Source organism: Argopecten irradians, chromosome 2 (genome assembly GCF_041381155.1).
Source record: "Argopecten irradians isolate NY chromosome 2, Ai_NY, whole genome shotgun sequence".
Taxonomy (NCBI): Eukaryota; Metazoa; Mollusca; class Bivalvia; order Pectinida; family Pectinidae; genus Argopecten; species Argopecten irradians.
Genome location: NC_091135.1, coordinates 62455500 through 62699292, shown reverse-complemented (window position 1 = coordinate 62699292; position 243793 = coordinate 62455500). Strand labels below are relative to the sequence as shown.

At 38.3% G+C, this 243793-nt stretch overlaps 6 protein-coding genes and 1 long non-coding RNA gene across 10 annotated transcripts; 4 read left to right on the top strand and 3 right to left on the bottom strand.

The window, feature by feature from the left end:
• Positions 1-995: 995 nt before the first annotated feature.
• LOC138316190 (aspartate aminotransferase, mitochondrial-like) lies at positions 996-15759 on the bottom strand. The gene is made up of 11 exons (XM_069257758.1): positions 15607-15759; positions 12845-13001; positions 12487-12615; positions 11601-11660; positions 11172-11245; positions 9371-9458; positions 7268-7336; positions 6731-6917; positions 5896-6061; positions 4017-4167; positions 996-2485 (listed from the first exon to the last, which is right to left on the bottom strand). The coding sequence occupies exons 1-11, from the start codon at positions 15681-15683 to the stop codon at positions 2363-2365; spliced, it is 1281 nt and encodes a 426-aa protein (XP_069113859.1). The 5' UTR covers positions 15684-15759; the 3' UTR covers positions 996-2362.
• On the top strand, positions 15732-40154 carry LOC138316189 (uncharacterized). 2 transcript variants are annotated; one of them, XM_069257756.1, is made up of 6 exons: positions 15732-15864; positions 19404-20223; positions 22279-22362; positions 28092-28289; positions 29327-29495; positions 39486-40154. In XM_069257756.1, exons 2-6 carry the CDS (start codon positions 19413-19415, stop codon positions 39496-39498), a joined length of 1275 nt encoding a protein of 424 aa, XP_069113857.1. In that variant the 5' UTR covers positions 15732-15864; positions 19404-19412; the 3' UTR covers positions 39499-40154. The 2 variants fall into 2 exon arrangements, with proteins under 2 accessions (XP_069113857.1, XP_069113858.1); XM_069257757.1 differs by lacking the exon at positions 28092-28289.
• Positions 40155-42296: 2142 nt separating this feature from the next.
• LOC138316188 (engulfment and cell motility protein 1-like) lies at positions 42297-99041 on the top strand. Of its 3 annotated transcripts, XM_069257752.1 has the most exons (22): positions 42298-42730; positions 45314-45354; positions 48810-48885; positions 49631-49681; positions 50021-50190; positions 51364-51463; positions 51704-51789; positions 55277-55354; positions 61022-61094; positions 63866-63916; positions 64288-64410; positions 64849-64959; positions 65242-65349; positions 66279-66387; positions 66934-67070; positions 70137-70306; positions 72436-72551; positions 74798-74899; positions 75843-75919; positions 76693-76707; positions 85655-85798; positions 95438-99041. In XM_069257752.1, exons 1-22 carry the CDS (start codon positions 42608-42610, stop codon positions 95591-95593), a joined length of 2217 nt encoding a protein of 738 aa, XP_069113853.1. In that variant the 5' UTR covers positions 42298-42607; the 3' UTR covers positions 95594-99041. The 3 variants fall into 3 exon arrangements, with proteins under 3 accessions (XP_069113856.1, XP_069113853.1, XP_069113855.1); XM_069257754.1 differs by lacking the exon at positions 76693-76707 and having other exon boundaries at positions 42300-42730; XM_069257755.1 differs by lacking the exons at positions 74798-74899; positions 75843-75919; positions 76693-76707; positions 85655-85798; positions 95438-99041 and adding an exon at positions 74406-74767 and having other exon boundaries at positions 42297-42730.
• Positions 99042-101249: 2208 nt separating this feature from the next.
• On the top strand, positions 101250-156471 carry LOC138316186 (uncharacterized). Its single transcript, XM_069257751.1, has 17 exons — positions 101250-101551; positions 102669-102776; positions 103945-104043; positions 104214-104318; positions 104755-104853; positions 105892-105990; positions 119335-119439; positions 119985-123322; positions 125340-125487; positions 131542-131727; positions 132187-132298; positions 134696-134769; positions 139775-139968; positions 141773-141856; positions 144867-144948; positions 145735-145850; positions 156056-156471. The coding sequence occupies exons 1-17, from the start codon at positions 101348-101350 to the stop codon at positions 156192-156194; spliced, it is 5292 nt and encodes a 1763-aa protein (XP_069113852.1). The 5' UTR covers positions 101250-101347; the 3' UTR covers positions 156195-156471.
• Positions 147368-154505, bottom strand: LOC138316187 (uncharacterized). Its single transcript, XR_011207604.1, has 3 exons — positions 154343-154505; positions 153629-153795; positions 147368-148009 (listed from the first exon to the last, which is right to left on the bottom strand). It is a non-coding gene; the product is annotated as an uncharacterized lncRNA (long non-coding RNA).
• On the bottom strand, positions 148003-153164 carry LOC138312896 (uncharacterized). The gene is given in 3 exon segments (XM_069253616.1): positions 148003-151364; positions 151366-151946; positions 151949-153164. Coding segments are annotated over 3 exon segments (4332 nt in total). The 3' UTR covers positions 148003-148829.
• A 33363-nt stretch (positions 156472-189834) lies between the features above and the next one.
• On the top strand, positions 189835-192252 carry LOC138317052 (sex peptide receptor-like). Its single transcript, XM_069258675.1, has one exon. It carries the CDS (start codon positions 190968-190970, stop codon positions 192090-192092), a length of 1125 nt encoding a protein of 374 aa, XP_069114776.1. The 5' UTR covers positions 189835-190967; the 3' UTR covers positions 192093-192252.
• Positions 192253-243793: the final 51541 nt, after the last annotated feature.

Genomic DNA, 243793 nt, shown 5'->3' with positions numbered 1-243793 from the left:
CTCCACGATGTCTGTCTGTGTGACCCTGGGTTATTGGTGTTTCAATGATGTCTGTCTGTATGACCCTGGGTTGTTGGTGTCTCCACGATGTCTGTCTGTGTGACCCTGGGTGATTGGTGTCTCTACTATGTCTGTCTGTGTGACCCTGGGTTGTTGGTGTAAACACAATATCTGTCTGTGTAAGACCCTGGGGTATTGTTGTATTCACGATGTCTGTCTGTGTAACCCTGGATTATTGGTGTATCCACGATGTCTGTCTGTGTGACCCTGGGGTATTGGTGTATCCACGATGTCTGTCTGTGTGACCCTGGGGTATTGGTGTATCCACGATGTTTGTCTATGTGACCCTGGGTTATTGGTATCTCTCTGTGTGACCCTGGGGCATTGTTATATCAACGATGTCTGACTGTGTGACCCTGGGTTATTGGTGTATCCACTGTGTGACCCTGGGTTATTGGTGTGTCTACGATGTCTGTCTGTGTGACCCTGGGTATATATGGGTGTATCCACAATGTCTGTCTGTGTGACCCTGGGTTATTGGTGTACCACGATGTCTGTCTGTGTGACCCTGGGATATTGTTGTATCCATGTCTGTTTGTAACCCTGGGTTATTGGTGTATCCACGATGTCTGTCTGTGTGACCCTGGATTATTGGTGTATCCACGATGTCTGTTTGTGTGACCCTGGGTTATTGGTGTATCCACGATGTCTGTTTGTGTGACCCTAGGGTATTGGTGTATACACGATGTCTGTCTGTATAATACCCTGGGTTATTGGTGTATCCACAATGTCTTTCTATGTGTTTTTCCTTGGGTAATTATTGTATCCAAAATGTCGTTTTGTGTATGATGCTAGGTTACTGGTGTGGGTATAAGTTTTATTTTAAATGTTAATAACCTATCGTTTCTGTAGGAAAGAAGTTGTAGATATTTCGTGTTTCATAAATACTAGTTTTGTTAGCTACACAATATATATACATAACAATAACAAAGTAATAAATAAATGCATTTTATTCTGTCAGTATCCCATTGTTTTATTATAACATTAACAGTGTGTCAAGTGTCTGTGTACTTTACTCTGTCTATATCCTATCATGGTTTTCAACTAATAACAAATCTTACACATGATTTAACCAATAGAAATGCCAGTCACTACCACACCTACAATGTTATGGTACTATGTTAATTCCTACAGCATAAAACACACTGTCATAGCTATCCACATATAAAACTCTCAAAATAAACCATTGAAATAGTTGATTCAAGGCATATTATGCATAATTACTAATTTAGAAACAAATTAGCTGGTACAATTGACACGCATAATAAAGCATTATACTCTCAGGCTCAAAATGTGTATAATATTATTACTGATAAAATATGCAAGTTTACAGTACCTATAAGTATTAAACCTCAAATTACATGTATGTGGAGGTACATCAGTCTATCATTACCTCATTAACGACCACTGAATATGCCTAATATTTTAAAGTCTGTTTATAGTACAAATATATCATGTAATAATGAAGTCAATACAACCCCTAAATAAACATAGTACATAGACCCATAGGCTAGTGGTATATAAACGTACAGGATCTAAGTAACTCACATATACAAACTGTATTTCTTAAATAACTTTTTTCAGAAAGTGCTACACTTAACATATGTCCTACCTGGTTAAAGATTCAATGATTAATATAAATTTTCAAACATACAGGAATAGGTAATTGATTATTCTATATGTGGGTATTACATGTACATATATACCCATGATCCGTACTCATGTATTTAATATAAATCTAAGCTACCTTCAACCTCATCACTATAAACCAGCATAGTTTTAAAAAGGTAGGCAAAACAGTCTGGTTCGGATTCAAAGAATAAGGATTAAACTGAACACATCATTATCAGGAAAGCATGCAAGATTTGTGTAAGAAAGTATCCACCGCTCATATAAAAATAAATAATGTTAAAACACCAGAATGTTTTATTTTAACAAATATTTTGATGACATAACAAGCAGAATTTGCATATCAATAGCACTTTTTATCAGATCCTTTATTCATTCCTATCTCCCTTTTATACATGGAGTTCAGCCATCTTATTAGTATTTTTAAGATCTTTTTTTTGATGACTTTCAGACTTGCTCCAATTTAGTAATAAGTCTCACAAGATGTTATGGGTCTCTAGTCAGTATAAACACACTATTCATGTTCACACTGACTACATCTGAAAACTAGTCTTTCTTTCATACTACAACTATTTTCCTTTTGATCAAAGAAATATGTTCAAAACTGATAACACACAAATGTTTTCGTCTGTTTTGGACAAATCCTTTGTATAAATTATTCTATATTTAGAGTTCACTTTGTGACTTGGTGGATGGCATGAGCTAGGTAGTCGACGGTACCAGATGTGATGCCAGCCACAGAAATCCTTCCATCCTTAGTAAGGTATACAGAGTACTCCTTAGTAAGCTTCTCAACCTGGTAGAGAATAACACACAAATATTATACAAGATATTTTATTATGTAGACAGCTTTTGTAAAATGTTGAAACTGTACTGTGTACATACATGTGTAAAAGGCTATCAAATTACGGTAAATCTTTGGTTAGTTCGAACAGAATTATATAAATATTGATGGACCAATTCAAATTATCCAAAATTAATCTCCAGGAAAAAATCGTGAGTTTGAACTATCAGAGTTGAAATTGGTAAAAATCAGTTTGAGTATCGACATTGCTGCCATAAGCAATGAATGGCAGGAAATCTCTAGGAAAAGCAAATATATTTTGCTGATTTACCTGAAAGATGAATTCCTCGTAAACAAGAACATTTAATTTGTAAATTTATAATTAATTACATAGCAGAAGCCATGCATATGTGCATGTGGTCAAGTCCCTAAAACAGTACCGTTAGCGATTGACAGCTATAATCTACATGTACATAGTGACGTCCATTTTTTGAAAAAAATAAACATCCAAAAATTTATTTAAACCACAAAAAATCTACCATGGTAGTTAGGTTTTTGTTATATTTCTTAACTAACGTAGATTTATTGATTTATTTTAATTATAAAGATTTTTTTCTTCATTTATTTCACTGTTGAAAATAGTCTAACATGTATATATGTTTACATTAAGTTCATAAGATTAGGTCACAATCAAATTGTGTAATCTCTGATTTGCCTACAAGTGGATTGTTTTGTTTTGGCTGGAACTGAACATGGAAATGTAATGACACACTCGCTGTGATCGCTTTTGATGCTCTCCATGCCACCCCATAACTGGCCTTTCCAAACAAGCATGAGGCACATGTTTACAGGTAATTTAACACCTTGATCGGCTGACTAAACATAGACCGAATGCATATTGTAATATCGACTTTAGCTGATTTCTGTATCTAGATTGGACTTAAAAAATATTGGCAATTTCTTCCACGTTTCCATCAGATACAGCCAATTCAAATACATACAGTGTCAAGGTCTAAATTTTTGGCCTTGCTGTGCTGATATACCGGCGTAAATATTCCATTTATGACTTAAAATGTCCATGTTATGGACGTATGGTCATTATAATGACCATTTATAAATCTTTATTCCAAACATTCTTGTTGCAAGATGTAAAATACAAAATGTATATTGTCATTTTTGGGGACCCCATTGTGCTGATTTGTTGACAAAAATCTTACTTTTATGTTACTATTTTGACATGTTTGAATATTCCGAAATAGGATTTACTATAAAAAATCAGTGTTTGAACTATTATTAGCTATTTTTTGTGTGTTTTTCCTGAAAATAATAGGTGTTCAAACTATCCGCGGGTTCGAATTAACCAGAGGTTTACCGTAGTTATAAATGAATCCCTACAACATTTTACCGATATTTTATAAATGTGAGGAAAACATCAAATGAAATACTGGTTTAAAAATACCAATAAAATCTATAAAGGAAGTACTTTTCAATTTGAAGGAATCAACTGACAAATAAAATATTCAGTAGTAAATAATAAACTAACCTGGTCTGGCTTGAGTCCAGTGAAACAGAACATTCCGATCTGGTCTGTGATATGCTGCCAGTTAAGGCTGGATCCTTCCCTTGCCAGGCCGTCCTTCAGTCTGGTTCTCATGCTGATGATACGGTCAGCCATACCTTTCACTTCACCAAGCCTGACAAATGGTATAAACATCAAATAAGGACACAATGTTACTGAATACCAATGTTCTTCCAACTTAAAAATCACTCATGATGGCCAAGAAATATAGTAGTAAGTAAGATTCAGTTCTGAGTTCAGTCTGAATAATAAACAAATAAATTCCAACTGAAATCTAATAATAAGTGTGAGAATTATCAGTAACATCATGCAGGAACTCACATTCAGCTCCTACTTGTCGATAGACTTAATGAACTTATTACTATGATATTCTCTTGGGGCTGTTCCAGCAAAACATATATGGTACCCAGGGAAGGTGCCATGGTGGATTCAAAACAAAATCACTTCTGTGCCAGGGTGGCGTCAAAATAAAATCACTTCTGTGGGTGGGTCTATCTGAAGCATTTGCAACCTTTTGAAATAAAATGCAAAATTTGTGTTGTATAATGTTGCTGTCAGTCATCCTGACTACAAAAATAACGGTTAATGTTAATTTATGACAACATTAATGTGTTGTTCATCTTCAATAAAAAAACCTGATTATTTTATTTTCTGGGTATTTTGTTATAATAATGACAGAATATTTATTTAAAACATATTGTATTCAATCAAACTTGGCAATGGTACAGAGAAACAATGGATTAGTTTTGGCAAAATACTATCGTCATTAACAAATCATTGTTTAAATTTACAAGTCGAGAAAAAAGTGTCAGTTCACAAATGTGAATGTCCAGATGTCTACTCTTGCATTACACTTGTGCAATGCTTCGCTATCTTGAATAGATTTTCTGCTGGTTCTAGGAAGATTGTATTTTTATACAAATTTACTAATACAGTGGAACTCGGTTAATACGAACTCGAAGGGGCCGAGATGAAACTTCGAGTTATCCGAGTGTTCGAATTAAGCGAGTTCTCCTGTCTACTGACGATCTCTTTACTTGGTATATATAGACTAGTTCCATGTCGTAACATGATGTGAACAAGAGAGATGTCAAAATCGCCGAAGGTAGTTGCAAAATTATAACAATAAAACCGAGATATATATTTTGAAATGCTGTTCTACAGCAGATTTATGAAAAAGAAAATCGGCATTTTCGGCGAACTCATTGTCCAAAAAATCCCATTTCCAGTTATAAGAACATTTTATGTATGATTTTTGTCACTCGGACCCAAAATTTGCTTCGTATTATCCGAGCTCTTCAAGTTTTCCGAATTCGAATTATCCAAGTTCTTTAAACAAAGATAAAGAGGGAATTCGGCTGGGACCGGCAAAGTACTTCGTATTAAGCCCGGTTGTCAAGTTATCAGAGTTCGTATCAACCAAGTTCCACTGTAGATGAATCACATCAAACAACAGTTCACTGTACTGGGAGGTTCAACAAATTTGATAATCGCTTCTGTGGGTGTGTCTTCTAATTTCAAAGTGCCCCCCCCTTCCATATATGTTTTGCTTGAACAGCCCTTATATTGTTTTCCTGAATGTCAATGGTTATCTTTATGGTTTGTTATGTTTGTCTTGATAAAGAGCAGATAGCATTGAAAAATTGACAATCTTTTTTGTCGACACTGTATAATAACTTCTTTGCCCTACATTCAGTACTTAACTTGAGATAATGAACTGTTTCAGGATGGGCGAAGGACAAACAAAAGCTCACAATTTGAATTTTGAACAGCATTCAAGTAACTCAACTTAGAAAACATGAAACTAATATTGACAAGAATTTTATTCTTCTGGAATACTAACCAAATAGTCCTTAGATCTGGGTTGGAGAGAATTCGGGCAGCGATACGAGAGCCGTGGACGGGAGGATTAGAGTACAAGGGACGAATGAGGATTTTCACTTGTGACATCACACGGTCTGCTTCCTCCTTAGTCCCACAAACAATACTGAAAGCACCAGCTCGTTCACCTAAACAAAAGGAATTGTAAGATGTATCCCTCATCTAAAGAAACGTACAAGTTATCTACATGGATGTCAGAATCATCTCACATATACTGGATCTGCAGTGTGACAGTTATACATTTGGTTTATTAATCTAATTTTCATGGTTTACTATCGGACACATCTTTTTATGAGATTTAAGAAGTGACTTTTTGTTATTTCCTCATTTTTCATGACTTTTTGTTATCTACTGATTTTTCATAACATTTTAATACAGAATGATGCTAAAAGAAATGAAACTGAATTATGTTCCTCTTATATGCTTACTCTACACTAATATCTACAAGTATGTACATCTGTTTCTAAATAGATCTCTGCGGATGTCACATTGACTGTCTGACACTTGTGTGTGGTAAATCCCTGGTAGACGTTTCCTATACTGATTTCTTTCTCTTATATAAGGTACCTGTTCACAGAATGCTGTAACAACACTTATATTGTAAATAAACTTATTTTCCTGTGTGATCTATCATGAAAGTGTTTCAAATGCAGGTAAATTAGAACTCCAGAAGTCTGGATTGCAAAGTTAAATCTTTAATAGTGAAAATGTTCTTGGGTATAAAAACGTGGAATTACGTTGGTTTACAGTAGTTAATAAAAACAGATTACCAAACCACTGCAGTCTCATATTCTTACCATACAGTCCCATGTTTTTGGCAAAAGACTGAGCTAGAGCAATTTGGTGTCCATCCTCTAGGAACTGTCGGACAGCGAAAGCATCCTTGTCAATGTCCCCACTGGCGAATCCCTGGTAAGCCATGTCAAAGAATGGGTACAAATTCTTCTTCTTTATCAGAGCGCTCATCTCCTTCCACTGTTCAGGCTACAACAACAGATTGCAACAGGTAAACAGATTGAAAACCACTGTTGTTCATTGTATAAAGAGGAATTGATGTAAACAATGTTTTGAAACATTTTCATCTTTGGGAATTATGAATATTTTAACAAGTAAATATTTCAGCTTGAATACACAATTTGCTAAATTCCATGTGATTCGGATGTTTGATACTGATGTACTTAAGACATGGAACTTTATCATTCTGCATGTACACTTTTCACTATAGATAAAATGACATTGACATGGATAAAGAATAACTGTGTCAGATATACTTCCTCATTTAATTTTGTATGTTACTATTGCCCCTAACACTGATCTCAACCTTGACTACTTACCCTTGGGTCTACACCGGTGGGGTTATGTGCACATGCGTGAAGTACAACAGTACTACCCTCAGGTATATTCTGCAATGAAATAAATCAGAACCTGTTATGACATATAAATCTTGTGTTTATAATCATAAATTCTCCATGAGAACAATCTTTGGATATATTCTTCCACTTAAGGGGAGACAATCTATGGATATATATCCTATGAGAGTACAATGTGAGATGCCAGGAAGATTCCTCTAAATATATCCTATTTATAAATTGGAGAACAAACCAAAGGGGAGATAACTTACTGAGATATCCTCTATAGGAAAACATATCAAAAGGGACATAACTTACTGATAAAAGCAGCAAAAGGAGATAACTTACTCATATATCCTCCATAGACGATCTTATCAAAGGGGAGATAACTTACTGATATATCCTCTATAAGAGAACATACACAAGGGGGTACAACTAACTGATATATCCTCCAATGAAAAACATACACAAGGGGAGATAACTTATTGATATATCCTCCAGAGGAGAACATACACAAGGGGAGATAACTTACTGATATATCCTCCAAAGGAAAACATACACAAGGGGGGATAATGTACTGATATATCCTCCATAGGAAAACATACATAAGGGGAGATAACTTATTGATATATCCTCCATAGGAGAACATACACAAGGGGAGATAACTTACTGGTATCCTCCATAAGAAAACATGCTCAAGGGGATATAACTTACTGATATCCTCTATAGGAGAACATACAAAAGGGGAGATAACTTACTGATACAGAGGATTCCGCTTATTTGAATAAGTCATTTTCCAGAAGAAAACATTTGAATAACCGGAGTATTCGAATAGGCAGAGATGGCGTTTTACACCTCCATTTGACCCTCTACATACTTATGCATGTGAACAGGCAATATGGTTTCCTTCATTTGATCAATATGTAAATTATTTACACTTAAAACGAACAACAAGTAATTATTTTCAAAGTTATAAATCGATTTTAATTGTTTACTAACAAAACAACATTCTAACATTTAGAATCCTGTTTAGGCCTACGTTAGATCACCCCATGAATCTGTTTTTTGAAAAAGCCTGACGATCGATAACAAATGCAATACATATATCAATTCTGAACCTAAATAAAGAACTAATTTATAATGTACATTTGCCCTGGCAAAATGATCATAAGATCATGATTAAACTTCAAAGGGCCGATCAACTTGCAGTGTTGTTTTGACACATGTGCATGAATTCGAAAATGGCGGCTGGTGATGAAGCCATGCTTTAGGTACTGGGCCTAAATATGTTTTGAGAATTCTTCCGGTATTATCAATGCGGCAAACTAGCTTGATAATATTTCATAAAATAATGCATATTCAAGCACCAATGAAACAACATAACAAGTATTTTTTTGTATCCATATTACATAAAAAACTTGTGGTAGTCATTGCACGCCGACTTTGCATGCTTCAATTACTCATTCAATGCGACGCTTGATACGCACATGTCTGGCGTGGTCAAAAGAGTCTGGTTGAACGAGACTACCCATGAATGGTGATTGTTGTAAGGAAGCATGGTTTCTCCAACCAATCGCGAACTAAGGTATGTTACGTTAATAAATTAACATATTTGAAAGTGCAAATGCTGTAATTAGATGTCTGAGTCAGCGATACTAAAGTAATAATCTACTGCTGCTGATGCAAATCGTATCAGTGTCGAATACCTTTGCAAATTCTTGCATAAAATAACAAGCCATACGATAACGTTAATCTGTCACCATACTGATTTCTAGAAAACGAGGTATCTTAAAACATATATCGACGAATTTCACTGAAAATACAATGTAGAATTGATAAATATTCTATTTTATTTTTTGGATTTTCTCAGATATCTTATTCGAATAATCAGAGGTTATGTAAAAAGTTTATTCAAATACACAGAGTTGAAAAACAAAGATAAAGAAGGAAAAAATCGGGACCCCAGAATTTTAAACAAATAACCGAAATATTCGAATAACCATTATCCTCCAGAGGAGTACATACACAAGGGGAGATAACTTACTGATATCCTCTATAAGGGAACATACAAAAGGGGAGATAACTTACTGATATATCCTCCATAGCCCCATTGAAGTCATACCCACAAGTACTGGGATCATAATATCTGTAGGATTTCACCTCCAGGCCCGAGTGTCTGAAGGAACAATAGCAAGTATTAGTACTCCAAAGTAATTCAACAAAATAAGTCTTATTTGAAATTTAGTTCAAACCTTCATATATCAGCTTTGATCATAGCGTTTAGTTTCAGAAACATAGGATGATTGTCTGGTACGTAATGTCAAATGCTCCATCCTTTCACCATAAAAATACATAAAGGCAATATTAATCTATGACACTAATCACAAGTGAGGTGTTATTGACGTGGAACTTGTTGGTAAATTTACATACTTGAAGATTGGTGTATGGTTTCCCCAGGACGGACTTGGAAGGTAGAATACCTTGCTCTTTGAGTACCAGTTTGCCTAAAACAGAAACATAACAAGAGGCCCATGGGCCTTAACGGTCACCTGAGTTAGAATATATAATGAAACAAATTAAAGACATATAAACACTATATGCTGGTCCTTGAAGTTGGTCAGTGATTTATAAATTTCACTTTTTAGACTATGAAGAGTATTTGCTTCCATCAAACCTGTGAACTTAGAGGTATTTTTTGAAATTTTAATAATTTTGACCCTTTTTGGTCCTGCCCCTCTGGTCCCCCAAGGGGTCCTTGAGGACGGATATGAATGTTAAAATGCTATATCTTAGGCTAATAATTCTTATCAAGTTTGACTAATTTCCTACGAAAATTGGGCAATAATGTTCACAAATATGTTTTTCCTATATAAACTAAAGTAAACTTGACCCCTCCCCGGAGGGTAACGTGAGACCCCAAGGTCATATAATTCAAAATTTTTATAATACACCTTAAGACCTTTCCATCTATAATTATTTGATTCCACTATATCCAGAATTTTAGAAGATTTTTGAAGTTTTAGCCTATTTGACCCTTTTTTTGCCCCTCCCTCTGCCCCCCAGGGGATCGGCCAGGACCAATGTGGATATGATATTAAAATGCTATCTCAGGCTAATAATTCTAACCAAGTTTGACTCATTTCCTATGAAAATTGAGCAAAAAATGCTCATTAATGTGTTTTTCCTATATAAACTATAGTAAACTTGACCCCCTCCCCAAGGGGAAACGGGAGACCCTAGGGTCATATAATTCATAAATTTTGTAAAGGACCTTAAAACCTTTCTATTTATGAAAAGTATTTGATTCTACCATTTCCAGAATTTCAGAAGAAGATTTTTGAAGTTTTAGCCTATTTGACCCTTTTTTAGCCCCACCCCTCTGCCCCCAGGGGGTCGGCCAGGACCAATGTGGATATGATATTAAAATGCTATCTCAGGCTAATAATTCTAACCAAGTCTGAGTCGTTCCCAATGAAAATTGAGCAAAACATGCTCATAAATGTGTTTTCCCTATATAAACTATAGTAAACTTGACCCCCTCCCCAGGGGGAAACGCGAGACCCCAGGGTCATATAATTCACAATTTTTGTAAAGACATAATATCTGTAGGATTTCACCTCCAGGCCCGAGTGTCTGAAGGAACAATAGCAAGTATTAGTACTCCAAAGTAATTCAACAAAATAAGTCTTATTTGAAATTTAGTTCAAACCTTCATATATCAGCTTTGATCATAGCGTTTAGTTTCAGAAACCGATAGGATGATTGTCTGGTACGTAATGTCAAATGCTCCATCCTTTCACCATGAAAATACATAAAGGCAATATTAATCTATGACACTAATCACAAGTGAGGTGTTATTGACGTGGAACTTGTTGGTAAATTTACATACTTGAAGATTGGTGTATGGTTTCCCCAGGACGGACTTGGAAGGTAGAATACCTTGCTCTTTGAGTACCAGTTTGCCTAAAACAGAAACATAAAAACCTAAAATTTCGCAAAAATGAAAGAAAAAACAACACAATTGATCATACAATGTATTTAACAGTGTGAGTAAAAGATTTTTTTTCTAATTCTTTGGTAATGCTTGAATTCGAAGTAAATAAAATTTGATTTAATTAAATATTGTGATTGCAAATGATGTTTTATCAACAAACTGAATTTTCAAGTTATAGTAACAGTGACATTGACTTTTGACTTTTAGACTTGGAAAAAAAACTTGAACAAGGAGTCATGAAATGTGACATTACCCGCTTCAGCCTGCTGTTGGAATGACAACCTAAATATGATAGTATACCAAGGTCATTGTAAATAAACTCACAAAGAATGCACCACCGATTCTGAGGGATCCTGTTCCTGAGACACCCTGTACTGTGACATTCTGAAAATTAAAAAACAACAGTATTCATGATTCAGCTTCTTCAATAATGGTGACAATGCCAAAAATAACTTATTCTTTGTGGTATGCACAGAAATCTGGGTTCATCAGTCTGCTGAGAAAGAACTGATAGTTCATGTTACCATGAAACAAAACAATATATTGTACTCAGTAGAACCAGTTTCAGCAAATCTCAGAACAGCTTTCATTTTTACGATACTTGTTTCGTTACCATTTAAGCATTGAATGTCTTGAAGTTGGTATTCATAGCCAATATGAATGCCAACTGGACATGGGCAAATTCAATGAAGCGCACTAGCACCCATTATCATCATTCAAAGACGGAACAGCCATTTGAACATCCCTTTTCAATGTTGGTTGGCACGACAATTGAGATGTCAATGATGATGACGTCATAACAACATTTAATAGACTGATGAATGTTAACTACACTTGGCAAGTTACATAGTAGGGCTGCAGTGAAAATGTTAATATATGTACATACAGGTACTGATTTTTGAAGTAAACCAAATAATAGATTATAGTACAAGTTAAACTTATTGCCATACAAAAGCATTTCCAATGGAACTATTAATTCATGCACCACATGATACCTGTGCAGGACTGTTGTTTCTATTGATGATGGAATAATGATGATATCCCAAGCTAACGTCATTTCAGTGTTATGTTACATCAACACTAAAGATACTAGTCCTGCACAAACGTTATCCTGTATCACATGGTACATGAATTAGTCCTATTCATTTACATGTACCTTTATATATGATTTTGCAGACTAAACTAAGACTTGGAAGACAATAATACTCACCCGCCCTTCCTTAATGACTGCGCTGTCATCACCAAATGCAAGCTTTGCAGCCTCCTTGCAGAACTCGGGTGGTCCAGTGATAGGGGCATACTCATGGTCCACTCCCTCCCTCAGCATCATCTGCTCGGCCTGTCACATTTCATCAGTCAAGTGTTATCATTAATCCCAAGAATTGAAAATTTAGACTGAATTATCCAGTCATCAACTCACTCACCTAAGTCATCTTACATCATAATTCAAATTAATTATTACTTAAAGATTATACCTCAGTGTATTGTAATGATTTGCAAATTTGGTTTCAGTTTCATGTTGTAAATTATCAGTGTAATTGCATAAAACAATGCATCATTTTAATTACCTCTTTGACACATTCCAGGATAAATGGTTTTCCATTATCATCACGGTACGCTCCTACACCCAAGTTCATCTTCTTTGGATTGGTGTCACGCTTGAATGCCTCTGTGACTCCAAGAATGGCATCTGGTGGACCCATTTCCACATTGGCCCATGTTGAACTGTTCCAAAAAACACAATGCATTGAGAAATGAGAATGAGATTTATTTATGAATGTTGCCATGAATAATATCTTGAAAATGAATGTATCAAAGATGTCAATAAATTTGAAACATTGTACGTCCATGTATATGTACATAAGGTATTTTTTCAGTAGAATTTGGGGCGAAATTTCGGCCCCATTCCCAATGGCATTAAGGCTCTAATTTTCCCTAATTGAATTCAGCCCTAAATTTCCCAAAATTAAAGTTACTTGAAAACTATCCAAAAAATTTGAATGAAGTTTGTTGATTAATTAAGGCTTGAAAATGTTTCTGTATTTGCTTCAGAAAAGTACATAAACTACACAGGAAATAAATAATCCTATTCAAAATGCATATGCTTTTGTAACAGGGCGAGACAAGTGTGTCACCAGCCGGGTTAGAAACCACGACCCCGGATTACTGGTCCGCCTCTCTGCCCACAGAACTAAAGGGAAATCCCCCCCCCCAGCGCAAAGCTAGCAGGCGACCGTATGTACAATTAGAACCTGCTACACTACTCCCCCTTTCAAACGTGTTTGCCCTGAACACAGACTAACCCAGGTTCTCTCCAAGGAAGCCTCTAATACTTCCACTTGGAGTGGTGTACGGCAACAAATGAAACATGGCGAGAGTAGTGTGCCGCCAGCGGGGTTCGAACCTACGACCAGGACTTACTGGTCTGCCAATCTAAAGGGAAATTCCCCCTAGTGCTATTCTAGATGGTGACCTTATCACCATGTACACAAATTAGAGTTGTCATCATTACAAACGATATTGATGTATTGACGATTCTCATCTTCCTATACGATATGATAATCAATTCATATTTTCTGTAATTGATACAATGATCAAAATTTTACTTGATGACCTTCCTAAGATGTAGTAATGTGATGAAAATGGAAAGTTTTACTTAAATCGTATATGTCATCGAAACGAGAGGTTTCCTTCTTGTAATGTTGTCTGTTTGTAAATACATGTGCATAAGCTGTGACCCAGTTTTGAGTTATAAATCAACACGTGTATACACGACCAGATGTGCCCATATTCAGTAGCGGTAGCTGTGTGTACTGTATAGTTTCAGCATTGTCAACCTTGTTAGCTTGATGTGCTTCATTGCGAGCACGTGGTATCAGTGTCGTTGTAACTCTTTAAATAGTATGTGTGTTGTTTAAGTTAATTCAAGCATTCGGGTGACCAGATATATAGTAAAAATGGAATAACCTGTTTTATCCGTGTAGCAAAATATGGACACGGTCATTGGGTATAAATAGAAGTGCTCCAGTCATTATCAAAGTGGTGTTGTTGCTGTGAAGGTCGGAAAAGCTAAACAGGTAATATACAAGGACTGAATAAGTCCCTGTGAAAGTCTGAATAAGACTTTCATGTGTTTAGTGTGATAACCGATGCCGGGGGTAGTCCGAGTTATATACCCGACAGCCAGCATTGTAGATAGCAACTGCGCGCTGAAGCTAATGCGCGGCGCAGCGACGAGTCACCTCTGCGCTCGATAACAGAGCAAGTAGCAAGTGCGCAGCGCAGCGGCGAGGTTACCGCTGTGCTTGATAGTGGTTAAGGAACATAGGTATATAGCCACTGCGCTCGTTGACAAGTGCGCAGGCATCGGAATAGTGCCGTTGCTCTGGATAGGATTATTGTATTAACAGATAGGTGTTAAGTGAATTTGTCATGTCTGTAGCAAGTAGAACGGCTTTTGTTAATAGTTTTGTCGTTTGATTATGAGTATAAATCCCATGTAAATATTCTGATTATTTGGTTAATTGAGATTGAGGTTTTATTTGAGTTACAACTTATTACATTTTCGCTACCAAAGGAAACACACAGTATATTCCGAGTGACCATCGGGACAAACCGGACCCAGTGCACGTTACAGTAATGTTGGAATTCCTGATAATTTTAACTCAAAGAATTTTTCCCAATTACCATAAATTATATATGAAATATTCAGCAATATATATTTTTCTTTCGATATATCGATACTTAATATTTATATCAATGACAGTTATAACACAAATTTCATTTTTTTAATTTTATTATTTTTTCCCAAATCTTAACATGTTAACATCTTTACGTTATCCATGTTTTCTGACATTCTAGTAAGTTTTCACTTTGTAATTTTGCGTCAAACTTGCGCCCTAGTTCGAGGGTGGAACTTGCGAAGACTCATATAGGCCTAGGGGTCGGGAATTTGATGCCGATACTGACCATCAGAAGTTTCTCAATATCGACGTCTAAGTAACAGTAATATTATTGGATTATTATTCAATTTGCCTTTCTGCATTCATCAGTAATAATTAAATTGCCAATTTGTTGCTGAATAAACTCGATTTTCTATTGCTTAAAAATGATTAAAATTACATTTGAATAATGTCTACCAGTCACGTAAGTCTAACCCTATATACAGACTAAGTCAACCACTGACAACGTAATGTAACACGACTTGAAAACGTGGTTTGCCGACAATCATAATGGACGGTTTTGTACGATAATCGAGAGACTAGGTGACCTGTTAAAACAAATCATGACAGTCATATATAATATAATAAACAATCTTTAGCTTTGTTACCTCAGCTTACTCGATGCAGCAAATGGTGCATTTTGTTGGAACAACTTAGAGATCCTGGAAAATTGTCTGACAGCCATGCTTGAAGGTCAGCCGGTAAGCAGGGGGAATAACTCCGAAATCAAAGAAAAAAGGTCAAACAGTCCAGTAACATTTTATATTTCCACCAATCAACGAAGTTTATAAAAATAGAACGGGGAAATCCCTGCATACACTACTGTGAAAGTGTTGTAAGTGGAATGCATTATTTCATTGTGAGTGGTACGTATGTTTCCTTTTTAAGTTCAGACAGAGTTATCAATTTTAAAAGTTATCTTTCAGAGAAAATAACAGAAATAGGTACATAAGACGAAGCATAATTATCAATAGATGATGCATCTTTCGGGGTACCACCACTGAGAAATCAGGTAAACTTTAACAAAAAAATGTTTTGTCAATTAGGGTATCAATTTGGGTACAGTATCAAAAAGATTCTAGTTTGTAGATCAGCCCTACCTACTCCAACGATGTTAGAGTTATAGCATGACGAGACACTTTTGATCATAATTGCTCATCAGAAGTTTCTCAATATCGATGTCTAATATTATTGTATAGCGGGAATGGACTGGGTCGATCATCAGTGACCAGGTAAATCTTAGTCGGTAGAGCATTCGGCTAGTGTTCGGAGGGTCCCAGGTTCAAATCCCGGTCTGGCCGCTACATTTTCTCCTCTCCTGTTACAGAATTGGCGCCCAACTAAATAACCACGATGGTGGTGTTTGGAAGGCTCTCATATGTCTTCGAGGGCGAAGACTTCGAGAAAGTGTAACATATATATACCGGGCGGGGGTTGTTACCAAGATATACTTAGGTCCCTATTATGAATTACCAACTACACTACAGTAGCCAATATATACAAATAATGATGGTTACTATCAGTAACATCATCCAAAGCTCTATGTACAACACATGAAATAATGACAGAGTACCTCTCTGAACTACAATACACTAGCTGAAGGGAGACAACCCTATACACAATCGGAGCGCAACACCCCATTGCTGGTGAATATGTACACAAAACAAACCACCGGACAGCAGCAACTATACACTACAACAACTGCCTGTCGTCAAACGTATACTCCGACACACAACACTGTAGTTTCTGATCACTGTTACTAGGGTTCAGAGCCTGCTGGTTGCAATCGTGTCGTCAACACTAGTTCTACTGTAACCAGGCCTACTCACGACCTGCCTATGTTGTGAGTGTTCACGACTACTAAGTAGTGGTCATGAGACAATGTCATGAGTAACATGCACCCTACATGAATTGACACCACAATACGGCTGCCTGCCGTCAAAGCTTATGTACAAGACACTGACACATGTACGGATCAAACGTAACTACCGACTACCGTGGTACGACTATTCACCACCGAGCTAAAGCTTGGGCCTGTTGGTTGTTACACCACCCAGGTATCTCAAGACCTATATGTCATGAGCACTCGATCACAACTAGTAGTCGTTAGTCCTGATACTATGTCGAGTGTAGCAGGATTGGATTGGGTGGATCATCGGTGACCAGGTAGCTTAGTCGGTAGAGCACCACGCTAGTGTTCAGAGGGTCCCTGGTTCGAATCCCGGTCTGGCCACTACATTTTCTCCTCTCCTGTTACAATTGGATTTAGCCCTCTCCAACTCCTCCGAGTTTCACCCACCGTCTTTGTTGAGATTATAGCAGAAAAGAATCTTGTTTAAACTTAGATTGACCTTGATCTGCAATAGGAGCAGATCGGTGTGGTTTGTACATCCATGAAGTGTTTAATGCTGTCTTTGTCACTCAGCTGACGAAGCATGTAAATTTGCTCGATAAGTCGCTAGAGCCGTAGTTTTTTCACACAGGAGACCTGGGTTCGATTCCTGGTCGGGGCCCTCTACAGGAATGTGTAGCTGTTCTTCTACATTGGGTAACCCATGGAAGGTGGTTAAAGAGTTTCAGGTTGAGATTTAGGTAATCTCAAGAAAAACAGGCCGATTAGTGCAAAAGTAGCGGGTTGGTGTGGTTTGTACATAGTGTTAAATACGGTCTCTGTCACTCAGCTGATGGAGCATGCTTCTTTGGCTCAGTTGATAGAGTCGTAGATTTCCACGCTGGAGACCCATGTTCAATTCCTGGTCGGGGCACTCGACATGAATGTGAATTTTCCTGTTTTCCTACGTATGCAGGAAAGAATCAAATAAATTAAGTCAACATTTCTAGCTGAAATGAATTAACTCAGAATGAAAGTCTGATGTTGATCTAAGACATGCAGATGATGACTGCATAGTTACTGGGAGCTCAATAGAAGGCATCAATGATAGTTATAATAAATTCATGAATGATCAGCTATACACCTACTAGGGACTATAATACAATCTTGACCAAATAGAACATCAATAAAACAAACTAATTAGTTTAAAAATATAAAACTTTGATTAATAACTCTACATGTGCTCGTATATAAAAGAGGTTTTGGATGTAAAATGTATAATGCTAGGTTTACACTATGTTCCCCGCGACCATGGTCGCCCCGTTTGCCCAAAATATGGTGCGCCGTGGAATTTTGGCTATTTTTGTCTCTGTATTCAAGTTGAGCTAGGTCTTGGGAAGTTTTGTCACGGTCTTTTACGGATAATGTGATGGACCGTGGATATAGGGGAAAGTGTTGTTCCCGGACATTAAAGGTACAATACGGCTTTAGCACGGTCTATAAAGGATACCACTACGTTCTCTCTAGGCCTGTTACGATCTGATGAGGTCTGCTACGTGTTACACGTTTTGATCAAGCTCCGATACGTTTTTCACGGTCCTCCAAGGCTTACTAGGGATGAAAGTCTGATGCCGGGCTTTTTTGGAGCAAATGAAACAATATATATTGCCAAATATGTCATTTCAAACACGTTTTGATTACAAAATGCATTAAAAGAATAAAAATATTAGCTATATTTGGTATAAATATATAATTATCATAGCCAAGTGTTTCTATGCAAATATTTTTTTTTCTGTAATGGTTCTCACTTAATCTGCCTTCTGCAATAATAGTTTTGGTATAATTTGATGGTTTAAATTTGTTTGATAATGACTATTTCTATTTATTTATACAAATAATTCCATGAAGTAGTGAATATGTACCAGGCCAGGCAATGATGCTCCATCATATATTGCTTGCAACGTAAGACTGTAATAAGACGTAACAAGTCGTATCATGTCGGGCTTTCAACCACTACAGGCCGTGATGTGTCTTAACATAACGCATCAAAACGGTTATCATCCGCCTTGGCTTGCTGTCAAAACCTTGATAAACATTAATAAAACGGCACAAAACGTGCAGCCAATCTACATCAACCGTGATAAAACGTGGAAAAAACGCAGCAGAACGTCACAAAACTTGAAATCACTGTGAGATTCCGGGGAACGTGATTGCTGCCCGTTCCACCACGGACCATCTGGAAGTTTTGTTACGGCCTCATACGCACTAGTACGTTTTGTTACGTCAACCCCGTTTTATTACGTCCTGTGGCGTTCACCATCTGTACCTTGACTGCCGTGGCAAATTTTTTGACAGTTTAAAAATCTGGCACGGCATCCACGGTAATCACGACCGCTCACGTTTATCTATCACGTCCTTCTGCGTTGTCTCGCGGTCACCACGTTTTGTCCACGGTGGCCTGAAACGGGGCTGCCGTGGCCGCCGGGAACTTAGTGTAAACCTAGCATAAGGCATTGTTATGTCTGTAATTTGACAGATTTTCTGTTTCTATTTTTTGTTTCTTCTATCAAACAGATCCAGAGGATGTTTAAGTTACATAGACAGATACCCTTTAGGGTATTCTACCAGATGTTAAGGAGGTCCGAAACCACAAATGTGCTATTTCTTAGTGACGGCTTTCAACCAAGTTCTGTGTCTGCAGTCAGTGTTTGTTGCTATAGGTGTAACATTTCACGAGGATATTCAAAACCTGTCAATGATTACTGGTATGGGGAGAGGACAGATGAGAAAGTTGAACTTGCAAAAGAAATGTATAAGAAAGTATTATTATCTTTACCTGATAAAGCACTGATAGTGTATACAGATGGTTCTACTTTAGACTCTAAAGGAAGGCTTGGACCGTGTGGTAGTGGCATTGTAATATACCAGAATGACAAGACTAAAGTAGCAGAGTTGTCTGTCCCTGTTTCCCCTCGGTCCTCAGTTGAAAAAGCTGAATATGCTGCAATAGAGAACGCTTTGTCTCATATTAGTAAAAATGTTAATCTTTTAGAACTGGAAAAAATTCAGATTTTTTGTGATAACCAAAAAGTGATTAAAGGATGCTTGTATGAAAAAGTTAACAAGGAACTCAGAGAGGTTGTTGGAAGGATAAGGAAGAAGAGAGAGGACATCTTGTCTCAGGGAGTCCATGTAGCTATAGACTGGATACCCTCAGGTGCTGGAGTGGACGGTAATGACCATGCGGACCAGCTTGCATTACTTGCAGCTAAAAAGGCGGCCAATCTGCCACTGGAGTCAACACTTATTACAGAAAGGGATGTACAGCGTTCAATGAAACGCTTTAAATCTATCACAGGGTCACGAGGTCGCAAGAGAGACTACAGTGAAAATGGTATGCATTATAAAATCTTGGAAGAAAAAAGTGTTTTCTTTTTCAATTTTCTGTTTAAAGCAGTTCGGTTGTGGTAAACTGATGGAAACAATTGTAAGGGTGTTAAATATAACATTATATTTTTGGAGACTTTCTACTTGACTTGGTTGGTTATGTTTTATGTTAATTAGCATATAAAACTATACACAGTGTCTCAATTCAGAAAGAAATTTTAAACTAAGTACATGTATCTCACTATAATGCAAGTACAAACTTTAGATATAACCAGAAAGAGAAAGACGACAGTATGTATTGTATGAAACTTATAATTACAATTATAGATAAGTTTATAGAGTCCTCCTCGAGATACATTTTCAGATAATTAGATTTTTAGCTCACCTGGCCCGAAGGGCTGGTGAGCTTATGTCATGTCGCGGCGTCCGGCGTCCGTCCATTGTTCGTCAACATTTCCTTTAAATCGCTACTAGTCATAGAGTTCTGCATGGATTGTAACCAAATTTGGCCACAGGCTCTGACTCCCCAGGGGCAGGAGGGGCGGGGCCCAATAGGGAAAATAGAGGTAAATCCTATAAATTGCTACTTGTCCTAGAGTTCTGCATGGATTGTGACCAAATTCGGCCACAAACATCCTTGGGGGAATGGGAACAGAACTTGTATAAATTTTGGCTCTGACCCCCCGGAGGAAGGAGGGGCGGGGCCCAATAGGGGAAATAGAGGCAAATCCTATAAATTGCTACTTATCCTAGAGTCCTCCGTGGATTGTGACCAAATTTGGCCACAAACATCCTTGGGGGAAGGGGAACAGAACTTGTATAAAGTTTGGCTCTGACCCTCCAGGGGCAGGAGGGACAGGGCCCATTAGGGGAAATAGAGGCAAATCCTATAAATCGCTACTTGTCCTAGAGTTCTGCATGGATTTTAACCAAATTTGGCCACAAACATCCTTGGGGGAAGGGGAACAAAACTTGTATAAATTTTGGCTCTGACACCCCGGGGGAAGGAGGGGCGGGGCTCAATATGGAAAATAGAGGTAAATCCTATAAATCGCTACTTGTCCTAGAGTTCTGCATGGATTGTGACCAAATTTGGCCACAAACATCCATAGGGGAAGGGGAACAGAACTTGTATAAATTTTGGCTCTGACCCTCCGGGGGAAGGAGGGGCGGGGCTCAATATGGAAAATAGAGGTAAATCCTATAAATCGCTACTTGTCCTAGAGTTCTGCATGGATTGTAACCAAATTTGGCCACAAATATCCTTGGGGAAAGGGGAACAGAACTTGTATAAATTTTGGCTCTGACCCTCCAGGGGCAGGAGGGGCGGGGCCCATTAGGGGAATAGAGGCAAATCCTATAAATCGCTACTTGTCCTAGAGTTCTTCATGGATTGTGACCAAATTTGGCCACAAACATCTTTGGGAGAAGGGGAACAGAACTTGTATAAATTTTGGCTCTGACCCCCCGGGGGCAGGAGGGGGGCCCCCCAATAGGGGAATTAGAGGTAAATCCTATAAATTGCTACTTGTCCTAGAGTTCTGCATGGATTTTAACCAAATTTGGTCACAAACGTCCTTGGGGGAAGGGGAACAGAACTTGTATAAATTTTGGCTCTGACCCCCCGTGGGCAGGAGGGGGGCCCAATAGGGGAATTTGAGGTAAATCCTATAAAATCGCTACTTATGTCCTAGAGCTCGAGTTCTGCATGGATTGTGACCAAATTTGGCCACAAACATCCTTTGGTGAAGGGGAACAGAACTTGTATAAATTTTGGCTCTGACCCCCTGGGGGCAGGAGGGGTGGGGCCCAATAGGAGAGTTAGATGTAAATATTCAAATTCCTTCAGAAAAAGAAACAATGAACTTGTATTCAGAACATTACTTGGCATTACAAACCAGGTGAGCGATACAGGCCCTCTGGGCCTCTTGTTTGATATTTAGTCTTTCAGTCATGTTATTGTTTTCACTTGTTGGTTCACTGTATTTAAGACTATTAAAAATAAATGATAATTTTGGGGGAAAATTACATTCCACTTGATAATTCTTCACTTTATTTTTAGTGATGCTTGGCATATTGATGAAGGAAAAGAAACCATTAAAACAGACAAATGTTGTGGATGTTAGTTCCAGCCCCCCAGAGTCTGGTAAGTATTGATGATAGTACCCACAGAAAGTCAGGCCCCCCTCCCCCCAGAGTCTGGAAAGTATTGATGATAATACCCACATAAATTCAGGCCCCCCAGAGTCTGGTAAGTATTGTTGATAGTACCCACAGAAATTCAGGCCCCCAGAGTCTGGTAAGTATTGTTGATAGTACCCAAAGAAATTCAGGCCCCCCAGAGTCTGGTAAGTATTGTTGATAGTACCCACATAAATTCAGGCCCACCAGAGTCTGGTAAGTATTGTTGATAGTACCTACAGAAATTCAGGCCCCCCAGAGTCTGGTAAGAATTGTTGATAGTACCCACATAAATTCAGGCCCACCAGAGTCTGGTAAGTATTGTTGATAGTACCCACATAAATTCAGGCCCACCAGAGTCTGGTAAGTATTGTTGATAGTACCCACCGAAATTCAGGCTTCCAGGAGTCTACTCCACCTCTGGGTTGCAAGTTTGAATCCCATGTGGTGCAGTTGCCTGGTACTGACTGCTGGTTGGTGGTTTTCTCTGGGTACTTTGGTATTCCTCCACCATCGAATCTAAAACATCCTTACATGACCTTGGCTGTTGATAGGACATGAAACTAAGCAAATCAAACCAAACTCTATTGATGTAGCCGATATTTATGTCCCCTAAACGAAGTGGGGACATAATGTTTTTGCTCCGTTTCTTCTTCTTATTGTTATTATTATTACAAGCCAACCGATACTTACATATATATATCATTGGCTTCTAAGGTAAAATATATGTTTTTGTTTAAATATCACATACAGTGTATATAACAATAATGACAATCAAAAAGCTAACCTAATTTTATTACATATATGTATAATTCATTTTTCACAAAAAATAATACGGGCAGCCACTTGCATATCAAAAGGTCTCCAATACTTTTAATGACATACATATCAAATTACTAGTAAACATTTCTGTCATAATTTGCCTGCCTCTGTGTTTTGACTGAGGTGACCAAGATTGCATTTTACGGTCTCGGAATAGCAGCTGAGACTGCTTGTTTTACACATGTTCATAGAAAGTTAACTGTCGAAAACAGATATATCTAGATTTAATATCCCATGAAAAGTTACATAATATAATACAACTATCGAGAGCATCGTGGGTAGCGATAGGCCAAGGACGTCTCCTTGCAGGCGGTGTATGGGATTTGCAAATTGTTTTGTCTAGATGAAATAAATGATTATTCTAATTACTGGTTTATGTAAATAATGAATGTACTTGCAATATTTTCAACGTAGGACTTTTTTGTTTTGCTATAATTAATAGCGATACGGCTATCGTTTGTGCGATGAGATGAGATGAGGAGGTTTTGCCGAGTCATCTCGGTTTTCCCTGTCAACATCAAAATAAAACTTGTATTGTAAGATATTGACCGTGTATTCTGTTTATCCTGCAACTTTTTCATTATACATACAGAAGATGGCATTCAAAACTAAAGCTAATTGCCTGTTATTTACACGATTTCGCTCAAAGCGAAACGCTTCTTTGATGATCAAGAAAAGATACATTCACTAAACCAAATGAGTGTGTACTCCTTTTTACTACCGTGGGAAATATGTAAGCGTCATCATTCTGGTGATTGTGACGTCACTGATTGGCTGGACTGACTGCTGTTTCATTCACTCCTACCAGAAGTGACGTCACTGGAATGTTAGGGATCATATCATCAAATTTAGAAATTGAATGAAACGAAAGAAATTAAACATCTATTTACTGACATCGTAATATTTTCCTATTGCAACTATTACAGGAAATTCTTATTATCTGGTATCGAGTTCTGTGCCCGACTAATGTCGATATTAGAGCTGAAAATGCATCGTTTCTTGATATTGTTCCGCTTCTTTTGTTGACTTTAAATTCGTAAAATGAACTTAACCCGCGAAGGGCGTCAGAACGCTTGTTTTCAAGGGAATAAACACCGTAGTGAAAAAGACCTTCCAAGTGGGGCAAAAGTGCATATTTGCATCAGGGAAATAGGGACACAAAAAGTCGATTTTCTCCAAAAGTAAGTAAGTAACACTACATTAATTTTGCTGGAACACTTTAAAAATCGTTCTGATTTCAGAACAATTGGAATTATGAAGATACCTCTTACAGTATTTTTATTATTATTATTATATATAATGTAAGTTAATTACAAGCTAACCGATACTTACATTATATATATCATTGGCTTCTTAGGTAAAATCTGTGTTTTCGTTTAAATATCACATACAGTGTAATTAATATATAACAATAATGACAATAAAAAAGTTTACTGAGTTTTATAACATATATGTATAATTCATTTTTCACAAAAAATAATGAGGGCAGCCACTTGAAACATCAAGATATACACGTGCATATCAAAAGGTCTCCAATACTTTTAAATGCCATACATATCAAATTACTAGTAAACGTTTCTGTCAAAATTTGGATGCCCCTGTGTTTTGGCTGAGGTGACCAAGATTGCATCTTAAGGTCTCGGAATAGCAGTTGAGACTGTTTGTAATACACATGTTCATAGAAATTTAACTGTCGAAAACAGATACATCTAGATTTAACATCCCAAGAAAATGTACATAATAATAAGACCATGATCGAGAGCATCGTGTGTAGCGATAAGCCAAGGACGTCTCATTGCAGGCGGTGTATGGGATTTGCAAATTATTTAGTCTAGATGAAATAAATGATTATTCTTATTACTGGTTTATGTAAATAATGAATGTACTTGCAATTTTTCCAACGTTGGACATTTTTATTATGCTATTATTAATATCGATGCTGCTGTCATTTGTACGATGAGATGAGATGAGGAGGTTTTGCCGAGTAATCTCGGTTTTCCCTGTCTACACCAAAATAAAGCTTGTATTGTAAGATAGTGACCGTGTATTCTGTTTATCCTGCAACTTTTTCATTATATATACAGAAGATGGTATTCAAAACGAAAGCAAGTTGCCTGTTATTTACACGCTCAAAGCGAAATGTTTCTTTGATGATCAAGAAAAGATGCATTCGAATGAGTGTGTACTCCTTTTTACTACCGTGGGAAATATGTAAGTGACGTCATTCCGATATTGTGACGTCACTGTTTGGCGGGACTGACTGCAGTTTCATTCATTCTGTGAAAAGTGAAGTCACTCAGGAATGTTCGGTATAAGTCATCAAATTTAGAAATTGAATCAAAAGAAATTAAACATCTATTTACTGACATCGTAATATTTTCCTATTTCAACTATTACAGGAAATTTTATTATCCAGTATCCAGTTCTGTGCCCGACTGATGTCGATATTAGAGCTAAAAATGCATTGTTTCTTGATATTGTTCCGCTTCTTTTGTTGACTTTATTCGTAAAATGAACTTAACCCGCGAAGGGCGTCAGAACGCTTGTTTTCAACAGGAATAAACACCGTAGTGAGAAAGACCTTCCAAGTATGGCAACAGTGAATATTTGCATCAGGAAAATAGGGACACAAAAAGCCGATTTTCTTCAAAAGTAAGTAAGTTACACAACATTAATTTTGCTAGAACACTTAAAAATCGTTCTGATTTCAGAACAATTGGAATTATGAAGATACCGCAGTATTTTTATTATTATAATTATATATAATGTAAGTTAGTTATTATTATCATTTTTATTCTTATTTCTTCCACTTTCTTCCGCCGCGCGGGTTTCCACAGCTTTCAGAATCTACTGGGCCGATGATCATGAAACTTGGTAGACAGACTCTATAGGGTGTGGGGTGATGCATAGATGCTTTTTTTCCCGGACTGGAAGTCCAAGATGGCCGCCAGGGCCCATTTCCTGTTTTCAGGTTTCGGTCTCCAATCTCAATGAAAATTGGTCTAAAGGGGTTTTAAGGGATGGCGAACATCAAGAAAACATTTTCGTGAAGATTTTTGGTATTCCAAGATGGCCAGGGCCCACTTTCTGTTTTCAGGTTTCAGACTTCTATCTCAATGAAAATTGGTCTACAGGGGTTTTAAGGGATGGCGAACATCATGAAAACATTTTCGTGAAGATTTTTGGTATTCCAAGATGGCTGCTGGACCACTTCATGTTTTCAGGTTTTAGTCTTCTATCTCAATGAAAATTGGTCTACAGGGGTTTTAAGGGATGGCGAACATCATGAAAACATTTTCGTGAAGATTTTTGGTATTCCAAGATGGCTGCTGGCCCACTTCCTGTTTCCAGGTTTCGGTCTTCTATCTCAATGAAAATTGGTCTACAGGGGTTTTAAGGGATGGCGAACATCATGAAAACATTTTCGTGAAGATTTTTGGTATTCCAAGATGGCTGCTGGACCACTTCCTGTTTTCAGGTTTTAGTCTTCTATCTCAATAAAAATTGGTCTAAAGGGGTTTTAAGGGATGGCGAACAACATGAAAACATTTTCGTAAAGATTTTAGTATTACAAGATGGCCGCTGGCCCACTTCCTGTTTCCAGGTTTCGGTCTTCTATCTCAATGAAAATTGGTCTAAAGGAGTTTTAAGGGATCGCGAACAACACACAAACATTTTTGTAAAGAATTTTTGGTATCCAAGATGGCCGCTGGCCCACTTCCTGTTTTCAGGTTTCAATCTCCAATCTCAATGAAAATTAGTCTATAGGATTATTTAGGGATGGCGAACAACATGCAAACGTTTTCTTAAAGATTTTGCTATTCCAAGATGGCCGCTGGGCTAACTTCCTGTGTTTATATTTTGGTCTCTGATTTCAATAAAAAATAGTATATAGGGGAATGAAGGAATGCTGATCAATATGATAAAATTTTTAAAAGATTGTCGCTGGGCCAACTTCCTGTTTTCAATTTTTCCTCAGCAATTCATTAAAAATTGGTAAATGGGGGTTTTAACTTAAAATTTTAAGGGATGCCATACAGTCATGGTAACTGCCAAATCAATTTCTCTGAAAATAGCCTTGTATTACCGTATTATTGCGTGTATAGTGCGCACTTTTTTTCATAAATTTTCAAGTGAAAAGTTGGGGTGCGCACTATACACAGGTACAAGGCATGGCCTGGTCCTGGGTCATGATCACCAAGTTATTTAGTTATGTACATTTTAGGAGAACCTGAATTCATATATTAAAGTACATCAAATTTCTTCCAAGATGTTCATATACACTGTGCAACTGCATTCTTGATTTGTTGCAATTAGGGATGCGTTTGGGGGACTATGTAATGGTGTCCATTACAATGAGTACTTGTTATTTTTCTGATTCTCAAATTAGCTTTCTAAGGTTTTCCTCTATTGATTTCCCATTACTTTTTCAATTATGCTCATAAATTTAATTCCCAATTAACTTCTCGAAATAAAGGTTCTGATAAGCCCCAAAAGTAATATTGCAAAAAATTACCATATATAATCATCAATAAGCAGAGAATTTTCTCTACCAATAAGCCATACAGTTTATCTACAAAGAACCCCATAAACTTAGCCTCTAATAACCTGCTTGGTTGTCTTCCAATAAGCATATGATTCCCTTTAACTTTCAATCCAGTAAGCCTTCCTGAACTCATCTCCTTTTATTTCCCTTCAACTTATTATCCTATAATGCTCCTGTTAACTTATCCTCTCATATGCCACTTATATCCCCACTCCACCAATGACTGCTCTCTCCCCCCCCTCTAAACAAATCCTTTCTTACTATTTTGTAATTAATGATTTTTGAAAAGCTAAAGTTGCAGCCTTAAGATGTATTTTTTGTTGTAGTTCCCACATTGGATATGAATGATCGCCGAGTGTTGTTCACAGGATTACATCAGGATGACCTTCACAGATTGGCGTCTAAAGCTGTAATGCATGGCTGTACTGTTGACAAGAAATTATCAAGTGCCACAGACTTTGTTATACTAGGACCTTGTGACACGACTCACAAGGCAGATACTGAAAATTTTGCTTATAAACTAGGTATCAACACATTTAATTTTGTATGGTTGTTTTTTATTACTTAAATGATCAAGTTGGTGATATGAAACTAGCAAAAATTGTTTGATTGAGTTTGATTTCAAATGTGGGTGCCCCTGGGGCCCTAGGATCGTCATGCTGATTTTGAGACTGATCGGAAAAACAATATGGCTGCCAGGCAGCCATCTTGGATTTTGGCATTTGATGTTTGTTACCACTATTTCTCAGAAAGTACTGAAGGGATCTGTCTAGAATTTCTTATGTAGGTTCTCATTGTTTCCTAGGAGTGTCATGCTGATTTTCAGACTGATCGTAAAAACAATATGACCGCCAGGTATCCATCTTTAATTTTGGCAGTTGATGTTTGTTACCCCTATTTCTCAGAAAGTACTGAAGAGATCTGTTTCAAATTTCATATGAAGGTTCCCCTGGGGCCCTAGGAGTGTCATGCTAATTTTGAGACTGATCATGGCCGCCAGGCAGCCATCTTGGATTTTGGAAGTTGATGTTTGTTACTGCTATTTCTCAGAAATTACTCAAGGGATCTGTCTTAAATTTCATATGAAGGTTCCCCTGGGGCTTTAGGAGTGTCATGAGACTGATCTGAAAAACAAAATGGTTGCCAGGCAGCCATCTTGGATTTTGGCAGTTGATGTTTGTTACCGCTATTTCTCAGAAAGTATATGTACTAAAGGGATCTGTCTCAAATTTCATATGTAGGTTCCCCTGGGGCCCTAGGAGTGTCATGCTGATTTTGAGATTGATCGAAATAACAATATGGCTGCCAGGCAGTCATCATGGATTTTTGTAGTTGATTAAGATTGTTACCCCTATTTATGAGAAAGTACTGAAGGGATCTGTCTCAAATTTCTTATGTAGGTTTTCTAAGGGCCCAAGTTAAGCATATTGCATTTTAGGACAAATCAGTCAAAAGTTGGCTGACCACCCGTGATCTTGGATTTTAGTATTTATAGTACTATAAATTTTACTAGGGTAAAAATAATGATTATTGATATTATGTATCTTGTGCATTGATACAGGTATACAATGTATCCATTATGAAGAGTGGGAGAGAGCAATTAACAAGTGTCCAAAGGTTGGGTTTGCTTCATACTCAGAAGATACTCAGGAGGACCTCGGCTTGGGGAGGGACAGTCATGATAGAGACAACAGAAAGGACAAGAAAGAAAGCAACAAGTTTTATAAAAGGCAAAGTATTAGTATGGTCATCCTAAAGTATCAGTCTATCAATCAATTCTAGGACAGTATTCTATCTTTGTATCACCCATACGGCTATCCTAAAGTATCAGTCTATCAATCAATTCTAGATCAATATTCTATCTGTGTATCACCCATACGGCCATCCTAAAGTATCAGTCTATCAATCAATTCTAGTATTCTATTTGTGTATCACCCATATGACTATCCTAAAGTATCAGTCTATCAATCAATTCTAGTATTCTATCTGTGTATCATCCATATGGCCATCCTAAAGTATCAGTCTATCAATCAATTCTAGAACAGTATTCTATCTGTGTATCACCCAAACGGCCATCCTAAAGTATTAGTCTATCAATCAATTCTAGAACAATATTCTATCTGTGTATCACCCATACAGCCATCCTAAAGTATTAGTCTATCAATCAATTCTAGAACAGTATTCTATCTGTGTATCACCCAAACGGCCATCCTAAAGTATCAGTCTATCAATCAATTCTAGTATTCTATCTGTGTATCACCCAAATGGCCATCCTAAAGTAATAGTCTATCAATCAATTCTAGTAATCTATCTGTGTATCACCCATATGGCCATCCTAAAGTAATAGTCTATCAATCAATTCTAGTAATCTATCTGTGTATCACCCATATGGCCATCCTAAAGTATCAGTCTATCAATCAATTCTAGATCAGTATTCTATCTGTGTATCACCCATATGGCCATCCTAAAGTATCAGTCTATCAATCAATTCTAGATCAGTATTCTATCTGTGTATCATCCATATGGCCATCCTAAAGTATCAGTCTATCAATCAATTCTAGATCAGTATTCTATCTGTGTATCACCCATATGGCCATCCTAAAGTATCAGTCTATCAATCAATTCTAGATCAGTATTCTATCTGTGTATCATCCATATGGCCATCCTAAATTATTAGTCTATCAATCAATTCTAGATCAGTTATCTATCTGTGTATCATCCATATGGCCATCCTAAAGTATCAGTCTATCAATCAATTCTAGAACAATATTCTATATGTGTATCATCCATATGGCCATCCTAAAGTATCAGTCTATCAATCAATTCTAGTATTGTATCTGTGTATCACCCATACGGCCATCCTAAAGTATCAGTCTATCAATCAATTCTAGTATTGTATCTGTGTATCACCCATACGGCCATCCTAAAGTATCAGTCTATCAATCAATTCTAGTATTGTATCTGTGTATTACCCATACGGCCATCCTAAAGTATCAGTCTATCAATCAATTCTAGATCAGTATTCTATCTGTGTATCATCCATATGGCCATCCTAAAGTATCAGTCTATCAATCAATTCTAGAACAATATTCTATCTGTGTATCATCCATATGGCCATCCTAAAGTATCTGTCTATCAATCAATTCTAGTATTGTATCTGTGTATCACCCATACGGCCATCCTAAAGTATCAGTTTATCAATCAATTCTAGTATTGTATCTGTGTATCACCCATACGGCCATCCTAAAGTATCAGTCTATCAATCAATTCTAGTATTGTATCTGTGTATCACCCATACGGCCATCCTAAAGTATCAGTCTATCAATCAATTCTAGATCATATTCTATCTGTGTATCACCCAAACGGCCATCCTAAAGTATCAGTCTATCAATCAATTCTGGATCAGTATTCTATCTGTGTATCACCCATACAGCCATCCTAAAGTATCAGTCTATCAATCAATTATAGAACAGTATTCTATCTGTGTATCACCCATACGGCCATCCTAAAGTATCAGTCTATCAATCAATTCTAGTATTGTATCTGTGTATCACCCAAATGGCCATCCTAAAGTAATAGTCTATCAATCAATTCTAGTATTCTATCTGTGTATCACCCATACGGCCATCCTTAAGTATCAGTCTATCAATCAATTCTAGAACAGTATTCTATCTGTGTATCACCCAAACGGCCATCCTAAAGTATCAGTCTATCAATCAATTCTAGAACAGTATTCTATCTGTGTATCACCCAAACGGCCATCCTAAAGTATCAGTCTATCAATCAATTCTAGAACAGTATTCTATCTGTGTATCACCCAAACGGCCATCCTAAAGTATCAGTCTATCAATCAATTCTAGAACAGTATTCTATCTGTGTATCACCCAACATACGGCCATCTTAAAGTATCAGTCTATCAATCAATTCTAGAACAGTATTCTATCTGTGTATCACCCATATGGCCATCCTAAAGTATCAGTCTATCAATCAATTCTAGATCAGTATTCTATCTGTGTATCACCCATATGGCCATCCTAAAGTATCAGTCTATCAATCAATTCTAGATCAGTATTCTATCTGTGTATCACCCATATGGCCATCCTAAAGTATCAGTCTATCAATCAATTCTAGATCAGTATTCTATCTGTGTATCACCCATATGGCCATCCTAAAGTATCAGTCTATCAATCAATTCTAGATCAGTATTCTATCTGTGTATCATCCATATGGCCATCCTAAAGTATCAGTCTATCAATCAATTCTAGATCAGTAATCTATCTGTGTATCACCCATATGGCCATCCTAAAGTATCAGTCTATCAATCAATTCTAGAACAATATTCTATCTGTGTATCACCCATACGGCCATCCTAAAGTATTAGTCTATCAATCAATTCTAGAGTATTCTATCTGTGGATCATCCATACGGCCATCCGAAAGTATCAATCTATCAATCAATTCTAGATCAGTAATCTATCTGTGTATCACCCATACGGCCATCCTAAAGTATCAGTCTATCAATCAATTCTAGAACAATATTCTATCTTTGTATCACCCATACGGCCATCCGAAAGTATCAGTCTATCAATCAATTCTAGATCAGTATTCTATCTGTGTATCACCCATATGGCCATCCTAAAGTATCAGTCTATCAATCAATTCTAGATCAGTATTCTATCTTTGTATCACCCATACGGCCATCCGAAAGTATCAGTCTATCAATCAATTCTAGATCAGTAATCTATCTGTATATCACCCATACGGCCATCCTAAAGTATCAGTCTATCAATCAATTCTGGATCAGTATTCTATCTGTGTATCACCCATACGGCCATCCTAAAGTATCAGTCTATCAATCAATTATAGAACAGTATTCTATCTGTGTATCACCCATACGGCCATCCTAAAGTATCAGTCTATCAATCAATTCTAGTATTGTATCTGTGTATCACCCAAATGGCCATCCTAAAGTAATAGTCTATCAATCAATTCTAGTATTCTATCTGTGTATCACCCATACGGCCATCCTTAAGTATCAGTCTATCAATCAATTCTAGAACAGTATTCTATCTGTGTATCACCCAAACGGCCATCCTAAAGTATCAGTCTATCAATCAATTCTAGAACAGTATTCTATCTGTGTATCACCCAAACGGCCATCCTAAAGTATCAGTCTATCAATCAATTCTAGAACAGTATTCTATCTGTGTATCACCCAAACGGCCATCTTAAAGTATCAGTCTATCAATCAATTCTAGAACAGTATTCTATCTGTGTATCACCCATATGGCCATCCTAAAGTATCAGTCTATCAATCAATTCTAGAACAGTATTCTATCTGTGTATCACCCATATGGCCATCCTAAAGTATCAGTCTATCAATCAATTCTAGATCAGTATTCTATCTGTGTATCACCCATATGGCCATCCTAAAGTATCAGTCTATCAATCAATTCTAGTATTCTATCTGTGTATCATCCATATGGCCATCCTAAAGTATCAGTCTATCAATCAATTCTAGATCAGTAATCTATCTGTGTATCACCCATATGGCCATCCTAAAGTATCAGTCTATCAATCAATTCTAGAACAATATTCTATCTTTGTATCACCCATACGGCCATCCGAAAGTATTAGTCTATCAATTAATTCTAGTATTCTATCTGTGTATCATCCATACGGCCATCCGAAAGTATCAGTCTATCAATCAATTCTAGATCAGTAATCTATCTGTGTATCACCCATACGGCCATCCTAAAGTATCAGTCTATCAATCAATTCTAGAACAATATTCTATCTTTGTATCACCCATACGGCCATCCAAAAGTATCAGTCTATCAATCAATTCTAGATCAGTAATCTATCTGTATATCACCCATACGGCCATCCTAAAGTATCAGTCTATCAATCAATTCTAGATCAGTATTCTATCTGTGTATCACCCATATGGCCATCCTAAAGTATCAGTCTATCAATCAATTCTAGATCAGTATTCTATCTTTGTATCACCCATACGGCCATCCGAAAGTATCAGTCTATCAATCAATTCTAGATCAGTAATCTATCTGTATATCACCCATACGGCCATCCTAAAGTATTAGTCTATCAATCAATTCTAGTATTCTATCTGTGTATCATCCATATGGCCATCCTAAAGTATCAGTCTATCAATTAATTCTAGAACTGTATTCTATCTGTGTATCACCATACGGCCATCCTAAAGTATCAGTCTATCAATCAATTCTGAACAATATTCTATCTGTGTATCATCCATATGGCCATCCTAAAGTTAGTCTATCAATCAATTCTAGATCAGTATTCTATCTGTGTATCACCCATACGGCCATCCTAAAGTATCAGTCTATCAATCAATTCTGGATCAGTATTCTATCTGTGTATCACCAATACGGCCATCCTAAAGTATCAGTCTATCAATCAATTCTAGTATTGTATCTGTGTATCACCCATACGGCCATCCTAAAGTATCAGTTTATCAATCAATTCTAGTATTGTATCTGTGTATCACCCAAATGGCCATCCTAAAGTAATAGTCTATCAATCAATTCTAGTAATCTATCTGTGTATCACCCATATGGCCATCCTAAAGTATCAGTCTATCAATCAATTCTAGATCAGTATTCTATCTGTGTATCACCCATATGGCCATCCTAAAGTATCAGTCTATCAATCAATTCTAGATCAGTATTCTATCTGTGTATCATCCATATGGCCATCCTAAAGTATCAGTCTATCAATCAATTCTAGATCAGTATTCTATCTGTGTATCACCCATATGGCCATCCTAAAGTATCAGTCTATCAATCAATTCTAGATCAGTATTCTATCTGTGTATCATCCATATGGCCATCCTAAATTATTAGTCTATCAATCAATTCTAGATCAGTTATCTATCTGTGTATCATCCATATGGCCATCCTAAAGTATCAGTCTATCAATCAATTCTAGAACAATATTCTATATGTGTATCATCCATATGGCCATCCTAAAGTATCAGTCTATCAATCAATTCTAGTATTGTATCTGTGTATCACCCATACGGCCATCCTAAAGTATCAGTCTATCAATCAATTCTAGTATTCTATCTGTGTATCACCCATACGGCCATCCTAAAGTATCAGTTTATCAATCAATTCTAGTATTGTATCTGTGTATTACCCATACGGCCATCCTAAAGTATCAGTCTATCAATCAATTCTAGATCAGTATTCTATCTGTGTATCATCCATATGGCCATCCTAAAGTATCAGTCTATCAATCAATTCTAGAACAATATTCTATCTGTGTATCATCCATATGGCCATCCTAAAGTATCAGTCTATCAATCAATTCTAGATCAGTATTCTATCTGTGTATCACCCATATGGCCATCCTAAAGTATCAGTCTATCAATCAATTCTAGATCAGTATTCTATCTGTGTATCACCCATACGGCCATCCTAAAGTATCAGTCTATCAATCAATTATAGAACAGTATTCTATCTGTGTATCACCCATACGGCCATCCTAATTGTATTTTGCAGATGTATTGTTGTTTATTTTAAATTATGAAAGAAGTTTTAATTTTCGATGTCATACAACTTTTTCATAGATATTTGGGACAACTTCTATATCAAATTAAATTTTTTTTATTCATGCAGGTTCTTGCACAAATTGATTTTAAAAAAAAATATTTAAGGATCAGGATGACCTACATGTATAGTCATCATGTTTCGTCCTTCGTCGTCCGCTGTGCAACTGTCCGTCATGAGCTGTGCGTTAACTTTTCACATTTTGAACTTCTTCTCAAGTTCTACCAGTGCGATTTAGCTGAAACATACATGAAATGATCCCGACATGGTCCCAACCATGCGTTGTCATTTTGCAGGTTGATCCGAAATCCAAGATGGCCATCACAGCCTCCTCATTGAAAACACATTTTGAACTTCTCAAATTCTACCTGTGTAATTTAGCTGAAACTTGCATGGAAAGATCCTGAAATGATCTCTGGTTGATCCCAAATCAAAGATAGCTACCATGACCCCATGTAACATTTCCTTAAAATTGCTACTAGTCATAGAGTTCTGCATGGATTGTAACCAAATTTGGCCACAAACATCCTTGGGGGAGGGGGAACAGAACTTGTATAAATTTTTGCTCTGTCCTCCCCTGGGGGCAGGAGGGGCAGGGCCCAATAGGGGAAATAGAGGTAAATCCTATAAATCGCTACTTGTCCTAGAGCTCTTCATGAATTGTAACCAAATTCGGCCACAAACATCCTTGGGGGAGGGGGAACAGAACTTGTTTAAATTTTGGCTCTGGTCCCCCTGGGGGCAGGAGGGGCAGGGCCCAATAGGGGAAATAGAGGTAAATCGTATAAATCGCTACTTGTCCTAGAGTTCTGCATGGATTGTAACCAAATTTGACCACAAACCTCCTTGGGGGAGGGGGAACAGAACTTGTATAAATTTTGGCTCTGACCCCCTGGGGGCAGGAGGGGCGGGGCCCAATAGGGGTAATAGAGGTAAATCCTTTAAATCGCTACTTGTCATAGAGCTCTGCATGGAATGTAACCAAATTTGGCCACAAACATCCTTTGGGAAAGGGGAACAGAACTTGTATAAATTTTGACTCTGACCCCCCGGGGGAAGGAGGGGCGGGGCCCAATAGGGGAAATAGAGGTAAATCCTTTAAATCGCTACTAGTCATAGAGTTCTGCATGGATTGTAACCAAATTTGGCCACAAACATCCTTTGGGAAAGGGGAACAGAACTTGTATAAATTCTGGCTCTGATCCACCGGGGGCAGGAGGTGCGGGGCCTTTAAGGGGAAATAGAGGTAAATCCTTTAAATCGCTACTTGTCATAGAGTTCTGCATGGATTGTAACCAAAATTAGCCACAAACATCCTTGGGGGAAGGGGAACAGAACTTGTTTAAATTTTGACTCTGATCCTCCGGGGGCAGGAGGGGCGGGGCCCAATAGGGGTAATAGAGGTAAATCCTTTAAATCGCTACTAGTCATAGAGTTCTGCATGGATTGTAACCAAATTTGGCCACAAACATCCTTGGGGGAAGGGGAACAGAACTTGTATAAATTATGGCTCTGATCCCCCGGGGGCAGGAGGGGCGGGGCCCTATAGGGAAAATAGAGGTAAATCATTTAAATCGCTACTTGTCATAGAGCTCTGAATGGAATGTAACCAAATTTGGCCACAAACATCCTTTGGGGAAGGGGAACAGAACTTGTATAAATTTTGGCTCTGACCCCCCGGGGGATGGGCAGGAGGGGTCGGGCCCAATAGGGGAAATAGAGGTAAATCCTTTAAATCGCTACTAGTCATAGAGTTCTGCATGGATTGTAACCAAATTTGGCCACAAACATCCTTTGGGAAAGGGGAACAGAACTTGTATAAATTCTGGCTCTGATCCACCGGGGGCAGGAGGTGCGGGGCCTTTAAGGGGAAATAGAGGTAAATCCTTTAAATCGCTACAAGTCATAGAGTTCTGAATGGAATGTAACCAAATTTGGCCACAAACATCCTTGGGGGAAGGGGAACAGAACTTGTATAAATTTTGGCTCTGACCCCCCGGGGGCAGGAGGGGCGGGGCCCAATAGGGGGTAATAGAGGTAAATCCTTTAAATCGCTACTTGTCATAGAGCTCTGCATGGATTGTAACCAAATTTGGCCACAAACATCCTTGGGGGAAGGGGAACAGAACTTGTATAAATTATGGCTCTGATCCCCCGGGGGCAGGAGGGGCGGGGCCCAATAGGGGTAATAGAGGTAAATCCTTTAAATCGCTACTAGCCATAGAATTCTGAATGGAATGTAACCAAATTCGGCCACAAAATCCTTGGGGGAAGGGGAACAGAACTGGTATAAATTTTGACTCTGGTCCCCTGGGGGCAGGAGGGGCAGGGTCCAATAGGGGAAATAGAGGTAAATCATTTAAATCGCTACTAGTCATAGAGTTCTGAATGGAATGTAACCAAATTTGGCCACAAATATCATTCGGGGAGGGGGAACAGACCTTGTATAAATTTTGGCTCTGACCACCCGGGGGCAAGAGGGGCGGGGCCCAATAGGGGTAATAGAGGTAAATCCTTTAAATCGCTACTTGTCCTAGAGTTCTGCATGGATTGTAACCAAAATTAGCCACAAACATCCTTGGGGGAAGGGGAACAGAATTTGCATAAATTTTTGCTCTGACCCCCCGGGGGAAGGAGGGGCGGGGCCCAATAGGGGAAATAGAGGTAAATCCTTTAAATTGCTACTGGTCATAGAGTTCTGCATGGAATGTAACCAAATTTGGCCACAAACATCCTTTGGGGTAGGGGAACAGAACTTGTATAAATTTTGACTCTGACCCCCCGGGGGAAGGAGGGGCGGGGCCCAATAGGGGAAATAGAGGTAAATCCTTTAAATCGCTACTAGTCATAGAGTTCTGCATGGATTGTAACCAAATTTGGCCACAAACATCCTTGGGGGAAGGGGAACAGAATTTGCATAAATTTTTGCTCTGGTCCCCCGGGGGCAGGAGGGGCGGGGCCCAATAGGGGTAATAGAGGTAAATCCTTTAAATCTCTACTAGTCATAGAATTCTGAATGGAATGTAACCAAATTTGGCCACAAACATCCTTTGGGGAAGGGGAACAGAACTTGCATAAATTTTTGCTCTGGTCCCCCGGGGGCAGGAGGGGCGGGGCCCAATATGGGAAATAGAGGTAAATCCTTTAAATCGCTACTTGTCATAGAGTTCTGCATAGATTGTAACCAAATTTGGCCACAAACATCCTTTGGGGAAGGGGAACAGAACTTGTATAAATTTTGACTCTGGCCCCCCGAGTTCAGGACAGGTGGGGCTCAATAGGGGAAATAGAGGTAAATCCTATAAATCACTTCTTGTCCTAGAGTTTTGCTTGGATTGTGACCAAATTTGGCCATAAACATCTTTGGGGGAAGGGGAACAGAACTTGTATAAATTTTGGCTCTGACCCCCCGGGGGAAGGAGGGGCGGGGCCCAATAGGGGAAATAGAGGTAAATCCTTTAAATTGCTACTGGTCATAGAGTTCTGCATGGAATGTAACCAAATTTGGCCACAAACATCCTTTGGGGTAGGGGAACAGAACTTGTATAAATTTTGACTCTGACCCCCCGGGGGAAGGAGGGGCGGGGCCCAATAGGGGAAATAGAGGTAAATCCTTTAAATCGCTACTAGTCATAGAGTTCTGCATGGATTGTAACCAAATTTGGCCACAAACATCCTTGGGGGAAGGGGAACAGAATTTGCATAAATTTTTGCTCTGGTCCCCCGGGGGCAGGAGGGGCGGGGCCCAATAGGGGTAATAGAGGTAAATCCTTTAAATCGCTACTAGTCATAGAATTCTGAATGGAATGTAACCAAATTTGGCCACAAACATCCTTTGGGGAAGGGGAACAGAACTTGCATAAATTTTGGCTCTGACCCCCCGGGGGCAGGAGGGGTGGGGCCCAATAGGGGATTTAGAGGTTAACATTACAATTCCTTCAGAAAAGAAACAATGAACCTGTATTCAGAACATTACTTGGTATTACAAACCAGGTGAGCGATACAGGCCCTCTGGGCCTCTTGTATTTTTTTTCACATGGTATATTTTTTAGTAGTATGCTTCTACAGTGTACATATATTTTTTTTGTTACAGGGAAGATGATAAGTTGATTATCTTTTTGTTTTGTTACAGGGAAGATGATTAGTGGATTATCTTTTTGTGTGGGCTGACTATCATGATTTACTGAGGATGTTGCGAGTAAAAAGATGCAGGAATATTTATGAAATTTTTGATGGACACCTTAAGATCAAAAATCAAAAGTTTCAGATGATCTTTACTCAATAACCAAGAGACTTGCCAGAGGCAGGATGGACTGAGTAGCTACTCAGTAGTTTCAAAGAAAATGGTGAAGACCTAGTCTTTCATGATGGCTTTTCGATTGAATGACCTTAGCCTTTATTCCAGGTCAATGGTTTGGTGATTATATGCTAAAATCTCAATAATCCAAAGAACTGTGATGTTCCAAAAGTTCTGTTACATTTGTTAAAATTTGCTGGCAATTTATCTCTAAGAAAACTCTCCAAAATGCAATTAATGAGTTTGAAAAGATAAATACCCCGGTAAGTAGATATATAATGAATACCAATGCCTGCAATAACAAGGTTTACATATTCCCGTAGTTTATGTATATTTGTAAAAACGCAAGTGTAACAAAACTTTGCAGGGCAGTGTATGTCAATTTGGGTTGAAGGGTTTTTCAAGATTTTTTCAAGGTCTGACATTGTTACCTTCCTATACATATATGCGATTAGTTTCTGCTTTTATTTAGAAATAAACAAAATAAACATATTATTATAATAATTTTGTACATCTGTTTTTCTTGTGTCCTTGCCATTTCAAGACTTTCCCACAGATTTAACTGCCAGACTAGCATGTATACTGTAGTTGATTTGAGTTAGTATCTATGAAGAGGAGAGGCCTTACATTTAACAGGCAGGGGACATAACATTAGAGCAATCATTATAATACCAGGTAAACTGACATTAATTCCAAACTAGGGGAGGTAATCCCAAGTTTTAGAATGAAGCAGAGGAATTTAATTTATTTTAATTTGTTGGTTGACTTTATTGCTGAAGGCCCTATAGTCCTGTAAAGTTTTCCTAATAGGTACACATGTATCTTGCCACGAGCTCACATTTTATGTGCATGCAGTTCGAATAGCTGCAACAGTTTTCAGAAATCTGAGATTGCTTACATCTACAGTAAAATACAATTTGCAGTCAACTAGTCACGTGCACATCTTCTAATAATTGTGACCTCATGTTTTGATTTGATTTTTAGGACATCAGAGGTGGGACTTATATCGACGGTGAATCGTAGTTTACCCACATTGATCTGATCTTGCAAGTTTGCCGCTTCATTTACGTCGTCTCTAGGCGGTCCTGGAGCGTAATCTTGGATATCACCGTTCATCAAAACTGACATTAAAACTGTATAATTCAATGGTTTTGGCTTTTCATTGGATGAGAACTCAGTGATTGAATATATATATAACACTTAAGGATTCGCCTGAAGATGCCTGTGGAGGCAGTAAGGCATAGCAATGAAGTCTAGTGTGTTTTCTTTTTTAAACATATACATGTATATAGTAGTTTGAAGAGCTCCCTTGAATGGGGCAAAAGTGCTCGCGTTACTTCATCAGTGGTAATTGTTTTTATTTCTTATATATAGGTAATATATATATTATCTTTATATATAGAAAATTGGATTTCTGCAATATAGTATTCCATTCTCCACTTAATACGCTTAAATAAATGTCAGAATGAATTTATTATTTGGAGTGCAGCCTATAGTTGAGAGATCTCAAAGTAGCTAACTTAACCCTGTCTATAAAAAAGTACATCCATACAGATCACCCAAAATTGCACTTATCATCAGGACCAACAACAGATTAGCATGAGTAAAGATTTATAAGTGAGAAGGATTTGTCTCTGATCACTACTAAGGCCAAAAAAAAAATATGTCTGTTTAGGGTTACCAGACCGACCCTAATTTTTTACCCCCTGACTCTAATTTTTTTCCCCACTTTTCTACGAAATTTTTTTTGAAAATCACAATTTCGATCTCAGTCTCTGGTTCCGGCCATTATTTTAGAGTGAAAGACATTAAAAAAATCCCACCTACCGGACCTATTTTTTTTGTCAATGTAATTCTAAACAGACATATATATTTTTTTTGGCCTATAAACACCACGTGAGACGCCTAGTTGAACCAGGAATAAAAACCATTTTTCTCAAAAAATGTTGTCCTATCAAATCAAATGAAACACCAAGGTAAATCTTAATAAATTTTGCGATGTCTAATCCTTGCTTTAAGGATGGAAGATTTAGGAGAAATGTCGTAAATTTTCATTAAAAAAATATGACATCTCATGAAATGACGGTCCGCTTCAGAAAGTAAGGCGCTAACCCTCACCCCCCACAAGCTAGCATCAAAGGCTGCACCATGCAGCGGATATCAAAGGAAAATCAGTCGTCTCCCACCATTATGGTCAGTACACAAACACAAATGCACTTGTGACATGTTTGTCCAAAACTCCAAGTGACTTATCCTTCTCATCTGTGTCATTGGGCATGCGTAATTATAACGTACTACTTTCACAATCGTTGTAAATGTGAAAAAAAGTCATCAAATTCTCATTTCAAATGTTTTATTTCACATATGTATTTGATCTAAGGCCCTGCAGGTAGAGCATTACTGCTCCCATTGCATGATCATAAAAGGCGATTATATTATTATAACTTGGGATTTCTCATCTCTACTCAGTCTTTGGTATAGAATTGTTTAATTTATCAATTAATTATTGTATGTTTATCTAATAATCATTTTAACGGTCAGAACCAAAACATATGAAACCCATTTACAAAGCAGTAAATAATTAGAAATTCATATTTCCCGCTAAACTAACATTCCCCCCAATGGAGCCCCACACTTCAAGCGCCAGTTTGACGCAGATGAGGAAGATGAAAACAGGAAGCTGAAAGGGAAAGGGGAAGAGAAAAGCAACAACTGTTGTAAAAGTGATGAAGATGATGGGTTAACAGGCAATGGAGCGATCAAATGGACTTTCCAGAGTAGTATTGAGTACACACTTAAATATTTATATCCATTTAATCTTTGCACAATATCGAAATTAGATAGATAATCTATATAACACTTCTGACAGTTCGGACGAATTCACCTCTCCAAATCAACTTTGAATGTGGGTTAAGTAAGGGTCATTGGATGTCTTAAGATTTTATATTAGAATCACGATGGATACTCCGAAGATTTTGCCCATTAACTCCCGTATTTCTGCCAAGAATCAACAGGAAAACATCAAGAAAGTTGCTGTGACACGAGCGGGAGAACAGGCATTGTTTCTTGAACTTGATCAAGTAGGTACCTTTTCTGGCGGAAGAATCGGAAATAAATGTCTCATTCTCTTTACAATTTCAAACTATTTCTGTGTAGGATAATTCTGTCACCAATAAGAATATGTTTAGCGAATCAGACAAAAGTCGTTGGACTTATCTTTGTCAATGACATAATTACATCATATATTATATGATTATTACAATATGCGTCCTATGGTACACGTTGTGTAATGTATATCATGATATGTACCTGAAGTTTAATATAAAGTAATATAAAAGATGTTGTTTGATTCTTTAAAATAATAAATACATGTATTCATATATTGCAGTTGTAATATTGTACATACAGCAGGACTGAATATGTAAAGTCGTGCATGCAATATGGCAGTTTTGAGAACCGAAAGGATGTGGGTGAAATACAATTTACCTTCGATTAATCCAACCTTCCGGTGGTTGTTACGTGATTTTTGTGATGTCATAATCACAGGAAGGGTACATTACTAAACAAAAGTAAATCATATTTTACCAACATCTTTTGGAATATTGAAACCCTTGTATATTGCGTCGCAAATGGTAAAGCATGCATATCTGAGACTCTCATATTTCATACGGTACTATGAGCAGGCCATAATTGTATACATATTATTATTCCTCACCGGTGAATCACAATCACTGATTGATCGAGAGACGTCTCATTGAGGCATTATTTTTTTTACATAATACATATGAAGGTCTTCTGAAGGGAATTTATACGGCAAGTCCGCAAATTGTGAATTTGACGTGTTGTAAGCGATACGTTAGATATTAAGAATGGTAGTTATGTTTATTTTGGACAAAAATGATATGTAAATGCATATGTATGCGCATAAAATAATCGGAAACCTACAAAAAAGTATAGAAAACTGTACCCGAGTGATTTTCGGAGACAGTGCTCCACTACGACACATAGGGACCAATTCGTACCCGGCTGAAAGGTATATAATAAAGGATAGGTCTAACTTCTGATTTCCAATAACTGTAATGTTAGCCCAATAGTGTTTGGGCATGCAAACAGCTTCAATTCTAGCTAAAGTTAGGCTTGTATTGTGGCATGAGAAAAACTTTATTTTTTCTGTTTAATGAACAATTTATTGCTCTGACAGTAGGAAGACATGATGATTTGTTTACTCACAGCAGATAATATTTACCTCGGGCTACGCCCTTTGGAAATATGTCTGCCTTGGGTAAACAAATCGTTATGTCTTCATATCACCAGGGCAATAAATGCATAATATGGATTAATACTAAATGCATTACACAAGTTGAGTCTGTAACAGGAGATGAGAAAATGTAGAAAGCAAACTGGGATTTAAACCTAGGAGACTAGGACCTTAGAATACTAGCCATGCCAGATGCCCTGCAGATTGAGCTACATGGTCATCAATGAATGGCTACACAATTCTCCTTCCTTTTTCCAAGTCTTTGTCACTTCATTCTGCTGTTAATTATATAAGCATACACAGTACTCCAAATGAATACTTGAAACAGGCCAGGGGTTGGCAAGCTTTCCAATTTTGTAACAAGAGAGGAGAAAATGTAGCTGTCTGACCGTGGTTAAACTCGAGACCTTTGAACATGAGCCAGATTGAGTAACCTGCAGGTTACTAGATGATCAACCCTGTCAAATTCCACTTAAAGTCATTAGGGTAACATAAAGACTATAGAAAAAAAGGGAGGAAAAGTGTAAATGGTTCACGATCTGGCTGATCCGGGTGATTATAGCTACGTACATAATAAGTAACTTAGTTTCGAAGGTTGACAGGTAACGAGCTATTCCGTCTTTGCATATTAAAGAGTTCGCTCCCTTGCAGATAGGTATCGATTGTTACGTCATTATTTCGTGAGCGCAATCCAGGTCGTTTTTCTCCGAAACACTGTAATATGCAAATTCGGAATAGGTAGATGTAAATAGTGTTTGATGAAGGTCAACTAGTTTAGCAGTTTCAACACCTGCTACATTATATTGATCCCTGAGCATTTACAGTGATCGCAATATTCTATCAGAAGCTAGAATGTACCAATATATATAAGGTATGTGTATATGCTTACTCTACTCCCTCATAATCACTTCTTTTCAAATACGTTTGCCCCAGAAGACATTCAAATCCAAGTTCTATTTCTAAGAAACGCTATAGCTGTGACCCCCAGCTGCTGCTTATATTTGGTCTGCTGCTCTTACTGAAGAGTTAACAGGAAATTCTCCTTAGGACAAATAAAGCTGGATTAGCTAATACATGTATGTATGGTTGGTCAACACATATGTATCTATAAATGTGTATTAAATCACATCTACTTCTGGTTCCCAAGTGGGTGCAGTTATCAAGTACTGACAAAATGTCGAATGTCAATGGTTTTTGAATTTTCTCTTGGTACTCTGGCTTTCATCCGCCTCCTTAATCAAGTGCATGTATATACATTTTACCTGATAAAAGTTTCCTGCCATATTTCATTTTACATATTGTACCGGCAACTGTGTACACGTATAAGGCCATTCATCTGTTATTTGAAATAATTTCAGGTTGTTGTTGATCATTGTAAATAATATGTGAACTATTTTTATTTCAGAATAGACCACTTGCTGCTATCATACAAGATATATCAGAGAGGTAAAGTAGAATAAATAGAAAATAGTCTTTATCTGAAGCAGCTATTGTAGTTGACTTTTTATCTGAAGCAGTTATTGTAGTTGACTTTTTAGCCCACCATCAACAGATGGTGGGCTATTCAAATCGCTTTTTGTCCGTGGTCCGTCGTCCGTCCGTCCGTCCTTCCGTCCGTCCGTCCTTCCGTCCGTTAACAATTCTTGTTACCGCTATTTATCAGAAAGTACTGAAGGGATGTTTCTCAAATTTCATATGTAGGTTCCCCTAGGGCCCTAGTTGTGCATATTGTATTTTGGGATCAATCGGTTAACAAAATGGCCGCCAGGCAGCCATCTTGGATTTTGATATTTAAAGTTTGTTACCGCTATTTCTCAGATTGTACTGAAGGGATCTTTCTCAAATTTCACATGTAAGTTCCCCTAGGGGCCTAGTTGTGCATATTGCATTTTGGGACCAATCGGTTAACAAGATGGCCGACAGGCCGCCATCTTGGATTTTGATAGTTTAAAGTTTGTTACCGCTATTTCTCAAAAAGTACCAAAAGAATTCATCTCAAATTTCATGTACAGGTTCCCTTAGGGCCCTAGTTGTGCATAACGCATTTTGGGACCGATCGATGAACAAGATGGCCGACAGGCCGCCATCTTGGATTTTGACAATTGAAGTTTGTTACAGCTATTTCTCAGAAAGTACTGAAGGGATCTGACTCAAATTGCATGTGCAGGTTCCCCTAGGGACCTAGTTGTGCATATTGCATTTTTGGACCGATTGATGAACAAGATGGCCGACAGGCCGCCATCTTGGATTTTGATAGTTTAAAGTTTGTTACCGCTATTTCTCAAAAAGTACCTAAAGAATTCATCTCAAATTTCATGTACAGGTTCCCTTAGGGCCCTAGTTGTGCATATTGCATTTTGGGACCGATCGATGAACAAGATGGCCGACAGGCCGCCATCTTGGATTTTGACAATTGAAGTTTGTTACAGCTATTTCTCAGAAAGTACTGAAGGGATCTGACTCAAATTGCATGTGCAGGTTCCCCTAGGGGCCTAGTTGTGCATATTGCATTTTTGGACCGATTGATGAACAAGATGGCCGACAGGCCGCCATCTTGGATTTTGATAGTTAAAGCTTATTACCACTATTTCTCAGAAAGTACTCCAGGGATCTGTATCAAATTGCATGTGCAGGTTCCCCTAGGGGTCTAGTTGTGCATATTGCATTTTTGGACAGATCAGTGAACAAGATGGCCGACAGGACGCCATCTTGGATTTTGATAGTTGAAGTTTTTTCCGCTATGTCTAAGAATGTACTGAAGGGATCTGTCTCAAATTGTATGTGCAGGTTCTTCTAGGGGTCTAGTTGTGAATATTGCATTGTAGGACCGATCGGTGAACAAGATGGCCGACAGGTAGCCAACAGGACGCCATCTTGGATTTTGATACAATTGAAGTTTTTTTTCCGCTATTTCTCATAATGTACTGAAGGGATCTTTCTCAAATTTCACATGTAAGTTCCCCTAGGGGCCTAGTTGTGCATATTGCATTTTGGGACCAATCGGTTAACAAGATGGCCGACAGGCCGCCATCTTGGATTTTGATAGTTTAAAGTTTGTTACCCCTATTTCTCAAAAAGTACCAAAAGAATTCATCTCAAATTTCATGTACAGGTTCCCTTAGGGCCCTAGTTGTGCATAACGCATTTTGGGACCGATCGATCGATGAACAAGATGGCCGACAGGCCGCCATCTTGGATTTTGACAATTGAAGTTTGTTACAGCTATTTCTCAGAAAGTACTGAAGGGATCTGACTCAAATTGCATGTGCAGGTTCCCCTAGGGACCTAGTTGTGCATATTGCATTTTTGGACCGATTGATGAACAAGATGGCCGACAGGCCGCCATCTTGGATTTTGATAGTTTAAAGTTTGTTACCGCTATTTCTCAAAAAGTACCTAAAGAATTCATCTCAAATTTCATGTACAGGTTCCCTTAGGGCCCTAGTTGTGCATATTGCATTTTGGGACCGATCGATGAACAAGATGGTCGACAGGCCGCCATCTTGGATTTTGACAATTGAAGTTTGTTACAGCTATTTCTCAGAAAGTACTGAAGGGATCTGACTCAAATTGCATGTGCAGGTTCCCCTAGGGGCCTAGTTGTGCATATTGCATTTTTGGACCGATTGATGAACAAGATGGCCGACAGGCCGCCATCTTGGATTTTGATAGTTAAAGCTTATTACCACTATTTCTCAGAAAGTACTCCAGGGATCTGTATCAAATTGCATGTGCAGGTTCCCCTAGGGGTCTAGTTGTGCATATTGCATTTTTGGACAGATCAGTGAACAAGATGGCCGACAGGACGCCATCTTGGATTTTGATAGTTGAAGTTTTTTTCCGCTATGTCTAAGAATGTACTGAAGGGATCTGTCTCAAATTGTATGTGCAGGTTCTTCTAGGGGTCTAGTTGTGAATATTGCATTGTAGGACCGATCGGTGAACAAGATGGCCGACAGGTAGCCAACAGGACGCCATCTTGGATTTTGACAATTGAAGTTTTTTTTCCGCTATTTCTCATAATGTACTGAAGGGATCTTTCTCAAATTTCACATGTAAGTTCCCCTAGGGGCCTAGTTGTGCATATTGCATTTTGGGACCAATCGGTTAACAAGATGGCCGACAGGCTGCCATCTTGGATTTTGATAGTTTAAAGTTTGTTACCGCTATTTCTCAAAAAGTACCGAAAGAATTCATCTCAAATTTCATGTGCAGGTTCCCTTAGGGCCCTAGTTGTGCATATTGCATTTTAGGACCGATCGGTGAACAAGATGGCCGACAGGTAGCCATCTTGGATTTTGATAATTGAAGTTTGTTACTGTTATATATCTCAGAAAATAGTCAAGGGATCTTTCTCAAATTTCATGTGTAGTTATATGTAGTAAAAGCTTGAAAAGCAGAGAAAAGATCCCTCTTTCCTTTGTCAGACAAAGATCATTCTTAGGTGGGTGCCAAGATCCCTCTGGGATCTCTTGTTATCTGAAGCAGTTATTGTAGTTGACTTTTTATCTGAAGCAGTTATTGTAGTTGACTTTTATCTGAAGCAGTTATTGTAGTTGACTTTTTACCTGAAGCAGTTATTGTAGTTGACTTTTTATCTGAAGCAGTTATTGTAGTTGACTTTTTATCTGAAGCAGTTATTGTAGTTGACTTTTTATCTGAAGCAGTTATTGTAGTTGACTTTTTATCTGAAGCAGTTATTGTAGTTGACTTTTTATCTACCAGCTTGCAACTATTCCATAAGTTTTCAGTATTAAGTTAAGATGATAACGAACATTAAAGGATGTGACAGAAAGCCTTATTCAAATTAAAGGAGACTTGGATTCAGTAAAACAAAATGTTACCTCTTATGTTGTTGCCAATGAAATAATTTACCATTTCTCAAATTGAACATTCGACAGATGGAATCTGGCAAACCCTGACGACTATGCCCTGCAGTTTTCAGAGCCTAATAGACAGACGTACATCACAGAAAGGGTAGGGCTATTATTTCTATTTCCAATTCCACAGACCAGAAGGTACACTTACTGAATGGACAACAAATTTATACATCTAACATAAATATATCACAGAAGAGTACTAGGTAAAAGAGAAACAGAAGTAAACATCCAGTTACAAACTAATGTAAGTTTGTCTTTAAACGGGTTTTAGATGGTGCAATGGATAACCAAAACATATCACAGTCCGACGCAGAGTTGATACCAAAAAAACAAGATGGTATTCGGTTTAAGATACTGTACTTTATCACATTAAATCTACTACGCTGGTAATAAAATTGATTGGAACGACTTGAACGTAAATTACGACTAGGGACTAAAAACACAATTGGTTGACTAGGTAAGAACAATTATAAGTACTGTTAAAAAGAAAGACCATGTCTAACAATGGCCGCCTACTTTCCAAGCAAGGAAGATAAAAATGTTTACAGATGTCAGTAAAAGACATAGAGTTGTAATCAATGTGGGTCTTTTAACATAAGACTTTCAAAAATGTCTGTTGGACAACTTCTACACGATGAATTAGATATGTTTTGTAAGGAGTCCAGACAGTATTCTAACTGACTCCTCACAAGAGTAATACACATAGACCTCAAAACTGACATCTGTGTAAAACTTTTACGTTTTGTAAAACCGAGCAAAATTATAATAAACGAAAAGCTTTAGAAACAGTACAGCTGATGTGATATTTACCACTAACGATATTTATTTATGTCTATTTCCAGAATCGATCTGAGATTTCCAATGGCAATGTACTTCAGCTGACCTCCTCTCCAGTATGTACATACATGTATTGTCTGTTTACTATTTCCTTTATCAATTTAAGAAAAGCATTATTTTAACATAAGTTAGGAATTAAAGGTCATTGGTGTTCAATATATTGAGAAATAAATAAAAATAAGATTGTTGAAGGAATTAAAAGGAATTGTTGTGAAAAAATCTCATGTAGGTGATAAATTTTCTTGAGAATTAATAGTTCAAAATGTATAATTGGTACAGTTTGTTTTTTTATTATTTTTTAAAGGTAAAGGATATTACTGTATGTTTTTTATCATCTTTTAAAGATAAAGGAAATTACTGTAATATTTTAAAACTGGATTACAATTGCTATTTAGGCAAAGACAGCCCTAGGTATTTATGGCAAGTTGAAGGATGGAAAACCGGAGGAGAGACTTGAATCGTTGAAGAAATTGGCTAGCCTCTCTTCAGACGGTACATTTGCTATGGAGTTCATTAACAAGGCTGGCCATCAGCTCATCATCAAATTTGTTGTAGATGGCAAACAGTAAGTTTTTTTATTCATCTACAATCTAGGAATATAAGGTACACAGTCAGGGCATTATAGGTAAATATTTGTGTTTTTAGCCCGCCATCATCAGATGGTGGGCGATACAAATCGCTGTCTGTCTGTCCACCAAGTAACAATTCTCGTTGCCGCTATTTCTCAGAAAGTACTGAAGGGATCTTTCTCAAATTTTATGTGTATGTTCCCCTAGGACCCTAGTTGTGCATATTGTATTTTGAGACTGATCGACTAACAAGATGGCCAAGTGACAGCCATCTTGGATTTTGATAGTTAAAGTTTGTTACCACTATTTCTCAGAAAGTACTGAATGGATCTCTCTCAAATTTTACATATAGGTTCCCCATAGGACCCTAGTTGTACATATTTCATTTTGGGACTGATTGGTCAAGAAGATGGCTGCCTGGCAGCCATCTTAGATTTTGATAGTTAGAGTTTTGTACCAACTATGGTCCTAGTTGTGCATATTACATTTTGTAACTGATCGGACAACAAGATGGCTGACTGGCCGTCATCTTGGACTTTGATAGTTACCTCTATTTCTCAAAAATTAATGAAGGGATCTCTCTCAAATTCCATATGTAGGTTCCCCTTGGGGCCTAGTTGTGCATAGTACCTATTGGGACTGATTGGTCAACAAAATGGCCAACCGGCTGCCATCTTGGATTTCATTGAAGTTTGTTACTGCTGTTTCTCAGAAAGTACTGAAGCGGTCTGTCTCAAATTTTATGTAGTTTGTTTGAAAAAGTTTGAAAAGCAGAGAAAGTATCCCTCTTTCCATTGTTAGACATAGATCATTCTTTGGTGGGCGCCAAGATCCCGCTGGGATCTCTTGTTAGAAATTTCAGGAGTCGCAGAAATTTGAAAATTAAAACAAAATCAAGTAGATTTGTTCATTACATTCTGACAGTTGGCTCTTAATATCACATTGGAAGTTTGCATAAGTGCATTTATATTAATTACTGATCCAGTGTGTTTGATATCTTCATTGGGATTCAGGGAAGAGAAAGACATTTGGTACTATATATTATCCTTGTACTGAAATCATTTGATTTCTTTACATTTACTCTTAATTGAAGTTAGCTTATCTGTTATATATAATTTTTGATTATCTATCAAAGAAAATAGAACAAAACAAATGTTGTTTGTTAACAGCCATGGTGAGCCCCTGTCCTACATCCTTAAGGGATTTGTAGCGCTGATGGACCATGGTGTGGTGTCCTGGGACGTCCTTCAGGTCGACTTCACAAAGAAGGTTTGTTATGTACAATCTAACATCAAATAAAAACTTTTACTGCTATATACAATTTTTACTTTTCGTAGTGGTATGAGTATGTGCAGTTGATCAACTGAACATTAAATATCACTTTAATATTGGATAATCACTTATACATAGTCAGGCAAAGTTATGAAAACTGTACATTTTTGAATGTTTACACTTTAATTGTTTCTGGTATATATATGGTGGTAATAACAGTTTTGTATTGTTGTTTAGGTGACAGAATGTGTGCTCAGTTCAAAGTCTGGTAACAGTTGTATACAGGCGGGTCTGGAAATCCTTGAGTGTATAGTTTTACATAGGTAAGTATACTGACTTGTGTAGACATCTGGATGTTCTGTATTCATTATTCACTGTCATTTCTACATTATATCTGTGTACATAAGGTTAAGCTATTTGGATTTGTTGTATGCCTGGGCCAAGTTGTTCAAAGCATGATTAGATTAATCACATGATTAGTGAAATTTTGATTTCTTATTTACTGCAAAAAATGTGATTATATCTTCAATAAACTCGGCAAGTAAGTAAAGAATGGAGTTCTTAAGATTCTTATCAAAATTTTTCTAAATTCGCATTACCAGGTCTCAGGATCATGAAACAACTTTAAGTACAAAACTGTCTTAGATTTAGACTTAGTCAATCAAAGATGATGTTACAAAAAGTTATGTCAATTCTGATTGGCTAAGTCTAAACTTAAGTCTAAAATTGTTTTATGATCCTGGAGCCAGGAATTATTTTATCTTGGTTTGAAAATTGTCATTAAACTGTGATTAGCCTTAGGCCACACCAAATAAATCAGTTGTTTGTCGGGAATCCCGCTCCTAAAATATCTAAGTTGAGAAAACAGTAAAAAAAAGAGAAAAATTGCAGCGCATCTTAAAAAAAATTGGCAAATCCAGATTTTTGTTCAGGCGTTTCCATATGGTTAAATACGTCAACCCTAGCCATATCTACATACCAGGCAGTTGAGCACTGGCCATGGCTTAATAATGAAGTAAACAAAGAGGTGTGAACACTCTCTGACCAACATCAGCAGTCCTAATTATTAGTCTGTCATGGGGCTACATTCAAGTGTGTAACGTTACTGTTACATGTGTATTATGGCTGAGTCTGAGGTCAAACAATCATCTGGCCATTCAAGGAATTTTATGCATTATAGATAGTGAGCATTACTTCAAAAACAAAAACTGCTTACAACTGTAAATGATTTACTCACATTTTTGATGCTGTGAAACAGCATTCTTAGGTACGCTCGGCGAGCCTGTGCACATCGAAACAATGAAACCACTCCAAGATGAAAATTAAAAGTTGTTTTGTTCATTTCACGTAATACTTGATGGTATGAAAAAATAAAACCTCAATATTAAAAACCACAGACATTGAATTTGTACATACATATACACCATGGATGGAGTGTTTTAAGTGATCAGTTGGGACTCTATGATATTTGTATTACTCCGAGATCAGTAGTCTCCAGAAAATCACGAAAAACGCCTTCTTTGCTGTCTTCTTCCACGACAGACTTTCGGTGGATTTTGGATTGTGTATGTTTATTTAAATTTTACGTAATTCATGCTACTGATCGATTATTGTAATCAAATGTTAGGAAGGTAACTGCAAAAGAAAGTTCTTATAACGCTTATAAAGTTTTTTTATGTTGGTTACATTGACGAACTATCTGATGATATTATTGTGCAGTAAAAGTATGTGTTTCCTCCCTTTATATGTCACTGGTAGTTGTGTCTTTTGTCTATCGAAAGGGAAAAAGTACAAAATTTATCAACATAAACTTACAAAATATAATGATTATATAGATCTTTATATGTACGAGCAACTTAAAGTAAAAAATGAACTTATATTGCCGTGTAATGTACGGTAGCCATATGAAGACTTGCTAAAGTCCGATGCATTGCATGGAGTTTTCTTGATGTTAGCGTTCTTATGAATTCAAAAGAAGTTTGAGTGTTATAAGTGACCAAATAATGTACCTTTTAATTGGCAAAAGGATATGGCCATGTTTTATTATAAGTCAAAAGTCAGCAAAGCAAAACTCACGATTAAATGTTCTGCACGATAATATCTCGCCAACTAGGCTTACGAAGACTTGCTAAAGTCCAATACATTACATGAAGTTTTCTTAATGTTAATGGCTATCGTTCTTGTGAATTTAAAAGAAATCCGAGTGATATACGTAATGCAGTAATGTACCTTTTATTTGACAGAAGTATTTGGCCATAATTTATTAGTCAAAAGTCATCAAATTAAAGCAACCCATGTTAGTTTTCTAAAAAGGAAATCCAAACATATCTGGAAATGGTAATATTTCTAATGTTATATTTTTCCGAAAATATTCTTCAATGTTAAGTGGATCTTAAGATACGGATATGTTTACTTCTTTTTGTCTTTGAAGAGAAATTGATGAAATTGATAATTTAGCAATTAATAAAGAATGGTACCCAGATTCTGAACGGTTTCATTGGTGTTGAAATCGTAATTTCAGAAATAATTTAGATATAAAATGTATAACAGTTATTTCAGGAAAATGAGTTATTCAACTTATTGTTCTTGAAAAACTTTAAATATCATAAAATAAATACGGTATACTGTAAATATATTTTGTTAAACTCTGAAATTCAACACTGCACACTTAGTATACTAAATTCAATATTTAAATGAAAAAAAAACAATTTCTTTATTCCTTTGTTTGAGTCCTTCATTTACAGCATCTATGAGTGGCCTTGGCACTTTGATTAATGTTTATAATTAATAGGCCTTACTATCCATAGACGTCACAAATTTTGTAATGGCCACCATTTTGGGTAATTGTAATAGTGGATCCGGATTGGTATACAATTTTAGGATATCACTAATAATCGTGTTGAGTTTTATTAATGGAAGGGGATTATCTTAATAGAATTTTGGTGTAGAATTTAGACTACATGTTGATAAAATGATAAAATTGGTAATAGTAAATATAATTAAATCAATAAAATATTTAATTTAATTTCTTTCTTTTTTTTACTTTTTTTCTCTCTCAGATTAGTTACATTTTGATTATTACTGTAGCAGATCTGATATTTTCTAAAAATGAGTATTTATGTTGAAATGAAAATTTAGTATATTGCTTCATTATACATAATTGTGAAAAATGTTCAACTGTTGAAAGTTAAATCAATGTAAGCCTAGTATTTTTTTATTTTTTTTTTTATTCAATAACAGATAAATTAAAAAGAATAAGGGTAAAATAGGGTTGAAATACAGGCATCTTCGTCAATGAAATTAAATCTTTCCTGCGAATCATGGATCATCATAATTTAAGACCAGTAAGTTTCAATTGGCAAATCAAGTTTTGACCTAGAGCTACTCCGTTTTTTTTCCAATTTGATTAAAATTTGATATAAAAAGACGCTCTATTGAATCAATGAACTTAATTTTTTTTCTTTTAAGAATATTGCTTGAATATAATTATAATTAATTAGATGTAAATATTTTGAAATGTTTAAAAAAAAAAATTGCCAAAAAATTAGCTCTCACATGACCTTTCGCCTCTGAAAATCTGAAAATGAATATTTAATTAAAAATAAAAAAAATTCGCTCGCTCGCTCCCAATTTATTTTCCTCACTTCCGAAGAACAACTGATTTATTTGGTGTGGTCATCTTTTGAATAAACTGGGCCCAGTAGATTATGAAATGTGTTGAAATTCAGATCAATGTTGTCATATTTTTCAGTAATCCTCCCTTTGCTGAAAGATTTTTTCACCGAATTGTTTTCTTTGTATATATTACAGCAGTGCGACAAACAAGATAGACATAGTGGAGAATTATATACTGGGTTCACAGGAGAAAGTACACAGTCACCTCCAAACGTAAGTGCATGATGTGGGCATGGAGGGTCAGGGTGTGGGAGACTGGATAGGGAGAGCTAGGGGTGGGAGAAGTGGCAGGAGGGTGAAGGTGGGGGAGACTGGATAGGGAGAGCTAGGGGTGGGAGAAGTGGCATGGAGGGTTAAGGTGGGGGAGACTGGATAGGGAGAGCTAGGGGTGGGAGAAGTGGCAGGGAGGGTTAAAGTGGGGGGAGACTGGATTGGGAGAGCTAGGGGTGGGAGAAGTGGCAGGGAGGGTTAAGGTGGGGGAGACTGGATAGGGAGAGCTAGGGGTGGGAGAAGTGGCAGGGAGGGTTAAGGTGGGGGAGACTGGATAGGGAGAGTTAGAGGTGGGAGAAGTGGCAGGGAGGGTTAAGGTGGGGGAGAGCTAGGGTGTGGGAGAGGGGGCGTGGAGGGTTAGGGTGGGGGAGACTGGATGGGGAGGGTTAGGGGTAGGAGAGAGGGCAGGGAGGGCTAAGGTGGGGGAGAGCTAGGGGTGGGAGAAGAGGAGTGGAGGGTTAGGGTGTGGGATTCTGGATGGGAAGGATAAGGGGTAGGAGAGGGGGCGTGGAGGGTTAAGGTGGGAGAGACTTGATTGGGAGAGGGGGCGTGGAGGGTAAGGGCGGGGAGACTAGATGGGGAGGGTTAGGGGAAGGAGAGAGAGCAGTGAGGACTGGATGGAGAGAGTTGGGGGAGGGAGAAGAGATGGGGAGGGTTAGTGGTAGGGAGAGGGGGTGGGGAGGGTTAGGCCCGGGGTAGGAGAGTGTGTGGGGAAATAAGGACAGTGCCTACAGGGGTTACTGTCAAACTAACATGGTCTGGTAGTGAGGTCATTGGGAAGAATTGAAGAATGTAGAGGAGGAGACATTGATGAAGAATGTAGAGGAGGAGACATTGATGAAGAATGTAGAGGAGGAGACATTGATGAAGAATGTAGAGGAGGAGACATTGATGAAGAATGTAGAGGAGGAGACATTGATGAAGAATGTAGAGAGTTGCATCAACACATAGTCAATGCAAATTAACCTTAAATATAAGTAAAGACAGACACTACCTCCAAACAGGGGGAGGGCAAAATGTTACAGGAGGGGGACAGGCAAAGAAGAAAGTGGTGGAGCATTACCTATTTAGTTAACGTAGACCGTCCCTTCTGTGACATCATACGTTTGTTACGTCGCTATCCGAATCCCAGCAAACGTATTTTATTTCTCTGTACCCATCTATTACAACTCGCTTCTGAAATCGGCATTCGAGCAAGTATTTCGTCTAGAACCTTTTCGAGTGTTTACTTGAAGTGTATCAATCTAAAGGTGTGCCAATCGGTAAAATCTAACAAGGGTAGATAAATAACATAAAAACGTTGAAAAGTGCTACGGATTCGCCTATTTTTTAACATTTTCAGACCAAAATTTAAGGGGTAGTAGGAAGCAAATCGGTCATAATTTGAAAAATAATGCGGTGAGGTATACTTTTTATTGGCTTTTCGTATTGCAAATAAGCCAATCTTCATGGAAAATCTAAAAAATCGATTTTTCCTGAGATCATTTTTTCAGAAAAAAAGAAAACATTACTATTTTGATGCATTTTTTCACTAAAATTGGGTCCAGACTTAATTTTAAAATAATGATATTTCGTTTTATTGTGGAAAACCCAGCTTGTTGGATATAGTAATGAATTCTATATCACCTACTGAAGGTATGAACATGTTACAGGTATATTATTTATATGTTAAGGGATGCTACAGGGAGTTAATATTATTTATTTAAAAATCCTTAAAAGCCGGATTATAAAGTCATTTGTACATATCTTTAAGCAACCCTGGAAGAAAAATTAACCCGGTGACATATGATTTTTATGCGGTTTTTGTGATCAGGGTATAGCTAAAATCAAAATATCAAAAAATGAACGAAATCCATGAGAGGAAACCAGAAGGGACGGTCTACCTTAATACACTATTACTATAGTTGGATGGGCTTATTATGGAGCATGGCATTTTACACCACAGGGAAATACAAACATATCAGTAGGAAAGGAAAAAGCTAAGGGAAGTATTGTAGAGTAGTACATGCTAGGTCAACAGGAGACAGTATGTAAATGTAAGTATAGTGTGGATAGTAAGAGTAAATAAAGAGGAAAGAGAGGTGGTAGAGGAGGGGGATTACGGTATACCAGAAGACTAAGAGGAGAGGGAAGGGGTAGAGGAGGGGGATTACAGTATACCAGTAGACTAAGAGAAGAGGGAAGGGGAATTACAGTATACCAGTAGACTAAGAGGAGAGGGAAGGAGTAGAGGAGGGGGATTACAGTATACCAGTAGACTAAGAGAAGAGGGAAGGGGGATTACAGTATACCAGTAGACTAAGAGGAGAGGGAAGGGGTAGAGGAGGGGGATTACAGTATACCAGTAGACTAAGAGAAGAGGGAAGGGGGATTACAGTATACCAGTAGACTTAGAGGAGAGGGAAGGGGTAGAGGAGGGGGATTACAGTATACCAGTAGACTAAGAGGAGAGGGAAGGGGTAGAGGAGGGGGATTACAGTATACCAGTAGACTTAGAGGAGAGGGAGGGGGTAGAGGAGGGGGATTACAGTATACCAGTAGACTAAGAGGAGAGGGAAGGGGTAGAGGAGGGGGATTACAGTATACCAGTAGACTAAGAGAAGAGGGAAGGGGAATTACAGTATACCAGTAGACTAAGAGGAGAGGGAAGGGGTAGAGGAGGGGGATTACAGTATACCAGTAGACTAAGAGAAGAGGGAAGGGGAATTACAGTATACCAGTAGACTAAGAGGAGAGGGAAGGGGTAGAGGAGGGGGATTACAGTATACCAGTAGACTAAGAGAAAAGGGAAGGGGGATTACAGTATACCAGTAGACTTAGAGGAGAGGGAAGGGGTAGAGGAGGGGGATTACAGTATACCAGTAGACTAAGAGAAGAGGGAAGGGGGATTACAGTATACCAGTAGACTTAGAGGAGAGGGAAGGGGTAGAGGAGGGGGATTACAGTAAACCAGTAGACTAAGAGGAGAGGGAAGGGGTAGAGGAGGGGGATTACAGTATACCAGTAGACTAAGAGAAGAGGGAAGGGGGATTACAGTATACCAGTAGACTAAGAGGAGAGGGAGGGGGTAGAGGAGGGGGATTACAGTATACCAGTAGACTAAGAGAAGAGGGAAGGGGAATTACAGTATACCAGTAGACTAAGAGGAACAGGAGGGGTAGAGGAGGGGGTTTACAGTATACCAGTAGACTAAGAGAAGAGGGAAGGGGGATTACAGTATACCAGTAGACTAAGAGGAGAGGGAAGGGGTAGAGGAGGGGGATTACAGTATACCAGTAGACTAAGAGGAGAGGGAAGGAGTAGAGGAGGGGGGATTACAGTATACCAGTAGACTAAGAGGAGAGGGAAGGGGTAGAGGAGGGGGATTACAGTATACCAGTAGACTAAGAGGAGAGGGAAGGAGTAGAGGAGGGGGATTACAGTATACCAGTAGACTAAGAGAACAGGGAAGGGGGATTACAGTATACCAGTAGACTAAGAGGAGAGGGAAGGGGTAGAGGAGGGGGATTACAGTATACCAGTAGACTAAGATGAAAGGGAGGGGGTAAAGGAGGGGGATTACAGTATACCAGTAGACTAGGGGGTAGAGGAGGGGGATTACAGTATACCAGAAGACTAAGAGGAAAGGGAGGGGGGGGATTACAGTATACCAGAAAACTAAGAGGAGAGGGAGGGGGTAGAAGAGGGGGATTACAGTATACCAGTAGACTAAGAGAAGAGGGAAGGGGAATTACAGTATACCAGTAGACTAAGAGGAGAGGGAAGGGGTAGAGGAGGGGGATTACAGTATACCAGTAGACTAAGAGGAGAGGGAAGGAGTAGAGGAGGGGGATTACAGTATACCAGTAGACTAAGAGAAGAGGGAAGGGGGATTACAGTATACCAGTAGACTAAGAGGAGAGGGAAGGGGTAGAGGAGGGGGATTACAGTATACCAGTAGACTAAGAGAAGAGGGAAGGGGGATTACAGTATACCAGTAGACTAAGAGGAGAGGGAAGGGGTAGAGGAGGAGGATTACAGTATACCAGTAGACTAAGATGAAAGGGAGGGGGTAAAGGAGGGGGATTACAGTATACCAGTAGACTAGGGGGTAGAGGAGGGGGATTACAGTATACCAGAAGACTAAGAGGAGAGGGAAAGAGGATTACAGTATACCAGTAGACTAAGAGGAGAGGGAAGGGGTAGAGGAGGGGGATTACAGTATACCAGTAGACTAAGAGGAGAGGGAAGGGGTAGAGGAGGGGGATTACAGTATACCAGTAGACTAAGAGGAACGGGAGGGGTTAGAGGAGGGGGATTACAGTATACCAGTAGACTAAGAGGAGAGGGAAGGGGTAGAGGAGGGGGATTACAGTATACCAGTAGACTAAGAGGAGAGGGAAGGGGTAGAGGAGGGGGATTACAGTATACCAGTAGACTAAGAGGAAAGAGAGGGGGTAAATGAGGGGATTACAGTATACCAGTAGACTAAGAGGAGAGGGAAGGGGTAGAGGAGGGGGATTACAGTATACCAGTAGACTAAGAGGAAAGAGAGGGGGTAAAGGAGGGGGATTACAGTATACCAGTAGACTAAGAGGAACGGGAGGGGTTAGAGGAGGGGGATTACAGTATACCAGTAGACTAAGAGGAGAGGGAAGGGGTAGAGGAGGGGGATTACAGTATACCAGTAGACTAAGAGGAGAGGGAAGGGGTAGAGGAGGGGGATTACAGTATACCAGTAGACTAAGAGGAGAGGGAAGGGGTAGAGGAGGGGGATTACAGTATACCAGTAGACTAAGAGGAGAGGGAGGGGGTAGAGGAGGGGGATTACAGTATACCAGTAGACTAAGAGGAGAGGGAGGGGGTAGAGGAGGGAGATTACAGTATACCAGTAGACTAAGAGGAGAGGAAAGTGGGAATACAGTATACCAGTAGACTAAGAGGAAAGGGAGGGGGTTAAGGAGGGCATAGTATACCAGTAGATAAAGAAGAGAGGGAGAGGGATTACAGTTTACCAGTAGACTAAGAGGAAAGGGCACACAATCACCTTTAACTATATTTAACATAGAGGAAATAAGGGATGGGATGGGTAGATAGAAATGTAGCCTTTATGGTGTCCAGTCTTGATTATTGATACTCAAATACATGCAACTAACTTCATGAGTTTGAACTATAGAAATATTACATAAAACAGAATTATAAAGATTTTGTATCAGTGACTGATCTTGGGTCTGATCTCCTGAATATGTATTTGTATCAATAGATCTCCTGAATATGTATTTGTATCAATAGCTGTGTTCATTTAATGTTAGAATATCATGTGGTGCTTTATTGCATAGAAGGCAAAGTTTGTTTCACCTTTTCAATGGTAATAATTCATGTACCATGTGATACCCGATAATGTTTTTTTTGGGAGACTATTGTTTCTATGGTGATGGAATGATGTCAAAAGATGATATCCTGCGCTAACGTCATTTCAACAGAAAGATTACAAATAGTTATGTTCCATAACCACTGGAGATACTAGTCCTACATAAACATTATCTGGTATCACATGGTACATGAATTAGTTCCATTTACCAAGATTTACAGACAATATTGCATATCATTTTCCATATCTCAATGTTTCAGGCCTGAGCTACAGAAGAATTCCATGGCGCTCCTTAATGCTTTGTTTTCAAAGGCTAACCCAGTGAAAAAGAAGGTAGATGCTGTTTGTGTTGATGGTCGTTAAATGAGAAAGTTCCTATATGAAAAGGCTGACTGTACCTTCGACCCTTAAATCTGATGATAGTTCAATATTTGATGTTCTTGTTATACGTATGGAAAACAATTTATTGAAACATTTTTAGCCCACCATCATCAAAATTTTGGCTATTCCAATCGCCTTTCGTCCGTGGTCTGTTTGTAAACAATGCTTGTTACTGCTATTTCTTGAGAAGTACTGCACAGATTTTACATGCATGGTTCCCATGGTTTTTTCGACTATATGACAATTATAGAAAAATCTGCCTGGCAGCCATCTTGGATTTTGGCAGTTGATGTTTTTAGGTCATCTGACCCGAAGGGTCAGGATGACCTATAGTCATCATGTTTCGTCCGTCGTCGTGCGCCGTCCGCCGTGCGCCGTGCGCCGTCCGCCGTGCGCCGTCCGCCGTGCGCCGTGCGCCGTCCGCCGTGCGTTAACTTTTCACATTTTGAACTTCTTCTCAAGTTTGACCAGTGGGATTGAGCTGAAACTTACCTGAAATGATCCTGAGATGGTCCGACAAAGTGTTGTTATTTTTCGGGTCGATCTGAAATCCAAGATGGCCGCCACAGCCGCCATCTTGAAAACACATTTTAAACTTCTTCTCAAGTTCTACCGGTGCAATTTGGCTGAAACTTGCATGAAATGATCCTGACATGGTCCCGACAAAGTGTTGTTATTTTTCGGGTCGATCCGAAATCCAAGATGGCCGCCACAGGCGCCATCTTGAAAACACATTTTGAACTTCTTCTCAAGTTCTACTGGTGCGATTTGGCTGAAACTTGCATGAAATGATCCTGACATGGTCCCGACAAAGTGTTGTTATTTTTCGGGTCGATCCGAAATCCAAGATGGCCGCCACAGCCGCCATCTTGAAAACACATTTTAAACTTCTTCTCAAGTTCTACCAGTGCGATTTGGCTAAAAATTGCATGAAATGATCCTGTTATGGTCCCGACAAAGTGTTGTTATTTTTCGGGTCGATCCGAAATCCAAGATGGCCGCCACAGGCGCCATCTTGAAAACACATTTTGAACTTCTTCTCAAGTTCTACTAGTGCGATTTGGCTGAAACTTGCATGAAATGATCCTGACATGGTCCCGACAAAGTGTTGTTATTTTTTGGGACGAACAAAAATCCAAGATGGCCACCACAGCCGCCATCTTGAAAACACATTTTGAACTTCTTCTCAAGTTCTTCCAGTGGGATTTGGCTGAAACTTGCATGAAATGATCCTGACATGGTCCCGACAAAGTGTTTTTTTTTTTTGGGTCGATCTGAAATCCAAGATGGCAGCCACAGTCTCCATCTTGAAAACACATTTTGAACTTCTTCTCAAGTTCTACCGGTGCAATTTCACTGAAACTTGCATGAAATGATCCTGACATGGTCCCAACAAAGTGTTGTTATTTTTCGGGTCGATCCGAAATCAAAGATGGCCCACACAGCCGCCCTCTTGAAAACACATTTTGAACTTCTTCTCAAGTTCTTCCAGTGGGATTTGGCTGAAACTTGCATGAAATGATCCTGACATGGTCCCGACAAAGTGTTTTTTTTTTTTTGGGTCGATCTGAAATCCAAGATGGCAGCCACAGTCTCCATCTTGAAAACACATTTTGAACTTCTTCTCAAGTTCTACCGGTGCAATTTCACTGAAACTTGCATGAAATGATCCTGACATGGTCCCAACAAAGTGTTGTTATTTTTCGGGTCAATCCGAAATCCAAGATGGCCGTCACAGCCGCCATCTTGAAAACACATTTTGAACTTATTCTCAAGTTCTACCGAAGGGATTTGGCTGAAACTTGCATGAAATGATCGTGACATGGTCCAGACAAAGTATTGTTTACATCTCTGGTTGATCCCAAATCGAAGATGACTACCATGACACTATGTCTAATTTAATTTCCTATATTTAAAGGCCCTTGGGCCTCTTGTTTGAAATAAAATTTGTTGAAAGAAATTGAAAATGATCCTGACATGATCCTGACAAAGTGACACCATATATAATTAATTTTACTATTGTCAAGGTAGTCAGATGACCGTTAAGGCCCTTTGGGCCTCTTGTTTACTTTTATTTCTCAGAAAGGACTGAAGGGGTCTGTCTCAAATTTCATATGTAGGTTTCCCTAGGGCACTAGGAGTGTCATGGTGTTTTTGAGAATTATCGGAAAAGCAATGATATGACCACCAGACAGCCATCTTGGATTTTGGTAGTTGAAGATTGTTTCTTACAGGTTACTGAAGGGATCTGTCTCAACTATTATGTGTAGGTTCCCATAGGGCCCTTGTGAATATTGCATTTTGGGACTGATTGGTCAACAATATGGATGACTGGCCTCCATCTTGGATTTTGGTATTTGAATTTTGTAACCACTACTTCTGAGAAATTACTGAAGGAATCTGTCTCAAATGTCATATGTAGGTTCCCCTGGGCTCTAGTTGTGCATATTACATTTTGGGAGACATTGGTCTTCATTATGGCCGACTGGCTGCCATCTTGAATTTTGATAATAAAGTTTGAAAAGCAGAGTCAAGATCCTTCTTTCAATTGTCAGACATAGATCAATCTTTGGTGGGTGCCAAGATCCCTCTGGGATCTATTGTATTGACAAATTATCTATGATACTTTTACACTGTAATCATTTTGAGTTAAACTAGTAAATGTCTGAGCTTAATTCTGTTGATTCTACACTTAGTATAAAATGTTATTTTTTTGTTTGAAGGAGATATCCAAAATGGTGCAATCAAAGAGATTCCGTAATATTATTTCAACGGTAAGTTAAAATGTTGTGAGATATGTGTTGATTTTTCACAAATATCTGTATGATAGGGAAAACAAAATTATAGTGCCGTAAAGATAGTCTAGCAGACAAAATAATTTGTGTAAAATATAGATTGTATTAGGGGGTACACATATAAAGGGTGGCCGGATATGGTGTAGTTGTTTAATACTTTTGCTAGAAGAGAAGATTTTGCAATCTCCTCATTTATACTAATTCAGCGAGAGAAGGATACATGCATTTGTAAATTTCTTATATATTATACGTACATATATTTACAGGATATCTTGCTTTGCGGGTATTTAAATTCACAGAAATTAACTAATTAAAACAAAACGTCTGAGGTTATTGCTGTTTTGTTTCAGTATGTTATCGGGAGTGGACGAGTGCCGGGCAGCGACATAGCACATCATCTTTACGTTCTACAGACTCTGATATTGAGCATGTTTGAGGATCGCATGAACACCCCTGCTGACCCTCAGGACCCGGTGAGTAGGTTTAAGGACCATTTAGAAAACAACATGTCTCACAAATAGCAATTTTGTGTCAATTTGATGCTTGTTACCAAAACCTTGTTCTTGGTAAAAAGAAGAGATATTTCATAATTAATATGTACAGTATGTAACTTGTTATGTGAATGGGATCAATATACAAGTTTATTTGAAAAGATATTGATCTTTGATATTCGGTAAAGTTTCAAGCTTATTTCTGTTTTTTCTGAGGAAGTACTGATTCAAAAGTTTTCTTGGTGTTTTAATCTTTTTCCTGCCATTTGTCTATGTTTTAGTTTGAGGTTTGGATACATCATTTGAATGACATAGAGACATTTTGTAATAAAATCTTATGATAATCTTTCAACTGTTATAAATTAAGCTTTTTGATTAAATATACAAAGTTATACACAGTTAGAATATTTTCTGTTGTAGCTGGTCATTAAGAGTATTGACACATTGAGGCCTACAGCGATCGCCATCGACAGTGACTCCAACCAGCCAGGGACACGCAAATCTAACCTGTACAGAAAACTAGGATTTGAGGTTAGGTCATTTCTCAATATCAACCTACAATCAGAATTACATGTATTTACTGTAAAAGTATGATAATAGCACATGTTTAAACACAGCATGTCTGCTTGTACTTATTAGGTACGGAAAAATCAGATTGCAACAGATAGGATACAAATGAATTGATCTTCAAATCATTCTTTATTTGGATCACTGGTTTGAGTGGTTTCTTATACCCTGTTGTATAGTATACCAGAAATGGAGCCATGTGTTATCAGAGTTCTAACATAAGCCTATGACCTAATTTGTCTTCAGGACCTTTCCATGCCTGCACAAGACTTTGCCAGAAATACACCCCCAGGAATATTGGCTCTGGATAATGTCGCTTATTTTGCTGAAAAACACCAAGAAAATTATGTAAAGGTAAAAACAAAAATAACTTTTGATATTGTAATAAAACTTGTTATCAGATATTCATGATTTAATGTAACAGGTAATAACAGTATGATTGTTATCAGATATTCATGATTTAATGTTATAGGTAATAACAGTATGATTGTTATCAGATATTCATGATTTAATGTTATAGGTAATAACAGTATGATTGTTATCAGATATTCATGATTTAATGTAACAGGTAATAACAGTATGATGATTGTTATCAGATATTCATGATTTATGGTAACAGGTAATAACAGTATGATTGTTATCAGATATTCATGATTTAATGTTATAGGTAATAACAGTATGATTGTTATCAGATATTCATGATTTAATGTAACAGGTAATACAGTATGATGTTATGATTTGTTAATAACAGTATGATTGTTATCAGATATTCATGATTTAATGTAACAGGTAATAACAGTATGATTGTTATCAGATATTCATGATTTAATGTTATAGGTAATAACAGTATGATTGTTATCAGATATTCATGATTTAATGTAACAGGTAATAACAGTATGATTGTTATCAGATATTCATGATTTAATGTAACAGGTAATAACAGTATGATTGTTATCAGATATTCATGATTTAATGTAACAGGTAATAACAGTATGATTGTTATCAGATATTCATGATTTAATGTAACAGGTAATAACAGTATGATTGTTATCAGATATTCATGATTTAATGTTATAGGTAATAACAGTATGATTGTTATCAGATATTCATGATTTAATGTTATAGGTAATAACAGTATGAAGTATCATATATGCTCTTTGTCCTGAATAGAAAATTGACATAAAACTCCTAAAAATAAATAAATATGTATTGTTTTGTATCAATACTTCAAATTAATATGATATGACTATGCTAATTATCGATGATGTTTAATGATATTGTAGGTAGTCCTGGAGAATTCCAGTCGTTCTGATGAACATGATTGTCCCTTTATAAAAGCCAGTATAATGTTGACTAGGATCCTGTGTGAAATCCTTAAAATAGGGGAGCCACGTAAGTTAAAGCAACAAAAGCAGAATGTGCCATCTGTGGAGGGATACAGTTAGAATTGTCTCCCTGGAAAGAGATAGTTTCTCGAGAGAGACGCCAAAGAGAAAATAAATCTTTCCAGGGAGACAATTCTAAATTTATACCGACACATAACGGTCTAATTATTTTCTTATACCAAACAAAATTAAGATCAATCCATAAATTTGTTAAAATCAACATCAACAAGCTGTATAAATCTCTGGTAAAAGTAACTCCTAAGTATATTTGCCAAAATTGTCAGATTGCAGTCAATGAGATTAACATCATGCCTTGACTCCATGTAAAGCCAAAATGACTACGACACAGTTTATTGAAAGTTCCAGACAACGTCGACTTCTGGTTACATGCGTAGCTTTCAAGGAGTTATTTCCCTCGGGGATTATTTCCCTGGGGTTATTTCCCATGAAATATCTTAACTTTTCATGTGATCGAGTTTGATCCAATCAGAAAATGTTAAATTAAAGTGAGGTAAAAAACATTATAATTGAGTGTTATACATCTGTTTTGTAGCCCGTGAGGAGGGAGAGAAATACCACCCTATGTTTTTCGGCCATGAGGAGCCATTCCAGGAATTTTTCTGTATCTGTATACAGCTCCTTAACAAGACGTGGCGTGAGATGAGAGCCTCCACGGAGGACTTCCAGAAGGTTAGCTTAAAGAATTCGCAAACATAATACTTCTGTCATGTGCAAGACAGAAACATAGTACAGAGGATTCCGCTTATTTGCATAGGTCATTTTCCAGAAGAAAATATGCAAATAACCGGAGTATTTGAATAGGCGGAGATGACATTTTGTACCTCCGTTTGACCCCACATATGTATGTGAATAGGCAAATAGATATCGTTTCGTTTACTTAATAAATACGTAAATTATTTACACTTAAAACGAACCACAAGTAATTATTTTTGAAGTTGTAAATCGATTTTAATTGTTTAATAACAAAAAATATTCCAATATTAGAGTCTTGTTTACGTTAGATCGACACGTGAATATTTGAGAAACAGCTAAACGATCGATATCATATGCAATTAGATTCTACTAAACAGGATTGGATTTGTATCTACAATTCTGAACCTAAATAATAAACAAATTTACGTACATTTGCCTGGCAAAATGAACTTACGATCGTGATTAAACTTCAAAGTGCCGATCAAATAATAGTGTTGCTTTTACACATGTGCATATGAATTTGAAAATGGCGGCAGGTGATGAAGCCATGCGTTCACTCGACCTAAATGTCTTTTGAGAATTCTCCCCTGTATTGTTGATCTATACGGCGAATAGCTTGATAACATTTCAGAAATTAATGCATATTCAAGTAGCAATGAAACAATTAACGTAGCAAGTATCTTTTGTATCCTAAGCTTACATACTGTACGAAACTTGCGGTAGTAATTGTACGCCGACTTTGCATGCTTTTATGTCTCGCTCAACGAGACGCTTGATACGCACATGTCTGTCGTAGTCAACAAGACTCTGGTTGAACGAGACTACTCATGAATGGCGATTGTTTTAAGGAAGCATGGTTTCTCCAACCGATCGCGAACTAAGGTACGTTACGTTAATAAATAAACATATTTGAAAGTGCAAATGCTTTAATTAGATGTTTGAGTCAGAAATATACTAAAGGAATGATCAACCGCTGCTGATGTAAATCGCAACAGCGTCGAATACCTTTGCAGATTCATGCATAAAATAACAAGCCATACTATAATGTTAATCTGTTACCAGGATGATTTCTAGTAAAAGCGAAGTATCTTGAAACATATATCGGCGAATTTCGCTAAAAATATATTGCAAAATTGAAAAATATTCGATTTTATTTTTAGAATTTTCCAAATATTTTATTCAAATAACCGGAGGTCATGTAAAAGTCTATGCAAATACACGGAGTTGAAAAACAAAGATAAAGAAGGAAAAAATCGGGACCGCAGAATTTTATGCAAATAACCGAAATATTCAAATAACCGTTATTCAGATTATGTGGAGTCCTAGTACTTCTATCATGTTCAGTACAGAAACATAGTACTTCTATCATGTTCAGAACAGAAACATAGTACTTCTATCATGTTCAGTACAGAAACATAGTACTTCTATCATGATCAATACAGAAACATAGTACAGTCGAAACTCGTTATCTCAAAATCGCTTGAGTCGAAATTCCGGTTGAGTCGAATTAATTTTGAAGTCCCGTTTTTTTTCCTTCTTTGTGTATGTATTTTAAGATCGGATGACTTGAATTTCGATGACTTGAAATTCCGGTTGAGTCATAGTCAATTCCTGGTCCCTAGAACGGATTTACAGTTAAAAAAAATAGTCGCTATCTCAAATTTAATTTCAGTCAAAATTTTAAATAAAAAAAAATTAATTACGTAAATATAACATGGATACAAACATTTGAAATTCACCTGTGGTTTGTCGTTTACCTTCACATGTCCCGATCGGTATACGCAGGCCTATGGGAACATACTACAACAATGACTGCTAATTATGAATTGTTTAATAACCCTCTCAAGTCTGGCTTCCTAATCAGTGTCACTTTATAATTGTGACTTACCTGTACATAGACACGACGCGTGTTTACACAATCACACTCAGCATGGCTCGATCATCATGGCTGATCATGACCGGGTGTGTGTTTGTTTAGGAATCATTAGAAACGAAAGTGTTTTCTAAGGCTTGTATGAAATGTTGATAGTGCAAAATGATTTAACAAACCCACGATGTTAAATGTTTAACTAGTCGTTGCATATGTACTAGTATCTTAATCATACAATGTATTTCTTCGTTGGTATAGAAATCTACTTTCGTTTCATTTACCGTAAATTATATTAACCAACATGTGTGTGAGAGCCGGAAACGGAGAGTTGAGTCTGTTCACGGTAGGTAAAAACTATTGTTGCTATGTTATTATTTTGAAATACCAATAAATTCTGAAATAAGACAGATTCTTGTTTTTATTTGTTCAGGTAATATATTCCGTATAAGTTTGATGTATGAACCATTGAAGTCAGTATACCACCGGGAAATCAGGGTACATGCCTATTATCTTGATGATCATATTATCGTAATTCAATTTTTTATTTAAAAAAATCCCAAAACAGCTGAAAACATATAACTAAAAAGATTTTATTCAAACCTTATAAGTTGGAAAATCACGATAATATACTGATCACGGTAATAGACATGTACCCGGCTGTAATAGTCATGAGATAAGGACCGTTAAAAACTATGTTCTGATCAAACCTAGTGACAATACGTTTGAGTCAAATTCCGGATGAGTCAAATTATTTTTGTTGGTCCATTGAATATATCAGAGTTCGTATCAACCAAGTTCGACTGTACTTCTGTCATGTTCAATACAGAAACATAGTACTTCTATCATTTTAATACAGAAACAGTGCTTCTGTCATGTTTAGTATAGAAACATAGTTCTTCTATCATGTTCAGTACAGAAACGTAGTATTTCTATTATGTTCAGTACAGTACTTCTATCATATTAACTACAGTAAAAATTTTATAATCACATACTCTTGAAGACCCAGATCATCTTGAAATAAAACACAATGTCCTTCTTCAATAACAGTTGATTTGAATGGACGTGGTTAGTGTGAATGTAATCCATTCATTTTGCAATAAAATGTTTAACTGTATGTTTTTCAAAAAATATTTCAAGATGAATTTCCAATAATACCTCTATATTTCCCTTAGGTGTTGGGAGTAGTGAAGGAACAGATTGGACGAGCACTGGATATGCAGCCAACCTCACTTGAGACATTTAAGTCTCGTCTCAACCAGCTCACATACGATGAGATAATCAATCTTTGGGAGAGGGAACGATTAACAAAGGAGGAGTGGGAGTCTCAGGCCAGGCCAATAATGTAGGTACACCAGGCCAGACCAATAGTGTAGGTACACCAGGCCAGACCAATAACGTAGGTACACAAGGCAAGACCAATTATGTAGGAATCAGGCCAGACCAATAATGTTGGTACCAGGCCAGATCAATAATGTAGGTACACCAGGCCAGACCAACAATGTAGGTACACCAGGCCAGACCAATAATGTAGGAACACCAGGCCAGACCAATAATGTAGGTACACCAGGCCAGACCAATAATGTAGCAATCAGGCCAGACCATTTATGTAGGTACACCAGGCCAGACCAATAATGTAGGTACACCAGGCCAGGCCAATAATGTAGGTACACCAGGCAAGTCCAATAATGTAGGTACACCAGGCCAGACCAATAATGTAGGTACACCAGGCCAGGCCAATAATGTAGGTACACCAGGCAAGTCCAATAATGTAGGTACACCAGGCCAGACAAATAATGTAGGTACACCAGGACAGACCAATAATGTAGCAATCAGGCCAGACCAATAATATAGGTACACCAGGCCAGACTAATAATGTAGGAATCAGACTAGACCAATTATGTAGGAATCAGGCCAGACCAATAATGTAGATACACCAGGCCAGACCAGTAATGTAGGTACACCAGGCCAGACCAACAATGTTGGTACACCAGGCCAGACCAATAGTGTAGGTACACCAGGCCAGACCAATAATGTAGGTACACCAGGACAGACCAATAATGTAGCAATCAGGCCAGACCAATAATGTAGGTACACCAGGCCAGACTAATAATGTAGGAATCAGACTAAACCAATAATGTAGCAATCTGGCCAGACCAATAATTTTGGTACCAGGCCAGACCAATAATGTAGGTACACCAGGCCAGACCAATAATGTAGGTACACCAGGCCAGACCAATAATGTAGATACACCAGACCAATAATGTAGGTACACCAGGCCAGACCAATAATGTAGGTACACCAGGCCAGGCCAATAATGTAGGTACACCAGGCCAGACCATTAATGTAGGTTCGCCAGGCCAGACCAACAATGTCGGTACACCAGGCCAGACCAATAATGTAGGTACACCAGGCCAGACCAATAATGTAGGTACACAATCATAGTTTCTTATCCATAACTTAGTCCTGTATTATTTAAAAAAAATAAATGGCAACAAAAATGTTTATGTTTTTTTCGCGTATCATGTAAATGTAATATATCATTATGCACATCCGTGATTACTGTGTGTGGGTGTATGCGCTTGAGGCAGAGAATATGTGTGAGAGTACAATGATACATGTACATTTGAGTATTAGAAATGTGTTTTTCATTAGATATTTACCAAGTCATTTGAGTAAAATATAAAAGATATTTCAAGATAAATCATTATAATCTTTTTATTACTGGATAACTGATTTTGTAAGTTGTGATTGAAAATACATTGCCTGTTCAAATACGTATTTTAAACTAGTACAACAATACACTTGATATTAATATTGTGCTATTTATAACAATTATAAAATTCAATTCTAAAATTTTCCCTTAAAATGAAATATTTGTGTGTACATTCTTGCACGAATGTGGGTGTGTGTAAGGGTGAGTGTGTGGGTGGGAGTGTGTGGGTGTGAGGATGTGTGGGTGTGTGTATGTGTGTTTTTATGTGTGCTCGCGAGTGATATGTGATTGTGAATACATATATATGTGTACCTGTATATTGTTTTATGTGACTGTGTACATTGTGTTGTAATGTAATTATGCAAAAAGAAAAAAAAGAAAAAAAATTATAAAAAAAAAATAATGTAGGTACACCAATCCAGACCAATAATGTTGGTACCAGGCCAGATCAATAATGTAGGTACACCTGGCCAGACCAACAATGTAGGTACACCAGGCCAGACCAATAATGTAGGAACACCAGGCCAGACCAATAATGTAGGTACACTAGGCCAGACCAATAATGTAGCAATCCGGCCAGACCAATAATGCAATGTGTATATGTATCCATCAATGAAGGTGCCAGAACAAACTCATTAAATTTAATAAAAATGTAGAAAAACATGAGAAACAAAAAAATTATTATAGTTATAAATATAATATTCTGCTAGATGTCTTGTGTTCTTTTTGTTAATTATTTCTTTTTTATACTATTTCAGTGAGCTTCGTAAAGAGTTAACTCCATGTATTCAGGAACTGATCAAACAGCAAAGACTGAATTACCTGATGGAGGGGACAAGGTTTCACAAGTACAATATAAAGGGTAAAAGTAAAGGTGAGGATGTAATAGGATCCCTTAGCTACTTATCAGCCAGCTCACCAATCACATGGTTATATAGACCCAGCCGCACACATATAGGCATTAGTGAGATCAGTGCTTACTACTCAGATTTCATGTTAATATGGCATTAATAATCCCCATATCAACACTGTCTCAGAGTGTGTTAATTTCCGTAAGGTAAACAATACAACAGATATGAGTGTCTTCATAAGATAAACGATACAATAGATATGAGTGTCTTTATTCCATATGGTAAACGATACAACAGATATGAGTGTCTTCATAAGGTAAACGATACAACAGATATGAGTGTCTTTATTCCATATGGTAAACGATACAACAGATATGAGTGTCTTCATTCCCTATGGTAAACGATACAACAGATATGAGTGTCTTCATCCATAAGGTAAACGATACAACAGATATGAGTGTCTTCATAAGGTAAACGATACAACAGATATGAGTGTCTTTATTCCATATGGTAAACGATACAACAGATATGAGTGTCTTCATTCCCTATGGTAAACGATACAACAGATATGAGTGTCTTCATTCCATAAGGTAAACGATACAACAGATATGAGTGTCTTCATTCCATAAGGTAAACGATACAACAGATATGAGTGTCTTTATTCCATATGGTAAACGATACAACAGATATGAGTGTCTTCATTCCCTATGGTAAACGATACAACAGATATGAGAGTCTTCATCCATAAGGTAAACAATACAACAGATATGAGTGTCTTCATTCCTTAAGGTAAACGATACAACAGATATGAGTGTCTTCATTCCATATGGTAAACGATACAACAGATATGAGTGTCTTCATCCATAAGGTAAACAATACAACAGATATGAGTGTCTTCATTCCATATGGTAAACGATACAACAGATATGAGTGTCTTCATTCCATAAGGTAAACGATACAACAGATATGAGTGTCTTCATTCCATAAGGTAAACGATACAACAGATATGAGTGTCTTCATCCATAAGGTAAACGATACAACAGATATGAGTGTCTTCATTCCATAAGGTAAACGATACAACAGATATGAGTGTCTTCATTCCATAAGGTAAACGATACAACAGATATGAGTGTCTTCATTCCTTAAGGTAAACGATACAATAGATATGAGTGTCTTCATAAGGTAAACGATACAACAGATATGAGTGTCTTTATTCCATATGGTAAACGATACAACAGATATGAGTGTCTTCATTCCCTATGGTAAACGATACAACAGATATGAGTGTCTTCATTCCCTATGGTAAACGATACAACAGATATGAGTGTCTTTATTCCTTAAGGTAAACGATACAACAGATATGAGTGTCTTCATTCCATAAGGTAAACGATACAACAGATATGAGTGTCTTCATTCCATATGGTAAACGATACAACAGATATGAGTGTCTTCATTCCATAAGGTAAACAATACAACAGATATGAGTGTCTTCATCCATAAGGTAAACGATACAACAGATATGAGTGTCTTCATCCATAAGGTAAACGATACAACAGATATGAATGTCTTCATTCCTTAAGGTAAACGATACAACAGATATGAGTGTCTTCATTCTCTATGGTAAACGATACAACAGATATGAGTGTCTTCATCCATAAGGTAAATGATACAACAGATATGAATGTCTTCATTCCATTGTTTTTATCATGTGTATTATAATAATTAAGTGCTCTAGTATTAAACACTGTTCTTAGTTTTAACGTCTTGTGATAATTCTTAACTTCTTTTTCCATCTCTAGAACAAATATTCAATTATTCTTATATTTAGCCTGTCTAGTAGTTGAATAGTTATTAGATTATTTACGTGATTTTAACAGATAAGATGTGGTGCTGTCACCTCTCTCCCAACCATAAGTGTTTCCCTAACCTGTGTAATAGTTGAATAGTTATTAGATTATTTACGTGATTTTAACAGATAAGATGTGGTGCTGTCACCTCTCTCCCAACCATAAGTGTTTCCCTAACCTGTGTAATAGTTGAATAGTTATTAGATTATTTATGTGATTTTAACAGATAAGATGTGGTGCTGTCACCTCTCTCCCAACCATAAGTGTTTCCCTAACCTGTGTAATAGTTGAATAGTTATTAGATTATTTATGTGATTTTAACAGATAAAATGTGGTGCTGTCACCTCTCTCCAAACCATAAGTGTTTCCCTAACCTGTGTAATAGTTGAATAGTAATTAGATTATTAACGTGATTTTAACAGATAAGATGTGGTGTTGGCGCCTCTCTCCCAACCATAAGTGTTTCCACTATGCAGATTGTAATGAGGGTGAGATTCCGACACTCGACCATATGCCTAACAAATGTAAGTATGTGGACAGATAGTTAGGACGACTAACAGAAAGCTTTCGAAGTATGACTTGCTGATTGGGATAATAAAGAAAAAGTGAAGATGTTCTTTTTAGATATCAATTTTTAAACTTCAATCAACCTGAAGTCAATGTGATGCTATACACTGTATATTGTGTAAAAGATATTTTTTTGAAATTATTTATTTGAATAGAAAAAAAAGAAGCTTTTTCTGATTCATTCATGTTAAAATTTGAAGGTTTAAGAAGTCGAAGTAGAACTGCAGTAATTAATGTAAATAACAAACTTGGTCTCTGAGTTTGATCAGATAAGGAGCTAAACTAGATATATAACATACCCTGGTATGTTAGAAATGTTTGATTTACTCGGTACAAGTCTCCTTGGTGAACCTTGGAGAGAGGAATAATACATTCCTCCAGTGTTTGCTATACAAGTTTTAGGGATGCTGAATCTCTCACTACCATTTACTGTGTATCCATGTTAACTGTACACCTTCAGTAGATGACATTATAATGCTTTAGCAACACCGATGTGTTGATATTGACTTCTATTGAATTATTCAGTGCCAGTAAGTGACTTCTATTGAATTATTCAGTGCCAGTAAGTGACTTCTATTGAATTATTCAGTGCCAGTAAGTGACTTCTATTGAATTATTCAGTGCCAGTAAGTGACTTCTATTGAATTATTCAGTGCCAGTAAGTGACTTCTATTGAATTATTCAGTGCCAGTAAGTGACTTCTATTGAATTATTCAGTGCCAGTAAGTAACTTCTATTGAATTATTCAGTGCCAGTAAGTGACATTATTCAGTGCCAGTAAGTGACTTCTATTGAATTATTCAGTGCCAGTAAGTGACTTCTGTTGAATTATTCAGTGCCAGTAAGTGACTTCTGTTAAATTATTCAGTGCCAGTAAGTGACTTCTATTGAATTATTCAGTGCCAGTAAGTGAGATCTCAAGTATCATCAAAGGGAAGGATTGCCCTCATGTGAAAGAGAAGACGAAATCCCGACCGGTTAGTATATAACATGTTATCATATATATATCATACTAGTTTTACTTGGATTTTTTAATGTCCTGTGCTTTATACTCACCAGTTACAGTAAAGAATGGTTATAATAAATCACGGTCAGCACAGTTTGTTATACACAACAAACAACTTATACGAATCTATCCATCTATCCGTTTTAACCATGTTGTATTGTATTATCTCAACTGAGAATCAGGCAGAGACAATGTTACAAGACTTAGTCAGCAGTATATATGTAACAAGTGTAATACAGAAGTAGGATTTCCTAATGCTTTGTCTTTAAAGGTCTTAAAGAGAGAATTTTTTAATGAAGAACAGAAAAGAAAAATGACGAGAGATTGATGTTCAAAAACATAAATTTGCTGCTCCCAAGCATGACATATGTGTTACAATACTTCAAATAATTTACATAATGTACAAGTGTTACACATACAACACTTAAGTTACATACTGCATACTGTATTTATACACAGGCTTTAGATTGTAAAATTAATTGTATTAAATATTTTTATATCGTGTTGAAAATTAACAAGGTACATTAATCCTTTATTAATTTAAAGTTGGGGTAAAAGTTCATTTATCAAAGTATTCAAGATATGTAGATATAACATAGTGTAAAAACTGGTCTAGGTCAACAAATTAATCAAGGAGTGTGTTTATGTCCTACAAGTTAACAGGGATAACAATTTACTATAGAGTAAACAAAAGTGTGGTATAATCTCACTATTAATACAGCTCGAATGAATGTATGCTTTCAGCAATCTAAAGTACAGGTATGGTATCAATAGGACGGCATCATAGACACTGTAGCATCTCCAATGATATTAACTTGACCATAATAATATTTTTATTTTAACAAATAGTCTTGTGTGAATTAATTTATCACCTGAAGTATTTGTGAACTCTGTGTTTTGTACAATTGATGTTGTTTATCACTGGTAAGATATAGTGTTATCATTACACATGTTAACTTGGGAAACTCTGATAGCTTAGCTCCAGATGTCAGACAGGTAACTTAGATTGCTTAGCTCAAAATGACAGACAGGTAACTCAGATAGCTTAGATAGCTTAGCTCCAGATGACAGACAGGTAAATTAGATAACTTAGCTCCAGATGACAGACAGGTAACTTAGATAACTTAGCTCCAGATGACAGACAGGTAACTTAGATAACTTAGCTCCAGATGACAGACAGGTAACTTAGATAACTTAGCTCCAGATGACAGACAGGTAACTTAGATAGCTTAGCTCCAGATGACAGACAGGTAACTTAGATAACTTAGCTCCAGATGACAGACAGGTAACTTAGATAGCTTAGCTCCAGATGTCAGACAGGTAACTTAGATTGCTTAGCTCAAAATGACAGACAGGTAGCTCAGATAACTTAGCTCCAGATGACAGACAGGTAACTTAGATAGCATAGCTCCAGATGACAGACAGGTAACTTAGATAGCTTAGCTCCAGATGACAGACAGGTAACTCAGATAACTTAGCTCCAGATGACAGACAGGTAACTTAGATAACTTTGCTCCAGATGACAGACAGGTAACTTAGATAACTTAGCTCCAGATGTCAGACAGGTAACTTAGATAACTTAGCTCCAGATGTCAGACAGGTAACTTAGATAACTTAGCTCCAGATGTCAGACAGGTAACTTAGCTCCAGATAACAGTAGCTCCAGATGACAGACAGGTAACTTAGATAACTTAGCTCCAGATCACAGACAGGTAACTTAGATAACTTAGCTCCAGATCACAGACAGGTAACTTAGATAACTTAGCTCCAGATGACAGACAGGTAACTTAGATAATTTAGCTCCAGATGTCAGACAGGTAACTTAGATAGCTTAGCTCCAGATGACAGACAGGTAACTCAGATAACTTAGCTCTAGATGACAGACAGGTAACTTAGATAACTTAGCTCCAGATGACAGAGGGTAACTTAGATAACTTAGCTCCAGATGACAGACAGGTAACTTAGATAACTTAGCTCCAGATGACAGACAGGTAACTTAGATAGCTTAGCTCCAGATGACAGACAGGAAACTTAGATAACTTAGCTCCAGATGACAGACAGGTAACTTAGATAACTTAGCTCCAGATGACAGACAGGTAACTTAGATAGCTTAGCTCCAGATGACAGACAGGTAACTTAGATAACTTAGCTCCAGATGACAGACAGGTAACTTAGATAACTTAGCTCCAGATGACAGACAGGTAACTTAGATAGCTTAGCTCCAGATGACAGACAGGTAACTCAGATAACTTAGCTCCAGATGACAGACAGGTAACTTAGATAACTTGGCTCCAGATGACAGACAGGTAACTTAGATAGCTTAGCTCCAGATGTCAGACAGGTAACTTAGATTGCTTAGCTCAAAATGACAGACAGGTAGCTCAGATAACTTAGCTCCAGATGACAGACAGGTAACTTAGATAGCATAGCTCCAGATGACAGACAGGTAACTTAGATAGCTTAGCTCCAGATGACAGACAGGTAACTTAGATAACTTAGCTCCAGATCACAGACAGGTAACTTAGATAACTTAGCTCCAGATGACAGACAGGTAACTTAGATAACTTAGCTCCAGATGTCAGACAGGTAACTTAGATAGCTTAGCTCCAGATGTCAGACAGGTAACTTAGATAGCTTAGCTCCAGATGACAGACAGGTAACTTAGATAACTTAGCTCCAGATGACAGACAGGTAACTAGATAACTTAGCTCCAGATGTCAGACAGGTAACTTAGATAGCTTAGCTCCAGATGACAGACAGGTAACTCAGATAGCTTAGCTCCAGATGACAGACAAGTAACTCAGATAACTTAGCTCCAGATGACAGACAGGTAACTTAGATAACTTAGCTCCAGATGACAGACAGGTAACTTAGATAACTTAGCTCCAGATGACAGACAGGTAACTTAGATAACTTAGCTCCAGATGACAGACAGGTAACTTAGATAACTTAGCTCCAGATGTCAGACAGGTAACTTAGATAACTTAGCTCCAGATGACAGACAGGTAACTCAGATAGCTTAGCTCCAGATGACAGACAGGTAACTCAGATAACTTAGCTCCAGATGTCAGACAGGTAACTTAAATAGCTTAGCTCCAGATGACAGACAGGTAACTCAGATAACTTAGCTCCAGATGACAGACAGGTAACTTAGATAGCTATTTCCAGATGTCAGACATGTAACTTAGATTACTTAGTTCAAAATGGCAGACAGGTAGCTCAGATAACTTAGCTCCAGATGTCTGACGGGTAACTTAGATAGCTTAGCTCCAAATGACAGACAGGTAACTCAGATTACTTAGCTCCGGATGTCTGACGGGTAACTAATAGTTTAGCTCCATATGACAGATGGATGACCTCTGACTACTCTCAAGGTAGGGTATGAATATTTTCTCTAGAAATCGCTTAATGATTACCTTCACCAATAGTAAAATCGTTTCATTAATGTGTACTACAGATGTCTAATATTCATGTCTGATTCTAGATCTATTATCATTTTTTTCATACATTTTTAAAAAGTTCATTGTTTTTGACAAATTTTCATATTTATTCACTTAATCTTTTTGAACTTTTTGCAATATATTAACATAAACTAATAAGAACATAATATTAATGCTATGTTTAAACAAAAGTTCATTTCCCAAAATCAAGGATATAGAATACATGCCAAAAGGCCCAAAAGGCCTATTAAAACAATTCCAACCTGACAATTGACATGCACCTGTAAGCATTGGTTGTGATGTAAATGAAGTTTATGTAAAGATTGCTGTAGTACTACTGTAAGAAATATCTACTAATCTCTTAAGTAGTTATTGCCTGAATTATTCATTAAAGTATGAAAATATATTTTCATGTATCAGTATTTTGTGCAAGCCTGGAAGTTTGATGTGTTTATCTCAAAACAAATATTGTAATTTGAACTTGTACTTTGCTTAAAACTTTATCCACATTATGACTGTGTATACGTATCACCTTGTGTCTTTGTTGAATTACTATTAGTGTAAAATTTCATATTATCACATGTAAACCGATTTTTAATTACTTCCGTACAATATACTACTTATGTTTATCATAATCACACACATGTAAAAACACTATTATATATGTGTGTTTACACACACATGTAAAACACTATTAAATATGTGTGTCAACACACACATGTAAAACACTTTTATAAATGTGTTGTTAACAAACACATGTGAAACATCTATTATAAATGTGTGTTAACAAACACATGTGAAACACTATTTATAAATGTGTGTTAACAAACACATGTGAAACACTATTATAAATGTGTGTTAACAAACACATGTGAAACACTATTCTAAATGTGTGTTAACAAACACATGTGAAACACTATTATAAATGTGTGTTAACAAACACATGTGAAACATATTATTATAAATGTGTGTGTTAACAAACACATGTGAAACACTATTATAAATGTGTGTTTAACAAACACATGTGAAACACTATTATAAATGTGTGTTAACAAACACATGTGAAAACACTATTATAAATGTGTGTTAACAACACACATTTAAAACACCATTATATGTGTGTGTTAACTATGATGTGGAGAAATGGATCATAACTTTGTTGTTTCTTTATTTAAGAGTGTAAGTACTTAAGCTGCAATAGATGAACTTTGATGTCTTTGGCTTCAAACGCATGATGACATAGAGGATTGAGCACCCACAGCCTATCAATTAAATAATCTGTACAAGTGATTATACAGTATACCTTGTCAAAACTAGCCTCTTAGTCTAATCTGTAAAAGTGATATATAGTACAACTTGTCTAATCTGTACAAGTTATATACAATACACCTTGTCAAAACTAGCCCTAGTCCTAATCTGTACAAGTGATATACATTACAACCTTTTCAAAACTAGCCCTATGTCTAATCTGTACAAGTGATATACAGTACACCTTGTTAAGTCTATACTGTACATCGGTGATATACAGTACACCTTGTGTCAAAACAAGCCCCTAGTCTAATCTGTACAAGTGATATACAAGTACAGCTTGTCAAAACTAGCCTTTGTCTATCTGTACAAGTGATATACAGTACACCTTGTCAAATCAAGCCCTTGTCTAATCTGTACAAGTGATATACAATACAGTTGTCAAAACTAGCCCTTGTCTAATCTGTACAAGTGATATAATACAGTACACCTTGTCAAAACTAAGCCCTATGTCTAATCTGTACAAGTGATATACAGTAACAACTTGTCAAAAGAAGCCCTTGTCTAATCTGTACAAGTGATATACAGTACAACTTGTCAAAACTATATATGCCCTAACTAATCTGTACAAGTGATATACAGTACAACTTGTCAAAACTAGCCCTTGTCTAATCTGTACAAGTGATATACAGTACAACTTGTCAAAACTAGCCCTTGTCTAATCTGTACAAGTGATATACAGTACACCTTGTCAAAACTAGCCCTAACCTAATCTGTTACAAGTGATATACAGTACAACTTGTCAAAACTAGCCCTTGTCTAATCTGTACAAGTGATTACAGTACAACTTGTCAAAACTTGTAAGCCCAACTAGTCTAATATCTATACAAGTGATTTACAGTTCAACTAAATACAAGCCCTAGAACTTGTTTACAAAACTTGTCAAAAACCCCTTGTCTAATCTGTACAAGTGTTATATACAGTACACTTTGTCAAAACTAGCCCTTGTCCTAATCTGTACAAGTGATATACAGTACAACTTGTCAAAAGTGTCCCTTGTCTAATCTGTACAAGTGATATACAGTACAACTCAACAAAACAAGCCCTTGTTTAATCTGTACAAGTGATACATAGTACAACTTGTCAAAACTGTCCCTTGTCTAATCTGTACAAGTGATATACAGTACAACTTGTCCAAACTGTCCCTTGTCTAATCTGTACAAGTGATATACAGTACAACTTGTCCAAAAATAGCCCTTGTCTAATCTGTACAAGTGATATACAGTACAACTTGTCAAAACTAGCCCTTGTCTAATCTGTACAAGTGATATACAGTACAACTTGTCAAAACTAGCCCTAGTCTAATCTGTACAAGTGATATACAGTACAACTTGTCAAAACTAGCCCTTGTCTAATCTGTACAAGTGATATACAGTACAACTTGTCAAAACTAGCCCTAGTCTAATCTGTACAAGTGATATACAGTACAACTTGTCAAAACTAGCCCTTGTCTAATCTGTACATGTGATATACAGTACACCTTGTCAAAACAAGCCCTAACTAAATCTGTACAAGTGATATATAGTATTCAACTTGTCAAAACTAGCCCTTGTCTAATCTGTACAAGTGATATATACAGTTACATTTGTCAAGTGATATACTAGCCAAGCCTATTAATCTGTACAAGTGATATACAGTACAAACTTGTCAAAACAAGCCCTTGTCTAATCTGTACAAAGTGATATATACAGTACAACTTGTCAAAACTAGCCCTTGTCTAATCTGTACAAGTGATATACAGTACAACTTGTCAAAACTAGCCCTTGTCTAATCTGTACAAGTGATATACAGTACAACTTGTCAAAACTAGCCCTTGTCTAATCTGTACAAGTGATATACAGTACAACTTGTCAAAACTAGCCCTTGTCTAATCTGTACAAGTGATATACAGTACAACTTGTCAAAACTGTCCCTTGTCTAATCTGTACAAGTGATATACAGTACAACTTGTCAAAAACAAGTCCCTTGTCTAATCTGTACAAGTGATTATACAGTACAACTTGTCAAAACTAGCCCTAGTTGTCTAATCTGCAAGTGTACAAGTGATATTACAGTACAACTTGTCAAAACTGCCCTAGTATATCTGTACAAGTGTATACAGTACAACTTGTCACAACTAGCCCTTGTCTAATCTGTACAAGTGATATACAGTACAACTTGTCAAAAACATAGCCCTTGTCTAATCTGTACAAGTGATATACAGTACACCTTGTCAAAACTAGCCCTTGTCTAATCTGTACAAGTGATATACAGTACAACTTGTCAAAACTAGCCCTTGTCTTAATCTGTACAAGTGATATTACAATACAACTTGTCAAAACTGCCCGTGTCCTAATCTGTACAAGTGATATACAGTACAACTTGTCAAAACTAGCCCTTGTGTCTAATCTGTACAAGTGATATAACAGTACAACTTGTCAAAACAAGCCCTTGTCTAATCTGTACAAGTTGATATACATAGTACAAACTTGTCAAAACTAGCCCTTGTCTAATCTGTACAAGTGATATACAGTACAACTTGTCAAAACTGTCCCTTGTCTAATCTGTACAAGTGATATACAGTACAACTTGTCAAAACTAGCCCTTGTCTAATCTTGTACAAGTGATATACAGTAATTTAACACTTGTCAAAACTGTCCCTTGTCTAATCTGTACAAGTGATATACATGTACAACTTGTCAAAATAGCCCTTGTCTAATCTGTACATGTGATATATAGTACAGTACACACTTGTCAAAACAAGCCCTAACTAATCTGTACAAGTGATATACAGTACAACTTGTCAAAACTAGCCCTTGTCTAATCTGTACAAGTGATATACAGTACAACTTGTCAAACTAGCCCTTGTCTAATCTGTACAAGTGATATACAGTACAACTTGTCAAAACTAGCCACACTTGTAGCCCTAGTCTAATCTGTACAAGTGATATACAGTACAACTTGTCAAAACTAGCCCTTGTCTAATCTGTACAAGTGATATACAGTACAACCTTGTCAAAACTAGCCCTTGTCTAATCTGTACAAGTGATATACAGTACAACTTGTCAAAAAGTAGTCCCTTGTCTAATCTGTACAAGTGATATACAGTACACTTGTCAAAACAAGCCATTGTCTAATCTGTACAAGTGATATATAGTACAACTTGTCAAAACTAGCCCTTGTCTAATCTGTACAAGTGATATACAGTACAACTTGTCAAAACTAGCCCTTGTCTAATCTGTACAAGTGATATACAGTACCAACTTGTCAAAACTAGCCCTTGTCTAATCTGTACAAGTTGATATACAGTACAACTTGTCAAAACTGTGCCCTTGTCTAATCTGTACAAGTGATATACAGTACACCTTGTCCAAACTAGCCCTTGTCTAATCTGTACAAGTGATATACAGTACAACTTGTCAAAACTAGCCCTTGTCTAATCTGTACAAGTGATATACAGTACAACTTGTCAAAACAAGCCCTTGTCTAATCTGTACAAGTGATATACAGTACAACTTGTCAAAACTAGCCCTTGTCTAATCTGTACAAGTGATATACAGTACAACTTGTCAAAACTAGCCCTTGTCTAATCTGTACAAGTGATATACAGTACACCTTGTCAAAACTAGCCCTTGTCTAATCTGTACAAGTGATATACAGTACAACTTGTCAAAACAAGCCCTTGTCTAATCTGTACAAGTGATATACAGTACAACTTGTCAAAACTAGCCCTTGTCTAATCTGTACAAGTGATATACAGTACAACTTGTCAAACTAGCCCTATTCTAATCTATACAAGTGATATACAGTACAACTTGTCAAAACAAGCCCTTGTCTAATCTGTACAAATGTTATACAGTACAACTTGTCAAAACAAGCCCTTGTCTAATCTGTACAAGTGATATATACAGTACAACTTGTCAAAACTAGCCCTTGTCTAATCTGTACATGTGATATACAGTACACCTTGTCCAAAACTAAGCCTAACCAGATAGACAAGGGCTATTTTTGTCTAATCTGTAAAAGTGATATACAGTACAACTTGTCAAAACTAGCCCTTGTCTAATCTGTACAAGTGATATACAGTACACCTTGTCAAAACTACTAGCCCTTGTCTAATCTGTACAAGTGATATACAGTACAACTTGTCAAAACTAGCCCTTGTCTAATCTGTACAAGTGATATACAGTACAACTTGTCCAAACTGTCCCTTGTCTAATCTGTACAAGTGATATACAGTACAACTTGTCCAAACTGTCCCTTGTCTAATCTGTACAAGTGATATACAGTACAACTTGTCAAAACTGTCCCTTGTCTAATCTGTACAAGTGATATACAGTACAACTTGTCAAAACTAGCCCTTGTCTAATCTGTACAAGTGATATACAGTACAACTTGTCAAAACTAGCCCTTGTCTAATCTGTACAAGTGATATACAGTACAAACTTGTCCAAAACTGTCCCTTGGTCTAATCTGTACAAGTGATATACAGTACAACTGTCCAAACTCCCTTGTCTAATCTGTACAAATGTTATACAGTACAACTTGTCCAAACTGTCCCTTGTCTAATCAGTACAAGTGATATACAGTACAACTTGTCAAAACTCAGTCTGTTGTCTTATCCAGATTCCCTTGTCTAGTCCGGGCATAATTCTTTTGACATTTTTCCTTCTAAATTTGTAATAATTTAACTTGTATAATCCAAAAAACCTGCCTTCTGCACACCAAATATGTTGGTCTCGCTGACATGTGATTTAGACATCAAGTCACTCAGTACTCTATTATGTAACCTTTTCTGCTACTGCAACATTTGCTTACACATTAAAATTATGGTCACCATCTTAGCGCTAAGTAAAAAACTTGTTTTGATAAAATTGAAATTTGGTGTTTGCAATTCCGTAAATCCAGCCCATTACAGACAGTGATCATCAATGTAGCATTCCTTTGTCAGTAAAGATGGTCATTTTTTTTCTTTACAGACAATAGCCACCAATTTAGCGTTTGCTATTCAGCCTTCCTCTACTACCACTGACTCACCAGAAAATTCCTTCTGTTTCGTAGCTAAAGACGAATGCGAGTTTGATATGTGGATGGATGGCCTCAGCATCCTAAAGTCAGCAGAGGTAAACTTTCATCTCTTATCAGAGTCTCGTTATTCTACAAAACTGGAAGAGAGAGAGAGAGAGATGGAATGGGGAGGATGGGATGGGAGTGTGTTTATTGGCGCCTTATTATGTCTTATAATTTGTTGGGCCTATCTGTTACGTACATAACCCTATTTCAATATTTGTAATTAGCATACTGTTACGTACATAACCCTATTAAACAATATATTGTAAATATCTTATGCACAAATATGACTGTGCATTATAACAAATAAAGCTTGCATGAACACTAAATGTCATGACTGTACTGTTATCATATCATCTCTATCCTGTATGTTATCCTATCATCTCTATGTACACTAAATGTCATGACTGTACTGTTATCATATCATCTCTATGTACACTAAATGTCATGACTGTACTGTGATCATATCATCTCTATGTACACTAAATGTCATGACTGTACTGTTATCATATCATCTCTATGTACACTAAATGTCATGACTGTACTGTTATCCTATCATCTCTATGTACACTAAATGTCATGGTACTGTACTGTTATCTATCATCTCTATGTACACAAATGTCATGACTGTACTGTATCATATCATCTCTATGTACACTAAATGTCATGACTGTACTGTTATCCATCATCTCTATGTACACTAAATGTCATGACTGTACTGTTATCATATCATCTCTATGTACACTAAATGTCATGACTGTACTGTTATCCTATCATCTCTATGTACACTAAATGTCATGACTGTACTGTTATCCTATCATCTCTATGTACACTAAATGTCATGACTGTACTGTTATCATATCATCTCTATGTACACTAAATGTCATGACTGTACTGTTATCCTATCATCTCTATGTACACTAAATGTCATGACTGTACTGTTATCCTATCATCTCTATGTACACTAAATGTCATGACTGTACTGTTATCCTATCATCTCTATGTACACTAAATGTCATGACTGTACTGTGATCCTATCATCTCTATGTACACTAAATGTCATGACTGTACTGTTATCCTATCATCTCTATGTACACTAAATGTCATGACTGTACTGTGATCCTATCATCTCTATGTACACTAAATGTCATGACTGTACTGTGATCATATCATCTCTATGTACACAAAATGTCATGACTGTACTGTTATCATATCATCTCTATGTACACTAAATGTCATGACTGTACTGTTATCCTATCATCTCTATGTACACTAAATGTCATGACTGTACTGTTATCATATCATCTCTATGTACACAAAATGTCATGACTGTACTGTTATCATATCATCTCTATGTACACTAAATGTCATGACTGTACTGTTATCATATCATCTCTATGTACACTAAATGTCATGACTGTACTGTTATCCTATCATCTCTATGTACACTAAATGTCATGACTGTACTGTTATCCTATCATCTCTATGTACACTAAATGTCATGACTGTACTGTTATCCTATCATCTCTATGTACACTAAATGTCATGACTGTACTGTTTTCACTATCATCTCTATGTACACTAAATGTCATGACTGTACTGTTATCCTATCATCTCTATGTACACTAAATGTCATGACTGTACTGTTATCACATCATCTCTATGTACACAAAATGTCATGACTGTACTGTTATCCTATCATCTCTATGTACACTAAATGTCATGACTGTACTGTGATCCTATCATCTCTATGTACACAAAATGTCATGACTGTACTGTTATCCTATCATCTCTATGTACACTAAATGTCATGACTGTACTGTTATCCTATCATCTCTATGTACACAAAATGTCATGACTGTACTGTTATCATATCATCTCTATGTACACTAAATGTCATGACTGTACTGTTATCACATCATCTCTATGTACACTAAATGTCATGACTGTACTGTTATCATATCATCTCTATGTACACTAAATGTCATGACTGTACTGTTATCCTATCATCTCTATGTACACTAAATGTCATGACTGTACTGTTATCCTATCATCTCTATGTACACAAAATGTCATGACTGTACTGTTACATATCATCTCTATGTACACAAATGTCATGACTGTACTGTTATCATATCATCTCTATGTACACTAAATGTCATGACTGTACTGTTATCATATCATCTCTATGTACACTAAATGTCATGACTGTACTGTTATCATATCATCTCTATGTACACTAAATGTCATGACTGTACTGTTATCATATCATCTCTATGTACACTAAATGTCATGACTGTACTGTTATCATATCATCTCTATGTACACAAAAATGTCATGACTGTACTGTTATCATATCATCTCTATGTACACAAAATGTCATGACTGTACTGTTATCCTATCATCTCTATGTACACAAAATGTCATGACTGTACTGTTATCATATCATCTCTATGTACACAAAATGTCATGACTGTACTGTTATCATATCATCTCTATGTACACAAAATGTCATGACTGTACTGTTATCACATCATCTCTATGTACACTAAATGTCATGACTGTACTGTTATCATATCATCTCTATGTACACTAAATGTCATGACTGTACTGTTATCATATCATCTCTATGTACACTAAATGTCATGACTGTACTGTTATCCTATCATCTCTATGTACACTAAATGTCATGACTGTACTGTTATCATATCATCTCTATGTACACTAAATGTCATGACTGTACTGTTATCCTATCATCTCTATGTACACAAAATGTCATGACTGTACTGTTATCCTATCATCTCTATGTACACTAAATGTCATGACTGTACTGTTATCCTATCATCTCTATGTACACTAAATGTCATGACTGTACTGTTATCCTATCATCTCTATGTACACTAAATGTCATGACTGTACTGTTATCATATCATCTCTATGTACACTAAATGTCATGACTGTACTGTTATCCTATCATCTCTATGTACACTAAATGTCATGACTGTACTGTTATCATATCATCTCTATGTACACTAAATGTCATGACTGTACTGTTATCCTATCATCTCTATGTACACTAAATGTCATGACTGTACTGTTATCCTATCATCTCTATGTACACTAAATGTCATGACTGTACTGTGATCCTATCATCTCTATGTACACTAAATGTCATGACTGTACTGTTATCCTATCATCTCTATGTACACTAAATGTCATGACTGTACTGTTATCATATCATCTCTATGTACACAAAATGTCATGACTGTACTGTTATCATATCATCTCTATGTACACTAAATGTCATGACTGTACTGTTATCATATCATCTCTATGTACACTAAATGTCATGACTGTACTGTGATCCTATCATCTCTATGTACACTAAATGTCATGACTGTACTGTTATCATATCATCTCTATGTACACTAAATGTCATGACTGTACTGTTATCATATCATCTCTATGTACACAAAATGTCATGACTGTACTGTTATCATCATCATCTCTATGTACACTAAATGTCATGACTGTACTGTTATCATATCATCTCTATGTACACTAAATGTCATGACTGTACTGTTATCATATCATCTCTATGTACACTAAATGTCATGACTGTACTGTGATCCTATCATCTCTATGTACACTAAATGTCATGACTGTACTGTTATCATATCATCTCTATGTACACTAAATGTCATGACTGTACTGTTATCATATCATCTCTATGTACACTAAATGTCATGACTGTACTGTGATCCTATCATCTCTATGTACACTAAATGTCATGACTGTACTGTTATCCTATCATCTCTATGTACACTAAATGTCATGACTGTACTGTTATCATATCATCTCTATGTACACTAAATGTCATGACTGTACTGTGATCCTATCATCTCTATGTACACTAAATGTCATGACTGTACTGTGATCCTGTATCTTCCTATCATCTCTATGTACACTAAATGTCATGACTGTACTGTTATCCTATCATCTCTATGTACACTAAATGTCATGACTGTACTGTTATCCTATCATCTCTATGTACACTAAATGTCATGACTGTACTGTTATCATATCATCTCTATGTACACTAAATGTCATGACTGTACTGTTATCCTATCATCTCTATGTACACTAAATGTCATGACTGTACTGTTATCATATCATCTCTATGTACACTAAATGTCATGTCATGACTGTACTGTTATCCTATCATCTCTATGTACACTAAATGTCATGACTGTACTGTTATCATATCATCTCTATGTACACTAAATGTCATGACTGTACTGTTATCATATCATCTCTATGTACACTAAATGTCATGACTGTACTGTTATCCTATCATCTCTATGTACACTAAATGTCATGACTGTACTGTTATCATATCATCTCTATGTACACTAAATGTCATGACTGTACTGTTATCCTATCATCTCTATGTACACTAAATGTCATGACTGTACTGTTATCATATCATCTCTATGTACACTAAATGTCATGACTGTACTGTTATCCTATCATCTCTTATGTACACTAAATGTCATGACTGTACTGTTATCATATCATCTCTATGTACACTAAATGTCATGACTGTACTGTTATCATATCATCTCTATGTACACTAAATGTCATGACTGTACTGTTATCCTATCATCTCTATGTACACAAAATGTCATGACTGTACTGTTTGTTATCATATCATCTCTATGTACACTAAATGTCATGACTGTACTGTTATCCTATCATCTCTATGTACACTAAATGTCATGACTGTACTGTTATCCTATCATCTCTATGTACACTAAATGTCATGACTGTACTGTTATCATATCATCTCTATGTACACTAAATGTCATGACTGTACTGTTATCATATCATCTCTATGTACACTAAATGTCATGACTGTACTGTTATCACATATCATCTCTATGTACACTAAATGTCATGACTGTACTGTTATCATATCATCTCTATGTACACTAAATGTCATGACTGTACTGTTATCATATCATCTCTATGTACACTAAATGTCATGACTGTACTGTTATCATATCATCTCTATGTACACAAAATGTCATGACTGTACTGTTATCCTATCATCTCTATGTACACTAAATGTCATGACTGTACTGTTATCCTATCATCTCTATGTACACTAAATGTCATGACTGTACTGTTATCCTATCATCTCTATGTACACTAAATGTCATGACTGTACTGTTATCCTATCATCTCTATGTACACTAAATGTCATGACTGTACTGTTATCATATCATCTCTATGTACACTAAATGTCATGACTGTACTGTTATCATATCATCTCTATGTACACAAAATGTCATGACTGTACTGTTATCATATCATCTCTATGTACACTAAATGTCATGACTGTACTGTTATCATATCATCTCTATGTACACTAAATGTCATGACTGTACTGTTATCACATCATCTCTATGTACACTAAATGTCATGACTGTACTGTTATCACATCATCTCTATGTACACTAAATGTCATGACTGTACTGTTATCATATCATCTCTATGTACACTAAATGTCATGACTGTACTGTTATCATATCATCTCTATGTACACTAAATGTCATGACTGTACTGTTATCATATCATCTCTATGTACACTAAATGTCATGACTGTACTGTTATCATATCATCTCTATGTACACTAAATGTCATGACTGTACTGTTATCCTATCATCTCTATGTACACTAAATGTCATGACTGTACTGTTATCATATCATCTCTATGTACACTAAATGTCATGACTGTACTGTTATCATATCATCTCTATGTACACTAAATGTCATGACTGTACTGTTATCCTATCATCTCTATGTACACAAATGTCATGACTGTACTGTTATCATCTCTCTATGTACACTGTCATGACTGTACTGTTATCTATCATCTCTATGTACACTAAATGTCATGACTGTACTGTGATCCTATCATCTCTATGTACACTAAATGTCATGACTGTACTGTTATCATATCATCTCTATGTACACTAAATGTCATGACTGTACTGTTATCATATCATCTCTATGTACACAAAATGTCATGACTGTACTGTTATCATATCATCTCTATGTACACTAAATGTCATGACTGTACTGTTATCATATCATCTCTATGTACACTAAATGTCATGACTGTACTGTTATCATCATATCATCTCTATGTACACTAAATGTCATGACTGTACTGTTATCCTATCATCTCTATGTACACTAAATGTCATGACTGTACTGTTATCATATCATCTCTATGTACACTAAATGTCATGACTGTACTGTTATCCTATCATCTCTATGTACACAAAATGTCATGACTGTACTGTTATCCTATCATCTCTATGTACACTAAATGTCATGACTGTACTGTTATCATATCATCTCTATGTACACTAAATGTCATGACTGTACTGTTATCCTATCATCTCTATGTACACTAAATGTCATGACTGTACTGTTATCATATCATCTCTATGTACACTAAATGTCATGACTGTACTGTTATCCTATCATCTCTATGTACACTAAATGTCATGACTGTACTGTTATCCTATCATCTCTATGTACACAAAATGTCATGACTGTACTGTTATCCTATCATCTCTATGTACACTAAATGTCATGACTGTACTGTTATCATATCATCTCTATGTACACTAAATGTCATGACTGTACTGTTATCATATCATCTCTATGTACACTAAATGTCATGACTGTACTGTTATCATATCATCTCTATGTACACTAAATGTCATGACTGTACTGTTATCATATCATCTCTATGTACACTAAATGTCATGACTGTACTGTTATCCTATCATCTCTATGTACACTAAATGTCATGACTGTACTGTTATCATATCATCTCTATGTACACTAAATGTCATGACTGTACTGTTATCATATCATCTCTATGTACACTAAATGTCATGACTGTACTGTTATCCTATCATCTCTATGTACACTAAATGTCATGACTGTACTGTTATCCTATCATCTCTATGTACACTAAATGTCATGACTGTACTGTTATCATATCATCTCTATGTACACTAAATGTCATGACTGTACTGTTATCCTATCATCTCTATGTACACTAAATGTCATGACTGTACTGTTATCAATATCATCTCTATGTACACAAAATGTCATGACTGTACTGTTATCACTATCATCTCTATGTACACTAAATGTCATGACTGTACTGTTATCATATCATCTCTATGTACACTAAAATGTCATGACTGTACTGTTATCCTATCATCTCTATGTACACTAAATGTCATGACTGTACTGTTATCATATCATCTCTATGTACACTAAATGTCATGACTGTACTGTTATCATATATCTCTATGTACACTAATGTCATGACTGTACTGTTATCTATCATCTCTATGTACACTAAATGTCATGACTGTACTGTTATCATCATCTCTATGTACACTAAATGTCATGACTGTACTGTTATCCTATCATCTCTATGTACACAAATGTCATGACTGTACTGTTATCCTATCATCTCTATGTACACTAAATGTCATGACTGTACTGTTACATATTCTGCTGTCTATCATATCATCTCTATGTACACTAAATGTCATGACTGTACTGTTATCATATCATCTCTATGTACACTAAAATGTCATGACTGTACTGTGATCCTATCATCTCTATGTACACTAAATGTCATGACTGTACTGTTATCCTATCATCTCTATGTACACTAAATGTCATGACTGTACTGTTATCATATCATCTCTATGTACACTAAATGTCATGACTGTACTGTTATCCTATCATCTCTATGTACACTAAATGTCATGACTGTACTGTTATCATATCATCTCTATGTACACTAAATGTCATGACTGTACTGTTATCATATCATCTCTATGTACACTAAATGTCATGACTGTACTGTTATCATATCATCTCTATGTACACTAAATGTCATGACTGTACTGTTATCATATCATCTCTATGTACACTAAATGTCATGACTGTACTGTTATCCTATCATCTCTATGTACACTAAATGTCATGACTGTACTGTTATCCTATCATCTCTATGTACACAAAATGTCATGACTGTACTGTTATCCTATCATCTCTATGTACACAAAATGTCATGACTGTACTGTTATCCTATCATCTCTATGTACACTAAATGTCATGACTGTACTGTTATCACATCATCTCTATGTACACTAAATGTCATGACTGTACTGTTATCATATCATCTCTATGTACACTAAATGTCATGACTGTACTGTTATCATATCATCTCTATGTACACTAAATGTCATGACTGTACTGTTATCATATCATCTCTATGTACACTAAATGTCATGACTGTACTGTTATCACATCATCTCTATGTACACTAAATGTCATGACTGTACTGTTATCATATCATCTCTATGTACACTAAATGTCATGACTGTACTGTTATCATATCATCTCTATGTACACTAAATGTCATGACTGTACTGTTATCATATCATCTCTATGTACACTAAATGTCATGACTGTACTGTTATCATATCATCTCTATGTACACTAAATGTCATGACTGTACTGTGATCTATCATCTCTATGTACACTAAATGTCATGACTGTACTGTGATCCTATCATCTCTATGTACACTAAATGTCATGACTGTACTGTGATCCTATCATCTCTATGTACACTAAATGTCATGACTGTACTGTGATCATATCATCTCTATGTACACTAAATGTCATGACTGTACTGTTATCTATCATCTCTATGTAACAAAATGTCATGACTGTACTGTTATCATATCATCTCTATGTACACTAAATGTCATGACTGTACTGTTATCATATCATCTCTATGTACACTAAATGTCATGACTGTACTGTTATCATATCATCTCTATGTACACTAAATGTCATGACTGTACTGTTATCATATCATCTCTATGTACACAAAATGTCATGACTGTACTGTTATCATATCATCTCTATGTACACAAAATGTCATGACTGTACTGTTATCATATCATCTCTATGTACACTAAATGTCATGACTGTACTGTTATCATATCATCTCTATGTACACAAAATGTCATGACTGTACTGTTATCATATCATCTCTATGTACACTAAATGTCATGACTGTACTGTTATCATATCATCTCTATGTACACTAAATGTCATGACTGTACTGTTATCCTATCATCTCTATGTACACTAAATGTCATGACTGTACTGTTATCCTATCATCTCTATGTACACTAAATGTCATGACTGTACTGTTATCATATCATCTCTATGTACACTAAATGTCATGACTGTACTGTTATCCTATCATCTCTATGTACACTAAATGTCATGACTGTACTGTTATCCTATCATCTCTATGTACACTAAATGTCATGACTGTACTGTGATCCTATCATCTCTATGTACACTAAATGTCATGACTGTACTGTTATCCTATCATCTCTATGTACACTAAATGTCATGACTGTACTGTGATCCTATCATCTCTATGTACACTAAATGTCATGACTGTACTGTTATCATATCATCTCTATGTACACTAAATGTCATGACTGTACTGTTATCATATCATCTCTATGTACACTAAATGTCATGACTGTACTGTTGTCCTTCAGATGAATAGTCAACAGAATACCAAGGATTTAGAGCTACTTCTCAACATGGAAATAAAGATACGGATGCTGGATGCAGAAGGAATATCAATACCGACTGAGCCTCCACCTATACCACCAGAGCCAGATAACTACGACTTCGCCTACCCCAACTTATGATAACTGAGAAAACTATAGTGATTATATCCTGGTCTTTATACTGTGTGTCACCGCAGAGCAGTATAATGGAAAATATTTGTGTTTTTAAAAATGTCATAAAAAGTTTTGAATTCACTGTGATTTGCACGAATATGCCCTCTCAACTGTAAATTAATCATGTACAAAGTAGTCAACAAAACAGTCTTCATGCCTTAAATTTGCCTCCATTTTTGTGTGAAAATGGCATAAATCAAATGAGGGCATGTTTTTTCTCCAGTTTTAAGATTTTAAAAGTGGTAGAATTTTCATGTGTAAGTGTGTTTTAGCATTTTCAAAATGCTTTCACCATCTTGTGTATCTGAAAGTCAAAAGAGAGGCTGCTCAACACCAGTGAATTTATTAACAAATGTAAAATTGGTAAGTTTTTTTTATCAACAACCAAGATCATGATCACTAGCAGGCTGTTGCTAGTTCCTGCCTCATTCTGGTCAGTGGCTTTCTTGTTAGAGGTAGTGGCAGCATCTGAGGTCTCCGCTCATTTTTTTTTATGAGGTTTCTCAAAAGTCTGAGTCTTCAGTGTTGCTCGATTGCCCATGGACTTTTCTTTTATTGGGGTCTTGGTGGCAGCATGGTTGGTCTTGGTGACATCAGGGGTCTTGGAGCTCAATGGCTTGTGGACTGTCTTGGTGACATCAGGGGTCATGTGGCTCCATGGCCCGTGGACTGTCTTGGTGGCATCAGGGGTCTTGTGGCTCCATGACCTGTAGACTGTGTTGGTGGCATCAGGGGTCTTGTGGCTCCATGGCCCGTGGACTGTCTTGGTGGCATCAGGGGTCTTGTGGCTCCATGACCTGTGAACTGTGTCGGTGGTATCAGGGGTGGTGTGGCTGGATGGCCCAAGAACTTTTTTTTGCTCATCTTTGGCTGGATGAAAAATCTGAGGGACCATCCAGCATCTCTTTCTTGTGTCCTTCACCATACAGACTGTATATGTTCATAGAATGACAGGGATGATTTTGGTTCGTCATTTCAACCATAAAATAGGCTTTTCAAAGGACTAGAACTTCATCATGTACGCTTATTGGCTCAGTCTTCAAACCTTGCTTATTTCTCTTGGTACAGTAGTGGTCTTTCCTTTCCTACTTCATGCTCTGTCAGTATTCAAAATTCAAATTTCTGACAAAATTCTTCCTAGCCAATAGCAACAATTGTCTGGTGCCGCCTAGCGACCGGAAGTCTTGCGCCGTTCGCTAGGTGGCCAAGGAGAGTTTAAGCTATAAGAAGTTCTTAGCTCATATATCTTTGAAGACTTAAAATGAATTGTTGAGTAGTGAAAATGTTCTTAAATATCATATTTATTCTTAATGTATATTTGATAATTCCTGTATCAATAGAATTTTTGATACTTCGCTGTAACTAATGACTACCAGAGTAGATGTTCTATGAGGTGGAGAGTACCTTATTGGAAGTTTAATTGTAGAGCAGCTTAAGGTCTTACATAAGTCAAAATCCATGGAACTTGGTTTCTACGTACAGTGTATTATATCCTATATTTAAAGTTTAAAGATTGCATTTACTTTGTAAGGTTTGCTAGAAAATGAACTGATGCCATAGATTAAGTGGTAGGATTTTACCTTAGAAGTGAGGGGGGAGGATTTACCAGAGCTAAGCCTTGTGACAAAACATCCCTAAGAGGCTATGTGGATGTACTAATAACTCCACCATGATGTTTTTGTGTATGGCCAATTATATTTGAAATTTTCAACCAGTGTTTTAACTTAAATGATAATCATGTGCATTCATATATATATTTTACAATGTACTGTAGAGTTTCAAGCTATCTGTATGCTAATTAGTCTTACAGTATTTCAGTCTGTCATGTGAGTGCTGCATTTGTATCCTGAGGAATACGTGAACATCTATTAAAATTTGATTGATCAAATGAGACAAACCTAATTAAGGGACCAGAATTTTATGTTATTTTTTTTACCTTATTGATGTTTTATTTAGTTTGACATGTATGAATGTTTATATTCTGTATATAAATTTATTTTGTTAATTATGTTAACCTTTCGTTGATTTCATTTTCAGATGTATCACACTAGTCTAGACTATATCAATTATAGTATATCATGTACATTCATATGTTATAAGGGTTTCCTTTGAATCTGTATATATCAGTTGAATCATTCATTACTAAATTTTAAATTAAACACTGGATTATGTATAACATTAAGTATTTATTGGTATTTTGAATTTTCAGATCTTTTCGTGTGCAAAAATATTCATGGTTCATCTTTGTAATTAGGATTCTTAGAAACAAGTTTATACACCATGAAAATTTCACGTTTTATAGTATATACAAAGTATTGTGTGAATAGAAGTTCCTGAAGCAGGCTTTACATCTGAATGACATGTAACATCTCTCAAAAATATCCGTGAAAAGATTGTTTATATTTATGTAAAATCAATGGTGACAGTGGGTAAAGTAAAATTTACCGTCGATTAGTCCCACTTTCCAGTGCTAGTGATGTCATCTTTTACCGTGAATTTTGTCATTTAATAATCACCAGAAGGTGGGAGTAAATGACAGTAAACTTTATTTTACCCACATCATTTTTGGATCTTAAACACCCTTTATGTACCTTAGATGCTTTAAAATAAATGGCATCTTGAAAATACAGACTTGAAACCCAGAACATTATAAGCATAATAACAATATGTAAATATATTTAGTATTCATCTATGAATTAAGCGTAATATTTTGTTTGTTTGTAACATTCACTAGATTTATTTTTGATTAACAGAGATTGTCACGTTTGTTTTACTGTAAAGTGATATCTGTTGCCTGTCATCAGACGACAGAACAGTGTTTTACGACATCTGACATAGGAATTCAAATTAGGATCATTTTGATACAGTCAAGGGATGCATTCGACATCTGACATAGGAATTCAAATTAGGATCATTTTGATACAGTCAAGGGATGCATTCTAAAGTTACTTCTAGCACCAGATTGATTTAATCCTGATGGTTTAATTTGCTGTTGGGATGTTATCTTTCACAAAGATTTGCCTAACAGTTGATCTTTGATGGTTTACCTAGTTGTAGTCTGTATTGGTGGATACAGAACAATCTTTCTGCCTAACTGAGGTTCTGTAACACTAGTGCGCTATCTGCCTAACTGAGGTTCTGTAACACTAGTGCGCTATCTGCCTAATTGAGGTATTGTAACAGTGCACTATTTACCTAACTGAGGTAATGAAACAGTGGACTATCTACCTAACTGAGGTATTGTAAGATTGTAACATTGTAAGAGTGCTGTTAGACTAATGTATCTGCCTGTCATTAATATGCTATGCATGGGAAATGTGCCAATATATGTAGATGTTATCATTAGTGCCAGTCCAGAAGGAAATCATTGTAAATACAGATACATTTAAATAAATGTACATACCAATACCAACAAGCTGTTGATTGTTATTTCTATGTGATATTGGTAAGGGGAGAGAACTGTAAACAGAATTGGAATGTGGTTATTTATCTAATCGATTAAGAGAGTATTCTATAGTGAACAAAATATGTCAACAAAATAAGATTGGAACTATGTCTGATTTAGCTGGGTTGAGGATCTGTCTCTGATTATAGCTACGGGCCTAGAATGTAAGATTGAGCTTTTTATCCAAAATGTCTATTTATTAGCCCATCATTATCAGATGGTGGGCTATTCCAACCGCTTTTCGTCTTAGATCCGTCATCTGTCCTTCCGTCCGTCGTTAACATTTCTTGTTACCGCTATTTCTCAGAAAGGGCTGAAGGGATCTTTCTCAAATTTCATATGTAGGTTCCCCCTAGGGCCCTAGTTGTGCATATTGCATTTTGGGACCGATTTGTCAACAAGATGGCCGAAAGGCCTCTATCTTGAATTTTGATAGTACCATTATTACTTAGAAAGTACTGAAGCAATCTAATTTTATATGTGGGTATCCCTAGGAGCCTAGTTGTGCATATTACTTTTTGGGACTGATTGGCCAACGACAGGTAGCCATCTTAGATTTTGATAATTGAAGTTTGTTACTGTTATATATCTCAGAAAATACTGAAGCGATCTGACTCAAATGTTATATGGAGGTTCCCCTAGGACATAAGTTGTGCATATTGCTTTTTTGGACCGATCGGTCAACGACAGGTAGCCATCTTAGATTTTGATAATTGAAGTTTGTTACTGTTATATATCTCAGAAAATACTGAAAGGATCTTTCTCAAATTTCATAAGTAGTAATATGAAGTAAAAGTATAGAAAAGATCCCTCTTTCCATTGTCAGACGTTTATCATTCTTTGGTGGGCGCCAAGATTCCTCTGGGATCTCTTGTATATATCATTTAAGACAATAACTGCCAATGAAGAGTATATGAAGTTCTGTTGTATCATTTTATATCTTACCTGTAGGTTTCTTACAATTTTGTTGAGACAACTTCTTCAGAACAGGCCAACAAGTCTGAAACTTAACAGACTATTCATTATGAAAATTATTTCACCTATACTGGAAATCCATGTGGCCTTCATATATATATGTAGCTCTGAATTGATTAGTACACTTGTACAGACATTTTCTCTAATAAAGTGAGTTCCATTCCTAGATGGGACAGGTATGTGGGTGCGGGAAGTGATCATGGGGCCTGCTATTGGCTGACAGGTCTAGTTAATTTGATTAATTCCAATTTTAGATGGTATTTCTGAGTTTCATGACCAGATTCATGTTTAACAATACTGTAACCGTACATATACTGTCGTTTTTAATATGTTTAAGGAGTGTATTTACGAATCAACAGTTATAGTTATATAAATAACACACCGAAAAAAAATCGTTAGCAGATACTTTAGTGCGAAAATAACATTATCTCTAAAATGTACGTTTACAGAGTTTTTGAGAATTGTTGAGTTTTCATCGTGGAAGATATCAAAAAATATTATAATTGTTATCAGATTGGGATTGCAGTTTGATGGTATGCGGAACGATGGATATTGTCAAAAATACTTTTGAATCGTCTTTTAGAAGTATAATAATGAGTTTATGACATGCTTAAGACGAAAAAAACAAACTGGTAAGGCAATACGGATATCTTTCTACGGTTAATGATTGTTTAAAAAAAATAAAATAAAAATTGGTAAACACGGAATAAAGAGAAAGTAAATAATATAAATCTTATTGCAAAATCCATCAATTTCCTTAGCAGTTACTATATTTCCTAAATTATTTGAGGCCCCGCCGCCCTCTAAACAGTTGGAAATACTGTATACACTTAAAATGTCTCATTTGGAATTAGGTTTTCAATTCTAATTCTCTTAACCCGTATCAGTACAATTTTGATAGAACAGTAAACAGAATTTCCCTTTCCCCGACCCGAAAGGATGCAGGAAATAGTAGAATAATATGTCATGTCGTTAAACCTCATCGTTAACGACATTAAACAATTAATACTGTACCAAATATTTGATATCAATCTCATCCAAAACGTCCCGCGATTTGATTTTTGTCCAGCAATATCTTGAGATACTGTGTAGTGTTGGTGACTATGAGGATCATTGAAAATGAACCCGCTTGAAGAGCTTTCTTTTGTAACGTCATTTCGCGGAATAAATCATTTGGTACACTACATTGACATCACATCTATTATGACGTCACTAATAGACGTAAACGTTTCATAACATTCACGCCTTTTGCACCAGCAGATATTGAGTTGATTTCAAAGTCTTGATATTCTGTTGTGAAAATGTCGTCTCGGTTTGGGAAAAAGGGCAGGAAGTGCAAGCAATGCAAAGGAGATATTTGTATTCACGAAACTGCCAAACAGAAGGAAAGTCTCCCGATTGGACCAAGCATAGCAGAACAATGCATGGAAATCTTGAACAAACTACTGAAGGATAAAGAAGGAACTCCTGAAGATATTTTGAAACTTGCAACGCATGATCAACTGGTAATTCATTTATACTTGTATTTTAGTTTTAAAGTTCTATAGTAAATCTTTGATGAGGCGACAAAGTAAAACGCCAATCGTCCGAACCTTAAAAACACCACATTTTAAAACAAGAAAAAACAAATGTACCATGGGATGTTTTTGACAGATATGTGACTTAAATTAACTAAAAAATGTTTGAACTTTCCTTAAATGAATTCCAACATTTTTATGATGTCTTTACATTTTTTAATCAAACTATAGTTAAGAGGTGTTCCTTTTTGGGTAGCTGCAATATTGTAGCTCAAAAGACTTTTTGACAGAAAATGATGTCGTCTTTAGAGCTACAATTGGTGCCTATTACTGCTAATGGAGCAAAGTAATGATTATGCAAACCATTATAAAACGTTTGTTTGCATTTTTATCGTACTTGTTTGATATCGCTTACCTACTAGGCAATAAAACTGAACCATATAAAATATCAAATTCTCATCGAAGCATTAATTTTTTACATAATACATATGAAGGTCTTTCTGAAGGGAATTTATACGGCAAGTCCACAAATTAAAAATTTGATGTCTTGTGAGCGGTACGATAGATATTAAGAATGGTAGTTATGTTTGTTTTTGACAAAAATAATATGTAAATGCATGTATACGCATAAAATAATTGGAAACCTACAAAAAAGTATAGAAAACTATGCCCGAGTGATTTTCGGAGGCATTGCTCCACTACGACACATAGGTATAGTAGGCCGGGTACGTATATTCGTTCAACATTTTGGGTACACGAAGCTGCTGAAACACGGGGCTAGACCAGGCATGCTTCAAGCCCTCTTTTTCAAAATACATGCACTGCTGAAAAGTAAGCAAATCATGAAATTAAAACTGAAGACATCTATTGGTGGAAAGTTAAGAGAAAAATCTTGATTTATGCAGACGTTAGAATTTTTTCACAATTATCATCAAAAAGTGTTCCAATTTGGGTAGCGTCACGTTATATGAATTTTGTATTGCATTAAATTTTACGATTTCAATATGATTGCACACACTCGCAAACTAGACAAATTATTCGAGTGACTGTCCTTTTAGACGATTGAATTAAGATGAATAAACAACAAAATCTGCGGTGTGCTCAGTTTCAGATCGGAATGGATCCTCTTTGTCTAGTGGCTGCTATGGGGAACGTAGATGTGATGCGTAGGTTCCTAGACGCCGGTTCCAATGTCAATGTCAGATCTACCGCGGTGAGTACATGTTTGTAAGCTCATCCGAAACAAAAAGTTCATTCAATGAATTCAAAATTGTATTTGTTGTTTACTTTTAAGACATAAATAAGTAGGCCTGCCATTGCTTTCCCGTTGCTTAGTTGAATGGTAATGGACATTTATGAGAACACTGTCATTTGAAATGAAGCTGCATATGTGCTGATGTTTGCAGTATTCTACCACCTTTTTATATAAGGCCTATATCACAGTGCAGCGCTAACCACCTCTCTCTGATGATCTTCTCGACATGATTGCGCAAATTCAGAATGTCGATAGCAATAAGTCACGTGTACATCTGACTGTTTCTTAATACAATAATTATTATAAATTATCATTCGTGTATTCATCGATTTCATGTCTTTGCAGTTAGCAGCACAATCTAATGGATTTGTGTTCCTGACGGAATTTTATTTTCTCTGTTTTGATACCATGAGACGCTCGCTATGGTCATCGTTGGGAAGCTGCTCTTGGACAAGACATTTGACACGACAATTGAGCCTCTTCCTTTGTATAATATGCGTGGTGTTCATTGAGATATACAGTCATGAGACATAAGTATTCGTCACTGTTGTTTTTCCCTCTATATTCTATGTATTTTTACCTTTTTCTTGATCTCATCTATTGATGGAATTTAGCCAATTTGACATACTTATAGAAGATTGTCTACAATTTCGGCTCATAAAATTTGCATAATTATCCGTTACCTAATTTTTGAGAAAACGGCGTTTTATTAGAAAGCAAAACGTTTTCGTTGCCATTTTGGTAAGAACAAGAAGGAAATGGCGTTATAAAAATTAAGCGGTGCACGAAAATAATGATATTTCGAAAATGAAGCATCCGAAAATTTTTAAAATATTATGAGCTGGAAATGTGGGCAATTCTCTATAAGTATGCAAAATTTGGTAAAAATCTATTGACAATTGAGATAAGGAAATTCAAAGAGAAAAGTGAAAATACATAGAATGTATAGCGAAAAGACAACAGTGACGAATACTTAAATGTCCGACGACTGTACATGTAGATCGATGATGAGTTAAGAAACAGAGATGAATTATTTGGCTAAAGAGCTAACACGTATTGTTCGTTTTAGATATTTGATCTGAGTAGATCTAATGCTTGAAATTTCCTTCCATTTTGTCTTCCACAGGACGCTAGTACCCCTCTGATGTTAGCCACTCAAAACCGACACACCGAAATGGCCGAACTCCTTCTGAAACATGGTGCCGACGTCACAGCGGTCAATATGGTAAGACTGACCACACAAACGTATATCTATGTTGTAGACACAGGCATCTATTTCATATCGTAAAGCAGTCTCTGCATCGAGAATGAAGATAGCTACCAGCGGAATTAGCGACTTATGATTTTATTATCCATTCGTTTGTACTGAAGAATTATTGCTATTTTTACCAACAGGAAAAGAACAATTCGTTTTGTATAGCGGTAAGAACTGGGGACGCCAAACTTGTTAACGCACTCTGGCCATACCGCGGAAATCTGGACATCAACCATGCCAACTCCGTAAGTATAGAAACTAGTGGTCTGTTCTTAACGTAGTAAAACCGACCACACGGCTTGTAGGCATACATATCTTAGAAATTCATAGGTCCAGTTACTGAAGCGTTTTAAAAGAATTGAAGACTAGCGAAATATCAAGCAAAGTCTCGTCTATGGGAAATATCATGTTACTCAAGCAGACTCATAAAAGTCTAGGTGTTCAAAACAGGAAAGTCCACAGTCTACGTATGCATAATCATACATTTCAAGTCCAATTTCCATAGTTTTAGGATACCATTTGATCATTCTACAACGGTTTGACTCATCTAGAAATAGCAAAAATTCCGCGCCAAAATTCATGTATGTTTGTTTACCAATATAATGTGAAGTTAGACTTGTAATTCCGCTACGCTGCGATTCTCTACGATACGCTCCAATACATGTACATACCTTTTTACAGGATGGTCAAACGGTCCTTCATTTCGCTGCCGAAAAGTTGTGGGAAGCTTGTGTTGGGTTTCTCCTAACCAATGGAGCACAGATAAACAGACAGAACAACGTAAGTTCACCTCCTGCATTTTGTTATATACATTAAGAACATTATCATCAAAATGTTTTATCAAAATAAGTCAGAAAATTGTACGTATTATAGTCATCATGAAAATTGTGATTAATTGTATTGGATCTCCGTCCTTGGCATAGACAAATTGCTGATTGGTTCTGCCAGCACACCCTGTACGATGTTTTAGTGTAGTTACTGTACTAGTGAAGAGGATAGACAAATTGCTGATTGGTTCTGCCAGCACTTCACACCCTGTACGATGTTTTAGTGTAGTTACTGTACTAGTGAAGGGGACAAGAGACTTTTTTATTTAAACATATTTTATTGCAATGGGATTGGGCACAAGTTATACAACTTATATAAAGCCCGTTCCCCAAAATAATAAAACATTCAAATTACATAGACAAGATGGCATTTACAAGAAAAGATATACATAATATATAAAGTTGTATTTGAGACAGAGAGAGAGGGAGAGAGTGAGGGAAGAGCGAGAAAGAGAGAGGTGGGGGAGGGAGAGAGCTATTTTATAACCAGTATGCTCCTCAAGGTGTTAGTTTCAACTCGTAATATACTATTATTTTAAAATCTAAAATCTACCCCTCCGATAAAGACGACAGAAGTTCTAAACCACTTTTCTTAACTTTCGACTTCTCAATGTTCATATCATCCTGTCTTCGGTTTGTCTTTCTCCTGGTCACTCTAGGCTTTCTTTGAATATTCGTTTCTCTTTTGTCGTCAGTATCGGAGGGTTATACAAATATAATTTACGCGTAAATACAAAACCAGTAAGATGTTGGGAGTAAAGCAGATATGGAAATATTTGATAATAATAGAAGGACGAAGTTAAAATCAATGAGTATCTTTGATATATTGCTGAGTGTGCATGAAGATTAATTCATTTTCTTATGTACTTAAGTTCATATTTCCAAAAAGTAATAAATTGACAGAGAGTGGAATATGATTCTTTGGTCATTATATGAATTACAAGAGACTTGTACATTACTAGGAGTACAACAATACCGTTGTGTATTACAGGAAGGCCTAACCCCATTGATGATCGCCGCAATGAAAGGTGACGCCAAAACCGTGGAGAAGTTTCTGTCTTCTGGCGCCGATTACCTCATAGAGGATGTGGTGAGTACCTTACACGAACTGCCTCATAGAGGATATAATGAGTAAGTTACGTCACGAATTGCCTAATAGAGGACATTGTGAGTTCTGAGTACGTTACCTCACGAACTGCCCCACAGAGGACGCAGTGTGTACGTTACGTCATGATCTGCATCATAAAGGACGCGGTGAGTACGTTACGTCACGAACTGCATCATAGAGGACGCAGTGAGTACGTTACGTCATGATCTGCATCATAGAGGACGCGGTGAGTACGTTACGTCACGAACTGCATCATAGAGGACGCAGTGAGTACGTTACGCCACGAACTGCCCCATAGAAGACGCGGTGAGTACGTTACGTCACGAACTGCCTCATAGAGGACATGGTGAGTACGTTACTTCATGAACTGCCTCATAGAGGACATGTTTAGTACGTTACGTCACGAACTGCCTCATAGAGGACATGTTTAGTACGTTACGTCACGAACTGCCTCATAGAGGACATGTTTAGTACGTTACGTCACGAACTGCCTCATAGAGGACATGTTTAGTACGTTACGTCACGAACTGCCTCATAGAGGACATGTTTAGTACGTTACGTCACGAACTGCCTCATAGAGGACATGTTTAGTACGTTTCGTCACGAACTGTCTCATAGAGGATATGGTGAGTACGTTACTTCACGAACTGTCTCATAGAGGACAAGGTGAATACGTTACGTCACGAACTGCCTCATAGAGGACAAGGTGAATACGTTACGTCACGAACTGTCTCATAGAGGACATGTTTAGTACGTTTCGTCACGAACTGTCTCATAGAGGACAAGGGGAATACGTTACGTCACGAACTGTCTCATAGAGGACATGTTTAGTACGTTTCGTCACGAACTGTCTCATAGAGGACAAGGGGAATACGTTACTTCACGAAGTGTCTCATAGAGGACATGGTGAGTACGTTACGTCATGATCTGTCTCATAGAAGACGCGGTGAGTACGTTACTTCACGAACTGTCTCATAGAGAACATGGTGAGTACGTTACGTCATGAACTGTCTCATAGAAGACGCGGTGAGTACGTAACTTCACGAACTGTCTCATAGAGGAAATGGTGAGTAAGTTACGTCACGAACTGTCTCATAGAGGACGCGATGAGTACGTTACTTCACGAACTGTCTCATAGAGGAAATGGTGAGTAAGTTACGTCACGAACTGTCTCATAGAAGACGCGGTGACTACGTTACGTCACGAACTGTCTCATAGAGGAAATGGCGAGTAAGTTACGTCACGAACTGTCTCATAGAGGACGCGATGAGTACGTTACTTCACGAACTGTCTCATAGAGGACATGGTGAGTACGTTACTTGACGATCTGTCTCATAGAAGACGTGGTGGGTACGTTACTTCACGAACTGTCTCATAGAGGACATGGTGAGTACGTTACTTCACGAACTGTCTCATAGAGGACATGGTGAGTACGTTACTTCACGAACTGTCTCATAGAGAACATGGTGAGTACGTTACTTCACGTCACGAACTACCTCATAGAGGACGCGGTGAGTACGTTACATCACGAACTGCCTCATAGAGGACGCGATGAGTAAGTTACGTCACGAACTATCTCATAGAGGACGCGGTGCGTACGTTACGTCACGAACTGTCTCATAGAGGACATGGTGATTAAGTTACGTCACAACTGCCCCATAGAAGACGCGACGAGTACGTTACTTCACGAACTGCATTATAGAGGACATGGTGCGTACGTTACGTCACGAACTGTCTCATAGAGGACATGGTGAGTACGTTACTTCACGAACTGTCTCATAGAGGACATGGTGAGTACGTTACGTCACGAACTGTCTCATAGAGGACATGGTGAGTACGTTACTTCACGAACTGTCTCATAGAGGACGCGGTGAGTACGTAACTTCACGAACTGTCTCATAGAGGAAATGGTGAGTAAGTTACGTCACGAACTGTCTCATAGAAGACGCGGTGACTACGTTACGTCACGAACTGTCTCATAGAGGAAATGGCGAGTAAGTTACGTCACGAACTGTCTCATAGAGGACGCGATGAGTACGTTACTTCACGAACTGTCTCATAGAGGACATGGTGAGTACGTTACTTGACGATCTGTCTCATAGAAGACGTGGTGGGTACGTTACTTCACGAACTGTCTCATAGAGGACATGGTGAGTACGTTACTTCACGAACTGTCTCATAGAGGACATGGTGAGTACGTTACTTCACGAACTGTCTCATAGAGAACATGGTGAGTACGTTACTTCACGTCACGAACTACCTCATAGAGGACGCGGTGAGTACGTTACATCACGAACTGCCTCATAGAGGACGCGATGAGTAAGTTACGTCACGAACTATCTCATAGAGGACGCGGTGCGTACGTTACGTCACGAACTGTCTCATAGAGGACATGGTGATTAAGTTACGTCACAACTGCCCCATAGAAGACGCGACGAGTACGTTACTTCACGAACTGCATTATAGAGGACATGGTGCGTACGTTACGTCACGAACTGTCTCATAGAGGACATGGTGAGTACGTTACTTCACGAACTGTCTCATAGAGGACATGGTGAGTACGTTACGTCACGAACTGTCTCATAGAGGACATGGTGAGTACGTTACTTCACGAACTGTCTCATAGAGGACGCGGTGAGTACGTAACTTCACGAACTGTCTCATAGAGGACATGGTGAGTATGTTACTTCACGAACTGTCTCATAGAGGACATGGTGAGTACGTTACTTCACGAACTGTCTCATAGAGGACATGGTGAGTACGTTACTTCACGAACTGTCTCATAGAGAACATGGTGAGTTCGTTACTTCACGAACTGTCTCATAGAGGACATGGTGAGTACGTTACTTCACGAACTGTCTCATAGAGGACATGGTGATTAAGTTACGTCACAACTGCCCCATAGAAGACACGACGAGTACGTTACTTCACGAACTGCATTATGGAGGAAATGGTGAGTACGTTACGTCACGAACTGCCTCATAGAGGACGCGATGAATACGTTACTTCACGAACTGCTTCATAGAGGACATGGTGAGTACGTTACCTCACGAACTGCCCCACAGAGGACGCAGTGCCTACGTTACGTCACGAACTGTCATAGAGGACGCGATGAGTAAGTTACGTCACGAACTGTCTCTTAGAGGATATGGCGAGTACGTTACGTCACGAACTATCTCGTAGAGGAAATGGTGAGTACGTTACGTCACGAAGTGCCTCATAGAGACTCTCATAGAGGACGCGATGAATACGTTACGACTTCACGAACTGCTTCATAGAGGACATGGTGAGTACGTTACCTCACGAACTGCCCCACAGAGGACGCAGTGCCTACGTTACGTCACGAACTGTCATAGAGGACGCGATGAGTAAGTTACGTCACGAACTGTCTCTTAGAGGATATGGCGAGTACGTTACGTCACGAACTATCTCGTAGAGGAAATGGTGAGTACGTTACGTCACGAAGTGCCTCATAGAAAACGCGGTGAGTACGTTACGTCACGAACTGCCTCATAGAAAACGTGGTGAGTACGTTACGTCACGAGCTACATTATAGAGGGCATGGTAAGTACGTTATGTCACGAACTGTCTGGTAGAGGATATGGCGAGTACGTTACGTCACGAACTGTCTGGAAGAGGATATAGCGAGTACGTTACGTCACGAACTGTCTCGTAGAGGAAATGGTGAGTACGTTATGTTGTGGGCTAACTCAAAGAGGATGTTAATTGTGATTAATTATTTTTCCGGTCAGTTATACAGGATATTATAATTATACATTGATTGCATATTAGTGAGTAGTACTAGCGGGCGAACAAATAATCATATACCACTTAACGGCTTAACAAAACTGTTAAAACGTGGACATAAAAAAATAATTTCATATGGAAAGTCATAAAGTTTTTTTTAGTGTTTTCGAAAGGAAAGCTGAAGTTGGTTGCGAGTTCCTAGTTCCTAGTTCCGTTTAATAAACGGAACTAGGAACCAGACCCGAGTTCCGTTTAACTTATAACGGAACTAGGAACCAGACCCGAGTTCCGTTTAACTTAAACGGAACTAGGAACCAGACCCGAGTTCCGTTTAACAAAAATACTGGTCAACGAGCCGAGTTCCGTTTATTAGGATTTCTACCTCTAATTGCATGTTCAATTACATATTATATACGGGAATCGAACTTAAAGCTTACATTCATAATACAGTACAGAATTAATCTCCTTAACACAAATTTCCTTAAATGAATCTGACACCTAGACTCCAGTTCCGTTTAACTTAAACGGAACTAGGAACCAGACCCGTTTTCCGTTTAAGCTATTAAATACGGAACTAGGAACCAGACCCGAGTTTTGTTTAAGCTTAAACGGAACTAGGAACTAGACCCGAGTTCCGTATAACCCCTCGCTTGCATAGACATTTGTAAAGCTCACCTGACCCGAAGGGCCCGATATCGAATATATCAATATAAGATATCTTATATAATTCGATTAAATTCTGGATGGACCTTGCTCCTTCAATAAATTTTAACTGGCTTGTCATATCATTTACTCATTTTAGCTCAACTTGTCCAAAGGACCGAGTTAAGTTATGCGATAGCGCGACGTGCGGCGTTTATGAATGAGACCGGAATTCCTTTGAAATTAATGGGAAATTCTAGGCTACAGACCGTTTAAGCCCAGTACATATAATTTTTACAGATATCTTTATCTAATCCCCATGGTAAAAGGATTTTATTTTAAATCTAACAATGTTTACTCGAAATATTAAGATTTCCAGATTTTTCTCCATTTATTTTTATTTTTATGTGAAGGAGTATTTCAAATTTATATTTTTCTGATATTTTAATATTCTGTTAAATTGATGTGCATTTTATCGAACTTCAAGCATAAACCAAAACTGCCTTTGAAATATACATGTATATTGTACCTATTGATCTTGGTTAAGAATATCCTTCCATGAGTCAACAAAATAGATCACAAAGAATCACCTGTTTTATGAAGTAATTGTCACAAAAACAATTGGAAATAGTAAAACAGGCTCCACGATTTGCTTTATTTTAAATCTCCATCATATAATGATGTTTTCAATATCATATGATTATGAGTGCTATTCATTAGCGGTAGACAGTCAGTCCCAGTATTTTTACAATTTTGAATTCCCACTAAAGATGCTACCATCGCAATATGAGTACTATCCCAATACTTAATTTCAGAGAAAAAGTCGTTTATATGGATTGACCCCTTTTGGCCCTGCCCCTCAGGCCTAAGGGGGATAAGCCACACCCTTTGTATAATTTTGTATCCTCACCCCATACAGATACTACCTTTGCAATATTTTTGTTAAATATCGTGCTAAGTTTTAGAGAAGAAGTCTTTTATAAGGAAATCAGAGGTTTTTTCAATGTTAAGCCACTTTTCATGATATAATACTTACCATAACTTTAGAATTCAAATACACTACATACACCAATTTTTATAGCCCTGAAAACATTATATTTGAGAATCCCGTCTCCCTACCGTACCTTATTACGTACTCGACGAGAGTATATATAATGGTGTCCCTTCCTAAAAACCTCTATGTAGCCACGAGGCCAAAATGACTGAGGAGGAATGGGAGGGAGGACAGAAGGGTGGAACCCCATAAAGGTATTGTTAGTTTTACATCATGTAAATTGGTTTTACATTGAAAAACCTCAATTTCTTTTCAGTAATACGCTACCATAACTTTGGTACGCGAATTTGTCTAACCGTAATGGAGAGGCCGAAGCCAGGCAGCCCAGTCAAATGGCAAATGTAAGGGACAGGCCCCAGGCAGAGAATATAAAACAGGGTTGAATGAACAAAGGAAAAAACGGATATACCTCCCCGTGGAAAGAGGTGCACCATTGTGAAACCTGCTCGCATAAGGTTAAAAGACCATATATGTATATAATATCTACTGAGGAGGAACAGTCACAGACTGAGTCATCACAACTGGGCCCAAGGAAAACAGTCAATCAGAGTGGAAGGACAGAGACCGGAGGTGAAAGTAGACTGACCACGCCAAACGGCAGAAGACATGATGTCCTGGTACAAGGACCTATTGCGGAGAGCCAAAGAAGTCGCAAGGGCTCTAACCTCATGAGCTCTCACCTTTCATTTCGCATGAGATTGATCATTAGACGGCTCATAAGCAATCTTGATCACCTGACATATCAACGTGGAGATGGACTGGGAGGAGATATCCTGCTGACCCTGTTTTAAGGTCCCGACAGGAACAAAGCATCCGATAATTCTCCCCAGACTCAATAGAGACTGACAGGAAAGGCATTCTAATGGAATGGGGCGAAAAACTTGCTTCCCAATTTTTTGTCCAAATTGAAGGATCAGTGAGAAGGGTAACGGCAGAGCTAGCTCTTGCCCAAGAAATACGCGAAGAGCGAAAAGACAATGCATAAATATCACTTCTCCTGTGGCCTGAGGCAACAGCAAGCAGGAAGACAGTCTTAAAAGTTAACAACTTTATGGAGACCGATCCTAAAGGCACATTAGAAGCCGAAGCCCCCATTTGTGACTCTAATACGAGTTCTAGGTTCCACTGTGGAGCTGACGTCAGGCCTGTCCAGATTGAACCCCCGAATCAAGACAGACAAAGAAATGAAGATCCTACCTCTGGTCTACCACGGAAAGAATATACACTGGCAATAGCTGTGCGATAGCCTGCAATAGTACATTATTGCGCTCCCTAAACAACAAGGAGAAGGAAACTCGCAATCAGCTGGGCAGAGGCCATGACCGGATCAATCCTCCTGACGATACACCAATCAAAGAAGATCTTCCAGCGTGACTGGTAGACGGCAGAGGAGAAAGACCTAAATGATCGGGCGATGCGAGCTGACATATCCGAAGAAAAGCCTGTCTGAGCTAGGACTCCTGAAATCATGTCCAAGCGTGAAGGTAACGTCTGGGGCCGATTCTAACGAAAGACATTTGTTTTTGGTGGGAGAACCAGATGACGAGCCACCAGAAACGACAAGAGCTCCGAAAACCAGGGTTGTCGCGGCAACAGTGGCGCTATCGGAAAGAGGGAGCAATAATGCTCCGGAAACCTCTGTAGAACCCTGCGTCCACGGCCCAAGCCATTTGGTTTGGCACGGAGACACAAAGGTGGACAACTGACTATTGAGGAAAGAGGCAAAAAGGTCGAGGGATATAGATGCCGTTCTGTCATAACCAGCTGGCGCCGCCTGGAGATTATCCGCCATAACATTTGCCCTTCCTGGAAGATGCTTGACAAAAATTGTTAACTGCATTTCCTTATAGACAGGAATAATACGGAAATACGGATAGCGAGGGCACAAAGGACGTAAGCTGATGTCCCTGTCTCTCCAGATAAGCGACCACTGTAGAGTTGTCCGTAGCCATTCAAACCGCATTGGAATGCAGAATCCTCTAAAAGGTCTGCAGAGAAAACAGAACAGCCATCATCTTCTGCATATTCCCCAGACTAATCTATCGACTAGCAATGGATGTTGAGGGAAGCCCCTAACACTTCCATGAACGCATCCATGAACATGGTCACGGTGGGAGCTGGCATGGACGACAACGAAACCCCCTGAAGAACATTTGTAATTGCCTTTCAGAGTACACCACCGAGCAAACCCCTTGAGTTGAGATACACAGAATATTAGAGACCAACGAATTTCGACGAGGGACCGGCCGATGAAGGTCAGAGGAAGATATCTGGCCTTCTCGAATTTGGAAAGGTGGAATGACAATACTATGAACCGTGTGAAAACGGTTTCCCAAGAAGACAATGTTTTAAGAAGGGGCACCTCATATTCTTTAAGGAACAAAGCCAACTTTAAGCTAATATTTTTAAGCTAGTTTTCCCTTATAATGAAATATTTGTGTGTACATTCTTGCACGAATGTGGGTGTGTGTAAGGGTGAGTGTGTGGGTGGGAGTGTGTGGGTGTGAGGATGTGTGGGTGTGTGTATGTGTGTTTTTATGTGTGCTCGCGAGTGATATGTGATTGTGAATACATATATATGTGTACCTGTATATTGTTTTATGTGACTGTGTACATTGTGTTGTAATGTAATTATGTAAAAATAAAAAAAAAATAAAAAAAAAATAAAAAAAAACTTTAAGCTAAAGTTTCATGACCAGACGGGTGTTCCGATCCACAGATTCCCGAACTAGATGGATCATTAGCAATTCGTCGACAAAGTTGTGAACATGTCTTCCCTAGAGTGCAGAAATCACACTACAACCAACAGCAGTTGATGGCACACCAAGCTCCCAACCTCTTGCGGATCAGAAATATTCTGGAATAGAAGCCGAGTGTGTAGTCCATAATAGGCACCCCTCGACCACGCCCTTTAAAAGCATGGTCCCTACTTCCTCCCGGATGGAAACTGCATTCTCCGGATCCCCAGAAGGAGGGAAAAAATACATACTTTGACACAAAGTCTGGATGAACCGCTCCTTCACTACAGAAAAGGCTCAAGAGTTCTGTGTGATATTCTTCCATTGACTCTAAAAGAAGGTGGACTGACGATCTCCTACAGGAAGATGAAAACGTGGAATATCGAGACCTTCACACTGAGACTGGCTGAATTCTCAAGAACAGACCTTTTTTCTCTCTTTTTTTCCCACTCAGAGTTGAGAATATTATTTTTTTGAGCATTTTCTTTTATTCTTTTTATTTTCATAAAAATAACGATCCATGCAATACTTGTATATATACATACATACATACATACATACATACATACATGTACATACATACATACATACATACATACATACATACATACATACATACATACATACATACATACATACATACATACATACATACATACATACATACATACATACATACATAAATACATACATACATACATACATACACACACATACATACATACATACATACATACATACATACATACATACATACATACATACATACATACATACATACATACATACATACATACATACATACACATACATACATACATACATACATACATACATACATACATACATACATACATACATACATACATACATACATACATACATACATACATACATTCATAAATACATACATACATACATACATAAATACATACATACAAATGTACATACATACATACATACATACATACATACATACATACATACATACATACATACATACATACATACATACATACATACATACATACATACATACATACATACATACATACATACAAACATACATACATACATACATACATACATACATACATACATACATACATACATACATACATACATACATACATACATACATACAATGTACATACATACATACATACACACACACACACCCTTACATACCTACACACACACCATCACACGCACACACACACACATACATACATACATAACATACATACATATTTTACACATTTATTATCTACATCTAAATACTCTATTAACATGTACATGTATGTAACATTTGAACATAAATCACTCATTCATCAAACAACATCTGTAGTAACAAGACAACAAGACATTGACGAGCAATGACACCTTCAAAGAAGCCAATGCTCTGAATGTCCTGTTCAGGGCAGAAGTATTCAAGTTTATATATTACATTCTGGATGGAGAGACGCAACATCCTCTCCATCTTGTGGTGCTCCTTGGAGCCGAACACTACCTGGTTCAGTGACCAAGTTTCCCGAGTTCAACACTCAAGCTTAGCTGGCAAAGAGGACGGCAGTCTATCGTGTATTGCATAACCAGGGGCTTGAACCTTTGACCAAAACTGAGGTGCAACAGGGCTAACCTAAGCGTGCGAGATGAGGAAAAATTCTTCTTCATAACTCAAGTTAAGATATGAATGCCATTGACCACTTTTCCTTGTTAGATAAACACCCGTCAAATTGTCCAATGCAAATATCTAGTAAACATTTTATTACACGTGGGAATCATAATAAACGAACTCAACGCATTGGTCAGTAAAAGCACGTGAACTGAATATGGAATTTGAATGCGTTGGGCTAAAAGGAACTCGGGTCTAATTCCTAGATTCGTATGATCTTAAACGGAACTCGGACATGGTTTGTCGACTCCGTTTCTACGCTAAATTGAGTTTTACTGTGATTATATGTTCCTAAAGGTTCCGAAGACGATTACTGTAAAATGCTAGAACACTGACACGTCAAAAAAGGAACCGCTCAAGGTGCTTTGCGATTAGGAAAAGTAATATCTTGACAATGAAATGTACAATTGAAGCTCTGATTTCGAAATGATTGATGACAGTATAGTACAAGAGATCTTAGAGGATTCTTGGCGCCTACCAAAGAATGATGTATGTCTGCTTTTTAAACAATAAATATTAAAATCCAAGATGGCTGCCTCTTGGCCATCTTGTTGATTTTGTTTCATTGAGTTGTATTGCCCATTTGGGGCTATCTTGTTGATAGATCGGTTCAAAAATGCCTTATACGCAACTAGGAACCTAGGGGAAACCAACCTCTGAAATTTCAGACAGATCCCTTTGGTGCTTTCTGAGAAATAGAGATAAAACTCTTCAACTTCCAAAATCAAAGTTGTTTCTCTGTCGGCCATCATGTCGATTGGCCCTAAAATGTAACACAGAACAGGGGCACTAAGGTAACCTACATCTGCAATTTAAGACTTCTTGGTAACAAAAAAAAACTAAAAAAAGGACAGGCGGACGGACGGACGTACAGACGGACGGACAGATAGACCGACAGCCTGATTACTATACGGCACCCGTGTTGCGATACGGGGCCCTATTAAGCATCAGGGTATTCATTAAAGTCTTTAAAGGCAATGTATAGGCCAACATCGGCTTAAACAGAACTAGGATCTTGTTCCTAGATCCATATAATATTAAACAGAACAGAACAGGTTTCGTTGTCGGCTTCGTGTAAAGAAATCTACAATGAAATTATTTTCACTTTGATTACATGTTCCTGAAATTTCAAAGACGATTCCTGTAAAAATAAATCTTAAAAAGTCACTTATATGCAAGCGTCGGCTCTAAACTGGGTCTGGTTCCTAGTTCCGATCAAATAAACGGAACTCGAATATGGTTCCTAGTTCTGTTTGAGCTTAAACAGAATCCGGGTCTGGTTCCTAGTTCCGTTTAAGTTAAACGGAACCGGGGTCTAGGTGTCAAACCCGCTGATGAAATTCTGTGTTAAATAGATTGATTCTGTGTTGTATTATTCATGGAAGTTTTAAGTTCGATTCTTGTATATAATATGTAATTGAACATGAAGTTAGAGGTAGGAATCCTAATAAACGGAACTCCGCTCGTTGGCCAGTAGGTTTGTTAAACGGAACTCGGGTCTGGTTCCTAGTTCCGTATAAGCTTAAACGGAACTCGGGTCTGGTTCCTAGTTCCGTTTAAGTTAAACGGAACTGGAGTCTAGTTGTCAGATCCGTTTAAGGAAATTTGTGTTAAGGAGATTAATTCTGTGCTGTATTATTCATGGAAGTTTTAAGTTCGATTCTTGTATATAATATGTAATTGAACATGCAGTTAGAGGTAGGAATCCTAATAAACGGAACTCCGCTCGTTGGCCAGTATGTTTGTTAAACGGAACTCGGGTCTGGTTCCTAGTTCCGTATAAGCTTAAACGGAACTCGGGTCTGGTTCCTAGTTCCGTATAAGCTTAAACGTAACTCGGGCCTGGTTCCTAGTTCCGTATAAGCTTAAACGGAACTCGGGTCTGGTTCCTAGTTCCGTATAAGCTTAAACGGAACTGGAGTCTAGTTGTCAGATCCGTTTTAGGAAATTTGTGTTAAGGAGATTAATTCTGTGCTGTATTATTCATGGAAGTTTTAAGTTCGATTCTTGTATATAATATGTAATTGAACATGAAGTTAGAGGCAGGGATCCTAATAAACGGAACTCCGCTCGTTGGCCAGTAGGTTTGTTAAAAAGGAACTCGGGTCTGGTTCCTAGTTCCGTATAAGCTTAAACGGAACTCGGGTCTGGTTCCTAGTTCCGTATAAGCTTAAACGGAACTCGGGTCTGGTTCCTAGTTCCGTATAAGCTTAAACGGAACTCGGGTCTTGTTCCTAGTTCCGTATAAGCTTAAACGGAACTGGAGTCTAGTTGTCAGATCCGTTTTAGGAAATTTGTGTTAAGGAGATTAATTCTGTGCTGTATTATTCATGGAAGTTTTAAGTTCGATTCTTGTATATAATATGTAATTGAACATGAAGTTAGAGGCAGGAATCCTAATAAACGGAACTCCGCTCGTTGGCCAGTAGGTTTGTTAAACGGAACTCGGGTCTGGTTCCTAGTTCCGTATAAGCTTAAACGGAACTCGGGTCTGGTTCCTAGTTCCGTATAAGCTTAAACGGAACTCGGGTCTGGTTCCTAGTTCCGTATAAGCTTAAACGGAACTCGGGTCTGGTTCCTAGCTCCGTATAAGCTTAAACGGAACTCGCGTCTGGTTCCTAGTTCCGTTTATTAAACGGAACTAGGAACTATGAACTCGCAACCAACTTCAGCCCTCCTTTTCGAAATTCCTTTCTTCTAATATTGATCAAACGTAGAATATCCGATTCCTTCCTATCCTTATATGAAAGGGTATTTTTCTCTCACACATCGACGATATTATTCAGATATTCCACTATTCCGGCCTCCCCCCCTTTACAAGTTCTAAGAGAACTGCGACTGCACAATATGATAATTGTGCCATATTATAAAAGTAAAAATGCTAGATTGGATTCTGAGCTTAGCATTCAAAGTTCACAGCAAAAATAATATTTTTGTTGACTCCGTGAAATCAAGAGGTTGTGTTGCATGGATAGTCATTTAATACAGCCTCAGACGACATGAGCTAGTGGATTGTATGAGATAAGCCAGTTAGGTATGATAGTTTACCTTGTATCGTGAGCTTGCTGGGAAATGGCTCGGTTTGTCATCTTCCATCGCAAGTTACCGCAAATGAACGCAATATATACCTTAGGTCGCTGATTATCTCAATCGACGTTTTCCTTATATCCTTAACTTGATCTTAGGGACGGGAATACTATCTTGTATTGCCTTCTATTCTCTATGAATGCGATGTTTACTTGTATAGCAATATGGTCTATTCTCAGTCATCATCTATCCCATGGAAACGTGGTGGATGACTGCCTTACAACACCAGGCGTGATTTGTACCTCATATGGAACGACATTGTCATATAAGACAGGAGACTTTATCACTGACTATCCCACACCGATGGATGGATGGCGTCACCTTTTAGACACTGTGATGTACCATTAGTAAGGTTTATTTATGATAGATTTGTTTATTTACAGACGGGGATGACAGCAGTTTGTTGGGCGTTCGATTCCCAAAAGTTTGATTCCTTCAATATCATACTTGGCAAGATGTCAGCAAAGGACAAGGAGCAGTTCATTAAGGTATACAGAAGCAGAATGTATGAAAACAAATAAGTAAATAACAAATTGTTTTTGAATATGATATATCAACTTTTAAAGGGACAATTCAGTGAGGCAAATTCTGTTACATAACCACGAAGCAAAATATGACATACATGTATTCTTCTACATTCCTTATGAAAAATGTAACAAGAAACATTGACTTTCACGACGTTGTTAAGTATTTTGTAATGATACCGTTGAATTCCAAATCGTAGATCAATACGATTAAGCAGGTACAACATGTACGCTGTACCCATACCCGAGCCATGCATGTTAAACAAATGCAATACATAACCACTGAGGAGTTGATGAAAATATTTTTAGACAAGAACATGCATCTAATAAAGTAAACACACTACTGTAAGAGCGATTTGAGTAGTTCTAAACAAAAATTATTTACTAAACTGGCAAGGGCCAGGGTTCGGGATACAAGACATCCGACCTCTATGTGTAATGGCGGACAGTAAACGAGTTTGAACATTTCACATACATTTCACTACAACCAACTATATATCTGATTGTAGAGCCGCACAGAAAGGATGAAGAACCCGTCACCGGAGCACGACACAGAGAGCGATATTGCGTTTTACGAAGATATTCTGATCCCGATGTTCAAGCGTCTTGCAACGATGAAAGAGTTTCGCGACGCCATTTTGAAACAGAAGTTCATTCCGAGTGCAGTGTCTGTGTTCACTAAGCTAATGAAACAGCCAGCATGCGTTACAGGTATTTGTTTCGTCGTCGCACTATGTATGACTCAACACGCGATAGTTGTCGATGAAGCCGTAGTGATACAATTCATCAGATGTCGTGGACCAGAATTTCTTATCAAAGCATTGAAATGCTACTCTACTACCCCTAGAACAGAACCGGAAACGTTGGTTGCGTGCTTCTTCCCTCTTTCCTGTCTGGGTCAGACACAAGAAGGAAAGGAATGGCTGGAGAAGAACAGTACCAAGGTTGTACAGCATGCGGATGTCAAACCGCATTACAACAATGTCAAGAATGCCATTGAGAGTTTCGGCGACAAAGGGGTTGCAATCTGGACGAATTTCTGGGATTATTTTGAAAAGATGACACAGTACCAAATGGACAGGAAAATGGCAGAGCTTCTCGAGGAAGAAGAGCATGAAAAAATGATGAAAACAAAGAAACGAGAGAAGAAAATACAAAAGCGTCAAAACAAGCGGCAGCAGCGTAAGGGTGTACAGCCTATCGTCGCAAATGATGAAAGCAATGCAGAAGAATCTACAAAAGCAGATGTTACATCGAATGATATAAGGAATAAAGAAGACACATGTTGCGTAGACGATGTCAACACCATTTCCAGAAAACCTGATGATGCTTCAATAAAGCAAAAGAATGATGACGTTATCGTGATATCGAAAAAGCCAGTAAAACAGAAAAATGGTGACGTCGTCGTGATATCCAAGAAACCACAGCTTCCGATAAAGAAGAAGAATGATGACGTCATCGTTATCTCTAAGAAACCCATTGTCTCATCAAAACAGAAAAATGATGACGTTATTTCCAAGAAACCTCCCGTTCAATTCAAGAATGAAAAAGAAACAAACAAGGATAGAAAGTTTGATGTCACATTTGGAAATTTACAAAATATTGAACATGACACTGATGCATCACTACTATTCAACATGGAACTTGCGGCCTTGCAAAGTACTGTGGACCCAAACTTGTATGCGCTATTTGACATGCACAACGAAAATCAGTGGGTAACAGTTCAGGGAAAGAAAGAACGTGCAAAATCAAACAAGAACACAGACGAAGTTACAGATATGGCGACTGATATTGAACAAAAGTTGGATATAGATCACCAAAATGATGAAGTTAAGAATAGTGATTTGATAAAACGCTCTAACCAGCGTCAGCAATGTGCGAACAAGCTGAATGATGGCCCTAGATGGGCGGATATGGTGAAAGGTAATGGGTTGACGGAGAAGGAGCCAGAACCCGTCCGGATAGGTACGTATGCCGACAGAGTTGTTGGGAAGACATATGACGAGAATTTCCCTGCTTTAGGTGGAATGCTACACGGCAGAGACGAAGAAGGCAATTTTGAACAGCAACCGCCGCCGGCGAAGCAGGGCCAACAGCCCCTATGTAGTTTCGCAGCAGCAGCCGAAAGTACCACTACAGAGAGTGATGACATTCGCTCAGATCTGACCTCTAGTATAGCAGATGACTGCGGTCGGACAACACCGTCTTCGCAGTATACTGATAGTAAGGTAGCACTGGATCTTTCTTCCTCAATTCACAGTGATGAAATTTATATGTCGCCAACAAAAGAATCATATATTGAATGGGAAGCTCGCCCTCAAAAAGATGCCGTGCGAGCAACAAATTTGTTTGACATTGCTACGAGAGTCCTGTTTGAAAATAAAGCTCCCAGTAGTACTCAAAAGCAAAACGAAAACAATGCAACGGACAGAGATTTTCTGGGTTTACCAAGAGGGAGCGGACACAGTGATTTTGAGTTTTTATCATCTGCTAAAACAGTAACACCAAATGGTTGGAATTTAGAGGAAGTCACGGGGAAGGCATATAATGTAAACAAAACCGAACAGAATGTTCATAGCACGGAAAAGTGTAAAGGTGATTTTAGACAGGATACTTTCCCGGATTTAGAAAAGAGAGGGTTTTCTGATGCCGTGCAAGACTGGTTAAAAGGATGTACACCGCCCCATATGGCAAATGTAACAAACAGAAAACTGCAGGATGACTTGCATAAAAATTCAGCCAAATTTATTAACCACATACAACAGAAGAAACAACAGATACCAATGAGAAAGCAAGAGAAAGACGACCAAGGACAGAAACTCCTTCCTTTTCAAAGTGACGCGTCATATCTTCAGCTTCCGACTAGACAACAACAAGAAGCAAAGCACAATGTTGCAGTTATACAACCCATTGGGCACGGTGCAAATAGAAAAAAGAAAATTGCGCAAGAATTTACAAGTAGACCTTCCAATGACGTTGCTAAACGCGATCACTCTCATTTGCCGTTTGCGGATTCGTTGGTACGAAATGTCTCTACGTTGCCTACTGAAGACGAAGGAATCTGGTATCCATCTGACTTGACCAGCGGATCAGAAAGTCGGGAAAATTACAGCATAAATGCTAGTGACCAGAAGGACTTGCCGGTATTTCCTGGTTTCCATGACGATACTAAACCTTCATCTCCAGGTGTACCACTTCAGCAGAACATGGATATCATTCTTCAAATGCAACTCCTAAATTATTATCAGGCTCACTGCAAGCATCAGGGGATCAAAGGTTCTGTCTATGGTCACGATTTATCCTACTACTGCTCAGTCATGGGCATTTCAGAGGAGAAACTCAAGTCACTTGAAACTGTGTTATCCTTGAGTGATGTTCCGCATGAGAAGAAGCAGGATGAAACGACCGCACTGCCTTCGTATCGCCAAACACATGAACAGGGAAATACCGATATCCACCATGACCCCGCAGTACTTATGGCACTAGATCAAGGAAAACACCGTACAAACATTCCGGAACAAAACACAGGCACAAAAGATATAAGAAACACGAATGTCGCGCATATCAAAGACACAAAAGTACCAGACATCCCTGGGTCTTATGTCCACGCTCAACATGCATCAGAAAAAAACGGCAACATACAACTAACGCAACAGGAGACAAGTACATTTCAGGAAGAAATGAGTAGAAGTTTTGTCAAAACCAGTCCTCTCAAATGGACACCGAGGAGTATACGATGGAAAGAGAAACTGTCTGAGATCTCGAGGATGCCAGCGGCCTTCCTTAGACAGATTGGAGATATCATCATCCCATTCGACTACCGCAAGAGATACACTATTCCTTACTCGTGAGTTTACTATACACTATTCCTTACTCGTGAGTTTACTATACACTATTCCTTACTCGTGAGTTTACTATACACTATTCCTTACACGTGAGTTTACTATACACTATTCCTTACTCGTGAGTTTACTATACACTATTCCTTACTCGTGAGTTTACTATACACTATTCCTTACTCGTGAGTTTACTATACACTATTCCTTACACGTGAGTTTACTATACACTATTCCTTATTCGTGAGTTTACTATACACTATTCCTTACTCGTGAGTTTACTATACACTATTCCTTATTCGTGAGTTTACTATACACTTTTCCTTACTCGTGAGTTTACTATACACTATTCCTTACACGTGAGTTTACTATACACTATTCCTTACACGTGAGTTTACTATACACTATTCCTTACTCGTGAGTTTACTATAAACTATTCCTTACTCGTGAGTTTACTATACACTATTCCTTATTCGTGAGTTTACTATACACTATTCCTTACTCGTGAGTTTACTATACACTATTCCTTACACGTGAGTTTACTATAAACTATTCCTTACTCGTGAGTTTACTATACACTATTCCTTACTCGTGAGTTTACTATACACTATTCCTTACTCGTGAGTTTACTATACACTATTCCTTACACGTGAGTTTACTATACACTATTCCTTATTCGTGAGTTTACTATACACTATTCCTTACTCGTGAGTTTACTATATACTATTCCTTATTCGTGAGTTTACTATACACTATTCCTTACACGTGAGTTTACTATACACTATTCCTTACTCGTGAGTTTACTATACACTATTCCTTATTCGTGAGTTTACTATACACTATTCCTTACACGTGAGTTTACTATACACTATTCCTTACTCGTGAGTTTACTATACACTATTCCTTATTCGTGAGTTTACTATACACTATTCCTTACTCGTGAGTTTACTATACACTATTCCTTACACGTGAGTTTACTATACACTATTCCTTATTCGTGAGTTTACTATAAACTATTCCTTACTCGTGAGTTTACTATACACTATTCCTTATTCGTGAGTTTACTATACACTATTCCTTACTCGTGAGTTTACTATACACTATTCCTTACTCGTGAGTTTACTATACACTATTCCTTACTCGTGAGTTTACTATAAACTATTCCTTACTCGTGAGTTTACTATACACTATTCCTTACACGTGAGTTTACTATACACTATTCCTTATTCGTGAGTTTACTATACACTATGCCTTACTCGCGAGTTTACTATAAACTATTCCTTATTCGTGAGTTTACTATACACTATTCCTTATTCGTGAGTTTACTATACACTATTCCTTACTCGTGAGTTTACTATACACTATTCCTTACACGTGAGTTTACTATACACTATTCCTTATTCGTGAGTTTACTATACACTATGCCTTACTCGCGAGTTTACTATACACTATTCCTTATTCGTGAGTTTACTATACACTATTCCTTACACGTGAGTTTACTATACACTATTCCTTACTCGCGAGTTTACTATACACTATTCCTTACACGTGAGTTTACTATACACTATTCCTTACTCGCGAGTTTACTATACACTATTCCTTACACGTGAGTTTACTATACACTATTCCTTATTCGCGAGTTTATTAGAACACATACTGTAAACGTACTTATTTAAGTTCAAATTCAAAGACATGTAAATAAGGATTTATTAGAGCACACATTAATTAGCGTGATTCGGTGGTTCGATACCGCAAATACCTCTATCAAAATTTGACGCTGTACATGAATTAACGCTAACTACCGCTATCATAAAAACGTGCACAGTATGATGTCTTTCAAACATATCTAACTAGCATTGGTAATAAGCAGTCTTTAAAACAACCTGTCCAAATGTCCAGTTTAATAGTGACCTTTAAAATATAGGCACAAATCTATATTCTTTTTGCATCAGCTAGTTAAATCTACATTGTATGTTTCATGTGTACCTTTATTGTTGTGATTGTGTACATCTCGACTACAATCTACAGGGACAGCTCGGTAGTTCTCGGACTCTTGGTTGATGGAACGGAGGTCATGGTACAAGTCATTGACTTGTCTAGGCGCCCAATCACAGAGGCCATTCTACAGAAGCTAACGTCACCAGATCTCTCACATTATTTTCTTGTGAAGTACCAGGTATGTTTTTATCACTCATATTACACAGTCTGTGTACTATCCAGTAACATCGCCCTTGTATAGAATCATGATTTGTGAATTTTGTCATTGTATGTCGGGAGTAAAATTATCAGGATTTCGTTATGACGTCACCAAATGAATGTCTGTATGCAATGTTTTTTACTTATGATATACGCCACACGTTGTAAACATATTTGTATCGGTAGTTGTGTTCATTTTTTTTCAAATGTTTATCTTATAAAACCTGTCTCAAATTATTCTATTCTTCTACTACTCGTTTTATAAAATTTCATATTAAAATTTACGATGGTAATGTTTCTGTAGCAACTATGATATAAAATATATGAATGTACACTGCATGAACAAAGTGGTTTAACACTATATGCACTGTGTATAATCTTCCTTGTAACAAACATTTTTATTGGCTTAATAAATTATGTAATCAACTCATAACACCGTCTCTAATTGGCTGACACAACAGCACATAGAAATTCCACAAGAAATATGAAACTTCACAGCATTTTATTTAGTTTAATTCTTGAATATTCGATTTTGCTGTTCTGATATAATACTAAAAGTTCAAAATCATACGAACATATATATCTTAACATTGGCAATAATCTTTTTTATCATTTTGTTTTACAAAACATTTCAATATGCGATTCTAGATGACATTAAGTAACTGTCAATAAGGTTACACTTTGTATATGTCTAGCATTCCATCGTTATGTTACTATCACTAACGATACCACCACTTGCTCGATCTTGTCGCTAGTTCCGGTACAAGGGTTGACATTCTCTGTCACTCGGCTGCACCACTCTAGACGTATTGAAGTAATAGATTGATTTTTTCTCATTTTGTCGGTAAGAGATTCGTCAATATATTGCCTTTTAATTGTGTCGGTATTGATTTGGATACTCTCATTAGTGTGTCTAATAGTCTGAAACTGTCGATGTGTGGTTAGCGATACCCTGTTATAGAGGTCTCTTTGGCAAGCCAGGACTCCTGAAACTGTCGATGTGTGGTTAGCGATACCCTGTTATAGAGGTCTCTTTGGCAAGCCAGGACTCCTGAAACTGTCGATGTGTGGTTAGCGATACCCTGTTATAGAGGTCTCTTTGGCAAGCCAGGACTCCTGAAACTGTCGATGTGTGGTTAGCGATACCCTGTTATAGAGGTCTCTTTGACAAGCCAGGACTCCTGAAACTGTCGATGTGTGGTTAGCGAAACCCTGTTATAGAGGTCTCGTTGGCAAGCTAGGACTCCTGAAACTGTCGATGTGTGGTTAGCGATACCCTGTTATAGAGGTCTCTTTGGCATGCCAGGACTCCCAAACAGTCCCGTTCTAATAATTACCAACTATAACTACACCCACTCATTACAAGCCAGGCTCCGATTTCTCGAAACAAAAATACAGACTTAAGTCAAAACTGATGTTTTTCTCCTTATGTAACTTATATGAAAACTTTAGACTTAAGTCAGTTTTGGACTTAGTTTGTTTCGAGAAATTGGGGCCAGGACTCCCAAACAGTCCCATTCTAATACTTACCAACTATAACTACACCCACTCATTACAAGCCAGGAATCCCAAACAGTCCCGTTCTAATAATTACCAACTATAACTACATCCACTCATTACAAGCCAGGAATCCCAAACAATCCCATTCTAATAATTACCAACTATAACTACATCCACTCATTACAAGCCAGGAATCCCAAACAGTCCCATTCTAATACTTACCAACTATAACTACACCCACTCATTACAAGCCAGGAATCCCAAACAGTCCCGTTCAAATAATTACCAACTATAACTACGTCCACTCATTACAAGCCAGGACTCCCAAACAATCCCATTCTAATAATTACCAACTATAACTACACCCACTCATTACAAGCCAGGAATCCCAAACAGTCCCATTCTAATACTTACCAACTATAACTACACCCACTCATTACAAGCCAGGAATCCCAAACAATCCCGTTCTTATAATTACCAACTATAACTGCACCTACTCATTACAAGCCAGGACTCCCAAACAATCCCATTCAGATAATTACCAACTATAACTACACCCACTCATTACAAGCCAGGAATCCCAAACAGTCCCATTCTAATAATTACCAACTATAACTACACCCACTCATTACAAGCCAGGAATCCCAAACAGTCCCGTTCTAATAATTACCAACTATAACTACACCCACTTATTACAAGCCAGGAATCCCAAACAGACCCGTTCTAATAATTACCAACTATAACTACATACACTCATTACAAGCCAGGACTCCCAAACAGTCCCGTTCTAATAATTACCAACTATAACTACACCCACTCATTACAAGCCAGGACTCCCAAACAGTCCCGTTCTAATAATAACTAACTATAACTAAACCTACTCATTACAAGCCAGGACTCCCAAACAGTCCCGTTCTAATACTTACTAACTATAACTACACCCACTCATTACAAGCAAGGACTCCCAAACAGCCCCATTCTAATACTTACTAACTATAACTGCACCCACTCATTACAAGCCATGACTCCCAAACAGTCCCATTCTAATACTTACTAACTATAACTACACCCACTCATTACAAGCCAGGACTCCCAAACAGTCCCATTCTAATACTTACTAACTATAACTACACCCACTCATTACAAGCCAGGACTCCCAAACAGTCCCATTCTAATACTTACTAACTATAACTACACCCACTCATTACAAGCCAGGACTCCCAAACAGTCCCATTCTAATACTTACTAACTATAACTACACCCACTCATTACAAGCCAGGACTCCCAAACAGTCCCATTCTAATAATTACCAACTATAACTACATCCACTCATTACAAGCCAGGACTCCCAAACAATCCCGTTCTAATAATAACTAACTATAACTACACCCACTCATTACAAGCCAGGACTCCCAAACAGTCCCGTTCTAATAATAACTAACTATAACTACACCCACTCATTACAAGCCAGGACTCCCAAACAGTCCCATTCTAATACTTACTAACTATAACTACACCACTTTACAAGCAGGACTCCCAAACAGTCCCTTCTAATACTTACTAACTATAACTACACCCACTCATTACAAGCCAGGACTCCCAAACAGTCCCATTCTAATAATTACCAACTATAACTACATCCACTCATTACAAGCCAGGACTCCCAAACAATCCCGTTCTAATAATAACTAACTATAACTACACCCACTCATTACAAGCCAGGACTCCCAAACAGTCCCATTCTAATACTTACTAACTATAACTACACCCACTCATTACAAGCCAGGACTCCCAAACAGTCCCATTCTAATAATTACTAACTATAACTACACCCACTCATTACAAGCCAGGACTCCCAAACAGTCCCGTTCTAATAATAACTAACTATAACTACACCCACTCATTACAAGCCAGGACTCCCAAACAGTCCCGTTCTAATACTTACTAACTATAACTACACCCACTCATTACAAGCCAGGACTCCCAAACAGTCCCATTCTAATACTTACTAACTATAACTACACCCACTCATTACAAGCCAGGACTCCCAAACAGTCCCATTCTAATACTTACTAACTATAACTACACCCACTCATTACAAGCCAGGACTCCCAAACAATCCCGTTCTAATAATAACTAACTATAACTACACCCACTCATTACAAGCCAGGACTCCCAAACAGTCCCGTTCTAATACTTACTAACTAAAACTACACCCACTCATTACAAGTCAGGACTCCCAAACAGTCCCGTTCTAATACTTACTAACTATAACTGCACCCACTCATTACAAGCCATGACTCCCAAACAGTCCCGTTCTAATAATAACTAACTATAACTACACCCACTCATTACAAGCCAGGACTCCCAAACAGTCCCGTTCTAATACTTACTAACTATAACTACACCCACTCATTACAAGCCAGGACTCCCAAACAGTCCCGTTCTAATACTTACTAACTATAACTACACCCACTCATTACAAGCCAGGACTCCCAAACAGTCCCGTTCTAATAATTACTAACTATAACTACATACACTCATTACAAGCCAGGAATCCCAAACAGTCCCGTTCTAATACTTACTAACTAAAACTACACCCACTCATTACAAGTCAGGACTCCCAAACAGTCCCGTTCTAATACTTACTAACTATAACTGCACCCACTCATTACAAGCCATGACTCCCAAACAGTCCCGTTCTAATAATAACTAACTATAACTACACCCACTCATTACAAGCCAGGACTCCCAAACAGTCCCGTTCTAATACTTACTAACTATAACTACACCCACTCATTACAAGCCAGGACTCCCAAACAGTCCCGTTCTAATACTTACTAACTATAACTATACCCACTCATTACAAGCCAGGACTCCCAAACAGTCCCGTTCTAATACTTACTAACTATAACTACACCAAGTCATTACAAGCCAGGACTCCCAAACAGTCCCATTCTAATAATAACTAACTATAACTACACCCACTCATTACAAGCCAGGACTCCCAAACAGTCCCGTTCTAATACTTACTAACTAAAACTACACCCACTCATTACAAGTCAGGACTCCCAAACAGTCCCGTTCTAATACTTACTAACTATAACTGCACCCACTCATTACAAGCCATGACTCCCAAACAGTCCCGTTCTAATAATAACTAACTATAACTACACCCACTCATTACAAGCCAGGACTCCCAAACAGTCCCGTTCTAATAATTACTAACTATAACTACACCCACTCATTACAAGCCAGGACTCCCAAACAGTCCCGTTCTAATACTTACTAACTATAACTACACCCACTCATTACAAGCCAGGACTCCCAAACAGTCCCGTTCTAATAATTACTAACTATAACTACATACACTCATTACAAGCCAGGAATCCCAAACAGTCCCGTTCTAATACTTACTAACTAAAACTACACCCACTCATTACAAGTCAGGACTCCCAAACAGTCCCGTTCTAATACTTACTAACTATAACTGCACCCACTCATTACAAGCCATGACTCCCAAACAGTCCCGTTCTAATAATAACTAACTATAACTACACCCACTCATTACAAGCCAGGACTCCCAAACAGTCCCGTTCTAATACTTACTAACTATAACTACACCCACTCATTACAAGCCAGGACTCCCAAACAGTCCCGTTCTAATACTTACTAACTATAACTATACCCACTCATTACAAGCCAGGACTCCCAAACAGTCCCGTTCTAATACTTACTAACTATAACTACACCAAGTCATTACAAGCCAGGACTCCCAAACAGTCCCATTCTAATACTTACTAACTATAACTACACCCACTCATTACAACCAATGACGCTATGATGGACGGAATAACTCGTTGATTGTTTGACTAGTTCGAGACATTGTATCGTTTGCAGCAGCTTGTTTTGGAAATGTCTCTCTGGAAATCACAAAATTAGCTATTTCCAAACTTTCAATTTGAGATTCCAGCAATATTAGGCTATTGCTATTTACGCTAGTTATTTCACTTCGATTCCCGACGATGAGGATTTTTATAATTGCAATTTGATTTTTTTTACTATTCGGTACCTGATGTGAAAATGTACATAGTAATATTGCTGCTTTTCTGCTTTTTCATATTTCTGCATTTTCCAAATCGATAATTTACTTGCAATTTTATCAAACTTTATATGATCCAATTGTGCCTTTTGAACCTTTTCGGTCAACTTATTTGGTGTTGCTTTACGTCTCTTACCCATTGGTACAATAATGATTTGCATTGGAATCATATAAGGACGCAATGCACATTATGTATTAATATTAATAGAACAATGCTTTCCAATGTGACGTCATCAATGTCTTCACGCTTCAAATCCATTCAAATGACAATTGTAAATGTTTGATTCTGTATAATAAGACTATTTAACTCTGTGTTATTCTGTAACACGTGCTATAAGATCAATAAAATAATTCTAATAAAGTTATTTGCAATAATTTAGGTTTACAGATGTGCAAGTGAAGTTTTCACGATGTAAACAATGATAATTTCAGGCCTTCAGTATCGAGAAAGACACGTGCTTCTTGGCAATGGATTTACACGAGTACACTCTTTCCGAGTATTTTGCCCAGCAGCAGATGGATCTTGACCCTCTGACTGCCAACAAGATGGGGTGGCAGATACTTAAAGGCCTGGGCTATCTCCACGACGGATGTGACGTCATACACGGAAATATCATGGTGGGAACATACTGATTAGTTTTTGCTGACATGCAATTTCTAAACTTAGCATGAATGCATTTTGACCCACATATTTTCATTTTGTTAGGCACACGTTTATTTCACTATCCCGAATTTTATATCTTTGTAATATTGGCTATCGCTGAAGATCACTACAAGAATGAAACTGCTGACATTACGCAGCATTAATCTGGAGATCTTAGATATCGATTGTAAAAGTTTCTGGCTTTGAAATTAATTTTATAGTATCATTTGATTGTGCGCCATAATGATATACCCTTCTGTAGCAGTAGATGCTAACATACTGAAATAAAGAGGCAGTTGTTGTGTAGGCGAGGACTCGAGATTGATATTATGTCTTTGTTTGCCCTTGATACAACCATCTTCTGATCAATGTCTTTACTGGCTCTTTCTGCTATACTAATAAGACTGTAGTGACCCCTACATCTCTTTCTGCAGCCCAGTAATGTCCTGGTAGATATACAGGGGAAGTTACGACTGAGTGAGTATGGCCTACCACCTCCACTTGGAAGTAGTGTTCGCACTCTTTTCCCAGCGTCACCGATGTCAGGTAAGATTGTACACTTTATGCAGCCCAAATTGCACTTAGAGCTTTGCTCTATTTTAGTTCCGCAATGCAGAGTCTCAGTTCTTTGTACAGGATGACATATCCGGGCATCTGGTCTCGGTTTTACTTCAGAAACTTTAAACTAAGTTTGTATCAGTAAAGTTTTATGGCGAATCATTGTAGACACTGTTACTCTCTAGGTAGCACACATTTCATATTCTCCACTCTAGACTAGACAAAGTTAACAGATTATATTTACTTTGTAGATAACACAATGGTACTGTCTAGGTAGCTCACATTTCATATTCCCCACTCTAGGCTAGACAAAGTTAACAGATTATGTTTACTTTGTAGATAAGACACTGTTACTCTCTAGGTAGCTCACATTTCATATTCTCCACTCTAGACTAGACAAAGTTAACAGATTATATTTACTTTGTAGACAAGACACTGGTACTGTCTAGGTAGCTCACATTTCATATTCCCCACTCTAGGCTAGACAAAGTTAACTGATTATATTTACTTTGTAGATAACACAATGGTACTGTCTAGGTAGCTCACATTTCATATTCCCCACTCTAGGCTAGACAAAGTTAACTGATTATATTTACTTTGTAGATAACACAATGGTACTGTCTAGGTAGCTCACATTTCATATTCTCACCTCTAGGCTAGACAAAGTTAACAGATTATATTTACTTTGTAGATAAGACACTGTTACTGTCTAGGTAGCTCACATTTCATATTATCACCTCTAGGCTAGACAAAGTTAACAGATTATATTTACTTTGTAGACAAGACACTGGTACTGTCTAGGTAGCTCACATTTCATATTCCCCACTCTAGACTAGACAAAGTTAACAGATTATATTTACTTTGTAGATAAGACACTGGTACTGTCTAGGTAGCACACATTTCATATTCTCCACTCTAGACTAGACAAAGTTAACAGATTATATTTACTTTGTAGATAAGACACTGGTACTGTCTAGGTAGCACACATTTCATATTCTCCACTCTAGACTAGACAAAGTTGACAGATTATATTTACTTTGCAGATAAGACACTGGTACTGTCTAGGTAGCTCACATTTCATATTACCCACTCTAGGCTAGACAAAGTTAACAGATTATATTTACTTTGTAGATAAGACACTGTTACTGTCTAGGTAGCTCACATTTCATATTCTCCACTCTAGACTAGACAAAGTTAACAGATTATATTTACTTTGCAGATAAGACACTGGTACTGTCTAGGTAGCACACATTTCATATTCCCCACTCTAGACTAGACAAAGTTAACAGATTATATTTACTTTGCAGATAAGACACTGGTACTGTCTAGGTAGCACACATTTCATATTCCCAACTCTAGACTAGACAAAGTAAACAGATTATATTTACTTTGTAGATAAGACACTGTTACTGTGTTGGTAGCTCACATTTCATATTCCCCACTCTAGACTAGACAAAGTTAACAGATTATATTTACTTTGTAGATAAGACAATGGTACTGTCTAGGTAGCTCACATTTCATATTTTTCATATTCCCCACTCTAGACTAGACAAAGTAAACAGATTATATTTACTTTGTAGATAAGACACTGTTACTTTGCAACATCGCCACATCCATCTGTTAACTGAAATATATAGATAATTGTTGCGCGAACTTAAACATAACTGAGTCGTTACAACGTCTGCTGCGAACTAAAACGACATTTGAATAACCGTGCCTTTGTTAATCTATGGCGCCATAGAAGTATTTAAGCTTCCGTCACTTACTGGTACCAACCGCGATGTCGTAAAATTCTACGCCTTGAAGTAAATCTGTATCTATACCGTCTGTAAAAATGTAGCGATGTTGGATGCTTTCCAAGTTTAATTGCATTAAGATTTTAGGTCGATAGAAAGATACGCGCTCTTACATGTTGTGGAAGCATCGTATCCGTAATATCCTTGCGGTCGCCCCTTCATACGCATGCATTTTTTTATCTTGTTTAAGATTGAGGGAAAAAACGTAGTTATTTGATAAAAACATCTAAACAATATCTTTAATTTGAAAGAGATTTTTAATAACGAATCTCGTTTTATCCATGGAAAAATAATATTAAATTTGACAATGTTAAGTATTCACACGCTTAGGCATCGATAATTTAAAAATATTATTTTGGCGTGAATTTTGTGACATCACAATCAGTCATAGATGGGACTTATCCACAGTAAATTGCATTTAACCGACGTCGTTTTGACATTTCGAAACCCCTATATTGAAGACAACGTCGGCATTTGTAAGAGCAGTATATACAAAATAAGGTATTGGATGAAATTCCTTTCTAGCGTCCCCGCGTCATCAGGACTATCAATCCTAAAACAAAAACTCAAACATTAATGTTAATTGCAGCTGATCGATACTGCTGGATGCCAACAGAGATTATGACTGAGTCCGGAACTTATAATAAACAGTCGGATGTACAGGTAAAGTGCTTCATTTTTTACTATACGTTTGGTTGTCTTACGATATAGTCCAGACATAAGGCACCATTGTTGTATTAACTTTTCGAGACATTGCTTAAATTTCTTGTTAAATGCGGTTATATTAAACTGCTCTCAATCTTCAGAGTGTTATACGAAATAATGCAGTGATTCCTTCGTTAGTTTGCAAAGATTTATCTCGAACAAAATGATATCCGAAAATGTATAAACGTTATCGATATAACCAAACCAAGAATACAGATCATTTTGTGAAATTGTGGTCAGTCATCTACCTGTAAACACAGAAGGGCCACTTTTTGTGAAATTGTGGTCAGCCATCCTTTTTAAAATCTACAATGCAGATGATGATCATTGAAACTTTTGTGTAATTAGTCTTTGTCTAGCAACTCAAAGCCTAGCATCTCGCCTACCTTTTAAAGGTGTTGGCTCATTGACGCCTATATGTTAATGGTGTTGGCTCATTGACGCCTATATGTTAATGGTGTTGGCTCATTGACGCCTATATGTTAATGGTGTTGGCTCTTTGACGCCTATATGTTGATGGTGTTCGCATTGCCGCCTATGTGTTGATGGTGTTGGCTCATTGACGCCTATATATTGATGATGTTGGCTCATTTACTCCTATATGTTGATGGTGTTGGCTCATTGACGGCTATGTGTTGATAGTGTTCGCTCATTGACGGCTGTATGTTGATGGTGTTGGCTCATTGACGGCTATGTGTTGATAGTGTTCGCTCATTGACGACTGTATGTTGATGGTGCTCGCTAATTGACGCTTACATGTTGATAGTGTTTGCTCATTGACTCCTATATGTTGATGGTGTTCGCTCGTTGACGCCTACATGTTGATGGTGTTCGCTCATTGACGCTTACATCTTGATAGTGTTTGCTCATTGACTCATATATGTTGATAGTGTTCGCTCATTGACGGCTGTATGTTGATGGTGTTCGCTCGTTGACGCCTACATGTTGATGGTGTTCGCTCATTGACGGCTGTATGTTGATGGTGTTCGCTCATTGACGGCTGTATGTTGATGGTGTTCGCTCGTTGACGGCTGTATGTTGGTAGTGTTCGTTCATTGACGGCTGTATGTTGATGGTGTTGGCTCATTGACGGCTGTATGTTGATGGTGCTCGCTCATTGACGGCTATATGTTGATGGTATTCGCTCATTGTCGCTTACATGTTGATAGTGTTTGCTCATTGACACCTATATGTTGATGGTGTTCGCTCGTTGACGGCTATGTGTTGATAGTGTTCGTTCATTGACGGCTGTATGGTGATTGTGTTCGCTCATTGACGCCTACATGTTGATGGTGTTCGCTCATTGACGGCTGTATGTTGATGGTGTTCGCTCATTGACGGCTGTATGTTGATAGTGTTCGTTCATTGACGGCTGTATGTTGATGGTGTTGGCTCATTGACCGCTATGTGTTGATTGTGTTCGCTCATTGACGGCTGTATGTTAATGGTGTTCGCTCATTGACGCTTTCATGTTGATAGTGTTTGCTCATTGACTCCTATATGTTGATGGCGTTCGCTCGTTGACGTCTACATGTTGATGGTGTTCGCTCATTTCGACTTGATGTTGATGGTGTTCGCTCATTGACGGCTGTATGTTGGTAATGTTCGTTCATTGACGGCTGTATGTTGATGGTGTTCGCTCATTGACGGCTGTATGTTGATGGTGCTCGCTCATTGACGGCTGTATGTTGATGGTGTTCGCTCATTGACGGCTGTATGTTGATGGTGTTCGCTCATTGACGGCTGTATGTTGATGGTGTTGGCTCATTGACGGCTATGTGTTGATGGTGTTCGCTCATTGACGGCTGTATGTTGATGGTGTTCGCTCATTGACGGCTGTATGTTGATGGTGTTCGCTCATTGACGGCTGTATGTTGATGGTGTTCGCTCATTGACGGCTGTATGTTGATGGTGTTCGCTCATTGACGGCTGTATGTTGGTAATGTTCGTTCATTGACGGCTGTATGTTGATGGTGTTCGCTCATTGATGGTGTTCGCTCATTGACGGCTGTATGTTGATGGTGTTCGCTCATTGACGGTTGTATGTTGATGGTGTTCGCTCATTGACGGCTATATGTTGATGGTGTTGGCTCATTGACGGCTATGTGTTGATTGTGTTTGCTCATTGACGGCTGTATGTTGATGGTGTTCGCTCATCCCGCTTACTTGTTGATAGTGTTTGCTCATTGACTCCTATATGTTGATGGTGTTCGCTCGTTGACGTCTACATGTTGATGGTGTTCGCTCATTTCGGCTTGATGTTGATGGTGTTCGCTCATTGACGGCTGTATGTTGGTAATCTTCGTTCATTGACGGCTGTATGTTGATGGTGTTCGCTCATTGACGGCTGTATGTTGATGGTGCTCGCTCATTGACGGCTGTATGTTGATGGTGTTCGCTCATTGACGGCTGTATGTTGATGGTGTTCGCTCATTGACGCTTACATGTTGATAGTGTTCGTTCATTGACGGCTGTATGTTGATGATGTTGGCTCATTGACGGCTATGTGTTGATTGTGTTCGCTCATTGACGGCTGTATGTTGATGGTGTTCGATCATTGACGCTTACTTGTTGATAGTGTTTGCTCATTGACTCCTATATGTTGATGGTGTTCGCTCGTTGACGTCTACATGTTGATGGTGTTCGCTCATTTCGGCTTGATTTTGATGGTGTTCGCTCATTGACGGCTGTATGTTGGTAATGTTCGTTCATTGACGGCTGTATGTTGATGGTGTTCGCTCATTGACGGCTGTATGTTGATGGTGCTCGTTCATTGACGGCTGTATGTTGATGGTGTTCGCTCATTGACGGCTGTATGTTGATGGTGTTGGCTCATTGACGGCTATGTGTTGATTGTGTTCGCTCATTGACGTCTCTATGTTGATGGTGTTCGCTCATTGACGCTTACTTGTTGATAGTGTTTGCTCATTGACTCCTATATGTTGATGGTGTTCGCTCGTTGACGTCTACATGTTGACGGTGCTCGCTCATTTCGGCTTGATGTTGATGGTGTTCGCTCATTGACGGCTGTATGCTGGTAATGTTCGTTCATTGACGGCTGTATGTTGATAGTGTTCGCTCATTGACCGCTGTATGTTGATTGTGCTCGCTCATTGACGGCTGTATGTTGATGGTGTTCGCTCATTGACGGCTGTATGTTGATGGTGTTCGCTCATTGACGCTTACATGTTGATAGTGTTTGCTCATTGACTCCTATATGTTGATGGTGTTCGCTCGTTGACTGCTATGTGTTGATAGTGTTCGTTCATTGACGGCTGTATGGTGATTGTATTCGCTCATTGACGCCTACATGTTGATGGTGTTCGCTCATTGACGGCTGTATGTTGATGGTGTTCGCTCATTAACGGCTGTATGTTGATAGTGTTCGTTCATTGATGGCTGTATGTTGATGGTGTTCGCTCATTGACGGTTGTATGTTGATGGTGTTCGCTCGTTGACTGCTATGTGTTGATAGTGTTCGTTCATTGAAGGCTATGTGTTGATAGTGTTCGCTCATTGACCGCTGTATGTTGATGGTGTTCGCTCATTGACGGTTGTATGTTGATGGTGTTCGCTCGTTGACGTCTACATGTTGATGGTGTTCGCTCGTTGACGGCTATGTGTTGATAGTGTTCGTTCATTGACGGCTGTATGTTGATAGTGTTCGCTCATTGACCGCTGTATGTTGATGGTGTTCGCTCATTGACGGTTGTATGTTGATGGTGTTCGCTCGTTGACGTCTACATGTTGATGGTGCTTGCTCATTGACGCCTACATGATGACTCTCATTAACATCCTCTCAATAGCGTTAAAACTAATGCTGATGTTCAATAATATAGGTTTAGTGCGTCTAGTGAAATTGGCCCATTACATCAGTAACACAGTTAGGCGATGTGCACGTCAGTCACCGCATACTTATACAGCCTTAATTGTCACGCAATCTTAATTGTTTTTGTTGGTAATAGATCTTGTAGGTTTCCACTGACGATCATCTACATATCATATTAATCTGACGCAATGTGTCATACGAGCTTTTAGCTTGTTCGAGGCGGAAACTATGGGCTTTGCCTTCAGCTAAAAGACTTTGAAGTCTGTGGGAACACTTTCTCCATTGCTTTCAATATTGTCGACCATTTCAGATAGTCATCTTGAGTTCTTAGCGCAATTGCGTGTTCAATGACAATCGCTTCCAGGCTCAGGAATAATAAGTGATTTAATTTGTTATGCGTTAAAACAATGATATATATATTGGTCATATTTTCATTGTATTCCTAACAAAACCTGTTGTTAGCATCATTTGTTTTGTTTGGATGTGCTGTACTGGCTGCGTGTTAATAGACTGGACTGGTCTGGGGACTATAATCAAATAAATGACGAATCAATGTGGTCACTGCTCCATCCTTATTAACTCTAAGTAAGATTCCAAGACATCTTCCTCATAATATCATTAGAATACGTATTTTGTTGTTGTTTCTGATTGTCTTCTGAGCTGATTTCGTTGCAGTTTCGTTGCTGGTGGGGAGACCATGCTGGTGGGGTGACCAGTTGGCCATCAGACGCATAGACGGCTGGCTAGGTCCATAAGACCCTACTCTGCACTGTCAACTCAGAATTTATCATTCGTATAATTTATAAGTGATAACTGTATTGCGAAGTTTTTTTTTATTCTTTAACATTGATTTCTATGCTGAAAGATAAATACAAATTGAACCGGTTACTATGAACAAATGAAAAACATGTCCTACCTCATTTTGACAAAAGGACTTCATTTTTAACATTCCATGACAGTAAGATAATGTTAAAAATAAATCACAATTTGTTATCTTGAATAAGCAATTGTCCTAGACAATGTCTGGTGTATTTTTGTCTCCAAAAATGATAAATGTGTATTCGTAGATGTTCTGAAATAATAATGACATGTTTTTGCGCGTGGCGGTGCGTCTGCTTGTGTATATTTTTACAGGTACTCGGGATGCTGTTGTACTACATACTAACCGGAGGAAAGCATCCTTATGGAGAGAATAACCTGGCTATTCACGTCAGCATCCAGCAAAACTGGCCAGATATCAAATACGTTGGCGGGGAAGTCAACGACCTTCTGTCTAACATGATGTGTACATCACAGGATACTCGTCCCGGTATTGGAGACCTCTTAAAGTAAATCATTTTAATTGGACTAATTCACGTACCACGTGATACCCGATAACGTTTGTGCGGGACTAGTATCTCCAGTAGTGATGAGCGTTACTATTCATAAGCTTCCCGCTGAAATGACGTTAGCGCGGGATATAATTATATTATCAATAGAAACAGTATTCCCGCTCAAACGTTATCGGGTATCACGTGATACATGAATTATTCCCGGTAATCGATGACTGTTAAAGTAAGTCATATTAATTTGTCCGGTCATTGATATCTGTTAAAGTAAGTCATCATAATTTGTCCGGTGATAGATATATGTTCAAGTAAGTCATCTTAATTTGTCCGGTGATAGATATCTGTTCAAGTAAGTCATCATAATTTGTCCGATGATAGATATCTGTTAAAGTAAGTCATCTTAATTTGTCCGGTGATAGATATCTGTTAAAGTAAGCCATCTTAATTTGTCCGATGATAGATATCTGTTAAAGTAAGTCATATTAATTTGTCCGGTGATAGATATCTGTTAAAGTAAGTCATCTTAATTTGTCCGGTGATAGATATCTGTTAAAGTAAGTCATCTTAATTTGTCCGGTGATAGATATCTGTTAAAGTAAGTCATCTTAATTTGTCCGGTGAGAGATATCTGTTAAAGTAAGTCATCATAATTTGTCCGGTGAGAGATATCTGTTAAAGTAAGTCATCTTAATTTGTCCGGTGATAGATATCTGTTAAAGTAAGTCATCTTAATTTGTCCGGTGATAGATATCTGTTAAAGTAAGTCATCTTAATTTGTCCGGTGATAGATATCTGTTAAAGTAAGTCATATTAATTTGTCCGGTGACAGATATCTGTTAAAGTAAGTCATCTTAATTTGTCCGGTGATAGATATCTGTTAAAGTAAGTCATCATTATTTGTCCGGTGATAGATATCTGTTCAAGTAAGTCATCTTAATTTGTCCGGTGATAGATATCTGTTAAAGTAAGCCATCTTAATTTGTCCGGTGATAGATATCTGTTAAAGTAAGTCATCTTAATTTGTCCGGTGATAGATATCTGTTAAAGTAAGCCATCTTAATTTGTCCGGTGATAGATATCTGTTAAAGTAAGTCATCTTAATTTGTCCGGTGATAGATATCTGTTAAAGTAAGCCATCTTAATTTGTCCGATGATAGATATCTGTTCAAGTAAGTCATATTAATTTGTCCGGTGATAGATATCTGTTCAAGTAAGTCATCTTAATTTGTCCGATGATAGATATCTGTTAAAGAAAGTCATCTTAATTTGTCCGGTGATAGATATCTGTTAAAGTAAGCCATCTTAATTTGTCCGATGATAGATATCTGTTAAAGTAAGTCATCTTTATTTGTCCGATGATAGATATCTGTTCAAGTAAGTCATCTTAATTTGTCCGGTGATAGATATCTGTTCAAGTAAGTCATCTTAATTTGTCCGGTGATAGATATCTGTTAAAGTAAGCCATCTTAATTTGTCCGGTGATAGATATCTGTTAAAGTAAGCAATCTTAATTTGTCCGGTGATAGATATCTGTTAAAGTAAGCCATCTTAATTTGTCCGGTGATAGATATCTGTTCAAGTAAGTCATATTAATTTGTCCGGTGATAGATATCTGTTAAAGTAAGTCATCTTAATTTGTCCGGTGATAGATATCTGTTAAAGTAAGTCATCTTAATTTGTCCGGTGATAGATATCTGTTCAAGTAAGTCATCTTAATTTGTCCGGTGATAGATATCTGTTAAAGTAAGCCATCTTAATTTGTCCGGTGATAGATATCTGTTAAGTCCTTTACTATTTGTCACAGACATCCGTATTTCTGGGCGGACGAGAAGCGGCTCCGGTTTGTCCTTATAGCTGGTTCCGACGTTCTCCGGGACATGAAGTTAGGGTGAGTACACATTCTTTGGGACATGGAGTTAGGGCGAGTACACGTTCTCCGGGACATGAAGTTAGGGTGAGTACACGTTCTCCGAGATATGAAGTTAGGGTGAGTACACGTTCTCCGGACATGAAGTTAGGGTGAGTACACGTTCTCCGGACATGAAGTTTGGGTGAATACACGGAGATATTAGCTGGTTCCGACGTTCTCCGGTACATGAAGTTAGGATGAGTACACGGAGATATTGGCTGGTTCCCACGTTCTCCGGGACAAGAAGTTAGGGTGAGTACACGGAAATATTGTCTTACTTCCGACGTTCTCCGGGACATGAATAAAGTTAGGGTGAGCACACATTCTCCGGGACATGAAGTTAGGGTGAGTACACGGAGATATTTTCTTGCTTCCGACGTTCTCCGGGACATGAAGTTAGGGTGAGTAAACGGAGTTATTGTCTTACTTCCGATGTTCTCCGGGACATGAAGTTAAGGTGAGTACACGGAGATATTGTCTTACTTCCGATGTTCTCCGTGACATGAAGTTAGGGTGAGTACACGGAGTTATTGTCTTACATCCGACGTTCTCCGTGACATGAAGTTAGGGTGAGTACACGGAGATATTGTCTTACTTCCGATGTTCTCCGGGACATGAAGTTAAGGTGAGTACACGGAGATATTGTCTTACTTTCGACGTTCTCCGGGACATGAAGTTAGGGTGAGTACACGGAGTTATTGTCTTACATCCGACGTTCTCCGTGACATGAAGTTAGGGTGAGTACACGGAGATATTGTCTTACTTCCGACGTTCTCCGTGACATGAAGTTAGGGTGAGTACACGGAGATATTGTCTTACTTCCGACGTTCTCCGTGACATGAAGTTAGGGTGAGTACACGGAGTTATTGTCTTACTAGCGACGTTCTCCGGGACATGAAGTTAAGGTGAGTACACGGAGTTATTGTCTTACTTCCGACGTTCTCCGGGACATGAAGTTAAGGTGAGTACACGGAGTTATTGTCTTACTTCCGATGTTCTTCGGGACATGAAGTTAAGGTGAGTACACGGAGTTATTGTCTTACTAGCGACGTTCTCCGGGACATGAAGTTAAGGTGAGTACACGGAGTTATTGTCTTACTTCCGACGTTCTCCGGGACATGAAGTTAGGGTGAGTACACGGAGATATTGTCTTACTTCCGATGTTCTCCGGTACATGAAGTTAGAGTGAGTACACGTTCTCCGGGACATGAAGTTAGGGTGAGTACACGGAGTTATTGTCTTACTAGCGACGTTCTCCGGGACATGAAGTTAAGGTGAGTACACGGAGATATTGTCTTACTTCCGACGTTCTCCGGGACATGAAGTTAAGGTGAGTACACGGAGTTATTGTCTTACTTCCGATGTTCTCCGGGACATGAAGTTAAGGTGAGTACACGGAGTTATTGTCTTACTAGCGACGTTCTCCGGGACATGAAGTTAAGGTGAGTACACGGAGATATTGTCTTACATCCGATGTTCTCCGGGACATGAAGTTAGGGTGAGTACACGTTCTCCGGGACATGAAGTTAAGGTGAGTACACGGAGATATTGTCTTACTTCCGATGTTCTCCGTGACATGAAGTTAGGGTGAGTACACTGAGATTTTGTCTTACCTTCCTCAATACTTGACGGTTGAAGGTTTTCTAAATAACCGAAATTACATTTTCAATTTTCGTAAGAGTATCGGTCTGTCTGGTGTACAGTGTGGTTGTCAGCACCAGTCGAAATCCTACACGAGGGTTAAGACATACCTCACCGCTTGCCAGACCCATGCTAGATTTTATTAAGCTTTTAATTGTATTTTTGTTTTACCCCACTTTCCCGAAACGGGGGGTATTAATTTGGGTCTGTCCGTCTGTCTGTTAGTAACGCATGGTTTCCGTGCAACTTGGTCACATAATTAAATATGACAAGGGCTCGGATGAATATGACAAGGGCTCGGATGAATATGACAAGGGCTCGGATGAATATGACAAGGGCTCGGATGAATATGACAAGGGCTCGGATGAATATGACAACGGCTCGGATGAATATGACAAGGGCTCGGATGAATATGACAAGGGCTCGGATGAATATGACAAGGGCTCGGATGAATATGACAACGGCTCAGATGAATATGACAACGGCTCAGATGAATATGACAACGGCTCGGATGAATATGACAACGGCTCGGATGAATATGACAAGGGCTCGGATGAATATGACAACGGCTCGGATGAATATGACAAGGGCTCGGATGAATATGACAACGGCTCGGATGAATATGACAACGGCTCAGATGAATATGACAACGGCTCAGATGAATATGACAACGGCTCAGATGAATATGACAACGGCTCAGATGAATATGACAACGGCTCGGATGAATATGACAACGGCTCAGATGAATATGACAACGGCTCAGATGAATATGACAACGGCTCAGATGAATATGACAACGGCTCAGATGAATATGACAACGGCTCGGATGAATATGACAACGGCTCGGATGAATATGACAAGGGCTCGGATGAATATGACAACGGCTCGGATGAATATGACAAGGGCTCGGATGAGTTCGCTCGGCACTTTGATTAACGTTTAATAACTCTGGCAAATATTTCCGGATTTTCTCGAAACTTAGTAACATGGTTAAATGTCTCAGGGCTTTGGCCAAGTTCGATCGGGATTTTAATTGGACCCTATTTGGCGGATTTATGGGCCTTTGATTAACGAAAGCTGGGGATAAAATTTCCACGAATTTGCATGTTTGATATATATGTTACATGTTAAGGAAATATCTATGTTACATTTGAAAGCAAAATATTACTTGAAAAGTATTACTGAGAATAAGAGTTCAACTTTAGTTATACCCACAACAACAACAAAGCAATATCTCGTATCTTTAAGGCTGTTGGAAATTATCTTCCATTCAACTTACCTTCAGTTTTACTCATAAAGGCTTTTGAACATTGTCCTCAAGTAGCATTGTGTTTTCTTGCTAATTCAGAGTGCCGACATTCGGAGGAACGGGCGGCACTATGATAGATATCATCAACGCTGTCGGCTCGGACACATTTGCTAACGATTGGGTACGTATATGTTTTTTATGTTCAGGGGAGTATCTCTCCTACTACAGTTGACTAGGTAGATTTCTCTTGGCTTATTGATACGCGTTTTAGTCATTAGCTAGTTCTTCAGGTCGATTTTCATTCGTGCCAGATGGACAGCTATTTAATCTTATGTCATTTTCAAAGCCGGCATATTTCCAAGATACATTTGACTGTAAGAGATCCAAGGCTTACTTTCAAGACCGGCTTATTTTCGATTCAGGCTTATTATCGAGATATTAGGGTAGGTTGTTTTGGTGGGTAGTGAGTCGATTCGTGTGTCTGTGCAATGTTTTATATCTGTTGTATACGACATGGCTGATTATTTACTTAATTTGATTGATATTGTTTTCCTATTGAGTTTTTGGTTCCCGATTACGTATAAAGAACTGCGAATTAAGAATCCTCTCTACTGTGGGTTAAGTCCCGCCAAAGTCGCGTTTCATCCTCGATCAAAGAAAAATCCTTCAAATGTTGACTTTACTGTTTGTATAATATTTATAGAAGGATGTTATATATGACCTATTTGGCGTTTATTTTGGAAATGTTTGCGTCCTTCGTTAGTTTTGTAAAACCATCATAAGTTTACCTTTTAAAATACTTAAAATTCTATGAAAATGGCTGTAAAAGATGCTTCTGAAAGCATCACTTTGTGTTTTAGTCGATTTTGAGGACACTGGTTGTTTAGTACGAAACTGTTATGATCAGTATATTAAAGTTAGTCAAATAATAATGTATGACGTTATTGAATGGCTCTTTTGATTGCAGATGTCCTTAGTGGACCCGGTCATCATGAAAGAGATGCGGTCATTCCGTCAGTACAAAAACACGCTTGTAGAACTCGTCCTGTTTGTTTACAACTGCTGTCTACACTTTGAAAAGATGTAAGTAGGATTGAAACCTTTCTATCTGTCTATCAACATTCCAATTAAGCACTCCTTGTCAAATATGGGTTTACATGCTGTCACTTTTTCATCTCGTATTAGTGACTTTTCATTAAATTTTTTTTGTAATGCTGAGAGATGCAATCAATTATGAACCCAAACCGCAAAGGAGGACTTGATTTGTCCCACTTTTAAAGTCCTACAAGATGTTGTTTGTACATACAAAGTCTCGTTCAATCAGCTCGCCAGATCAAGTTCATATTGTTTTTGTATTTCTTCAATTTTCAATGAAGTTTGCAACCAGTACAGAATAAATAGTCGAAATCGAAACAAAAATGATAAAAAAAACATCTCTCAGAGGTATCGATTTAATATTGAAAGGGACATTTTACTTGTAGATAATTAAATGCAGTATATAAATACTGACAAGATAATGGTTGTGTTAGATAACCTGGCTCGCTGCTCTCGGTGACCGTGTTCAGCTGAGTGTACATGTCTATTATAGATATTATCAAACCATATAACTTACATGGTAGGCATTTAACCTTAGGGTCCGTTACTGTAGGATGTATATTAGCCTTGGACAAACGGGCTTTATCTCAATATGTCCAGTTATTATAGGAGTAATGATATATTGATTTAGTTTTTAAGAGATATCACTATATACTACGATCATTGTGGGAAAGTCACGTTTTCAAATGGTACCGTACACGGACGGCTTCCGGTAAGACAACGTTTTACTGACCGCCCCGCTATTTGTCGCTGGCATAGCAACGTGGGGTCATGACCATACTTTTGGTGGAAACATATGAATGACTCGATTCTAATCACGTGTAAATTATATAACCCCGGCGAAGCCGGGTTACATAAAATTTACACGGGCTCCATTATCATTATAACCTCATAACCTCAATAAAATAAAAATCTATTCCTTATATTTACAGTTTTTCACGTAAATGAATATTATTTATTCTCGCGACAGTTGCATATTTTTTATTAAAATGCTCATATTTTGTTCTCTCCCGTCATCGTCAACGAATTCGATTGAACAGCTGATTGGAATCGAGTCATTCATATGTTTCCACCAAAAGTATGGTCATGACCCCACGTTGCTACGCCAGCGACTATTCCCGTAACAATAGAATCGCCGCGCGTGTTGTACTATCATTTTACACTGATAATGATAATACTAGAAAGCATGGTTATTGAGTCCATGTCAGTGCAAACTGTAAATATAGTGTCTTAGTCCTGAAAACGATTTGTATCAAAATAGGGCAGTGTTTTGGCCAATTTCGACAACGTGGATCCAGGACCTGAACATCTACTTTCTTTTGTGGATTATCAGTTTTGACGTGTACTTTACTCCATGAGTATATCAGCAATACCAAAGTTGACTGAAAAACATAACGTAATTTCAAAATGTTTGTCAGGAATATAAAGAATGCTATTGTGGACAAGGTCACCAAAACCGCAAACAATCGGTAATTTTTTTTTTGTCTGAAGAAGTCTGTACATTTTGATCATGTGGCTTTCCATATCGATTGTGCAATAATTACACCACACCAATCCTGACACACGATGGGGGCAGTGACTACGTGGTCAAGTTGCCTTGACATTCTTACGTTACTAGTTGTAACGAGATGAGCGATTGTCGGTTTCCAAAGAACAATAGACACAGGCTTTTTACAATATATACAAATTTATATACAAAACTATTAAAATGAATATAGACATAGTAGACAGAAGTATATCGATCTCACTCACTTGCACACCTTACAAAAATATATTGAAAGAAATAGACATAATTTATACAATAATACAACTAAACATAGCAAGGATGGACTGTGTTCCCCAACTGTTCTATATTAGACGTTTATAAGAGTAGGCTGTGTTCCACTCAGTTCATATATACATGTACTCTGTACCACTAATCGCACGGCACAGTTGAGCGGGCTGAAGTCCCCCCAATAGGCATATTTCACAGTTCTGTACCACCATGATGCTCGTCGATATCCAGCATCAGCATCCCGAACTGTCTCACATTGACCACTGCTGCATAGTATGGGTTGCTACAGTATCAGTCACCACATACAGGTCAAGGTGACCCGTCACTCTATAGGACGGCCTTCCTCATCACACGTACGTACCCGGATGAAGAACTACAATCACAGATATAACCATAATCAACGACGGTCAACTATCATTGTGTCTAATGACAACATCTAATTATGTTAATTATAACAACAATCACCAGGGTTCATGTATCAGCTACATCTATATATACAATAATCCATAACTATCATGATTGAACCCTATAAATATATACACAGAAATGTACGGAGCATGACTCCTTAATGGTTCCAAGCCTAGCTAATAATAGTCACAGGCAATACACGTGCCTATCCTTTATATAAAATAATACGTGTATGAGTAAATAGCTACATGGGTATATAATACACACTTTATATTACATAGCATCATTATATTTCTATTTCTAAAGCATTTAAATAACATCCTATATCCTTACTAACGATATATACATGACCTTGTAATAACACACCACCGCGCACCTGTACGTGTGTACACATACCGCGGACAGGTAAACAATATCGCTGTTTATCGACACAGCGCTATATAAAATCATAATTGCAACAATTATTGACTACAAATATCATAATAACATCTTTCATGGGTTTAGGTACTCGCCGCAAGCTGTAGTCTGCGTATGCGCTACCATATATGTAATCCGAGATTATATGTTGACACGTCTTAATGGCTGTCGTTCTGCATGCGCACACGTCCCTTACGGATGTCGGTTATAAGTTTAGTAAAGTTTAGCGCGCGAAATATAAATTGTCTTTAGTGATATGTAACATACGCCCCCACCGGAAAAATAAAATTCGGAGAATTTTATTTCCAACTACATATCACAGCTAACAGTACAAAATGTTCCTCTGATAATCCACACGACACATCGCCCTAAAGTCTGCTCAGACAATCCGCTCCTACATTGTCTTTCCCACGAATGGCGCGAATCGTGAAACGATAGGGTTGAAGAATCAAAGCCCACCTCATCAATCTGGCGTTGGTCCCTTTGAGCTTATTCAAATACACCAATGGTTGATGGTCGGTCTCCAGAATGAATGAACGTCCATACAAGTACCGTTCAAATTTGGTGATTCCCCAAATTACTGCAAGACATTCCTTTTCGATGACCACGTAAGCTCTCTCTGATGCTTTGAACTTTCTACTAGCGAACGCAACTGGTAAAGGATTTCCGTCTTCCTCTTGCAACAAAATGGCTCCAAGTCCCTTGTCTGAAGCATCTGTTCGCAATATAAATTCAGCCTCGAGGTCCACGAGTTTCAAAATAGGCTTGGTGGCTAACCGTCGTTTGAGCGTTTCGAATGCTGCCTCTTGCGGCAATTCCCAAACCACCTTGTTCGGCTGCCCCTTCCTCGTTAGATCAGTTAACGGCACGGAAATAGCTGCAAAGTTTGCAATGAATTTCCTATAAAATCCAGCTAATCCGAGGAATGCACGAACTTGTGTTTTAGTCTCTGGGCGAGGTGCTTCCAGAATGGCCTTGACCTTTTCTGGATTAGGGAGCAATCTCTCATTTCCGACCATGTGTCCCAAACATTCCAAACTCTTGTACCCGATGGCACACTTTGACGGTCTAGCGGATATGGACGCATTCCTGAGCCTAACAAAGAGTTCGCGAAGGATGTCAATGTGTTGTTCCCATGTTTGCGTATATATGAGGATGTCATCAATAAAACTTTCAATGTTCGACATTCCATGCAGTAGCTTCCTCATCAACCGACAGAATGTTGCTGGGGCATTTACTAGCCCGAACGGCATTACATTGAATTGGAAAAGACCCACTGGGGTCGTAAATGCAGTTTTGCGCTTGGAACACTCTGCCATTGGTACTTGCCAGTACCCTTTACTCAGGTCGAGCCGCGAAAAGTACCGATGTCCTGCTAGTCTCGAGAATATATCCTCAGCATTCGGCATCGGTTCTGCATCAAACACAGTTACTCGATTTAACTGGCGAAAGTCTATACAGAAGCGATTTGTTCCGTCTTTCTTCCTGACGATAACAACCGGGGAAGCAAATGGTGAATCGGAAGGTTCGATAACACCCATCTTTAACATCTTGTCCACCTCCTCCCTTATAGTGGCTTTCATCTGAAATGGTAAAGTGTGACTTTTGACTCTAACCGGGTCGTTTGTTGTCAAGTTGATATCATGTTCTACCAGCGTAGTCTTTCCAGGTACATCTGTAAGTACATCCGCGAATTCAGAGAGTAATTCGTTCACGTGTTGTTGCTGTTCAGGTACCAACTCGTCTGATACATCAACATCTTTAACAGTCTCCGTCCCTACAGATGTTGGTAAAGTTACAATATTGCTTGGAGAAAAATCATCTTCTTCATCATTATCGGCGTCACGAACGATTGATGCGCATACTACCGATAAAGCTCCTGAATCCTTCTCCATCACGAGGTTCCCGCTGTCAGGTCTATCAACATAGAGACGCAACATATTGGCATGGAGCGTCTTGACTTTCCCATCCACATTGACGGCGTAATCCATTGATCCTTTCCTCTCCGTTATAACGAAAGGACCCCTCCACTGCATCAAGAGCTTGTTACGCTTAGTGGGAAGTAGAACCAGAACCCTCTGACCAGGCTCCATCGTGCGCACCTTGGCCTTCCGGTTATAATACTTTGCCTGTCTAATTTTGGCTGACGAAAGCTGCTCTTGTGCAAGCTTGCATGTCTCCTCCAACCGTTCCCTTAGATCAACAACGTATTGGTAAGTTGTTTTGACGTCATCGTCGGCAACATCTTTGGTCCAGAGCTCTCGAAGGATCATCATTGGTCCCCTTACAGTTCTCCCATACAGCAACTCGAATGGCGAAAACCCCAGACTCTCTTGCGGTACCTCTCGATACGCGAAAAGAAGGGAGTTGATGTATTTGTCCCAATCCTTCGGTCTCTCGGCGCACATTCGCTTCAGCATTTGTTTTAGGGTGCCGTTGAAGCGTTCTACCAACCCATTACACATAGGATGGTATGGTGTAGTGGTAAAGCGTCTGATAGATAACAACCGACTAACCTCTTTCATAAGATCGGATGTAAACTGGCTGCCCTGATCGGTAAGCACTTCCCTAGGGATGCCAACTCTGCTATAAATGTCAACGAGTGCTTCAGCTACGCGTTCTGTTTCGATTCCTGGTAAAGCGACCGCCTCTGGATATCGCGTCGCGTAATCAACCACTGTTAAAATGAATCGATTCCCTCTCGCAGTTGCTGGCTGCAAAGGACCCACAAGATCAATCGCTACGCGTTTAAATGGAGTGTCTATTAAAGGCATTCTCCCAAGCGGCACTTTAGCAACACGTCCTTTGGGAAAAGTTCGTTGGCAGACGTCGCACGATCTACAGAATCTAGTTACATCTGCGTTGACCCCAGGCCAGTAGAATTCCATCATAATCCTGAATCCTGTCCAACGTGCGCTTCGCCCCCAGATGTCCTGACATAATCGTATCATGCGCTAGTTTCATCACTGTTCCGCGATACTTCTTGGGTACAACCAGCTGATTGTATGTCCTCCCATTACCTATACACGGGCTACTGAATTTCCTGTATACAATACCCCGGCGAAGAAAAAACCGTGATGTCCCTCCATCCTGTCTTTCCTTGACATCTCCCTTTCTGACCAGTTCTCTGATATGCTTTAAAGAATCGTCCTCCTGTTGGGCGTTCTTAATATCCTCTGGCAGAACTTCTCCAAGTGCTTCAGGCACTTTCAGTGGTTTATAAGGTTTTCCTTCCTCGCGCTTTTGAGCCCTCGTCTGCACTGCATTCACAGAACTTCGCCCACGGTTCCACGAATAATTAGGCTCCCCTGGAGGTCTAGCACCTTCAATGTTCCCTACAATCAGATCGTAAACGGGGGTTTCCATACACCACGCTATCACCGATCCCTCGTAGTAAGGTGTGTCAATCTCGACCATGGCAATGGGTACTTGGAGAGTACTTCCATCAGCCAACGTACATGTTCGGGATTCTCCCGTCATCTGGTCAGGTCTGGCAAGACTACACCGCCACAACCGGTATCACGCAACACCGTGACAAGCTGGTTACCAACCAGTCCTTCTACCACTGGCATTGTGGACGGTTTGCAAGAAACGTCACAGGAAACCGAAATGTCCTTATCTTGGCTATCTGCCCTTACCAGAATGTTGGACTGCCGCTTTTTCGTTAAACTCTCTCTTACGAGAGCAACGCGATTTCCGGATTTCTTTTTAGGACATCTATTAGCGAGATGATCAGTTGAATTGCACACATAACAATGTCTAACTGACGCCCTATCACCAGATTTCTCCTTGGAGTTCGATACTGCCGAAGATGAACTACTATCCTCACGTTTCTTTCCTTGTCCATAAAAGTCTTTATTTCCACTACCCTTAGGCCTAACAAGATTGGACGGATTGCCCCTCGCTTCCGCATACTGATCGGCAAGCTGTGACATAGCTGACAACGAGGTCGGTGTGCGTTCCTTCAAAAACAATACGAGGTCTTGTCCACAAGCTTGAAGAAACTGATCGCGTACCATCAGATCCCTGAGGTTATCAAATGTCTTATTCGTCTTTGCCAACTCAAGCCAACGCGTAAAATAACTATCAAGCCTGACCGCTAACTGCGAAAATGTCTCTCCTTTCTCAGGTCTGCCCGATCTAAATCGATTCCGAAATCCTTCCTCGGTCATTTCGAATCTCTTGAGGAGCGCCGTTTTCAAAACCTCATAGTCTAACGATTGGTCAACCGGCAACCGCGAAAACACATCAAGAGCGCGTCCTTTGAGAAGCACGCTAAGGTTCGAAGCCCAACTAGTCGCTTTGTCCCATTTTTGAGTTGTTGCGAATCTCTCAAATCGCTGTAAATATGAGTCCATACTATCTCTCTCATCATCGAACGATGGAAGTTTAGGCCCGCGTGTACTCGGTAACGACTGACTCAAACTATCTGTACGAACCGACTGTTTCTCTTGTAGACTCAATAACTCACACTTACGTAAATGTTCTTGTATTGCCCTTTCCTCACGTTCTTTCTCCAGTTGTCTATTCTCCTTTAACACCAACAGCTCATGCGCTCGCTCTGCCTCTGCTCGGGCTTCCTCACGCTCGTGTTGTCTCTGATCGCGTTCCCGCGCCTGCTCGTCCCGTACAAACTCCGCGAGTGATGTACCTTTTAAACCCATATCTGTCCCTATATCTATTAACTCTTTAAGGGTAGTCATGATGACAAAGATTAAAGCAATAGGGAAAATATAGCCAATCAACATGTGGCTAAGTTCTCAAGAAAACCAAACAATGACATATCCCACCGCTTCCACCAAAAATTGTAACGGGATGAGCGATTGTCGGTTTCCAAAGAACAATAGACACAGGCTTTTTACAATATATACAAATTTATATACAAAACTATTAAAATGAATATAGACATAGTAGACAGAAGTATATCGGTCTCACTCACTTGCACACCTTACAAAAATATATTGAAAGAAATAGACATAATTTATACAATAATACAACTAAACATAGCAAGGATGGACTGTGTTCCCCAACTGTTCTATATTAGACGTTTATAAGAGTAGGCTGTGTTCCACTCAGTTCATATATACATGTACTCTGTACCACTAATCGCACGGCACAGTTGAGCGGGCTGAAGTCCCCCCAATAGGCATATTTCACAGTTCTGTACCACCATGATGCTCGTCGATATCCAGCATCAGCATCCCGAACTGTCTCACATTGACCACTGCTGCATAGTATGGGTTGTTACAGTATCAGTCACCACATACAGGTCAAGGTGACCCGTCACTCTATAGGACGGCCTTCCTCATCACACGTACGTACCCGGATGAAGAACTACAATCACAGATATAACCATAATCAACGACGGTCAACTATCATTGTGTCTAATGACAACATCTAGTTATGTTAATTATAACAACAATCACCAGGGTTCATGTATCAGCTACATCTATATATACAATAATCCATAACTATCATGATTGAACCCTATAAATATATACACAGAAATGTACGGAGCATGACTCCTTAATGGTTCCAAGCCTAGCTAATAATAGTCACAGGCAATACACGTGCCTATCCTTTATATAAAATAATACGTGTATGAGTGAATAGCTACATGGGTATATAATACACACTTTATATTACATAGCATCATTATATTTCTATTTCTAAAGCATTTAAATAACATCCTATATCCTTACTAACGATATATACATGACCTTGTAATAACACACCACCGCGCACCTGTACGTGTGTACACATACCGCGGACAGGTAAACAATATCGCTGTTTATCGACACAGCGCTATATAAAATCATAATTACAACAATTATTGACTACAAATATCATAATAACATCTTTCATGGGTTTAGGTACTCACCGCAAGCTGTAGTCTGCGTATGCGCTACCATATATGTAACCCGAGATTATATGTTGACACGTCTTAATGGCTGTCGTTCTGCATGCGCACACGTCCCTTACGGATGTCGGTTATAAGTTTAGTAAAGTTTAGCGCGCGAAATATAAATTGTCTTTAGTGATATGTAACACTAGTCAAAACGGAGACAGAGTACTTGCGACATACTGACAGATGGTCTTAAGGTTTTTAGTGGTATCCCGGCTTTGCTATACTTCCAAAACATGGCATGTACATTAATGACCCCGGACGTTAAAAGAACTTGCATAAACAAATAGACAAAATAGAAATGTATATTTATGGACAATCATAAAAAAGAAGTTAAATATTTAACCTTATTAACTTACATACGTAATATATTTTGTCATGTCAATATATGTCAAGTTATATTGGTATTTTCGAGACGCTTTGAATACATAACAGGGCTGCTTAGCGTAGTTCGGTACCTGTATAAGTTACCTAGTAATTATTGAACAATTCACTTATCGATAAGAACCTTGGATTTGCCGAAATATGGTATTGATATGGATGTGTATGTTGTCATTATATTACCTCAATGAGTTTTGATACAGCTTCCGAACCACGTGGCATTATTGGTCTTTTGATAATTTAATTAGACGGTATGGTTCATATAATTTGGTTCGTTTTCTTAAAACTGGCCACATCGCTACATGCACTTCTTACTTCTCTCAGACGAGAACATTAGCGTTCCATTTGGAATGTAATATTTCTCTTTGTTTGTTGTCAGGCTGACCGTACGATATAGCTATCATGAGGTGCATATTTGAAAATTCAATGAATATTCCAGCAAAAATTTCCAATCAATAAATCATTTTGTCATTTCATCGAATTGTGCAGGACAATTTTATGTTTTTGATTTATAAATAAAGAAAATAAAGAAAATGTTTATTTTAAGCTTCTTTCTCTCTTCTACCCATACTAATCAATCACGCCTTTTGAAAAATATTGAATTGAGCTGTCAAAGCATTATATATATATATAGGATATTAAATGAGTGTTTATATCATATGAGATTTTATGAAATAAGTCTTTATTTTTGCCAGCCTTCGGCCTCGGGGAATATCACCTTCATCAGGTTTAACGATTCCTCGTATTCACCTACAAAAAGTCAATATATGTATAATGTAATACCGCACACATCTGTGTTTCCAATTACAATACATGGTACTCTAGTCCAACTGCAGCATTTGTATTCTCAATTACAATACATGATACTCTTGTCCACTTGCAGTATTTGTATTCTCAATTACAATACATGATACTCTTGTCCACTTGCAGCAGTATTTGTATTCTCAATTACAATACATGATACTCTTGTCCACTTGCAGTATTTGTATTCTCAATTACAATACATGATACTCTTGTCCACTTGCAGTATTTGTATTCTCAATTACAATACATGGTACTCTAGTCCACTTGCAGTATTTGTATTCTCAATTACAATACATGATACTCTTGTTCACTTGCAGTATTTGTATTCTCAATTACAATGCATGATACCTTGTCCACTTGCAGTATTTGTATTCTCAATTACAATACATGATACTCTTGTCCACTTGCAGTATTTGTATTCTCAATTACAATGCATGGTACTCTTGTCAACTTGCAGTATTTGTATTCTCAATTACAATACATGATACTCTTGTCCAATTGCAGGTCAGAGGAAGCACGAGACGTATTAGACGAGCCTTGCAAATACTTCTTGTCCAAATTTCCAGCTCTATTCATGTCAGTTTTCAGCGCAATTAAAAGATCCGAGCGCTCTCAGAAGATATGCTACAAACCATTTTTCTAAAATATCAGTGGCTCGCAGACGGAACTGTTCTGATGTCAGCTATTATTGGTTAAGAAGAGTGTTCATTTGGGATTTGTTTTGGGACGTTCATTATTTGAAAATCATCAAATATATTGTATTTTTTTTGTATTACAAATTAAAAATAATTAACCCATGCCTGTTGCGAAGATTTTGAATGATCATAAGTTATAAAAATAACAATCCTTAAATATTGTGAATCGGTAAACAATTGAAAATGGTTTCCATTATTGTCAAAATAAAACAATATCTAAGTGGATTTTTGTGTTAATAGAATATTGTTAGTTCACGTGACTTGTGAGTGGTATCGTGGTTATTAGTTGGCATTTGACGTTAACGGCGTAGGTTATGGCCGATTAATTCGGAATCACGACTTCAAGGTGACCGTAGTGTATACTGGATGAGGTATTCCGAGTAGCTTGTAGTCCTCGGGGAATGAGGAAGTTGGACGAAATGGCACACGTGACATGATAAGCTTTTATTAGCTGGCCTGTTTTATTATTCATTTGCAAGGAATGCGATTGTCTGACGTGTTCCATAAGGATTTCAAATTATTCACGTGATTATTAGAACGATCATTACAAAAATAATGGCTTTCAGACCACAAATGAAGGGAAAATATCCGGAATGATTTCACACGAACTTTACCCACTAGACGGAGTACATCATGTGCTTTAGGCGATTGCCCGAATTACGATGCTCAGGATACTTGTCTACATCGATTTTATGTGCTTCCATACCGATGTTACCGAAACAACACTAAGACAAGAAAGAATATTATTTGGTAAACCTTTCATTGGTGATTTAGGAACCCAACACAAACCTATCACTTGTTCGTTTGTAAATCAGGAACGTGTTGCCATTCTTAAAAAGAATGGCAGAGTACACTCGTGAACACTCGTTTTATTTAAGGAATGATTTTTATTTTCAGTTATTTACTGGTGGGTGTGTAAAATGCATTTGTTGGAAAGATATTTCAACATTACGGCGGCGTATTAGGGCCACTACAAAATTTTATTTATCTTGTACGTACAAGTTATTATCTTGTACGTACAAGTTAGTATCTTGTACGTACAACTTAGTATCTTGTACGTACAAGATAGTATCTTGTACGTACTAACTTATTATATCTTGTACGTACAAGATAGTACCTTGTTCGTACAAGTTAGTATCTTGTTCGTACAACTTAGTATCTTGTACGTACAAGTTATTATCTTGTACGTACAACTTAGTATCTTGTACGTACAAGTTATTATCTTGTACGTACAAGATAGTATCTTGTACGTACAACTTAGTATCTTGTACGTACAAGTTACTATCTTGTACGTACAAGTTATCTATCTTGTACGTACAACTTATAGTATCTTGTACGTACAAGATAGTATCTTGTACGTACAAGATAGTATCTTGTACGTACAACTTAGTATCTTGAACATACAAGTTGAGTTGAACTGCTGTTCATCACCGCAGAATTGAGTCACCCGCCTATATTTTTCGTAATTAAAGATAGTCGGTCTACTTTACATTGCTTCAAGCACGATCACAGGTTATTTAAGTTATTTGACAATATTAAAAATATGAATATATGTTAATGAGAACAATATCTTTTTCACAATCGTAATTTGAAATTGCCGGATTATGATTGAAACTGTATAGTCACTTGCATTATTTTGAAACTGACACTGTATAGTTCTCTTTCGAGAAAAACTGTATAGTCGCTTGTTTTATAGATAAGATATATTTAGTGATAAAACGGATATGATTCATCTCCGATGAATGATAAGTTTGATCTATTAAACAAATTCGTAATTTTCTTCAGTAATAAAAGTTAAATACTTCACAATGGTGCTATTATTGGAAATGTTTGAGCATTTATTTTACTTCAGAATAGTAGTATTGAAAATAATTAACTGCCTCCGAAAAAAAATCCTAGGCATTATGCCCTAATTCGAATGAGTTACTGATTGCAAAGACAGCAAAAGCAAACAAAATATTTCATGTGTTTTTGTGTTTATTAGACATATATACACACATCAATTATTGTCCAAATGATGATCATAGTAAATACTCTGTTATAAACATTTACATATAAGTGTTCGGAAACTTATCACAGCATTACAACTCCACAACATATATTCTTTTCTCCCTTTGGCTTAAAACAAAGTTTACGTAATATACGTATAGCATGCGATGCCATTGTGAGAGTAAACCAGCCAAAGCCTTTAATACCGAGAGTTTTCAACATTATACTATCTTGTACGTACAAGATACTAAGTTGTACGTACAAGATACAAAGTTGTACGTACAAGATACTAACTTGTACGTACAAGATATCTTGTACGTACAAGATACTAAGTTGTACGTACAAGATACTAAGTTGTACGTACAAGATACTAACTTGTACGTACAAGATACTAACTTGTACGTACAAGATAATAACTTGTACGTACAAGATACTAACTTGTACGTACAAGATACTAAGTTGTACGTACAAGATAATAAATTGTACGTACAAGATACTAACTTGTACGTACAAGATACTAAGTTGTACGTACAAGATACTAACTTGTACGTACAAGATACTAATTTGTACGTACAATATACTAAAACTTGTACGTACAAGATACTAAGTTGTACGTACAAGATACTAACTTGTACGTACAAGATACTATCTTGTACGTACAAGATACTAAGTTGTACGTACAAGATACTAACTTGTACGTACAAGATACTAAGTTGTACGTACAAGATACTATCTTGTACGTACAATATACTAACTTGTACGTACAAGATACTAACTTGTACGTACAAGATAAATTAAATTATATAGTGGCCCTAATACGCCGCCGTACAACATGACGCCCTAACGCGCGTAATTTAAAATATCTGTCCAACAAACGCAATTTACATTTGCACACACAAGTAAACAACAAAAAATAAAAATCATTCCTTATGTTTAGATTTCAACCGACTATTTCTTAAATTTATAGTTCCGACAAAATAAAAACTTCGTTTCAACGTTATAAGATTGATTTAACAGCCGGTCAATTGATGGAATCACGGAACAGCTGGCTCCAATTTGGTGGGAAATGTTATCAAGTTCAGAACGTACACAAAATATAGTTCCACAATAACACTCTGTTTCATTCCATTGGTGCAATATTTCTCAAAATATTTTATTTTCTGAAAAATTATCTAAGATATTCATTACATTCAAATTGTTTGATTGAAGAATTAAAATTACAGAAACAATATAAGCCAAATCTTAAGCGCATTAATACTACTTGCGGGAGTCAGTGTTCCGGTGTATGCTATCTCGCGATAACCGACTGCGTTTACACAAGTGTAAACGATTTCCGAGTTGGTAAGGAAAGAAAAAAACGTAAATGTAAATATAATGTTTTATGTTACTTTGATGTAAATAGAATTATTTTCTTTTGGTTCGATTATGAATTACGTTCGTTTAGGATAAATGTTTCTTTTTGATTACATTGCGGTATCTATAAAACCATTTCAAATAAAACATATCCATCGAATGGAACAAATGATCGTAATGTGACTTTTGACGGCATCTCGTGCAGGAACTAAGTACAAAGAGATAGTCAAGCTGCCGTGGACTGATTCTCGTCTGAAGTTTCGACCAACATATGCATGACGATTGACATCAAAGATAGCGATTGAATTATATTTTATCATTCATGTACTTATCTAAGTCTATGTAAGTATCAGGACAATTTTCGATTTATATTACATATTGATGATGACGGCGTTCATCATATCGACTGCACATGACTAAGATCACTTGTGTACGCAGTTAAACTATGACTCCATTAATGAGTAGTATCGGTAACGCCGACAAACACAGAGGAAAATCGGTTTCTCGGATGAAAAGTTGTAGGGGTCTGCAAATGACACTAACGTGATCAGACGTCTGACTCCATGGTCCTACTACGCGACGATCATGGTAAATCCGCTGCAAAATGGCGTGAAAATTAGATAAACGTCGTCTGCTTCTTACATTCCATACATTGTTGGCGGATGTCATCCGCGACAGTGATGGCCAAATGATTACATTAAAACTCAATTTTCTTGAAGGAATTGATGGCAATGTTATAGTCGTTTATCTTCATCATCACTGTAATCGTCAGTCGGTCATAGAGAGGAAAACAAGTTATATACACTGTTTAAGAGTTTTTAAAAGATACCCTCAATGATGATATGGGAACACATTTTACTGAATCAATTGTATCTTTTTGAATATGCGTTTGTAATCTTCATTTTATTGTAGGTATAATCGCGGTAACCTTCGATAGTGAAGAAATACTGTTAATTTTCCATTTACCAATGAATGTTAAACTCCGCAATGTCAGAATGTGTATTTACAATGGACAGAAGTACTGATTTGTAAGAAAATAAAATTCTACATTTGTTATCTATGGGGGAATATTATTCTATTATGGCCCTTTCCAGAGGGAACTGTTCTGCTATGGTGTTGTCTGGCGAGGTATAGTCCCCGAGTCGAAGACGAGGGGACTATACCTCGCCAGACAATACTATAGGAGAACTGTTCCCTAGGGAAAGGGCCATAATAGATTTAGTACGTCACATGACATTCATTATGACGTCATATATTTGGTCGCGTGCTCATTCCCGGGGGACTATACTTTGGTATAGTTCCCGTAGTCAGGTATAGTCTCCCGTAGTCAAGAAGGACAGGGAACTGTCGCAAAATAGATCATAGCTGTTATCCAATCGCATTCCTAGTAACTATCATGTGATGTACTAAATTCCCATATATAATTACCGATATAGTATTGCGATAGATCCACAAATGAAGGAGATATGAAGAGTTTTGCACACCGACACGAAAATGCGTAGAAGTTACGACAGGGTAGAGTTGGCGTAAAGTTACGCAAGATTTTTGACGTAACTTACGAACGTTTTTAAGTTATGACGTTTTGTGAAATGCTTAGTAATTCGTAAACATGACTTACGCAAAAGTTACGAAGCTTTGTGAAACGGTACCTAGGGCGCCATGCCACGCTTGTCACGCTAACTACACGCTGTGAACCTACTCATTTAAAACAAATGTATTTATACATTATTTCAGACAAAAAATTCACTTACAAGTATCAATATATTTTTTGTTATTTGTCATTTAATTAATACTTGCAACTTTAAAGATGCTCCACCGCCGACAGAGCGTAAATGATATTCATCATTTGAACAATAATTGGCGTTTAATCGTGTATATATATGCCTAATTAGCACAAAAAATGACATAAAATAATTTAGTTCGCCTTTGGTGCATGCGCAATCATTACTTCATTCCATATAGGATATAGTGCCACGGAATTTTTTCGGGATGCAATTAATTATTTTTCATATTTTTAACTTGAAGTAAAATAAGAAGTTCAAACTTTTCAATGGTGGTAATGGTGTGAAGTAAGGAACTTTTGTAACTGAAGAAAAATACTAAATCGTCTGTTCCTATTTTTGATAGTGAAAAAATACCGTTTGTCAGCGGTGGAGCATCTTTAAAGTAAAATAAGAGAAAGAACTTTCAAATGTGCTTCAAATATGCTGTTTTGTCTTCATGGCGATTTCGTATTCAAGATCAGCCTTTTTTTTATTTTGTCCTAATTTAGTTGAAGAATTGTCAGTTGCACGAGAACGTTTTCCTTCCTAAGTGTGGTGTACTAAAATATACGACAATACTATGACATAACGCACAATGTTCGGTCACTTTTACGTCACGCCGGAATTTCATTGGAAAAAGCGTTGAACAGTAAAATAATATAAGCGCAATACTATTTTTTTAAATTGAAAAACAGAAAGGATATATTTATTCAATTACGGGAGGACTTTTATCAAAATATTTGTAATATTTATTTTTCTATTGATGTGTTTTTGTTGAGAAAATGACGTTTTTTGGCGCGACAGATGTAACACGCACCTGTATGCGGTTTCAGTTAAAGTGTCACTGTGGTCATACTGAACACCACATGGCGGTAAAATTTGACAAAGAGATTACCCAAACACGAACTATCATAATGTCATTTCGTTATAATGAATTGTGACGTCATACTTCAAAATGGTGGACTTTGTTTGTAGACTTGCCGATCGACAGATCCGAAGAGAAAAGATAATAAAGTGAAAAAACACAAATACACACAGTACAAAACGGTACTAATACATGAGATAGAGACATGAATTGTTAATATAAAAATACGTTTTTCTTCTATTTTAATAACATGTCAGAAAATATAGACTGCGACGTCGTTCTACTTTTTTATCGAACAAAACCTTTGTCTTGCAGAAATGACACAAAATGAAATTTTTAGATTGACTGTTCTGTCTGATTTGATTTGATTGATTTGATTTAACATATTTTATTGCAAATATATACAAAAGGATTGGGTACAAGTTTTATGCAACTTATATTGCCACCCTTTCCAAAATACTGAACAAATACAAAACATGATATGCAAAGTAATGAAATATATAAATATGATTAAATAGTAAATAAGAACACTTTGGAGAGAGAGAGAGAGAGAGAGAGAGAGAGAGAGAGAGAGAGAGGGGGGGGAGAGGGGGGAGTAAGGAGAGGGAGAAAATACAATGTCTTAAAATTGTAATAATAAATCGACTGTTCTGTCACGCAAGTTCACGACGTTGAAAAATGACTTTATATTAGGAAGTATGTTTTCTATTCAGAATAAAAAAATACGTTTTTGCTCAAATATACGTGTGCGAAATCTCTACTGAAAATTCAAAAAAGTATTCGAAAAATTGCGTTTTTTCTTTGTCTTGCAGGTTTGCCGAATGTCGGAAATGACGTCAATTGCGCTCGTCATGTTATAAGATAATGACATCTTTTACATTCAATAACGTTACATAAAAGTGACCGAACATTGTGCGCGACGTCTATACGTGTAATAATCTATTTTGATTTATAGCATATTGTTAACCGCAATTAACAATGACATCTTTCTAATAGGTAGACGTGTTTCACGTTGTTGACTTTTTTACGATATACTGTAAAGATGCCTGCGACCAAATGCAATTTGTTACCTGACTCTCTATATAAATGGAAATGAAGTCATTTCGGCTATTGACCAGTCAATAGTTTGACTGTGAACCGGCGCGGAACGTTTGCATGCGCTTTATATTGTTGACGTCATAATTAAAGTCCCAATATCCGTATGTGTCTTATTTTTTCATGGTTTATATTGTAGAAGAATGTTGAAAAAAAAATCTGTTGTAAACGATGCAGAGACAGAACCAAATCGAAGTCAGTATGAGCGATAATGATTCGGAAACTTTTGATAAAAGTAAAATAAATATTGAACATCGCTTGGTGGGTCTCATTCATTTAGCCAATAAACCGAAGTTAAGTCTTTCTCGCCAGATGTTGTGATAAGCTTAAGATTGCGGTTTAGGTAACAAAATAGTTGTTTGCTGCCTTTTCAGTGAACAGTCAAAACTCTTTCCTTCGGTGTTGGGACCAACCCTATGAACAGTTCATCGGGTTGGTCCTAACACCTCGGGAGAGAGTTTTGACTGTTCACTGAAAAGACATGGAACAACTGTATAATGTTGTCACATGCTATAGGGAGATGATTTTATACGAAAAAAAATCTATGACTACTGAACTTACAAATTGCCCAAAGGTATTTACACAAACAGCTTCAATCCCAGACTTGTTGTGTAGCGCGATTTGTTTTCTACGCATTTACTGTGAGATGTCGGGGTCTGGTCAATATCATTGTTACCTGGCTCTCTATATAAATGTAAATAAAAGTTATTTTCCACTGTCTTAGCAAAAGAAGAAATTCTTGAAAATCGATACAACTATACAAATTCTCAGAAACTATTGACCGGTCAATGGTTTGATTGTTGTATTGTTGTCCAGCGAAGAACTTTTGCATGCGCTTAATTGTTGACGTCATAAACCCCGCCTCGCCGGGCCCATTGTTTTCATTGAAAGTCTTTCTCACAAGAAGCTGTAATAAGTTTAAGATTGCGGTTCGATAACAAAATGGTTGTTTTATGCCATATCAGTCAAAGTCACAACTCTTTCCTCGAGGTGTTGCGACAAAACCGGTGAACTATTTCCAAAGGCCGAAGGCCGAGGGAAACAGTTTATATGACTTGTCCCAGCATCGAAGGGGAAAGAGTTTTGACTGTTGAATGATAAGGCAGGAAACAATTGTACTCTATTCAAAGCATCATGTTTGATCTCTTCTTATGGTAACTACGGAAGTAAAATATCGGGTAAAATATGCATTTCCAAACTTCAATTTGTTCGAATCTGTTGAAATAATGATGTACTTAGTATGTGTTTGCAAAAGTGATAAAGCACCCTACCCATTATTGTCACTCTTTTAGTCATCAACCTGCCTGGTGATCTACAACGTTTCATATTATAATGATCATTCAGTAAGCTGTGATGTTCGCTAAATGTAGATCTAGACTGATTGAACGTTGTACCTGGCCAACTCACTAAAACCATTCCGAGAACAACTGTCGTCTCGGCAGAATTTACAAACCATATCAGGGATTAAGTTATTCCCTACACATTGTAAAGGGCGCCAGTCTAAGAAATTCTGCACGCTTAACGTAAATGTAGCCATGGTTTGACAGAAAGATATACGCCATGTTTGACAAAATCCTTTCGAAATGCCCCTAACGACGGATTCAAGCCTAGCAATGGATCCGTAATGAGACAAACCCGTGTGATACTTATAGAGAACTTCTCTGGTAGGAACTTGTAGTTTACTTAACGACATTTGTTCATTCTATCAATACATACGGTTCTACACTGCAGTGTTCGTAATAGAGTGAATGATTTCCATTTCATTCTTAGACTTAGTATGTGCTGAAGTGTGATAGATGGAGCTGTCATGTTCAAATCTTTAACATAAGGAGTTTGGTGATAGAAATTATCTCACAAGAAACATGATTGATAGTTTCTCCATAACCTACACCGCAGCATGCAAACACATGCATCACACATCACGTGATGCTAATGTCATTGACCTTCGCTATAAATTGAAGAAGCAATGCATGTGCAATTTTGATCAAATTTGAGAAAGTGTAATAGTGTTTTCCTATGATATGATGGTTAAGTTTTTTTTTTTTTTAAATGTGATGTATATCAAGATATTGTGTTTAAAAAAACCTTTTTGACAGTCCGAACTATCCTTTATGTCTATGTTAAACAAGTTCTCACTTGTCTGCTTTCTATCACAGACGATATTTGGTCAAGACAACGCTTGTATATCAAAATATATGACTGTATTCAGCTGACACCCACAACTGAGGTATATGTTGCCAATTCAATGACTTCCAAAGCCTCTTACATGTGTTCATTTCAATTGGTCATCCATCTGAACCATCGTTGTTTCACTGAAGTAAAAAAGGGTGAACGACAGTGTAAACAAGCGATTGCGATTCGGTGTCAGACTTCATTGAGTAATAATATTCACACACAGTCATATATCAAAACATAATCTTAAATGAGGTAGATAATGGAATATCATATGGTAGGTATATTTAGTTTACAATATTCATAATGTAGTGTAAAGTGTATATCAGGGACAAATATAGATTTTGGACTACTGACGAATTACTTTTCTTGGAATCTTATATCATATTCATCAATGCGTCTAGAGGAAGTAAGAACTACTAACATGTCTATAAAGCACTTGTCAAGGTAACACTGGAGTAAGTGAAGAATCTGAAGGTGTCTGTAGAAATGACGTGTTAATCGCCGAGTTTACAGTCAGTAGATCGATCTATCTAATTAGGTGAAGGCATAAAAGACACTATCTGAAATTGCTGGAATCGTCCTGATGTATTCAATCATATCAAATCACGTAAATAAGCCGTTTTGAGAGCTAAATAACGTGTTCGTTATGGTACAAACTGCGCTGTTTCTGCCCTATTGATTGCTCGATTAGAGCACCCGCTCGCGAGCGCCTGTCAATCCGATTCACCTCCTTCAAATTATCGTGATAATGATAAATAGAAATGTAAACACGGATACTTATATGGCTGCTCTACAAACGTCATCAGAATTAGGATGAATTATTATCTCTGTTTTCTATACACGAACAGTTTTTGAATTATCTATAAACGTCTCCAAAAACTAAACCTTATAACGCAATTCCAGCTACCTAAGAGTGAAACAGTATACTGTAGTGCTTTTACCAATGGCAAAAATGCCGAAGGCCAACTCTGTCAGTGTTAGGATTTTGAAAGACTAAACATAATAATTTAGTTGGTAATTCACTTTGCACGGTTATAAGAATAAGTTTGTTAATTGGCATGTAAGCACCACTATTACGACATGTTTGTCTCATCAGGATTAGCTAAAACTCATACTGGGTAAATCAGTTTGCATGTCGACAGATTTATTTTATCTTTGCTGCATCTTCAACCTTGTGAATATGAACCCAACAACTATCTAGTGAATCGGTGTTTTAGCTGTAAAACAGTTAAAAACTAATGTTGAGTCCTCCGGCTAATGCTAGGTAAACCTTATATGCTCAAATCCACTTTCATTCTGCGAATACTAATGGTTTTGCGTTAACAGAAACGATAACGCATGGAAGACAGTTTACGATAGTCGTGAAGCCCCCACAGACAACATCCTGTGGTGTTAATCACTCATGTCACGTGACCAGTGCCAGTTTATATACAGGTCTAAATAGATACGACAGTCCCATCTACAAAGCATGTCACGAATGGCAGACACGCAAAAAATTGTGAACAGAATCACATACAGACTATAGATTTCTTAGAAAATTTATACACCTCTACTGAATTTAACCTTGAGTTAACTTTGGAATGTGTCTCGTTATCACACACGCTATGGCGCGGGCTGTCCATTGTATAACCGAGGCCATATAATTGGATAAAACATGGAAATTGATGTATGTAACCATTAGAGAAGCTAGGTGTCTCTAAGTTAATTTAGAAAATGCGTTCTTTAAAATGTTGTTCTGGTTTTCTCCGAGTTTTGTATCTCTTACCCAGTTAACTTTTTTCTTCAAAATATTTGAAGAAATTTCGACAACTTTTCGACGTAGTACTATTGCCCTCACAGAATATTGTTATGTAGGTAGCCGTGATAGAGTGGGATATTGAGGTAGACCGGGTAGTTGGTACTATTCCCCTCACAGAATATTGTTATGTAGGTAGCTGTGATAGAGGGGGATATTGAGGTAGACCGGGCAGTTGGTACTATTCCCCTCACAGAATATTGTTATGTAGGTAGCTCTGATAGAGGGGGATATTGAGGTAGACCCGGCAGTTGGTACTATTGCTCTCAAAGAATATTATTATGTAGGTAGCTGTGATAGAGTATTGAGGTAGACCGGGCAGTTGGTACTATGCCCTCACAGAATATTGTTATGTAGGTAGCTGTGATAGAGTGGGATATTGAGGTAGACAGGGCAGTTGGTACTATTCCCCTCACAGAATATTGTTATGTAGGTAGCTGTGATAGAGTGGGATATTGAGGTAGACCGGGCAGTTGGTACTATTCCCCTCACAGAATATTGTTATGTAGGTAGCTGTGATAGAGTGGGATATTGAGGTAGACCGGGCAGTTGGTACTATTCCCCTCACGAATATTGTTATGTAGGTAGCTGTGATAGAGGGGGATATTGAGGTAGACCGGGTAGTTGGTACTATTCCCCTCACAGAATATTGTTATGTAGGTAGCTGTGATAGAGTGGGATATTGAGGTAGACCGGGCAGTTGGTACTATTCCCCTCACAGAATATTGTTATGTAGGTAGCTGTGATAGAGGGGGATATTGAGGTAGACCGGGCAGTTGGTACTATTCCCCTCACAGGGCTGTGATAGGTGGGATATTGAGGTAGACCGGGCAGTTGGTACTATTCCCCTCACAGAATATTGTTATGTAGGTAGCTGTGATAGAGGGGGATATTGAGGTAGACCGGGCAGTTGGTACTATTCCCCTCACAGAATATTGTTATGTAGGTAGCTGTGATAGAGTGGGATATTGAGGTAGACCGGGCAGTTGGTACTATTCCCCTCACAGAATATTGTTATGTAGGTAGCTGTGATAGAGGGGGATATTGAGGTAGACCGGGCAGTTGGTACTATTCCCCTCACAGAATATTGTTATGTAGGTAACTGTGATAGAAAGTAATGGCAATTAGTGATGTAATCTATATACAGAAAGTGATATACTCTATATACAGAAAGTAATGTACTCTATATACAGAAAGTGATGTACTCTATATACAGAAAGTGATGTACTCTATATACAGAAAGTGATGTACTCTATATACAGAAAGTGATGTACTCTATATACAGAAAGTGATGTACTCTATATACAGAAAGTGATGTACTCTATATACAGAAAGTGATGTACTCTATATACAGAAAGTGATGTACTCTATATACAGAAAGTGATGTACTCTATATACAGAAAGTGATCTACTCTATATACAGAAAGTGATGTACTCTATATACAGAAAGTGATGTACTCTATATACAGAAAGTGATCTACTCTATATACAGAAAGTGATTTACTCTATATACAGAAAGTGATGTACTCTATATACAGAAAGTGATGTACTCTATATACAGAAAGTGATGTACTCTATATACAGAAAGTGATGTACTCTATATACAGAAAGTGATGTACTCTATATACAGAAAGTGATGTACTCTATATACAGAAAGTGATGTACTCTATATACAGAAAGTGATGTACTCTATATACAGAAAGTAATGTACTCTATATACAGAAAGTGATGTACTCTATATACAGAAAGTGATGTACTCTATATACAGAAAGTGATGTACTCTATATACAGAAAGTGATGTACTCTATATACAGAAAGTGATGTACTCTATATACAGAAAGTGATGTACTCTATATACAGAAAGTGATGTACTCTATATACAGAAAGTGATGTACTCTATATACAGAAAGTGATGTACTCTATATACAGAAAGTGATGTACTCTATATACAGAAAGTGATGTACTCTATATACAGAAAGTGATGTACTCTATATACAGAAAGTGATGTACTCTATATACAGAAAATGGTGGCATTTAGTAATGTACTCTATATACAGAAAGTGATGTACTCTATATACAGAAAGTGATGTACTCTATATACAGAAAGTGATGTACTCTATATACAGAAAGTGATGTACTTTAGTGATGTACTCTATATACAGAAAGTGATGTACTCTATATACAGAAAGTGATGTACTCTATATACAGAAAGTGATGTACTCTATATACAGAAAGTGATGTACTCTATATACAGAAAATGATGTACTCTATATACAGAAAGTGATGTACTCTAAGTAATGTACAGATATGTACAGAAAGTGATGTACTCTATATACAGAAAGTGATGTACTCTATATACAGAAAGTGATGTACTCTATATACAGAAAGTGATGTACTCTATATACAGAAAGTGATGTACTCTATATACAGAAAGTGATGTACTCTATATACAGAAAGTGATGTACTCTATATACAGAAAGTGATGTACTCTATATACAGAAAGTGATGTACTCTATATACAGAAAGTGATGTACTCTATATACAGAAAGTGATGTACTCTATATACAGAAAGTGATGTACTCTATATACAGAAAGTGATGTACTCTATATACAGAAAGTGATGTACTCTATATACAGAAAGTGATGTACTCTATATACAGAAAGTGATGTACTCTATATACAGAAAGTGATGTACTCTATATACAGAAAGTACAGAAAGTGATGTACTCTATATACAGAAAGTGATGTACTCTATATACAGAAAGTGATGTACTCTATATACAGAAAGTGATGTACTCTATATACAGAAAGTGATGTACTCTATATACAGAAAGTGATGTACTCTATATACAGAAAAAGTGATGTACTCTATATACAGAAAGTGATGTACTCTATATACAGAAAGTGATGTACTCTCTATATACACAGAAAGTGATGTACTCTATATACAGAAAGTGATGTACTCTATATACAGAAAGTGATGTACTCTATATACAGAAAGTGATGTACTCTATATACAGAAAGTGATGTACTCTATATACAGAAAGTGATGTACTCTATATACAGAAAGTGATGTACTCTATATACAGAAAGTGATGTACTCTATATACAGAAAGTGATGTACTCTATATACAGAAAGTGATGTACTCTATATACAGAAAGTGATGTACTCTATATACAGAAAGTGATGTACTCTATATACAGAAAGTAATGTACTCTATATACAGAAAGTGATGTACTCTATATACACAAAGTAATGTACTCTATATACAGAAAAGTGATGTACTCTATATACAGAAGTGATGTACTCTATATACAGAAAGTGATGTACTCTATATACAGAAAGTGATGTACTCTATATACAGAAAGTGATGTACTCTATATACAGAAAGTGATGTACTCTATATACAGAAAGTGATGTACTCTATATACAGAAAGTGATGTACTCTATATACAGAAAGTGATGTACTCTATATACAGAAAGTGATGTACTCTATATACAGAAAGTGATGTACTCTATATACAGAAAGTGATGTACTCTATATACAGAAAGTGATGTACTCTATATACAGAAAGTGATGTACTCTATATACAGAAAGTGATGTACTCTATATACAGAAAGTGATGTACTCTATATACAGAAAGTGATGTACTCTATATACAGAAAGTGATGTACTCTATATACAGAAAGTGATGTACTCTATATACAGAAAGTGATGTACTCTATATACAGAAAGTGATGTACTCTATATACAGAAAGTGATGTACTCTATATACAGAAAGTGATGTACTCTATATACAGAAAGTGATGTACTCTATATACAGAAAGTGATGTACTCTATATACAGAAAGTGATGTACTCTATATACAGAAAGTGATGTACTCTATATACACAGAAAGTGATGTACTCTATATACAGAAAGTGATGTACTCTATATACAGAAAGTGATGTACTCTATATACAGAAAGTGATGTACTCTATATACAGAAAGTGATGTACTCTATATACAGAAAGTGATGTACTCTATATACAGAAAGTGATGTACTCTATATACAGAAAGTGATGTACTCTATATACAGAAAGTGATGTACTCTATATACAGAAAGTGATGTACTCTATATACAGAAAGTGATGTACTCTATATACAGAAAGTGATGTACTCTATATACAGAAAGTGATGTACTCTATATACAGAAAGTGATGTACTCTATATACAGAAAGTGATGTACTCTATATACAAAAGTGATGTACTCTATATACAGAAAGTGATGTACTCTATATACAGAAAGTGATGTACTCTATATACAGAAAGTGATGTACTCTATATACAGAAAGTGATGTACTCTATATACAGAAAATGTGTGATGTACTCTATATACAGAAAGTGATGTACTCTATATACAGAAAGTGATGTACTCTATATACAGAAAGTGATGTACTCTATATACAGAAAGTGATGTATTCTATATACAGAAAGTGATGTACTCTATATACAGAAAGTGATGTACTCTATATACAGAAAGTGATGTACTCTATATACAGAAAGTAATGTACTTACTGTACTATATACAGAAAGTAAATGTACTCTATATACAGAAAGTAATGTACTCTATATACAGAAAGTGATGTACTCTATATACAGAAAGTGAATGTACTCTATATACAGAAAGTGATGTACTCTATATACATATACAGAAAGTAATGTACTCTATATACAGAAAGTAATGTACTCTATATACAGAAAGTAATGTACTCTATATACAGAAAGTGATGTACTCTATATACAGAAAGTAATGTACTCTATATACAGAAAGTAATGTACTCTATATACAGAAAGTGAATGTACTCTATATACAGAAAGTAATGTACTCTATATACAGAAAGTGATGTACTCTATATACAGAAAGTAATGTACTCTATATACAGAAAGTGATGTACTCTATATACAGAAAGTAATGTACTCTATATACAGAAAGTGATGTACTCTATATACAGAAAGTAATGTACTCTATATACAGAAAGTGAATGTACTCTATATACAGAAAGTGATGTACTCTATATACAGAAAGTGATGTACTCTATATACAGAAAGTGATGTACTCTATATACAGAAAGTGATGTACTCTATATACAGAAAGTGATGTACTCTATATACAGAAAGTGATGTACTCTATATACAGAAAGTGATGTACTCTATATACAGAAAGTGATGTACTCTATATACAGAAAGTGATGTACTCTATATACAGAAAGTGATGTACTCTATATACAGAAAGTGATGTACTCTATATACAGAAAGTGAATGTACTCTATATACACAAAAGTGATGTACTCTATATACAGAAAGTGATGTACTCTATATACAGAAAGTGATGTACTCTATATACAGAAAGTGATGTACTCTATATACAGAAAGTGATGTACTCTATATACAGAAAGTGATGTACTCTATATACAGAAAGTGATGTACTCTATATACAGAAAGTGATGTACTCTATATACAGAAAGTGATGTACTCTATATACAGAAAGTGATGTACTCTATATACAGAAAGTGATGTACTACTCTATATACAGAAAGTGATGTACTCTATATACAGAAAGTGATGTACTCTATATACAGAAAGTGATGTACTCTATATACAGAAAGTGATGAATGTACTCTATATACAGAAAGTGATGTACTCTATATACAGAAAGTGATGTACTCTATATACAGAAAGTGATGTACTCTATATACAGAAAGTGATGTACTCTATATACAGAAAGTGATGTACTCTATATACAGAAAGTGATGTACTCTATATACAGAAGTGATGATACTTATATACAGAAAGTGATGTACTCTATATACAGAAAGTGATGTACTCTATATACAGAAAGTGATGTACTCTATATACAGAAAGTGATGTACTCTATATACAGAAAGTGATGTACTCTATATACAGAAAGTGATGTACTCTATATACAGAAAGTGATGTACTCTATATACAGAAAGTAATGTACTCTATATACAGAAAGTGATGTACTCTATATACAGAAAGTGATGTACTCTATATACAGAAAGTAATGTACTCTATATACACAAAGTAATGTACTCTATATACAGAAAGTGATGTACTCTATATACAGAAAGTAATGTACTCTATATACAGAAAGTAATGTACTCTATATACAGAAAGTGATGTACTCTATATACAGAAAGTGATGTACTCTATATACAGAAAGTGATGTACTCTATATACAGAAAGTGATGTACTCTATATACAGAAAGTAATGTACTCTATATACAGAAAGTGATGTACTCTATATACAGAAAGTGATGTACTCTATATACAGAAAGTGATGTACTCTATATACAGAAAGTGATGTACTCTATATACAGAAAGTGATGTACTCTATATACAGAAAGTGATGTACCTCTATGTACTCTATATACAGAAAGTGATGTACTCTATATACAGAAAGTGATGTACTCTATATACAGAAAATGGTGGCATTTAGTAATGTACTCTATATACAGAAAGTAATGTACTCTATATACAGAAAGTGATGTACTCTATATACAGAAAGTGATGTACTCTATATACAGAAAGTGATGTACTCTATATACACAAAGTGATGTACTCTATATACAGAAAGTGATGTACTCTATATACAGAAAGTGATGTACTCTATATACAGAAAGTGATGTACTCTATATACAGAAAGTGATGTACTCTATATACAGAAAGTGATGTACTCTATATACAGAAAGTGATGTACTCTATATACAGAAAGTGATGTACTCTATATACAGAAAGTGATGTACTCTATATACAGAAAGTGATGTACTCTATATACAGAAAGTGATGTACTCTATATACAGAAAGTGATGTACTCTATATACAGAAAGTGATGTACTCTATATACAGAAAGTGATGTACTCTATATACAGAAAGTGATGTACTCTATATACAGAAAGTGATGTACTCTATATACAGAAAGTAATGTACTCTATATACACAAAGTAATGTACTCTATATACAGAAAGTGATGTACTCTATATACACAAAGTAATGTACTCTATATACAGAAAGTGATGTACTCTATATACAGAAAGTGATGTACTCTATATACAGAAAGTGATGTAATGTACTCTATATACAGAAAGTGATGTACTCTATATACAGAAAGTGATGTACTCTATATACAGAAAGTGATGTATTATATACAGAAAGTAATGTACTCTATATACAGAAAGTAATGTACTCTATATACAGAAAGTGAATGTACTCTATATACAGAAAGTAATGTACTCTATATACAGAAAGTGATGTACTCTATATACAGAAAGTAATGTACTCTATATACAGAAAGTAATGTACTCTATATACACAAAGTAATGTACTCTATATACAGAAAGTGATGTACTCTATATACAGAAAGTAATGTACTCTATATACAGAAAGTGATGTACTCTATATACAGAAGTGATGTACTCTATATACAGAAAGTGATGTACTCTATATACAGAAAGTGATGTACTCTATATACAGAAAGTGATGTACTCTATATACAGAAAGTGATGTACTCTATATACAGAAAGTGATGTACTCTATATACAGAAAGTGATGTACTCTATATACAGAAAGTGATGTACTCTATATACAGAAAAATGAATGTACTCTATATACAGAAAAGTGATGTACTCTATATACAGAAAGTGATGTACTCTATATACAGAAAGTGATGTACTCTATATAATACAGAAAGTAATGTACTCTATATACAGAAAGTGATGTACTCTATATACAGAAAGTGATGTACTCTATATACAGAAAGTGATGTACTCTATATACAGAAAGTGATGTACTCTATATACAGAAAGTGATGTACTCTATATACAGAAAGTGATGTACTCTATATACAGAAAGTGATGTACTCTATATACAGAAAGTGATGTACTCTATATACAGAAAGTGATGTACTCTATATACAGAAAGTGATGTACTCTATATACAGAAAGTGATGTACTCTATATACAGAAAGTGATGTACTCTATATACAGAAAGTGATGTACTCTATATACAGAAAGTGATGTACTCTATATACAGAAAGTGATGTACTCTATATACAGAAAGTGATGTACTCTATATACAGAAAGTGATGTACTCTATATACAGAAAGTGATGTACTCTATATACAGAAAGTGATGTACTCTATATACAGAAAGTGATGTACTCTATATACAGAAAATGATGTACTCTATATACAGAAAGTAATGTACTCTATATACAGAAAGTAATGTACTCTATATACAGAAAGTGATGTACTCTATATACAGAAAGTGATGTACTCTATATACAAAAAGTGATGTACTCTATATACAGAAAGTGATGTACTCTATATACAGAAAGTGATGTACTCTATATACAGAAAGTGATGTACTCTATATACAGAAAGTGATGTACTCTATATACAGAAAGTGATGTACTCTATATACAGAAAGTGATGTACTCTATATACAGAAAGTGATGTACTCTATATACAGAAAGTGATGTACTCTATATACAGAAAGTGATGTACTCTATATACAGAAAGTGATGTACTCTATATACAGAAAGTACTCTATATACAGAAAGTGATGTACTCTATATACACAAAATGGTGGCAAAGTAATGTACTCTATATACAGAAAGTGATGTACTCTATATACAGAAAGTGATGTACTCTATATACAGAAAGTGATGTACTCTATATACAGAAAGTGATGTACTCTATATACAGAAAGTGATGTACTCTATATACAGAAAGTGATGTACTCTATATACAGAAAGTGATGTACTTTATACACAGAAAGTGATGTACTCTATATACAGAAAGTGATGTACTCTATATACAGAAAGTGATGTACTCTATATACAGAAAGTGATGTACTCTATATACAGAAAGTGATGTACTCTATATACAGAAAGTAGTGATGTACTCTATATACAGAAAGTGATGTACTCTATATACAGAAAGTGATGTACTCTATATACAGAAAGTGATGTACTCTATATACAGAAAGTGATGTACTCTATATACAGAAAGTGGTGGCATTTAGTGTGTACTCTATATACAGAAAGTAATCTACTCTATATACAGAAAGTGATGTACTCTATATACAGAAAGTGATGTACTCTATATACAGAAAGTGATGTACTCTATATACAGAAAGTGATGTACTCTATATACAGAAAGTGATGTACTCTATATACAGAAAGTGATGTACTCTATATACAGAAAGTGATGTACTCTATATACAGAAAGTGATGTACTCTATATACAGAAAGTGATGTACTCTATATACAGAAAGTGATGTACTCTATATACAGAAAGTGATGTACTCTATATACAGAAAGTGATGTACTCTATATACAGTAAAAGTGATGTACTCTATATACAGAAAGTGATGTACTCTATATACAGAAAGTGATGTACTCTATATACAGAAAGTGATGTACTCTATATACAGAAAGTGATGTACTCTATATATACAGAAAGTGATGTACTCTATATACAGAAAGTGATGTACTCTATATACAGAAAGTGATGTACTCTATATACAGAAAGTGATGTACTCTATATACAGAAAGTGATGTACTCTATATTACAGAAAGTGATGTACTCTATATACAGAAAGTGATGTACTCTATATACAGAAAGTGGTGTACTCTATATACAGAAAGTGATGTACTCTATATACAGAAAGTGATGTACTCTATATACAGAAAGTGATGTACTCTATATACAGAAAGTGATGTACTCTATATACAGAAAGTGATGTACTCTATATACAGAAAGTGATGTACTCCTATATACAGAAAATGGCATTTAGTAATGTACTCTATATACAGAAAGTGATGTACTCTATATACAGAAAGTAATGTACTCTATATACAGAAAGTAATGTACTCTATATACAGAAAGTAATGTACTCTATATACACAAAGTAATGTACTCTATATACAGAAAGTGATGTACTCTATATACAGAAAGTGATGTACTCTATATACAGAAACGTGTAGGTATATACCCAGGTCACGTGTAGGTATACAGAAAGTAGGTACTCTATATACCCAGTTCTACGTGTACAGGTATAGACCCAGTAATGTCACGTGTAGGTAAGTAAACAGGTGTATTCATAGTGTAGTGATGTACGTAGATACCCAGGCTCACGTGTAGGTTAGTAATGACCCAGGGTCACGTGTAGGTATAGACCCAGGGTCACGTGTAGGTATAGTACCAGGGTCACGTGTAGGTATAGACCCAGGGTCACGTGTAGGTATAGAAAGTAATGGCAATAAGGGTCACGTGTAGGTGTTAGTAATTTATTGACCAGGGCCACGTGTAGGTATAGACCCATAGTAAAGGTATAGACCCAGGGTCACGTGTAGGTATAGACCCAGGGTCACGTGTAGTCAGACCCAGTGTACTTGTAGGTATAGACCCAGGGTCACGTGTAGGTATAGACCCAGGGTCACGTGTAGGTAGGTAAAGTGTCAGTGTAGGTATAGACCCAGGGTCACGTGTAGGTGTAGACCCAGGGTCACGTGTAGGTATAGACCCAGGGTCACATGTAGGTATAGACCCAGGGTCACGTGTAGGTATAGACCCAGGGTCACGTGTAGGTATAGACCCAGGAGTCACGTGTAAGGTATAGACCCAGGGGTCACGTGTTAGGTATAGACCCAGGGTCACGTGTAGGTATAGACCCAGGGTCACGTGTAGGTATAGACCCAGGGTCACGTGTAGGTATAGTCCCAGGGTCACGTGTAGGTATAGACCCAGGGTCACGTGTAGGTATAGTCCCAGGGTCACGTGTAGGTATAGACCCAGGGTCACGTGTAGGTATAGACCCAGGGTCACGTGTAGGTATAGACCCAGGGTCACGTGTAGGTATAGACCCAGGGTCACGTGTAGGTATAGACCCAGGGTCACGTGTAGGTATAGACCCAGGGTCACGTGTAGGTATAGGCCCAGGGTCCCAGGTTCAGACCCAGTCAGGTAGGTATAGACCCAGGGTCACGTGTAGGGTATAGACCCAGGGTCACGTGTAGGTATAGACCCAGGGGTCACGTGTAGGTATAGACCCAGGGTCACGTGTAGGTATAGACCCAGGGTCACGTGTAGGTATAGACCCCGTGTAGGACCCAGGTCACGTGTAGGTATAGACCCAGGGTCACGTGTAGGTATAGACCCAGGGTCACGTGTAGGTATAGACCCAGGGTCACGTTAAGGTATAGTCCTACCCAGTTCCACACGTGTAGGTATAGACCCCAGGGTCACGTGTAGGTATAGGAACAGGGTCACGTGTAGGTATAGACCCAGGGTCACGTGTAGGTATAGACCCAGGGTCACGTGTAGGTATAGTCCCAGGGTCACGTGTAGGTATAGACCCAGGGTCACGTGTAGGTATAGACCCAGGGTCACGTGTAGGTATAGACCCAGGGTCACGTGTAGGTATAGACCCAGGGTCACGTGTAGGTATAGACCCAGGGTCACGTGTAGGTTATAGACCCAGGGTCAGGTATAGTCCCAGGGTCACGTGTAGGTAAAGACCCAGGGTCACGTGTAGGTATAGACCCAGGGTCACGTGTAGGTATAGACCCAGGGTCACGTGTAGGTATAGACCCAGGGTCACGTGTAGGTATAGACCCAGGGTCACGTGTAGGTATAGACCCAGGGTCACGTGTAGGTATAGACCCAGGGTCACGTGTAGGTATAGACCCAGGGTCACGTGTAGGTATTGACCCAGGGGTCAGTGTAGGTGTTAGACCCAGGGTCACGTGTAGGTATAGGACCCAGGGTCACGTGTAGGTATAGACCCAGGGTCAGTGTAGGTGTAGACCCAGGGTCACGTGTAGGTTGAGACCCAGGGTCACATGTAGGTATAGTCCCAGGGTCACGTGTAGGTGTAGACCCAGGGTCACGTGTAGGTATAGACCCAGGGTCACGTGTAGGTATAGTCCTCAGGGTCACGTGTAGGTATAGTCCCAGTGTCACGTGTAGGTATAGTCCCAGGGTCACGTGTAGGTGTAGACCCAGGGTCACGTGTAGGTATAGACCCAGGGGTATAGTCACGTGTAGGTATAAACCCAGGGTCACGTGTAGGTAAAGTCCCAGGGTCACGTGTAGGTATAGACCCAGGGTCACGTGTAGGTATAGACCCAGGGTCACGTGTAGGTATAGACCCAGGGTCACGTGTAGGTATAGACCCAGGGTCACGTGTAGGTATAGACCCAGGGTCACGTGTAGGTATAGACCCAGGGTCACGTGTAGGTATAGACCCAGGGTCACGTGTAGGTATAGACCCAGGTCACGGGTCACGTGTGTAGGTATAGACCCAGGGTCACGTGTAGTGTAAACCCAGGGCCACGTGTAGGTGTAGACCCAGGGTCATGTGTAGGTTATAGTCTCAGGGTCACGTGTAGGTATAGACCCACGATCACGTGTAAGTATAGACCCAGGGTCACGTGTAGGTATAGTCCTTAGGGTTACGTGTAATTAAAGACCCAGTGTCACGTGTAGGTATAGACCCAGGGTCACGTGTAGGTATAGACCCAGGGTCACGTGTAGGTATAGACCCAGGGTCACGTGTAGGTATAGACCCAGGGTCACGTGTAGGTATAGACCCAGGGTCACGTGTAGGTATAGACCCAGGGTCACGTGTAGGTATAGACCCAGGGTCACGTGTAGGTATAGACCCAGGGTCACGTGTAGGTAAAGACCCAGGGTCACGTGTAGGTATAGACCCAGGGTCACGTGTAGGTATAGACCCAGGGTCACGTGTAGGTATAGACCCAGGGTCACGTGTAGGTATAGACCCAGGGTCACGTGTAGGTATAGACCCAGGGTCACGTGTAGGTGTAGACCCAGGGTCACGTGTAGGTATAGTCCCAGGGTCACGTGTAGGTATAGACCCAGGGTCACGTGTAGGTATAGTCCCAGGGTCACGTGTAGGTATAGACCCAGGGTCACGTGTAGGTATAGACCCAGGGTCACGTGTAGGTATAGACCCAGGGTCACGTGTAGGTATAGACCCAGGGTCACGTGTAGGTATAGACCCAGGGTCACGTGTAGGTATAGACCCAGGGTCACGTGTAGGTATAGACCCAGGGTCACGTGTAGGTATAGACCCAGGGTCACGTGTAGGTATAGACCCAGGGTCACGTGTAGGTATAGACCCAGGGTCACGTGTAGGTATAGACCCAGGGTCACGTGTAGGTATAGACCCAGGGTCACGTGTAGGTATAGACCCAGGGTCACGTGTAGGTATAGTCCCAGGGTCACGTGTAGGTATAGTCCCAGGGTCACGTGTAGGTATAGACCCAGGGTCACGTGTAGGTATGTTTTCAGGGTCACGTGAAGGTATAGTCCCAGTGTCACGTGTAGGTATAGTCCCAGGGTCACGTGTAGGTATAGACCCAGGGTCACGTGTAGGTATAGACCCAGGGTCACGTGTAGGTATAGACCCAGGGTCACGTGTAGGTATAGACCCAGGGTCACGTGTAGGTATAGACCCAGGGTCACGTGTAGGTATAGACCCAGGGTCACGTGTAGGTATAGACCCAGGGTCACGTGTAGGTATAGACCCAGGGTCACGTGTAGGTATAGACCCAGGGTCACGTGTAGGTATAGTCCCAGGGTCACGTGTAGGTATAGACCCAGGGTCACGTGTAGGTATAGACCCAGGGTCACGTGTAGGTATAGACCCAGGGTCAGGTATAGACCCAGGGGTCACGTGTGTAGGTATAGACCCAGGGTTCACGTGTAGGTATAGAGACCCAGGGTCACGTGTAGGTATAGACCCAGGGTCACGTGTAGGTATAGACCCAGGGTCACGTGTAGGTATAGACCCAGGGTCACGTGTAGGTATAGACCCAGGGTCACGTGTAGGTATAGACCCAGGGTCACGTGTAGGTATAGACCCAGGGTCACGTGTAGGTATAGTCCCAGGGTCACGTGTAGGTATAGACCCAGGGTCACGTGTAGGTATAGTACCCAGGGTCACGTGTAGGTATAGACCAAGGGTCACGTGTAGGTATAGTCCCAGGGTCACGTGTAGGTATAGTTGTAACCCCAGGGTCACGTGTAGGTATAGACCCAGGGTCACGTGTAGGTATAGACCCAGGGTCACGTGTAGGTATAGACCCAGGGTCACGTGTAGGTATAGACCCAGGGTCACGTGTAGGTATAGACCCAGGGTCACGTGTAGGTATAGACCCAGGGTCACGTGTAGGTATAGACCCAGGGTCACGTGTAGGTATAGACCCAGGGGTCACGTGTAGGTATAGACCCAGGGGTCACGTGTAGGTATAGACCCAGGGTCCACGTGTAGGTATAGACCCAGGGTCACGTGTAGGTTATAGACCCAGGGTCACGTGTAGGTATAGTAGACCCAGGGTCACGTGTAGGGTATAGACCCAGGGTCACGTGTAGGTATAGACCCAGGGTCACGTGTAGGTATAGTCCCAGGGTCACGTGTAGGTATAGACCCAGGGTCACGTGTAGGTATAGGCGTCCCAGGGTCACGTGTAGGTAGGTAGACCCAGGGTCACGTGTAGGTATAGACCCACGGGTCACGTGTAGGTATAGACCCAGGGTCACGTGTAGGTATAGTCCAGGGTCACGTGTAGGTATAGTCCCAGGGTCACGTGTGGTAGGTATAGACCCACGGTAGTCACGTGTAGTGTAGGTATAGTCCCAGGGTCACGTGTAGGTATAGTCCCAGGGTCACGTGTTAGGTATAGTACCAGGGGTCACGTGTAAGGTATAGACCCAGGGTCACGTGTAGGTTATAGACCCAGGGTCACGTGTAGGTATAGACCCAGGGTCACGTGTAGGTATAAGACCCAGGGTCACGTGTAGGTATAGACCCAGGGTCACGTGTATAGAGACCAGGGTCACGTGTAGGTATAGACCCAGGGTCACGTGTAGGTATAGACCCAGGGTCACGTGTAGGTATAGACCCAGGGTCACGTGTAGGTATAGACCCAGGGTCACGTGTAGTGGTATAGACCCAAGGTCACGTGTAGGTATAGACCCAGGGTCACGTGTAGGTATAGGTAGTCCCAGGGTCACGTGTAGGTATAGACCCAGGGTCACGTGTAGGTGTAGGTAGTAGACCCAAGGGTCACGTGTAGTATAGACCCAGGGTCACGTGTAGGTATAGACCCAGGGTCACGTGTAGGTAATAAGACCCAGGGTCACGTGTGGTAGGTATAGACCCACGGGTCACGTGTAGGTTATATAGACCCAGGGTCACGTGTAGGTATAGTCCCAGGGGTCACGTGTAGGTATAGACCCAGGGTCACGTGTAGGTATTTAGACCCAGGGTTACGTGTAGGTATAGACCCAGGGTCACGTGTAGGTATAAACCCAGGGTCACGTGTAGGTATAGACCCAGGGTCACGTGTAGGTATAGACCCAGGGTCACGTGTAGGTATAGACCCAGGGTCACGTGTAGGTATAGTCCCAGGGTCACGTGTAGGTATAGACCCAGGGTCACGTGTAGGTATAGACCCAGGGTCACGTGTAGGTATAGTCCCAGGGTCACGTGTAGGTATAGACCCCCAGGTCACGTGTAGGTATAGACCCAGGGGTCACGTGTAGGTATAGACCCAGGGTCACGTGTAGGTATAGTCCCAGGGTCACGTGTAGGTATAGACCCAGGGTCACGTGTAGGTATAGTCACAAGGGTCATGTGTAGGTATAGACCCAGGGTCACGTGTAGGTATAGACCCAGGGTCACGTGTAGGTATAGACCCAGGGTCGGTCACGTGTAGGTATAGACCCAGGGTCACGTGTAGGTATAGTCCCAGGGTCACGTGTAGGTATAGTCCCAGGGTCACGTGTAGGTGTAGACCCAGGGTCACGTGTAGGTATAGACCCAGGGTCACGTGTAGGTATAGACCCAAGGGTCACGTGTAGGTATAGACCCAGGGTCACGTGTAGGTATAGACCTATAGACCCAGGGTCACGTGTAGGTATAGACCCAGGGTCACGTGTAGGTATAGACCCAGGGTCACGTGTAGGTATAGACCCAGGGTCTCGTGTAGGTATAGACCCAGGGTCACGTGTAGGTATAGACCCAGGGTCACGTGTAGGTATAGACCCAGGGTCACGTGTAGGTATAGACCCAGGGTCACGTGTAGGTATAGACCAGGGTCACGTGTAGGTATAGACCCAAGGGTCACGTGTAGGTATAGAACCCAGGGTCACGTGTAGGTATAGGACCCAGGGTCACGTGTAGGTATAGTCCCAGGGTCACGTGTAGGTATAGACCCAGGGTCACGTGTAGGTATAGACCCAGGGTCACGTGTAGGTATAGTCCCAGGGTCACGTGTAGGTTATAGACCCAGGGTCACGTGTAGGTATATTTTCCCAGGGTCACGTGTAGGTTTAGTCCCAGTGTCACGTGAAGGTATAATCCCAGGGTCACGTGTAGGTGTAGACCCAGGGTCACGTGTAGGTATAGACCCAGGGTCACGTGTAGGTATAAACCCAGGGTCACGTGTAGGTATAGACCCAGGGTCACGTGTAGGTATAGTCCCAGGGTCACGTGTAGGTATAGTCCCAGGGTCACGTGTAGGTATAGACCCAGGGTCACGTGTAGGTATAGACCCAGGGTCACGTGTAGGTATAGACCCAGGGTCACGTGTAGGTATAGTCCCAGGGTCACGTGTAGGTATAGACCCAGGGTCACGTGTAGGTATAGACCCAGGGTCACGTGTAGGTGTAGACCCAGGGTCACGTGTAGCTATATTCCAAGGGTCACGTGTAAGTATAGACCCAGGGTCACGTGTAGGTATATACCCAGGGTCACGTGTAGGTATAGACCCAGGGGTCACGTGTAGGTATAGAGTCCCAGGGTCACGTGTAGGTATAGTCCCAGGGTCACGTGTAGGTATAGTCCAGGGTCACGTGTAGGTGTAGACCCAGGGTCACGTGTAGGTATAGACCCAGGGTCACGTGTTAGGTATAGACCCAGGGTCACGTGTAGGTATAGACCCAGGGTCACGTGTAAGGTATAGACCCAGGTCACGTGTAGGTATAGTCCCAGGGTCACGTGTAGGTATAGAACCCAGGGTCACGTGTAGGTATAGTCCAGGGTCACGTGTAGGTATAGACCCAGGGTCACGTGTAGGTATAGACCCAGGGTCACGTGTAGGTATAGACCCAGGGTCACGTGTAGGTATAGACCCAGGGTCACGTGTAGGTATAGACCCAGGGTCACGTGTAGGTATAGACCCAGGGTCACGTGTAGGTATAGACCCAGGGTCACGTGTAGGTATAGACCCAGGGTCACGTGTAGGTTGAGACCCAGGGTCACATGTAGTTATAGTCCAAGGGTCATGTGTAGGTGTAGACCCAGGGTCACGTGTAGGTATAGACCCACGGGTCACGTGTAGGTATAGACCCAGGGGTCACGTGTAGATAGGTAGACCCAGGGTCACGTTTTAGGTATAGACTCGGGGTCACGTGTAGGTGTAGACCCAGGGTCACGTGTAGGTTGAGACCCAGGGTCACATGTAGTTATAGTCCAAGGGTCATGTGTAGGTATAGACCCAGGGTCACGTGTAGGTATAAACCCAGGGTCATGTGTAGGTATAGACCCAGGGTCACGTGTAGGTATAGACCCACGGTCACGTGTAGGTATAGACCCAGGGTCACGTGTAGGTATAGACCCAGGGTCACGTGTAGGTATAGACTCAGGGTTCACGTGTAGGGCATAGACCCAGGGTCACGTGTAGGTATAGTGTCATAAAGGTTCACGTGTAGGTATAGACTCAGGGTCACGTGTAGGTATATACCAAGGATCACGTGTAGGTATAGACCCAACGGTCACGTGTAGGTGTAGACCCAGGGTCACGTATAGGTATAGACCCAGGGTCACGTGTAGGTATAGTCCCAGGGTCACGTGTAGGTATAGACCCAGGGTCACGTGTAGGTGTAGACCCAGGGTCACGTGTAGGTATAGACCCAGGGTCACGTGTAGGTATAGTCCCAGGGTCACGTGTAGGTATAGTCCCAGGGTCACGTGTAGGTATAGACCCAGGGTCACGTGTAGGTATAGTCCAAGGGTCACGTGTAGGTATAGACCCAGGGTCACGTGTAGGTATAGACCCAGGGTCACGTGTAGGTATAGTCCCAGGGTCACGTGTAGGTATAGTCCCAGGGTCACGTGTAGGTATAGACCCAGGGTCACGTGTAGGTGTAGACCCAGGGTCACGTGTAGGTATAGACCCAGGGTCACGTGTAGGTATAAGACCCAGGGTCACATGTAGGTATAGACCCAGGGTCACGTGTAGGTATAGTCCACAGGTCACGTGTAGGTGTAGAGACCAGGGGTCACGTGTAGGTATAGACCCAGGGTCACGTGTAGGTATAGTTCCCAGGGTTCACGTGTAGGTGATAGACCCAGGGTCACGTGTAGGTATAGACCCAGGGTCACGTGTAGGTATAGACCCAGGGTCACGTGTAGGTATAGTCCCAGGGTCACGTGTAGGTATAGACCCAGGGTCACGTGTAGGTATAGACCCAGGGTCACGTGTAGGTATAGACCCAGGGTCACGTGTAGGTATAGACCCAGGGTCACGTGTAGGTATAGACCCAGGGTCACGTGTAGGTATAGTCCCAGGGTCACGTGTAGGTATAGTCCCAGGGTCACGTGTAGGTGAAGACCCAGGGTCACGTGTAGGTGTAGACCCAGGGTCACGTGTAGGTATAGACCCAGGGTCACGTGTAGGTGTATAGACCCAGGGTCACGTGTAGGTATAGACCCAGGGTCACGTGTAGGTATAGTCCCAGGGTCACGTGTAGGTATAGACCCAGGGTCACGTGTAGGTATAGACCCAGGGTCACGTGTAGGTATAGACCCAGGGTCACGTGTAGGTAAAGACCCAGGGTCACGTGTAGGTATAGACCCAGGGTCACGTGTAGGTATAGACCCAGGGTCACGTGTAGGTATAGACCCAGGGTCACGTGTAGGTATAGACCCAGGGTCACGTGTAGGTATAGACCCAGGGTCACACGTGTAGGTATAGACCCAGGGTCACGTGTAGGTATAGACCCAGGGTCACGTGTAGGTATAGACCCAGGGTCACGTGTAGGTATAGACCCAGGGTCACGTGTAGGTATAGACCCAGGGTCACGTGTAGGTATAGACCCAGGGTCACGTGTAGGTATAGACCCAGGGTCACGTGTAGGTATAGACCCAGGGTCACGTGTAGGTATAGACCCAGGGTCACGTGTAGGTGTAGACCCAGGGTCACGTGTAGGTATAGACCCAGGGTCACGTGTAGGTATAGACCCAGGGTCACGTGTAGGTATAGACCCAGGGTCACGTGTAGGTATAGTTTTACAGGGTCACGTGTAGGTATAGACCCAGGGTCACGTGTAGGTATAGACCCAGGGTCACGTGTAGGTATAGACCCAGGGTCACGTGTAGGTATAGACCCAGGGTCACGTGTAGGTATAGACCCAGGGTCACGTGTAGGTATAGACCCAGGGTCACGTGTAGGTGTAGACCCAGGGTCACGTGTAGGTATAGACCCAGGGTCACGTGTAGGTATAGACCCAGGGTCACGTGTAGGTGTAGACCCAGGGTCACGTGTAGGTATAGACCCAGGGTCACGTGTAGGTATAGACCCAGGGTCACGTGTAGGTATAGACCCAGGGTCACGTGTAGGTATAGACCCAGGGTCACGTGTAGGTATAGACCCAGGGTCACGTGTAGGTATAGACCCAGGGTCACGTGTAGGTATAGACCCAGGGTCACGTGTAGGTATAGACCCAGGGTCACGTGTAGGTATAGACCCAGGGTCACGTGTAGGTATAGACCCAGGGTCACGTGTAGGTGTAGACCCAGGGTCACGTGTAGGTGTAGACCCAGGGTCACGTGTAGGTATAGACCCAGGGTCACGTGTAGGTGTAGACCCAGGGTCACGTGTAGGTATAGACCCAGGGTCACGTGTAGGTATAGACCCAGGGTCACGTGTAGGTATAGACCCTAGGGTCACGTGTAGGTAGACCCAGGGTAGTAGGTTAGACCCAGGGTCACGTGTAGGTATAGACCCAGGGTCACGTGTAGGTATAGTAGACCCAGGGTCACGTGTAGGTGTAGACCCAGGGTCACGTGTAGGTGTAGACCCAGGGTCACGTGTAGGTGTAGACCCAGGGTCACGCCAGGGTCACGTAGGTGTAGACCCAGGGTCACGTGTAGGTGTAGACCCAGGGTCACGTGTAGGCATAGACCCTGGGTCACGTATACACTAACATGCTCCTTTGTTATTGGGTCCGTCTACACCATACTTACATGTTTGTGAACAAGGATATCATACTTCTGTTGGCCATCCTGAAACGAGAACAGAGCAATGGACTGGTCACTCGATGTTTGTTGGGAAAATACTGGCCATCATCCCAGCAGAACACATCAGATTAAGTAACAATATGTATCGGCTTAAACTTAATTGTGACTTATATATCCTATTATATTGGACACTCTGTAGTTCAATACGGCCGTAGTTACAGTAATCCAAATTGCCTTCACAAGTCTTACAACATGTCCAAGCATATCATTTACCATGAATCAAATGGTGTCATAGCTGTAATTAGCGTCATTCCTTTATAAAGGGCAAATGGATCATGGAACATACATTGTAAATGAAAACAATAAAGTCTCCTACCAAATTCTGTATTATTAAATTACATTTGTATCTGTGAAGTTTTACAACTAACCTTTACATCTTCTTAATTGACTTGATTATAATTAGGTATTGCAGTTGATTTAATGGAATAAACGATTAGAAATAAAGCCACGAAAAAAAGTCTGGTTTTAATATTGACTGAAAAGATCATATATGCTTATATTTACTTGGAAGATAATATTACGCATTGTAGGATGATGTTGTTTGATTGCGAGAATAGTCATAAAATAATAAAATCATCAAGTATTTTGCGGCGTCATCAAGTGTATACAGTAAATTGTTTCTGTTAACGTCTTGATTTTGATAATTCTAAATGGTTATTCTTTAAAAAATCCCAACACTATCCAGAAGCAATATACCACAATGAACTGCTCAGGAATCGTCAGTGATACTAAAGGTCATAAGAACTGACAATAGGGGGGATCGAAATCCATTATACATCAAACTTTATAATGACTGGATAAACTGGTGAAAAAGATCTGATACTTTAAGAAACGACTATGCGTGGTTTGTGCCATTTTTACCCCCAGATATGTCAATTTGAAACCTGATTAGTGCTTATTTGATTGTTGAATTTCAAATATTAAGTACCTCCCTGGATACAATTGGTATGATAGCTATGTATCATTGAAGCTGCAGTTGATATGTGACCATGCATAAATTTGCAATTAAATGTGAATTCAATGTTCCATTTAGAGCGCATTCATGTTATAAATCTTAAGTGTCTACATATTATCAGCAAAAATTAATTTTGTTCAAGTTGCGCTCTATTTTTTCTTAGACAAAAATCTGTAAAAAACTAATTCGCAAAAACCATACTTTTTCAAATTCGTTTTATTTCTGCATTATTTGGGTGGTTACCATGTCATCAAAAACGGCAAAATCATAACACCTCCATCATAATTGAATGATGAGTGTAATAAATATTTTAAATACAACATCATAATTTCTTAACGTCAATTTGAGGGTAAAAAAAGGCAGAAACTATATAATCCTTTAAGAAATCATTAAAAAAAATCTGAAGGATTCATTAATACACAAATGTTTATTAGAAATACTAAAGTCATTAATTTGTTTCATTTGCTGCTGATGATCTCCGTTGATATCGTTATCGTCACGCTTACGGTATTGTGAATAAAAAACCAGGTAATGTCTTCAGTTTAGCTGGCAGTCGCCAAAAGTAAGAAAACACAACCAAACGTAGTGTAAAAGGGTAAAACTTCTTGTCATATTTTCTGTGTCATATTGTTGTTCTGTCATGTTTTACACTTTCGTCCTAAAACAACTTTTATTTCCATTTCTAGTGATGCCCTTATATTTTATCTGTAAGGTAGATATCACAGAAAATGACTTGAATATTTTGGCTATATATCAATAAAGTTTCCGATTTTTATAACGTATATCTTTAGTAACAAAGATAGTGCTTGTTTTTATATCCATTTCAATAAAATTAGATATACACGTATTTAAAACACTTTTCCATTCTAAATAGGATGATTCTTGAACCCATTCTATTTGTGACCAGAAACCAGGAAAGTAAATGTAATCCATTTTTATAGGTGTAAACAATGGATTTTGACAAAACAAGTTAAAACTATCGCTCATTTGCTTATTTCTGTACGTGTATATGTTTAAGGTGTGGTACCACTGGAGACAGCCTTATCGGTACCCTGACATTGACAAACATCACATATGTAACCGTGACCAGGGTGTGTGTATTGTTTTCCATTGTTCCTTGAAGCACGTGCATTGTGTATTAACATACATGTGCACGTCATTGTTCCGTGTATGTTTCATGTTAATATCATGGTGTGCAATGTTACCAGGAGATAAATCCGTCTGATAACGGGAGGGTTCGTGGGGGAGAGGAGTTGGACGGGGAAGGTCAAGAGAGGGAAACAGTGATTGATTATGAGATTACCAATTATCTATGATAGAAGCGATTCGGTAGGGATTCCATTCTTCACGGCAGTACTGACAAGGAAATTTCCGGCATGCGTTTCGATTGTCAGGTCGACTATTCTACAATTACAGTCTGGAATAACACATCGTGTATTAGAAGCATCACCGTGTTTATTTAAAATTGGACATTCCAAAGCAAATCTACAGCATTTTCGAACTCTTTATGTAAATATCGATATTTCTAAAATAGTGACACTTGTATAGTGACTCGTTTTATGTACAACCAAGCGGCGGTGCCAAAGGCCTACATTTGGTGAGATAAACGTTAACATTTCCGAACAAATATGAACTGTCCGGAACAACTGTGATCAATGCTTCCATATGATCTTTGTTGCGATGCTGTGTTTAATTGGGCAAAATGAGTCGTTACCCCTCCAGTAAGGGTCTGCGAGTGTTTCTCTTTCAGTTTTGGTGATGGATTGTTGCCATAGTAACCAAATGATTGAAGCCGCAGTTTCTGATCATCTACGTCTGTTAGTTTGCTATATAATACTGAATTACATGAAGTGATTTCAGCTAACACATCTTTATCCAAGTCGCCCCGTAAGATTGATGATATCGGAGATAAGTAGACAGGGAAATCGTCAGTGGTGAACAGCTTTTTTGAGGTGTTAATATCCGGACAGATCAACATTGTCTCTATGTGCGCAACAGGTACTCGTCTATTTCACAAATTGAATTTGTTATGCTGAAATGTGTGTTGCTTTGTTAAACCAAACGTATGGTTGTGGTGCTACATCTCTACCATAACAGAACCAGGATATAACTCGGACATGCATTTAGTGTACTTTTCTTGGATGATGTCCATATTATCTGGTCTTTGTACTATTATACACAAGTCCTAGACAACTAATCCCGACGATAATGACATATTACATTATATAGGCATGTGATGTGACTCTCGTCTCTAGATTTCCCTCCCAATTTCCGACAGCGACGTCCGATATAGTTACGCCTGTCAACAGTTAATTTCTACAATATAAATCGTCATGTACACCAACTGGACAAACGTGACGTATTTGGAAAATTCCCTGAACTGTCTGCCGATATTGTATCCATACTGGTTTCCTATGTACGGCGTACTCTGTCCTCTGCTTGCCTGTACAACTTTATGTACAAATATTCTCGTCATCATGGTGTTCACCATGAACCGGATGCGATCCCCGACAACAATCCTTCTCACCGCTCTCGCCGTCAGCGATATTTTGGCGGCCCTTGCCATCACGCCTTTGTATATATACTTTTATAGCATTGGAGAAGTGTTAAACTACCAAGAAGGATTACCATACCCGCTATGCATATATCATAGTATGGCGTACAAAATTACTGCCGTTTTCCACGCGGTGTCAATATGGCTGACTGTCGTTCTCGGAATCCAGAGATACATTGTTGTCGCCTTTCCAATTCCCGGTAGACGACTATGTTCCCAGAGAAATTCCATTTTTGTGAGTATACTGGTTTATATTCTAGTATTTGGAGTATACTCTTTGTGGTTTCTGGAAGACCGATTTGAGGAGAGGACCAGAATCGACGCAAATGGTTTTGCAGTCCCGTACTGTTTATGCTACCAAGATGAAGTCATCGTTTTTGATGATTATGGAATGGAAAAAATAATGAAATTTATTCGCTTAATATTTGGTCAGTTTTGTCCATGTGTGATATTGGTCTGCGCCACCATAGCGCTGGTTCAGAAACTCATTGTTGAATCACACCGCATATTGGATTTACATAGAGAGGAGGACAACGAAGGGGAGAGAACTGACTTCCGGTTGATTCGTAGAACGACAGTAATGGTGATTCTTATAGTGATTTCATTTTGTATGGTAGAGATTCCTATAAGTTTGGTGTTTCTTATAGACGTGTGTGACATTTCTATCATCAAACTCGACGCGAAGCTGGAGATAGCTGTGATGTCAAACTTCTGCGTGTTTATGACCTATCAAGTGAATTTCTGGATCTACGTTTGTCTCAGTAGACACTTTAGAAATAACCTAAAGAGGCTTTTTAGAATTGGAAAAAGTAAGTCCAACCAGAATGGTTTTCCTTCTTTAAATTATAAATCTTACTATTCACCCCGTATCCCACATAACAGAAGAATATCGACTTTTCATTAACGGCACAGGACAAATGCTTCCCGTAATCTTTGACTATTGTATTCCCATTTAATGTTAATCTGTTCATGCGGTTATATAACCAAATGGTTTTTTTTTGTATTTCTTAGAACATTTGTTTAATTTGATAACTGACGATATCAATAAAGTAGATTTATATGAACTGTACAGATTCCTGTTGTACGAGCAAGAATTCTTTCTATATCAATACTCACACGATTTTTTAAAATATTTATCGAGTATTTTCATATGGTTGTGAACTAGATCAAAAAGAAAAATGATACATTAGCAAACATTCATTGACACGATACCAACTGTAAAATGTAAAGAAAACAAGTCTTAATGCCATATGAAGCAATTTATTTTGAACGCGTTCACATGTACTAAAACAACCGATATTGAAAAACTACATCACATTTAATTCACACTGTTTATTATCATCGATCGGATACCAAGTTATGGGACATTTAAAAAAAAAATAGCAGCTCTGATGGTAATTTTAATTGCTGCGAAGTTACTGCTAAATTACTTTTGTCTTTAACCCAAAGTCAATAAATTATCCACGGCTAACTCCTCGTGGGAATCACACTCGCTCGGGAACGTTTTCAAATCACGTGGAGAGTGTAAGGTGATGACGCAATCTGGTTAGCGCGTGCCCTGATCGCCTGTTGAGTGATTGCGTGCTAGGGATCTGGAAAATATGATATATAACACAATTTATAAAAATGGAAAGAAACAGCGTATTCTGTTAAACCATCCCGCAGGTATAATTACTGTGTAAATTGAAGGTTGTGTTGATCTTCGAAAATATGGCACAAAAATAATTATACTATTTAAAATTGTCAATGAGATATATTGGGTGCTTTGATTCATGGGTGAAAATCTGAGGGGGATGACGGGAAAGTATCGCGAGCACCATTATATCTAATATTTCGTCATAGATTTACGACATCTGTATCAATGTTTTTATCAAAGTCACAGTAATTACTCCTTATTGACACTATTCGCACTGCTTGACTCCGATCAAGTACAGAAGATGTCTTATTATATGATAACGGTGTCCACTTCAGTCCACAAAGAAGTCTTCTTTTCTAACAGTTAGAGAAATATATTTGTTTCAACCGGTATGTTCGTCTTTATTTTGGTTCGTTCTGAGAAAATGGGGGAAATAGGCCATGGGCTAGGAGGGTCCCACATGCACCCCCCCCCCCCCCCCCCAACCTCCGAACCAATATTTTTCTGAACCCTTGTGACCCACTGATCACAAATCCAAATGTTAACATTGCATAAGTTGGGATGAACTTCCGGTTATGACGTCATCAAGATGGCTGCCATCTCGAATTTCACTAAAAATTGAAAAATAGTCATAACATTAACATTTTTCAACCGAAGTAGACAAATGAGGTATCGAAATGACCACAATAGAACAACAAATACATATCAGGACCAAAAAATCCAATATATGTAGTGATTTCTACGCAGGAAATGAAAAAATCGGATTTAAAGCTCAAAAATGGTGATTTTTCAGCAAATTTTTCATATTTTGTTTGACGCAGCAAAAATGTTACCCAACAGCAATCTATTATTTCTAATAAGTTTTTGACCACTTGTCAATCAGTTTAAGCAACAAAAACAACCAAAACCAATGTTAACATCGTATAAGTTCCGGTTATGACGTCATCAAGATGGCCACCATCTCGAATTTCACTGAAAAATGAAAAATAGTCATAACATTAGCATTTTTCAACTGAAGTAGACAAATGAGGTATCAAAATGACCACAATAGAACAACAAATACATGTCATGACCAAATAAGCCAATATATGTAGTGATTTGAACGCAGGAAATGAAAAAATAATATTTTAAGCTCAAAAATGGTAATTTTTCAGCATTTTTTCATATTTGGCTTGACGCAGCAAAATTGTTTCCCAACAACAAATTGTTATTCACAATCAGTTATTTGACCTCTTATCAATCTGTTAAAACAACAACAACAAAAATATATATGCAACAGAGATTTGTTATACCATCATTTGGTTTACAAAACATTACCGGATGCGGCATATGATTGTTATTTTTTCCAAACCGCTAACACTACAGTTTCCTGGTGTCTTGGTCCTGAATATAACATTGGCTATTGACGATTTATATCTTAACAAATTTGAATTTAAAGTTGGCTGAATATCTAAGTGGGACTTCAAAATAATCCATTTTCATGCTCGAAATTTTGTAGACTAGTAGCCTCTCAAACTGAATTATTACAGCAAAACGCTAACTAATAGCTATAGGGTATCAAATTAAAGTTCCGTAAATACCATGACACTTTTCGAAACATATTGTGTCTTTTAGAAAGAGCACATCCATTGTTTATTTCTCGTGTATAACGCAAGATATAAGATTGTTACTACAGTGTCACATATTTCTTTCACTAGTTCTTAATGCTAATCATTTTCGTTGTGCGTGCTTTCTCGCCAGAGTGTCGTCTTCGACCTCGGTGACCTGATGTGACATTACATTACCGGGTTACCATCGTGGTTCTAACTTGTCAACTGTCCATGGTCAGAGTTAAGATCAGAAACATCGGCTTCAGGGATGTGGGAGCTCTTGCTGTTTCCAACCTAGTTTCACCTAGATTCACATATCGTATATGATGTTCCTGACTTCCCCGGCATGATGGAAAAGACACCAGATCAACATTCTACGGAGGGTTGAGTTGGTTCTCCTTAATTCGTATGAAGCACAATTCCTAATTCTTGTGAACCTCAGTGACCATAGGTGGCACAAGTGGGTTCTTTGAGGTCATAAATGAGGTCTGCAGTGAAGTTTCACTCTTTGCCAAGTCTGGAAAGCACTTTAGAGAACTTTTTACTGGAGAGTCTTCAATTGTCTCTTTGCGCATACACCAGATTTGACACAACCAGCACCTTCAATGGAGTGGGAAAAGTCAGACCAATGAAAAACATTTAACATTTATGCCCTGATTAATGACCTCGATGATATCACCAGTGCCATTTATGGTTGCACGAGGGTCCACAAGATTGATGAATAGTACTTCATACGAATTATGGAGTTATGTGCTTAAGAGAACCAATTCCACCATTGGAAGAATGTGCATCTGGTGTAATTTCCATTATGCCGGAGAAGTCTGAAACAGCATATACGTACGATATGTTAGAATCTGAAAGAGATCCCACATCCCTGAACCTGTTGTTCCTGATATGAACTCTGGTCATGGATGGGTCATAAAAGGCTAGAACAACACTGGTAATGCAGTGTCACATGAGCTCATCGACATCGAAGACGTCGATTTGGCTTTCGACGAATTGGATACTGATATCTCGAGTACTCTGATTCGGCCTGCATGTACCAGCTACCAGATATGCCGAGTCTCTTCAGTGGATAGGTCAGTGAGGCGAGAAAGCACGCACAATGATAATGGTTATCATTGAGAACCAGTGAAAGACATATTAGTGACATTGTAGTAACCATATGACATTTTGCTTATGCTATACATAGAAAATAAACAATGAATATGTTCATTTTCAAAGACACAAACGCTTTGGGAACTGTTAATGATATTAACGGAAACACAGGCTTAGCTTAGGTTACATTTGTTACGCTATCAGTAGGTGTTGTGTTATTTTTGAGACGCTGCTAATCTATAAAATTGAGGGTATAACAATAATCTTTTTTTGCATTTCTATATATTTTTGATGTTGTTGTTTTAACAGATTGATAAGAGGTCAAATAACTGATTGTGAATAACAATTTGTTGTTGGGAAACAATTTTGCTGCGTCAAGCCAAATATGAAAAAATGCTGAAAAATTACCATTTTTGAGCTTAAAATATTTTTTTTTTTCATTTCCTGCGTTCAAATCACTACATATATTGGCTAATTTGGTCACGACATGTATTTGTTGTTCTATTGTGGTCATTTTGATATCTCATTTGTCTACTTCAGTTGAAAAATGCCAATGTTATGACTATTTTTCATTTTTCAGTGAATTTCGAGATGGTGGCCATCTTGATGACGTCATAACCGGAACTTATACGATGTTAACATTGGTTTTGGTTGTTTTTGTTGCTTAAACTGATTGACAAGTGGTCAAAAAACTTATTATAAATAATAGATTGCTGTTGGGAAACAATTTTGCTGCGTCAAACAAAATATGAAAAATTTGCTGAAAAATCACCATTTTTGAGCTTTAAATCCGATTTTTTCATTTCCTGCGTAGAAATCACTACATATATTGGATTTTTTGGTCCTGATATGTATTTGTTGTTCTATTGTGGTCATTTTGGTACCTCATTTGTCTACTTCGGTTGAAAAATGTTAATGTTATGACTATTTTTCAATTTTTAGTGAAATTCGAGATGGCGGCCGTCTTGATGACGTCATAACCGGAAGTTCATCCCAACTTACGCAATGTTAACATTTAGATTTGTGATCAGTGGGTCATAAGGGTTCAGAAAAATATTGGTTCGGAGGTTTGGGGGGGGGGGGGGGGTGCATGTGGGACCCTCCTAGCCCATGGCCTAAAATGTTACATGATGATATAGCCCTACTTATCGGTAAAAAATAATGAACAAGGACGAGATCAATTCAAGTGACAAAATCCGGTAGAAGTATATTAGCGTAGAAGAACCAAAAATTAAATATAATAATAATACTTATTCTTATGGCAAATTTAGGTCTATAAATTACTTCTCTGATGTAGGTTATAATCGTGATAAACGCCACCAATATGCAGTATATGTTTAGCCAGGCTTACATATTGCTACATATCTTGCTGTATTTGTTCACCGCGTGTTGTTAGCAAAATGTGCGAAAAATACACGTTTTAGGAGCAAAGGAATCTTATGGGACAGATACTGAATGCGTTTAATATGTATGCTATTCCGATTTTTTGTATTTGGATATAGCAAGTAGTTCCACCATTTCTGTTATGTGACCTGACTGAAACATCGATTCTCGTGTGACCTTGCAATGCAAATTACGGTTGTAATTAATATGACATTTCAATTTATGGAAAAATAATGTTATGGACTCTTACCCAATGTACTTCTCACTAAAGCCTGGCGTTTTCGATAGAATTCTGCATACGTCATACGTGTAATTCGTAGCTCAGTGTCAGAACAAAGTAAACCCGATCAACCGAATGCTGGTACGAACCTTAACAGTACAATGTCAGCGATCCTGGACCATTTACAATTACAGCTTTCTCAGACCATCCTTTATAACTTCTTTAAGATTCTTTTCCTCTTATAGAGCAGATATTTGAGTACGACGAATGCTATTCTGTGAAGTACTGTACAAATGGAGGGGACACGCAATGTCCTGTCATATTACAATAATTAATTTTTCTTTGTTTTCATACCAAATCTGGCTTTCTGATTGGCCAATGTTTTTTTGGCATACCACTATGGAAAAAAAATCCGAGAATGGCGCGAAACCCCGACGTTATCGTGACGTCACAATAGAGACATTGACGTTGCGTATTGATTCGGAAAAAAATTCTTTGAAAAACCACTATAATGTTACATTTAAACATACTTCATTTAATCAAATAGAGTATAAAATTAATTATAAGCATTGATGTCATGATGGGTATGAAAAAATTGTTTGCAAACTTTTGTGAGAATCCGCTAGTTTGCAAACAATTTTTTTTGATACCCTGATAAAATTGAAAAATAGTGACATCAATGCTTAGATATAACTAACTTGTTCCAAAGAAAAATCGATAAGATTTTATCTAAACAACTTCACCCTAATAATGCTCATGGAAATATTTCTTCAGTTTTTGTTAGTTTTCCGACAGATTTCGTTTAACATCAAAAACGGAAAATTATAGGTTGAATTATGTGTGAACATTCGGCCTGATTTATCAGGGAATGTACAGTTTTAATCGAATGTGATGACGCGTGTGTAGGCTGAAATTAAACTCCAGGAATCAAACTAGAAAGAGAGAAGATTTGGAAGGTGAAGTATACCCCGATTTCACTCTTCCACGACTAAATAATTGATAGCGTTTTAAAGTAATATGGAGGCTGACAATCTCTGTCATTATGATACATCTTCTTTACAATCCAATGCACATTGAATGTGTCATTGCAGGCAAGCGTGGTATTGTACAAGAATTGATTGTGGCAGCGCCCTCTGTTGACGATGCGCTTCATAACTGTCACCCCCAGTCGTGTGTGTGATACATGGGAGACGTAATCTATTGTCATATGACTGTGAACATATTACCTAACAACGACGCCTAATGAATATCACTGTATAGGAAATCAGTCGATTTCAGTATCATTTCAATTTTCATGATATTTTCTGTCATTTTCAGCAAGTCCTATCCAGCATAATGTCCTGCGAAATAAATGAGTTACACTCTTATCTGAAATATGTGACCGAGAAAACTATCGAAAGATTGTTTTGGGTAATGTGTGTTTTGATTTTTTTTTTGTAGATAGTTTACCCCTGTTCGATAGTTCTATTACTATACAACAAAGAATTGTTCGCTGTCTAAAAATTTTAATCATTTTCATCTCATCTAAACATTAACGATATTGTCTTTATTCATTACTATATACATAAACCGCCAGATAGCCATATATACTTTAATCCACAAATAATGTAAGCCAGTAAACCACGAAAGAAAGACATCATTAACGTTCCATGTTATTGACTGGTTTCCATTGTTAACCTCAGACAAACACGGTTTTCCCAATGTTGTATTTACGCTATAGTGTCCAATATATCAGACTTTATACTGAATAAAAGGTTGGATTGTTATTTCAAAAACTACAGTGTACCATGAATAGTACCAGCAAAGTTAATAGAAGCGACAGGCTTTGATTTCACACTATCATGGAAGAAAAACATCCGCTTTAATTTTTAGATGTGATATTGAAACAAGGATTTATAAGTGAGCACAAAGGAAGGAATAAACACAAACAATGTATTTAAATAATTTTGCTGATTTTTTTATTAGAAATTACTAAAACTATCATAATATTACATCAACATTTTAAACATGATCATGATCATACAGCAGGAACATAACACCATGTAGTTAATGGATGTAAACACAAAAACAATCTCTGAAAGATATTGTTTCACTTGGCAAATAAAACTTTAAATTTTTAGAGTAAGATGAATGTTATGTTTACAAATTTTACAAATTTTACTTGTATTTTTAGGAATATAATAAATATACAGAATATATATTTCTTTGTTGCTCTTATCGTGTCCTGAGAGTATTTTCTACCTTTGATAAACATTTTACATATGATTTCATATAACAGTGTACCTTATAAAAACTATATCTCTTGATATTGCGAATGCTGAAAAATTGAATTGAATTCTTTTATAGTAAAAGTACTGTTATATGATATTAGAAGACTGTTTATTGGTGGAAATTGCACATATTCATGTACTCAAGCTTAACCTCAATCTTTACTTTTGTTGTCTCATACCTTATGGATTCCATTTAATAATTTTCAACTTTATTTATATACTATGCCTTTTCATATTTTTTTCAAATTAATACAATAGTAATTTTCAAGACTTTATTTTGATGTTATATAGATCTTGAGGAATCCATTGTGTATGCACAAAAACATTTGTCACATCTGACAAAGTCAGTTTGTCACGGTCGAAATGTATTATAATGTCTGCTGAAGACTTGAACACCGCTTTGAAGTCTTTTTGTTTTCTGCTTTGGTTTTCATACAAAGTTTGTTTCTTGCTACACGGACTACTGCATGTCCCCTCACCGTCAGAAACAGCCTAATAATGTCTTCCAGGACTGATGCAGAAATTGCTTCACAGACACATCTGAAAGGATAAATTTGGCGTAATATTGAACTATGAAACTTTCAAGAACCTTTTCTTTCAAGGGAGGGAAAGAGAGCTAGCTCTCAATCTATCTGTGTCAACCAGAGAACGAGTCAGTTTCATACTCGCGAACTAATAGGTAGAAAATGCGTGTCAGCATCTCACGCCCTCCACGGTCTTTCAATGAAATCATTTTCCGATACTCCGCCAAGAAAGCCTTTTCCTCACATTGTTTGTACTGATGAATGCATCACAGCACTGCATCTTATCCCTTATCGGTATATCTGTGTCTAGAATAACGCTTTCTGAGAGCTCTAATGATGAATACAGAAATATAAAACAAAACAGTCTAGTCATTGTCTCTTAGATATTTTGAATTGTGTTTAGTTCTCTTTAAAATCAACTTTGTCTGCTCTTAATACATTTCTCCAATATAATCTAATAAAAGAACCTGGGTAAAATGCTGAACTTCTGGACTACTAAATGAGGAGTCAACAGCTTTGAAGCGTTCTCAACATGTTTCGTGCAAGGTTGTATCTATTCGTTTCACATGAAGATGATGAAAGAGCTCCTCTCTGTCAGTTGGAGTACTATATACTGCACTGTGCTGTTATAAAGATGTCGTCAAACAAATCTGTATAAAATCCAGATACAGCACTACTTCTCTGTGCATCATTTACTAATTTCTTCAAATTGAATTCGTCAAAGTCACACAAGATGTTGTTTAAGGTAAACTTGTAGGCTTTGAATATGATGTTCTTGAAGTACTTATCTGTCAAGACACCAGATTGTGAGTTTGTGGAGGCAAACTTCTGAAAGTCAATATCCTTGCTACCAGTGGCTGATTTCCAAAATCTTTGTAAAATACTGATCTGATTTTTTTTTTGCAAAATTACAATTTTTTTAAGAAATTTATTTCTACCTTTTAGATTCAACTTCCGTGTTGTTTGGTCGTATGGCCACGGAAACTGGCAATAGTCTTTGAAGACGTCTTACACATAGGACACACATACCATGCTTTTTGTGGGTTCTGAGGCTGATGTTTAGTTTTGGAAGTTTTGCGTGGCTGCTTTGTCTCAACTTCATCATATTCGTCCTCAGACTCATTTTATTCTGTAAAATTGCCAAGTAAAAACTCCAAATCTCCATCCCAGGACAAGAAATCTGACTTTGCCACGGTACACAAGTCATGATAAGGAAACGGTGAAAATTACCATCGATTACAAATCGGAACAAAATAAACTAAGAATCGGCCATAACACATACTTGAAACATATAGACATCTAGACTTAATGACTACGGTATTCATTTCGAATTAGCATATGAAGACCTACTAACTCACAACCTGATAATATCATGTTGGTGAAACGAAAACGCAACCAAAACACTTCAATTATCAGCCTATGTTGACATGACAGCAGAAGTCTACGTTTGCCACTTATAGGGAGTACTGCGCAAGCGCTAAGCCGAGGCAGTATCGCCATCACTTACGTCACGGGTCAGTGCACAAACACAAAAGCTCCTTGGTTGAAATTGCCCAAAACCCAGTGTGACTAATCCTTTCATGTACGTCCTTGATTGAAATTTTTTATGTTGAAGCAGTTTTCCAAAAGATTCAATTGGATTTCAGAGTTTTATATCAAACTGATTGACAGAGAGCGACCAATCAGATGGCAGTCGAAGTCGATCCCATTGGTAGCCCCAATGGTACATGTTCAGCGAGGTTATTACTCTGAAATGGTATTGTGCTATTAAAGATGGGACTGGAAAACGCGTTCACGATCCAATTTCTTTCTTTTTCAATGTTCACATTATAGTTGCTTTACTCCTGAATAATATCGGTTTTTCCTTCTGCTGTTTTCAAAAATCCATAAAAAACATGATATTATATTTCTCAATAACCTTGCATTTGGGTATATGACAAGGACTGCTTGCGCACAACCTATAGATGTATTTTGAACTAATGTTAAAAATGCAACCTTCGCTGACAATTTTTTTTCTTTGTCAAAAACAGGAGCAGACGAATCAGTATTTTTCTTCAGTTACAAAAGTTACTTACTTTACACTATTACCACCATTGGAAAGTTTGATCTTCTCATTTTACTTTAAGATGAAAATATTGAAAATGATTACAGACATATATACAGATGTATACACGATTAAACAACAATTATTCTTCAAGTGATGAGTATCATTTATGCTCTGTCGGCGGTGAAGCAAGATTTCATTTGTTATTTCTTAGCCATTTGTGATAGTATTTGCTAAGTTCATTACGGATTAAATTTTCAGGCACTAATATTAAAATTTGAACGGAAAAAAGTCAACGATTTAGCTTGCTCTAATTTTATGGAAGAAAAACCCCATCTCAGTTCTACATATTAAAGAAGGGTATATCGGCAGTCGATAGTTTTTACAATGGAAACCGGAAACCAATCAATGCGATTTGTCATTAATTCTGGCCACGTCTGAAAGTTGAATAGTTCTATCAAACAAACGTTTTATGCGGACACTAAAACAAATCAACTTGTATAAAATTGACTTATAATGAACTTAATTGATTATGTTTGTTTCGCAAATTTTAATTATAATGCTTTGAAAGTATCAATATGTCATTTCCCATTCCTTTTGTTCATCTAAGTTTACTTCTGTACCTCGGTATTTATGTGATGATATGTCCTGCTAGCAATTGCTGCTGTTTATTTCTGAGAGTAGAGCAGAAACTCAGAGCCTTCCTCAAAGGGGCGAGAGCTCAACTGAAGGCCAAAAGTGAGAAATATATTCACAGATTAATTCCGTCTTTGCATATTGCAGAGTTAGTTCCCTTGCGGGTACATGTAGGTATAGTTACGTCATTATTTTGTGAGCGCTATTCACGTCGTTTTCTCCGAAACGTATGATGTTACGCTCACACACACATGACGTCACAATAAATACATACCCACAAATTCGGAATACCCCGAGGAAGCTCAGACGGTGTTAGTGCTACTTTCTGCATCATAATAAGGGCGAAGGGCACGAAGTGCCAAGCACTTCTAAGGTAAAACATACATGAAAATATAAGAAAAAACACAATCTTTCAAATTCAATCCTATGTTTTACCCAGTGTAAAAAATCCCATCAGGGGTGAATGCGATGCTTTGAAGTCAGCTCATTATATAATCAAGCGAATCAAACGCTTTTATGAACCGACGAACATAATCTTCATCCGGCAGAAGCTCATGATCAGTGCTATTGCTTTTTATTTGCAAGCGTTCAAGTGATAGACCACTTTCAATATAATCAGCTGACCAAAAAAGGAATATATGTTCGGAAATAAAATGTGGATTTCCTTCTCAAATGGGGGTTTGGGGACAAAGACAGATTGTGAATATATGAGTAAAAATTAAACAGAAAATTCGGCTCCGTTATTTCCATAAATTGAACTTTTTAACATTGCATGATTAATGGTTAACTGAAACATCTGGCTGCGCCCTTTAAGGCTTTGCCTTCAGTCATATTACTATGATAACTATTCGATATTAATGTCACCAAGAATTAACGTCATGTCAGTCAAAATGATGCACGTCATACCTTCTATCTTTCCTGGCGAGCAGTCATTGAATCTATATCAGTTATTGTCTCACGTCGATATCTAATGATTACCAGATGAGTGACAATGCAAGGATACATAAAACATATGATATATACCAACATAGCGACGGCTACACACCAGGCATTTTGAATTGATGAACGGTCGTAATACATGTGCCATTAAAGTTGTTGTTTTTCTGTTATAAAATTCAAGTCCTCGATAACCAATTTCCCGTTGATAAGAGATGTACTCGAAGTAAAGACAATGATCGCCGTATGAATAAACATATTGGTGAAAATCCCAATAAACCGACATTTAATCGTTATAAAAATAATTTAATTCTCTCATAGACTGTCAAATATAAATGTTTGGTTACTATAAGACAAAAAGTTTACAAAGCACGAAAACTGGATATACATAAAAACAAGAAAGTTGATTTGAAAAATTAATGCGGGCTAAGCACAAAAAGACAGAATATTCGTTTTGGTATTTGTATACGTCACATGTTGAGATATGTCATTGGAAGGTTAACGCAATGCAGGTATCATAAATAAAGACAGGGGAAAAGACAAAAACACGTTCCCGACAACACTACTATACACCAAGTACAGGTTACATCCTACAACAGTACCAACGACACTACCACATACCCAGCACATACATCAGTACCACTACCACACACCCAGCACATACAACAGTACCACTACCACATACCCAGCACATACAACAGTACCACTACCACATACCCAGCACATACAACAGTACCAACGACACTACCACATACCCAGCACATACAACAGTACCACTACCACATACCCAGCACATACAACAGTACCACTCCACCACTACCACACCCACCCAGCACATACAACAGTACCACTACCACATACCCAGCACATACAACAGTACCACTACCACATACCCAGTCATACAACAGAAACGACACCACACATACCCAGCACATACAACAGTACCACTACCACATACCCAGCACACATACAACAGTACCACTACCACATACCCAGCACATACAACAGTACCACTACCACATACCCAGCACATACAACAGTACCACTACCACACACCCCAGCACATACAACAGTACCACTACCACACACCCAGCACATACAACAGTACCACTACCACACACACCCAGCACATACAACAGTACCACTACCACATACCCAGCACATACAACACTACCACACACCACACCACATACCCAGCACATACAACAGTACCACTACCACATACCCAGCACATACAACAGTACCACTACCACACACCCAGCACATACAACAGTACCACTACCACATACCCAGCACATACAACAGTACCACTACCACATACCCAGCACATACAACAGTACCACTACCACACACCCAGCACATACAACAGTACCAACGACACTACCACATACCCAGCACATACAACAGTACCACTACCACATACCCAGCACATACAACAGTACCACTACCACACACCCAGCACATACAACAGTACCACTACCACACACCCAGCACATACAACAGTACCACTACCACATACCCAGCACATACAACAGTACCACTACCACACACCCAGCACATACAACAGTACCACTACCACATACCCAGCACATACAACAGTACCACTACCACATACCCAGCACATACAACAGTACCACTACCACATACCCAGCACATACAACAGTACCACTACCACATACCCAGCACATACAACAGTACCACTACCACATACCCCCAGCACATACAACAGTACCACTACCACATACACACCAGCACATACAACAGTACCACTACCACATACCCAGCACATACAACAGTACCACTACCACATACCCAGCACATACAACAGTACCACTACCACATACCCAGCACATACAACAGTACCACTACCACACACCCAGCACATACAACAGTACCACTACCACATACCCAGCACATACAACAGTACCACTACCACATACCCAGCACATACAACAGTACCACTACCACACACCCAGCACATACAACAGTACCACTACCACACACCCAGCACATACAACAGTACCACTACCACATACCCAGCACATACAACAGTACCACTACCACATACCCAGCACATACAACAGTACCACTACCACATACCCAGCACATACAACAGTACCACTACCACATACCCAGCACATACAACAGTACCACTACAACAGCACATACAACAGTACCACACACATACAGCACATACAACAGTACCACTACCACATACCCAGCACATACAACAGTACCACTACCACACACCCAGCACATACAACAGTACCACTACCACATACCCAGCACATACAACAGTACCACTACCACATACCCAGTACATACAACAGTACCACTACCACATACCCAGCACATACAACAGTACCACTACCACACACCCAGCACATACAACAGTACCACTACCACATACCCAGCACATACAACAGTACCACTACCACATACCCAGCACATACAACAGTACCACTACCACACACCCAGCACATACAACAGTACCACTACCACATACCCAGCACATACAACAGTACCACTACCACATACCCAGCACATACAACAGTACCACTACCACACCCAGCACATACAACAGTACCACTACCACATACCCCAGCACATACAACAGTACCACTACCACATACCCAGCACATACAACAGTACCACTACCACATACCCAGCACATACAACAGTACCAACTACCACATACCCAGCACATACAACAGTACCACTACCACATACCATACACATACAACAAACAACAGTACCACTACCACATACCCAGCACATACAACAGTACCACTACCACATACCCAGCACATACAACAGTACCACTACCACACACCCAGCACATACAACAGTACCACTACCACATACCCAGCACATACAACAGTACCACTACCACATACCCAGCACATACAACAGTACCACTACCACACACCCAGCACATACAACAGAACCACTACCACATACCCAGCACATACAACAGTACCACTACCACATACCCAGCACATACAACAGTACCACTACCACATACCCAGCACATACAACAGTACCACTACCACATACCCAGCACATACAACAGTACCACTACCACATACCCAGCACATACAACAGTACCACTACCACATACCCAGCACATACAACAGTACCACTACCACATACCCAGCACATACAACAGTACCACTACCACATACCCAGCACATACAACAGTACCACTACCACATACCCAGCACATACAACAGTACCACTACCACATACCCAGCACATACAACAGTACCACTACCACATACCCAGCACATACAACAGTACCACTACCACATACCCAGCACATACAACAGTACCACTACCACATACCCAGCACATACAACAGTACCACTACCACACACCCAGCACATACAACAGTACCACTACCACATACCCAGCACATACAACAGTACCACTACCACATACCCAGCACATACAACAGTACCACTACCACACACCCAGCACATACAACAGTACCACTACCACACACCCAGCACATACAACAGTACCACTACCACATACCCAGCACATACAACAGTACCACTACCACATACCCAGCACATACAAACAGTACCATACACACACCCACATACCAGTCCACATACCACATACCAGCACATACAACAGTACCACTACCACATACCCAGCACATACAACAGTACCACACTACCACATACCCAGCACATACAACAGTACCACTACCACATACCCATACATACACACCAACAACAACTACAACATACCACTACCACATACCCAAGCACATACAACAGTACCACTACCACATACCCAGCACATACAACAGTACCACTACCACATACCCAGCACATACAACAGTACCACTACCACATACCCAGCACATACAACAGTACCAACCACATACCCAGCACATACAACAGTACCACTACCACATACCCAGCACATACAACAGTACCACTACCACATACCCAGCACATACAACAGTACCACTACCACATACCCAGCACATACAACAGTACCACTACCACATACCCAGCACATACAACAGTACCACTACCACATACCCAGCACATACAACAGTACCACTACCACATACCCAGCACATACAACAGTACCAACACACTACCACATACCCAGCACATACAACAGTACCACTACCACATACCCAGCACATACAACAGTACCAACGACACTACCACATACCCAGCACATACAACAGTACCACTACCACACACCCAGCACATACAACAGTACCACTACCACATACCCAGCACATACAACAGTACCACTACCACATACCCAGCACATACAACAGTACCACTACCACATACCCAGCACATACAACAGTACCACTACCACATACCCAGCACATACAACAGTACCACTACCACACACCCAGCACATACAACAGTACCAACGACACCACCATACCCACACCACAACATACACACATACAACAGTACCACTACCACATACCCAGCACATACAACAGTACCACTACCACATACCCAGCACATACAACAGTACCACTACCACACACCCAGCACATACAACAGAACCAACGACACTACCACATACCCAGCACATACAACAGTACCACTACCACATACCCAGCACATACAACAGTACCAACGACACTACCACATACCCAGCACATACAACAGTACCAACGACACTACCACATACCCAGCACATACAACAGTACCACTACCACATACCCAGCACATACAACAGTACCACTACCACATACCCAGCACATACAACAGTACCACTACCACATACCCAGCACATACAACAGTACCACTACCACACACCCAGCACATACAACAGTACCAACGACACTACCACTACAACACCACACACCCAGCACATACAACAGTACCACTACCACATACCCAGCACATACAACAGTACCACTACCACATACCCAGCACATACAACAGTACCACTACCACATACCCAGCACATACAACAGTACCACTACCACACACCCAGCACATACAACAGTACCACTACCACATACCCAGCACATACAACAGTACCACTACCACATACCCAGCACATACAACAGTACCACATACCACATACCCAGCACATACAACAGTACCATACCACATACCCAGCACATACAACAGTACCACTACCACACAACATACCAGCACATACAACAGTACCACTACCACATACCCAGCACATACAACAGACACCACTACCACATACCCAGCACATACAACAGTACCACTACCACATACCCCAGCACATACAACAGTACCACTACCACATACCACACATACAACAGCACATACAACAGTACAACACTACCACTACCACATACCCAGCACATACAACAGTACCACTACCACACACAACCCAGCACATACAACAGTACCACTACCACACCACATACCCAGCACATACAACAGTACCACTACCACATACCCAGCACATACAACAGTACCACTACCACATAACCCAGCCACATACAACAGTACCAACGACACTACCACATACCCAGCACATACAACAGTACCACTACCACATACCCAGCACATACAACAGTACCACACTACCACATACCCAGCACATACAACAGTACCACTACCAACATACCCAGCACATACAACAGTACCACTACCACATACCAAGCACATACAACAGTACCACTACCACATACCATACAGTACAACTACCACCCACATACCCAGTACATACAACAAGTACCAACTACCACATACCCAGCACATACAACAGTACCACTACCACATACCCAGCACATACAACAGTACCACTACCACATACCCAGCACATACAACAGTACCACTACCACACACCCAGCCATACACAGTACCACTACCACATACCCAGCACATACAACAGTACCACTACCACATACCCAGCACATACAACAGTACACAAAGTACCACTACCACATACCCAGCACATACAACAGTACCTACTACCACATACCCAGCACATACAACCAGTACCACTACCACATACCCAGCACATACAACAGTACCACTACCACATACCCAGCACATACAACAGTACCACTACCACATACCCAGCACATACAACAGTACCACTACCACACACCCAGCACATACAACAGTACCAATACCACATACCCAGCACATACAACATACCACTACCACACACCCAGCACATACAACAGTACCACTACCACACACCCCAGCACATACAACAGTACCGACACTACCACATACCCAGCACATACAACAGTACCACTACCACATACCCAGCACATACAACAGTACCACTACTACCACACACCAGCACATACAACAGTACCACTACCACATACCCAGCACATACAACAGTACCACTACCACATACCCAGCACATACAACAGTACCACTACCACACACCCAGCACATACAACAGTACCACTACCACATACCCAGCACATACAACAGTACCACCCTACCACATACCCAGCACATACAACAGTACCACTACCACATACCCAGCACATACACACAGTACCACTACCACATACCCAGCACATACCAACAGTACCACTACCACATACCCAGCACATACAACAGTACCACTACCACACACCCAGCACATACAACAGTACCACTACCACAATACCCAGCACATACAACAGTACACTACCACATACCCAGTACAATACAACATTACTACACTACCACATACCAGCACATACCAATAAACGACACTACCACATACCCAGCACATACAACAGTACCACTACCACATACCCAGCACATACAACAGTACCACTACCACATACCCAGCACATACAACAGTACCACTACCACATACCCAGCACATACAACAGTACCACTACCACATACCCAGCACATACAACAGTACCACTACCACACACCCAGCACATACAACAGTACCAACTACCACACACCCAGCACATACAACAGTACCAACGACACTACCACATACCCAGCACATACAACAGTACCACTACCACATACCCAGCACATACAACAGTACCACTACCACATACCCAGCACATACAACAGTACCACTACCACATACCCAGCACATACAACAGTACCACTACCACATACCCAGCACATAGAATAGAAACGACACTACCACACTACCACACACACCAGCACATACCAACCAGTACCACGACACTACCACATACCCAGCACATACAACAGTACCAACGACCACCACATACCCAGCACATACAACAGTACCACTACCACACACCCAGCACATACAACAGTACCACTACCACATACCCAGCACATACAACAGTACCACTACCACACACCCAGCACATACAACAGTACCACTACCACATACCCAGCACATACAACAGTACCACTACCACATACCCAGTACATACAACAGTACCACTACCACATACCCAGCACATACAACAGTACCACTACCACACACCCAGCACATACAACAGTTCAACGGACACTACCACATACCCAGCACATACAACAGTACCACTACCACACATACCCAGCACATACAACAGTACCACATACCACATACCAGCACATACAACAGTACCACTACCACACACCCACCCCAGCACATACAACAGTACCACTACCACACACCCAGCACATACAACAGTACCACTACCACATACCCAGCACATACAACAGTACCACTACCACATACCCAGCACATACAACAGTACCACTACCACATACCCAGCACATACAACAGTACCACTACCACATACCCAGCACATACAACAGTACCAACGACACTACCACATACCCAGCACATACAACAGTACCACTACCACATACCCAGCACATACAACAGTACCACTACCACATACCCAGCACATACAACAGTACCACTACCACACACCCAGCACATACAACAGTACCACTACCACATACCCAGCACATACAACAGTACCTACTACCATACACACCCATCATAACAACAGTACACTACCACAATACACCAGCACATACAACAGTACCACACTACCACATACCCAGCACATACAACAGTAACCACTACCTCATACCCAGCACATACAACAGTACCAACTACCACACCACCCAGCACATACAACAGTACCACTACGACAGTACCACACATACAACACTACGACCACATACCCAGCACATACAACAGTACCACTACAACTACCACATACCCAGCACATACAACAGTACCACTACCACATACCCAGCACATACAACAGTACCACTACCACACACCCAGCACATACAACAGTACCACTACCACATACCCAGCACATACAACAGTACCACTACCACATACCCAGCACATACAACAGTACCACTACCACATACCCAGCACATACAACAGTACCACTACCACATACCCAGCACATACAACAGTACCACTACCACATACCCAGCACATACAACAGTACCACTACCACATACCCAGCACATACAACAGTACCACTACCACACACCCAGCACATACAACAGTACCACTACCACATACCCCAGCGCATAGTAACAGAACCACACATACCACACACCCATAACCACGCACATACACAACAGCATACCACTACCAATACAAACATACCCACACATACAACATAACAAACACTACCACACATACCATATACCAGAACCAACGACACCATAACATACACAGCACATACGTACACTACCACATACCCAGCACATACAACAGTACCACGACTACAACATACCCAGCACATACAACAGTGCCACTACCACACACCAGCACATTACAACAGTACCACTACCACATACCACAGTACCCAGCACACAGTAACAGTACCACTACCACATACCCAGTACATACAACAGTACCACTACCACACACCCAGCACATACAACATTACCGCGACTACCACACACCACAGCGCATAGAACAGAACCACACCCACACCACCCAGCACACACAACAGTACCACCACTACCACATACCCAGCACATACAACAGTACCACTACCACATACCTAGCACATACAACAGTACCACTACCCACATACCCAGCACATACAACAGCACCACTACCCACATACCCAGCGCATAGAACAGTACCACTACCACAAACCTAGCACATACAACAGAAGCCACTGACACACACCCAGCACATACAACAGTACCCACTACCACATACCTATAGCACATACAACAGTACACACCACCACACCCAGCACATACAACAGTACCACTACCCACATACCCAGCACATACAACAGTACCACTACCACATACCACAGTACCCGCATACAACATTACCACTACCACACATACCCAGCACATACAACAGTACCACTACCACATACCCCAGCACATACAACAGTACCACTACCACATACCCAGCACATACAACAGTACCAACGACTACTACCACACACCCAGCACATACAACAGTACCACTACCACATAGCCCAGCACATACAAACATACCAGCACCTCATACCAAGGCAACATTACAACAGTACTACTACCACACACCCAGCACATACAACAGTACCACTACCACATACCCAGCACATACAACAGTACCACTACCACATACCAGCACATATCAAACATACTACCACTACCAACCAATACCCAGCACATACAACAGTACCAACTACACCCACCACATACCCAGTACATACAACAGCACATAAAACAGTACCACTACCACATACCCAGCACATACAACAGTACCACTACCACATAACCCAGCACATACAACAGTACCACTACCACATACCCCTCATACACATACAACAGAACCACTACCACATACCCAGCACATACAATAGACAGTACCACTACCACACTACCCAGCACATACAACAGTACCACACTACCACACACCCAGCACATACAACAGTACCACTACACATACCCAGCACATACAACAGTACCACTACCACTACAATACCAGCACATACAACAGTAACCACTACCACATACCCAGCACATACAACAGTACCACTACCACATACCCAGCACATACAACAGTACCACTACCACATACCCAGCACATACAACAGTACCACTACCACATACCCAGCACATACAACAGTACCACTACCACATACCCAGCACATACAACAGTACCAACGACACTACCACATACCCAGCACATACAACAGTACCACTACCACATACCCAGCACATACAACAGTACCACTACCACATACCCAGCACATACAACAGTAGAACAACACTACCATACACACCCAGCACATACAACAGTACCACTACCACATACCCAGCACATACAACAGTACCCACTACCACAACACATCACATACAACAGTAGTACCACTACCACATACAACCCAGCACATACAACAGTACCACTACCACATACCCAGCACATACAACAGTACCACTACCACATACCCAGCACATACAACAGTACCAACGACACTACCACACACCCAGCACATACAACAGAAACCACTACCACATACCCAGCACATACAACAGTACCACTACCACATACCCAGCACATACAACAGTACCACTACCACATACCCAGCACATACAACAGTACCACTACCACATACCCAGCACATACAACAGTACCACTACCACATACCCAGCACATACAACAGTAAATACAATACCACTACCACACAACATACACACACATACCAGATTACTAACCACATACCCAGCACATACAACAGTACTACCAAGCACCTCATACCCAGCACATACAACAGTACCAACTACCACATACCCAGCACATACAACAGTACCACTACCACACATACCCAGCACATACAACAAACAGTACCACATACCACATACCCAGCACATACAACAGTACCACTACCACATACCCAGCACATACAACAGTACCAAACGACCAACTTACCCAGCACATACAACAGCACCATACCACATACCCAGCACATACAACAGACACTACCACATACCCAGCACATACAACAGTACCACTACCACACACCCAGCACATACAACAGTACCACTACGACACCTTATACCCAGCACATACAACAGTACCACTACACCATACCCAGCACATACAACAGTACCACTACCACACACCCAGCACATACAACAGTAACCAACGACACCACCACATAACCCAGCACATACAATCAGTACCAACGACACACACCACATACCCAGCACATACAACAGTACCACTACCCACATATCCAGCACATACAACAGAACCACTACCACATACCCATTACATACAACAGTACCACTACCACACACCCAGCACATACAACAGTACCACTACCACATACCCAGCACATACAACAGTACCAACGACACTACCACATACCCAGCACATACAACACCAGTACCACCTACTACCCACAAAACCCCAGCACATACAACAGTACCATCTACCATCATACCCAGCACATACAACAGTACCAACGACACCACCACACACCCAGCACATACAACAGTACCACTACCACATACCCAGCACATACAACAGTACCAACGACACTACCACATACCCAGCACATACAACAGTACCAACGACACTACCACATACCCAGCACATACAACAGTACCACTACCACATACCCAGCACATACAACAGTACCACTACCACATACCCAGCACATACAACAGTACCACTACCACATACCCAGCACATACAACAGTACCACTACCACACATACCCAGCACATACAACAACCAGTACCACTACCACACACCCAGCACATACAACAGTACCACTCACCACATAACCACATTCACCCAGCACATACAACAGTACCAACATACACCACCACATACCCAGCACATACAACAGTACCAACGACACTACACACATAACCCAAGCACATACAACAGTACCACTACCACACACCAGCACATACAACAGTACCACTACCACACAACCCAGCACATACAACAGTACCACTACCACATACCCAGCACATACAACAGTACCACTACCACACCACACCCAACAGTACATACAACAGTACCAATACTACACTACCACATACCCAGCACATACAACAGTACACACTACCAACAGTACCACCTACACATACCCAGCACATACAACAGAACCAACACACTACCACATACCCAGCACATACAACAGTACCACTACCACATACCCAGCACATACAACAGTACCACCACAGTACCACTACACATACCCAGCACATACAACAGTACCACTACCACAAACACCCAGCACATACAACAGAACCACGACACACACATACCCAGCACATACAACAGTACCACTACCACCACATACCCAGCACATACAACAGTACCACTACCACAAATACCCAGCACATACAACAGTACCAACACATACCACATACCCAGCACATACAACAGTACCACTACCACATACCCAGCACATACAACAGACCACAACCCAGCACATACAACAGTACACTACCACATACAACACATACAACAGTACCACTACCACATACCCAGCACATACAACAGTACCAACCACATACCAGATTACATACAACAGTACCACTACCATACACCAGCACATACAACAGTACCACTACCACATACCCAAGCACATACAACAGTACCAATACCACATACCCAGCACATACAACAGTACCACTACCACATACCCAGCACATATAACAGATACCACTACCACATACCCAGCACATACAACAGTACCACTCACCACATACCCAGCACATACAACAGTACCACTACCACATACCCAGCACATACAACAGTACCACTACCACACACCCAGCACATACAACAGTACCAACGACACTACCACACATACCCAGCACATACAACAGTACCACTACCACACACCACACATACCCAGCACATACAACAGTACCACTACCACATACCCAGCACATACAACAGTACCACTACCACATACCCAGTCACATACAACAGTACCACTACCACATACCCAGCACATACAACAGTACCACTACCACACATACCCAGCACATACAAACAGTACCAACGACACCACACACATACCCAGTACATACAACAGTAACCACTACACACACCACATACCCAACATACACAGTACCACTACCACATACCCAGCACATACAACAGTACCACTACCACACACCCAGCACATACAACAGTACCACTACCACATACCCAGCACATACAACAGTACCAACGACACCACCATACCTAGCACATACAACAGTACCACTACCACACACCCAGCACATACAACAGTACCACTACCACATACCCAGCACATACAACAGTACCACTACCACATACCCAGCACATACAACAGTACCACTACCACACACCCAGCACATACAACAGTACCACTACCACATACCCAGCACATACAACAGTACCACTACCACATACCCAGCACATACAACAGTACCACTACCACATACCCAGCACATACAACAGTACCACTACCACATACCCAGCACATACAACAGTACCACTACCACATACCCAGCACATACAACAGTACCACTACCACATACCCAGCACATACAACAGTACCACTACCACATATACCCAGCACATACAACAGTACCAACGATACCACATACCACATACATACAACAGTACCACTACCACATACCCAGCACATACAACAGTACCACTACCACATACCCAGCACATACAACAGTACCACTACCACATACCCAGTACATACAACAGTACCACTACCACATAACCCAGCACATACAACAGTACCACTACCACATACCAGCACATACAACAGTACCACTACCCACATACCCAGCACATACAACAGTACCACTACACCCACATACCCAGCACATACAACAGTACCACTACCACACATACCCAGCACATACAACAGTACCACTACCACATACCCAGCACATACAACAGTACCACTACCACATACCCAGCACATACAACAGTACCACTACCACATACCCAGCACATACAACAGAACACGACCACTACCACATACCCAGCACATACAACAGTACCAACGACACTACCACATACCCAGCACATACAACAGTACCACTACCACATACCCAGCACATACAACAGTACCACTACCACATACCCAGCACATACAACAGTACCACTACCACATACCCAGCACATACAACAGTACCACTACCACATACCCAGCACATACAACAACAGTACCACTACCACAACCAGCACATACAACAGTACCACTACCACATACCCAGCACATACAACAGTACCACTACCACACACCAGCACATACAACAGTACCAACTACGACACCATCACATACCCAGCACATACAACAGTACCACTACCACATACCCAGCACATACAACAGTACCACTACCACACACCCAGCAATACAACAGAACCACATACACCAGCACATACAACATACCACAGACCACACCACATACCCAGCACATACAACAGTACCAACGACACTACCACATACCCAGCACATACAACAGTACCACTACCACACACCCAGCACATACAACAGTACCACTACCACATACCCAGCACATACAACAGTACCACTACCACATACCCAGCACATACAACAGTACCACTACCACATACCCAGCACATACAACAGTACCACTACACATACCCATACCCAGTCCACTATACAAGCACATACAACAGAACCACTACCACATACCCAGCACATACAACAGTACCAACAACACTACCACATACCCAGCACATACAACAGTACCACTACCACATACCCAGCACATACAACAGTACCAACGACACCACCACACACCCAGCACATACAACAGTACCAACGACACTACCACATACCCAGCACATACAACAGTACCACTACCACATACCCAGCACATACAACAGTACCACTACCACATACCCAGCACACATACAACAGTACCACAACACCACATACCAGCACATACAACAGTACCACTACCACATACCCAGCACATACAACAGTACCACTACCACACAACCAGCACATACAACAACCACCACTACCACATACCCAGCACATACAACAGTACGACACTACCACATACCCAGCACATACAACAGTACCACTACCACAACCACTACAACATACCCAGCACATACAACACATACCACAGTACCACTCACATACCCAGCACATATCAACAGTACCACTACCACACACCCAGCACATACAACAGTACCAACGACCACATACCCAGCACATACAACAGTACCACTACCACACACCCAGCACATACAACAGTACCAACGACACTACCACATACCCAGCACATACAACAGTACCACTACCACATACCCAGCACATACAACAGTACCACTACCACATACCCAGCACATACAACAGTACCAACGACACTACCACATACCCAGCACATACAACAGTACCAACGACACTACCACATACCCAGCACATACAACAGTACCACTACCACATACCCAGCACATACAACAGTACCACTACCACATACCACCCAGCACATACAACAGTACCACGACCCACCACATACCCAGCACATACAACATAACCACTACCACATATACCCAGCACATACAACAGTACCAACTACACACACATACCCAGCACATACAACAGTACCACTACCACATACCCAGCACATACAACAGTACCACTACCACATACCAGCACATACAACAGTACCACTACCACATACCCAGCACATACAACAGTACCACTACCACACCCAGCACATACAACAGTACCACTACCACATACCCAGCACATACAACAGTACCCACTACCACATACCCAGCACATACAACAGTACCACTACCACATACCCAGCACATACAACAGTACCACGACACCACACATACCCAGCACATACAACAGTACCACTACCACATACCCAGCACATACAACAGTACCACTACCACATACCCAGCACATACAACAGTACCACTACCACATACCCAGCACATACAACAGTACCACTACCACATACCCAGCACATACAACAGTACCACTACCACATACCCAGCACATACAACAGTACCAACGACACTACCACATACCCAGCACATACAACAGTAAACGACACTACCACATACCCAGCACATACAACAGTACCACTACCACATACCCAGCACATACAACAGTACCACTACCACATACCCAGCACATACAACAGTACCAACGACACCACCACATACCCAGCACATACAACAGTACCAACGACACTACCACATACCCAGCACATACAACAGTACCACTACCACATACCCAGCACATACAACAGTACCAACCACACACCACATACCCAGCACATACAACAGTTCCACTACCACATACCCAGCACATACAACAGTACCAACGACACACCACACACCCAGCACATACAACAGTACCAACGACACTACAACATACCCAACACATACAACAGTACCATACCACATACCCAAGCACATACAACAGTACCAACGACCCACCACATACCCCAGCACATACAACAGTACCAACGACACCACCACATACCCAGCACATACAACAGTACCACTACCACATACCCAGCACATACAACAGTACCACTACCACATACCCAGCACATACAACAGTACCACTACCACACACCCAGCACATACAACAGTACACATACAACCAGTACCACTACATCATACCCAGCACATACAACAGTACCACTACCACATACCCAGCACATACAACAGTACCACTACCACATACCCAGCACATACAACAGTACCACTACCACATACCCAGCACATACAACAGTACCACTACCACATACCCAGCACATACAACAGTACCACTACCACATACCCAGCACATACAACAGTACCACTACCACATACCCAGCACATACAACAGTACCACTACCACATACCCAGCACATACAACAGTACCACTACCACATACCCAGCACATACAACAGTACCAACGACACTACCACATACCCAGCACATACAACAGTACCACTACCACATACCCAGCACATACAACAGTACCAACGACACTACCACATACCCAGCACATACAACAGTACCAACGACACTACCACATACCCAGCACATACAACAGTTCCACTACCACATACCCAGCACATACAACAGTACCAACGACACTACCACATACCCAGCACATACAACAGTACCACTACCACATACCCAGCACATACAACAGTACCACTACCACATACCCAGCACATACAACAGTACCACTACCACATACCCAGCACATACAACAGTACCAACGACACTACCACATACCCAGCACATACAACAGAAACGACACCACCACATACCCAGCACATACAACAGTACCAACGACACCACCACATACCCAGCACATACAACAGTACCACTACCACATACCCAGCACATACAACAGTGCCACTACCACACACCCAGCACATACAACAGTACCAACGACACCACCACATACCCAGCACATACAACAGTACCACTACCACATACCCAGCACATACAACAGTACCACTACCACATACCCAGCACATACAACAGTACCACTACCACATACCCAGCACATACAACAGTACCACTACCACACACCCAGCACATACAACAGAACAAACGACACCATCACATACCCAGCAGATACAACAGAACCAACGACACCACCACATACCCAGCACATACAACAGTACCACTACCACACACCCAGCACATACAACAGAACCAACGACACTACAACATACCCAGCACATACAACAGTACCACTACCACATACCCAGCACATACAACAGTACCACTACACTACACACCCAGCACATACAACAGTACCACTACCACATACCCAGCACATACAACAGTACCACTACCACATACCCAGCACATACAACAGTACCACTACCACATACCCAGCACATACAACAGTACCACTACCACATACCCAGCACATACAACAGTACCACTACCACACACCCAGCACATACAACAGTACCAACGACACTACCACATACCCAGTACATACAACAGTACCACTACCACATACCCAGCACATACAACAGTACCACTACCACATACCCAGTACATACAACAGTACTACTACCACACACCCAGCACATACAACAGTACCACTACCACATACCCAGCACATACAACAGTACCACTACCACACACCCAGCACATACAACAGTACCACTACCACATACCCAGCACATACAACAGTACCACTACCACACACCCAGCACATACAACAGTAACACTACCACACACCCAGTACAAGTGACATACTCGAAAAGGGTAATTGGTAATTTACAAAGCTTTGATTCAGTACAACAGTGCAATACAGATCTGAAGCTTTTAACATCAATATAATTTAAAACACATAAGGTCTGTATATCAAAGAAGCGTTGTTACTAAAACACGAAATCCTATCCTAGATCAGGAAGCAAAGTGCAATCATTATTTTGTTTTGCAAAGAAATACTTAGACGAGAAAAAACTTCTTGGCAGACAAACATCTGAGAACAAGAGGCGTCGAGATAGCTACAATTCCGAATATAAATGAGATTATTGTATCTAAATCACATATAACTAAGAACACTACTTTAATGACAGACACTAGTCGTTTGATAATAATATCAAATAGCAGACGGTATGTTTAAGGAGACATCACAACGAATAAACGCCACGTCTAGAATATTGTACAAGTGGCACGCAGAAAATATGCACGTTACAGCTGTTTTATATTGATAGTAGTCATTTATTTATTTTATTGGCTGGTGACATAACATCAACAATTGGAAAACGAGTAAACACCGTAACAATTCTCTGGAAGGATTAGAACATTTATAGTGGCAGACGATTAAGCTCAATCCGCATTAAAGGATATAAGAAAATGCCCAAAATATGAATAAAAAAGTAATGGAAAATATCTTCATTTTGTATTATAGCTTTAAAAAATTGTTATGAACTTAACTATGAATTTTTCGAATGTACACATTGCTATAGGAAAATTCTTAATATAAGGAATATGATATATGTGCAAAGTAAAGACGGCACATATATAGTCGACAGTATGATAGCTATTTAATTTACGCTTATCAGGTGTTAAAGCAATTGATAAATAGTTCGTTCTGCAAAAAGCTAGTGTCGTGGATGTGACTAGTGATGATCAAGTAGATATCTTATTTAATTTACATGTGCTTGTCACTTCTACTACATGAACTAACTGAGGCAGAGTGAGGTATATTACGGTATAACTGACACCCAAATCGTGATCATTATGACGTCACTAATGTTGACGTGGCGACGTTAACTGATCACCGTCAAAATGGTTGTTCCATCTTATGAACACTATATACGCGTACGTCACCTGTGAATACCCTTACATGTCTGTGTACGCGAGTGAACCACACATGTAAACATGGCAGACCAGCTTGATAAACTGTCTGACGTATTAGCTGAAAGCAGGGCTACGTTATACGACTGTGAGTCTGAGAATGAACCCATTACTCTTGAAACTTTCATAAGTTGATTATAAAAATGAATAATTCCATCAGCTCAAAATTTGATTATTTTGACATTGTCATCAAGTGACATCCCTTGAAAATGAAACCGGTCAACTTAACGTACGTTTCTCCAAATTTGACAATAATCTTAAGGGATTGAGTAACATCTTCGATGGCGTGACCGAACAATGTCAAAAAGGTGAATAAAACGTCAAAAACTTACAAGAACATACAAGCAAATTAGATTCCATGGTAAAACAATTACAACAAGACCTAGACAAATACAAAACTGAAAAATAACATTTTCTAGCTGACGTGACTGAGAAAAACGATGAGATTACAGAACAACTTACGGACCTGAGATGTCGATCTATGAAATACATTTTGATCTTTTCTGGCATTAATGAGCAGAACTGGGAGAATACATATGACGTCATACGACAATTCCTCGACGAGCAACTTGGCATTCATGATACCCCCCAGTTTGCTAATGTTCATAGATTCGGTAGAGAATCGAGAAGAGGTCCTAGGCCGATAATAGCGAAATTTATTTACCGAGCAGACCTAGAGCATGTCCTACAAAATGCCAGAAAGCTCCGCGGAAAGCCGTACAGAATCAACCAGTAATTTCCTGCGCCGTAGCTTTTGCCCAAATTACGCCAGCTCCGCACAGAGGGGCACAGGGCCAAAATTGTGCGTGATATCCTATATGTAGATGGACCAGTCCACGCATTCGGCACGCCCAATCGACGACGCCCCCGCAAGCGAGGGCGTTTTGACTCCACCCCTGATAGATACCGCTAGGGGTGCGAGGAGGAACTATACAGTGACTCTGACGATGAAACACCGGGACATTGTCCGAATAAATCAATTAAAGTTACATTTGTTAATGTATGTGGTGTATCATCAAAACTGAGATCACCAGAATTTGATTTACTTATCCAATCGTACGACATATTGATTTTTGCCGAAAGTAAAATGGATGAATTTGATGTCTTAGATTTACCACATAGCTATAAATATTTCTGTAAAAACAGGTCTAAAGAGGTGAAAAGAAAATCGGGTGGCATTCTTATTATATATAAAAAAAGTTGAAAACTCATTTACAATTCCACCAAACTCCATCTGATTTTATACAGTGGATGAGATTGCCTAAAACATTAACTAATAAGGATTTTGATATACTTTTAGGTTGTGTTTACATTCCTCCTGTAAATTCATCAGCCGATTGTTTTGAAGAAATTGAAAACGAAATGATTGATATTGCTGACAGTAATTGTAAATTTGCTTTTGTAGGTGATTTAATGCCAAAACACAATGTAATAATGATTATATACTGCCTGATGATACTCTTATTGATGTTTTAGATATCAATTCTAATGATGAACACTATAAATACTTTTATGATCTCACATAGCTAGCCATGTAAGATAGAGTTGTCCCATGAAAGACAGCTATGTAAGATAAATCTATCTTACATAGCTGTGACGTTACAATTGCCGAACAATCAAATGACGTCATATCAGCCAAAGTTGACGTCATTTTTCTTCTATTTCGATTGATTTGTTGGATTTATTTACCATTTCATTTGTTTAATTTGCATTTCAAACCGTTTTACCTAAGATTTCTTGTTTATGTTTTCAATATAAACCAAACTTTGATGAGCTCTTTCGAATGGCGTTCTTATTTTTAAAATCGATCAATTATTTAAGAAGTTAAGATTTTGTAACAAAATGGCAGCCTGACCTTTCGTGCAAGTAACTCGACAAGCAATGTGAGAAAATAACTCTTTCATATGTAAATTATGTAGGATAGAACTATTCCACCCTCGGGTACAGAATTTTGGGTCAGAAACCTCGGCAAGCCTCGGTTCTGACCCAAAATTCTGTACCTTCGGGTGGAATAGTTCTATCCTACATATGTACATATGAAAGAGTCATATAATCTTACATAGCTGTCTTTCATGGGACAACTCTATCTTACATGGCTAGCTATGTGAGAAATAGAGAACACTTCAGCAAATAATTATATAAAATGGAATAATGAAAAATTTATGGCTTATGTTAATCATATCGAAGAAGATGCGTTTGATAGTTTTCAAAATATCATGGGAAATTTGGACAGGTTAGTAGTTAAGCCGAATGAGCTAGTCACCGCTTCTGAAATAGACAATGTTGTAAATGATTTAGGTATATTATTCAAAAATTCGGCGAAGTATATTTTTGGCGAAAAGAAAACATCCCACCATCCATTTAGAAGTAAAAAAAGAAATAAACCTTGGTTCACTAATGAATATCATCTTAAAAGAATTTTATTTCACCAGGCTAAAAGATGTTATAATCAAGATAAAACATCTACAAACAAGGCTACCCTTGAGAATACTGGTAAAGAATACAGAAAAACACTGAATAAATCTTATAGAATTCCCCAAGAGAAAACGGAAAGTGAACTACGAAACGTATCCAAATCAGAGCCCAGAACATTTTGGAATATCCTCAATAAAATTGACGGAACTAGTAAACAAAATATTATTGATAAATCGATAGACGATTTGTATGATTATTTCAAAAATTTAAAGAAGGGAGATAACTCTGATAACAGCTTTGATGGCGAAATTGTTGATGGGGTATTTGATGATTTATTTAATAACGAAATTACTGAGATTAAATAACTTGTTTTATTTCCGGTTTAAGTAATAATAAGGCTCCAGGTCATGATGGAATTCTAAATGAATACTTAAAATCCACCGCAGGAATTCTTATGCCATTATATTGTAAGATATTTCATATCATATTTGATACGGGCTTCATTCCAAGCCCATGGAAAATAGGGGTTATAAAACCTATATATAAGCGTAAAGGGGATCCTAACAATTTAGATAATTATAGAGCAATAAGTCTTGTTTCTTGTCTCGGTAAAGTTTTTACATCCATATTAAATTGTAGACTAAACAAGTCTCATTGTTCTCATGTTCTGTTCCTCAAAATTCGTGCCAATCAATGCTTCCCCTCTATTGTGACCATTCTCATATCTTGTCTACTGTATCACACTCCATGTAATCTTGTAATGAAATATGATTTACTAGATAATGGTTAAATCTACTAAATTAATTAATATCACAATGCATGGAGTGTATCTTCATAGATATAAATATCTATCCACTTATATTTGAACATTTATTTGATAATTTTAATTTTTGCAGTCGCATTAATCAAAAACCTTAAGTCTATTACTCCACCAATGTTCATTTCTTACTAATTCTTTTATTACTATTGATTTTATGTATGGATATTGAAAGTAATCCAGGTCCCTTACGCAGTCTTGATATTGTCTGTCTAAACATTCGCTCAATACGTAATAAACTGGATATCCTTGAAGCTGAACTTAACGATAAAGATATTATATGCCTAACTGAAAGTCATCTTAATGAAACTATAAATGATAATGACTTGATACTTAGCTCATTCTCAAAACAACTTTTTAGAAGAGATCGAGGTCTGCGTCCTGGGGGAGGGATTATAATATACCATAAAGACAATATCACTATGAGAAGAAGAGCAGACTTGGAGAGTAATGAGTTAGAATTATTATGAACAGAGGTGTCTTTCGGCAATAAAACTATTCTTCTAGGTTGTATATAGAGACCTCCTGACAGCAATGTAAATTACTGGAGTAAGCTTGACGATTTACTTTATCGTGTTGCCGATGACTCAAGAAATACAAATGCTGATATAATCATTACTGGTGATATCAATGTAAATATGAACAATATTCAACCAAATTCTAACCTTTGCAGGCTTCTTTCAAAATATGACTTGAATAATTATGTAAATGATCCTACAAGAATTACTCCAGTTTCTTCTACCTCAATTGATATTGTCTTCACTAATAATAATACAATTGTTAAAAATGTACTTGTATCTCCTCCAATCTGTAGTGACCACTCAGTAATCAACTTCAGTATTTGTTACTCCGTATACAAACAACACGCATACTCAAGAGATTTTCTCCTCTATAACAATGCTGATGTTATCAGAATGAACCGTATGATTGATAGTATAAACTGGGTAAGTATAAATGAGCAGCATGATGTAAATGATTTTAATAAGATACTTGTTGACACTGTAAATAAAGCTATTGATGATTGTATACCTAAGAGGAAGATTACAGTTAGACCGAATGATAAACCATAGATGTCAAATGAGATCAGGCTAAAAATAAGACAGAGAAATAGAGCCCATAAAAAGCAGTACAAAGTAGTAATCCTGATCATTGGGCACATTTTAGAAATGTAAGAAATGAACTTATTGCCTTAATATGTACAGTTAAAACTGCATACATAGAAAATTTGGAAAACTCTCTTAACAACCAGTCTATTTCAGCATCAAAATGGTGGAAAGCTGCAAAATCAATCTTGAAAATTGATGACAAATCACCTATCATTCCTCCACTAAATTGTAATAATACCGTTTTATTTATTCCACTAGATAAAACAGAATGTCTTGTTAATTATTTTACAACTATAGCAACTTTTTCTGACTGTATAGATCCACTTCTCCTGTTCCTGAATCTCTCAGTACTCTTAATAATATTTTAATTCAAGAACAGGAGGTGGGGGATCAACTGACTGTATTGAATGATAGAAAGCCTGCAGGATCTGATGAAATTGCACCCAAAATTATCAAACTCCTCTCTCCATCACTTGTAACTCCTCTTGCTTTGTTATTCAATAAAACTATGTCTACAGGCTCTATTCCTCTGTCTTGGAAATTAGCAAATATCAATGCTATATATAAAGGTAAAGGTAATAAATGTGATGTATCCAACTATCGTCCTATTTCTATCACTTGTTGCTTTAGTAAGATATTAAAAAAAATATTTTTTAATATTTATATAACTACCTAATCCAATGTGAAATTATTACAAAATATCAGTCTGGATTTATCCCAGGTGATTCTACTGTCTACCAACTTCTATCAATGTATAATACAATTATACAAAAGCTTGATGAAGGACTTGAAGTTAGGTCAATATACTGTGACATAAGCAAAGCATTTGATCGAGTTTGGCATCCTGGTTTACTATTCAAACTTGAAATGTATGGGATCAAAGGCAATCTCCTTAATTGGTTTAAGGATTATCTCTCAAACCGTTAACATAGGGTTATGACAGAAGGCTTCTGTTCATCTCCACGACAGGTAAGTGCCGATGTCCCCCAGGGATCAGTCCTCGGTCCCTTTCTATTTCTTATATATATTAATGATGTAACGGTCGCGTGACCGACTATGCCTGTTGCTACTCTGTGCTGCAACTACAACTGTAGTACGGTCCGTTACCAAGTTCTATCTTGGACTCAGGCACTGTTAAACACAACAAAATAAATACTGCCAACAATATATACAAATAAATGGCTAGTCTACTTGACTCCTGATCACATATTAACAACCATGATCCGATTCATTTACACCTGGTAAATACAACAACTGAATCACCTTGAGCACCCTGTATCTTCAATACCACAGGTCTAAGTAAAGAGGCTGCTTCACTATGACAGTCAGTTCCTCGTGTACAAAGTACACATTATCACGACACCAATACCGAGACACCTGTGACTACAATACCGAGTCACCCTTTTACCGCGGCACCGAGTGCTTTGGCAAACCTTGTCTCATTGTTCAAGTAACACGTCGCCCTGTGTTGCTGAACACCTGGTATCGAACTGACACCCCGTTACCCTGTTACATCGTGCTCCCCATTGACAATCATTCTGAGCTACTTAACTTAGAATCAGTAAATTATTCCTGGTATACAGAATTTCAATAATTAAATACTTAATAATTTCAACTGTAATCAACTTTTAATTTGCTAATATATCTTTCCTACGTGTAACTGTAAAATTAGAAACTATTTACAATATTCCAGACCTGCACATTGATTAGTCATTAATCAATTAAAGAATCATTTTAAACTTCCGGAAATCAAGGGGAATAACTCTAATCAAAATATCTTACATTACAATCATTCGCTTCATTATATCACTGATTGTATAATTAATGAAAAAAGATTATTTGCAGATGACACATCTATCTTTAGAGTAATACATACCACACCAATAGATGCTGCCAATAGCTTATCCAGTGACCTAGTTAATATTGATGTGTGGTCCAAAAATGGGACATTAAATTTAATCCAAATAAAACAGAGTCATTAACTTTAAGTCGTAAAAGGAACACAATTTATCCTGATATCTTATTCCAAAATGAAATTGTGTCAAATGTAACGTCACATAAACACCTCGGTATATTTTTCTCTGCAGATGGTAAATGGCATCATCACATTGATTATATTTATGATAAAGCATGTAAACGTCTTAATCTACTAAAATTAGTAAAATATAAAATGAGCCGTAAAACACTAGTCACTTTGTATACCTCTTATATTCGACCTATTTTAGAGTATGGTGATATTATTTTCGATAACTGTACCCAAGAAGAAGCAAATTTACTAGAATCGATACAAATTGAAGCTGCCCGCATTATCACAGGACTGCCTAAGGGTACCTCTCACTATAAACTTGGTTGGGACACCCTTGCTGTAAGACGGAAAAAACATCGACTAATACTCCTTTATAAAATTCTCTTTGGAACAACACCAAATTATCTTAATGAACTAATTGAGCCATACTTTAATAATACCAATCCGTATATACTGCGTAATGATAAAATGTTTACTATTCCACTATGCAGAACCTTTATCTATGCAAAAAGTTTCATTCCAGCCACATTGAAAGATTATAATGAACTTGCAGCAAGGTATGACCTCACCAGTGTTACATCAATCTATCAGTTTAAAAAAAAACTTTTAAAAATGTATTTAAGTGATATCAGATTAGAAAATGTTAATTATAATTATTTTAATGCTGGCACCAGGAAAAACAATATACTCCTTTGTCAGTTAAGAAACAATATCTTAACTTTGACTTACACAGAGATCATCTTACTGAATCTCCAGCATGCACGTGTGGTAATGGCCATGAAACAGTAGAACACATCTTCTTATCTTGTAGTAAATATGATGAACCCCGAAAAATACTAAGAGAGAAATTACTCGGTCTAAATCAAAATCATAATCATTATAACTTAAATATGCTTTTGTCTGGCTGTGAAACTTGTAATGAATTAACCAATTTAAACATATTTGATAGTGTATAGGGTTCATTAGAGTAACTAATCGATTTTTACCTGTATAGATCTTGATATCATCCCAATATTGATCTGCGATCTGCTTTTTATATTTCTCATTACTAAAAATAGCATTAATAGATAGCACAATTTTTTTTAATTATGGTCACCTACTCTACTCCCCCTTCTCCCCCCTCCCCCTCTTTTCTGATTGGCATGTAATTTATGGCACCTGATTTATATTGTTTAACATATTATAATGATATATTCAAATTATCACATATGAAAGAATACATAACTGTTTGTTTATGTAATAAGTAAGGTTTGTTTATGAAATAGGTAAGGACAATATCAAGATTATGTATTTATTCAAAATTTATTGAATCTAGATTAACTTCATCTCATTCAAATCCATTGATATTAATGATATATTACATATTCAATGATAGTACAGTTATTTTATTACTAAAACTTGAATATAATATCCTTGACTGGATCCAAAAATACAGAGGTGGATGACCACTGGCAAATATAAGCCATTATGGATATTTAGGTCTGTATCCTATGTGTAGATGGATCCAGTCATTTATATCATATTCTAATCTCTAAATTATGATTATATATATTTTGTAAAACAATAAATTTCGCACATAAGTATATTGGAGATGAAATCTTAAATACTGTCCTTATCCCAACTTATTCATCAATACAATTGCTACAGTATATGTTCATGAATATGTTTAAAATTAGAATTTTGTTGAATCATATGTATATACTCATTGTTACTAGGAGAAAACTAATATAGGCAATGCCTGTTGTTTGATCCTTTTTCGTTATTCGAAATAAAATTGGTTGAAATTAGACTAAACAAAATGGCTGATGAAATAAACTTGAAAACTTCTGCCCAGGCAGGATTCAGGAAAAACCATTCTACAACTGATAATATTTTTATTCTAAATGTTCTGACTTCTATATATTTATCACTTCGTCAAAAACTGTTTTGTTCGTTTGTTGATTTTAGAAAAGCATTTGATACAGTTTGAAGACTCGGTTTATGGCAAAAATTTCAAAGAATCAATATAACTGGGAAAATGTTTAAAGCAAAAATGGATATCATTTATCTGATATGTTTACTTGCAACGTCGGTGTAAAGCAAGGAGAAAATTTGTCACCCTTCTTATTCGCTATTTTTCTTAATGATATTGAAATTTTTTTTGAAGAGCATGGTGTCAATTGTTTGAAGAATATAAAAGATTTAGGTAATACTATTGGAATGTATATAAAACTATTTGCAATTCTTTATGCAAATGATACAGTTATAATGGCTGAATCAGCTAACGATCTACAGTCAGCCTTAAATAAATTTGAAATGTATTGTGAAAATTGGAAACTTGAAGTAAACACAAATAAGACAAAAATTATTATTTTTTCAGAGAGGAAGCCTCGAACTCATCCTCACTTCACATTATTTAATAAAGAGATTGAAATTGTAGATTCTTTTTCATATCTAGGAATACTGATGAATTATAATGGGAGTTTTCATAAAATGAAATTGAAACTGTTGGAACAGTCAAGAAAAGCTATGTTTGCTGTTTACAAGAAAATAAGAAACATCCATCTTCCTATTGATCTCCAGTTAAAAGTATATGATTTCCTTGTTTTACCAATTTTGTTGTACGCAGTAGAAGTATGGCGTCACGAAAATATTACAGCTACAGAAAAGCTTCATTTACAGTTTTGTAAACGTATACTCGTTAGGAAAAGTACGTGTAATTACATGGTATATGATGAATTAGGGAGATTCCCTCACTATGTAGAGTTTAAAAACAGAATTATTATGTTCTGGCATAAATTGATTACTACTGATAATCTTTCAAGTAATATATATAAGTTGATGTTAAACTTGCAAACAAACAATATCATGGAATTCAAATGGATGCATAATGTTAAAATGTTTTTGAAGAAACTGGTTTGAATTATATATGGGACTTCCAGATGTATGTACATATAATAGAGAATCTTTAAAATCTATCGTAAAACAAAGATTACAAGATCAATTTGTACAAAAATGGTTTAATGATATTGAGAATTCATCAAGAGGTTGTAATTATTCTATTCTTAAAAGTAATTTTGAATTTAAAAAGTATCTTAGATGTCATATGCAGCGGCTTATTATATTGTGACGTGTTCTATGATGTCATAAGTAGCAGCTTACATGTACTACTGTGACGTGTTTCGTGATGTCATATGTAAGAGCTTATTGTATTGTGACGTGTTTTGTGATGCCATTTGCAGCGGTTTATTATATTGTGACGTGTTTCGTAATGTCATATGTAGGGGCTTATTATATTGTGATGTGTTTCGTGATGTCATATGTAACGGCTTACTATATTGTGACGTGTTTCTATGATGTCATATGTAGCGGCTTATTATATTGTGACGTGTTTCGTGATGTCACATGTAGCGGCTTATTATATTGTGACGTGTTTCGTGATGTCATATGTAGCGGCTATTTTGTGATGTCAGATAAACGTTTTAGTGACCTGTAGCGGCTTATTTAGTGACCTGTTCTATGATGTCATATGTAGCGGCTTATTATATTGTGACGTGTTTCGTGATGTCATATGTAGCGGCTTATTCTATAGTGACCTGTTCTATGATGTCATATGTAGCGGCTTATTATATTGTGACCTGTTCTGATGTCATATGATGTCAGCGGTAGCGGCTTATTATATTGTGACGTGTTCTACGATGTCAGATGTAGCGGCTTATTATATTGTGACGTGTTTCGTGATGTCACATGTAGCGGCTTATTCTATAGTGACCTGTTCTATGATGTCATATGCAGCGGTTTATTATATTGTGACGTGTTTCATGATGTCACATGTAGCGGCTTATTATATTGTGACGTGTTTCGTGATGTCATATGTAACGGCTTATTATATTGTGACGTGTTCTATGATGTCATATGTAGCGGTTTATTATATTGTGACGTGTTCTATGATGTCACATGTAGCGGCTTATTATATTTTGACGTGTTTCGTGATGTCATATGTAACGGCTTATTATATTGTGACGTGTTCTATGATGTCATATGTAGCGGCTTATTATATTGTGACGTGTTCTATGATGTCATATGTAGCGGCTTATTATATTGTGACGTGTTCTATGATGTCATATGTAGCGGCTTATTATATTGTGACGTGTTTCGTGATGTCACATGTAGCGGCTTATTATATTGTGACGTGTTCTATGATGTCACATGTAGCGGTTTATTATATTGTGACGTGTTCTATGATGTCACATGTAGCGGCTTCTTATATTGTGACGTGTTTCGTGATGTCATATGTACGGCTATTATATTGTGACGTGTTCGTGATGTCATATGTAGCGGCTTATTATATTGTGACGTGTTTCGTGATGTCATATGTAGCGGCTTATTATATTGTGACGTGTTCTATGATGTCATATGTAGCGGCTTATTATATTGTGACGTGTTTCGTGATGTCAATGTAGCGGCTTATTCTATGTGACCTGTTCTATGATGTCATATGTAGCGGTTTATATATTGTGACGTGTTCTATGATGTCACATGTAGCGGCTTATTATTTGTGACGTGTTTCGTGATGTCAATGTAGCGGCTTATTATATTGTGACGTGTTTCGTGATGTCATATGTAGCGGCTTATTCTATAGTGACCTGTTCTATGATGTCATATGTAGCGGCTTATTATATTGTGACGTGTTTCATGATGTCACATGTAGCGGCTTATTATATTGTGACGTGTTTCGTGATGTCACATGTAGCGGCTTATTCTATAGTGACCTGTTCTATGATGTCATATGTAGCGGTTTATTATATTGTGACGTGTTCTATGATGTCACATGTAGCGGCTTATTATATTTTGACGTGTTTCGTGATGTCATATGTAACGGCTTATTATATTGTGACGTGTTCTATGATGTCATATGTAGCGGCTTATTATATTGTGACGTGTTCTATGATGTCATATGTAGCGGCTTATTATATTGTGACGTGTTCTATGATGTCATATGTAGCGGCTTATTATATTGTGACGTGTTTCGTGATGTCACATGTATTATATTGTGACGTGTTTCGTGATGTCACATGTAGCGGCTTATTCTATAGTGACCTGTTCTATGATGTCACATGTAGCGGTTTATTATATTGTGACGTGTTCTATGATGTCACATGTAGCGGCTTTTATATTGTCGTGTTTCGTGATGTCATATGTAACGGCTTATTATATTGTGACGTGTTCTATGATGTCATATGTAAGTAGCGGCTTATTATATTGGACGTTTCTATGATGTCATAGTAGCGCTAGCGTGACGTGACGTGTTCTATGATGTCATATGTAGCGGCTTATTCTATAGTGACCTGTTCTATGATGTCATATGTAGCGGCTTATTATATTGTGACGTGTTTCGTGATGTCACATGTAGCGGCTTATTATATTGTGACGTGTTTCGTGATGTCACATGTAGCGGCTTATTATATTGTGACGTGTTTCGTGATGTCATATGTAGCGGCTTATTATATTGTGACGTGTTTCGTGATGTCATATGTAGCGGCTTATTATATTGTGACGTGTTTCGTGATGTCATATGTAGCGGCTTATTATATTGTGACGTGTTTCGTGATGTCATATGTAGCGGCTTATTATATTGTGACGTGTTTCGTGATGTCATATGTAGCGGCTTATTATATTGTGACGTGTTTCGTGATGTCATATGTAGCGCGTGATGTCATATGTAGCGGCTTATTATATTGTGACGTGTTTCGTGATGTCATATGTAGCGGCTTATTATATTGTGACGTGTTTCGTGATGTCATATGTAGCGGCTTATTATATTGTGACGTGTTTCGTGATGTCATATGTAGCGGCTTATTATATTGTGACGTGTTTCGTGATGTCACATGTTGGTGTTCACCGTCGATGTCATCCAGTATCTGATACAATTTTTATAACTGCTAATATTCACCCAAGCGTCACTGTTTGAATCGGGGAAATATTTTCCGCCAATATCATGCTCGAATTGACGGGAATTGCTATCATTTCTATTATTGAATATATATAATGTCATTTTTCATGAATCTACTGGAGATAAGATTATGAATATTAGTTTTAACACGAGACGATGTTAAACGTTAAAATGTTGAAATTTATTAGCTTATCTCCAGTAGATTCACGTAATATGGCATTTTTTCCCCTTTCTTGCATATTTAGCGTATTCTCCCTTAAAATTTATCAAAATCATCATCTAAAAAATTGAGCTCGCCCCGTTTCTTTTTCATTAAACAGATCGCTCATTACATCTGCCTTCTTCAATTTTTCTGAGCTGATCGCATTGTTTGTCCTGTGTTGTGGTACGTGTACGTGGTGTAAAAAGTGCAGCATTTTATACTTTTTCATATATAATTATCGATTCCATTATTCATCAGTGCATTTATGGTTTTTCAAAGACGCCTGCCTGTGAGGAATTTCATAAACAACAAAAACAATGTATACTACACTGTATATAATTATATAGGATATATTCTTTATTCCTAAAAGTTTCTGTATTTTTTTTTTGTTTTTTACCGTAAATGCGTTGTTAAAGTATTTCCATTTGTTGCCAAATGATTTTGGACGCAATTAATAGTTGTTTGATTAGGTTTTATGTCATATTAATTAATAGTTTTTATTCGTGCTATGTCTCTTTGCAATAGTGGAATATATTGTCCATTTAAAGTGCTATCTCACTGAAACATGCCAGCACATCCCCTCGGTCATTATACTGACAACGGGCAAACTCACTCACTCCCTTTTGTGCTAAAGTGTTTACACCCCAAGTACGAGTAGTGTACGGGAATGAAGTAGTTAGCTGAACGCCAGGTTTGTCCCAGGAAAACTAAATGGAACACGCTGCAGATCTTGCACTTGAAACCTCTACTTGACAATGTGAACTTAATATGCATACCATATTTCATATGACGCCGGTACCGTTGGGTAGTTTCACATTTATATGTCAAAATCTCTTTGGTCTGTAGTCAGATAGCCTATCATATTCTGTGGACAGTCAATTAAACTTGCGATTTCTTATTGCTATATACAATTGTAGTGTATATAAACCTCAAGCTTCATAAAACATAATTATGTACAAAAATGACATGGAGTATTGTAATATTTTTTATGAGTTCTAAAACGTGAGGTTATATTTATTTACCGAAATATTGACTGGTATATATAGGAATGTATGCCGTAACGCTATGGAATCCATATAATACATGTACTACAGAATATGTGTGTTGAGGCCGCGAATTAGTTAGTTGTGGTACTGTGACCAAATAAAGCTGAGAATAGCTTTTTGTTTGCAAACAAAGCCTTAACAATTATTATATAGCAGACGCATGTTTCGGTACGACCCCGGTCATCCTGTAAACATGTTCTCCTATGTCGTTTTTATTGACGAGATGACGAGGAGAATAAAATATAACACTATGCATATACAAGATAAATGAGCAGCATAGTGTGTTGATAAGAATATAGTGATATAACATTAATAAAATTGTCTCTCTATTCTGTGTAATGCACATGAAACTGAATGAAAAACAAGCAATGGGCCTAAAAATCGGTGGAAATGTCTGGATCAAGATGACGTCTATCCTTTGTAAATGACGTCATGCTACGTCATATTTGACGTCATAAAATGACGTCGGTTGAAATTTCGGAAGATATTTATTTACGGTCATTTACGTTAATTTAGTCATATATACGCAAATATCAAAATAAAGCAAAATGGGGTCTGGTATTTTTGAGATCGGCCCAATCGGCCCTCTGGCACTCTGGAAACCCGAAGATCGGCCCAATCGGCCCTCTGGCACTCTGGAAACCCGAAGATCGGCTCAAACCGGCCCTACGGCACTATAAAAGTTAAAATTCATTTTCACTCCAACTTTTTACGTAACCAATTACAAACTTGTCGTCACTATCTGTGTGAACAGTGTCCCCAGGATAACGAGTGGAACGTAGGCATGCGAACATATTGTACTGGTGTAGATCATCGGCAATAATGACTTCCATCTGTTAATGAGTTCTGTCCCCTGGCCGAGACTCGCCATAGTTTTATAAAAATAGTAGTTTCTGCTCCTGCTTAGCGCTCAACATAAGGGAGTGGGACGACTGGTTTGCTCGTTGTCAGTATAATGGGTAAAGTGTGCTAGTTCGGGGTAGTCAGCGGCATATTTCAGTGAGATAAGACTTTAAAAATAGAAGAGTTTCATTATTACATGCAGAAACAATGAGTATACTGCAGTCTCCCAAAACATAGGACATTCACACATTGTAAGAGAGGCAGTATTTATATGGTTCTGTTAATGTGATACACAACAGTGTAATTGAAAATGAATTATAAAATGACACCAATATCTGCTACGTAACTCTTAGCCCTATGACCGGTAAAACATGGTAACTACAGAATGAACAAGACTGGCTTATTGTCTGGTAACCATAAAAAAATGACGATTGTTTGAGGTAAACATTGCGGCTATTTTTTTCTAATTGATACACAGTTAATTCCTTCAAAATAACCACAATCGTCGTCGTATTCAATGATCAAAATCTAATCTCTTTTTTTTGGTTGACTAATATCACATTCACTAGATAGCCACGAATCTGTACACTTTATAACACACCATTATGTCTATTTAAATGGAGACTGCGGGGGCGGGTTCGTATTTTCTCAGAATAGTTCTAGAGACATCGCTATTATTTTTAATACATTTATGTATGTCTTCATAACATAAGTAAGAGGTTATGATTAATTAAACATTATAATAGGCATCAGACAGGATATTGAGTGAGATTTTGTCGTAGACATGTACTTGTGGGAAGGTTAATTGAGCGGCCTATGTTTTCTGTGTGATACTTATCAGTACTCTACTGTCTTTATCAGATATGTGGTCTGACAATACAAACGTTTACCAAGGCCAGGGAATTCCACTTAGTCTCATGAACAACCACACAACGCACGACCAATACAGGACGTCAGTCATAATACCCTATTTGTTAGCTGTTCCACAAACCCAAGCGACTTAACCACACTAACAGTGGCGTAGGCAGATGAAAAGTCATGGGGGGGGGGGGGGGGGGGGGGGGGCGCAAAGGTCCTCCCCCCCCAGCCACACCTACAGGAGGAGATTAATTCAACTCCCAACCATATAATATATGCTTATGTACATTTTTCATATATCACTAAATTTAATTCATTGTACACATTTATAGACAGTGGGGTCGCTAAAAGGAAATTAACGAATACGCAAATTGGCCAAATTAGCGTGTGAGCGTCGAAGGCGCAAGATTTTGGTGTTTTATTAGGGGTCTGAGGGTGACCCCCGGGATGAGTTTTATGTATTTTGATGATTTTGCGATCGCCTGAAAGCGCGAGAAATTTGGTGTTTGGTGGGTCCGGGGGTCTCCCCCGGGAAAAAAAATACAATTTAGAATGGCTTAGATGAGTTTTACGATGCATTTTGATGAATTTGCGAGCGCCCAAAGGCGCGAGAATTTGGTGTTAGGGGGATCCGGGGGTCTCCCCTGGGAAAAAAATTACGATTTAGAATGGCTGAGATGAGTTTTACGATAAAGTTTAATGATTATAAAGCGTTCCTAACATGGTAATTTTTCGATTTAAAGCTACCTGCATTTAGAAATGATAATTGTGTCTTCATAACATTATGGAACCCTACTCGATCTGAATATACCGGCTTCACACCATCGGCACATTGTTGTGTAACAGAAAAAAAAAAATGAATTAATTGTCTCGCTAAGACATATAAACAAATTGATCTTTTAAGAGACATTTTTTGAAATAGTACATAGAATCCCTTGATGGACATTTTTAGTCTAGTTTGTGTGTATTGAATTTTTACAATTTAAGGTTTGACATTATGTGCTTGAACCTTTTAGGAAATGCGCCGCGCAGCGGAAAATTTTCTAGAATGAAGTACGAAAAATGTGCAGGAGGACCCTTTTTTCTTTCAAAGAAGGGGGGGGGGGCAAAAAGACATGTTTGCCCCCCCCCCCCTGCCCCCACCCCCCCGCTTCCTACGCCCCTGGCTAACATCTGTAGGATACAAAATCAACCATTATTATGAGAGTACACCTGGTATAGCTTTTAGTGTAAACATGTTGTACAAATCTAAGGAATGAACGCAGCACCTACAGAGGGAATACGGAAAGCCGGTGTGGCATTTTCATTTGTGACCCGTTTTCAAGTGTGACCTGTGGCACTATGTAATACATGGACTGGACTAAGACGTTTATCGATCCGTACCGCAATACTATGTAACACTTATGGATATATGACAGAAATACAATTCAAATGTATAGTTTTTGGAGGGGAAATGGTAATTTAGTATCTCTAAATAAACAAGAAGCTTTATTGAATGTGATTAGGAGAAAAATAAAAAAAAAATAAAAAACGGATGTAGAATACAATGAATGATTAAGCGTACTTATGAACATTTAATACATGTATGTACTGTGAGGACTTTTAAAACTTTCTTACATTAGGTAATACAGGTAATTAAAATCTACTTGGGATAACTCACCATAATAATTTGTTAAATGTCGTATTTTTTTAATATTTTTTTGAATATCAGAATATAAAAAGAACACATCCAGAAAAAAACCTATTGCCGTTGAAAAGTATGACTTTAACAATAAACCTGTACAATTCACAAACAATATACAGACCCACCAGTTGTAAAGTCTGACCCCCACAACAAGTAATACTCCTCCCGTTTTTAATGTGACCTCCACAATATCCAGACTCTTCCCGTTATGAAATGTAACCCTTACAATATACAGACTCCATTCGTTTTCAAATGTGACCCTCACATTATACAAACTCTTCCCGTTTTCAAATGTGATCTCCACAATATCCACACTCTTCCCGTGTTCAATTGTGACCCTTCACAATATACAGACTCCGCCCGTTTTAAAGTGTGACCTCCACAATATACAGACTCCCCCCGTTATGAAATATGACTCTTACAATATACACACTCCACCCGTTTGAAAACGGGGGTTGCTGGATATTGTGAGGGTCGCATTTGAAAACGGATGGATTCTGTATATTGTGAGGGTCACATTTGAAAACGGGTGGAATCTGTATATTGTGGAGGTCACATTTGAAAATGAGAGGATTATATACATTGCTAGGGTGAGACTTGAAAACAGGAGGAGTCTGTATATTGTGGAGGTCACATTTGAAAACGGATAGATGCATATTGTCAGGATGACACATGAATATGGAAGGGCAAATTCTTTATGTCACAGTTTCAAAGCATATACATTTGTTAACAAATTGGTCACACAAAAGACATATTTTTACACTGTAATGTTTGTTGTTATAAAGATAACTTAGATGGGACATGTGTATACATATCAAACACCTATTTCAATATTTCTTCTGGGTATTTTCAAATATGATCCTCAAATTTGTATCATAAACGGCTCTCTGATGTGGTATCATTATCACATTCTATTATTTACATGAGAGTTGGCCTATAGTATTAAAGTTTTATATGCTATCACTTACATTTTATAAGGAAATATAAGTCTTACATTAAGTAAACACCATGTATTATTACATATATTGACTAGAATGTCCACATTTCCCATATTTACGTTGTAGTAATACACAATTTCGTCTGCTAGAGCTTTGCCAATCCATGTGTTAAACTATGCCATTATTTTTGCCTTGCGCATGCGCAATGCGCCATAGGTCACACTTGAAAACGGTCACAAATGAAAATGCCACCGGATCGACAGACTTAATGCTGAATACTTATTGTTTTACGATATCTTTTAAATGTTTCATGCTGTTTGTAAAATGTTAATTCCGAAATACCAAATGCTTAGAATAATTGGTTTACAAATCAGTCATATTTTAAAGATTCTCCACCACTGACAAATTGGTATATTTGTCTTTATCTAAAACAGGAACTGACGTATTAGTATTTTTCTTCAGTTTCAAAAGTTACTTACTTTACACCATTACAATTATTGAAAAGTTTGAGCTTTTGATTTTTTTTGTCCAAGATAAAATATTAGAAATAATTTATTGCATCCCGAAAAAAATCCGTGGTACTATTGAATGAAGCAAAATGGATTATCTTATATGAATTTTTGCGTTAATTATACACACGTATACACGATCAAACATCAATTATTTTTTCAAATGATGAGTATCGTTTATGCTCTATCGGCGGTGGAGCATCTTTAAAAAACTGCAATTTGTCTAAAAGATTCAAAATACAAGATTATCAACGAATATCTTTTGATTTAGTATGTAGGCCTTCATGGAAAAACGTTTTTGTACATAACAGTTCAAATGAGTAGCGTCTTTTAAACAATTGAATCATACATTATTTACTAAAACCTCTTATTTAATGAATAGTTGTGTTTTAATTGTTAACTAGTTTGTTATATGAAAGTTCCTGGTTTTTTTACTCTTTACAAATTGTGTTATTAGGAATTGTGTATCTTTTTAGTTTAGTGTTTCTAGAACATTGGACTTGACATGTCACCAAAGATCGATAATCAATATAAATCAGATAAACTTTTGAACATCTTGGACTGATGCCAGGTAATCAAATATACAATTAAGATATGTATTGCTACCTGATAAAAGTTCCTTCCAAAGCAGGCATGTTATAGCCTTTTGACGTCTCTTGATGAACGTCTGGTATCAATTGAGACTAGATTGTAGCCTTTTTGTGTAATAATAGACCTAACGATATGGTTACGATTTATTGATTTCCAATTAATCTAATTGACACTAGCTGAAATGGTGCAATCCTACTTACGTATAGCCTGTATAGACACTGTATAGCCTGTATAGACACTGTCTCGTGTCGTAATTATATCCTACTTACGTATAGCCTGTATAGACACTGTCTCGTGTCGTAATTATATCCTACTTACGTATAGCCTGTACAGACACTGTCTCGTGTCGTAATTATATCCTACTTACGTATAGCCTGTATAGACACTGTCTCGTGTCGTAATTATATCCTACTTACGTATAGCCTGTATAGACACTGTCTCGTGTCGTAATTATATCCTACTTACGTATAGCCTGTATAGACACTGTCTCGTGTCGTAATTATATCCTACTTACGTATAGCCTGTATAGACACTGTCTCGTGTCGTAATTATATCCTACTTACGTATAGCCTGTATAGACACTGTCTCGTGTCGTAATTATATCCTTTCTTACGTATAGCCTGTATAGACACTGTCTCGTGTCGTAATTATATCCTACTTACGTATAGCCTGTATATACACTGTCTCGTGTCGTAATTATATCCTACTTACGTATAGCCTGTATAGACACTGTCTCGTGTCGTAATTATATCCTCGTGTAATTCTCGTGTCGTAATATATCCTACTTACGTATAGCCTGTATAGACACTGTCTCGTGTCGTAATTATATCCTACTTACGTAAAGCCTGTATAGACACTGTCTCGTGTCGTAATTATATCCTACTTACGTATAGCCTGTATAGACACTGTCTCGTGTCGTAATTATATCCTACTTACGTATAGCCTGTATAGACACTGTCTCGTGTCGTAATTATATCCTACTTACGTATAGCCTGTATAGACACTGTCTCGTGTCGTAATTATATCCTACTTACGTATAGCCTGTATAGACACTGTCTCGTGTCGTAATTATATCCTACTTACGTATAGCCTATAGCCTGTATAGACCTGTCTCGTGTCGTAATTATATCCTACTTACGTATAGCCTGTATAGACACTGTCTCGTGTCGTAATTATATCCTACTTACGTATAGCCTGTATAGACACTGTCTCGTGTCGTAATTATATCCTACTTTATATCCTACTTACGTATAGCCTGTATAGACACTGTCTCGTGTCGTAATTATATCCTACTTACGTATAGCCTGTATAGACACTGTCTCGTGTCGTAATTATATCCTACTTACGTATAGCCTGTATAGACACTGTCTCGTGTCGTAATTATATCCTATACTAACGTATAGGCCTGTATATCCTACACGTGTCTCGTGTCGTAATATATCCTACTTACGTATAGCCTGTATAGACACTGTCTCGTGTCGTAATTATATTCTGCTTACGTATAGCCTGTATATACACTGTCTCGTGTCGTAATTATATTGATGGAATTTAAAACCACAAGTTATCCTCAGCAATCAGAATCAACCCGGACCCTATCTCCGACAGTTTAACTAGGACCTACTAATCAGCGCTTTTCTGTATCTGAACTATAAAAGAACATTTAATTGATAGAATAAAAGCTTTCAAAACCCACATAATTAACATATATTTACCAGAATAATGCATGACATGGTGCCTATAATCTTTTTTATTGTTGGATTGTACATTGATAACAAATATATACCAGGTATCCTTACATGAACAAAATATGTAACACTTTATTTCAAATAAAGTTATCTTCTTTCCCACAAAAGTTAAGCAACGGAAAATAGTTGATTAAACTATTATAATTGCTAAATATCCTATATTCAATGATTATGCTTAGATATATGAACAAAAATTGACTAAATATTTTGTGGCAATATGTTTTATTTCAGACAAGTCGTTCTTTGTGATGCCATTCAGTCCCTCCATTGTTCTTTTAGAGTTAGGTGTCCGCTTGCAATCGGTTAT

Coding starts and splice junctions, on each gene's coding strand:
- LOC138316190 (XM_069257758.1), bottom strand. CDS start 15,683: ATGGCTGTCAGACAATTTTCCAGGATCTCTAAGTTGTTCCAACAAAAT. Junction 11,246..11,600: donor GAATCGGTGGTGCATTCTTT/GTGAGTTTATTT, acceptor TTTCTGTTTTAG/GCAAACTGGTACTCAAAGAG. Junction 4,168..5,895: donor CCAGATCTAAGGACTATTTG/GTTAGTATTCCA, acceptor ACCATTTGTCAG/GCTTGGTGAAGTGAAAGGTA.
- LOC138316189 (XM_069257756.1), top strand. CDS start 19,413: ATGTTTAAGTTACATAGACAGATACCCTTTAGGGTATTCTACCAGATG. Junction 20,224..22,278: donor GAGAGACTACAGTGAAAATG/GTATGCATTATA, acceptor CTTTATTTTTAG/TGATGCTTGGCATATTGATG. Junction 28,290..29,326: donor AAATTTTGCTTATAAACTAG/GTATCAACACAT, acceptor GCATTGATACAG/GTATACAATGTATCCATTAT.
- LOC138316188 (XM_069257752.1), top strand. CDS start 42,608: ATGGATACTCCGAAGATTTTGCCCATTAACTCCCGTATTTCTGCCAAG. Junction 64,960..65,241: donor ACAGAAAACTAGGATTTGAG/GTTAGGTCATTT, acceptor ATTTGTCTTCAG/GACCTTTCCATGCCTGCACA. Junction 66,388..66,933: donor CCTTAAAATAGGGGAGCCAC/GTAAGTTAAAGC, acceptor TCTGTTTTGTAG/CCCGTGAGGAGGGAGAGAAA.
- LOC138316186 (XM_069257751.1), top strand. CDS start 101,348: ATGTCGTCTCGGTTTGGGAAAAAGGGCAGGAAGTGCAAGCAATGCAAA. Junction 105,991..119,334: donor ATTACCTCATAGAGGATGTG/GTGAGTACCTTA, acceptor GTTTATTTACAG/ACGGGGATGACAGCAGTTTG. Junction 134,770..139,774: donor ATAAACAGTCGGATGTACAG/GTAAAGTGCTTC, acceptor ATATTTTTACAG/GTACTCGGGATGCTGTTGTA.
- LOC138317052 (XM_069258675.1), top strand. CDS start 190,968: ATGTACACCAACTGGACAAACGTGACGTATTTGGAAAATTCCCTGAAC.